General features: G+C 40.4%; 1 protein-coding gene across 3 annotated transcripts; it reads left to right on the plus strand.

The window, feature by feature from the left end:
- The first annotated feature begins 24,910 nt into the window (after positions 1 to 24,910).
- MDFIC (MyoD family inhibitor domain containing) lies at positions 24,911 to 201,170 on the plus strand. 3 transcript variants are annotated; one of them, XM_089692680.1, is made up of 5 exons: positions 24,911 to 25,267; positions 54,150 to 54,301; positions 100,257 to 100,379; positions 157,341 to 157,616; positions 195,911 to 201,170. In XM_089692680.1, the coding sequence occupies exons 2-5, from the start codon at positions 54,208 to 54,210 to the stop codon at positions 196,156 to 196,158; spliced, it is 741 nt and encodes a 246-aa protein (XP_089548806.1). In that variant the 5' UTR covers positions 24,911 to 25,267; positions 54,150 to 54,207; the 3' UTR covers positions 196,159 to 201,170. The 3 variants fall into 3 exon arrangements, with proteins under 3 accessions (XP_089548806.1, XP_089548807.1, XP_089548808.1); XM_089692681.1 differs by lacking the exon at positions 24,911 to 25,267 and adding an exon at positions 36,706 to 36,976; XM_089692682.1 differs by lacking the exons at positions 24,911 to 25,267; positions 195,911 to 201,170 and adding an exon at positions 177,230 to 177,531 and having other exon boundaries at positions 54,193 to 54,301.
- Positions 201,171 to 288,358: the final 87,188 nt, after the last annotated feature.

Here is a 288,358-nt window from a genome sequence, read left to right on the forward strand (position 1 = left end):
AGATGGAAGCCTCTACAGCGGTGAAAGCAGGGGCGTATCCACCATGAGGCAAACAAGGCGTTTGCCTAGGGCGGCAATTTTTAGGGGGGCTGCACCGCCCCCCCCGAAGAAGGGATCCTTTGAGCAGCAGCGGACAGCGGGAAGATCAATGTGGGGAAAGCAGTTGCAGAGCGACGATCGTCCACCTCTTCCTCCAGCAGCTGACAAGCCAGGAGCAGGGGAATGCCTGGAGCAGGGACAGAAGCGATGAAAGAGCCTGGAAGAGGTGAGCTGTGTTGTCTTCTGTGGGCTCTCCCTCCTCTCATCCATCCAGCAGATTACACTGACACTGATCACTGACAGATCGTATGGGACTGCACACACCCCCCCCCCCTTACTGATGCATGGAGATCAGCAGCACTTGGAGAGGGGGGAGGGGTGGATGTGTATGTGTGGTCCCATACGATCTGAGGGGGGGGGGTGAAGGGTAAGAGAGAGAGGGAGAGAGATGGAAGAGAGAGAGAAGGAAGGAAAGAGAGTGAGAAAGGGGGATAAAGAGAGAGAGGGAAGAGAGGGAGGAAGAAAAAGAGGGAGAAAGAGGAAGAGGGAAGAGAGAGGAAGGGGGGGGGGAAGAGGGAGAGAGAGGGAGAGAGAGAGAGAAAGTGGGAGGGAGAGAAAGAGAGGGGGAGAAAGAGGGAGAGAGAGAGAGAGAAAGTGGGAGGGAGAGAAAGAGAGGGGGAGAAAGAGGGAGAGAGGGGGGAGAAAGAGGGAGGGAGAGGAAAGAGGGGGGGGAGAGATAGAGAGAAGGGGGATAAAGAAGGAGAGAGAGAGAGAAAGGGAATAGAGAGAGAGAATAGAAAGAAAGGGAGAGAGAATCATATATACATACACACACTTATTGAACTCTCTCGCTCTCTCATTGGAGGAGGTGGGGGGGGGGCGCAAAATTTTTGTGTTGCCTAGGGCAGCACAAAATCTAAATACACTACTGGGTGACAGTGCATCGCTAGAGGGCAACATTGTAAGGTAAGTTTTGCATAATGTGCTAGTATGCAATACTAACACAATATGCCTTCTCCTTGCAGGGGATTTATTTATTTATTTGAACATGGTTCACTAACGATTTAAAATAATACAATACTGTAAATTAAAAAAAGACCTGGTGATGAAGGGGTATTACAGGATGTATTCAATTGGTTAAGTCAATTTTTATCTGCAGGGGAAAAATACTTCCCACAGAACCCTTCCATAACTCCCTGACCCACAGAATTCTCCACAATAAGTCTTTCCAACTAGCATATATGTATATGAATCTACTGGACATACCCGTTTCTCTTGTTGTGAGGATCTGTTACCCCACTGGTAAAAGTGGAACATTATGCAAAGATTAGTGGTTTGGCATGTCAAAGCAGGTTTTTTTTATGTCTTAACAATTTATAAAGCTTAATAAATTTCAAGAGAAGATCATATTCTCCAAAAAGTCTTGGGGAGGGAGTACGGGAACAACAAAGGGCAAAATATGCATGACCTTATTTGTGTGAAATATTTTTACAACAACAAAATACTAAGTGATCAGGAATCATGAGTAACCCCAAGTCATTAACAATAAGGAGTAATAAGTAATAAAGAGTAATAAAAGATAATGGAATCACAGTTGTCATGAGAATACAAAATATAATCAGGTCAATATATGCAGCAATATGTAAATACACAGTTGGTTAGACAATTAAATGAGGGAGCAGGATCATAAGAGAAAAAACAAAACAGGAACAAAGGACACTAGGTACACAGATATTCTAAGAAAAGGGCAACACAGGAAGGTAGGCAATGGACCGTAAGCCTGCTAGTCAGAAGAAGGTCACACAGTACAAGAGCCATTAGAAATAAGCAACTATTCAAATACTCTATTAGATCTCAATCCAGACAAATTAATAACATTACACCTAAATTCTTCAACACACATTTCAGATATCTCCAAAGAAAACGTTGTCTAAAGAGAATCCACAGATGTCCCTCCATTTCAGAGTTTGATAAAGAGATTTTTAGATACGTTTTAGATACGTTGGCTTGGAGCTTGACCAACATTAGCAGATCAATGTCACCGTTCTGAAGCTCCTAAGGTTGACATTAAAGATGGCCATCATACTTTATAATATAAGCTGCTGGTCTATTAGATACCATAACTGGCACAATTCACTGCAGTGATATCTCATGTAAATGTGATTAACAGAACAACGTTTTAGATTGAGGAGTACTTTGTTACATGATATACCCAGAAAACCAGAATATTACCAAGCTTCTAGAGATCCAGCATCTGTTAGCAGGTATAATACAACTTTATCTAATGTAACAAGAATTATAGAGCTATACTCCAGTCATTTGGTCTTTATCTGGAGTTGTGTTCAGGTAAAATTAAGGAAAATAAAAGTGATATCAATCAATACTGAAAGCACTCTGTTGCTGGAGAAAGCTATGATTGGACAATAACAGACCAATAACAGACCACCATCCCTGTGCAGCTTTGTTTGGCCAGTAATTAAAGCTATATTAAACTCAAAACCAAAAATTTTCTATTTTGCAACAACCAATCATTATCACCAATCATGCAAAGTCAATCTGTAATATCCAGGCATCCTCCTTTAGGTAAAACTTGCTTACTGAATATCTGTGAAAAGGTGACTGTAAAGAAAAAAGATTAGATATTTTTTTAGATATTTACCTTTCCCTTTGTTACATCGGTGCACTATAGGTACTGCACTTTGCTCTTTATATTTGTGATGATTGTAACGAGTATCCACAACATTTCCAACATCTAACATTTTCTTACATTTTAGTTCACTCCTTTTTATGATCAACAAAGTATGATTTCATTTGTAGGTCAGTACAACAAGCAATTACAGCAAAAGTAAACCAGTTTATATTTTATGAGATATTTGTTTAAGTGGGCTACATTGTACAGACATGAAGTAGTACTAGTGTCCCCAAGTGAATAAAAGCTGATTTCCCCTGTTCTACTTTAAAAAAAAAGTTGTCAAATACTAATCAGCATCCTGGGACTAATATAAATATATACAGAGCATATTTCAATGACATTGCAGAAGAACATAACAAAATCTATTTATTGCCATCATATATTCCTCATAGAATTACTACTTTCAATTATCTGAACATATTATTTTGTAAATGGATTCCTATTTTTATATGTGTGCTATATACTGTAAATAGATTTTTAAAATTAGATTTTTAGATTACAGCACACAAATGCGAATGTCATTTGTGTCATCAGTGTATTGTCAAAATTACACATTTGAATATCTAATATACAAGTATGGTTTTTGTAGTAGAGTGGCTATCCATGTGATTTCTAGAACTAGGTTATGTTGCAATGAAGGTATTCTTTATATCTCTTCTAAGTATGTTATAACATAATCCAAAACCACTTTACTATAGAAGATACTTATAGTAGTTAACTTTATTGAATAAAGGAGCATCAAATGCGGTACCCTCCTGCAAACTTCTGCACAAGTTAGAGAATTAAGCTGGGTAAACTGGATAGTGAATCAGAAATGGAATGCAAGATATGTGGCGAGTGCTGAGTATTTGGAGCTGCTAGCACAAAACTGGGCAAAGGTAATAAAACCCACAAGAACTAGTATAAGTGGAAGTGCAGCGCTAAATGTTAAATTCCATCATAAAGTGTTATGGTGAAAAATGTGAACACCTGATATTATTAAACCATGGGACAAAGTCTCAATGTATTGCACATATAACCAATCAAATATTTAAACAAAGTATAATATAAATAAAATGTCCATGGTACTACAAATCTCAGTAATAGCCATGTGATAGATACAATCATAAAATGTCCGTGGTACTACAAATCTCAGTAATAGCCATGTGATAGATACAATCATAAAATGTCCGTGGTACTACAAATCACAGCAATACCAAATTGATAAATGGAATAGTGCTCATCATCCAGTGAAGGAATCCATGGTACTACAAGGTACAGAAATACCAGGTGAGATATTCAAAAGGTGCTTATAATCCAATGTGGGAATTCACCACCTCTTATGGATATGCACTCACCAGAATGCTACTGGTATAGTAGCATTTGTGCTGATCCCAGAGAAGATCTCAGAGAGCCATAAATACAGACTGTACTTCTCCAGTAAATAGACTGTAGAAAACCGACAGGGGAATCCTCCTAGAGGGAAAAGCTCACCACAGGAGCCCAAGATTTGGCATATAGTGTAGTATTTACTAAAAGCTTAAAATACAATCCATGTGGAAAAAACATTCATTTGTGTGTACAACACATACCAAGATGGCCAACGCTCTGAGCTCTGGCCATGGCGGTGTGACGTCAGCACATAAGGCTCCACCCAACGTGTTTCGTGCGCATGCACATCCTCAGGGGTACACCCACTTGCCAATGTCATACACAGACTCCATTTAAATAGCCTGCAAGGTGCCATGCTAATTAGTCAGTGCCATTTTGCTGGAGTCTACAGATCAGGAAGTGCTCACTTATATATTATATTGCAGAAGCCATAGTTCTGTGGACTAAAAAACAGGAACAAACATCTAGTAATATTCAGGTAAATATATAGGAAGAGATTATTCTCAGAAAGAAAACGTTGTCTAAAGAGAATCCACAGCGATGTACCAGCTATGGATGAAAATAAATCAAACTTCACATATCAAGTAATATATTAGGAAAAGGTGATCATAGGTGTTTAAAGGGATAATACCCTATGAGTAATCAAAGAAACATAATAATTCAAAAATACCTCATGAATGGAAATGCAAGGGTTATGCAAGGGTTATAAGCATATGTAGGCATATTAACCTCACAGTAGATGGAAAAAGGGAATAAAAAAGGAAGATCAAATTGAAAAAAGGCTGGCAATTCAAATGAGCAGCACACAACACAGTACATAATGAATATCAATAATATATAACAACCCTCTAAATGAATATTCAGCTGTTATCAATAAAGCAATTGATGTCAATATCTACGTTAAGGCCCATAGGAGTCAAAGAGCGCAATTGGTATATCCACTTACTGTCAACCTGAGATACTGCTCTTCTCTTATTGCATCCAAGCTGACAGGGAGGAGGACTGTTAGTAAACAAAACAGTTCTCCTTCCCATCGGAAATCCTCAGAAATCACCAGGCTCCGGCCAGGACCCGGTGAGTGACAGCTGCGGCCGCAAATGGCGGCATGGGTAGGGCGACCCCTACCCAGAAATGCAAAATCACGTATATATGCATGATTTTGTGCACCGTGCCACCCTGTAGCAGTATTTCTGCTATAGGGTGGTTGGGAAGCAGTTACAACAGCAAAAACACATATCAATTCTGGAGGGGGGTTCACAGGTATAGAGAAAGTGAACAAGAGCTTAAACTGTCTGGTTCATTTTGATACCTGCACTTAGGCAGTACATTTAGGGCCCATCTACAGCACTGTGCTGTAGTAATACCACCCCATGCAGTACTGCATGTTATGTGCATTGGTAACCTACAATTCATTGTGTATGGCATCCCTGCAGACCTTCCCAAAAGAAGTGTGTTACTTTCAAGGTTACTATTGAAAATAAAGTAAAATAAAGCTTGAAAAAATAAACCTAATGCAGCCACCCCATCTAAGGACCGGTAAGCTTCAATATATTAAACTTTTGTTTGGATAAGGTTTAAGCTGTGCTTGTGTAACAGTGAATATTAACTAGATAATAATAATAATAATACCTGGATGAAAGTATCTGTGGCCAGACCAGAAGGAAGCAATACTGTTATTGTGTTAACAGCCTAAAGGGTAAATTGATATACAGTATACACTCGCCGGCCACTTTATTAGATACACCTGCTCAATTGCTTGGTAACACAAACTGCTAATCAGCCAATCACATGGTAGCAACACAATGCATTTGGGCATCTAGATGTGGTGAAGATGACTTGCTGAAGCTTAAACTGAGCTTCAGAATGGGGAAGAAAGGGGATTTAAGTGACTTTTAACATGGCATGGTTGTTGGTGCCAGATGGGCTAGTCTGATTATTTCAAAAACTGCTGATCTACTGGGATTTTCATGCACAACCATCTCTAGGGTTTACAGAGAATGGTCCGAAAAACAGAAAAAAATTAGTGAGCTCAGTTGTGTAGATGAAAATGCCTTGCTTTGAGTTACTGTTGCCTTTATACCATCTCAAACCAGTCTGCCCATTCTCCTTTGACCTAATAACCACTTGGAACAATACAGGTATGCAAAATACCATCTCAGAATGCACAACACATCGAACCTTGAAGCATATGGGCTACAGCAGCAAGAAAGCACACTGGGTGCCGCTCCTGTCAGCTAAGAACAGGAAACGGAGGATACAATTCGCACAGGCTCACCAAAATTGTACAATAGGAGATTAGAAAAATGTTGCCTGGTCTGATGAGTCTCGATTTCCCTAGAGATAGTTGTGTGTTAAAATTCCAGCAGATCAGCATTTTGTTTAAATACTCAGATCAGCCCGTATGACACCAATAACCATGCCATGTTAAAAGTCACTTAAATCCCCTTTATTCTCCATTCTGATGATGGGTTTGAATTTCAGCAAGTTGTCTTCACCATGTCTAGATGCCTAAATGTATTGAGTTGCTGCCCTGTAATTGGCTGATTAGCAATTTGTGTTACCAAATAATTGAACAGGTGTACCTAATAAAATAGCCAGTGAGTGTATATGATCTGTACACAACACAATTACAAAAGAGAAATATGTTTTTTAAAAAAAAAAAAAAAAACATTACACTTATCTAGGTGGATAAGGCATCCATCTGATGCTGCATCTATCCCCCACTGGCTCTGCACTGAGAATGAAGAGATCAAACACTGCTACACACTCAGTTCTCCCCTCTTCTCTGAGCAGACATCGATGACTGTCAGTCACCAGCTCTCTGCTCTGCCCCTCCAGCACTCACTAAACGGCTGGGCTGTGAAGGGGGCGGGGGCAGCTGGATCAGTCTCCTAGCTGCACAGTGAGAGGCTGAGCCAGCTACCAGTCCAGACTTCTGGGTGGATCCCAACCGTATGGTTAGAATCTTTTCAGAGCCTGGACTGTCTCTGTGATGTCAGCCAACAGCAAGCTCAAAGGAGTGCAGCATGAACTGTGATCCATAAAAAAGCTTTGGCTATACTTCTTTAATCTAACACTCCAGCCAGATACGATGGGGTATTTAAACAAGTTATTATTCATTAAATGAAGTTATACAGTATATTCATTCAAAATCTTATGCATCTTACGCGTGCTACCATAATGTGAAAGTATGAATGCTGCCTTAAGGATACAGACCAGCCCGTTTTAGTGCATTGCGTTGAAGTAGGCATGGTAGTTCACATTTTTTTTCATGCATTAAGGTGCGTTGTGGCAAACTAGTCCATTCATAAGAACAGACCTGAAATTGTACATACACCATTTTTCTGACTCAGCACATCAGGGTGCACAGTAGTGCATTACCATGTGTTGTGGTGCTCTGCATTGGAAAAATGGTGCATGTCCAATTTTTGCACTAGTGTGCCATTGACAATGAATGGCACCAGAATGCCACTGAACTTAATGAGCCTATGTTTTTTATCAATTCTATTCGCTATGTGATTAACTAATGTGCTAATGCACATAAGTTTTACTAACACTGGTGAAACAGAAGCTGATTGGTTGCAATGTGCAGCTGCACCAGATTCTAACTTCAGCTTGTTCAATTAAACTTTGCCAATAAAACCCAGAAGATGATTGGTTACTATGCACAGCTACCCATGATTCTGTGTGTTCCAGTTATAGTAAATCCCCCCCAATGTGTATTCACACTGGTGAGGTCTGAATGGGCTCTAAGAGTGTGTTTACATACAACTAGCAAAAAAAGTTGAATTCGCTTAATATTAGCCTTCAGTATTCCCATGAATAGCAGGACTCAAACTGGGAGGGGTACAAACCATACAATTGGGGTCATTTGTAAATGGTGTCACAAACACCTTTTAGAATTATATCAGGGCAAAGCACGGAAGGTGGTAGTGGCTGTGCCCAATTCATGTACCTGTCACAAACAGGAACACAAATTTTCCTGTGTCTACACTGAGAAAGGAGTGTCCACACTGGTGCACTCACTCCCGCCTTCCCTCCCCGGCCACTGCACTTGTCACACTGACAGGCACACAGTCTGGGGCGGGCAGAGCCTGATGGGGACCTAAAAACTAATTTCCCATCAGTTCAGCTTTTCTTTTGATTGACAGAGCATAGCAGTGGACATATCAATAGCCATTATTCAGTCCAAAAACAGCTTTCAAATCCACCCACTGCTGTGCACTGCCAATTAAAAGTAAAAGAGACCTGATGGGGAACTAGTCTCATCAGACTAATTTTCCAGATATGAGCAATGCCCATATTTTGATAATGATATCACCTAATTTCCCATTTACATTTAGCTTTTGTCCTGGGGAAACTCCCAACCGACAGCCAAATGCGGCAGAGGATATAGGACTAAACAGGAAGCTGTCACATAAATGACAGCTTTCCAGCACAGGCTGGCGAACCTGTGTATGCCAGCTCAGAGTTGATCTTAATTACTGCCGGTTTCCTAATCTGAGAATTGGTGGTAATTCTCAGTTATAGTGTCAGATTCTTAAAGTGGCGGTAGTAAGAACTGCCTGAAATTTCTGGAGTTGTCTGTTACCAACACTGGTGCAAATGCTTGACTGAATTAGGACCAGGTACTTCTTAAAAGAACTACCATCAGAATTCTGCCCTTAGGGCTGTTTTGAATTACCTTGAATAAGGCAGTTAGGTTCTGTTCCCCTGCACAGTTATAGCATTAGAAGCCCCTTAATATAACAGAGGTGAGTGATATCCACATTGGTTTTCTGCTACTACTACTACATCGTCTATAGTCAGAGGGAGTACTGGATGAGGCTGTATTGCTTAACTTCAGTGTACTCTGGACCAGGATCTGTCTAAACTACAAATCTTTTTTTTTTTGCAAGTAAGACAGTGTTCATATATGTAATTCAACTGTGTATTTATCTGTTTACATTGATCTTGCAAGTCTTCCATTCAACATGTTGATCAGTGGTCCATGATACAGGGTTTTACACAGGGACAGAGTAAACAAGCACATCTGTCAAGGTGCTGATCTCTTGAGAGGTAATTAAACTAATAAGCTGTAACATTTTTGCTAAAAATTGTAAAGTATAAACCTACAAAGAGGAACAATGTAATTTATGTAAATATCCAGGATGTTCTGTTCCCATAAGAAATAAGTACAAATGTTGCTGAGCTTATAGTTCATAGCCTGCTTTGTTATTTCACCGTCTCCAGACTAGGTTTCTTATACTGTATAATTTACACCGCTACTGTCACTGTTGCAAGATAGCTTAGTCTGCTTGCAAAAGTGCAACATATAAATTAAGGCATGTGAAATAAACAAGAACTCTGTACTATCATTACATGTATTAACTGCATACAGTTATCAGAATATAACATTTCTTGCAATGATTGCCCTTTAAATACACAGGGCCAGATTATGAATTAGGTATAACAGGTGCTATGGACATTTACAGTTTGTTCCTGTGCACAGGTGATGCTCACAATAGCTTAGGGTGTGGAGCTGAAAAGCATTTAATTAAAGTGATATTAAATACTGTTTATTATTAAATGAAAAAATATGTTATACTTACATGTTCTGTGCAAAGGTATTGCACAGAGCGGTCCCTTACCTCTCCTGTGGCGGTCCCTTGCTGGCAATATCTTCTTCTTCTAATTGTCCCCATCGAAATCCGTGTGCTAAGGGGGCACGCTTGTGGGTGTAGTCTTGAGCTGGGCTGTGTGCATCCATAGACATATACAGCGCAGCTCAGCCATTGGGAGCCTATGGCTACTGCTGCTCTCAGAGTCTTCTGTGAGACTGGGAAGAGGGAGCAGTGCTACTACCAGCAGGATAGCGCTTGATAAGTGAGAGGTGCTAGGTAAGTGTTTAGGGGCAGGTATTGCTAGGACAGGTAGGATCATGTTTTTTACCTTAATTCAGGGAATGCATTAACCCCTTGACACCGACTTAACACATATATGCAACCTCACAGAACTGGGCTTTTTTCTGTGGGACTGCATACCTATCTTTGTGCTGGGAGTGCGGGTCACAAGATCGCTGTGATAGCCTCTGATTGGCTATCACAGTGATCAGTCACTGTGAAGCTCGCTCCCCCTTGTTTTTTTTTTTCTCTCTGAATGGTGGAGAGAGATACATTGTATCTCTCTCCTTGCAGGGAGAAAAAAAGATCAACTGTTTGTAAAATAAATAAATAAATAGATATTAAAAAAGTAAAATAAAAACTAAAGAAAGAATACCTAGAACAAGGTCTGAACTAGTTCAGTGCCAGGGTTAGTGTTTGAGTCAAGGTCAGGATCTTTTTTTTTTTTTTTAAATTGATGTCAGTGTGTTTTAGGTAAAAAAACAAAAACAAAATGTGCACTATTGTTTCTGGGCTGTAGTACAGGTACAAACAACAAATAACATGTACACATATGATATTTCTGTGATTGTCAAGAGCTGGAGAATTTATTTTGGGTTGTTCTTTGGTGGTAGGCTATGGTAGTAACAAGAAACACACAGCTACATTAAAAAAAAAATGTTTTTTTTTACTATTTTGGGTCAGTTTTCCTTTGATAATAAAAAAAAGCAGGAGATATCCAATACCATTTACCACCAAATGAAAGTCCAATTTGTCCTGAAAAAAACTAGTTATAATTCAATGTATAAAGTATTTGTGATGATATGTACGGTTTTGTGAAAGTTGCAAAATTGTGCTTAGGGTTTAAGATTTGTTTTACCCTTAGGCATGAAGGGGTTAAAGTAAAAAAAAACAACTGTTTAAGTTTAGAACCACTTTAAGCAACAAAGGACCAAGGAAACATTAATTGCAAAGCTTTTATTTTTATTCTAAAATATATTTTCTTTTTGATGCTTGTCTAAGAGAAGCACAGATAAATATAATCAGGCAATGATGATATGGTTTGAATGTCCCTGATTATCAGGTTCAAGATTTATCATAGAAATAGCCTTTTTTTAATATTAATCACCATAAAAGTATTTATTGTATTTCGAGTAGAATTAGGGCTTTGTGCATTACACCGGGTTACTTGGAAACAGGATTATCATTACAATAACTTTCCATAATTATACACTGATAATTTACTTTAAGTGGACTGCACACAAGATCACTTTGGTGCCGTTTTCTATTAAATGGCTTGATATATAAGAAAATGTTCATATGATTGCCTGATCATAACAACAAATAAGATTTTACTTTCATTTTTAGACCTACACTGCAAGTATGAGGAGTAGAAATCTAATTGATTGCAGTAACTTAAAGTGGTTGTAAACCTCAGACATGAAATATGAACAAAGCATATCCCTCAATAATGTGTACTTGTCTTGATCCAGGGCACTAAGCGTAATTTCTGTCTGCTACTTTGTTCCTCTGGTATCTGCATGAAATCACTTCTGACATGTTTTCCTGACACCAAGAAAAAAAAAAGGTGACAGAGAGGGACTTCCAGCAGATTGACAACCTCAGCTTTGTTCTTGTGTGCAGTTTGGAGGGGAGTGTGTTTCTTCTCTCCAATCAGCTCTCAGAGCTCTCCTCATTGAGCTCTACCATGTATCATTTCAGCTCTTGGCCCCTATCTTCTGACAGCCCATACAAGATTTATTAATTCTGGACCTTGAACGGACGTAGAGGAGAATGCAGATAAACATGTACAACTTACACTCACTGACCACTTTATTGGGTACACCTGTTCAATTTCTTGGTAGCAGAAATTGCTAATCAGCTAGTCACATGGCAGCAACTCAATGCATTTAGACATGGTGAAGATGGCTGAAATTCAAACCAAGCATCAGAATGGGGAAAAGGGTATTTAAGTGACTTTGAACGTGGCATGGTTGTTAGTGCCAGATGGGCTGAGTATTTCAAAAACTGCTGATCTACTGGGATTTTCACACACAACCATCTCTATGGTTTACAGAGAATGGTCTGAAAAAGAAAATATCCAGTGAGCATCAGTTGTGTGGATGAAAATGCCTTGTTAATGCCTGAAGTGAGAGGAGAATGGGCAGACTGGTTCAAGATGATAGAAAGGCAAGAGTAACTCATGTCAATATGGACCAAAATCTCTGAGTAATGTTTCCAACACCTTGTTGAATCTATGCCACAAAGAATTAAGGCAGTTCTGAAGGCAAAAGGGGGTCCAACCCTACACTAGCAGGGTGCACCTAATAAAGTGGCAGTGAGTGTGTGTAGAAGGATTTGTTTAATCTATGTGTATCACCTGAACCCAGTCACTTCACTGGGTTTATATAATGGTTTATAATTACTTAACCACTTACCGTCTGCCCTATAGCAGAAATACTGTTACAAGGTAGCACGGGTGCGCACAAATCACACATATACAGTATATATATATACTGTATATACACACTTTAGATTTTTATTTTCGGGTAGAGGGCGCTTGCAAGCAATCATCACCCGAGGATCACCGATAGGGTGGAGGGCTGCTTTGTTTACTAACAGTCCTCCTCCCTGTCAGCTTGGGCACATTGCTCTGGATGGCTGAGCAGAGCCATCCAGAGCAGTGTGCTTACAGTGAAGCACACACCCGCCACCCCGCAGTAAAACACTCCCAGCACACAGTTAACCTTTTGATCACTCCTCATTGTAACCCCTTCTTGTCCAGTGCCATTAGTACAGTGCCAGTGTTAGTTTTTTGGCACTGATCACTGTATTGGTGTCACTGGGGATGTCAGTGAGACCAAGTCAGTTCCCACCCAGTGTCAGAATGTCCGCTGCAGTCCCGCTATAAGTCGCTGATCGCTGCCATTATTATTAAAAAAAAAAAATACCAGTATCTATACCGGCATTTGTAAATGCACTTTCATGTAAACCAATTCATTTACAAGTATTGGGATTTTTTTTAGCAAAGACATGTAGCAGAATACATTTTGGTCTAAATGTATGCCGAAATTTGATTTTTTAAATTGTTTTTACTGGACATGTTTAACCGCTATATATATATATATATATGTGATTCGCATTCCCGCAGTTTTCACGCCCTTCCCAGATAGCATTAGATTGCCTGTCAGTACACCAGTAATCACATTTAACCCCTTGATTGCCAGGAACACACTCACATACACAATAAACCTCCATTGCTAGTACCGTGTCTAAATGGATCAATATCTTTGATCAGATCAGCTTTATACCAGCACCACTACCATTCACATTAGTATAGTGTCCCCAAAAATGCAGCTTTAGCGGGATCAGCCCTGGCACCTGCCAGCACCTGTGTTTAGCCCCTACGCTTACCCCCCCTTCTCCCCCAGCAAGTGCAGTGTCAGTAGGTCACTGTCACTTGATACATAGCACACAAAACCGCAGAATCAGGCCTGATCTCTGTTAGCACTTGCCCATAAATTTTTTTGTAGTGGTTCAAGCAGTTTATGACAGTCAGATGATTTTTTGGAGCTCTTTTTCATGGAAGATCTGTATGCATTAATTGTGGCTCAAAGCAATTTATATGCAGAACAGTTTATCACCACCAATCCAAATTCAAACCTTGCCAGACCATTCACATCGAAACCCATTACGGTTTCTGAATTTAAAGTTTTTTTGGGCCTAACCCTCAACATCGGCATTACTAAAAAAAACTAATTGCAGTTGTATTGGTTACACCCCTTTAGCACCTGATGGATAAATGCATGCACTAGCTGTTGGGATTTGAGCACAGGTATCCTTTGTTTGTTGTATTGTTGGGTCAGTAGCCAGACCTGAACCTTGTAGCTCTCCCCATTGTGTCTTTTCCCCTATGCTAGCATTGTGTCCACAGTAGCATTCGCGTAGGCAGAGCAGAGTAGGACTGGCCATAGAGGGATTACTTTGATGCTGTTGGCCAGCTTAAGCATGTATTGCAATATGTGTGAACTAAATATCCCTATTTATTGCATAGTCTGCTTGAAAGGGTGCAGAGGGTCCTTCAGAATTTCTTGTATTGGTCCACAGACCCGATTCAAACTATGCCCGTATTCTCTACTGCCATGGCCAGGCATAGATATGAGAGTATAATGTGTTTTATGCATTTCAATGACAACACACTCTGTTATCCTTGGAGTGACCCTGAAATTGACCGGCTCCACAAAATTTGACCCTTCATAAATCACCTTAACCAAAAATGTGTAGATGTCTATACTCCCCAGCAAAACATCTGAGTTGATGAGTCCCTCATTAATTTTTTTAGCCGCCTTCCATTCAAACAATTTATACCCAGTAAGCGTGCCAGATATGGGGTCAAGATGTATAAGACCTGTGAGAGGGCAACAGGCTATACATATAAGTTTCAGATTTACAAGGGAAAAGATAGTCATGTGGAGCCCCCCGGATGCCCAGACTACATGGGGAGCAGTGGCAAGATAGTTTGGGATTTGGTGTCATCCTTTTTCCATATGGGGATACCATTTATATATGGACAATTTTTATTCAAGCGTGCCAATATTTAGACATTTGTACAATCTTGGAATTGGCGCATGTGGCACCGTGCAACCTAATCTCCGGGGCTTCTCCCATCGGCTTGTAAATACTCATCTTAGAAAGGGGGAAAAGCCTGCTTGAGAAATGAGGATGTCATTCAGCTCTGGAGCACCGACTTGTTATTCTGACAGCAAAAGGGTCTTGCTCTCAGAATATACATAAGTCAGTGTGGGCAGCGCTGCTGGATGAGATTTTTCATCCGCAGATAAAAAAAAGACCATAGATGCCAAAGCATGGGGGCCTGGGGTTGCCAGTGGGTGGATGGCTTCTATGCTTCGGCATATATATTTCATATGTTTTGGCACATTAGAAGTGGGTGATCTTTTTTTCATTCAGCCCACATAAAAAAAAAAAGAACATAGCATATACACCCAACAAGGACCAGCGACGTACTGAGTGGTTATACCAGGATGATGCCTGCAGCTGCGGGCATCATCCTGGTATTGTTTTTTTTCAGCCAGCAATTAGCTTTCATGTAAAAGCAATCCTAGTGGCTAATTAGCTGCAGAATTGCTTTTACAAGCAGCAGGAGAAGATGTTCCCCCTCCCCCGCTGCTTTCCACGGCCTTCTCGGGCAGTCCCATGCCATCAGGGGAACCTGAGAATGCAGCCAGTGTTTCTGCTAGCTGACCATAGAGCTGATTGGAATGTTGCCAATCATCTCTATAGTCTAAGAAATCGGAAGCTACGAGCATTTCATCACTTCAGTTTCGCAGGATATAAACAGCGCCATTTGTAAATTGGAAAAGCATCTGATCACACTGATCTTGGTGAAATTAGATAATGTAAGGGCAGAGGAGATATCTAGAGTCTGATAGACCCCAGATTTAAAAAAAAAAAGGATACATGACAATGGGCCATATATCCTTTTTTATTTAAATCTGGAGAGCCACAAGGTGAAGGTGGATCTCACAGGGGAGGAAACAAGCATAAAGGAGTTCTACCCTCATGGCTGGCTCATCTAAGAGAATATAAAAATATAGATTTAAATCTCTAGAATTCACTGGAAGGTCCACATATAGGGGACCAGCCAAACAGTAGACTGCTGACTAAGAGACCTACCATAAATATAGAAGGGGAGAGAATCTTATCAAATAGAAGGATCTCATGAGATTTAACAAAAAGCCTGCTGGGTGTGCAGTTCTAATGAAACAAAAATATATTTAGAAATACCAGTAATGAGGAGGGTCCATAAAGATCTCCACATAACAAATAGATATGAAAGTAAATGCATATGAATCTGCACATAGATGTAAATATATAATACATTCTTTAAACAAGCAAGAGATTTCCTTCCCATGCCCAAGGACGGTGGCTCTATATATTGAGTGTAGTAAGATTGGAACCCTGAGGGCACCAGCCTCTCATCATTTGGAGAACTAAAATTATCAACAACCACACTGTTTATATACAGTATGTTGGAATTTAATATGTCAATGGAATTTTCATTCTTATAAAATCAGAGGTTGAGAGGCAGGAGTTATATTTTGGGGACACTATGGGGTTGATTTACTAAAGGCAAATAGACTTTGCACTCCACAAGAGCAGTTGCGCCAGAGCTTATTAAATGGGCAGAACCTCTGCTGACTTCCATCAGCCAATCATGTGCAAACAAAAAATCTTTTGTTAAAATTTTCCTTGCACGTGATTGGGTATTCTTTGCAAAGTGAAGTTTTACCTCGTCTGAAGCAACTACACTTGGAGAGTGTGACTGCACTTTGCAAGGTGCACAGTCTGTTTGCATTTAGTAAATCAACCCCTACTGTATGTTGTGCATTCTTCAGTATTGATTTTTGTATTTTCTGTGTTTACTAGGTTTTTAACTTTGCATAATAAACAATTTTGATTTTATGTATGATTTGTGGTTTCTTTGGGGAAGTGTTTACATTGATTGAAAATCCCATTTTTTTGCTCTATATTTGCTCTATACTGTATTTAAAAAAAAAAAATGTTTATTTCTGCTTTAAAGCTGTCCAGGCTACATAAACCCAACTAGAGAGAGACCATGGTTTATGATTTTATTGCTCTTCAAATTTCTAGACTCAGAGGCTGAAGAAAGGCCCTTTAACAACTTTTACTCATAACACATTTTAGCATAGCACTGCATTTTCAGTATGGTGCTGTGGCTCTGCAATAAGTTTTGTTAATCACAGAGATGGACAGGGTAGAACAAACATCCAAAGGCTGTAAAAGTCAATGCAGGACAGTTGTCATGAAGATCTTGAATATTTATGTCCCTGTAAGGGAACCCTAAATCAACAGTGTTATGCTACATAACAAATCCACTACACTCTACTTTGTAACAAAGTCACTGGAATGCAATGCTTTGCTAGCACATAGTAACAAAACTTTCAGCTGAAAAACTTGCTACGTTATCATATGATCTACAGTGTTATATCTGACCTGCAAAGTTTTTTCCCTAATGCACAGCCCAGTCACAACTTGCAGCACATTGCTGTTCCTTCAAGCCTTTACATGTACTTGAGCAGCTGAACCAGAAACATTCCCTTTAAGTTTACTGATGGCCTGAAGCCCTTAAAGAACTACTCATTACAGAGGAGTATATAGAAGTACATTAAATGTTCCTCTGTATTACAGCCAAGGAATGCAGCTGCCAAATTTCTGTGCTGTGAAAGCTTGCATTGAGAACAACTTAGGCACAACTTCTGATGATGCTTAGATACCATGGTGAGTAAATATATTTGAAGAAGAAAAAATACAAACTTTGTTGGTTTGAAATAAAAAAATGTTCTTTTAATTGGCATAAAATTTGTTGCTTTTATTTTCAATAAAACAGTGTACTGGATCTCTCATTAAAACTGGTGGTGGGGGAGCTTCCCTTCCTCTGGATCACCACATTTCTGGGACTCTTTGGTACTTTCTCCTTGTCTGATGTGTTGATGAGAACAGATCTTTTTCTAAGGACAGTTATTCAAATGAGCAATATTCCTTTATAGGATATGTACTTTGAAATCATGCCGTATAAATTTAAGTTGTGCATGGTCTGCCTTACTACTTGCTCATAAAATATAATATAGTCACGAAAGACTTTTGACTAGGCATTCAAAGTTTTTTTTTTATTATCTTACTAAACTCCTGGCATTATTTTACTTATCACCTAGATTGTAAGCTCCAAGGAGCAGGGCCCTCCTATCCCTCTTGTATTGAACTGTATTGTTGCTGTATTGTCTCCCGTTATATTGTAAAGTGCTGAGCAAACTGTTGGCGCTATATAAATCCTGTATAATAATAATATTAATATTAAAACATACTCATCATATGTGACATTGTGATTCTGTATTCTTTGGGGTTCTGGCTTAGTATTTATAATGTTTGCATGGAGATTGTAAATCCTTCCTGTGTTTGAGATGGGCTCATTGGGTACCCAGAATCATCCCAGAATCCAGAAATATACTGGTAAGGCAATTTCTTCCACCCTAAAGAAGCAGCCTTCTTCTAATTTTCATTTCAATGTATACAGTTTCCACAACAATCACATAGGGTTAATTATTTCCTTCAGAATATGTATATTAGGAAGGGCATAGAAAATTCTTTGAAATCCATTAGTATTTTTATACATTTTTAGGTTCTGTTTTCATGTTATACATTTTTCAATTTCCTTTTCACAACTGTAAGTTGAGTTTCAGACTTAGAGAAATAGCAGGGAGAGAAGGTATTAATAAATCTTAAAGTGGTTCTAAAGGCTAAAGAGGTTTACCTTCATGCATTCTATGCATGAAGGTAAAAAACATGTGTGTGTAGCTACCCCCTCAGCCCCCCAAATACTAACCTGAGCCTGATCTCAATTGAGCAATGTGCATGAGAGCCGAGGCTCTCCCAGGCCTCTCCCGTCTCATTGGCTGAAACACAGCAGTGGGAGTCATTGGCTCCTGCTGCTCTCAATCACAGCCAGTGAGGAGGGCGTAGGGGGCAGGGCCGAGCCATGCTCTGTGTGTCTTATTGACGAACAGGGCCGGTTCAGGAGCTGGCACAAGTGCCTCCAGAGCAGGCAGCTTGCTCTGGAGGAACTTGACAAGGGAGAGGGGCCAGAAGCGCTGGCAGGGGACCCGAGAACAGGAGAGCCGGGGATGCTCTGTGTAAAACCATTCTACAGAGCAGATAAGTATGACATGTTTGTTTTGGGTTTTTTTAAGTTCCTTTACAATCACTTTAACATATCTTTGTGCCTGACCTTATTACTAGCCTTCATGTTAATAAACTCTTCTTGCCCAGCAATCCCTGTTTGGCACAGCACATTAAAATTAAACAAAATAAAAATGTAAAGCAGTCTGCTGTCATTGACTACAGCTTTTGGACAGAACTAAACCCACAGTCTATTGAAGTACTGTTGTTCAGCAATGTTAAGGCTAATAATGCATTTACTGGCTCATCTATGAGATTCCATCTTCCTTCAACATACATAAAACAGTGTGAACTGAGGTTCCTTATGGGTTTATATGAAGGTGGGCCTAAAACGCATTGTTTTTACTTATTGGCTGCTGCTTAGGCTGCTGGGAAAGACTTTGATCTCTTATGAGAGATCACGGGCCTACCTGATGACTAATAATGCAGTATGTATGCACATGGATGCACAGGAATGTTATTTTCACAGAGTACAAGCAATCAGCTTGATCTGATTTTTATTCTGATTTGTTGATGGTTAGAGGATAAATTTTTGTGAAACCCAGTTAGTGTTTCTGTGAGTAATTCCTTTGTTAGGCCTGTTTGCCACGAGCAAAATCAATACTAAACTCAATTGATTAAACCAGTAATGCAACCTTAATTTAATAATACAAACAGTTGTTTCCCCTTTCAGTTTGCTGTAAAGTGTATGTGCTATTTGACTTACAACTATGAGGCAATATAGTTAAAGTATAATTAAAGGCCAAACTTTTTTTTTGTTTTGGACAGAGTGGAGAGGGGTTAAAACACTTGTCAGTTTTTATTGCTACTTCCTGTAAGGGATATTAACCCTCTCTATTTGTTCTGTTTACCATTATCATTGAAAGTGAAAGTAAAATAAAATCCCAAATTTTGGATTGTCCCCAGAAAAGTAATAGAGGAAAAATCTTCCAATAGGAACACTAGTTCTGGTGACCTGGGGGTCCCCAAGAGATTCCCTTAATTTTCAGGGAATTCTTCTTACTTCCTGTTTTAGCTATGGGACAGGGTACATCTCCCCAATGGGACAAAGAGGGCAAAATAAACCTTACAGGAATTATAACCTTCCCTTACTCTAACTAAAATGAAAAAACATTTTGCTTATAGTTCTACTTTAATCTAAAAAAGGGAGTATTCATATATATTATCCATCCTTCCAACCCTTCCTACTGAAATGTTTTTCCTTCCTACTTTCCAATCTAGTACCCTATGCCAAATTACTCATGTACAGTTGTAGTGTTAAAGGATAAGTTCACTTAAAAATAATAATAATAATAAATGCACATTTTTTTCCAGGTAAAATAGGAGAAACCCCCCCCCCCCAAAAAAAAATATTTTCAAAAGATAAAAAATGGAGGGGTGAGGAGGCCTTAAAGCGGTACTTCCCCTTTTAGGTGGAGTTCTGCTTTAAGGGCCGGCTCTCACGAAAACTGCAGTGAGTGTCAATAGTAAGATAATGACACCCCAAACACAGGTCACAAACGCAGTGTACAAAAGTACCATGCGATCTGATAGCAGTGCATTTCTAAAAGTAGTGCACTTTGCTCATGTGCGATTACTATGCAGGCCTGGTGTGAACTGGCCCTTAGCCTTGGTACATGTGGCTCCAGATTTTAGGTGTGGGTGGAAGGCACAGCTACACCATCTAGCCCTGCTACCAGCAGCCTGTAAAACTCTATAAATGGCTGACAGCTGCTGAGGCTTGACGGGGCTGGACAGTACACCAATAACAAACATTTAGAGCAGCATTCATCCAGAGATGAATGCCCAAAATGTAGGCTGCTTGCATTCCAGGTATTAATCCCTGGGAGCATACTGCACTCAATTTTAGCATTGCTCTGTGCACCATGCAGCCCCACCCAGTGGTAGCAGCAGCCATCAGCCTCTCTTTGTAGAGGCTGTCTGCAGTGGGCCAGGAAGATGCAAATGTGCCTTCCACCTATATCTAAGCACCAGAGTCTCATGCAGTGGGACTAAAAAGTCAGTGTGCACGAGGGCTAAAATGCTGAAAGCATCCTCCTACGTAGCTTAAAAAAACATTATTACTTCCGTCTGTATATAGCGCCATCTAGTGTGCTACTAGAATAGTGTAGGCAAATCTATTGTGTATGGCTCATGTGCCAGTCTGTGATTAAGGTCGGGTTATTGCAGGTCAAGCTGGATGGCTTATCAGGTTGGGACTCTATCACCTCCACCTGGTTCTGGAGGACCATTGGAACCTTCCAGAAGTCAGTGGGCAGAAGAGATGGAGACCTTATTTGTGTGTTTATGCATGTTTATGGGAGTTTAGTCAATCCCAGGTGTGGAGGCCCGGTAGAGTGGTGAGACCAGCCCATAAATATGGCAGAGTCAGGCTGGCATGGGAGTTGGGTGGAAGATGGAGTGATGAGGAGACCGTCTGTGGATTGGGAAGGGTCCCCAAGGTCTGGGGGGTGGATGGCCTCTAGGCTGGCTCAGGAGGGTTCATTCAGCAGTATGGCATGAACAGGATCAAGGCCTGCGAGCAAGAAGGACAGAGTGAGTACTTCAGCACACTTAGGAATTAACAAGGGGAGACACTGACAAGCTTTCAAATGACAGCGCTGTGCTTTTTCCTTTATCCTTGTCCTGGGAAATCTTTCGAGCAGCCAGGAGGGCTGGTAGTATCTGCAGGCTGTGGAGCTGGGAGCAATTCTACAGGGGAGAAGAGACATCTCTGCATGTAGTTTGCAACAAGCTAAGCTTACGTTTAGAGGGGCTACAAGTCCTTGGCTCATAAGGGGCAGTTTCTACTGATCCGAAAAGACTGAGCACTTTCAAGCAAAAGAACGGTCCAGGATTTGTTTCTGTAAATAGAAAGGAGTTGTCCTGTGGATTGATTCAGTAAAACTTGGATATTCCATAATTCCTATTACCCCATCCAAGTTATTTCCCCTAATAAAATAGTAAAAGCCAAGCTCATGGACTGTTCACTGACTGTGGAATCAGGTGTGGCTGTGCAGAGCTTAGGGGTACCTTAAAACACAGTGGTCCTCATGAGGGTAGTGCTACATATATTTTTGTTGGACAGTAAAACTTTGTCACCAGAAAAGGAAGTAATGAAAAATCTCTTGAACCTTGGATAACAGTAAAAGCTGACAGGGGTTCTAATCCTAGCCCACTCCATCCAAAACTAGAAAAAAGTTTTGGCTAGAATTATCCAAGGATGTTTTTCTTCTGCCTCAAACATGTTTTAATGGTTAACTCCAGCTGTAGCAACATGTTACAACTATAGTTAGGGTAAGCATTGGATAAAGTATGGAAGGGCTAAAACCCATCAGTTTATGTTTTGCTGCCCGTGTGCCACTGGGATGATTTCCCTTCACTTCTCTTTTAGGTAGTTGTCACTGAATCATGTGGGAAGAATTACCTTCACATCGTTCTGCTGAAAAGCTGCAGTTTTAAATGTTGAAATTACCCAAAGGGGACAATAACAACATGTCTATCCCTACAATATATTAAAAACATTAAAAATTGGCTTTAGATGCATTTTAATTGAATGCAAGCTGTTGTGTACAGCTGTTTGCTGTTAACAAGCTTTAGTCTACAAAGGCAACAATCCAGAATGATTTGCTCATTTTTTTCTGCTCTTCCTTGCCTCTAACTGCACTCTATTACACTTTAACCAGTTTCTCACTCTGCCCACCAGTCCTGTCACCATTCTCATTCTGGTTTTCTTACTTTGTCTATTTTCTGCTCTTTTTAATGTAACATGTAAAAAGGGGCAATCCTTGACCCCAGATTGCAAGCAAGGGCATGGCTTTTCTCTCAACATAATTCTATAGGGTTCTGAGATCATTTATAGAACACAGGGCTCTGCAGATTCACACAGACACTTGAGACACTCCCAAAGTCAGGTTCTGAATCTGAACACAGAAGACACGAAGACACAAAGATCACTTTCTCAAGTCATAGGGCAGCATCAAAGAGAATGTGCAAACCATCACCTAAAGATGCACCAGTGGACCATTCCTTGAACTCTATGCAGGCCAGACACTTCCTTTTCAAATGCCCTTGCCAGTTCCACCTAAGCCCTGTATTGCATTAAGTATTTAATGGGTACTTTCTCCATTTCCTAGTCCCAAAATCATTGCTTCAGTATTAAACTGTCCAAATGGATTTGGTGTAAAGAGAAAAACAGACTTTACTAAACAAGAAAAGTAAAGAATAACACAGCAGAATATGTTATGTAATGTGGCTCTTCGGTAAAGCACTTCAGTGGTTAACAATCAACCATGTTGTGCCATGAGAACAAATCTCTGGTGCCCATTTTGCCTTTCTTTTCAACAAATTATCCAAATTAGAGTCCATTAATTTGAGAACTGTCTCCAAAGACAGCAGAATTTTTGTACCTACAGTAGTTTTACTCACATGGTCTGGATATTTTGCTTCACTAAGTTATCTAAGTGCCAGTACACATATATGTGGATTGGATGCGGTTTGAACTGCATCCAATCTGCATGACATGTGAAATAACATTGCTTCCTATGGTGCCTGTTCACATATGTCCGATGCACTGGTGGGGTGGATTCAGTGAAGTTTGAAAAAAAAGTAATGTCCGAATCCTGAGCAGTGCGGTCCAGTTCAGGTGCGGATTACAGGCTATTGACTTCTATGGGAGCTGTTTATAAACTGCATGTGTGAACATAATAAAATCCTGATCGAAACCTGACCTGAACCATTTAACAATTACTGTATCAATTAGCTGTGAAACGTGAGCTGCAATTGCAGTGCACATGTGTGAATCAGCTCTAAAAAAGGTGACAGCTCCCATGTCACAACTCCACAGTCCCCTTCCATCTCCCTATCTCTCTATTTAAGCTGTCACCATTCTACTCCCCTGACTGACACAGCCTACAGCCAATGGCAAATGAGGGGGCTCACAAAAATTACAGGTGCCACTCAAGGCTCCACCAGGTCCTCTTGCATGACAGACCGCTAGGAGTGTTGACAAGGACGGAACTTGTCTAAACTCCAAACATCCAGTAGGGAAAGGAAGTCCTAAAAGTCGCACATCACAGAAAAATCCTGTGAGGAGGTGTATGAGAGCCTCAGCCTGCGTTTTAACCACGCCACACTCCTGGTTGGAGCATGGGCTTAGGCTCTCATACACCAACTCACAGGGTTTTGCTGTAATGTTTGACTTTTAGGACTTCCTTTCCTTACTAAATGAGGGGACCCCCACCTTCCTAAAGGGTTCCTTACAAACATATCTTCTCTCTCAGTCCCTCACCTTTACTTCCAACTGTCAATTATATGGGAATATTTTTCTGTCTGCAGCTATTCCTTCTTAATGGCCCCTGCCCTTACCTAAAGATGAGAAGAAGTCTCCGCTAGGAGCTCCCTGCGCTCAGAGCCTGACAACTATTTCTAATGTAGCTAGAGAATGTGCCTTATTAAATGCTCCCACTCTCTTTCTTCACAACACAGGTTGCCAAAAGTGGGAGGCAATAGATTTCCAGTACTAGTACATCTTAACAGTGTGCACTCTTAATTCAACAAAAGAGCCAGTGACAGAGCCCAGGTTTGCACAGCCTATGAGATGAACAATAAAAATCTAAACATCAGGGATAGACAAATCTCCACTGCCGGATATTGTATTCTGATAGCTGGCTCAGAATAACCAAACAGTATCTGCACCTGATTGGATGAAGGTTCTGTTTGGCCAGCAATTTTCCACCCAGCTCCTGTGACAAAAGTCCATTTAAACTACCAACTTTTGTCAAATTATCAGGGGCCCCCAATGGCTCTAATATGCTGAATTGGCTGAAATTCAATCTCTCTATGGTAACTTTAATTTATAATCAACTTCATATGAGGAAAAAAAAGATTAGCCCCATCCTACTATATTGCGTACAATCCTTACTGACCTAAATAAATCAAAGATTTACTAGAGGTAGTTATTTTATTGTGACAAATCACCGATCCCTGCTTCTTTGCCATATCCATATTAATAAAAATTAATGCTTCTGAGATCTGTCAGAAACACTTCATCTACTGTCATCTGGGTGTCTGTAATTCTATTCCATCTTTTGAACAGTTATGTATAAGCTGCTAAGCACTAGATGGCGTGTGATGGTATGTGTGCGTGTGTATGTGTGTGTGTGTGTGTGCTTGTGTGGGTGTTTGTGTGCCTGACAGTATGTAGAGTTTGGAGCAGAGTTCTGTAATGGCTGCTAACTGTAAGAGTACAGAAGCAGTATGTGTTTGGATATCAAGCTGTGACTGTACATCTGGTATGTGCTGAAGAGTATTACACATTGAACTGCAAAATAGCCATGACCTGCTGTGATGTGTTCCTGTGATTCACCCTGTGGGAACAAGCGTTTAAACATGCAGAGCAAGATATAACTGGGCCAAAGAGCTGAAGAAAGTTTTTGTTTATCGAAGGAGCACAAGTTAATGTGGCATCTAACTTAAAAACCATCTGTATACAGGAAAATCAAAGTTCTTGAAGCAGGCAGCTCAGCTGGACCAGTCACCATCACTAACTGTGAGTACGATCTACAGTAATCCGAAAAAGGAAAGACGTAGAAAGAAAAAAGTTCTCCTTCCTTATGAAAACTGTACTGCTTTACAGTGTGCGTTTGTGTTACTGGGGTGCTCATCCCCAAGAGTGCTTGTGTCAGCAATTTTTTACTTAATAAAAAAGGGCCGTACTCTAAATACAACATATAATTGTCAAAGGGATAAACGGAAGGAATAACTAATGCTGAAGAGTGTTGCAATGCTAAAATAATAATGGATCTTGCATAACATTTGTTTGAGTGTTTGAAATATACAGATTTGTCTAACACCATCCTACAAAAACAAACGGCTAAACTTTGTCCTATTGGCAGCTTAAGGCCTTTATAATATTCGGATAAATCTGATACACTCTAGAACACTTCTCTTATGGGCACAGACTGCAACTGCCAAAAACGTTAACCATCCAAAGCCTCTTAAAGCAAAAGATCACCTCAATGTATATTAGATTTGATGAAATTATATTCGTTTGTAAGCAAAATGCCATAATTTAGAAACAAAAAGGCATAAATAGAAAACATGGATTTTATATGTAAAGTATAATTTTATACACAGGATTGTATATATGTTATACAAAAGTTTATAGCTAGTCTGTTGCCAAGGTTTATCTCTGAAGCTCTGTCAATCAATACTGCTATATGTATATTTCTTGCATACTTGTCATGCACATTTTATACTAATATGCTAATTAAAGCGGTACTAATCTAAAAAAACAAAAATATATTGGAGCTTACCAATGCTTAAATATGGTGGTGGCATTAGTTTTCTTTCTTTAGACTTTTTCTGTCATTTTCAATTATCCAAGCTGTCCAGCAAAGGGCAGTTAGAGGTTTGAGACAAACCATTTAACACTGACAAAAGGTGTTTGCAATGGTAAAAAGTGTTACTAAACCCAGGACCCTGCATTCACTATATCTGGTCTCCCTCAGTACACAGAACATAGAAATACAATTATTTTAGAAAATATAAATTGCTAAATAACCTTTTTCATCAGCAGTTAGAGCAGTCTTGTGACATCACTGTCCAGCCAAGCACTAGTTAAAGCTTGTTGGTTTTGCTCTAGGAGGATGCAGAACCCCTGACCTCTGTCTGGCCAGTACAGATTGGCCCTGTGCTGATCAAGTGCACTCTACAGAGAAAAAGAAAACCTCTCTAGCAGTACACACCTAACTGAGCATGTGCAGAGTGTCTCCACACTTAATGTCTTATCAGGAGATAAGAGGGGGGCAGTGGAAGAAGGGGAGGATCAGAGACGTCAGGATCAAACATTTTTACACAATGCAGAGGATAACCCTTAGGTTCCACAGTAAGTAGAACAAGCATGCTTTATTACATATGCAGACTGATTTTACTGTTCTGGGTTTAGTAACACTTTAAAAGTGTTAGCTGGAGTTTGGCTTTAATTTGATAATTAAAGAGTATGTAAACCCAACATTTCATATTCTTGATATGTGCATGCTGTTCATTAATTAGTATAAAAAGGTATCCGGTTCTCTATGTATTGCTTCCTTTGTTTGAAATGCCTGGTGGTCCTGGCAGTCCCTCTGCTTTCCTAATAAAAACTTACCACACTAGGCAAGAGAGTAAAGTGTGGTCAGTTCCCTAGCTATACTGGGAACCCATCCTGCTCTCCTTCAATGATCAGATGTGTCGTGACACGTCTGTGTACTTCTGTTTTTCCTCCCCTTATGCAGCTGAGAACAGAGGGAATGTGATCAATTATAAAAAAGAGAACATAAGTATTTATATTGTGTTTTTGTATATCTATACACAAATGTTTTGCCTTTCATTTCTATTATAAACTGAATTGACTTTTATGAGGTGAAGGTTTACAATCACTTTAAAGTAGAACTTAACTGCATCTAAGCACCATTCATTTTTAATATTCAAAGGAAACTCCCCATCCATCCATGTCTCCAAGCTTTATTTTGCTAAGAAATCACTTTGAAAAACACCCCCTAACATTTCTGGCTGTGACCGTCTTGAGTAAGGGTAGATGATTCAGGTAGCATTTACTTCCTAGAATCCATCTGCCCTTGGCTTATGCATGTAGGCAGGAGGCTGTGCTTAGCTGAGAAAACTGTTCCTTTAGACTCCTGGGATAGATGACATCACTTGCCTAGGCCTGGAAACCAGAAAGTAACTGAAGAAATTATAAAAAAAAAGTGTCCTATAGATTTACTAATGCTGTCAGCATAAGGATTAATGTCAATGTTAACTAAGAGAGTGAAGTTCTGCTTTAAGTCAATCTAAAATTGCTAGTGCAGCTAACTCCACCCCATCCCCAGACTGAATGCAGAATGCTGCTTACAAATGGTGGATCTATTGCTTCTCCATCCAGAGTGGAGACACTCTAAGACAAGAAGTGTGTTACTGGCCAGATCACCAGGTGGAAAAAAAAGGAAAAAGAAAACTAATGCAACCACGACCCTTAAAGTGATTCTAATTTTTTTTTCTTTTAAATAACAAGCATGTCATACTTACTTGCTCTGTGCAATGGTTTTGCACAGAGCAGCCCCGATCCTCCTTTAATTGGGTCCCCTGCTGGAGTTCCTGGCTCCTCTCCCCTGCTGATTGCCGCCAGAGCAAGCCACTTGCTATGGGGGTACTCATGCATGCTCGCTCACGAGCATGTCTATTGACCCACAGAGCCTGGCTTGGCTCTGCCCCCCTCTGCCTTCTCACTGACTCTGATTGATATTAGCGACAGCCAATGGATACTGCTGCTGTCTCCGAGCCAGTGAGGAAGCAGAGAGCTGAGAGAGCCACTGATCTCATGAACATCACAGGATGGAGATCAAGCTCAGGTAATTAGTTATGGGGAGATGCACGCAGAAGATGACTTTTACCTAAATGCAGAGAATGCATTAAGGTAAACATCCTTCTGCCTTTAGAACCACTTTAAGGATTGGTAAGCTGCAATATATTAATTTTTTTGTTTTGGGTTTAATACATCTTTAATATTGTAATTTGCTGCAAGTGTGACCACATTATATAACCACTTGCCTTGGGTGGCATGTACATGCAGAGCAATGTATTGGTATGTTGCTCTGGCTATATAAACACAGGGGGCACTGCGCAACCCCCGCCACTATTGTGTCCACAGCAGGATACGGATCCCAGTAATCAGGACCCGGTGATCATGACACTCACCTACCACAATGTGCGAGCGAGCGGCGGCTCTGGGCAAAGTGATGTACACTTACTGTCCCCCTGTTGGTCCAGGGAGAGAATGTCACCCAGCCAGTGCCATTAGTACAGTGTCAGTATATAGAAATTTTTCATTGATCACTGTATTACTGCCACTGGTGACATCAGATAGTGTCAGGGTCAGTTAGCTCCCCTCCCAACCAGGGTCAGCTAGCGTTGGATTGCCCATACACTATCACACTCATGCCAGAGGTCACTGATCACCACCATTACTAGTATATAGTTTGTATTGATTAATATATTGATCACAAACAGAACTATACTAGTGCCTCCTTAGTATACTGTCCCTAAAAACACAGTGTTGGCTGCCAGCACTAGCGTTTAGCCCGTTTTTATGGATGATTTGTATCAATTGATTGTGAGCCACAACAATACTTTGCCTGCCCACTCAAATTCAGCTCTTGACAGACAGTTCGCATGGAAACTTATCACAGTTTCCAAATGTAAAACATTTTTGGGCTTAACCCTCAACATGGGCATTACAAAAAAGAATGAATTGCGGTCATATTGGTCCACAGACCCAATTCATGACATGCCTATGTTCTCTGCTGCCATGGCCAGGCATAGATATGAGATGATAACATGCTTCATGCATTTCAGTGATAACACTTTGCACTGGCACCCCTGCATTTCTGTCAGATAATGTACCACTTCACCCACAAAATGGTTGTAATTACAAATGTTTAGGCATTCTTGTGTATTTCTTTTATTTGTATTGGTATGACACAAAAAAATGGAGAAACAAAAAGCCAAATCTGACACATTCCAGGCAAAACTCCAAAAATGGACTGGACAAAATTATTGTCAACCTCAATTTAATATTTGGTTGCACACCCTTTGGAAAAAAATAACTGAAATCAATTGCTTCCTGTAACTATCAATGAGTTACTTGCATCTCTCTACTGGAACTTTGGACCACTCTTCTTTCACCAACTGCTCCAGGTTTCTTAGATTGGAACAGTTTATTTTCCCAACTGCTGTTTTCAGATCTCTCCGCAAGTGTTCCATGGGATTGAGAACTGGGCTCATTGCTGGCCAGTCCAGTACTCTCCAGTGCTTTGTATTAAACCATTTCTGGGTGTTTTTTGACATGTGCTTTGGGTCATTATCCTGCTTTATGACATGCACACGGTCAAGACATCCAGTGCCTGAAGCAGCAAAGCAAACCCAAGACATCAGTGAACCTCCACCATGCTTGATTTTAGGGACAGTATTCTTTTCTTTAAAGGCCTCATTTATTTTTTCTGAAAACAGTAGAATGATGGTCTTTACCAAAAAAACTGTAATTTTGTTTCATCTGTCCACAGCACATTCTCCCAAAAGGATTTTGTCTTCCTCAGGTAAGTTTTGGCAAACTCGAATCTGGCTTTTTTACGTTTCTGTGTCAGCAGTGGGGTTCTCCTGGGTCTCCTACCATAGCGTCCCTTTTCATTCAGATGGTGATGTATAGTCCAAGATGTAAACTGTGTCTGAAACTCAGCTTGAATTTGTCTGGAAGCTGATCGAGGTTCTTTAGCCACAAACAATCCTTCATTGCAATCTTTTATCAATTTTTCAATTTCCCAGAACCTTCCTGCATTTTGGTGACTGCAAAGAATATGGTAATAAAAAACATCTTTACTAGTAAAAGATTCTATTTCTCTGAGTCAGTATGTAAAATACAGTTATAATGATACGCAATTAGTGTTAAGGCTGAGACTAACAATGACTTACTTTCCTGCATTCCAGAACACAATTTCATGAAAATGAACACCAAACACAGATCCAGTGTAAGCACTCCCAGAATCATCGTAAAAATGCCCCTTTTTAAAGCAAACCTGTTGAGTGGTTTAGAAGGTAGTAAGATGTCCCTGTAGAAGGCATTGTTATGTGACTACACATTTCTTCATTCCATTTGCAGAGTTCTGATGTGGCTTGAAATTCTGGGGTGTCCTATAAAGTAAACTTTAACCAGACTTTACATGGCTGCCGATTGCCATATTACCCTGCCATTTTCCCACTACCTGTTCTTTTTCCTAATGGCCAGCAACAGGAAGGCACAGGTAATGATGCTCTGGTTACAATTTCCTTTATTAGGCTAGGTTCACACTGTGCCAGCTTTCAAAATTACAGTCGCGGGGAAACTGCATGATTATATGCATTTCTCAGCCCAGGAAACTGGGCTGTGGTTTCCAGTGCATGGGGGTGCCATTATAAACTAATGACACCATTGTGCCTCTGCTAACAGCAGCGCAGTTTTGATGCTGGTGTGGAAAATCGTGCAATTACATGCAGTCCCACACCTCCATACAGTGTAAACCAGGCATGTCCAAAGTCCGGCCCGCGGGCCATTTACGGCCCGGGGGTAGGTTTAATACGGCCCTCCAACAGCCCTCCCTGCTCTGTGTAATGTGGCCCTCCCACGGCCCTCCCTTCTATGGCAGACAGTCTTCTGCTTGAGAGCAGAGGGCAATGCACATGCCTGACTGCGGCGCGTTCTCCCTGGTCTGTGTAAATGCGGCTGTCGCACGGCCCTCCCTTCTGTGGCAGACAGTCTTCTGCTTGAGAGCAGTGCGCATGCGTGACTGCGCCGCACTGGGAGCAACAGAGGGCGGTGACGTCAGGGCCGGGCTTCCAGCGTGAAGTGTGTTTCTCTTCCCCTCCCGGCTGCCGAGCAGAGACTTCAGCTCCAGCTACCTTTTTCACCCTTCACATTAGTGCAGGTAAGTTTTTTTTTAAATTTATTTTCAATACATTGTGAAAACTCAGCTGTCAGTTGATCCTAATGTTATGAAATGAAAAGTATGTCGTTTGCAATTAACTTGGCATAAAATAATTTATTTGCATTTAATTGGAATGGTTCAAAGAATGTTCGGAAAAAAATGTTCGGCCCTCCACCATGTTCACTTTATCCAATCTGGCCCTCTTTGAAAAAAGTTTGGACACCCCTGGTGTAAACCTAGCCTAAACTATCCCAGGGTTTTAAGCTACTGCTGCTCAATACAAAGGCCACAACAGCTTTGCTTTAAGGCTCCATTCACATTTGTGCAACTTGTCACGTGATTTTGGACACAAAGTCTCATGACAAGTCGCAACCTATTGTTTTCAATGGCATCCGTTCAAATCTATGCAATGTAACTCTCAAGAAGCTTACAATCTAAGGTTCCTAACTCACATTCATACATACACATACCAGGGCCAATTTAGACAGGAACCAATTACATACCATTATGTCTTTGGAGCATGGGAGGAAACCGGAGTACCCGGAGAAAACCCATACAGACACAGGGAGAACATGCAAACTCCATGCAAGTAATGAGGTTCCTGCACAAATATGATGTGGCTTAGTGCCAGAGAGTGTAAAGTTGCATCAAAGTTGCACTCAAAAGTCGCACTGGAAATCGTACAACTTTGGAGTCATAAGTGTGAATAGAGCCTATAGAAGAACTTTCATGGGATCAGTGCTTCTTAATCTGACTGTAGCTCCACCTCATTCTTAAACCCAAACTATGGGCAGTCCCGTTGGGGGTGGGGGGGGAGGTACAGTCAGCACTGAACCCCATCTCCTCTCTAAGATGACTGTTCTTTTACTATTATGAATGAAGAGTCAATGATGGCAGTGCTGATCAGTCTCAAAGTAGTAAAAGATCACTCACCTTTGCGGCTCTGTGCATCTATATGCAGCTATTTCTACACATACATATCCCCAGTAGATGGATCATACACGACTGATCTTTAACTACTATATTATAGTATCCTGGGCACTGGCCCAGACAGCGGTAATCATTTATTTATAAAAATGAATCACTACTGAGTACTGCAGTGGCTGAATATGTTTACATGCAGCTGCAAAGAGACACACAGCACCGCAAGCCATGTGATCTTCAATGACTGCAATGGTCTTGACAGTGAATGATTGCACTGGTAATGACAATTCAATCTTCTTTCTAGCAGTGGGATCAGATGGAGGGATGAGGAGGCTTATAACACTGAGCAGCATTTGGACCACTGCTTATTACCCTGTGCCCTGCCATATACAGTACTTATGAGATTTGTATAACATCAAAACGGAGGCTACTCAGCTTCACTGCAAATGACATAACTGCCTCAAGTCAGGTGATCTTACAGCAGTATTAACTACTTCACGTCCTTAGGACATTTATAAACGACTTATGGTTGCACTGGATATACCGGGACCATGGTTGCAGCTACAATCGTCAGCGGATCCCCTACAATGTAAATTAATCCTGGCTTGAACAAAAATAGCCACATAAGGATTGAATTAATCTGCGAACAGCAGTCACAGCGATGAAATGATTGGAGAGTTCCTGATCACACGTATGCATCAGGAGTTTTCTAGTACTCGCTCTTTACTTTGCTAGGAGCGTGCAGGGAGTGTGCTCTCAGCACAGTAAAGTGTTTACTTTGGGCGCATATATGCGGCCGCTTGGTGTTAAAACCCACCTGCCAGGTTGGTGTGAAGTGGTTAAAGACATTAACCATTTTGCTGCCAGAGCTGTTTTTGCACTTGTGTAAAAAATAATTTTAGGCCTGAAGATTGCATAAACCCCCAAAACATTACATATTTTCTAAAAGCAGACACCACAGAGAATAAAATAGTTGTAGTTGCAATTTTTATATCACACAATATTACCACGAAAGGTCTAGGAAATGCAAAATTTCAGTAAAAAATACATTAAAGTTCATTTTAAGCCACACAAACACAATACATTACCCTATTTTTTGGTAAAATATAAAAGGTGAGGCTGTACCGAGTAAATAGATACCAAGCATGTCAAATGTTAAATTTGCATGCACCCTTGAAAGAGAGACAAACATCAGTACTCTATATTTTCCTTTAAAAGCCCCCTATAGATCAGGTCTGGTGCTAGAAATATTGCTCTCACTCCGGAGTGCACACCTATATGTAACATGCGTTTCAATGTTTTCATGTGTAAGATCCCCTGAAGTGTGTATTTGCGTTTGTGTGTGCAAATATGTGGGGGTGGGGGCATAAAAAATGTGAGGGGGGATTTTATGTGCTTGGGTGTAACTTTAATGTTTTACAATGTAAAAAAATAAATATTTTACCTAAATTTTGTTTTCTCACATAGGGACTTTTTGTCCCCATGTGATGATTTTTTGGTGACAGGTTCTCTTTATTGAGATATCCAGGTTCTAAAAGACAGGCTGAGCCTGGGATACAGAGCAGGGGCACGCAGCAGGAGGAGGCGGCAGGTGCACCTGGCAGCAAAAGGGTAATTCACTTTTACCAAAAACCCACTGACAGATGCAACTACCTCCACAGTTCTAGCTTCCACCCCCAACACACGAAACGTGCCATCATACACAGTCAGGCCATTAGATACCACAGAGTATGTTCTGACCCAAGAGACAGAGATAAACATCTTGGGACACTAGCAGACGCCTTCCATAAGAAAGGTTACAAGGACAAAACTATCAACACCAACATAAACACAGCCTTGAGAACCCGAAGGGAAAATCTACTTCAGTACAAAGAGAAAAAAACAAACAACCGTGTACCTCTAGTAACCACATACAACCCAGCACTAGAAGGGATAAGAAAAATAATCAAAGATTTACAACCCATCATAACAGAGGATGGAACTCTGAAAGAAATATTCCAGCAACCCCCAATACTGGCTTTCAGACAACCCCCAACCTCAGAAATAAACTAATCAGTAGGAAACTTCCTTCTGATTATGATGCCACAAATAATGGAAGCAAACCCTGCAATAAGAAACGCTGCAAGCTGTGCAACCAAATCAATCCATCAAAAAGTGTCAGACACTCAAAAGGGATCTTCAATATTTCCGGATTATACAGCTGCACCTCCAGTAATGTTGTATACCTTATCCAGTGCAGAAAATGCAGCAAAGGATCTTATGTTGGTGAAACAGGACAGAAGTTGCAAACACGGATGAATTTACACAGACATACCATCAAGGAACATAAAGAAGGTGACCTCTGCACACCTGTGGGACACCATTTCTCACAACCAGGCCACAATATGGAAGACCTCAATATTTTAGTTCTGAAAGGAAAATTTAAATCCATCCAGGAAAGAAAAACATTTGAACTAAGAATGATAATTCTATTTGACACTAAAGATAACGGCCTTAATTTGGACATGGGATTCCTCAACCATTATCCGACAGCTTTATGACTATCTATTAGCTAAAACTTGACCCCCTCTGTGTGAGTGTTGTATCCCCCCCCTCCCCCCCTCACTTTTGATGTATCTTATCTGTAGCCTTTTTTTTTTTTTTTCTTCTTTCTCTCAATCCATTCTAACATTCTGCTTAAACTTTGTGATTTGTATAGTACTGCTTAGACTTTGAAGAAGGGGACATACCCCGAAAGCTTGTCCTCAAAATTGTATGTTAGTGCAAATAAAAAAAGTATCACGGACAGTACTCAATTGTTTCTGTACCAAAAACTATTACATTTTAGTCATGGCTGTAGAGTTTGTTTTTATCTACAGCCACCCCTTACCTGCACAGGCAGTTCTTTGATGATGGTGAACTATCCCTTTAAGGAGGCACATAAATGGCCTACACCTACAGCAAGGAAATTATTCAAGTTTAGTCAGAGCTGCACAGTTTGGTTTTATCTACAGGTGCCACTTACCTGCATATACTCACATACTGCCTATAGGTAGTTTTTTTTGGAAAAGGTGAACTATGCCTTTTATGGGTAAAATTTTGTTTTCCCATGCAGTGGGGCTGTGCCCTCACTGCACAGGTCACCTGCTTGTTTTGTAAAGGGGTAGGCTTGTCATCTCATCCCTTTAAAACCAAACACATATTAATTACACAGGTTCTGTGGTGAATTAAGATGGTAATTAAAAACTCACTTTGTGCCTTATCTGCATTCAATTAGCCTTAGGACCTGTGTAATTAATGTGTTCGGATTTAAAGGGATGAGGTGGCAACCCTATCTAAGGGTGAGGAGAAAGCTTATACTCACCTGATCCTTTGAGCCTCTGGAAAAAAGTGCTCCCCCATGGTCCGGTGGTGGACTGTTCCAGGTCTATAAGGCCTGCTCTAGGCTTAATGATGTCAGGAATACTCCAGTATTCAAGACTGCTGGAGTGTGAGGAACCAGTCTTGTGTCGGGAGGATCAGGTAAGTATATCTCCTGTCTCCTAGAAAAATCGAGCAGTTAACCCATGCGGTGTGGGTACAGCCCTGCTGCATGGGAGAAAAAAATCTATTGCCTGGACTTCAACTTTAACCATCAGTCGAAAGCAACTTTACCGGGTGTGGTATATTGATATTTAGGGTTGTTGACTAAAGATCCTATTGTTCCTATTGGGAGAGATTGATGGGAAAAGAAATTGATGATTAATAGAAATGTGTATAGCCACTGTGAGGTAGCTGATCCCCAGAATCCTGTGTGAATATATGATGTGACCCCCAGAACCCTGTGTAAATATACGCTGTGACCACAGAATCCTGCGTGAATATACACTTTGACCCTCAGAGTCCTGTAAGAATATATGCTGTGACCCCAGAACCCTGTGTGAATATATGCTGTGACCCCCCAGAGTCCTGTAAGAATATATGCGGTGACCCCAGAAGCCTGCGTGAATACGCGCCGTGACCGCCTGAAGCCTGCGTGAGTGCGCGCCGTGACCGCCTGAAGCCTGCGTGAGTGCGCGCCGTGACCGCCTGAAGCCTGCGTGAGTGCGCGCCGTGACCGCCTGAAGCCTGCGTGAGTGCGCGCCGTGACCGCCTGAAGCCTGCGTGAGTGCGCGCCGTGACCCCTAGAACCCTGTGTGATACAGAGGCGGACTGACCATTTGGAAACTCGGGCACTGCCCAAGGGCCTGGGGCCAGTAGGGGGCCCCCATAAGACGCCCTTGGAACACTTTTTTTTTTTTTCATAGGCTTTTTTGAGTTTGGGCAAGGACACAGGGGCCCCATGATCCCCTATTGCCCGGTGGCCCCATGAGTTGTCAGTCCGCTCCTGTGCGTGAATACACGCCGTGACCCCCAGAACCCTGCGTGAATACACGCCGTGACCCCCAGAACCCTGCGTGAATACACGCCGTGACCCCAGAACTGTGAGTGAATCGTATAGTGTGCCTGTTGACAGGACAGACAGGATGGGTGTGGAGCATTCTTCGGATGAGGCAGAAGGTTGCAGTGCTGGGTACACCCTGAGTTCACATGCTCATTAGTGGTGTGTGAAGCCGCGCAGTCAGGCCAGCTCCGCTCCTCTCCTCAGTCTATGACAAAGAGGCGCTTGTCTCCTCCGCACACGGCCCGTCTATGGCACTCCGCTGATAACTTTCCTCACTCTTCAGAACTTTTGTGACTGAAGGACCAGGAGGGGCGGCACCCCGAAGCCTCCTCCTTTGTCTGTTTTAGGGCGGTCGGCTGGCTGCCAGAGTGGGATGATTTGAAGTCTCCGGAAATGATGAAAATAAGGATAGAAAAGCAGAAAAGAAGATTGAAGTGAGGTAAAGCGGAGGGGCTGGAATGGTGTCCTGTGTGTGTGCGGGAGGGGGTGTATGAGAGAGACTTGTTATCTAATGGCATGTCATTCCTTCACTGAGCTGATAACCCCACCGGCTCTGCTACCCACCGACTCTGCTCCCACCGACTCTCTCCACTTTCACTACAAACATTCGCCTTCATTAAGTGGCCGTCTAGCTAGGAGCGCGGTCACGTGACGCCTGGTAATGAGGGGAGCCGTGCTCTGAGGGAAGAGAACTTCTACCATCCTATGCTAGACTATGGCAGGCTCTGCACATCTGTCCGGGCTTAGACCGTGCCGCTCGGGTGTCTGCGGCAGAGAGGAGGAGGGTCATATCTTTCACAACACAACTCCGAAAACTTTACATAGCGAACGATAATCGTGTCTGCTCCCTGGAGGCAGGGTGTCCCTTTATACAGAGCGGTCTCAGGTCTTCACCTCACACATTCCTCACAGGGTGGAATGTAAACAAAGCGGATTGGATGCAAAGGTTGCAAAAATAAACATACTTTGTTCACAAGACATCATGTGACCTCATTAGAAAGTGGCAGAGCCTGCCTACAGGTCCTGTTCACACCAGAACATGCTTTGCGTGTGCGTCTCCCACACTGCGCTCTAAATGTACTTCATTTGTGATCTGCATCTGGTGCTATGTTAACGTAAAGCAGAACTCCGGGCAATGTTTTTATTCTTTCCCATGCCCGTGCTGCATGAGTTAACTGCTCATTTAGTCTAGTGGTGAACACAGAGCCTATACTCACCTGATCCTTCAGAAAATGGCGCTCCCCCATGTCCAGTGGTGGACTGTTCCTGCCGTCCTCACATCCAGAGCCAGTGTATGGCCTCTTAGATTGTAAGCTCCAAGGAGCAGGGCCCTCCTAACCCTCTTGTATTGAACTGTATTGGCTCTCGTTATATTGTAAAGTGCTGAGCAAACTGTTGGCGCTATATAAATCCTGTATAATAGGTGTGATGACGTCAGGAACAGTCCACTGAACAAGACTACTAGACCGCTAGGGGCAGAAGTGGCAGGGAGCAGTCTTGCACTGGGTGGATCAGCAGATTAGGTAAGTATGTCTTGGCTCTCCAATCTTCTAGCCCAATGGTCTCCAAACTGTGGCCTGGGGGCCAGATGTGACCCTTAGCCTGCCGTTATCTGGCCCTTGGGGCACTATTCCACCAATGATGGGGCACCATTCCCCCTCCTAACACCATCAATCTGGGCACTATTCCTCCCATTAAAATCAATAATTGGGCATTTTCTACTCCCACTGGCCAAAGTTTGGCCCCCTAAAGCTTGAAGGAAAGTAAACTGGCACTTTGCATAGAAAGTTCGGAGACTCCTGCCCTAGACAAAAACAAACAGTTAAAGGATAAGTTCACCTTTTGTAACATGTTACACCCATATTCAAGATGAAATATGTTACAGATGCCCCGGTCCCTCATTGTGACCGCTAGCAGGAGATCCCCCCCCCCCCCCCCACTAGCTGTCACAATCTGAGAAAAAAATTTGGCTGTGTGGGGCTCTGCCCACCGAGCCACATCATTCATTCAGTGTTCTGTAAATGTGAAAGCACAAGTAACAATAGCCTTTGCTGCTGTCGGCTTGTAGTTTTCAATGAACTACCAGGGTGCTGCTGAGCTCCTTAGGTAGTTCATTGAGCTTCTCAAGGTATGGGCAGACAGTCTGCAGGACCATGACATTACATCCACAATCTACTGATCATGGATGTAATGCTCCTGAAGGTTTCTAAAAAAAAAAAGTGCATGCATAACCCCACTGCAAGGAGAAAAAAAAAATCCTAGTATAAAGCAGAACTTTACTCACCTTGGCTCCAGTGATGCAATATCCTGGAACTCCCCACCAGTTGCTGACATTTCTGAGCATCCGATTTTGAGTAATGAGCATTTGGAAACTCGGGCACTGCCCGAGGACCCGGGGTCAGTAGGGGGCCCCATGAGATGCCCCTGGTACCTTTTTCATAGACTTTTTTGAGTTTGGGCAAGGACACAGGGGCCCCATGATCCCCTATTGCCCGGGGGCCCCATGAGTTGTCAGTCTGCCCCTGGTAATGAGCATCACCTGCTTTGATTGGCTAGGCCAATATGACATGCCTAGATGTTAAGTCAGCTTTTGCATTGTCAAATCTCTATAGTGAGCTGTGCGTGCGCAGTTTACTGTACGGGGACAGGCAGGTAGGTAGGTAAGTTTACTGCAGAAGAGACCATGCATGTCCCTTTTGCTTTATTCATCATGCCTGTTTGCCCATTTTTATAATTTATGTAAAGTTCCACTTTGACACTCCAAGTGCAGGTTATAAATGCAGTGTGTTTGCCTGCACCTGATCGCATGGTATAGCGGTCCCATGTGATCTGGTTGCAGTGCGTTTCTAAAAGTAGTGCATGCACTACATTTGGCAGAATAGTGCCCCAAGGGCCAGATAACGGCAGGCTAAGAGTCACATCAGGCCACAGCTTGGAGACCATTGGACTAGAAGATTGGAGAGCCAAGACATACTTGCCTAATCTGCTGATCAACCCAGTGCAAGACTGCTCCCTGCCACTTCTGCCCCTAGCGGTCTAGTAGTCGTGTTCAGTGGACTGTTCCTGATGTCATCACACCCATACACTGGTTCTGGACATGAGGATGACCGGAACAGTCCACCACTGGACAGGGGGGAGCCCTATTTTCTGAAAGATCGGGTGAGTATAGGCTCTGTGTTCACCCCTAGACTAAATGAGCAGTTAACTCATGCAGCGCGGGCATGGGAAAGAATACAAAAATTGCCCGAGTTCTGCTTTACGTTAACATAGGCACCAGATGCAGATCACATGTGGGATTATGAATGGGTTCAAATTGCACTGCACTGAACCACATGTGAATCACTCAGGAACATGCAGTGGGTTCCTGAATAATTCCTGGTGTGAACTGGCTCGTAAGGCTCCATGCACAATGGACATTTGCCCAACTCTTCTAAACTCCTTTGTCCTGGCAGGAGAAAAGCAGTGTCAAAATTGCACCTTTAGGCCCTTTTTACACTGACAATCCAATCAGGTCCATCTGTCAGGCAGACCTGATCCATCCATATATTCCTATGGACTGGTGAGTGTAAAATGACTTGTGAGTCCATCTACGTCCTCTGCATAAACTGAGTGGACACGGACCTGTCATCCACCAGCTCTGATGTGATAAATAGATTCCCTGCTGAGCAAAGCTGATTCTGCCCTGTGTGAAAGAGGCCAAACATGTTCAAGCATGTCAAGTGCTTGGTCATTCATTCCGTTGGCCAGCATATTTGCTGTGGCCTTAAAGCAAAGCGCAGCTGTAGCTTGTGTAGAATCACATCCAAGCTGTTGTTGGAGTTTAGAGGGGGGGGGGGGAGACAGTCGAGTGGAGGTAAAACCACAGCTAAGCTCTTTTTATGCACTACCTCTGCAGTCGCCCATGTGCACAACCCGTAGGGTTCGTTTACACTTGCGTTGGCCTTCTGAAGAGCAAGCCGTGGTGGGTTGCTTTTCAGAGGGTGCTTGACAGGCAGTGACAAGGAGTTATGTTGCTTCCTCACTATTTGTTTTAAGCCCTACAGTGTGAATAATTTTTGCTGCTCCTCGATGCAAAGTCTCACGGCTATAACATGTGCGTACCCCCATTCAGCTGCCATCACTGCTTATTGGAAGCAGTTGGGGAGGTTGAAGCATTGCCGCTCAAACATGTTTTTATCACCCCCCAGAACAGACTACTGAATACCTACCCTTATTCTTATCTATATAATCTATAACTGTAATCTATAAAAGATAACTGAGCAGGGCTGATAAGAAGACCGCAGAGTACACAGGACAGCACTGGATTTTTGTCTTTTACAGCTTTACTAAAGTGTCTTCAAAAGTAGATTTAACAGACTCAAGAAAAGCAAATAAGAGAAGCTCATTGTTAGAGTTTACATACACTTTAATAATGACATACAATGATATAAAACCAACAAACAATACCTGAGCAGGCCAAGTCCCAGTATTTACAGTGTAAAGTCAGAGTCCTGAATAGAAATATCTGTATAAAATACATTGAGTGGGTATGCAGTATTCTACAATAAATTCATTTATTTTACAATACTGGACACTTCATTGTTTGGTTTTAAATGATACTTTGTGAAATAAAGGATTTGTTTTTGTAATTGTATAGAATACATTTTTTTTTTTTTTTAGAATGTGAGTGTTTCATGCTGTATGAGATGTGATGGAGACCTAATAGTGTAACTAAACGTGACATTTTTTGTTTCTGTTTTGGAGAGAGTGGAGAGCGATTCGTACACATATTAGGTTTTTATGCTGTCTGTGTCCCTGTTAGGGAGATTCACCCTCTGTTATTGAAAGCGAAAGTAAAAGAAAGTCCCAAATTTTGGGTTGTCTCCAGAAAAGTAATAGAGGGGAAATCTTCCAATGGGGGCACTGGTTCTATAGTCCTGGGGGTGGCAGGCGTTTAAATAATTCCCTTAATTTGCAGGGATTTCCTCTCCCTTCCTGTGTTGGCTATCAGACAGGAAGTGAAGGTAAATCTCCTCAATGTGATACAGCTGGGAAGAAAAAGAAAAATAAAACTGACGGGATTACAATCCTCCCTTATTCTATCCAAAATGGGGGGGAAACAAAAAAATTTTGCCTTTAGTTCTACTTTAGGCTGACCATAGACGGGTAGAATTTTGAATGCAAATTCTTGGGAAAAGAATGTTCTAAGAAAGTTTGTTCATTTCTCTAATCAGTGGGGTCAAATTGACATTCGTTTTTTACCGCAGTGATGGGAGTATTGGAAGAGCAGGATGGAAAATTTTCTCAAACGAGCACATTTCTAATGGTGGTGTGATTATCGTTCGGTAAGGTCCATTCATTCCAGAATCAAATGTTAAAAGCAAACAAAATTTTTGGAAAGACACTTAAATGTTCTGAGAATTTTCGTATGAATTTACCTAAGAATTTTTGTTTGAAATTCTATCCACCAATGGCCAGCTTTAGTTTATCTTTCTAATAATAGTTGTCTTGGTTGTGGCTAGTTTAAAGCTGAACTCCGGGCACAACATGTTTTCTTTACATTGCTAGCCACAGTACTTTACAAGTACTGTAGCTGTTCACTTTTAAACATTTCTCACAGCCAGCCTCCTGCACATGTATGAGATCTGCTGACTGGGGCAGACTGTCTTGAGGCCTCCTGACATATCCAAGGAAGCTGTTGAGGGGAGGGTGCAGACTGGGGGGGTACTTCATCTTCACCTGGGTGAGAAATGGGGGAGTGGGAGCAAGTATCAGCTGAAAAGGTACTTGTTAATCAAAAATCTAAATCCATATGTGTAATGGGAAGAGGGGACGGGTAAGATCATGTGCTGTCTTAAAGGTGAATAAGGGTCCACTATAAGGCTCAGATCACACTTGTGCGGGTGGAAGCCACTGTGGGACTTCACTTCATCCCACAGCTGCAACTACCTGCACACAAAATGTGGGTGCCATTAACCCCAAGTCTCCATCCTGTCAACCACTGCTGTGCTGTGTGGCAGAGCTATGTAAATCTTAAGACTGGATGGACAGAAATACAACCCGTTTGCAAGGTATATCTCCTCCCTTTATATGTATTTGATCTGTGTGTTTAGCTGTTTGCCTGAAGTTCCGCTTTAAAACAGACTTTGCATAAAACTGCAAGGTTTTCACATTTGGGAGTCCCTTATCTCCTGGCTTACACCCCAACACTTCCTGTAGGTGCTGGTAACATCATTGGGCCCTGCAGGATCTCGGGAAAGCTGAGTGTCAAAGCTCTTCAGAAGATGCCCCAGCAGTGCTCAGGAACACATTATGATTTTTTTTTTTTTTTTAATTCCTTTCATAAGTGTTTTTTAATCAGGGGGTGCTGGACTCCAAGATAAGAGCACCTTGCATTTTCATGGAAGGTATGCTTTAAAAATATTTTTTTAAAGCATCTAAATTTACTTGGTGTGCATCAGATGTCTATGCAAACTCAGATATTACCTTGTAAAAGTAGTTGCACCACTGGGCTACGTATACCTTGTAAAGAGAGCAGATCTGTGGAAGGGACCCAGCAGGTCAGCCCACCTCAGGCTGTCTATAGAAAACTACAGGGGGTGGGATGGATAAAAGAACAATTACAATGCATACATTAGGAGAGCAGCAGTGACTGGTCTTTGCTATAGGAAAGAGGCAAAGTGCAGGAGTTGCTTCATACTAAAAAAATATTTCTGGAAGAAATACATAAATGACACTAAGGTGTAAAGCAGCATTAAACCCAAAAGTAAAAATGTATTGTATTGCAGTGTACCAACTCTTAGACCTGGTAGCTGTATTAGTTTTCTTTCCATTATTTTCACCTGGTGGTCCTAACTGTAAGTCTTTATCCCAAAAGGAAAAAAAATGTTTGCTGTAACCACTTAAAAGTATTAGATGGAGTTTGCCTTCAATTTGTTAGTGTACCTAACACTCCTCTCCCTCAAACTGTCCCCCCCTCCCCCAGCAGACAATGCATCTGTCCAAAGGCGTCTCTGTTGCTCCTTCATCCAGAGTGGAGGCATTCTGATACAGGAGGTGTGTTACTGACCAGTTCAACAGGTGAAAACAGGAAAAAGCCTAAAAAAGGAAACTTAATGCAGCCCCCAAATCTAACGATTGGTAAGCTGCAATATATTACATTTTGGTTCGGGGTTTAATATTGCTTTAAGTAAGAATTTAAATGCCTCTTGAGGTTCGACCTTTGTTCAGACTTGATTTCAGCTTTTAACAGATGACTCAGACATTTAAAAAAAGTAAGTGTATGACTTGGGAATGAAATAATAGAGGTTAATAGGCCTGACCTATTTTACTAGGTTGCTCATACATTTAAAAACAAGGAAGTATATAAGAAAGGGGTTGAAATAATGGAGGTGAAGAGTTGTAGCCTATTTAAAGTGAATGTCAATGTGTGTGTGTATGCGCTCTTGCTCCTTTAACATTATTTTGGATATTCTTTTATATATCAATAATGCTACCTCTGTTCTCTAGTCAGCATAGGTATAGTAGGGAGGTTCACAGCGCTCATACGCGGCTGTTAATTAGAGCAGAGGCGTTGTCACCCTTACATGCTCCCACTGCAGGACTCTGGTCTTCATGAATCAATGGGAAGCAAAGCACAGTGATGTTACTTGCTCAGATGTGCTGATGCTGCCTTTGACCTGTCTGCAGCCCTGGCATGGCACAGGATAATTAGAGTGTATAGACATATGACCCCTGCAATGAGGACTAAATTAAGGTATTTTGGGACACATTTTTTGACTTTGCTCCCATATATGGCTATAAAGTACCTTTTTTAGTTAGTTGGTCACGTTCAGCTGGACTTGTTCTGTAATGTTGAAGACGTTTTGTTGCTCGTCTTAGCCACTTCTTCAATTCTAATGAGTGTGAAAAATAATCCAGCATTTATCACCAGAGTAGAGATGTTAAAAAGGCATTATATGTGGAAGACAGGTGGTGTCAAAGGCCTCCCCTCCTGTTCAGGAATGGTTGTTCCAGTTTGATGTAGATGGCCTCTTTCATGCCTCTTGTGAACAAAATGTTTTACTGTCCTAAAAGGAATATCCCGTTTTCCTAATGCTGAACTGGCAGGAAAAAATCCTTCCCTGCAGTGGGGCTGTCCCTGCAATGCAAGGGTACATTTTTGTTTCAGGTACTGAAAGGAGCAGTTTTAGTTACCCGGTTCTCTGCTAACGCAGGTTCCCTGTGCTAGACTGGTTTCCTCTTCTTCCCTACACACTGGCAGTCGCAGGTCCTCTAACACCATAAAGTACAAGGCAGGGTCCACTGGATGTGAGGATGCTGTTGGACACGATTGGAGTGCATGGGTGCAGAGAGTGTCAGGGTTCAGGTAAGTTAAAGCGGTTTTTCAATTCCCCTAGATATAAACCTCACAATCCACAATTTCCATTCCTGTAACATTTGACCTATCGAGTCACTCATTAGTTGAGAGGTTGTTTTGTCTCCCTACAGTACTGGACTTTCCTCACTACACTGCACTGCATATACCAAGTTTGCTTGAATTGGGGTGTTGGGTCTTCCGGATATACAAGCTTCTGCTTCAGTGTATTGCTGAGCTTAAAAGACACAGGGATGTAATGTTTACTAAAGATCTTCAGGAGATATTCTGACACCACCTACATGTGGGATAACTATATCACTCTGTGTCTTTTTTTGCTTCTCCCTTAGTTTTTCTTGACCAATTGTGGATGTTTTAAAGAAAGCCCAGTCTGGGTTGTCTCAGACTTACCTGAGTTGTTTGTGTTCTTTGCCTTTGACCCTGTGATTGTTGTTACCATCTCAGGCCAATGTTGCAGAATTTTAAGTTGTTTATAGATTATTATTTTTACCATTATATTGCCGGCTCATGCACATGGTTGTACAGGGGGCATACAGCATCCAGAGCCTGCGTAATCCATTTCTCAGGACCTACAACTTCTGTGTACAGCTGACAGGTGCATGGGCATATGCTTCAAATGCAGATCGTGTTCATTCGGAGCATACACATGTGGGTGCTTATGTAACTCCCCCAGCATACACCTGCGTACAGCCGCATCTTCTAGTTGATGTCTGTTGGCTCTTGCATGGCTGTGTGCATAGGGCCTTTCTTTAATAAGCACATTGCAAATTGTTGATAACATTTTGTAACCAGCCAGCAAACGTGTAGACAGCTGCACAGACAATGGGGAAATGTGGCCTAATGAAACATTATCATGATGTTGTGAATAGGGATTTATATTTCTGCTATTTTATTTTGGTGGAGCAGAAGGGACATGTTTGTTTAACCGTGTTTGTGTGTTTGTGGTGGTGTTGAGAACAACTGACTGTGAATGGTTACTGTGAACAACATTGCTGATTTGTACTTTTCTGCATTTTTACAACATGCTGTATCTTTTTTTTTTTTTTTGGCATTGTTAGGCTTCATGCTCACTGGGTGTTTACCCAGCTCCTCAGAGTGCCTTTGCTCCAGACAGGAAAAAAGCAGCTGAAACAACGTGCCTAAAGCTGTGTTTTGCATGCATATTTAGGCACGTTTAGGCATCTCAGGCATTTGGGCATTCTTTCATTCCAATGGCCATAATATTAATTTATTTTGCCAATAGGAATCAATGAATGCTGTCTTGCATTACACGAGTTTACATGTGTTTTTGGTGAGTCAAGTGTTTTTTTTTTTTTCTTCTCAAACACTTCTCTTGAACATGCAAGTGCACAAGTGATTTTTTTTTTCCAGGCTCTAAACACTCCTCTTCTAATATGCCTTTTAAATGCATAATTTATGAAGATTTTTCTTCACTTCCTGTTTCAAAAGCTCAACTGGAAATAAAAGTATATTTCTCAAATGTGAGAGATTCCCTCTTAGATGGTTGTCAGGAAATCAAGCGTCCACCTTGGAAGATCTCTCTTCTATTCCTGTTCTGTTGGCAACTCAAAATTTTGAATAATCCATCATTTTCATTTACAGTGACAGGTAATCAAAACCAAGGAATGAATCTCACTAATGAGGACACAGACACAGATAAAAATCTGACAGTGGTTCTAACCCTTTAACCTATTGCCACTCCATCCAAAAAAAAAATAATAGCTTTAAAGTAATTGTATATCTGAAGGTTTTTTACCTTCATGCATTCTATGCATGAACTTTCTGTGTGCTGCTCTCCCCCCAGCCCCCCTAATACTCGAGCCCCATCATGATCCAGCACTGTGTAGAAGAGCCTTTTGAGGGACTTTGCCTCATTGGTTGAGATATTGGCTCCCGCTGCTGTCAATCACAACCAGTGAGCCAATAAGGAGAGAAAGGAAGCAGATCTGAGCTGCAGCTCTGTGTGTGAATGGACACACAGAGCAGTGGCTTGGGAGTGAGCCTACTTTGGTGCCTCCAAAGCAAGCTGATTGTTCTGGGGTCACTAAGCAGGAGGGAGGGGCCAGGAGCACTAGCGGGGACCTGAGAAGAGGAGGATCGGGGGTAAGTATAACGTGTGGTTTTTTTTTTTTTTTTTTTTTGTTTTTTTTTTTACTTATTGCCTTTTATATCACTTTGTTATACATTAAGGGAAAGGGAAAAAAGTAAAATGGTTTACGAGTGAGAAATTATTAAACCCCCCCCCCCCCCCATCAGGTTTTTATCACTGTCTCTGTATGGAGATTCACTCTGTTTGTCTTGTGACAATTGTCTCCTAGATTGTAAGCTCGAAAGAGCAGGGCCCTCGAACCCCTCGTGTATTGTTTTGTTACTGTATTGTCTCATGTTCTGTCCCCCACTATAATGTACAGCAAACCTTTCTGGCACTATATAAATACTGTATGATAATATAATCATTTCCAGTACAAAGTGATGGGAAAGCCACATTTATAGGGTAGTTACAGAAACAGAAGGTTAGGAGAAACGGAAGCTTCCATTGGGGGACACTTTTTCCAGTGACAGTTATCTAGGAGGGAATTTTTCCAAGCTTTGGAGGAGTTTCCTTTTACTTACTGTTGTGTCTCTGGGGCAAGAAATGAGGGGCAATGTCCCAAATAAGACACAGAGAGCAAAAAAAGCGATATGCTTTGGTTTATATATACTGTATACTTGTGTATACTGCAGCAAAATGATCAAGTATTTGTGGCAATGTTCTGAATTAAAATTGTTCTAAAGTGTACAGCCTTAGCACAGTGGTGTAAGTACTGGAGGGAGGGGTGGACAGCGAGAAGCAGCACTGCAGGATGAAGAGGCCAATGGAAAGTGTGCTGTGTTTCCCCAAAAATAAGCTAAAAAAAACACACTAGGTCTTATTTTCAGGGTAGGTCTTATTTTTTTTTAATGTCCAGGTGTGGACAGGGGGTGCAGAGGTGAGCTGCAGGCAGTTGTGGACGAGGGTTACTATGGAGAGGGCCGGTTGATGACAGTTGTGAGCTGCAGTCAGGTGTTGCAGCATTGAATTGACAGGTGCGTTTCAGACAGGGTGCAGAGATGAGCCACAGACAGGGTGCAGGGGTGAGTTGTAGATGGGATGCAGAGGTGAGCTGTGGCTGGAGGATGGTGGGGGGGGGGGGGGGGGCAGAAGCGAGCTGTGGCCGGGGGATGCAGAGGTGGGTTGCAACTCGGCTCACCTCTGCACCCCCACAGCCGCAGCTCACCTATGCTCCCTGTCTACAACACACCTGTCAATTTACCTCTGCAACACCCAACTGCAGCTCACCTTTACACATGTCCCCCCTCCCCCTCCACTGCCCTCCTATGGTTAGCTAGCTTTGCAAAACACAGCTGTCAGCAGCCCTTCTCTTTAGTAACTCCCGTTTCATGTCCTATCTTCCCACACAGTGCACCAAGCGCACTTACTCACCGCTCCGTGTCTTCCCCACTGTCCTGCGATCACCCCTGGGGCATCGGCTTCCATGCATTGGGCTTCACAACAAGATGCCCTGCCAAGCCCCTAAGCACACTGTGCCCATAGATATCTGTTCCTTCCCTGTCCCATAGTGAGTACAGAGGTAGGGAGGTTCTGTGGGAGCAGATGATGCTGTCACTTACAAGAGGGACTGTCACTTGCAAACACAAAAGTCGCGCTTCTGTGTTTTTATAAGAGACAGTAGATATTGGTGTGCACAGGGACAGTTCCGGAGTTGGCGGACCGTGTTCCTGCTGAAAAAAAAGCCCTGATCACAGCTAAGTCTTATTTTCAGGGTAGGTCTTATACTTTAGCAATTCCCAAAAATAGTACTAGGTCTTATTTTTGGGGTAGGTCTTATTTTCGGGGAGACAGGGTACCATTATCGTGTAACCAATGAACGAATTGTTGTGCAACACTTTTTTTTTTTTTTTTTAATTTTTATTTTTGTACCGCTTAAAGCACTAAATAGGTGTGCATATAGTAATTGGCATATTTTTCTTCATGCACCGCTCTTTGTTGTCCCCTGGCAAGTGTGGGTGTGTATGAAATAGTTTCTTGTCAGTAGCTCATTTGCTTATTTCTGCTCAGATCTAGCATCTGCACATTGCAGCATGTCTAGATCAGTGGTTCTCAATCTTAGTAAAACCAGGGCCTGGTAATTTTTTTTCAAAAACCTTCCATGTCCCAACAGTAAAAACAAAGTTTATAATCCTACAATAACATTATACAAATGAAAAATACGTATTTACGAGTAGGATGTACATTAAAATTTTACATAAACTTGTGCAGGTATGTGTGACAGAAGGAGGGGGTCTCAGCAACCATCTGACCCACATAGTATAGGCCCTTGTGTAACTGCACAAATGGCATGTCCATTCCCTGGATGCAATGCAGCTTGCCACTAGCCATGAAATGATTTTGTTCCCTTGTCACCAGTCATGTTCCTTCCCACTCCCTATTGCATCACATGTGTTGGTAACCACAAGTAAAATCACATTGCAGCAAGTCACATGGGTAGCATATTGAAAGAGCAGCAAAATGGAAACAACTCTTTTGTTTCTATTTTTTATTTCTATTAATTTTAGCGGTAACAAAAGTAAATGAACACAAATGTATAATAACAAATGGTGACAGTGAGGATTTTTTTATTTTAATGTGTAATCATTTTGGGGGAAAAAATGCTGCACACTTAAATTCAAGGGTCTGAAGTGGTCCCAAAGTAAAAAACCTGTTCACTACTTGTATGCCCCCTCACAATCACATAGCTTCCTGAGGGGGCAATCGGAGGAAGGAGTGGACAGCGCTGGCAGGGAACTCCAGAAGAGGAGGTAAGGGACTGCTCTGTGCAATAGCATTGCAGAGAGCAAGTACAGTGGGGATCGAAAGTTTGGGCACCCCAGCTAAAAATTTGTGTTAATGTGCATAAAGAAGCCAAGGAAAGATGGAAAAATCTCCAAAAGGCATCAAATTACAGATTAGACATTCTTAAAATATGTCAACAAAAGTTAGATTTTATTTCCATCATTTACACTTTCAAAATAACAGAAAACAAAAAAATGTCGTCTGCAAAAGTTTGGGCACCCTGCAGAGTTAAAATCTTGTACTGCCCCCTTTGGCAAGTATCACAGCTTGTAAACGCTTTTTGTAACCAGCCAAGAGTCTTTCAATTCTTGTTTGAGGTATCTTTGCCCATTCTTCCTTACAAAAGTCTTCCAGTTCTTTGAGATTTCTGGGCTGTCTGTCACGCACTGCTCTTTTAAGGTGTATCCATAGATTTTCAATTATGTTGAGGTCAGTAGACTGTGAAGGCCATGGCAAAACCTTCAGTTTACGCCTCTTGATGTAATCCTCCGTGGATTTCGAGGTGTGTTTAGGATCATTATTCATTTGTAGAAGCCATCCTCTCTTTAACTTCAGCTTTTTCACACATGGCATCAAGTTACCATCCAAAATTTGCTGAAATTTTATTGAATCCATTTTTCCTTCTACTCGTGAGATGTTCCCTGTGCCACTGGCTGCAACACAACCCCAAAGCATGATTGATCCAACCCCATGCTTAACAGTTGGACAGAGGTTCTTTTCATTAAATTCTGTGCCCCTTCTTCTCCAAACGTACCTTTGCTCATTCCGCCCAAAAAGTTCAATTTTAACCTCATCGGTCCACAGAACTTGTTTCCAAAATGCATCAGGCTTGTCTATATGTTCATTTGCAAAGTTCAAACGATGATTTTTGTGGTGAGGACGTAGAAGAGGTTTTCTTCTGATGACTCTTCCATGAAGACCATATTTGTACAAGTATCTCTTTATAGTGGAATAGTGTACCACAACTCCAGTGTCTGCCAGATCTTTCTGGAGGGATCGTGCAGTCAAACGTGGGTTTTGAATTGTTTTTCTCACAATCCTGCGAGCTGTTCTGTCTGATATTTTTCTTGGTCTTCCAGATCTTGCTTTAACTTCCACTGTTCCTGATGACTGCCATTTCTTAATTACATTCCGAACAGAGGATATTGACATCTGAAAACGCTTTGCTATCTTCTTATAGCCTTCTCCAGCTTTGTGAGCGTCAACTATTTTTCAGTTTCAGTTTTCTAGACAACTGCTTAGAAGAACCCATGGTGCTGATTGTTGGGGCAAGGTCAGATGAGTCTGGGCATTTAAAACCTTTGAGATTGACATCACCTGGTCTTCCCAGACGTTGATTGAGAACAATCCATGACACTGGCAGGTCTCAGCTTGGCAAAGGGGGGCAGTGCATGCTATAAATTCTGCAGGGTGCCCAAACTTTTTTGCAGACGCCATTTTTTTGTTTTCTGTTATTTTGAAAGTGTAAATGATGGAAATAAAATCTAACTTTTGTTAACATATTATAAGAATGTCTAATCTGTAATTTGATGCCTTTTGGAGATCTTTCCATCTTTCCTTGGCTTCTTTATGCACATTAATACAAATTTTTAGCTGGGGTGCCCAAACTTTCGATCCCCACAGTATGTATACCTCCCTTCTCTTTTTTTTTTTTTTTTTTTTTTTTAGTTTAACGCAAAAAAAGAAAATGCTCTTAAGAGCTGATTCACGCTTGTGGTGCAGATTGAAACTCAGGTTTCACAGCTAATTGACACAGTAGCTGTTCAGCAGTTCATGTCAGGTTTACATCAGGTTCAGGACAGGATTAGGTAAAAAAAAACCTGCCAATTGTGATCATGTAGGGACAACAGACTGGCAATGGTGACAATATTCAAGCAATAAACAGGTAATCGGGACAATATGTAGGCAACAATATAGAAATCATGACATTCAACACCTGCACCATTTACCAGAAAACTCCCCAAATCTTTCTCCAGCAAATTCTATCCAGCAAACATTTCTTCCTTTCACTGAAACATCTTCCAGATGACAAAGCCTCTGAGAATTTTTGGCTTAGGAAGAGGGTTGATGCTCGCTCAGTAATTCTGGAGTACTGCTGGCTGCATATGGGCTGCGGGCAACATATATATTTTTTTATTTTTTGCCAGGCTAGTCCAGGACTCCAGATCTAAGAATGTTTCTTTCCTCTTGAGTCCTGCAGCACATCGAGCCTGGGGCACCTTGATATGTACGTAGTGCAGCACAATGCTTGTGCATGTGCCCACTTACGTAAAGGGCAGAGGCAGAAAGCCTGCTGCGACGGAACATTATGAAGGAGGAGTAGTGCAGCACTGATGCTCAATTGCAGTGCTGCCACCTACTATTCATTACCAGTGTGGACTGGACCCCCTTCACTGATCACAGTGGACATCAGAAGCAGTGCTTTCTGCTCACTGTCCCGGCCCTTTCCTGTTCTTTCTTGTTTGGCACTGCCCACTTTGAAGAAGAGTGGTGTGACAACAGTAGTTGTCAGAGCAGAAAGAGAGCTGAAAGATCAACAGGAGTAAAGCCACAGTCCAGAGGTTGAGAAGCATTGGACTTATTCAGAAATGTATTAAAGTGTTATGATTCGTCAAGTGAAATAACCCATAAAAACCAAACAATTGTATTCTAAAGTAAGAGTAGATTTCTGATAAGTCGCTGTAGTTTACTGCCCTTTGCTTTTTATCTGTGCATGTTTTGTACATTCCTGCTGAGTAAACCTGTATATCTTTGCCTCTAGCAAAGATTGAGGGCTCAATCACACCTGTTTATTTTTTTCTCTCTTTTTAATTCAAGTGTCATAAAATGGCATTCAAACTTATGCAGCACAGTGACATATAGTGCAGTGAGTTACACTGTGCAGAAATTCATACATATCGTATTTTTACACAGTGCACTCTACCACGGATCCTTTCATATCAGTGCAGCTCAATGAATATGGTGTGAGCGAGCCCTGGCTCTCGGATACTACTTGCACACTTACACTGGGTTAACTGACAAAGAAGATTATGTAAGCCTGCACTTTCTGTATTCCCCTATCCCCTGCTTGGTAAATAAACTTTTCAGCTCTTAACCTGGCTATACAGTAACCAAATTTTAATCCTGTTCCTGATGAACTGGCCCATAATTTGCGCAGAGGGTGGTCCTCTTGGCTGCCTCCTGCCTGGCATCCTTTGACTGAGAAATTGAAGGAGCAAAGCAGAAACAGTGCCTGTATTCAATCAGTTGTAAACACTGTTTGGGTATTTTGACAGCTGGCAGACCTGTCAAAATATAACAGTCACAGCAGGAGATTTGTCTATTTGCAAAATGCAGAGTGGCTGGAGGAATCTGTTAGATTTTTTTTTTTCTGTTCAGCCTACAGGCCTAATGGCAAAAATCTATTTGTGTAAAGCCAGGAAAGCCTTAGCAAAAAAAAAAACTATTTTGTATGACCAGAAAAAAACTTGAGCTGGGCACAGACAATTATTTGTTTATTCATTTATGTTCATTCAGTCAGCAAACTAAATGCAAAAAAAGAATAACTGATTCCTCCATACATACAATGAGGTGGATGGAGGATTCCCCCACCGGGACATTGTATTCTGAAAGCAGGACTCGCCTATTGGCTGCATGTTGATCTGTCTATGCCCAACTTCTATAACTGATAAAGCCTTAGCAGCAAAGCCTTAGCTATGCTGTCTTTTTTCATATGTGTCTATTGATGGCCAAAGATACCGTGCACAGCACTGTTGACTGCATTTTTAAAAAATGTTTAAAGTTTGTCAGTTGTGTGGCCCTATGTGAGCATACGTCCTTGTGCATACATTTCTTAATGCTGTAGGGAACAGAACTGGCAGAATCCGCAAGTGCTTAGGCTGAGGTGGTGAATCAATAGGTACCGTTCTAGTGAATGTCTGTACTGAATTTTTACTTCTCTAATCAAAATGTCCATGCGAGTATTGCATATTTATACAAACGCTAGGTCTATAGGAAATTAGTACTTTTAAATTATAGTGCGAACATGCCATGTATATATCTCTTTCCCATTCTAATCTCATACATTTTAATGGACCGTAAATACTTCTAAAATGATCATGCCTGTATGCATGGCAAATGTACTTTCATGCTTGTTAATTCAAGTATATGCAGCAAGTAAAGAATAAGAATTTAGACTGCATCTCAACAATTCTTTTATTCTGAATAGTGTATAAAGTATTACTCTTTTTCAGATCTGAAAGCTCATTCTGTAGTTTCTGTAGTTTTAGAAGGTATAAATTCTTACAAGTTCATAGCATGATATTTCACTGGTGCTTTTGTTCCTTGCATAGGAAGTCTGAGGATGTCTATGTACAGTCATATGTTTCTTGTTTTCTCATGCAGTGCCTGCTGGAGATTCGTCTTTGGTTAAATTTGTATTTCTTGTGGAGAGACCTGGCAGATGTCCCAAGTGAAAGAACCTTTTCCTCCAGGGCCTGTAGGGCCTGAACATGATGCTTCAGCCGAAGACAGCCTCTTGATCTCTCTCCCCTTGGGTAAAACTCTGAAACATTTATGTGCCTTTCTTGTATTCCGCACGTTGGTTTTATATTTAACTGAGTTTATCCTTTATGTGAAATTAACACCATAAAATCCTGCATTGAACTAATCTACTTTAAGGGGCTGCTCAGAGACTGGAGAAAATTTTTTTTTTCTTTTTTCCAGGTAGAATAAAAAATACAATCCTATTCATGTATGTGTGCATACTAAAATTATTTTAATATGTCTTTATATAGACAGCTGCAAAAAGTACCTTCAACTCCCTCGATAGCAGTCTCCTGTAATCTTCTGCAGAGCCACAGTAAAACTTGGCGAGAAAAGTGCAGTTCTGTAAATCAGACAGTCTCTGTTGCATTGCACAATGCTGTCCATTTAATATTGGAAGCTTCCTGGGAGTGGTGACTCATCAGTGTGCTGATGCTGCTTCTCTAATGTCCAGTCATAGGTTTGGGTGGATTTTATAACAGGTTTTAATGTGCAGCTATAGTGCTGTCTTCAGGAATGTGGCAGAGAGGCCAGGTCCTATCTTTGCCTTCAAGCAGGAATTTGACACAATAGCATGTATTTGAAAGAGTTGGCAGCGAAGACATTTTGCATATAGTATATACAAGTAAGTTGCGTACTTAGCTGTTTGCTTTGCTTTGTTCAACTTTATTAATCCTCCCTGCAACAAACTGCAATATGTTTAAGGTAAATGTATGTTACTAGTAATGTTTTGAATTACTAGAGCGAGCATGACAGACAGACAGCTTTTTTTATTGAAGAAGTAGACCTCAGCAATGGCGGGCTCCTATTTTCTCTCATGACAATTTTTCTTTTTTTAACATACAAATTTAGCAAAGCAAAAAAATAGCTTTGATTGAATTTAAAGTGGTTTTAAAGGCAGACCGTTTTTTACCTTTATGCTCTTGCTGCTGTCAATCACAACCAGTGAGGAGGGAGTGCGGGTGGGGTATTATAGACACACAGAGCCAGATTGGAAGCGAGGATACATGAGTGCCCCCAAAGCAAGCAGTTTGTTGTGGGGGCACTTAGCGAGGTAGAGGAGTCAGAAGTGCTTGCGGGGGACTGCAGAAGAGGAGGATTGGGGCTACTCTGTGCAAAACCATTGCACATGAAAAAGGTCTTAAAAGTGCCTGGTAGGCAAGTGATTAAAGTGGTTCTGAAGGCAAAAGGTTTTTTTACCTTCATGCATTCACTGCATTAGGATAAAAAAAACTTCTTGAAGCAGCCCCCCACTCAGGCCTCCTGTCAAGGTCCTACCTTTCCTCAGGGCTTGTGCTGCTCCATGTGCTGGCATCCATCTTAGGTGTCTGCAAAGCATTGTGGGATCCTTTATGCTTTCAGTCCTTTGCAGCTCCTCCCCCAGGAGGTGGCGGCTTATCACATATAAGTCTGCTGGTTGTAGCTGCCCATTGCATTCGTGTCCTGTCTGTTGCACAGCAGCAAGCTCCTGTTTAGTTTCTCATTGCTCTCCTGGATACCGACTCGGCTCTGGCAAAACTCCTTCCTGGCTTCTGACCCCGGCTCTGGCAACCATCCTTCCTGGCTTCTGACCCCGGCTCTGGTGACCATTTTTCCTGGCTACTGTTCAACCAAGTCATCCGCTGTTGCTGTTGGACTTACATAGACTCTGACTTGTATTTGTATAGTAAACCTACCTTTAATTGCTCCTCCTTGTGTGTCTGGCTCCTAGCTCCCTGACACCTCCTGTATACTTACCTGAGCCAAATCTCAATCCAGTGATGTGCATGAGAGCAGAAGCTCTCTTTTTCCTCATTGGCTCTGACACAGCAGCTGCTGCCATTGGCTCCTGTTGCTGTAAATCACAACCAGTGAGGAGGGAGCAGGGGGTAGGGCTGAGTCCCGCTCTGTTTGTTTTTTGGACACAGCTCAGAAGCGAGCATGCAGGAGTGCTCCCATAGCAAGCAGCTTGTTATGGGGGCACTCAGGGGACGCCAGAAGAAGAGGATTGGGGCTGTTCTGTGCAAAACCATTACAGAAAGCAGGTAGGTATGACATGTTTGTTATTTTTAAAAAAGAACACCTGAGCCTCTAGAATCACTCTAAAAGTTTAGTTTTTTTTCTGCCTGTGTGTGAGACCTAACAAGTCCTGAACACTCCTGTCTCTAGTTGAGTCTGCCTGTGTTCAGTGTTTGCTCAGAGATTTTCCCATTTATGTGAGGAGGTTTTCTGCACAGGCAAAGTGTGTTGAAGGTAGAATTAGAAACTCGCATCTGTTAAGCAGATTAGTTTGAGGTTTAATACTTTCAAATTAGCTGCCCTTGGCTCAAAACTATTGGGTCTAAATCTGCTGTAAGATTTTCAGGCACAACATCTTAACAAAAATGATATGTGTAATTTTCCCATTTTCTGGAATAGAAGAGCTATGCTCTCAAGTAGTTATCATAGACAAAGACATCTTTGTTACTGAATCATTTTTAAGGTCAGCAGACAGTAGTATTTTCATATCTTTGTTGTTTAAATATGTAAAGTGCATTTAAACTACAGATGTCCGTGTCCACACCAGCTCTATTTTATTGGTCGCTCTACTGTTAACTATCACCTGGGTTCTTCTAGTGAGCCACGATCACGTATTGTAGACAGGAGTGTTAGATTAGAGAGGTACAGTATGCTGCCAGTGTACAGGGCTGACAGCTTGCAATCTTTGCCCTACCCTGCTGTATAAGGGGTAGTGCTGCCTACTATTGTGTTCCTTTTTTTGACTCTCCTCCCTCCTGCTTTGGGACTAACCAGCATCAGTCCAAATTCTTGACTGTTCTTGTTTCTCCAGCACTGTTAGAGCAGGGAGGAGTAGTGTTCTGTGCTAGGAGTGGAGGTTGGGACAAGAGGTGAGAAGCAGATTATATTGTAGGAAGAAAAATGAGAGATAATTCTGGATCAAGTGGGGAAGGATTAGAACTATTGTCCAGTTTTTACTGCTGTCTGGATCTCTGTTATCAGGCAGATTTACTGTGTGCCTGATATCGGTTTTACCATAAAGTTAAAGAGGGAAAAACAGGAACATAGAAATATAAAATTATTTTTTTATACTGTCTGCTTCTGCTGCTTAACCCTAGGTTCACATCTGTGCGAGTGCTGCCGCTGTGGCTAGTTTTAATGGCACGCCGCCCACACTGGAAAACGCAACCATACTGGGAACTAAGGTTCTCATGCGGGCTGCGTTTTTGGAAGAAGTGCAGGAACTTCTTCCCTGCATGTCACGGGCATGGGAGTCCATTCAAATGAATGGGCTCTTGTGCCCATGCAAATTGCGGCCCGCATGGCCTCATAGATGTGAACCAGGGGTTGGGAGGGTTAATCATTTCCTGTTTAGTAAAACAGTTGTTACTAAGACAGTAAGTGAGGAGAAATTGGAAAAAAACTCTATCCAAAACTAAAAAAACCCCAAAGTTTTGGCTAGACCTACACCTTAAATAAAAGTGAATAGATTATCTGATTTTATAGCATTCGTAAATTATTCCTTTCACCTGCTGCTTGGAATTCCTGTTTTAATAGTATAGAAACCTTGACAATGCACCTTTAAAATAGTAAAATAGACCTAGCATCTCACACACCATAAGTTAATGTATGCTGATTTCTTAATGATATATTTGGTTTTTAGGTGTGGTGTGTGTGTTTTTTTTTTTTTTTTTTTTTTTTGTATTTTAGGCTATAGTTTATATTCTAAATGCAGTGCGCTTGTATAGGACATTCCTTATGATACATATAGGCTCCATTACCACTAAGCATACTTGTGGTGCAAACCAAACACCTCAAGCAGATGCATGTAAAAACACACAGGGGCTTCTTTGGTAGGTTTGTTATGCAGCAGCCCATTCAAATGGCACAAAAAAGCGCAAGAGACATGCATTCACATAATGCAGAGATTGCAGCTTTAGGAGCTTTTTCACAGTTGGGGAGGGAGTTAACAAATTCATTCTCTCTACCTGTTTCCCTACGTTTGTTTTTCACTTTCAGTCCCTCATGCATACACTTTATCATGCAGTAATTCAATTTCAGTGAGTATTCTGGATTTTTGGATACAGCTAGGCAATGTTTATTATTATTGCATTAGAAATGCAGTTGTTCCAGACTTTCATGTTCTCTCTGTATATAGTCTTCCATTGTTTTGATAAGCATTGTTGAAACACTGAAACTAACACTTAGAGGGCATTTTGCTCAAAACTGATGCACTAGTTTGCTGAAACCAGGTAGTCCGTGATACCATCTTAGCTGGTGCAGAAACCATTTTATTTTTTTTTCTTGCCATTTCCGACTAACTTGATTCTCTTCTCTTTTTTTAAAAAAAAAAAAAAAAAAGTGTTGTGAATCATTACATCCTATGAATCACTGTTTTTGAGAAATGTTCAGCTATCTCACATTAAATGGCTGTTTGGCTATCGTTTTCTGCCAGCTCACACTTGGTTTTATTTTAATTCCCATATTTGACATTTCAGTGTTAGAATTTATTCAGTAAGCATAAATAAACATTAAAGGAGGCCTGCTGTTAAAAGAAAATATACATAAACTGTCATTGCTTTGACCTTCTGTTAAAAATACTAGTGGCCTGGTTGTTCTGATTAGGGATGAGCTGAGCATGATCAGGTTTGGTTCGAGGTTAGTTTGTCAACCTTTACTGAAGTCTGGGTGCCAAATCAAAACCCTATTACATCATTGGAAGTTGAATGTTAAATACTGATTCTAGCCATTTTCTAGGCTTATAGGCAAGGGATTGTCAAACAATTGGCATTAAACGACTGGGCACTGCCCTGGGGAACATGTATGAAGGCAAAAAAAGAATCAATTGGTGGAAAACAGTTATTTTGGAAATAAACATTACAAATGTAAAATAGAGCTTTCTTTTGGTAGAATTTTAATCACCACTGGGTTTCTATTTCAATACAAAGGAAAAAAGACTGAACATTTTGGAAAAAAAAAACAGTTTTCATTAGTTTTTGCTATAAAACTTTGCAAATACATAATCTTTCTTCACAAATTTAGGCCAAATTTTATTCTGCTACATTACATCCCCAGATATAGGGATGCCACATTAAGTGCCATGAAAAAGTACTCATACCCCTTGAAATTTTTCACATTTTGTCATGTTACAACTAAAAACAAATATGTATTTTATTGGGATTTTATGTGATAGACCAACACAAAGTGGCACATAATTGTGAAGTGGAAGGAAAATGATGGTTTTCAAAAATTTTTACAAATAAATATCGGAAAAGTGTATTTGTATTCAGCCCCCCTGAGTCAATACTTTGTAAACTCACCTTTCGCTGTAATTACAGTTGTAAGTCTTTTTGGGTATGTTTATACCAGCTTTGCACATCTAGAGTGAAATTTTTTTCCTTGCAAAATAGCTCAAGGTCTGTCAGATTGAATGGAGAACGTCTGTGAACAGCAATTTTCAAGTCTTGCCACAGATTCTCAATTGGATTTAGGTCTGGACTTTGACTGGGCCATGTTTTGATCTAAACAAAGGGTCTTGAATTAATATTTGTGGAGGTCCGGTCAGCAAAATTTCGTACCAGCAGAGGTCGGAATCTCTTTAGCAATATATCGCATCAGTCCCCCAGTACATTATGATCTTTAGTGTACCTTTCACACTGTAGTCCCCTCTACATCACACTCCCCTCTTTAAAGAAGTCCCACAGTGTCCTGTTTTCACCTTCACATCACTGCCCCCCTTTACAACACAGTGCCCCTTAACACAATACAGTGCCCCCTAAAAGACACAGCTCCCCTAACAGAGTGCCCTTTAACACAACACAGAGCCCCTTTTAATGCAGCCTTCCCCTGGTACCTTATGCAGGGCAGAGACACTAATCCTTCTGGGTTGTCTTATCCTGGGCCTCTGGCCTGCCACCGGTGTCGTCCTCATGGTGGGCTAGGTGTGGGGGGGGGGGGGGCAGGAGCTGCCTAGGTTGTTGTGTGGGCAATTGCCTGGCGTGTGTGTGTGTGTGTGTGTGTGTGTGTGTGTGTGTGTGTGTGTGGGGGGGTCTTGCCTCGAGCTGCAAAGAACAGAGGTCTTTGCATGTTGACTGGCTGGGTGGTCGCCAGCTCCTACCCCTCGGTCCCGATCTGTAGCTCATCACGCCCTGCCCACTGAGGGGCTGTCCTGTCCAGACTGCGGCCATGCTGCTGCTGGGTGTCCTCTTCTGGGCCGCCCAGCCACCAGTGCTGTTCTTGCGTTGGGTGCGGTGTGGGGGGCTGCGGGTCGGGACTGGGGGGCAGGAGCTGGTGATTGCCCGGCTTGTTGGTGTGTGGGGACTTCCACTCTCTGTGGTTCAAGGCGGAGGGTGAGAGTCTTCATGTTGGCAGGCCGGGTGGTCTCCCACTTGTTGACATGGTGACTTGGGCAGCTTTTGACCCTCGGTCTCAATCTGCAGCTCCTCGCTCCCCACCCACTGTGGGGATAGCGTCGGTGGCATAGCTGCAGTTTGGACGGGACTGTCCCGCAGCCTGCCATTTAGTGACCACTGATCTAAACCATGCCATTGTAGCTCTGGCTGTTTGTTTAGGGTTGTTGTCTTGCTAGAAGGTGAACCTCTACCCCAGTCTCAAGTCTTTTGCAGACTTTAACAGGTTTTCTTCTAAGATTATCCTATATTTGACTCCATCCACCTTGCCAACAACTCAGACCAGCTTCCCTGTCCCTGCTGAAGAAAAGCATCCCCACAACATGATGCTGCCACCCCCATGGTTCACGGTGGGGATGGTGTGTTCAGGGTGATGTGCAGTGTTAGTTTTCCATATCACATAGCGTTTTTTGCTTTTAGGCCAAAAAGTTAAATTTTGGTCTCATCTGACCAGAGCACTTTCTTCTACATGTTTGCTGTGTCCCTCACATGGCTTCTCGCAAACTGGAAACGGGACTTCTTATGGCTTTCTTTCAATAATGGCTTTCTTCTTGCCACTCTTCTATAAAGGGCAGATTTGTGAAGTGCAGGACTAATAGTTGTCCTGTGGACAGATTCTCCCACCTGAGCCGTGGATCTATGCAGCTACTCCAGAGTTACCATGGACCTCTTGGCTGCTTCTCTGGTTAATGCTCTCCTTACCTGGCATGTCCGTTTCGGTGGACTGCCATGTCTTGGTATCTGAATGCATTTGTCTTTGTCTTGATTTACACATTATGTTTTTGTGTATGACAAAAACTTTGAATATTAAACCCCCCCCCCCCCCCCCAAAAAAAAAAAAATAAATTCACGCAATAAAAAGTCCCAAAAATTTTTTGAAAAACAGCCACTCTTCTTGCTAATCCCAGGTCTTAACAAATACATAGAATGCCCTGGATGGTATTTGCATTTATAGCATTAACATCAGACACCCATAAACTGAAAATTTTGTACTAATTTCTGTGTGTGCCAATGGAAATATTAGAAGTAAGTGTATTTTATTCCAACCTCTCCTAATTTGTTACCAATAAATCCTAGAAATAAAGGTATGTGTGATGCTTCACGGTGTGTTCTAGATTAAATCCAAACACCACTGGACTTTTGTCATATTTATTTCAGGTACTTCTATAGCGTCGTCAATTTACGCAGTGCTTTACATAGCTTGTGGGAGGAATCGTGCAGATTGACGTTTATTTCTAATTAAGAGGAATATGCTTGAATTAGACCTCCAACAAAAAGTGTTTTTTTTTTTTTGTGTTATTTTACATGTTTGATGCAAGTTTTAAAGCTGAATTTGAGGAATTCAGCCACTTTGTAAAATGTGCAGTCATACTATGGGGTAAAACAGAACTAATGTTCCGCTGTAGGAAACCGCAGCAGGCAGGCTTTATTTACAGAAGAGACATACAATGTCTCTTCTGCAATTGAATGCCTCTACCTGCCAGCTCGCTGTCTTCTCCAGAGCTGGCCAGTGAAGAAACCTGAAGACCGGAATTCTGGAGAAGATGCCAGCTCCGGCGAGGGATTGTTGGACATATTGACCCTTTAGTTCTGCAAGGTGCATGTCACCTCCTAAAGCTGACAGGTTTATGGCTTTGAGAGGAGAGAAACACAGCAGCTCTGTCTTCCCTTCCCCGCGTATGTATTTTTGACGCATTTTTACAGCATTTTTGATGTGATTCTGTTACGTTTTGCACCTGTAAAAAAAAAAAAGACATATGACTCAAATGTACCAGTGACTCAAAAAAATGCACCAAAGACAGCCGCAGGTGCATTTCTGATGCATTTCCATTCATTTCAGTGCAGAGGTGTCTGGGTTTTTTTTGACCTGCAGCTGCCTGGTGTGAAGAGTTCGATAGGATTTAAAGTGGTTGTAAACCCTTACATATACCCTGTGAAGTGACTAGATAAGAGGATTTGTTTCATCTCTGTGTATCATCTGAAGCCAAATTGTACCTGTCAATATGCAGTCTTCATCTGTTCAAAGTGCAGAATTTAAACAGCTTATCTGAGTGTTAAAAAAAACAAAAAATGGTTGTAGATCTGAAATTACATTCTGCAGATCTCAGTGAGGAGTGCTCTGAGAGCTGATTGGAGGGAAGGCCCCCCCCCCCCCTCCACACAGGAACAGAGGTAGGGCTATCACTCTGCTGGAGGTCCCTCCCTTGTTACCATTATTCTGTTGGTGTCAGGAAAACTTGTCAGAAGTGACTGCAGATAGCAGAGGAATTGAACCAGAAGACAGAAATTACACTTAGTGCTATGGCTTGAAACAACTAGACACTGTAGAGGGATATGCTTTGTTCATATTTCATGTCTGAGGTTTACAACCACTTGATCATGATCATGATAATGATCATGCTTTTTTTTTTTTTTTTTTTTTGCTTTTGGTAAGGCCAAAACAAAAGTAAAACTGATCAGTATGAAAGCAGCCTTACAGTACGTAAAGCACTGCCTGCATTGTTGGAACTATATAAATGCTTGTAATAAAAAAAAAAAAATATATTGTATATACACACACTATATTGGGATTCCCCTCTAAATCATTGGATTCCAATCACCTCCATGGCCACAGGTGTAAAAAATCAAGCACCTAGGCATGCAAACTGCTTCTGCAAACATTTGTGAAGGAATGGGCCGCTCTAAGGAGCTCAGCGACTTCAAGCATGGTATTATGATAGGCTGCCACCTGTGCAAAAAAGTCCATTCCTGAAATTTCCTTGCTACTAAATATTGCACGGTAAACTATTAGTGGTATTCTAGCCAAGTGGAAGCAACTGGAAACAGCAGCAACTCTGCCACCAAGTAGTAGGCCACGTAAAATGACAGAGCGGGGTCAGCGCATGTTGAAGCACACAGTGTGCAGAAGTCGCCAACTGTCTGCAGTCAATAGCTAAAGACCTCCAAACTTCGTGTGGCCTTCAGATTAGCACAGAAGTGCGTAGAGAGCTTTATGGAATGGGTTTCCATGGCTGAGCAGCTGCATTCAAGCCTTACATCACCAAGTGCAAAGCAAAGCGTCAGATGCTGTGGTGGAAAGCATTCCGCCACTGGACTCTAGAGACATGTTGTTTGGAGTGACAAATCATGCTTCTCTGGCAATCCGATGGACGTGTCTGGGTTTGGCGGATGCCAGGAGAACGTTACTTGCCTGACTGCATTGTGTAAAGTTCAGTGGAGGGGGGATTATGGTGTGGGGTTGTTTTTCAGGGGTTGGGTTTGGCCCCTTAGTTCCAGTGAAAGAAACTCTTAAGGCATCAGCATACCAAGACATTTTGGACAATTTCATGCTCCCAATTTTGTGGGAAAAGTTTGGGGATGGCCCCTTTCTGTTCCAACATGACTGTGCACAAAGCAAGGTCCATAAAGACATGGATGAGTGAGATTGGGGTGATGGAACTTGACTGGCCTGCACAGAGTCCTGATCGCAACTCGATAGAACACCTTTGGGATGAATTAGAGTGGAGACTGTGAGCCAGGCTTTCTCGTCCGACATCAGTGCCTGACCTCACAAATGCGCTTCTGGAAGAATGGTCAAACATTCCCATAGACACACTCCTAAACCTTGTGGACAGCTGTCCCAGAAAAGTTGAAGCTGTCATAGCTGCAAAGGGTGGGCCAGCTCAATTTTGAACCCTACAGACTAAGAGTGGGATGCCATTAAAGTTCATGTGCGTGTAAATGCAGGCATCCCAATACATTTGGCAATATAGTGTGTGTGTGTGTATGTATGTGTGTATGTCTGTATATGTATATAAAATATATATATATATATATATATATATATATATATATATATATATATATATATATATATTCTCAGAGAAGTGAGTACCCCCCTCACATTTTTGTAACTATTTTATTATATCATTTTTATTTTATTATATCAGTGACAACACTGGAGAAATTACACTTTGCTACAATGTAAAGTAGTGAGTGTAGAGCATAACCGTGTAAATTTGCTGTCCCCTGAAAATAACTCAACTTGCGGACATTAATGTCTAAACCGCTGGCAACAAAAGTGAGTACACCCCTACGTGAAAATGTCCAAATTTGGCCCAATTAGCCATTTTCCCTCTCCGGTGTCATGTGACTCGTTATTGTTACAAGGTCTCAGGTGTGAATGAGGAGCAGGTGTGTTAAATTTGGTGTTATCGCTCTCACTCTCTCATAATGGTCACTGGAAGTTCAACATGGCACCTCATGCCAAAGAACTCTCTGAGGATCTGAAAAAAAAGAATTGTTGCTCTACATAAAGATGGCCTAGGCTATAAGAAGATTGCCAATACCCTGAAACTGAGCAGCAGCATGGTGGCCAAGACCATACAGCGGTTTAACAGGACAGGTTCCACTCAGAACAGGCCTAAACTCCAGAGATGGACTGGTGGTGACCAGGGGCGGACTAACAACTCATGGGGCCCCTGGGCAACAGGCGATAATGGGGCCCCTGTGTCCTTGCCCAAACTCAAAAAAGCCTATGAAAAAGGTACCAGGGGCATCTCATGGGGCCCCCTACTGACCCCGGGCCCCTGATGGTGACTATGGATTATGGGATTTGTAGTGTGCATAGAACATTGCATATGACCACAACTAAAATGCTTGTTCTAAACAAACAGAGGTGAGGGGAAAGTGGAGAGGTTTGGCAGCTCACAGTGGACATTACAAGGAGGCAGGAAAAAAACTGTAAGAAATTATTTAATGAAAACGGATTACAGGACCATTATGTAGTAGTGGAAGTGTATGGATTTTTTTTTTTTTTTGGAGGAATAAGGGTATTTTTTAGTGTCACTTTAAAGTGAGGGGAAACCCTTTCTTTGAGAGTTGTCAACATGTTTCTCTTGAAGGATTTCGCCTTAACTCCTGTTTTTGGTGGCAGCTGTACATAGATTTCACTTTCTGTCAAGTGAGAATTACCATGAGAAGCAGTGAGGATTGATCTTTCCAAGGAAGACCTATTGTATATGGTAATAAGAACTTGACAGAGGTTCTAATTCTTCCATGGCTGGAGTACTACTTTAATGAGGATAAACACACAGCAGGAGACCTTCTCAAAGGTATTGGCAAATACATAACTAATGTATTAATGGGACGGCGCTGTCACCTTTTTCATGAATTTCACCTTCCTAATCTTTTACATTGATTATACATCCTTCAGGAGGGAACAGCAGCCTAGCATCAAAAGATCTTTAATGCCCAATGTTGGTAAGCTAATCCAATATTTTGAATGTGGATTTGACAACCTGAAGCAGACATCATTTCATCTGTGAAATATTTGAAGCATGTCAATATTGCCTGAGCGGTAGCTTGGAGTTTTTTTAAATTTTGTTTTTGAAGGCTCCATTCACACTTGTGCAACATGCAGTAGCTGGGTGATATGAGGGAGGTGTATTGTAGGTAGGTATTGGGGGAGGTGTACTGTAGATCGAGGGAAGGGAGGTGTATTATGGATCTGTATGTAGTTGGGGGATATATATACGATTTTACCCCTGGCCTACAATACACCTCCCACAACTACATAAAGATCTATAATACACCCCCCACCACCACTTAACTGTTAAATAGTGGGGGAGGTGTATTATAGTTTGGTACCTCCTGGGCATGCTTCCTCAGCTCCTTCTCTTGCTCATACTGTGTGATGAGCTGCACGTGTCTCTGCATACAGGCCGCCTCTAGGCTCTCCAGAATAGCCACCGCCAGCAACATCAACTCCTTAACTGCCTCCCCCCCTCATAGCAGCCGATCAACTGCTCCATCTCTTGGTAGATGGAGGCCGCCAGAGCAGCGACCTGCCAGGCCTCCTCCTTTAGCTCCATCACTGACATTGACCAGGACCACCCCTGCCACCACCACCAGCAAACACCAGAACACCTGCCATCCGCTCCCCATCTCCTGGCACCGCTGCTAATGCCCAATTACAGCCACTAACCTACAAAAGAAGCAGCCGGCAATCAATGCACCCTCCAGCAGCACTTGGCTTCTTCACCAGGTCCCCGTCCCTGACACTTCATCCGGGGGGGGCACAGCCCCCCTGAAAACTGCTGCCCTAGGCATCTGCCTTTTTGCCTCGTGGTAAATACGCCGCTTGTCGGTGCTCCTGGATCCTCACGCTTGTGCAGTGCCCCCAATAGCAAACTGATTGATATGGGGGCACTGGTGTGTGCTTACGCTTGAGCCTGGCTCTATGTGTCCATAAGACACACAGAGCCACGGCTCTTCCCCGCCCCTGCTCTCTCCTCATTAGTTCACTGGCTGCAAATGACAGCAGTGGTTCCCTCTGCTTTCTCAGCCAATTTGTTTTACTGTGTTTCAATTAAAACAAAGATGGATAAGTTTGTTCTTCAGATACCAGCAAAAATACTAAGTCCAACAGTCCAGAAGTCTAGACGTAGCTGTCGATCATGCATTTGTATTTTAGTGCATTTTCCATGAATTCGAGCAATGCACGCAGAAACTTGCATTTCTGTGCGCCTTCCGTGTGTGCATGGGGCCTTAAGGTGAATGGGGCCTTAAGGTGTTACTAAACCCACAACAGTAAATTCAGTGTGTATATGCAGTAAAGTATGCTTGTTACACTCACTGGGGAACCTAGGGGGTTAATCCTCTGCATTGTGTAAAAATCCTGTTTGATCCTGACTTCTCTGATCCTCCCCTTCTTCCAGTGTCCCCTGTTATCTCCTAATAAGACATTATGGTGTGGAGACACTCTGCACATGCTCAGTTTGATGTGCATAGCTAGAGAGGTTTTATTTTTTTCTTGGGAGAGTGCATGTGATCAGCACAAGGCCAATCGGCACTGTCCAGACGGAGAGGGTCAGGGGTCCTGCATCTTTCTAGAGCAGAAAGAAAACTCCTACAAGCTTTAATCAGTACTCTGCTGAACACTGATAGAAGTCACAAGAACGCTCTAACCGCTGATGATAAAAGGTATTTAGCAGTTTATATTTACAAAAATAATTGCATTTCCATGTTGTGTGTACTGTGGGAGACCAGATATAGTGAATGCAGGGTCCTGGGTTTAGTAACACTTACTTTTAATTACTCCCTTTTTATCTGCCTTGTTGTTGTTTGATTTTTTTTTTCCAGTATTTTCGTTCAAAAGCACATTCAACCCCTGGTCATTTTTTATCTATGGAAAAGATCCTGAGACCTTGAAAACTGCTACAGCTGAGCCCTAGAACAATCACTGTTGTGTATTTTCTCTAAGTCTGATAGTGCCAATAAGAAACCATGCTTTTATGACTGCACTAATGGCATACTTGCAGAGGGGATTTTCAGGGTTCCCAAGGCTGTCTCTCCTTATGACAACAATATTTGTTTATATAATCACCAGATATGAGTTTGCATTTTCTCAGGTGAAGAAATGAAAGAATTTAGAATCTATTTGCTTATTGTTTCTTACGCACTACCCCCTGTATAAGAAAAATGCTGTTTTCCACAAGTCCCATAAGGCTTTAGTACTAGATAAAGACATGGGTAACTTACTTCGACATCAAAGCTGTATGGTGTTTCATTTTCCATGAAATCTGCATGTTTCCTTTGAGCTGCATACAGGTCTATAAATATTTGGAAAATATTAAATGCAACATTTACTGCAAGAAAACCAAATACTTTGCCATCGATAAGAAACAGCCTTGTAGGAAGGATTTCTTTTATAAAAATGGCTATGTGAGATTTCCAGTCTTTTCAGTTCAGAACTCTCCTGTTTTGCTGACCCTGCATCTCCACTAAAGTTATCGTAGTCTTTCACGGTCTGCATTGATCAACTGCTACCTCTTTGAGTTCTTGATTTATCTTATAAAATAATCAGATGTTCATATATTTCTAGAAAACCAAACATCGGGGGAGCATGCCCATGGCTCGGAGTGAATGCTGATACTTGGTGGCTTTGTGCTTCACCTGAGGTCCACTAAGGGAAACCACTAAGCATACTGAAGATGCCAACATTCTGAGGCAGTCAGTACTACTGCGAGGCTGTCCGCATACAGACACAGCAGGTACTGACACAAAGCCAGCAATAGTATGATAATGCCAGCAAGGATGCAAAACGGTGTGCACTTGGAGGCAGCTGGTAACACTGTGAGGCTGCAAACATATAGCACACAGCACAGCTAGGACCACAATAAAGCCTACAATACTTTGGCAGAGACAATGTGAAACCGCTGGTACATTGGCGCTGTCAGGTTGCTACATTCTGATTTAGCCTGCAACACTGAAACCACAGCCAACCCCTTGAACATGCGGCCCAGCAACTTAAAAATGTAGTATGGGTGCATTATTCATAGATACAGTTGGTATAGAAAAATACCCCCCCCCCCCCCCCCCCCTTTAGGGTCAGTTCACACTATGCCCTGATATGAATTGCCCATCTGTTTGAATGAAATCGCACCGCTCTAAAAATAGTGCATGCACTACTTTTTTTAAATGCACAGCAACTGCATGACATGGTAATTTGTACCATGTGGTTTGGTGTGGGCTGGTGTGGGCAAATGCAAAGCGTTTGAGACCTGCGTTTGGAGTGTTGTTAACTTTAACCAACCCCCACAGCAGATTGCAAGGGCATTGCAATCGGAATGTGGTGCGGGAAGTCGCACAGGAACATGGCTCTCCCGCACCTCATTCCAGTGTGAACGAGCACTGAAAATAATAACATTTTGTTGCTTTGTAGCCTGAAATGAGGACACTGTTTTTGTTTTATCCAGCTGTATTTACTTTGCACCTTATAACTTCCAAGTGAAAGATAGAACACCAGCATGTCAGAGAAAAATTAAAAAAACAATCAAAAACAGAATCACTGAGTTGGGAAAAGGATGTACAAGAAATGTGGCTGCGACGTGACGACCAAGAAGACCGTTAACTAAGAAAACTAAGATGCAGCTGCAAGGCCTACAGTACCTGAGTCCATGAGCCTGAAGAATTTATGCTCCATTGCTGTGGGGGTATTTACTAAGCATCTGGACAAGCCATCTTCGGAACCAATTGAACTGGGTTGTGTGCATCAAACACCAGGATTTAGGAACCCAGCAAAGACACAACCAAGAGATGTCTTATGTGGGGTCCACTTCTATCAGCTGAAAGACATTTTCATCAAAGCCAGGGAAAATGGAACCTTCAAGTATGAGGTAGCACAAATTACACTTTTTTTTTCTGATGTGTCTCATAGGATTATTGGTGGGGCTATCCCTTTCGTATAGTTGTCAGGAAGAACGGCAGGTCTCAGATACTTTTCTCCCCTGTAGATTTACCATTCTTTTTGAGAACTCTTGACCTACCTATGTGGCAAATAGATAAGTGGTCATATCCAGAACCCCACTGTGGTCAAAGTTGGAACAGTGGCAACTTCTGGAAAAAAAAAAGTGTCTCCACCATAGGTAAAACTAGAGAGATATCAATAACATCAAGAAAGTAGTTGTAGGAACCTGGACTGACCATTAGCTTGAAGACTGGGTCTGGTGGCTGCTTTCAACAGGGCCAGGAGTACCCCAAGGTGGACCATATACAGTCAGGTCCATAAATATTGGGACATTGACACAATTCTAACATTTTTGGCTCTATACACCACCACAATGGATTTGAAATGAAACGAACAAGATGTGCTTTAACTGCAGACTGTCAGCTTTAATTTGAGGGTATTTACATCCAAATCAGGTGACCGGTGTAGGAATTACAACCGTTTGCATATGTGCCTCTCACTTGTTAAGGGACCAAAAGTAATGGGACAATTGGCTTCTCAGCTGTTCCATGGCCAGGTGTGTGTTATTCCCTCATTATCCCAATTACAATGAGCAGATAAAGTCCAGAGTTAATTTCAAGTGTGCTATTTGCATTTGGAATCTGTTGCTGTCAACTCTCAAGATGAGATCCAAAGAGCTGTCACTATCAGTGAAGCAAGCCATCATTAGGCTGAAAAAAACAAAACAAACCCATCAGAGATAGCAAAAACATTAGGCGTGGCCAAAACAACTATTTGGAACGTTCTTAAAAAGAAGGAACGCACCGGTGAGCTCAGCAACACCAAAAGACCCGGAAGACCACGGAAAACAACTGTGGTGGATGACCAAAGAATTCTTTCCCTGGTGAAGAAAACACCCTTCACAACAGTTGGCCAGATCAAGAACACTCTCCTGGAGGTAGGTGTATGTGTGTCAAAGTCAACAATCAAGAGAAGACTTCACCAGAGTGAATACAGAGGGTTCACCACAAGATGTAAACCATTGGTGAGCCTCAAAAACAGGAAGACCAGATTAGAGTTTGCCAAACGACATCTAAAAAAGCCTTCACAGTTCTGGAACAACATCCTATGGAGAGATGAGACCAAGATCAACTTGTACCAGAGTGATGGGAAGAGAATAGTATGGAGAAGGAAAGGAACTGCTCATGATCCTAAGCATACCACCTCATCAGTGAAGCATGGTGGTGGTAGTGTCATGGCGTGGGCATGTATGGCTGCCAATGGAACTGGTTCTCTTGTATTTATTGATGATGTGACTGCTAACAAAAGCAGCAGGATGAATTCTGAAGTGTTTCGGGCAATATTATCTGCTCATATTCAGCCAAATGCTTCAGAACTCATTGGACGCCGCTTCACAGTGCAGATGGACAATGACCCAAAGCATACTGCAAAAGCAACCAAAGAGTTTTTTAAGGGAAAGAAGTGGAATGTTATGCAATGGCCAAGTCAATCACCTGACCTGAATCCGATTGAGCATGCATTTCACTTGCTGAAGACAAAACTGAAGGGAAAATGCCCCAAGAACAAGCAGGAACTGAAGACAGTTGCAGTAGAGGCCTGGCAGAGCATCACCAGGGATGAAACCAAGCGTCTGGTGTTGTCTATGCATTCCAGACTTCAGGCTGTAATTGACTGCAAAGGATTTGCAACCAAGTATTAAAAAGTGAAAGTTTGATTTATGATTATTATTCTGTCGCATTACTTTTGGTCCCTTAACAAGTGGGAGGCACATATGCAAACTGTTGTAATTCCTACACCGTTCACCTGATTTGAATGTAAATACACTCAAATTAAAGCTGACAGTCTGCAGTTAAAGCACATCTTGTTCGTTTCATTTCAAATCCATTGTGGTGGTGTATAGAGCCAAAAATGTTAGAATTGTGTCGATGTCCCAATATTTATGGACCTGACTTTATCTTTTGGGAAAAATTATCTAACTGTGACTACATGAAAAGCCCTAATAGTTAGATGAGTCTGAATTGCTTATGGTTAGGTTAATATATAGAAGGTAATGAATAGGGTAATGACACATTAATATTAATATGCTAATGATAATGCAAAACCATGGGTTTAAAATATTTAGAGGATTACGTCTGAGGCAAATTATGTCGTACATCCCAGGAGTCTTCAGGAGGTCTTGTGGTGTGGGGATACAGTTTAGATGCACTTTAATTTTGGTTATTTAAAAGTAATAAAATATATTTTTTTAAAAAGGGGCCTGGGTGAATGTGCCATACACTCAGTTATATTTAAAAGCATGAGGGTTTTTGTTTTTTTGAGATCCCAATATGGCGTAAACAGACTATCCGGGAAGGCGCCACTTTTTTTCCTTGCTCTTCTTTGTGAGCTCAGGAATTGGGCAGCATAACTGAGTCAGATTGTGTTATGTCCTAAATAAGCCCCCCTGGAACATGGTACAATCTGCTTATAGAGACTGTTAAGTGAGAACTTTTAATAATGTAATAGGTTGCAATAGGTTTTTAAATAGATTCATATTAAAAATATGTGTGTGTGTGTGTGTGTGTGTGTGTGTGTGTGTGTGTGTGTGTGTGTATATATGTATGTACAAGGGCTATTCATAGTTGAATGTACTGTACACAATTTAAATTCTGACAATTATGGTCCCTCAGAAGAAAAGGATCCGGGCTGCTCTGTGCAAAACCGTTGCTCAATGCAGATAAGAATGACACGTTTGTTTATTTTAAAAAAACAAACAAAAGCAAGACTTTAGCATCACTTTAAAAGCATTTGACCACACCAAGAGCATTGTGATTAAATGCTTTCCATTTTTAAAAATGGTGCAGTTTTCTCATCTCTGCCTTTTACTCCTGTTTGCTCATCTCTTCCTGTTATAGAGGCGGACGGATTGGTTCTGGCCTTTGTCCGCCTGTATGAGCAGCTGGTGGAAGCATGGGCTAGTTGATCGGGTGTCCCAGATTGGACAGGCTCTGTCTCCCCTCCCAGTGGATGTAACTAAATTAAAAAAATATATATATGTGCAGATAACAATCAGGTTATGACAACAAAAATAAATCCAAATATAAATAGAAGTTTATATTCAAATATTATTTATTGAAGGATTTTTTAAACCTACAGAAAAGAAAAACATGGTAAATGAGAATATAAAGTTCACTGAGAAAATCATAAGGCACAAAAATGAAAATAGGCGTGAAGGATCCCCACCAACAGGCCGGGGATATTTGAGGTTCCAGGTGTTACATGAGAGGTATGTTCATTGTCGAGTGAACCTTTCTCGAGGTAAATAGGTTTTAATTAGAGAAGAGGTAAGAGTTAGGTAGGGGGAAGTAAGCAAAAGGGGGGCGGCACAAAGGAATACTCGTTTTATATATAAAATCGGGTCATAGTAGTAATCATTTTACGGAGCAGTTTGGATGTTTTAACCATCGAGACCATTGAGTTGTAAATTTGTGGGAAGATGAGTTATGGAAGGCTATTCTTCTTTCCATTTCACATTGGAGCTTTAGGTCTTGAAAGAGGCGAGACAGAAGGGGGGTATTGTTAGAGCGCCATAATCTAGTAATGTTGGTTTTTGCAGCTGCTAAGATATGTAGAATGATGGTCCGTAAATTTGTGGGGAATTTATCTATGCCAATGTGCAGGAGAGCCAAAGTGGGGTTTGGTGTAACTAACGTATCTGTAATTGAGGATAGTATTCTAAAGACTTTGTTCCAGTAAGATTTAATTGACTTACAGTTCCAAAGTATATGAAAAAGTGAACCAGCCTCTCCGCAATGTCTCCAGCAAGCACGCGAATGTTGTGGGTAAAATAATGCTAGCTTAGTAGGGGTCGTATACCATTCGTGTAGAATTTTTAAATATGTTTCCCAGTGGGAGAAACATTTCGAGGCCTTGTAGGTAATAGTAAATGTGTTTTCCCATATATTTGGGGAAAAGGTTTGGTGTAAGTTTTTCTCCCAGTTGGTTAAAGAAGACGTGTATGTTGTGAATTGCTTTTCGGTTATAAATGTGTAAAATGTGAAAATTCCTTTCTTTGGATAAGTGGTTCTATGAAAAAAAGATGAACCAGTGCAGGGATTTCCATGATTTATGAGATATTATTTTTGCATAGCGCATGGGCTATGCGCATATAGGTAAATTGTTTGTTGTCAGGAAGGTGAAATTTTATTTTGGATGATATGGAAGGAATCTAATGTGTCTGAGGTATATATGTCTTGAATATGGAGTATGCCAAGGGCCGTCCATGTTCTTAAGTTTAAGTGGGGGGTGAGGTGGAGAAGAGATGATATTGGGGTAGGGGTTTGGACACTGTGGTTTCCCGATTTGTTATAGTCAATAAAGTCATACCAGGCTGTTAAGGAGGCCTGGATACATGGATGCTTGTGGAGCGTTTGATTCTGAGCGGTGCGGGGTAGAAATAGTATGTCCGTTAAAACATATGGGTGGTACAAAGATGTTTCCATGGTGGTCCATATTTTTTCAGGGGAAGGATGCCACCAGAAGAAGAGCTGGTCCAGTAGAACAGCTTGGTAGTAGGATTTCACATGTGGAAGGCCTGCTCCCCCTCTGGAGGTAGGGTGTATTAGTAGGTTTGTGGTGCATCTAGGCTTTTTTAGGTTCCATAGGAATTTGTTTAATATCGCCTGGAGTTTGGTGAAGAAAGAGTAGGGGGCTGGAATAGGTAGTGTTCGAAAAATGTAAAGTATTTTAGGAAGTATACACATTTTTAGGGTTGCTATTCTACCTAGTGTCGATAGAGTAGTGTTGCGAAGGCTTTTGTTGGCTAGTATTGGCGGTGAGTTTAATCCCCAAATATGGGATGCTGTAGTTTTCCCAAGTAAAGGGGAACTGTTTAGAAAGTAAGTCTTGGGTTATGGGCGGAGTGAATAGGTTTAGAATTGATGATTTGGGTTCATTAAGTTTATAATATGAAACCGCTGAATAATCACTAATATGTGTACGAATCATCTGAAGAGATTTATATGGATTTGTGACTATCAGTATGATGTCATCTGCAAAGAGACTAATTTTGTGTTCGGTAGAATGATATTTGACTCCCGTGAACTTTGGGTCATTTCTGAGTTTGGTCGCTAGTGGTTCTATTAGTAAGGCGAAGATTAGGGGGGATAAGGGGCACCCTTGTCTGGTTCCATTTGATATGGAGAAGGGTTGTGAAAGTGTGCCGTTAGTTAATACTCTAGCAGATTGTTGGGAGTAAAGGGCGAGAATCGCCGATAATATCCATCCAATAATGCCAAATTTCTGTAGTGTAAGTGTCATGAATTGCCAGTGAATTCTGTCGAAAGCCTTTTCCGCATCTAGTGATAAAAGGAGAGAGGGACGTCTATCAGTTTCTCGGTGGTGCAGAAGAGATATTATTCGCCTGGTAGCATCTGGGGCCTGTCTACCGGGTATGAAACCAACCTGATCTGGGTGGATCAGGTTAGGCAGATAAGGGAGCAATCTTTGGGCAATTAACTTGGCATATATCTTTATGTCTGTGTTGATTAACGAGATCGGTCTGTAATTTTGAGTGAGTTGTGGGTCTTTACCCGGTTTCGGGATAGTGGTGATTATCGACTGCAACATGTCAGAAGGGAATTTACCGTTAGACGCAGCGTGATTATAAAGGGCAGATAGGTGTGACTTAAGGTCGGGTGCAAATGTTTTGTAGAATTCATTAGTAAATCCATCGTTCCCTGGCGATTTGTTTAAGGGTAAAGTAGAGATCACTTTTTCAATTTCTGCGGGTGAGATTGGCGCCGATAGAGATTCAAGTTGAGAAGGGGTGATATGGGCGAGATTGGAGTTATGTAGGAAACTTTTTCAATTGTGGAAGCCGTAGGTTGGGTTGTATTTGGGTCATCTTTTTATATTCTATAGCTTTTGATAGTATGTTGCAAAAGCATTGGCTATGTCTTGCGGGTTCGTAAGAGGTGAGCGCGTGGTTGGGTGTTGTAACGTAGATATTTTGGTCTTGAGTCGTTTTTGTTTAATGATCCTAGCAAGAAGAGAACTTGCCTTATTTCCTAGTGCATAAAATTTGGTCTTTGTTTTTTGGAGATTGGTGTCGTATGAGTGGAGTAAGAGGTTGCGCAGTTTGTTTCTTTCTTGGTTTAGAGTCGCGGAGGTGGAGGAGTTAGGGTTATTTTTGTTGAGTGTTTCATTTACGTTAATTGAGGTTAGGAGTTGATCAATTTGTTGGGAGCGCTGTTTTTTTATACGCAAATTTAATTGTATGAGGATACCTCTCATGTAGGCCTTGTATGTTTGCCAGAGTGTGGTAATTGAGATGTCCGGAGTGGTGTTAGTAGCAAAAAATAAATTATGGGCTTCTAAAATATGCTTCTGATTGTCCGGGAATTTTAAGAGTGACGAATTAAGTCTCCAGATCGGCGGAAGTGCTGAACGTCTATCATCATCTAAGGATAGGCTGATTGGAGCATGATCTGACCAAGAAATAATGCCAATGTTCGATGAGGTCGCTTGTTGTAGTGTCCATTTATCGGTGATAAACATATCTATCCATGAATAGGAAAGGTGTGCAGGGGAGTAGTAAGTGTAGTCTCTCTCGGAGCCGTGGTGACATCTCCAGATGTCGTATAAGTCGTGGTCGTGCAGAAATTGATTAAAGGTATATTTAGTGTGTTTTTTCTTGGAGGATGAATCAAGAAGTGGGTTGCTCATAACGTTGAGATCTCCGCCAATTGTGAGTCTGCCTTGTTTATGGGTAGAGATAGTTTTGTAAAGTTTCCGATGGTTGTTGTTCGGGCCATAGACATTCACCAATGTGAGTTATGTCATTGATCTGACAGATGAGGATGTGAAAGCGTCCAAGTAGATCGGCAATTTGTGATACTGCGGAAAGGGAGGGAATCGCTAATGGCTGTGATGACTCCGTTTTTCTTCTTGGGGTTGGTTGACATGAATACTTGTGAAAAGTGGTGGAGGTGTAGCTTAGGTTCTTTTTTCAGTGGCGAAATGGGTTTTTTGTATGAAGAAAATGTCAGCTCGAGATTTCCGGGTTTCTTTAAGGAGTAATGATCTCTTAAAAGGGGAGTTTAGGCCTCTGACGTTGAGAGATATTATATTGATCATTTGTGAGGAATTATTCGTTGAAAATATAGCGTCGGGTTTTTGTTTAAGAGGGTCAAGACTCGGTAAACTCCTAGGAATGGAAATTGGTAGTATACTTGTGGTACCAGTATGGCTCGAATAGCGGCTGTGGAAATGTGGTTCTGTGTAGACTCTAGGAATGCGAGTGTAGAGGTAAGGAGGAGTAGTCGATGGTGCCGTAGAAGAAGGGAAGTGGAGACCAACAGGGTATTAAAAACAGTTCTGCAGAAAAAGCAGGTAGGCCAAGTAGCCAACAGCGCTACTTTAGAATTGAGGGGTAGAAATGGGCTTTGACCACGGAGGGGGTCATGCCAAACAAAAATAAGTAGAACAGTCATCTTCAAATGAGGGCCGATCGCCAGACATTTGGACATTAATAATAGGCCCCTAGGGGGGGGTAGGACAGATGTCTGCACCTGAGATGCTTCATATAGTCGCTTGGGTTTCTTCCATGTGTTGGACAGAGTTAGGAATATTATCCTGTGTATCAGTAGGAAGAATGCTCCATGTTTTAAGCAGATCAATGCCTGCTTCCAGGTTCTTAACGGTGAATATTCTGCCTTGTCGCCGCACTATTAGTTTGGTTGGGAAACCCCATTGGTATGCTATACCATGATTTCTTAGGGCCTTGGTGATTGGAAATCATTTTCTTCCTATTAAGGAGCGTGGCTTTGGATAGGTCCGCATAGAGGCGGAGATTTGCGTGAGATGGCGGGAGAGGAGGCATGTTTCTGACCGCTGTCATAATTTCCTTTACGTGGTAGAAGTGTACTCTGATTAGTACATCTCTTGGGATAGAAGCTGACAAACGCTGGCTTGGGCAACCGGTGGGCTCGGTCAGTCGCGAGCTCTATATCCGGGAGTGTTAGGAGGAGTAGTTTGACGTATTGTTGTATGTATGGCAGTAGAGTCTCACTCGTTACTGATTCAGGGATCCCCCTAATTTTGATGTTGTTGCGTCGCGAGCGATCTTCCAAGTCGGCTAATTTTAGGTTAATTTGTTTGATGTCAGACGAGTGATCCGCATGAGCATCAATCAAATCATTGTGGGCTATTATTATGTCACCCAAGCTGTTTTCAATGTGGCCTATTCTGCGTTCTTGGTGCTGTACTGCGTTAGAAATTTGGTTTAAAGATGTAAGTATGTCGTTTTGCAGGGATTGACGCAAGGACGTCAGCATGTGCTTCATCGTCACCTCTGTGAGCGGTTGGTCAGTTGCAGGGAATGCCCCTATGTCAGGGAGGTCTACAGTAGGGGATGAAGGCATGTAGTTTAAGGCTTGGCAGGGAGGGTCCTGGTCTTGGTCCAGACGGGGTCTGGATTTGGCAGGGCTACTAGTCGTGGGGGACAAGGGGGGTGACAACTCACCAGGGTCCCCTGGATACAGCGATGCTTGGAGCCTCGGATCTCTGTGCTGGGCTCTGTATTCCTCCTCCTCGTGCCTGCTGTCTCCTCTCCCATTACTGCTGCGGCCGCCATCTTGGTTTCCCAGGGCAGGGAAAAAGTTAGTGAGCTTCCCGGGGTGATCCGGGGCTCTCCTCCTGCGGGGCATGGTTGCTGAGGTGCGGGCAGGTGTCCGGATGATCGTGGGGTGAGTGCCGGGTTACTGCTGGCGGGTGGACTGAGCGGGTCTTAATACGCATCCATCGCGTAGCCGGCCGCGCATGCGCCCCCATAAATAGAAGTTTAGAATATATAGGGTTATATATTGTGGTATTAATAATGTAATTTTTTTTATGTAGAAATATATAATAAACCATCCACAATATTTGCTCCGAATTCTAAATTAGATTGTACATTGTACAATATTTGCTCCAAATTGCCATAAGATTTAACAGCTTGTTTCAGCTTCACACTGCCCTAGCCTGCCTATGGTTTATGAAAGCCAGGCCATAACATTCACCTCTCTTGTAGAATTTTATTTAACTTTTTAGAAGGGTCACTTTAGAAGGGTCAGAAGGAGCATATGGAAGCAAAGCAGACTTTCCTTTTAAACTTATTGTGTCCTGTGTGTGTGTGTGTGTGTGTGTGTGTGTGTGTGTGTGTGTGTTCTTTCATATTGTGTATTTGTTTTATTTAATATTCAAAAATGGAAGTTTTAGCTCGGTCCTTCCCTACCTGGAATTCTCTTCGGGAGTCACGAGATGTCCCTCTGGTGGAATTTTTTCGTTACGTTCAATTGCGGCATTGGCTGCTCTCATTGCGGGGCACTTCTCTCTTCCCGTACCAGAAATCTGCCTTTGAACTGCTTTGCCAACAGCGGCCGGGCGCCCCAGGCCTTATTTCCCTTCTTTATGCAGATTTAAATAGACGCTCGTCGCATACTTCTTTCATATGTCGTTCAGTGGGAGCGCGACCTGGGAGTGGTTGTGGATCCAGAGGACTGGAATAGGGCCTAGTCGCTTGTAGCTAAATGCTTTTTTAATATGACCGCGCTGGAGGCGGCTTACAAGGTAATGTTTCGTTGGTATTTGGTTCTGGCTCGTTTGGCACAGGCGAATCCTGCCTGCAGTGATCGATGCTTTCGGGGTTGTGGCCATCGTGGTGATGTAATGCATATCTGGTGGTCATGCCCGAGGCTGCTTTGTTTTTGGTCTCGTGTGTTTGGCCTCCTTTTCACCTTGTTCCATCTCTCTATACGACGGGATGCTCGGTATGCTTTGCTTCATTGTCCCATACCAGGCCTCTTGGCTCATCAGCAGAAGTTGGCTTCCTATTTGGTTTTTGTCGACCTCTAGAACAATTGCTCAGGCCTGGAAGAGCCCGTTTGTCCCTCTTCAGGGGGTGCGGGACCGTATGACCACTATGGGAGTTATTGCAGATACTCGACATCTGTTCATTGAGCATCAATGTAAATTCTTGAAAATATGGGAGCCGTGGTTGCAATATACCTTTCCCACGCTCCCCCCGGCTAGTCTGGGGATGTGATGTTTGGCTTTGGCATTCTTGGATCCCTGCTCGTGGTTTGGTTCTTTTTTCTTTTGTACTTCTCCTTCCTACCCCCCTCCTCCTCCTCCTCGCCCTCCTCCTCCTCCTCGCCCTCCTCCTCCTCCTCCTCGCCCTCCTCCTCCTCCTCCTCGCCCTCCTCCTCCTCCTCCTCGCCCTCCTCCTCCTCCTCCTCGCCCTCCTCCTCCTCGCCCTCCTCCTCCTCCTCCTCGCCCTCCTCCTCCTCCTCCTCGCCCTCCTCCTCGCCTTTTAGTCTGAGTTATTATCAGTGTTATATTTATGTTTTGTTATTTAAGTACCATTGATAGCCCCTGCGTGGGCGATCTTTTGCCCTGTTGGTGTTAGAGCATTGATTTCTTCAATTTTCTACTTCTTCTATCTGCAATTGATAGCCCCTGCGTGGGTGTGATTTGTTGCTCCTGTGTTAATTGTTATTAATTAATAAAAACCATTGAAATACAAAAATGGAAGTTTAGGAGTGTTACAGGGGGCAGAAGTTATTGTGTCAGTATATACTGGAGGAGAAAGGTTCTGCTTATGGAAACATCAGGGGCTTTCTTTGTGTGTTGCAGATTAATTTCAGGGATTCTGATTCTGCACTTTTTAGCTCACCTGAAAATCCAGCACTGAAAAAAATGAAACTCTGAAATCTTCTGGATGCAGTGATTCTAGGTTCAGTGAGCTTCCATCAACCCTTTTTGTTCTTGTTACATAAGGCTACATGTACACTAAAGCTCTCCTGGCCACTGAAAAATGCTAAATGTGGCAAAAACGTGGTATCACGTTTAGCCATTTATTGACTTCATTGACCAGAGTACTTACCATTGAAATAAATAAACGCTTAGTTTACACACGTTTCTGTCACGTTTTGCATCTTTTGGCCAAATGGTGCTTTCCTGAACGCGATTCTTCAGGAGAGGGACATTTAACTGCCCTAAATGCTGCTGCTGCTGCTAAATGCTGATAAAAGCCTATGTGTGCATGGACACAGGCTTTTGTTTAGTTGAGTTTAGAGGCTTTGGCAAAAAAGTGTCAAAAGCTCCTAAACTCATGTTTAGGAGCAGCGGTGTACAGGATACCTAAAAGCACTTAATGCAGAACTGTTGTGTACTGCTCTTGCCATAATGTGCGAGTATGCATAGCTTACTTTCACACTGAGGTAGACTCAACTGGCTGTTTTCCCTCCTCCAGTGTTGACATGTTAGGGTTGTCTCTTGTTTCTCACAGGAATGGACCAGGAGTGTGCATTGTTCCACATCACTTGAATATGGCAGGATTGGACCAGAAACGTACACTGCATTGTCCATGCCCCATAGACAGTGTCACGATGTGAAAAAATTGCTAGGAGACGGGAAATGTTTTTAGAAGCCAAATCTCTTCTGATAGAAAACTCTACTTCCTAGTTTGTTTTTTTTTTTTTTGTTTTTTTTTTTTTAATTGAGGAATGCACTACCAGATTGACCAAATAAGATTTCAATTGAGTATCATACTTTGCTATCTTAAAACATTGTGAATGTTTACTACTTAAATCCAGGGAATGATTTGAACTTATATTTTTAGGTAGCTATTTGTCTTACATCGTACAGCTTCTCTTTGACAGGAACACATCCTTAAATTTAACCCCAAAGGCTTCAACAACATTGGATTACAAAACAGTGTCTCTCTGCTATGATGCAAAAATCTTGTTTTTTTTAAATCATACACTTCTTTATGAAACCAAGTATCCTTCTGGGTATGCTAATAAAAATTGTTGGTCTCTGGTTTCAATTTTCTAGTGTATTGCAAGTTGCTTCAAAATAACTTTTTAGGCTTTATATTTTAATGTTTTGCAGACCGTTTTCCAGTGCAAGTGAATTTATATTTGGGAACCTTTTAATCAGAGAGGCCAACATATGTGTGTTCTTACGTCTGATCCAACATATTTACAACAGATATTAATTATCATAGTTTCTTTGTGACTCAGTGCTTCTAAACAAACGCAGCTTGTAGTATACAGTTTTTTTTATTTTTTTTGGTGGAAGCACTTGGTTGATTCATTTGATACTATCCATTTATTTGCTTAGTTATGCTAAATACCTAGGGGCACTTTCTAAATCTCTATTGAAGTGTTATGTAAAGTGTTTGCAGTCTTTAAATGCCTCACAGCAAATTTAGCAAGCATATATACAATATGTAATATTTTTAGAAATCACAAAAACTAACACGTGTTTGCAACATTGTATTTAGTCTACTGTGACATACGGTTGTTATTATGATTGGCGTTTAGTAAGGAAGGTGAGCACTATTACAAATAACTAAGCATGCTGTATTTCCTTGATATTAGGACTGCTTAGCCCTAGTAATTTATTGTCTAAATAGAAGTATAAGGCTTCTTGAGAAATACTAATTTACTGCTTTGTCTTTTGCATTGGCCTTATGCCTTAGCCTTCCAAAATGTTTAAAGAAACATCAGGTCTTCTAATACTGCTAAATCAAGTATTATTTAGCTATATGTCATTTTGAGTACAAGTTGTTGTCTCGCTCAGTCGTAGCCCTATATATATGTGATAAATGTAATCACTATATAAAATGTTCCTATCTGGACCTTTCCAACATCACTGACACGCTATACCAGAAAAATAATTCCAGTGATATTTTGGTGATTGAATTTCCTAGAAAATTTTAATTTGTAAATAGTGACATGTTTGCTAACTGACTGATCATTGAGAGAATGAGTGTTATTTTGTGAACCATTGGTTTGTGCTTGCAGCCCACATATCAATAGATAAATCTAGACACTGGACTAAAGATAAAATTATTAATATTTATGTTCCGATGTTGTGAATGAAAGTGGGTTTGCTTGAACAATGTTTGTTATACTGTTTGCCTAGTTTGGTTGGAGTTTCATGATAGTCTGGTTGTGTGGTTAATATCTTATGAATTCACACTAGAATATAGGCCCAAGAAACTTTTGCATGGACATGTAAACTGTCTTAATGGCAAAATGTTGGGAACAAAAGTGTGTTCTTATTTTTTTTTAAAGAATCATCTGAGGCAAATCATCATTCACCTCTAGTCTTTTACTGAAACCTGTTTTTGCTTTCCAAACCAAATGTAGGATTTCTTCCCACTCATTTTGGATCTGTGGACTCTCAACTTGTTCCTAAGGGTGCAAAAGTTCCACATGGAACCTGCCAGGTCTTAATTGATTCCCTCCTTGTGGAGGATTTTCTGGCCTCAAACAACGTGGATGCTCATTTGCACAAGGTCATCTTTATGCCTCATTATCGCTACCCATATTGTACAGCGGGCAATTAGCATTATCAATTGTTGCCCTTCTTTTGGTCTTTCCATGCCTACCCTGAGTTTTCGTCAGGTTGTTTGCTTCAGTCCTGGCACTGCTCTGTACTCAGGTGGTTTATGTTGTGGGATACCTAGGTGATCTTCTGTTAAATGACCAGTCCTTCCTGCACCTAGAAGACATCCAGCAGACTGTTTAGAGCTTTTAGTTGGGTCCTCAGCTTGAGAAAGTAAACATGTTGGACCCATTCCCCAGACTGTATTACCTGGGTCTGACACTAAATACAGCCCTGTCAAGAATATTTCCTGCCTTGGGACAAACATCTTTCCCAACACTGTCATGCTGTCATCGCTGTCGGGCTCAAGCCCTCACTTTGTGCCTGCATGACCTTATCTTTGATCAGCTCCATGCATCTGATCCCCAAGACCAAACTCTCCTTAGTGTGGTGGATTTCCAACTCAGCACTGGAGTTAGGGAAGCCTTTTCCTTCAAAAACATGAACAGTTCTCACAATGGATGCCAGCCTAAAAGGCTGGGATGCAGCCCTACATGCCCTCTTGTGCAGGGTACTGGTCATCATCAGAAGCTAGCCTTCCCATCAACTTTCTGGAGCTTAGAGTGAATCTGTGTCCCTGAGAACACCCAACTAGAATCCAATTGGACAATGCCACAGCCGTGGACTACATCATTTAGCAAGGAGGCACCAGGAAGGAAGTGGACTCAATCCTTTGACAGAATGGCACCTTTCCACCCTTTCAGCCATCCTTTCAGCTGTCCACATCCCAGACTTGTAAAAGTTTCAGGTGGACTGTGATCTGTGCCTGGATCCAGGGGAATGGTGGTTTTTCAAGTCTTTACCACAGGTGCAGGGTGCCAGATGTGGATCTTCTGTCATTCAGGTTCAACAACAAACTGGACACGTATGTCTCCAGATCAGAGAACCTTCGGGCTGTCGCAGTAGATGCTTTAGCAACTCCATAGGATCAATTCAACCTGATCTATGCCTTTTCAGCCCTTCAGATACTCCCTCGTCTTCTCTGCAGGATGGAGGCATAGGGCATTGGTATTTGCCTTGCACCAAAATGGCCTAGGAGAATATGGTTCTCGGATATACTCGGGCACCTGACAGACACTCCGTGGTCCCTTCCATATTGTCAAATGCAATAGTACTGCAGGAGGAAATGAAATAAAACTGGAGCGCTCAGAATATGATGCAGCTGTGCATGGTAGCCAATCAGTTTCTAATTTTAGCTTGTTCAGTTAAGCTATCACAATAACACCTGGAAGTTGATTGTTTTTTTTGCACCAGATTTTGCATTCTCCTGTTTTAATCTCCCCCTATATGTTTCTGTTAAAGTTGTTGTAAACCTCAGACATGAAATATGATCAAAGCCTATCCCTCTATACAGTAGTGTGTACTTGTTTCAATTCAGAACAAGTGTCATTTCTGATTGCTGCCTCATTGCAGGTCTATCAGCATGAATCTCTTTTCCTGACACCAAGGGAAAAATGGTGACAGGGGAGGGCACATCTTGTAATTAAAAACCTCATCTTTGTTCCTGTGTGAAGTGGGTATGTCCCTTCCCTCCAATCAGCTCTCAGAGCTCTCCTCACTGATGTTACTTCAGCTCTCCGCCCACTGCTTTTCAGAGCCGAGAGATCCTGTGTAAATGTAGGGGAAAGACTGTTGTAGATAAATAGTACAACTTATGTTGGAGAAATGCTTCATCTCTGTATCTCCTGAGGCCAGTTGTTTCACTGGATATATGTAAGGGTTTACAACTACTTTAACACTATACTTTTACTCATCATATAATGATCAGATATGACTGTATTCAACCAAATTGTGATGTGATTTTATTCAATTTAGTTTTTTCTGCATATTGGTGCTTTTCCATAAGTTGTACTTCTTAGTCGTTCTCAGCTGTACTGTAATGCTATCTGAGATCCTTGAGTGAGCCAACATAAAACCACACTGAGGTTTTTCTGCAGACTCTGCATAACCGAAAACTTCACAAGGGGGTATTCACAAACTTGTTTATTTGGAAATTATGGAGACTGATCTAAATTATAACTGAAGCTGTTCTAGTATAAAGCTGTTTTTGTTCACGGGAGACATTTCACAACAATGCCTGGCAGTGACAAAATGGTGAAAATTATATCATTGGAATTTTTGTTATTTTGTAGTAAATGCAATTCTTGTGTTTCTTAACCACTTCCCGCCTGCCTGCCCGCAATGTACTGTGGCAGGGCGGCAGCTACAGGCAAAGCGCTCCCCCCCCCATCATGACTTCTTTGTACAGCGGAATGAAGATCCCTGTGAACGGGACCCGGTGATCACATGATCACTATGTAAGCAAAGCTGTTATGAATCTCATTCATAACCGCTCTGCTCCTCTTCCTGGTGAGCTGTGATTGGCCCACAGCTGTCACATGATACATGGGGTCAATCATAGCACCCTGTACCAGGTGACCAGCTCCAGCCAATCACAGATCACTATTCTGAGCTGTCAAAACTTAACTCATTCATGACAGTTCATGAATGAGTTAGGTTCATGACAGCAAGCTTTGCATTGCAGGAAAAATGATCTTTATGTCACCTGCAAAGCAAAAAAACAAAAAAAACAATCCCTGATCACCCCCCCCCCCCCACCCCACAGTAGTACAATGTTACTATGGTAGCATTGTACTATTCTGATAAAAGTATTAGAAAAAAAATTATAATAAAAAAATACCATATTGAGATTTTTTTTTTTTTTAAGAGTTTTTTTTTTTTTAACTACTTGCCAACCGCTTACCCGCATTTTGCGGGTGAGCAGCAGCTCTTGGCAAAGCAACGTAATCTTGCGTCACTTCCTATTTTGGTGTGTGAACGCCCCTGCACCTCCCCCCACCTGTCAGTCCAGGGAGAGAAGAGAGAACACGGCACCGTCTAAAAGCACTACATTTTACACACACACACGTTAGATTAGCACATTTAACCCTTTGATCGCTCCTCTTAACCCTTTGATCGCTCAGTCACCCAGCCAGGGCCATTAGTACAGTATCAGTATATAGAATGTTTTACCGATCACTGTATTAGTGCCAATAGTGACATCCGATAACATCAGGGTCAGTTAGCACTCCTCTCAGCCAAGGTCAGCTAGCGTTAGATTGCCCGCACACTATCGCACTCATGCTATAGGTCGCTGATCACTGCCATTACTAGTTTACTGTTAATGGATCAAGATATTGGTCATGAATAGAACTATACTAGTGCCTCCTTTTGTATACTGTCCCCAAAAATGCAGTGTTAGCAGGATCGGCCCCGTTCGGTGCCAGCACTAGTGTTTAACCCCTCCGTTGTTTTTCACAGAAGATTTCTATCAATTGATTGTGGGCCAAAGCAATTTATACGCACAACAATACATCGCCACCCACCCAAATTCACATGGAAACCTATCACGGTTTCTGAATGAAAAACTTTTTTGTGCCTAACGCTCAACATGGGCATTATAAAAAAGAATGAATTGCGGCCATGTTGATCCACAGAGCCAATTCATCATATGCCCATGTTTTCTGCTGTTATAGATATGCCAAACATGGACCAGCAATGTTCTTTTACATCGCTGGACTATGAGTGGTTATACTAGGATGATGCTTGCAGCTACAAGCATCATTCTGGTACTGTTTTTTTTCAGCTGGAGGTCAGCTTTCATGTGTTGCAATCCTAGTGGCCAATTAGCTGCTGAATTGTTTTTACGAGCAGCGGGAGGGGACACCCCACCCCTCCTGCTGTCTTCCACAGTTTTCTTGGGCTTTCCTGTCCCACAGGGGAATCTGAGAATGCAGACAGAAGTTCCTCCCAGAATGGTGCCAATCATCTCTATAGTCTAAGAAATCAGAAGCTACGAGCATTTCATCACTTCAGTTTTGTAGGATAAATATACAGTGCCATTTGTAAATTGGGAAAGCATCTGATCACACTGATCTTGGTGAGATTAGATAATGTAAGGGCAGAGGAGATACCTAGAGTCTGATAGACCCCAGATTTCTCAAAAAAGAATATATGACAATGCCCAATGAAGTTATAGGGGATATTTGCATTCCCTGTGATAGCATTAAAAGTGATAAAAAAAATGAAAGGGACAGTGTAAAAATATAAGCAAAATAACAAAAAAAAGCACCCTTGCCACCCTGTGTGCATGCAGCTTCGTACGCAAGCGTTGACCCTGCGCCGGTATGTAAACAGTGGTTGCACCATGCATGTGAGGTATCGCCGCGAATGTCAGATTGAGGGCAGTAATTCTAGCACTAGAGCTCCTATATAACTTGGTGACCTGTAAAGGCTTTTAAAGCATTACCTATCGAGAAAAATGTATGTACTTTGTTGCCATTGCACGGGCATGTGCAATTTTAAAGCATGTCATGTTTGGTATCTAGTTACTCAGCCTAACATCATCTTCTATAAACAATTGGGCAATATATTGTGTTTTTGTGCATTAAAATTCTAAAAAGTGTATTTTTCCCAATAGATTTGTGTTTGGAAAATCGCTGCACAAATACTGTGCAATGTCAAATTTTTTAACACCCACTGTTTTATTCTCTAGGGCCTCTTCTTTAAAAAAAATATATAATGTTTGTGGGTTCAAAGTAATTTTCTAGCAAAAAAACATTTTTTTCATGTGAACAAAAAGTGTCAGAAAAGGCTTGGTCTTCAAGAGTGGGTGATGTGTCATAAGCTTCTAATGTTGGCCCTGAAATGCAAGGATAGTAAAAAAAAAAACTCCTCCAAATGACCCATTTTTGGAAAGTAGACACTCCAAGGTATTTGCTAAGAGGCATGGTGAGTGTTTTGCAGATCTCATTTGTTGCCACATATTTTTGGAAAACGAAGAAAGAAAACAAATGTATTTTTTCTTTTTCAAAACCCTGTGACAAAAATGATATCTGTAAAATTCTTACCATGCCTCTTATCAAATTCCTTGGAGTGTCTACTTTCCAAAGAGGGGTCATTTGGGGGGGGTTTGTACTATCATGGCATTTTAGAGGAGCCTCCGAAACTGTGATAGGTAGTGGGGAAGTGATATGCCCTTTGAAAGCCTGGAGGTGGTCATTGGATTTTGGGGGCTTGTATGTAGTTAGGCTGCCAAAAAGTATTTCACATGTGGTATCCCCATACTCGGAAGAAGTTGGAGAATGTGTTTTGGGGTGTAATTCCACATATACCCATGGCATGCATGAGCAGTATATCCTTAAAGTGACAATTTGTGTAAATAATAAAAATACAAAAAAAATTGTTATATTCAGAAATAAAATGGCCAAAGTGGCAAAAAATAAAATGTTCCATGGACTCAACATGCCTCTCTGCAAAATCCTTGGGGTATCTACTTTCCAAAAGGACTTAATTTGGGGGGGGGGGGTTGTAATGCCCTGGCATTTCAGCACCTCAATAGTGATAGGCAGTCTGATTGGAGACTGAAATGACAAGGTCGGCCTCACTTGTGTCACTAGCCCTGACCCCACTGGAAGTGGAACAGAGGGTGTCTAGGGACCAGGGGGACAAGAGCGCCAGCAGATGTTGTTTGCAGCTCTTGCAGCTGGAGACCTTGGAAGACTGATGAACCTCCGATTCAGGCACAGTAGTGATATGCAGCGCTGGTATGGTAGGTCGCTAGGTGTGCACCAGAGTAAGACAGGAAGCTGGGATGGGAGACAGGAGCAATGTCATAGGAATAGCCGGGGTCATCAACAAGCGGACAGCGAGGTACCAAATCATAAGCAAGCCAAAGTCAGGAGCGGAGTCGAAGTCAGGAACGAGTATCAAGCAGAGGAGGAAACGAGAGTCAAGTCAGGAGCAAGCCGAAGTCAGCAACAAGGGAATCACACAAGAATAAGCAGGGCACAGGGGGAGCTGAAGACCAGTCAGCACTTAGCATAGGCTGAGGCACCCTTTAAATAGTCAGTCTGGCGCCAATCTTCGCCGTACGTGCGTGTGCGCGATCACGCATTTCTGTGCGCACGACCGATCACTCTTCTCCAGACATTTCTTTGCGCATTTCTATTCGCCAATCGTCTCACTGGGATTCCCTTACACAGAAAGTAAAAGCTACGTAAATTCCAATAAATATACCATAGTTTGTAGACGCTATAACTTTCACACAAACCAATTAATATACACGTATTGGGTTTTTGTTTTTACCGAAGACATGTAACAGAATACATTTTAGCCTAAATTTATTATTAACTTTGAGTTTATAGGATATTTTTTATAATTAAAAGTGAAAAATATAATTTTTTTCAAATTTTTCTTTTTTTTGTTTAGCGCAAAAAATAAAAACTGCAGAGGCGATCAAATACCACCAAAAGAAAGCTCTATTTGTGGGGAAAAAAGGACATAAATTTCATTTTGGTGCAGCATTACATGACCCAGCAATTACCAGTTTAAATAGCGCGGTGCTGAATAGCAAAAAATGGCCTGGTCAGGAAGGGGGTAAATCCTCTGGAGGACAAGTGGTTAAAGACTGTTGTGTGTTTAAAGATGTAAGACATTTAATAGAAAACTTGGCCACTCTTTGTATTCTCTGTAGCCTTTTTATAGTGTGTTTGTAAGGTCTGAGCACTCACGAATGAGTTATCTTCAGCTCTGGATAGAAGAGAACAAACTTTTTCCAGCAGCTCAGAGATTCAGTAAACAAGTGTGCTGGTCTTCTGAGACTCGGGAACCAGCCCAGTCATGTTATGACAAGGCTACATGCGATGTGGTGTGATTATGTTATTATGTATTGTGTAAAAGAAGGGAAAAGTGGGAAATGATGCATAGCAGAAAAAGCACAGACAATTTATATTAGGGATTGACAAATTAATTTGGATCTCATGAGTCTGTTAGTCCAGTCAAAGATGTGGCATGTGTATTTTTAAAGCTGAACTCCTAGCATGAATACATTACCAGATTTACAGCAGCAAAACATTGCTTTGCCTCAGAAGCAAATCTGTCTTGCAGGGCTACATCTGCAAACCAGCCTGTTTAAGATGCTGGGATTAGTACAGCTCCCTCTGTACATCTGGGCTGCAACAGATGTAAGCACTGCAGGTTTGAAACCTCAGCACTGTGGTCATATCTCCACCTCCTTTACCTTCTGGTCATTCATAAATCACACAGCTTCAGACTTCGTTTTCTGAATGATCAGGAGGAGAGGGGCCAGAAACACAACTTGATGTGCTTCCATTGGGAGCATCCCAGAAGTGCAGCAGGAGTTTTACTAATCCTGACATCTAAATTAGCTAAATTGCATGACATGGAAGCCTGTATGATGGAGATTTCCATTTGAGATAAAGGAAAGTTTTAGCACCATACTTAAAGTGGCAAGCATACTTTATGTACACAGTTCCAACCCCCCTCTATGAAATCATGGTAATGGGATTAAGCATCTGGTAATTATAGAAAAATGGTGGTTTCTTAACTGTTTAAGTTATCTCTTAACATCCCTTGAAGACAAAAGCGTTTTTTTTTTTTTTTTTTTTTTTTGGGCAATGTCTCAGTTCCACAAATGATACCTTTTAGGTTTTCTAGTCTACCGCAACATATAAACATGTGAATAGTGTTGCACTGCTAACCCAACCATAAACTATACATCTATAGCAAATGTACAGTAAAAATAAAGATATTGCCCTACTGGTACAGTGGATTAATACAAAAATAAAGTGAAACCTGGGCACATGAATTCACCAACACTTTGCCTGAAAATTAACAAAATTAAGCACAGTAATGTCCTACTGTTTCTTCAAAAAGTGTTGAATAAACGTGAATTACATAGATAAATATACAGTTGCAAATACACTCAGAAAAAGTGTCAAACAAATAATATGATCTGCCAAATATACAGTCTGTTACTGAATTGTTAGTGTCCACATAGATCCCCATCACACTCTTGGATTTAAATCCTGTATGTACATCCATGAATCCAGATTAAAACACTCCATGTGTCTCCACCACCAAAGGTTCACCTGGCTAGTTACATACAGTAAGTTATAGGGGTGTGGAAACTTTTGAAAAAACTACTTGTCCAGAGACTTAATCTGGGTCCCAATCTACTTGTCCCATATAACTTATCTACTTGTCCAGATAAAAAAAAAAAAAAATAAGGCGCTGTTAGGTATGTTTGGGACTTTTACAATCAAAAGGGGCTCTATGGCGACTTGAACGTTTAATTTTTGTAACATTGCGGTGTATATCTCCTCCTCCCCTCTCTGCCTGTCTCCAGCACCAAACTCTGGGACTAGCAGGGAGGAGAGAGACCTTGCAGTGTATTGAGCACCGATTGGGTGCTCGTCAGGAAAGGGGAGTGTCTAGCTTATCCTTTATCCCTTTCGCTGCCAGAGCCATTTTTGTGTTTTTTGCACGTTTTAAAAAATCAATTTAGGCTTGAAGATTACACAAAACCACCAAACATTTTATATTTTCTGAAAGCAAAGACCCTAGAGAATAAAATAGTGGTAGTTCTACTATTTTTATGTTGCACGATATTACCGCAAAGGTCTAGGAAACGCAAAATTTCAGTTAAAAATACACTTAAATTAATTTTAGGGCACAAAAAAGCAATAAATTACAGTATTTTTTTTGTAAAATATAAAAGATGAGGTTCCACTGAGTACATAGATACCCAACATGTCAAACCTTAAATTTGCATGTGCTTGTGAAATGGTGACAAACTTCATTACCCTATATTTTCTATAGGCAACGTTTTTAAAGCCCCTTATAGGTCATCAGTATAGTGTTATGGAAGAGGTCTTAGTAGGTGCTAGAATTATTGCTCTCATTCTGGCATGCACGGAGATATGTAACGTGTATCGCAATTAACATTTTCATACGTAGGCGCCCTGGCGCGTGCTTTTACTTTTTGTACGTGCGTATATATGGGGGTGGGCTCAATTTTTTTTTTTTTTTGAGGGGATGTTATGTGCTTGAGTGCAACTTTTGATTTTTTTTTTTTTTATACTGTAAAAAAAAAGTCCCCTATGTGATGGGTTTTGGTGACAGGTTCTCTTTTTTGAGACATCCAGTGTCTAAAAGACCCTGCATGTCTCCCCTGTGTTCTCCTGAATGTAATGCAGTGTACATCACACTACATTACATTCTTTCCCAGCCTCTATGGCCATGAAATCTGTGAACGGGGACCCATAACGTCACTTCTGGGTCAGGACAAGAAGGGGAGGGGAGCGGACGTGTTCGCTCTCCTCCCTCACCTCTAGCCGCTGGCACACATTGAGCCAGACCCGCAGATGGGTAAGCAGACTTAGCAAGTGGAGGGAGGTACACGTGGGGGGGGGATGGCACCATGATGGACTGTGTGAAAGCAATCAGGCAGCAGCACTGCTGTCCGAATGTTTTCACCTGACCGGTGAGCCCTGCTGCAGGGCTAAAGGTTGAAAAAGCTACCTGCCCAATGCCTGGAACTACATGTCCCGGGCGTCGGTCGATACAAATTCAACATCCCTGAAGTTCATACAGGTCCGTATACGCTTGATACCCAATATCATCTAGGGTCATCCGCCAACAAATTGCGCAATTTCGGAAAATGAGGTGCAAGTCCCCTTTTAAGAATAGTTCTTGAAAGTAGGTTGTTCACAAAAAAAGCACAAGACACTAGCAGAATACTTTCCATAGTGTAATACAATTTATGGAACTATACTATAGATAAATAGAGCATCACAGTATAAAAAAGAGTCCCAGACTCTTAACTGCGTTTTACATATAGTCATCTGCTTCCGGTCTCTGCTCCAAACCGGAAGTGACGTCATCTGCCTTTTGAGCCGATGCGTCGTGTCACGAGGTCACGTGATTTCTTCATACATTTTTTGGGGGAACTGATACGGTTTTAACCCCTTTATGACAGAAGGTAAAATAACCTGAGCTCAGTTTTACAACTTCAGTGTGTGGTGGCCTTTATTTGATGGTAAATGGCAATGGATGTTTCTTGATCATTTTTTTTTATTATAATTATCAAAGAAAACTGGCCCAAAATAGTAAAAAGAGCAAAAAACATTAAGCTTTAGTTGTATTTTTTGCCATTACCCACTACCAAAAAACAAACAAACAAAAAAATCTCCTGATACTGACATTTGTGGCTATAACACATATGGGACAATACCACATTGTTTGTTATTTGCAGCTGTAATATGGCCAAGAAACAATAGTGTGCATTTTATTTTTTGGGTCTTTTTTTTTATTTTACCTAAACACACTGACACTAGATAAAAAAAAATAAAAACTTTTTTTTTTTTCTTTTTTTTTTTTTTTTAAATTCTACATAAAATTTTCTGAGCATGACCCTGATACTAACCTAGATCAAGCAATATTATCTTTATTTACTTACTTTTGGACTACTCGCCCAGTGATTTGTTAACTTAACAGTGAGAGCTTAAAGTGGTTGTAAAGGCTCAAGGTTTTTTACTGCATGAAGGTAAAAAAACTTCTGTGTACAGTGGCCCCCTCAGCCCTCCCCCTCCCCCAATACTTACCTGTCCCCTCGGATCCAGCGATATTCTCAACAGCCTCTGCTTTCTGGGGACTCTTCCTCCTCATTGGCTGTCAATCACAGCCAGTGAGCCAATGAAGATAGCAGGGCCGAGCTGTGGCTCTGTCTTGCGGGCACTCGCCTTCAAGGCACCGCTCAAGGGGGAGGAGCCAGGAGCGCTGGCGAGGACTCTAAAAGAAGAGGATCGGAGCTGCTCTGTGCAAAACTACTCCACAGAGCAGGTAAGTATATTATTATTATTATACAGTATTTATAAAGCGCCAATGGTTCGCTCAGCGCTGTACATTACAAAGGGGGACAGAACATGTGACAGAACAATACCAATACAATGCAAAACATGAGGGGATCGAGGGCCCTGCTCTTTCGAGCTTACAATCTAGGAGGGAGGGGGTGGTGGCACAGGAGGAGATAGCTGTGGGGGATGGAGTGGTAGGAAGAGTGGAGGAGGTCGGCAAGTTAGCAGGGGGTGGGGTAGGCTTCCCTGAAGAGATGGGTTTTCAGGGTGCGCCTAAAGGAGAGGAGAGTAGGTGATAATCTGATGGGTTGGGGCAGGGAGTTCCAGAGGATGGGTGACACCCTGGAGAAGTCCTGGAGGCGGGCATGGGAGGAGGAGACCAGGGAACTAGAGAGAAGGAGGTCTTGTGAGGAGCGGAGTGTGCGTGCTGGGCGGTACTTGGATATTAGGTCAGTGATGTAGTTCGGGGCAGTATGGTGGACAGCTTTGTACGTCAGTGTTAGGATTTTGAATTTGATCCGTTGCGCAATCGGAAGCCAGTGGAGGGATTGGCAGAGGGGGGTGGCGGAAACGGAGCAGTTGGAAAGGTGAATGAGTCTGGCAGCCGTATTCAGGATCGACTGAAGCGGGGATAGCCAGCGGCGAGGCAGGCCAGTGAGGAGGGAGTTGCAGTAGTCGAGTCGTGATATGATGAGAGAGTGGATGAGCTGTTTAGTGCTTTCTGGGGTTAGGAACGTGCGTATTTTGGCGATGTTGCAGAGGTGGAGTCTGCACGAGTTTGTTAAAGATTGGACTTAGGGCTGGAAGGATAGGTTGGAGTCCAGAATGACACCCAGTACTCTGGCCTGCGGGGCGGGTTTGATGGTGGCGTTGTTGGATGTGACGGAGAAGTCAATGGGGGGTGGTGTCCGGGCTGGGGGGAAGACAAACTCGGTTTTGGAGAGGTTCAGTTTAAGGAAGTGGAGCGACATCCAGTCTGATAAGTCGCTCAGTAGGTGTGTGATTCGGGCGGAGACCGAGGGGGTGAGGTGGGGGGTTGAGAGATAGAAGTATAACATGTTTGTTATTAAAAATAAATAAATAAAAAATTTGTGTCACCTTAAGTTGAGCCAGGTTGACAAGGGCACACACTAGCATGATGACTAGGTTTGTGATTGCTAAAAATTTGATTGGCATTGCTTTCACTTAAAGCCTAAGTACAGCCAAAATAAAAAAGAGAAAAATCAGCATAAGGGACATCATTTACAGTCAGTAAATACATATTTGATTCCTAGCAGTTCTGCAATAAATAAATGTTTAGTTCTGTTTTAATGATTTTTTTTTTAAATTAATACAAGAGACCAATATATAAAAAAAATGTTTTTGCATGTTGATACATACAGTAAGAGAACTACATATTTATTTCTTTGAATCTTCTCAGCAGGGATAGCGGTAAAATCTGAAAGGGATTCTAAACCTTCACCACACTATTCAAAGGTTTTGGCTTTAGAAATACTTTATTTTACCAGCATTGACAAAAGTCATGGGTTTGGTGGCTCAAAAGACACCCGGATGGATTATTTAGACAAAAGAAAGGTAAAAAGGAGTACCTTGTGGTGTCATGTAATGCCACGTTAATGCTGATTTGTATAGTGTTTTTAAGGAGAGATACACTTTAGTATTTACATAGACCTAACTTTGCAGCAAAGCAAAACAAAATTTCCCTTCATCCTGCTATGGGTTCCTAAGATGACTGTTTAGTTGTACATGTTGGAACACGCAGCAACATCACTTCTTTATTTTCACAGCAAGTAAAAACAGTACTTAAACATTGCTTGCAATATTGATGTGCCTGTTAATTAATCTGAGCAGGACATATGCAAAACATTGAAGTAAAAGCTATCAATACAAATAATATCAAAGTCTATACACAAATAAGCTATAGCGCAATTAAGAAGTGTAAGTAAAGTCCATGAATAACATTGCATGAGCATACCCTGTTAATAATTAATTCTTACTTGAAAAAACATTAGTAAAGACTTTGCTTTGAAGTGCTTTCAGTCAGCATGTCAAAACTGCAGTATCCATTCATGTTGCATCTCAAAAATTTCTAGAGGCTTCACTGTATGTTACAGTAAAGTTGTCAAACATCATTGTCTTTGGTTTGATGGATTTTCAAGAGTCAAATAACTGAATGCTTCCCTGTTTCACATTTAAACAATGTGCTCAAAGTATTAAATTTTTGTGTTTCGCCTAATAGGAAAACAACTGCTTAACTGCTAGATGACAGAGCCTCTTCATCTTACAGAACTACCAAGTTCCAATGTTATGACTCACATGCATAAATCTTCATGACATTTCATTACAGATGCAAACCCCTTCCTGGACCTTTCAGACTCATGTGCTAACTTTAGTTTCACTATCACACCCTTTGTACTCATTTATACTCATCTGCCTGTTAAAAAATAAGTTTGTATTTGAAGGATGATAGCCAAAAAATTATTTCTATCTTGAAAAACATGTTGACTTGTTGTTCTAATTCTATAGTATATATTTTATACTACATCTTGTGTGATTTCCCCAGGCACTTGACTTTATTATAAACTATAATAAAATAAACTTATTTGCCCGAATGCTCTTTTCCAGCAATTTGCTGGCTGGTCAAATGATTGGATTAAGGTGCTATTCTGCTGACAATTTTCTGCCCAGCTGTTTCAATTTATCAGTTGAAAGATGTCAAACAGAGGGGCGCTGACAGGGCCACTTAAAATAAGTTTTTTTTAAAATCATACTTGCCTAGGTGGATGCAGCAGTTCTCCACTCTGAGCAGAGAGTGGTGTCTGTCTGTCACCGCTCTGCTCTGCTCACTGGTCACGATCTTTTGCCAGCCTGGACTGGCTCTGTGACAACATCCTACAGAGCGCTCTAGCCCGTTATCAGTTAAAAATGGGGCACAGGACTCCTGTACTCCACAGGAGATGTACAGCCAAACAAGCTTTGGCTGTAGTTCTCCTTTAAGTTGCAAATTTCGGACTGGTTTATCATTTGAGTAAAAATCTGGTAAATTTGATTCAGGTGAATCAACCTATTAAAAGGTAATATAAGATAATTTGAATTTGTTTATACTTCAATTTTGTAAGCCTTGCTCAAAAGTCTTATGTCTATTATACTGTATTAGGTCCTCGCGAAGCGGTGTCTAGCAGCTACTGTATGTCATTACCTAACAAGCACTGAAGCATGTATACTTCCCATTGCCTGTTCTGTTTATTTTTCGTTGCATTGGTTAACTGTAGAAAGGTAGGTTTAGTAGAATATGTCAGGAAGTAGGTGTACAACCAGTTAACAAGGTAGAAATGGTAACAGGAGTGTGGGGAAACACACTTTTTATTGGCCACAAAGCTGATCATGCATTGGAAAATAATCAATTTATTTTTTAAATTGGGGATAGCACATGCAAACCCCAGGCCTAGAAAACATTCAGATGCCTGAACCGTAATCTTTACTTTTTATGGGAAATTGAATTCTTCTTTCTACAATGTTTTGCTTTGGTTTTAATGCTCATATTCTTTTGACTATACTTCTGTAGTTCACAGGAGTTCGTTCTGTGACCTGTTTTCAGCTGACAGTGGGCTAAAGCTAAATGTATTGGTGTTTTTTTTTATTGCAGCTGAAATTTTTTTTAACCACTTCCACCGCTGGAAGGTTTTACCCCCTGCATGACCAGAACATTTTTTGCTATTCAGCACTGTACTCCTTTAAGTGCCAATTGCTTGGTCATGCAACACTGTACACAAATGAACTTTAAATGTTTTTTTTCACACAAAGCGCTTTCATATCACCACTGTTTTTTTTTTTTTTTTTTTTTTTTTTTGTATTATAAAAATGATTTTCTACTTTCTATTATAAAAAATATTTGAAAAAAAAAAATCACATTTCTTAAGTTTAGGCAGAAATGTATTCTGCTATATGTCTTTGGTAAAAGAAAAAATCCCTAAAAGTGTATATAATTGGTTTATGTGAAAATTATAGCATCTAAAACAGGGGTCCTCAAACTTTTTAAACAGGGGGCCAGTTCACTGTCCCTCAGACCGTTGGAGGGCCGTATGGTCATCTCCTGTACTGTGTCCACATTTGTTCAGAGACTGCGGACATACAACGGTGGCGGGAATACTGGGCCGGCCGCTCTATAAGACGCACAGACATTTCCCCCCCAAGTCTTATGGAGCGAAATAGTGTCCCATCATTTGGTGTCAGTGGGAGGCATAGTGTCCCATCATTGGTGTCAGTGGGAGGAATAGTGCCCTACCATTGGTGTCAGTGGGAGGAATAGTGCCCCATCATTGGTGTCAGTGGGAGGAATAGTGCCCCATCATTGGTGTCAGTCGGAGGAATAGTGCCCCATCATTGGTGTCAGTCGGAGGAATAGTGCCCCATCATTGGTGTCAGTGGGAAGAATCGCGCCCCATCATTGGTGTCAGTGGGAAGAATCGCGCCCCATCATTGGTGTCAGTGGGAAGAATCGCGCCCCATCATTGGTGTCAGTGGGAAGAATCGCGCCCCATCATTGGTGTCAGTGGGAAGAATCGCGCCCCATCATTGGTGTCAGTGGGAAGAATAGTGCCTCGTCATTGGTGTCAGTGGGAGGAATAGTGCCTCGTCATTGGTGTCAGTGGGAGGAATAGTGCCTCGTCATTGGTGTCAGTGGGAGGAATAGTGCCTCGTCATTGGTGTCAGTGGGAGGAATAGTGCCTCGTCATTGGTGTCAGTGGGAGGAATAGTGCCTCGTCATTGGTGTCAGTGGGAGGAATAGTGCCCCGTCATTGGTATCAGTGGGAGGAATAGTGCCCCATCGTTGGTGTCAGTGACATCAATGATGGGGCACTATTCCTCCCACTGACAGCAATGACACTTAACTAGCCGACCCCTGTTCCAGCATGGTGCTGCTGCAGCCAGCATACCTGGTTGTAGCAGCACCATCTGAATGGCACTTACCGGGTGGTCAGCTGTCCTCCTTCCTTCACTTCGGCCTCTCCCTCCCTTGATTTTCGCGGGGCTGCCCGGCTCCGCCTCCTCGCCGGTGATTGGCTGCCTGTGTACCTTTCCTGAGCTACAGTACTGGCGCCCAATCACCGGCAAGGAGGCGGAGCATCGAGTAAAGGAGCTGCGCATCCTGGACTGGATCGTCATGGGACTGGGACCGGAGCCAGGTAAGAGACAGCAGCCCCCTACTCGCCCTTCTACTTAGTGTCCCCTGCCGGCGGGCCGGATGAATGTGCTCGGCTGGCCGCATGTGGCCCGCAGGCCTTAGTTTGAGGACCCCTGATCTAAAACAATGGAAAATATACTGAAATTTACACAGCTATGATGCTATCCTGGTAATTGCAGTTCTCACCGACTTGTAGTAGGACTGTGATAGTGTGGCGGATAATCTGGTGCTAACAGACCCTCAGTGGGAGGTATACTAACTGACTGACACTGACATCAGTAGTGACACTAATACACTGATCAGATATAATACTATACAGTCACTGTACTAATGACACTGGCTGGGAAAGGGTTATCATCAAGGGGCAGTCAAAGGGTTAACTGTGTGTCTAACAAGTGTAATGTGTGTAATATGTGCTGGTAGTATTTGTTGATCTGTGTACAGAACCCTGTGTGCTATAGGCAGCTTCACCAGATGTGGAAGAAAGTGCCAGTTTGGAGATGTGTGTGGGACCCATTAGGCTTTTAAATGAACACAAAATGTTCAAGCATCAAATGATTAATGTTTAATAAACTTTGTAACTAATATACTTAGTTTAAATTGATATTTAGGAATATCCATTGGAGCTATCAGAATAATAATTAGCACTGCTTGAGGTCCTATAGTGCAAATTGCATCAGACTACTGCTTTCATTCAGATAACTTGATCTGGGTCACTGTGCTCTAAACATAGGTTGGTTGTTTTTTTTTTTTTTCCTCTATAAGCGTAATAAAGTACATATAAATAAACTGTCATTGCGAAAAATGGCTGTATGGCCACAAATAACATTTTAGAGCTTCATTTCTGCTTTATTGCAGACAGTAGATCAGGTATGCCCCCTCCTAGCTGCATAATCTTCTGTTCAGAAAGGAAGTAGAACTTGTCCTGTAGTTCAGATGCTGGTAGAAACAATTGGTTTGGACTTCATTAGACAGCACTAATTAGCTGGTTAACATGTTCTTTGCCCGTAAAGAATTGGCAAATCGTTTCTGAAGTGTTGCTTTCTCTTTTAGAAAAATGTGAAAATGGAAATTTGGATGTGGAAGATACAAATCAATCTTTCAAGAATAAAGGTGTCCAGACAGATCTAGAAGTTGGTTCTCTTTTGGGGAACAGAAGTGACAGCATAATTCAATGTAAGTATTTATTTAAAAAAATTTCAAACCGAGATCTGAAAAGATAGGTTTCTCCTCGTGTCTGAGAATAACAGAAGATAGAGATTTGGTTACAGAAATTTTGAGAAAAATATAAAGAACATTATGGTAAAGTGGAATAAGGTATTCTGTGTGCCGTCTAAATAAAAAAAAATATGTTTGGTTAGTGGTTATGGAAAGGATGGTATAGTCACATTTGTAAATGATAGCTATTGTTTCACTAATGCTTTAGCTGGCCATAGACCGTTCTTTCTTTCATTTTTTTTTGTTAGCCACTGATACTTGCCACTGTCAGAATACACTGTTCAGCCGCTACAGCTGCCGACTGAGGAAAGTTTTCCAGTTTTCCAGCTGTAGAGCAGGAATGGCCACACACTGATCGAAATTCAGCCAGTCTCTGCTGAAACAGCCGAAATTCGATCAGTGTATGGCCACTTTAAGTGGTTATAAAGTCTTACCTAATTTAACATTATATACTGTACATCTATTATTTACATGAATCTTTCATCATTCTTTTGTAAAACAATTTTGTTTACCATATTTAACAATTTTGAAGTGTATTCTATACCCTTCTTGCTTTGCTGCATAAAAACTTCTGGCCGGAGGAGAACACTCCTGGGTGTATGTGACCCAGCTTTCAGGTTTACATGTCCTGTCATGCTTTGCGCTAATGTGCATACGCATCTCCTCACATTGCTAACAGCTGACTAGAGGTTGAGCAGAGTCCTTGTCAGAAGCTGAAGAGTCCTCAGCAGCAGCTCCTCCTATAGGGCAAGCCCATTCCCACCTCCCAAGGACGCCCATCTTCTTCTTCATAAGCTGTCAGTAACAAAATCCATTAGACGAAGCACAGGCAGGGCTGGTATTTGGAGCTCCAGAGACAATGACAATCAAGATGTACTGGAGCCAGAGTTGCAGCATCCTCGAAAGCCAGGGTTCCTGTGCGTTCTGGGACAGGCACCAGTAGGATGCAGGAATGTAGTCCTGTGGCTGAGAGCACCCACCCAGAGGTGCCCCCATCTGATCAGCGCTGCATAGGGGGCACTCAACAGAGGAGACCAGCAGCAGTGGCACCAACAAAGCCAGAAAAGGAATATAAAGAAACATCTTTGAAACAACAGGTTAGGCTTCTTGTTTTAGATTATTGTTAAATAACATAAATGTAAAGCAAAACACAAGGGTTTAACATGAGGGCTCGAGAAATCCCAGGTGCCAGGTCACCTAGAAATTGCATCCTGGCGCCTGGGCTTTTGTCAGCTACTGTCACATTCACTGCTGCAGGGATGCTCAAATCATATTGCCCAATGCCCGGGACGTACAGTTCCATTTGCCAGGCAGGTGGATCTGTTTTACACGTAGCCCTGCTTTGGCAAAGCAGCAGGGTTTACTTTTTTTTTTTCGCCTTAACAGAGCGAACATTGGTGTAGCATAAAGTTTTGTGAGTGTGTCAGGCCATATCTAATAGGATGGAATGGATGATATATCTGGAGCTAGGGTTGTAGAATTCCCCCTCCCAGTGTCTTGCTTAGTGGACAGTTCTCCGGCTGAATGGGATAGTGCGGAGAGTGATGTGTGAGCGTCTCATCCTTCGAGCAGGTACAGTTGGAAGCAGCTAGTATGTGTTGGACTGGCCCTGGACAGCATGGGGAGCCACTTCCTGGAGGTGCTGGACCGCTTCCAAGAATCGCAACATGTCCGCGAGAACTGTGAGACTGGGCGGAAAGTCGGACTCTGCTGGGGCTAGATTCAAAGCAAATTTGTCAAGCCCTGGTTTAATGTCACTTTAAGTAGCATCACGTAAAAAAAAAAAAATAGGAGAACTCCATTTGCATTTATAAAAAAACAAACAGACAAACAAACTTAGATATCTTGAAAGAACTGATCTTATCACTGCCTAAAATCGATTTCTATATTATTATCCTGTTTAGCACTGCAGAAATCAGACTAATACGGGGGGAAGGGGTGTCTCATGTGTTCAGTGACTTGGAGCTAGAACGGGAGGAGGTGAATACAGGGAGGACCTTGTTGGTGTGATGATGAGCTTTTATAGGTACATTTTCTGACAAATGATATGCTAAGCTGAAAAGCTACAATCATAATTGTTGGTGTCACCCTCTTTCCTATGCATTGCGGCCGGTGGGCTTGAATAGTCTGGAAATATTTTATCATATAAAACAGTTTTAATTTATGTTTCTGAATGTATATTATTGTGTATTTTGGGACAAAATAATAAAAACATATTCAGTACATCACTGCAATACATGCACATTTCCTCATGTTTTCTGTCCTTAACCACTTCAATACCGGACACATTTACCCCCTTCCTGCCCAGTCCAATTTTCAGGTTTCAGTGCTCTCACACTTGGATGACAATTGTGTGGTCATGCAACACTGTGCCCAAACTACATTTTTATCATTTTGTTCACAGAACTAGAGCTTTCTTTTGGTGGTATTTAATCACCACTGGGGTTTTTTTTTAGCTAAAATTTTGGAAAAAAAAAACCCCCACGGTTCTTTGTTTCTGTTATAAAAGTTTGCAAATAAATAATTGTTCTTCATATATTTAGGCCAAGATGTATTCTACTACATTTCTTTGGTGTCAGAAAACAAAATCAGTGTTTATTATTTAGTCTGTAGGAAAGTTATAGAGTTCACAAACTATGGGATATATCTGAAAATTGATCAATCCTGAAGTACCAATGGCCAATCTAATTTCTTGAGGCCAAAAAATGTCAGAGCAGTACAGATATCCCCCAAATGACCCCATTTTGCAAAGTAGACAGTCTGACGTATTTCATAAGAGGCATGGTGAGTTTTGTGAAGTTGTAGTTTTTTTTGTAATATTTTAGAAAATGAAGAAATTAAAAATTTTTTTTTAATTATTTATAATATATAATATAATAATGTTTAACTTATTATTTATATAATTATTTTCACAATTTTTTTTTTTACATAATGTCACCAGTGCAGTACAGCGTTGTCCTATAACTGGTGTGCTGGTGATCAGGGACACTGATTGGTGTTATATTACACTATGACCAAAGTAGAATAATGTTACCATAGTAACATTGTACTACTTTGGGGACGTGATCGGAATTTTTTTTTTTGCACACAATTTTATTGCTTATAGCAAATAATTTATTTGCTATAAGCAAGCATTTGTTAGAATGAAATCGATTCATTCAGGTTTTTTTGTTGTGATTAACTGTGATTAGCCACGGCTGTGCATGTGATCACTGTGACCATGCACACTTGTATACAATGGATGTCATGAAAGGAAGCCATCCATTGTATACAACTGTCATGTGACCTGCTGTGATTGGTCACAGCAGGTCACATGGTACTGGCAACAGGGCCGGTACACAAATCTGTCATTGGCCGTGTCCGAGGTACACAGCCGGTGACAGATCTCGCCACAGCGTGGCCCTGTGGGCACGTGCAATGCGCGATCCGGGAAATACGTCATGTGACGCCTTCCCAGAGGGACGAGAGGTTTGCCGGCCGTCGTATTACCACAGGACGGGCGGGAACTGGTCATATTCCTGATATGTGCCTGCTGTACAATACTGCAGCAGGATTCACTCTAAGATCTCCCTGTATTTTTTTTTTATTTTATTAATTCTACCCCTCCTACTTCAACAAGCCTCTGCGGGCCTGCTACAAAGAAACATTCTTTATGGTAGGGATGGTGCATTTATGATGATGTGCTTTGCTTATGGCAAACAAGGTGTTCAGTCTGATGGCCAACATACTTAATTTTGATCTCAGAATGTGGACCTTCTTCTGGCTACCTTCAGACTCCTTCAGGTGCCTGCCAAACTGTAGGCAGGGTGCCAGGTGAGTTTAAGTAAACAGTGGGTTTCATCTGTCTCTGTGCCGTAAAGCTCTGTCTAGTGAAATATCTGCACAACAGTTACTGTATGCATATTCTTTGCACAACAGTTACTGTATGCATATTCTTTCCAGTTTCGGTCACTGAGGCTTGTGACTTCTTCATGGTTGTCAAAGGTGTTTTGGTGGCTTTCATGTACCTCATAAAGGTGGAGAGTACTCTCCCTTACACCTCCTGTCCTATTTGTCCCTCAAGATTGATGACAGGGTAGGACAGGACATGGAGTGGCATGGGCGCTTATAGTACGTCCTGGCCAGCAGAAGAACTGGAACTTGCAATAGAGTTGAAGCTGAAGAAGAGAAACTTGTGCGGTATGTTGTCACAGAGCTTGCAGAAGCAGGATGCAGGAACATGATCAGACAGGCAGAAGTTGGCAGTGGGTGGACTGCAGAAGTACAGATTCCGAAGACAAGAGCATAAACAGGTCAGTATCATGGAGGCAAGATGAGCAAGGTGTGGAGTCGAGAAGAAAACCAGAGGTCGGGTACCAGCGGGATTGAGATCAGGTGTAGTCAGAAGGGAAATTCAAATGTGCAGGCTAAAGCTCTTGTGTAGACACATGCACAGCTCTGTTACTGTGCACAGTTATGTGGCCCATTCTGTGCACATGGTTCTTTGAGCACGGACATTAACTCCGTTTTCCTGACCGTGGCCTACTTCACCAGTATCCTCTTTGTAACAGTCCTTGCAAAAGAGATTTAGAATCCTCAGCATTAGCAGTAGACTGTGGTGAGAATTAATAATGTATTAGCGCTTATGGAAATGGGCCAGACATGGGGGTCTGAGGTAAGTCGTCTTTTTTTTTTATATATATATATATATATATATATATATATATATATATATATATATATATATATATATATATATATATATATGAATTTTGCATGGGGAATAGCAGAGAGTTAAATTTCCATGAATGGTCTGCTTTAAGTAAGTCTAATAAAATTTTTAAAAAATCAAGCGCAACCCTTGAACTGACTTATGCACAGTGGTGGCTGCAACAGCTACATTTTCTATTGTACTCAACATAACACTTCCAATGAACAATCACAAAGGTCAGGGCCGGAAATATGCAAAAGGAGGTTGGAGAAATTACCAGGAAGGAGCATCTGGTGGCAGCTAAGCAGAGGGCACAATGACCCTGACATGTTTTTTTTTTCAGGTAAGGGATAAATGACAATTGATGAAAAATCTCAGGGTGAAATGTGATGTGTGAGAGATAAGAGGAGCAAGGGGGATTGAGGTGTCAAGTGGGAGAAATACAGGTCAAGGACAGAGGTACAGAAGGATAAATGGAGACCAGTAAGTGGTGAAAAGGAGTGCTGAAAAAGTAAGGGGTGAGAAAAAGTTCTGTGGTGTGAATAAGGTGCAACAAAATTCAGGAACCTTTGAGAATTAGTCTTCTCTTCCTCCAGGAAAATGAAATAAATCTAAAAAACCATGTGTTGCAGTTATGTTTATTTTGGGAGTAGAGTATGAGGTCCTCCATTTCCCTGTTCTTCTTCACTTTGTGTATTTAAGATGGAGAGGAGTCCATCCATTGCCACAGAAACGGGCTTTGGTGCACTCAAACAGGCATTGATGCTTTTGAGGAGGTGTTGGATGACAGATTTGTGGTATGTTTTCATAGGAATATAAGTGTTTTGTAGTAAAAGGAATGAAGGGCCCTCCAGAAGCTAGTTGTCTAACATATCACAAATATTACAAAGTGGAGCTCCACCCAAAAGGGGAAGTTCCACCTAAAGTCTTTGTCCCCCACTCCCCATTAAAGATTGGCACCTTTGGGGAGCGGGTACCTGAATTTGACAGGTACCCGCTCCCACTTCCGCTGCCGATCGCCTACGGCAGTCGGAAGCGGAAATTGTCCTTCACCCCCCCCCCCCCCCGTATTCTTCCAGGACCTGTCACAGGAGGAAGGCCATTCACAAAGCGCAGCGCTTCTCACGTATGCGCAGTGGCACCCAACTGTGAAGCCGCAAGCTGTCACAGCTGGGTGTCCACACTGAAGATGCCGGTGCCAGGGAGAGAAGATGGCCGGTGAAACCAGCCGTGGTGAGGACACTGCTGGACCGAGAGACAGGTAAGTGACTCTATTTTAAAAGTCCGAAGTCAGCAGCTACAGTTTTTTTGTAGCTGCTGACTTTTTTTTTTTTTTTCAGTTGGAACTCCGCTTTAAGGACATTTATTTTCCAGAAGGGCTAGAGCAAGACCAGAACATGTGAAATATGGTTCCCTGATCTGTGTTACATCACCATCAGTGATCTAAGATATTTGGCAAGAATTTGATGAGGACAATTGCTGTTCCATACCATCTGGTCAGAATTTTGAATTTGGTCTCTTGGAGTTTGGTAGTGATTGTGGTTTTTAGTTTAAAAGGCAGAAAACACATGGCTTTGTGCTTGGCTAAAAGATGTCCATAGGTCCAGTTTCCAAAGTTTGATGTACAGGGGTTGTACCTTTAATATCTTCTCACCATATCGTCTATGGTTATACACACTTGTTGGGTCCCAACAGTAGAAGCCATGGTTTTCGTACACTGCACTGATGATGACCAAATAGCCTTAAACGGCTGTATGCAGTTTTGAGGAAATGGATCTAAAATATTAGGCTGCATTTGCACTATACACCCAACAGTTTTGGATTTGCTTCTGGCGAACAGGTTGTAAAGTACTGTTTTACATGGCTCTGCCCACTGACCTGAAAAGAGGAATAGTTAGAGTAGGGGATTTTTGGATGCTTTATTCCCTTCTCACCATAACCTGTATGCTTATACTGTGAGGTACAGATATTTTAATCCCTAGTTTAGTACAGAGATGCATGCATGTAGGGTAAAAAGGGAATGTCTGGGATGGTAGGTAGAGTACTTGGGAAGTGCAAGAGTTGCAGGGCTTTCCAGAGTTCAAGGCCATAACTGCCATCAATTTGGGTTAGGTCTCCTGTGAAGGGCTATAGTCCGGATTGAATGAATTGGGAAGCTTGATATTTTCTTTTTAGAGAGCAAGGATCAAAATGGGCTGCTAGGAAATCTGGGGGTAACCAATAGTTTTTGTATAGAGGGGAATTGGTGGGAGAAAGCTAAAGCAGAGACTTTTTGCTGTTATCGTGTTTGAGCTTTCTTTTTGCAAATTTTATTTATTTATTTCAGGTACTTATATAGCACCATCAATTTACGCAGCGCTTTACATATATATTGTACATTCACATCGGTCCCTAACCCTCAAGGGGTGTACAATCTCTAAGGTCCCTAACTTACATTCATACATACACATATTAGGGCCAATTTAGACAGGAGCCAATTAACCTACAAGCATGTCTTTGGAGTGTGGGAGGACCGGAGTACCCGGAGGAAACCCACGAAGGCACAAGGAGAACATGCAAACTCCAGGCAAGTGGTGCCGTGGTTGGGATTTGAACCAGCGACCCTAGTACTGCCAGGCAGAAGTGATAACCACTTAGCCACTGTGCCGCTCAAATTGTTACAATGATAACTTGTCATATTGTTAATTTTCTGCTGTTTTGTATTTGTCATATTTCTATATAGTGGCTTATGCTTAACTTTCTTCTTGTTAGAGATAGGTGCTTTAGTGACACTTCAAAGGGAGCTGTTCCCACTTATTTGTGAGCTTGATTTTTTCCCTAAGAGTTTTGTGCACATACAAAGAGTAGCATCACATATGACACTTATTAACCACTTCAAGTCCGGACACTTTTACCGCCTTCCAGTCTAGCCCAATTTTCAGCTTTCAGCACTGTCGCACTTTGAATGACAATTGCATGATCATACAACACTGTATAAAAATCTCATATTTGTAATTTATTTTCACACAAATAGAGCTTTCTTTTAGTGGTATTTGATCACCACTGGGTTTTTCATTTTTTGCTAAATGAAAAATACAGAAAATTAAAAAGAATGTTTTGCTTGGTTTTTGTTATAAAGATTTGCAAATAAATAATCTTTCTTCATAAATTTAGTTCAAAATGTGTTCTGCTATACTATACTATATATTTAGTCTTTGTGAAAGTTATAGAGTCTACAAATTTTGGGATATATATCTGAAAAATTGAGCAGTTGAGACCCTAAAATGCTGGACGCTGGTATGGGGTATGGCAGTGATCAAGACGTTAGTATGAGGTATGACGGTGATCAAGACACTGGTATGGTGGTGATCAGGATGCTGGTATGGGGTATGGCGGTGATCAGGACGCTAGTATGGGGTACGGCGGTTATCAGGATGCTGGTAGAGCATATGGAGTGATCAGAATGCTGGTATGGAGTATGATGGTGATCAGGATGCTGGTATGGCATATGGGGTGATCAGAACACTGGTATGAGGTATGGCGGTGATCAGGATACTGGTATGGGGTATGCGGTGATCAGGATGCTGGTGTGATGTATGGTGGTGATTAGGGCTCTGGTACGGCATATGGTGGTAATCAAGGTGCTTATATGGCGGTGATCAGGGTGCTGGTATGGCATATGACAGTGATCATGGCACTGGTATGGGGTATGGCGGTGACCAAGCCACTGGTATGGTGGTGCACAGGACATTGGTATGGTGTATGGCGGTATTTTTGTGAGCACTGGGGCAGGTAACAGGGACTGGTTGCATTTTTTTTTTTACATTACATTGGGGCGGTGATCAGGGACACTGGGACAGCCACACCCACAGGTTGCAACATTGGTTCTCTCTTCTCTCCACAGTGAGAACAGAGAACCCATCTTTACTTTTACTTTGTATTGTTTACTATTTGATTGTTTTGATTGGACACAGCAATCACATGGTAAAGCACCATGTGATCACCAAGATACAGTGGTAATGGGTTTGAGGACGCACACAGATCACCGGGCTCCCAGGTGTGTGCTCTGTGAGCCACGCAGGAGCCTCCAATGCAGGCTAACATACAGGTATTGGCACCCGCTGCTGATAATCACAGCAGTTGAGGAGGGAGAGGGGCTTGAGACTGAGCCACACTCTGTGTGTCTCATAGACACACAGAGGATGCTCGGAAGCCAGCACTTGGTAACAGGGAGTTACCAGAAGCATTGGCGGGAGACCCAAGAAGAGGAGAATCGAGGATCTGTTTTATTGTAAAGAAAAAATTCAAGCCTTTAGAACCATTGTAATATATTTGAATGTTTACATCTCAAAAGTTGCCTGGCCTCAAATTTTAGGTGACTGGTTTTTATTATTTTTTTGGATATAATAAGTTCAGATGGCATTCAAATCTTGGTTCATTTTGACATGAACTAACATACTACAGCTGTGTACATTCTATGTGACTGTATATTACTACAGTGTGATCAAGACAACAATATAGTGCTTTCGAGCATAACCACTTGCCTTCCATAGGATTTACCCCCCTTCTTGACCAGGCCATTTTTTGCGATACGGTGCTGTTACATTAACTGACAATTGCGGAGTTAGGCAATGCTACACCCAAATTAAATTTATGTCCCGCCCCCCCCCAAATAGAGCTTTATTTCGGTGGTATTTGATCGCCTCTGTGTTTTTAATACACAAGACAAAAAGATTGACCATTTTGAAAAAAAAAAACAATATTTTAAACTTTTTGCTATGAAACATATCCGGTAAAATAATTTTTTAAAATCAAATTACGTCATAAATGTAGGCCAGAATGTATTCTGCTACATGTCTTTTGCTAAAAAAATTTCAATATGTGTAAATTAATTGGTTTATATGAAAGTTATAGCATTTACAAATGGCGGTATAGATACTGGGCGCGCGCCCCCTACCCAGAAATACAAAATCACGAACATATACGTGATTTTGCTCAGCCCTGCCGCCCTGTAGCAGTAGTTCTGCTATAGGGCGGTTGGGAAGCTGCTAAAAGGGGGAGAGTATGGTAAATATTTTTAATGTTTTTACCTGGGGAAAAAAAAAATAAATAAAAAAAAATATATATATATATTAAAATCTGATTATATTAAAAAAAATCTTTTAAGGATAACTCCACATTTATCAAGAAAAAAAACATTCCCCTCTGGGTGTACGTTGCAAGGATTTTACCAAACCTTGTTGCAGAGTCCTACCTTTTCTTATTCTGAAGAAATAGCTGTTTGTGTCCATGTGCAGAGTGAATCTGTATGGCAGTGATTATCAATGGCAGTTATCTATCAGCTGCTGTACTTGCAGGGCTCTAATGAGGAAAGTGGCAGGATCTGCATCCCTTTAGACATGATTTCCCCTTGGGAGTATCTCACCAAAAATTGCATTTTGTTCTGTTGCAGGGGATGCCCAGAAGCTGATCTGTATCTTAGTGCAGACTTCTGTGAAAATTAAAAAGTCAATCACACAAGCAGGAAATGACATTACCGGAGGGCGTTCTGTAGACTATCTTTGTACAGAATGCCTCCATACTATCATAATGCTTTGCATTTTACTGAAAGTCACAGAAATGCAGATTGAAAAGAAAAGCTAATGTTTAATAATATTCAATTACAATATGATGTGTTGCAATTTTTTTTTTTTTTTGTACTTGCTATTTTTTACCATAAAATCAGTGTTACCCTTTAATCAGAACAAACTATTTGCCCACAGAAAACCCATTCCTACTGCTATTTTACCTGTTCAGGTTAGAAAATATTGTTACCTTTTTTATGAGTAATGCAGGCCATACATGGGTCAAAATCTGAAATAATTTTCCTCAGAAAATCGGAAATGTGCATTTTGTAATCCGATAGTGCTACCATTTTGATTTTGCGATTCAACCAACCAAGCCTTCAATTTCACCTCATGTTGCTGCAGAGAAAATTTTAGTGGCCAAGAATTTTTTCCAGGTCACAGCTCGTGCTCATTTCTTTTCAGTGTATATTTCTTACACGATTCTCCCATTATTGATTCGAAATTCATTCTTTTTTAAGAAAAATTCCAACATGCCCGATAACTGAAATTTGATGTTCACACAAAGATTGGTCATTTCTGTGATCCAATAATGGTGCAAAATTCGAACGAAAATTCTTAGAAAAGATTTTCGAAAGAAAATTCTTTCGGAATTTGACCCATGAATGGCCAGCTTGAGGTACATAGAATGAATGAATGAATGATTTTTATAGCGTTTGATCTGGTGGGTGATTTCAAGGTGTTATAATTATTATTTTAGTGAGTCCATGGCAGACAAACTATTTTAAGGGCTTAGTAGCCCACTTTTATTTAAAAGAAAGCAAACGTTCACAAATGAATGCTTTCCCACACAAGAGATCTTCTCCAACTTCAACAGAAATCCATACACTGGAAAATGCCAAGCTTCCTGGCTCAGAAGCTCACTTAGCTTCAGTTGCAATATCACACTGCTACTCTTACCAGTCTCTCAGACTGTGTTGTCCAGCTCTCATGGATACTTGGCTCTCTAGCCTTTAGTCACAGCACTCTGCTGCATGGCCCACTTGTGACCTATGTATTTGGGTTCTCCTGCACCCCGATAAGAGCCAACCTTACTCCTGGAACTGAGACCTCTGTGTCCTGGCTTCTGGCTTGGCCCTCTGACCCCTCAATGAGAACTTCTGTCTCCCCCCACTGGGAGTGGTCTCCAAACTGGTAGCTCTGAGCTATTTTCAGACCTGAGTATAAAATGACACCTCACACATGTGTACTCCAGATTGCAGGTGGCTTGCAAACCCCAGACACTGGATTCTGCAGATCTTGATCAGAACATCCAATCCTGAGAAAGCCAAATCCACAAATTTTTCTGCCTAGGAACACTAGTATGGAACGTTACATTCACCCTAAATGAGATTCCTGTGTCACATTTTCCTATCTTTTCACAGTGACAAAGTCTCATCCTGTCACATATGACATATCAGAAATGTATTTATGCAGACTTGTAAATGTACTAATTGCTCCACTTTTAAGGCCAGCTATAGAAAAAGAAACCACAAAACCATGGCATTACATAGCAAGCACTTTGCCTTTGCCCTCTCCCCCCCAGTGCCAGGATCTGCCATCAGTGACCCTGCAGATATGCAATAATTCTGTTACTGTGGAAAATGTGTAAAGCCTCCAACAATGCATTTGCCAGGCCTGAGCACTGTACAATGGGAGGCTGCTGCTGTGCATTGTACTGTAGTATGCAGTGCAGTGTAGCGTTTTTTGTATTTTTTTTTCAGGTCCATCTTGAGGACCCGTTTACACTTGGGCTTAGTGAAAACTTGGATAGAAGCAAGCGTTTCTGCCCGAGTTTCTGCAGATGCGTGAAAAAACGTGCAATGCATTTGTGCATTATTTTTTAATGGCACCCCAAACGCAGGTAGTTGTTGCACATTTGTCATACATTTCCTGCACAGCAAAATGCGCAAAAAAAGTGCAACACAAAATGCTGTTGGCTCATGTCCAAAATTTTCTTGTAAATGAGAGGCCCATTCAAATGAATGGTGCCACTCCAAAAGTGTGCTAAAAAAAATCACAAAAAAACCTCCCCAAATCACGACACCATAGCATAGCTCAAGTGTGACTGAAGCTTGAGTCTTGCTGCCCATTCTTGAACATGAGGCAGTTTATGCTTTTATGACAGTTCTTAATAACTAAATAAAATATACTATTTATATTTTCCAGCTACAAATACATTTGGTTCTGTGTGTGTAATTTGATAATAGCTTCTTGATTTCATGGTCCAAGTGTTTCCAGCTGTAGAATGTCTGTGTACTTCTTTCCTTATATTTTGCACAGCTGTTGCAGTGCAACTTATCTGCTTACAATTTAAAACATTCAGACACTTGCTTAATTGCAACGCTCTGTGGGAACCATGCTTAATAGTTTCAAATGTTCACACTACCCTTGGCTGTTGATTTAAAGTGTTACTAAACCCACAACAGCAAAATTAGCCTGTATATGCAATAAAGCATGCTTGTTATACTCACTGTGGAACCTAAGGGGTTAATCTTCTGCATTGTGTAAAAAGCTGTTTGATCCTTTCTTCTCTGTCCTTCCCCTTTTTCAAGCTACCACCTCTTATCTCCTGATGAGACAGACTGAACCGTAGGCATTTGCACATGCTCAGTTTGGTGTGTATTAGCAGAGAGTTTTTTATTTCTTGGGAGAGTGCTTGTGATTACAGGGCCAATCAACACTGGTCAGACAGAGGTCAGGGGTTTTGCATCCTCCTAGAGCAGAAATAAAACTCCTCCTACAAGCTTTAGCTAGTGCTTGGCTGGACACAGAAGTTACAAGACTGCTTTAACTTTTGATGAGAAAAGGTATTTAGCAGTTTGTTTACTAAAATAATTGCATTTCCATGTTCTGTGTACTGCGAGAGACCAGATATAGTGAATGCAGGGTCCTGGGCAGGGGAGGACTGACCATTCGAGCACTCGGGCACTGCCCGAGGGCCCAGGGTCAGTAGGGGGCCCCATGAAATGCCCCTGGTACTTTTTTTTTTTTTTTTTTTTTTTTTTTTTTAATAGGCTTTTTTGGGTGTGCTTTGAATGTGAGCAAGGACACGGGCCCCATGATCCCCTATTGCCTGGGGGCCCCATGAGTTGTCAGTCCGCCCCTGGTCCTGGGTTTAGTAACACTTTGATTCAAAGCTTGTTTATGGACCTCTGTGACACACCTACTGAATTGCTACGAATACTTCTTCAACATGACTCCAGTTGAGGGGTCCAAATTGTAAGGCCATAATCTTCCTCCTACCTCTTTAATTTTTTTAATTTTATTTTTTTTGTTTTGTTTCTATGATCGTACTCCTGAAACCTGATTGTTTGTCCTTCTTGTGTTCAAAATATATAAAGGTCCCTATATTACGGTGGAAGGCAGGTGTTCTTGGAATTCCTTTTTGTTCTGTAAAGACTTCATGGAATTGCCTTGATGAAGTTTTCTTTTCCTGTTTGTATCTTTATATTTGTAAATTGAATAATGATTTATTTATTCTTAAAAATAGTTTCAAATGTTATCGTTCCACTTACACAAACTTTGTGCAGAATATGGCTAGCTGTTTTGTTATTTTTTTTTTCCTCTAAGTATGTTATACTAGGTCAGGGGTCTGCAACCTTTAAGACATAAAGAGCCACTTGGACCCATTTCCGAGAGGGAAAAAAAGACTGGGAGCCGCAAAACCATTGCAACATTTAAAACAAATCCGACACTGCATATATTGCAAAAAACGCTCTGGTCATGAAGGGGGTTTAAGGGCCCAGTAAGCAAAGGGTTAATCAGGGCCACAGTGTATAGTCATAATCACAATCATAGCCTTAGGTCAGTGGTGGGCAACCTTTTTTTTTCGACTGAGCCAAATCTCGCCAAAACCACGATTGAAATTTATTTTGAGAGAAACATTTTTAAAACTGAAAATACATCCCCTATAGTAATTCATCCCCCCTATAGTAATTCATCCCTCATATAGTAATTCATCTCCCCTGTAGTAATTCATCCCCCCTATAGTAATTCATCCCCCCTATAGTAATTCATTCCCCATATTGTGTGAATTCACTTACCTTTGCTCCGCGCGTTCCTCTCGCTGGGTTCCCGCGCCGTTCTGGTCTTCAGGGCGGACTGTGAGAGGAGAGGAGTTCGTCACGCTGCCCCGCCTACATCCGGGCTGCCCCGCCTACATCCTGACAGCCAATGTTTGCCAGCGGGCGCCCGGCACACAGAAGATCTACATTAAAAGAGCCGCGGCTTGTCGACCCATTTGCCTGTCACCTGGTGGGCAGTGTGCTCCGGAGCCGCAGGAAAGGTGAAAAAGAGCCGCATGCGGCTCCGGAGCCGCGGGTTGCCGACACCCGTACTAGGTGAACTAAAGCAGATTGGGTGGTTATCTTATGCAAAAACTGACACTCAAACTGGGTACACACGGTCTGAATATTGACCAGTTCAGCAGGAACCGTCCAATACTCGGGCCATGCATACAGCTCTCCTTCCGGCAGAAGCCAGTTTAAGGACCAGTTTTGTCAAAGGGGCATGCTGGAAAACCATCATCTGATCAGCTCTTGCAGCCAATGGCTGCAAGCGCTGATTAGTGTGTTCTGAAGATTGCTACACTAGCATCACGATCTCTCAGTTTTTTTTTTTTTTCGTTCAGCCTGCTGGGTTACATGAAAAAAATTGAATGTGTGTACCAGGTATTAGGCTTCATGCACAAGGCCATGCAGGGGCTGTACAGCATGTAGAGCCTGCGTAATCACTCTTCTGGGTCCCAAAACTGCTGCATACAGCCACTCATTGAGAATTAAAATATGCAGCTGTACACGGTTAATGCCAAAGGGTTTTGTAACTCATCTGCACACACATGGATGTATGCTGTGAACGCAAATAGTGTGTGTGTGTGTTTGGCGCATACATTTATAAGAGTGCATAACGTAATCCCCAGCACATGACTGCATATAGCTGCATCTTCTAATTCATCTTTGGGTGGCTGTATGTAGCAGCTGCAGTGATTATTCAGGCTCTGCGCACTGTATGGCTGTGTACATGAAACCTAAAGCTGCACTAATATATTAATGCAAAAAGAGACACACTATATATAACATCCATTTCTTTTAAATAATCCACTTACTAAAAATTATCAGTTATAGGTGGGCATCATGTGATGTAAGAACAGTGAATTCTTACTTGGTAATTCCAGCAGCATCAAAGCAAAGTATTTTTTTGATCCTACGATGTCTTTCATATGGATGCTGGTGTGAGCGTCTGGTCCCCTGGTTGAGTCGCTGCTGGGTATTGACATCAAGTGTGATTTTGACCTTTTATAATTTGGTTACCACATCTGGTAAGAGGTGTCTGTCTAACTGTTGCACTGGGAGGTGGATTTCTTATGGTGGATCACATTGCAATGTACGTGGTTGGTCACTTACACTAAAGGACTGGATCATCTTGGATATGCTCAGTTAGACTGGAAAATATTTACACTTATTTTGTTCCTATTTATAATATCACCTTAAATGGACTCACGTGATATAATGTTTATGTATGTGTGAACACATTTATATGTTTCTTTTTGATTTTCGTGCTTTTTTTTTGGATATTTATTTACTGTTGTAATATTGAAGGGGTTTAATATTCTGGCGCTGCTGTTTTCTGTTTTTGTCATAGTTGTCCAGCAGCTGCTTAGGTATTATTTGACCTAGTGCAGATATTATTCATTTTCATTGACTCCAGCAGCATGCCTGGTCCACATATTTTCCTGGCTGTACATTGTCATGTAATTCAGATCCTGGCTGTATCCCTTAAATCATGCTACAGTAATTTTGGGGATAGAAATATGGAAGATGCAATTGCTGGCATATTATTGTATGCACATACTCCAGGGCTTTTGCCCTTACCTTGCTTCACCACTTGGTGTATCACTGCCTTGTAAAAAATATCTGTATGTGCACGTCCGTTGTCAGGGCACACTTGCTCTAAGCCAGGCATGTCCAAAGTCCGGCCCGCGGGCCATTTACGGCCTGGGGGTCGGTTTAATACGGCCCTCCAACAGCCCTCCCTGCTCTGTGTAATGTGGCCCTCCCACGGCCCTCCCTTCTATGGCAGACAGTCTTCTGCTTGAGAGCAGTGCGCATGTGTGACTGCACCGCGCTGGGAGCGACAGAGGGCAGTGATGTCAGGGCCGGGCTTCCAGCGTGAAGTGTGTTTCTCTTCCCCTCCCGGCTGCCGAGCAGAGACTTCAGCTCCAGCTACCTTTTTTCACCCTTCACATTAGTGCAGGTAAGTTTTTTTAAAATGTATTTTCAATACATTGTGAAAACTCAGCTGTCAGTTGATCTTAATGTTATGAAATGAAAAGTATGTTGTTTGCAATTAACTTGGCATAAAATAATTTATTTGCATTTAATTGTAATGGTTCAAAGAATGTTCGGAAAAATGTTCGGCCCTCCACCATGTTCACTTCATCCAATCTGGCCCTCTTTGAAAAAAGTTTAGACACCCCTGCTCTAAGCACTCTATGAATGGATTCCTTTGCTTGTCCTTTGTTCATAGAGAGCTTTTCTTTGCTGAAATCTATAGTACAGCTTCTGTGAATGGTGGAGGTACTCTGACAAGTACCTATGAAAAGTCTGTTGGCTCTGATTAACCCCCACAGCACCAGAAATTTACCACTGCGGGGCTATTGGTGAGGCAGAGTATTGATGTTTTCAAGAGAGCAGGCACCAGCACTAGGGACACATCTCATTCAATGTGAGTACTGCCTCTTGTGCATTTTCTTAAAATACATTAGCTAAAATTAAGCTTTAATTTATTTGTTCACAAACAAGCCTTTTACCAGACTATCTGAAGAAAACTGGTGAACATAGTGTGTACTTCTTGAACTGTAAGCAAGCAGGTTAACATTTGCAAGAAAATTTGTGAATAGTCTTAGCTTCCACAGAAGCTTCGGTCTGCTTGTATTATATTATAGTTGTGGACTGTGTTGATGTTGAGGATTTGAGTTTCATATTGATTATTTATATTAGGGGTTCACCGAAATTTCAGTGGCTGAAACGTTTCAGCCGAAAACACCCCTATAAGCACCGATACAGGTGCTGAAATAAACCCCTCCCCCACGCGGCTGCCGCCACCCGCCGCCACTCGGTAGTTCTCAGCCTTACCTGAGAAACCATCGAACGACCCCGGCACTGGGCATAGAGATGTGAAGGAAAGATGGCCTCCACTCGTCTCTATGCCCTTGGAGGATAGGAGCAATGTCACTTCTGGTTCCGGGGCCTTGTAAACAAGGCCATTTTTTTTTTTAAAGCACTAGATCATTGCTTTTATTGATCTAATGCTTTACATTGTAGAGGAGAGATGTGGGGTCTTATTGACCCCATATCTCTCCATAAAGAGGACCTGTCACTAATTATTTGCATCACAAGGGATGCATGCATTCTTTGTGATAGGAATAAAAGTGATTACAATGTTTTTTAAAGGGACAGTGTAAAAAAAATATAAATAAAAAAAAAAGAGTTTAAAGTGCCTCTGTCCCCTGTGGTCGCATGTAGTGGTGAACGCATAAGTAGGCCACGCTAACATATGTTAACGGTGTTCAAACCACACATGTGAGGTATCGCCACAAACATCAGAGGAAGAGCAATAATTCTAGTACTAGGCCTCCTTTGTAACTTTACACAGGTAACCTGTAGAGATTTTTAAAGTGTCACTCATGGAGATTTTTAAGTACCGTAACATGTTGGATATCTATATAATCGGCGTAACATCTTTCATATTTTACAAAAGAATTGGGGTATATATTGTGGTTTTTTTTTTTAATCATTAAAATGTGTTTTCTTACAAAAATATTGCTTTGAAAAATAGAATATTTTTTAAGAACTGTCCATTTTGGTTTTCGGCCAGGTGCAACCTGAATTTTCAGTTTCGGCACCAGAATTTTCATACACATTTAAAGTTCGACCAACAATACAAAATTTCCATGACATACTGTACAATATATTTAGTGATTATTCACATTTTATGTATTGCTGCACAGGAGATCTTAGATTTATATATTGTATTGTGGTGATTTGAGAAAGTGGGGTCAAATTATGTACTTCTTGAACTGTAATCTGAAGGTTTATATATCTTATGAGGTGTGTGTATATAATATATATATTACATACACACATATATATATATATATATATATATATATATATATATATATATATATAATTTTTTTTTTTTTTCACATTTGTTTGGTGAGTGCGGTGATCTTTGTAATAGACAGCAGCTTATACATGGGATCTTTCCGCTGCTTTCCCTTCTTGATCACTTGTTTACATTTGTGACTGATAGCACTGTGAAATGTAATAGAGCCTTATCATCTGACAGTGCCGACCCTTCCTTTCCCTGTGCAGCTGTGCAGGGAAAACAGAAGACTCATATCAATATATATATTCATGCACATATGCAAATTGTGTGCAAAAACTTGTTTACTATTTTTTTTCTTTTGAAGAAATAACTAGATTTAATGGTATTTTGTATTTAATCCACCTAAAGTTTAACTTTAAAATTCATTTGAGTCAGTCGAGTTTCTATTATTACTATGATTAGCAATGTTTTCAAGTTTATTGACATTGTGAACTACTGAAATTGCTCCCTGTTGACAACCTGATGTTGGTACAAGTGGCTTCCATAAATGGTTTTAATGATGTCCATAGAATCCTTCAGGTTCTTTTTCTGAAACAGTAAAGGCACATCTCTGCTCAAAAAAAAAAAAACCAGAGTCATCTATTTTCATCACAAAGCCCTGAATATTTTTTCTAGAGCAGATTGAAGAGTGCTTTTAAGTTTCTGTTTTGTTGTACCTGAACTCTTTTTCTAAAGCATTTCAGTTTGATGATGTTACTGAATGCTTTGTTTTCTTATTAGGAACAAAAAGGCATAAAAAATTCAGTGACTTGGGAAAAAAGACTTAAAGGATTGTGCCTAGTTATCATGTTAATGTATGCTTTCTGTGTTAAAGAAGATGCAGTATATGCTATTTACCACATTGAATATGTTCAAAAATAATTGCTGACAAAAGCCACTTCACAAAGCAACTTAAAGCAACTCAGACATATACCTTGTAATTTGAATGTTAATGCATTAGCCATGCAGAATCACCTATTGATGTAGTTTAAAGGCACATGCAAATGAGAAATATGTACCAGTTCAGAAGTCCTAGTACAACATACTTAATGAAGAAAGCTTACACTTGATCATTGTTATATTGAAACTAGGCCAGAAAACAAAAGAAAAAAAACCTTGTTGAAGAAGGTGAATGTTGATGTTGTTGCAAGTGCATTATATAATTAGATTTTCTGTGAAATATATCACATAACATTACTGTACATCTGTCTCTTCACACAGATGGGTGCTTTAGTGGAGTTTTTAGATCTTCTGCCATCTTGTATTGAAAAATAATTATAACATCATGCACATTTGCATCAATCACAAGATTGTGTTCAATTTGATAAGACTTTGATAAAGCTATCACTAGATCTAAAAATAAATGTACTGATTTTGGTGCCGAGTGCCTACCTTCTAGTCCCAATTGTGAAGAGTCCAAACTGAATGTAATCTGTCAAAATATGGTCACTTTTGAAGGGCTTATGTACACTGCTATATCTCACCATATAGCATAAAACCAGAACATTTCCCCCCAGGGAGCCCGCAGGTGCTGTGTATAGTTGCCTATAGTCAGTCAGTCTGTTTCTAGTATCTGTATCTTTAGTATAAAATGTTTCCATATTGTAAATAATCATAACTAAATACACCTTATCGTCAAAAACAGACGAGAACACAGACGCCAGATCTTACCATGGGGGAGCTTATCTCATCCAGGCAAACACATGACCAGTATAAAAAAAATGAAAAACTCTTACAATTCTAAAATACACATCATGCAATTATATATTTAGCAATACATTCGCAACGTTCCCCTTAGAGAAAAAAATATCCTCGAACAAATACCACAAAAGCACAGTAGCCAAAACAAACCACAAGACAAAGACCGAAAAAGAACCAAAACCCAATGAGATGGAGCATGACAACTGGGCAAAATCTACCTCTGATCCAACTCAATATATTATTTATAAAGAAAAATCCATGCTGACCCAGGGACCCCACACCTGCTCAGATATCACACAGGTATTAATTATTCTCAGTGTAAGCACTTCTGCATTTTTAACCTCTCAAATACGGGTGTAGTTTGGAAATTGTGTATACATATGTATACCTCCAAAAAGACACAATTAGACATCTGGCAGCCATAAGCACATGATCAAATAACCTTCTGGCAAACATGGGCACCTTCTGTGGGGGAGATGCAGTAGGTACACAGACAGATACAATGGAATTTCTGCAACACTATAAAGATTTAAGTCTCCACCCTTTGCCAAAATAGCTGGATCTTTGAACAAGTCCAGAATATATGATATAATGTTCCTTGTTTATTACAGGTACTTATATAGCACCGTCCATTTACGCAGCGCTTTACATATATATTGTACATTCACATCAGTCCCTAACCCTCAAGGGGTGTACAATCTAAAGTCCCTAACTCACATTCGTACATACACAGATTAGGGCCAATTTATACAGGATCCAATTAACCTACCAGCATGTCATTGGAGTGTTGGAGGAAATCTGAGTACCCAGAGGAAACCCACGCAGGCACAGGGAGAACATGCAAACTCCAGGCAGGTGGTGCCATGGCTGGGATTTGAACCAATGTCCCTAGTACTGCCAGGTGGAAGTGCTAACCATTTAGCCACTGTGCTGTTATTTCTGACACCTCCAACTGTGTTCTGATATATCATGATTAATTGTATATAGAAGATGGGTATGATACCAATGGTGAAGGATTTTAATTTGGATTTCTTTATACACAGTGCAGAGTTTTTTTTTTTGTTTTTTTTTGTTTTTTTTTTTTTAGCTGCTAACCAAATTGCATTCTACTCCTTTAAAGACAGTTGTCTTTTCAATATCTGTTCCCATTTAATCATATAATTATGCTCTTCTGAACTATCCGACTGGTATCGCCAACAATTGCTATATAAAGTGCATAACACTAACCCCCCTATATGATGATCCCATGATGATGCCTTTCAAAGAGGGGCAGAAAAAAATTATTATTTGAGGCATAATGCCATGTGCAAAATGCTTAATTTGAAGATTGCTAAATAAAGCCACAAAGGCAATTAATATTGCTATTGTAAAGTTGTAAAACATAAAAAAAAAATTGTCTTTGCATTAATAAGATTACCAATATGGAAAATAGCTTTAAGATTCCATGCAATTGCCAATATATGTAAGACTATTTGGGATGGCAGGTGTATAAAGAAAGCATATCATAGGGGAAGCCTCTGACATTCATGCAAGTTTAGTCTTGCTTATTTTTCAAATACCTTTAGTGAACTTCATTGTAGTAAGTAAAGTGCGTCCAGAGTTTTACACCCGTATGGATACATTTGGTTACATGCTTGCCCATACATGCGTATAGTCTTTGACTTCTATACAACCATACACTGTATGGCTGTGTGCATTTCCTAAGAAGGACTTGGACAAATCAAGATGTGGGTTTAATGTGTCCCTTTTTTTTGTGTGGAAGGTGGGAATGCATGCAGTTGACCTACTGTGTATAGATATGTGAATATTCTGTCATAAGCATGAGTTTAAATCTCTAGGAAATTTTGGAAAGGTGTAATCCTTTTCATGTTTAGGTTAGCTAAAGCACCAGTATGCAGTATGTGGAGACTGATCTGCACAGCATATCTTAGTATTTTTTGGATGCATCCACCACATACTTTGCTTCTGAAACATTTATCCTCTTTGACATGGAAAGAAGCATAATGACTATTTGGCCTTCTGCAAAACAGAGTATGTGCTTTCATGGTACCATTTTTTCCTGAGATTGCCATTGCATTGCCATTTATCACAATTTATTACAGTTCTGCTAGATTTAAGAAGTTATTGATCCCTGTAATGAAGACACAGGCTGTTTACACAGCCAGTGGCAAAACAGAGACTAAATAGTGTATCCTTTGCTGCCATGAATGTCTTTATGTGAAAGGTTGGGAGGGTATGATGATCTCGGATAACTTTTGAGATTTTGGGATTCAGTAACATTTTTGTGATTTCAAGCCATAGTTCACTATTCTGAAAATGTATATTTTCAAAAACAGTATGTGTAATTTAATTGAAATCAGAAATGTTCACTAAAAAAGTATGTCAGTCCACACCTGTTATATGTATTTGCATGTTAGTTCTGCTTACCTCTCGTGTCCATGAAGGTCTGAATATAGTTATAAGGGTCCTGCACGTTAACTTCCAGCATCACATGCCTTGTCCTGTGTGGCTTCAAAACATAGTATTACAATGCAATCTTTGTGATCTCTCAAAGGATTGGACTTTGCAACAAAGACTAGAGGCATGTTGGCTATTGATTTTTTTTAATCTAAGGGGGGCTAGACTGGCCCTTCCCTCCTTCAGCACATCACTTTTATTTTTTGAGGTCACAGTAATAGTGTACTATTGAGTAGCAAGAGAAGGAAAAAGGCATCCCAGGACCTTTAGCCATATGAACTGGGTGCTTTTGCTGAACACCCTTAGCTTAACTAGTTTATTTTTCTTATTTTATTTTGGAATTCTATAGTCGACCCCTCACTGTCTTCTAATGACAACATAAATGCAGTGTATCTGGATTGTCAGTAAAACTTTGGAAGCTGCACCCAAATCCCACAGGCTTTGGGTGGGTACAGCCTGTAATATTGGTTTGGGAACAGGATCCTGCATGAGCGTTCACTTTGGGACTTAGTGCACTGTGCCGAGTCAGCTGTAGGGTGCTATGGAGGTCCTGGGCCATGGTCCATTAGTATTGAACCCAGTCCCTGATGTCCCCTTTGGAAATTTGTCCACTGGGATCTGTGACATGTAGCATTGTGGACAGGTAAGACAGGGTCACTCTGTATCTCTGACTGTTACTGCAAAAATGGAGCTATGTTTGTAATATATTCACCTTGCCATGTAAACTTTTCAAACTTGGAGTTAAAACTCAGCCTTTCAGAGCTTAGTGGATGACAAGGTGTTGCATCACACCACTGGTCACACACTTTGCTGCCACTTCCAACTAGGACCTTTTTAAAGGTACTCAACTGCTGTTTCCCACCCTTTCATCATGAGGATTCGTTACAGGTTGGTCTACACCTTGGTTACTGTATACTCCTTCCATCAATGCTTATCCTATGCTGTGCATCCTATTCTGTGAGTACTCCACAGGGGAATACCTTCACTATAAGCTGTGGTGGAGACCAGATGAAAAGAGAGCTATTGTAAAAAATCACAGCGGAACATTTCCTCTGCCGAAAGCTCACACAACGCTTGAGTAATATCTGGCTTTAACACCATTATGTGTATCTGATGCTAGCTTTAGTTCAGGCATGCAACAAATGGCCTACACCCTGTTCCAAATTATTATGCAAATTCTATTTAAGTGTCACAAAGATTAAATATTTTGTTTTTCAGTTTAACTCATGGATGGCATTGTGTCTCAGGGCTCTTTTGATCACTGAAAACAATCTCGGACACTTGTGATAATTAGAATGGCAGGTGAGCCCAATTTAAGGAAAAACTACTAAAGAAGGGTGTTCCACATTATTAAGCAGAGCACCATTTTCAAGCAATATGGGGAAGAAAAAGGATCTCTATGCTGCCGAAAAGAGTAAAATAGTTCAATGCCTTGGACGAGGTACGAAAACATTAGATACTTCACGAAAACTTAAGCGTGATCATTGCACTATAAGGAGATTTGTGGCTGATTCAGAGCACAGATGGGTTCGTGCAGATAAAGGCACATTGAGGAAGATTTCTGCCAGATCCATGCATCGGATCAAGAGAGCAGCTGCTAAAATACCATTACATAGCAGCAAACAGATATTTGAAGCTGCTGGTGCCTCTGGAGTCCCACGGACATCAAGGTGTAGAGTCCTCCAGTGTCTTGCACCTGTGCATAAACCTATTTGGCCACCACTAACCAATGCTCACAAGCAGAAACGGCTGCATTGGGCAGAAAAATACATGAAGACTAATTTTCAAACAGTCCTGTTCACTGATGAGTGCCGTGCAACCCTGGATGGCCCAGATGGATGGAGTAGTGGATGGTTGGTAGATGGCCACCCTGTTCCAACAAGGCTGTAACATCAGCAAGGCGGTGGTGGAGTCATGTTTTGGGCCGGAATCATGGGAACAGAGCTGGTCGGCCCCTTTAGGGTCTCCGAAGGTGTAAAGATGACCTCTGCAAAGTATGTGGAGTTTATGACTGACCACTTTCTTCCCTGGTACAGAAGGAAGAACTATGCTTTCCGTAATAAAATAATCTTCATGCATGACAATGCACCATCTCATGCTGCAAAGAATACCGCTGCATCAATGGCTGCTATGGGGATAAAAGGAGAGAAAGTCATGGTGTGGCTTCCATCCTCCCCTGACCTCAATCCTATTGAGAACCTTTGGAGCATCCTCAAACAAAAGATCTATGAGGGTGGGAGGCAGTTTACATCCAAACAGCAGCTCTGGGAGGCTATTCTGACATCTTGCAAACAAATTCAAGCAGAAACTGTCCAAAAACTCACAAGTTCAATGGATGCAAGACTTGTGAAGCTGCTATCAAATAAGGGGTTCTATGTTAAAATGTAATGTGACCTGTTAAAATGTTTAAAAAGTTAAAATGTTGTTAAAAGTTTGATTGAAATAGCTTTTGATTTCAGTAAATATGCTGCAAACACAACAAATTACAATTTTCAGTTCTTTACAACCTATAAAGTGTTTTGAAACTTACTGTGTATAATAATTTGGAACAGTGGATTGTAAGTTTTTTTTTATGTTTACAAAAAATCCTGTTATCATTAGGAGGTTTGTTCAATAAAATTTGAATTGTACTCTTAATAGTTGATAACATGAGAATTATGCTGACTGTTATTTACATAAATTATTTAGGTAAATGAGAAAAATATCATTTGCATAATAATTTGGAACAGGGTATATTTGACTAAAGTAGAATTCTCTGCATCTGTGTCACATTTCCTCAGATTACAGCTTTAATACAGACATCTTCATCGAGGGCTCAAAAATGCCACGCTTCTTCTCTTACTCCTGATTCTGATATGCTGGTCCTAGAGGACGCAGGCACAGAAGGCAATGAAGTGGATATTGAAGGAAGTTGTGGAGGATTTTTCTTCCCCAGAATGCCACCATTTTGAAGGAGTAGTTTCCTGCAACATGCTTGCCAACGTTTAAAAATTGATTGGCCCTGTCTACAAAAGCCTTCGCATTGTGCAGCCTGACTGTCCTCCATCTCACCTGCAACACCCTACACAATATTCCCTGTTCTAGAACAGGGAATATTGTGCAGTCTGTGATGACTGTATCACTCCAGAAAGGACTTTTATTCCCCCCAAAATCTTTGCTGAGCTGTATCCAGTAGAAGAAGAGTTTGCAAAGAAGTGGGTTATTCCTGTGGTTGATCCCGCCATCTCTGTTGAAGATGTTCTTTCTTTAAAAGATGTTGCAGATAGAAAATTTGAGTTAATAATGCTAATTCAGTGTCAAACTGTAGCGAATGGGACTAGGGCAATGAACAACTAACATGACCCTATATTTCAGGATCGTTCTGTTCTAGAGAAATTACAATTGCCTTCCGCTTTGCTTTTTGTGTGGATTCCCTAGAACATGTCATGCAAGCTGCCTGCAATAGGTGCCTCACATGTACTGTATGCCTATCCATGGAAGGTGAGGCACTTGACCAAGTCATTGAAGAGATGTAGGAAGGTTTTACTTCTACAGCAGAAGACCTCAAAAACCTCTCACTCCTCTAAATGCAGAGCACCTATCTGCTCTAAACAGGCTTCAACTTCAAAACCTGAGTTCAGCCCTACCTTTCGCCACAAGGGTTGGCCCACAAAAGACCATAAAGCCTTTCCGAAAGCCATCTTCACAATGAAGGGGGCTTTCACTCCTAAGATTGGAAGGGGGGGGCATATGTTACAGTTTGCCTTTCTTTGGGTCACGAACAACCCAGACCTGTGTGTTTTAATTGGTGGTTTCAAAGGGGTATAACAATTTTACTCTTATGATTTCTTCTTTTGCATCAACCAAAAACATCCCAAGGATAGTTAGATTTGCAGAATACCCTCAACCATTTCTTGTCCCAGGGAGTCATTGTGCTAGTACTGCCACAAGAAAGGTTCAAAGGATTCTCCTCAAACCTGTTCATGGTACCAAAGCCCAATGGGGGGGGGGGTGTTCATTCTATTCTGGACTTGTAAATCTTCAACAGATTCCTTGAGTGTCAGAGTTGTAGGATCTAAGGAGCCACCCAGTCTTCATCAGAGCCAGTGGAGTTGTGGATGTTGCGCTGGGTGGCAGCCCTCAGGTTGCAAATCTCCAGCACACCTGTGCAGTCATAGTGCAGCCATATAGCATGCTGGAAGGACATGGCGTGTGCACAGTATACTAGGAACCAAGGTAACCTACTGAAGCAAGCTAGGAAGGGATGCTAGGGAAGAGGACGCATGGAACAAGCATAAAGCACAGGAGAGTGAGGGATGCTTAGCAATGGTGGAGAGAGAGAGAGAGAGAGAGAGAGAGAGAGAGAGAGAGAGAGAGAGAGAGAGAGAGAGAGAGAGAGAGAGAGAGAGAGAGAGAGAGAGAGAGAGAGGAACTCCAGGAGCTGGAAAGTACTGCAGATCAAACAAACAAGAAACAATGTTGAGAGGACACACACAGCAACAGGGAATGAAGGAATCCATGGACAGAAACCAAAGGGAATATAACTGCACAGCCAGAGGGAAAACAATGAGAACAAATACAGGATCAAACACACAGAATATATTACTCAAATGGCGGCTAACATAATGGGAACCAGAGTGGTCCCGCCTCTGCGTGAAGGAATGTTGCTTGAACAATAACACACAGGTGCAAAGGCCTAATAATTCCTAGGTTCAGGGTGGATAGGCAGGAACCTGAGCAACTCAGACAGGAGGCAGAACCTGGTGCTGGATTGATGTGCATGGAATCATGACATGCATGTTCTCATTTAACCACCTCTTCGGCACTTTCTACACTTTGTGTAGAAAATCACTTCCATTTTTTTGTATTACCCTTTGCCTATCCACTACTACCAGATTGTTCACAAAGGTGTTGGCACATCTTCTTGCCCTATGCAGAACTTAGGGAATCCAAGTCACTGGCTGTTTAAATTAACTTCTTCCAAAGGACCCAGCTCCCTTCCAGCTATCAGGAAATGTGCACAATTCAGGTGCTCCAGATCTTAGGTGAGAAGAGAAAGCATATTTGTTGAAACTGAACACCCAACCGGAGTCCTGGACACATTAAAAACTTTTATCCCAGAAAAGAGTTTTTTTTTTTTTTTTTTTTTTTTTTTTTCTCTAAGAGCACAAGCTTGAGAATTTGAGATCTAAGAGACATCCAGCAATGAGATTGTTCTTGAGAGTTCTTGGCCAAATGGTAGCCTCCTGCGAGGCAGTATCATTTGCCCAATTCTATTCAAGAACTCTCTAACTTAACATCTTGGTGACCTGAAAAAAGCAAGCTCCTTCTCTACATTTACCCATGCTACTGTCCAGTCAAACAAGGAATTCCCTTGTTGTAACAGTAGGGAAGTCCTTCCTTCCCCATCACTGAAATGTTATCACAATGCAATCCCTAACAGTTCAAAGAAAGGTCTTACTTAGGGAACCAAGCTTTCCATCACCATCTTGGAATTCAGAGCAGTTCTTTTGATCCTCCAACACTGCCTCCTCCCCCCTTCTGAAGGGACACCCAATCAGAGTGCAGTCAGACAGTCTGCCATCACTGAGGCTGATATCAACCATCAAGCACCAGGAATCTGGCTGTCTTGAAGGAAGCAAACCAGATCATTTCAAGGACAGAAAGTCATTGTTCAGTGATCTCTGCGGTGCACATCCCACGAGTGGAAAACTTGAAGGTGGATTACCTCAGTTGCCACAACCTAGACCAAAGGGAATGAGCCCTTCAATCCCCAATGAGCCCTTCAATCCCCAATGAGCCCTTCAATCCCCAATTTTTGATATGCCAAAAATTGTGGATTCCACATATGGACATCCTAGCAACTAAATTCAATAACAAACTACCTCTGATGCCAGAACCATGGATCCTCTAGCCCTAGCCTCAGATGCCTCAAAGTGGTTCTAAAGGCTCTTCTGTGTGCAGCATCACCCCCAGCCCCCCCCCCCCCAATACTCACCTAAGCCCCTCGATCCAGTGATGTGGAGTCTTGGCTATCCTGGGACTCCCTCTTCTCAGTGAGGTGCCATTGGCTCTCTGCTGTCAAGCACAGCCAGTGAGCCAATGAGAAGAGAGAGGGGGCGGAACCAATCCATGGCTCCATGTGTGAATGGTCACATGGAGCATCTGGTGCCCCCATAGCAAGATGTTTGCTGTGGGGGCACCCGACAGGAGGGAGGGGCCAGGAGAGCCTGCGGGGGACCCTAGAAGAGTCTCAGTTCAAGTTTAATTTATGCTCTCCCTTCGGTGCAAATTCTTCCTCATCTGCTCCAGAAAATAGAGCAAAAGAGGAAAACAGTAACTCTAATTGCACCTAGCTGAATTAGAAGAACCTGTTATACAGATATACTTTTAGTTCTAGCAGACAATCCCTGGCCTTTTTCCAGCAGGCCAGATTTGCTATCTCAAGGCCCTCTGTTCCATTCTGCTGCTCAGTCTCTTGCTTTACAGGCATGGCTGTTGAAACCCAGGTCTTAAATGACAGAGGAGAGAGTCTGTGATTCCTTATTAAAAACACTTTATTCTTAGAGATTATTCTGTTCCTCACTTTCTGGCCTTCCTATAAACATGTATTGACCAGAACTTGGTCTTAAACACTTTCAAAAGTCACCTTATCTATTTTTTTTCAAACGCCTCGGCTTCACTCTTCCATGTAGGAAACTTTCTTCAAGTTATATTTCAGGTTAAGGCCTACCATGCTGCACCCTGTGTTTCCTTGTTATCTCACCTGATTCCCTCTGCCCTCAGAAACCACACTTTAAAACTATCAGGGATATTCCTCTAGAACAGGGGTCTCAAACTGGTGGCCCTCCAGCTGTTGTGAAACTACAAGTCCCATCATGCCTCTGCTTTTGGGAGTCATGCTTGTCAATCTGTCAATCTTGCAATGCCTCATGGGACTTGGAGTTTGGCAACAGCTGGAGGGCCACCAGTTTTGACACTTGTGCTCTGGAAGATCTGACCTGAAAGTAGCCTTTTTGATTGCCAACACATCTGTCAGACGTGTTTCTTTACTGGTAGCTTTTTTGATTATTCTTATACAGTAAAAATTATCAGATTGTCCTACGCTAAGACCATCCTTTTTTCCAAAGGTGGTTTCAGTATTCCACCTCAGTGAAGGCATTCTCCTACCATCCTTATACCCTGCTCCTAGGCAATCTAAAGAAATCTCCCTACATTGCATATCCATAATCGGAGCCATTAGACTATACCTCAAAGCTACTTCTCCAGACAGACAGATTCCCTATTTCACCTGTCCTCGAGACCTTGCAAGGGACACCCTGTTGTACAATCTACAATTGCACGATGGATAAGTAATCTGATTGCAAAAGCTTATGTTCTCAAAGAAAAATCTTCTAAGCTTTTACGTGCCCATTCCACTAGATAAGCAGGAGTTCCCCGGACATTTTGACATGAAGCCTCTGCAGTCCAAGGCCCACACGTGGTCTTCTGTGTACTTTTCAAAGTTTTACCAATTGACCATCTAATTTGCTGCAGATGACCCTTTTTGTTTGGCCCTGTTGGCAAAGTTATGTGTGCCTAATTGTTGCCCACCCTTATTCATAGCTTGAAGATGTCCCATGGCGTATAAATACTTTGCTTGTCTCTTATGCTGTACAATTAAGATTGTACAGCATAAGAATTTTGACTTACCTGTACATTCCATATCTTGGAGAACAGTACATGACACAAGCTTTCCATTCCTTGTGTACTCGGCATTGCTGGCTACAAAATTGAGGACTCATGGAGTGGCGTAGGATTAAAGGGGAGGCATCTAGGGGGTGTGTCCTCTAAAGCTTTGCTAGTGTCCAATCACCTAAAGGTACACACCTATAACTCATGCTGTATAAATGCGCTGCCTTTGTCCGGTACTGTATTCCAAGATATGGAATTTACAGGTTAGTCAGAATTCCTTTTTTGTACATTGTGGTTTTGTTTTAAAGTGCTGCATGTTTTATTTATATATATATATATATATATATATATATATATATATATAAAACAACACTTCAATACACAAAAAAGGGCATAATAGATTTTTTTTAGAGTTTATATTTGATAGATTTTATAGATTAGAGTTTTTGGTAATATGCTGCTGTGAACTGATTCCCTAGAAAATAATGACGTTTTGTGTGGGTAAAGCCAAAACTTTACATACACTTTACCCATGTCAGGCTATCTTCTTATCTTCAATTTGAACTGTCTTGCAAATGTGCATTATTTTAAATGTACAGTACATATATTTATAAGATTCATTCAGTATTAGTTATGTGAAAAAAATAAGTACACCCTATTGAAATTGTTGACCTTTTTCAGCATGTTGGTACAGACAAAATTTAAATCCTTATCAAACGCTTCCTCTTCAGATATAGTGATATACTTTAGGACAAGAAAAAACACAAAGGAAAGGCTTTCTTTTCATCCATTTACTCAACCAAAATATTATAGATATAATGGTAAACGTGAAGACTGAAATGTTTGACCACTTCTCCTTGCAAAATTCCCACAGTTACGATTTCTCTGGCCTTCCTTGTAATAACTTCCCAAAGTTCTACAAGGTTTCAAAAGGTATCAAATTAGAGTGTTAACTAGAGAAGTCCATAACCCTCTTTTTTTTTTTTTTTTTTTTTTAACCATTTCTTGGTGGATTTGCTATTGTATATCATCTCATTATCGTATCATTTTTTCCAGTTCAACCTCTGGACAGATGGCCACTCATCAAATACATGTTGATTTAATGTATTTTATGTATGACTGCAAGGTTCCCAGGACCTGAAGCAGCAGAGCAACCAGAAAACTTAACATTTCCACCCACATACTTCACAGTGCTTTTGACAGCAAAGGCTTATTTCTAAAACCCCTCTCTAATTGTAGATGCATGCATTTTGACCTTAACTGTTGCAAGAATTGCCTTTTGATGAAATTTTGGGATTCCTGGAGATTTCTTTTAGCCCTAGATAGTTAGCCCTTGTGTGGAATTTGCTGAGCTGGCCAGTCTAGGACAAATTAGCAGTTATTTAAAATCTGCACTTCTTTTCCTTACAAGTGGAGTGATTGATTTCAAATAATTTGGCATTATTTTGGAAATCCCTTGCCAGGCTGCTAGGCATCCACAGCTTTCTTTGAAGTCCTAGTGAGCTCTAAAGATCTTGGTTTGATGACACCATATAACTCAATACCAAATAAAACGCCAGACCCTAATTAGTTGTGATTGAGGACACTTAAAAAAAGAGATACTACTCTTCTACAGTATTATTCCTTTGGACTGGCAGGCTGTGGCAAGAGTGGAGAGCAAAGAAAGAGCAGTATAAGAAGAAAAAGATCAAGAGAGGAAATGAGAAAAAAAAAATATTTTAAGGACTAGGAGAAGGTTAAACAGAGGGGCCCCCCCACTTTTACATCAAGGTATCTTTAATTTGTGAAAGGATCCAAATGATCCCTATGGTCATATAAGTAGTGTAGTAACCATGGAACTGGATGGTCAACTCTTCCATGTGCTGAAGATGAGTTCAATCAGAGACTTATTCTTTCATTGCAGGGGCAGCTAGCATGAAGAAGTAAAGAGGGCCTTTTTGACTGTGGAGCTGGATCATTGAGAGACAAGGCAATTTCTGGGTACAGAAATGACCAGGCCTGTAACTGCTTTATAAAGTGACACCAGAAGGGTTTGAATATTGGGAAAGACCACCATATGTGAGGTATTGATTCCACAGTATCCTGTGATGGCAATATTTCATCATCTTCCTAAAACCTACAAGGGGTTAAACCCCCTTGTGGGTAGACGTATTGTATCAGCAATAATCTCACTCAATGAATGGCTAGGACAGTAGCTTGCACTCAGTTACAACCTCTGGTTAAAGAATTGCCCAGCTTTTATAGGGACACCAAACATTTGTTAGATATTATGGACACTTTTCAATGGCAGGCTGGTGTCATTTGGGTCACATGTGACGTATCTAGCCTCTCTTCTTGCATACCACATGGGTTGGGCTTGGATGCAGTTCAGTTTTATTTGGACAGGTATAGTGGTCTCTCATGCATCCAGAGTGAATTCCTTTTGGACTCTTTAGGTTATCTTGTTGCACATAAGTTCTTTTCTTTTGATGGTGTTAATTATCACCAACGGTGTGGTGCATCTATGGATGCTAGATTTTTGCCATCTCTCTCCATATTATACATGGGTTGTTGGGAGAGGGCTCCCATCTACGGCGAGGGTAACCCATTCAGGTCTAGCATCAAATTCATCTGTCGCTATATAGATGACCTGATTTGTGTCCTTGATGGATCTGGGTTTGTTTTGGAAAAATTAATTGAAAATCTTAATAGCAATGAATTAAACCTAATATTCACAGGTCAACAAAACAATCATATACCATACCATTTTTGGATGTGACATTATCATACAGTAGGGGCAAAGTGAAAACCAATCTATGCAGGAAACCATTATCAGGTAATACCATTCTCAGAGCTGACTCTGGACACCCCAGACATACCATCAGGGGTATTTCAGTAGGTCAGATGCTGAGGATTTGCCGTGTTTGCTCTGAGGAAGTGGATTACCAGTAAAAGTTTGAACAAGTGTGTCAGCGCTTTACTCAACACACTTATTCTGCTGCTAATTTGCGTAGAGTACCAGACATTGCTGGGGCTACACCCAGGGAAAACCTCTTGAGGGATAAGAAGAAAAGGGAAGGCAATTGTAGTGCACCAGTATTCTCCACAGATTATAGCGTGGAATTTTACCAGGTGAGGAAAATTGTAGAGAACAAAGTTCTTAAAAATGGAATAAAGTGGTTTCATGGTGAGCCCCTTCTTTGGGACATCTATATCCACTAGCTATTTTTCATCAAAGAGACCTGGCAATACATTGGTTGAGCTTCAGAGACAACTTCAAATGTGGTGCAAATGATTGTCTGTCTATGTTGTCTGAGAATCATTGAGGGGCATAAATTTAGATCTAGCACATGTGAATGAGTATAGTATAAAATCTTTTTATCAATTGTAATACAAAAAAATACTTCATCACTTGTGCTGTATGCAATGTTCCGTATGGTGGGAGAACAACCAGGCAGTTGTGTGACCATATATATATATATATATATATATATATATATATCTATATATCTATATATATATATCATTGTGAAACATCATGATACAAGTGTGGCACATCACTTCAATGAACATCATATGGGGAACACAATGGCTATCCGTGACCAGGTTGTAGAGGACGTGGTTACTCCCAGACGTGGTGGTGATAGGTTTAAGTTTCTCTGCAATGCGCGAGGTCTGTTGGATCTTTAATTTGTGCACAAGAGTTCCAGAAGGGTTAAACTATGAGTGGCACCTTATACATTTTTATGAATAAACAAGGGGGCTGTTAGTGCCATCTGGAGGATGTGTAAGTTCGTACCTTTGTATGGGGGTTTGATATATAAGAACACAGTGGCTTTTTAGTTTGAACTAGTTTATTAACAGCCATTATTGTACTGATGTTCGTTCATATCACACCACACTTACTTGAGCTAGTAAGTAAGTTTTGTATCACATCTGTGTTTTGTTCATACAAGGAATTCTCCTTCTTTATCCAGCTGTACCATTCCTCCTTTAGCCAACAGTACTGTTTCTGTATAGGGTCCTCAGGGGTCTGTTTTTCTTGGGATTTTTGTATTTTATTGATCTTTCATTCATTTTTTATTTATATTTATTTGTTTTGGAATTTTTTTTGTATTTTGTTTCATGTAACAAATGTCATTTCCTAAATAGTTACATTCATTTTGTATAGGTCAACATTGTCTGGTACGTTGTGGATGGCTTGTTGGCTATATAGCCTGATGGAGGAGGAAACCGCATCATGTATTTCTCATATTGAGAGTATGTGCACTTAGTTTGTGAGGGTTTCCAGTTGTAGTTTGCTCACTGTCTCCTTCCCTGGGCTCTCCCCCATGGTCATCCAGCAATTGGTGCTGGATCTGTGTTGGCGGCTGACAGGTTGGAGGAGATTTCTGTGGCTTGTTCTGTTTGTGATTTAAAGATTTCATGTTTTTTTTTTTTTATTTGTGTTATATGACATGTTAGTTTGAGAAGGCAAAGACTTTGGGCTGTAGTGGGAATGCACTTTTAAATGATTTATTAGTTGTTCAATTGTTGAACCATGCTTACTTGTGTTATGCATATATGTATATATTTTATGTGATGTGTGTGTATATGAGGTTTGAGTAAGCACTGAATTTAGCACACACCACCTTTTTAATGTTCCTATCATACCTGTAAAGTCATTTTAATGCTTTAGTAACGATACAAAGAAGTGCAGCAATATTCTATATTTGTGATTATTGTGATGGTATTGGTCCCATATAGAGGAGGATAGCTAAATGTCTAATTGCCTAACTGTATAATCCTAAACATGCAAAAGAGGAGGAATGTGGATGAGGAAGAGGAATAATGGTGGTCGTTGTTGAGGATGCACCTACCGTTGGAAGACAAAAGGAGATATCATTTATAATGTTGACTGAGAGGTTGTCTTCACCATGAAAAATTCAGTCCAAGATGTAAGCTAAGTGCAGACTTATTGTGGACACCAACATGCAGGAAGTCCAGATCATTGGATTGTTTCCTCCTGTTCTGCACATCAGCAGCAATCGCACCAGGGTGTTCGCTCAACTGTATTACAGTAGCACTGATTTTAAAGTGAATTTGTGGGGCAAATATCAGTACTGTTTGAAAAACACAGCGCAAATTTGGTAAGAGATACAATATATTGCCAAAAGTATTAGGCCCTTTGCCTTTACACACACATGTACTTTAATGCATCCCAGTCTTAGTCCGTAGGGTTCAATATTGAGTTGGCCCACCCTTTGCAGCTAAAGCCGCTTCAACTCTTCTGGGAAGGCTGTCCACAAGGTTTAGGAGTGTGTCTATGGGAATATTTGATCATTCTTCAAGAAGGTCAGGCACTGATGTCGGACGAGAAGGCCTGGCTCACAGTCTCCACTCTAATTCATCCCAAAGGTGATCTGTCAGGTTGAGGTCAGGACTGTGCAGGCCAGTCAAGTTCCTCCACCCCAACCACTCATCCATGTCTTTATGGACCTTGCTTTGTGCACTGGTGCACAGTCCTGTTGGAACAGGAAGGGGCCATCCCCAAACTGTTCCCACAAAGTTGGGTGCATGAAATTATGCAAAATGGTATGCTGATGCCTTAAGAGTTCTCTTAACTGGAACTAAGGGGCCCAGCCCAACCCCTGAAAAACAGCACCACACCATAATCCCCCCTCCACCAAACTGTACACTTGGCACAATGCAGTCAGGCAAGTACTATTCTCCTGGCAACTGCCAAACCCAGACAAGTTCATTGGATTGCCAGACAGAGAAGCGTGATTCGTCACTCCAGAGAATGTCTCCACTACTCTAGAGTCCAGTGGTGGCGTGCTTTACACCACTGCATCCGATGCTTTGTATTGCACTTGGTGATGTAAGGTTTGGATGCAGCTGCTCTGCCTTAGAAACCAATTCCATGAAGCTCTCTATGCACTGTTGTGCTAATCTGAAGGCCACACAAAGTTTGGAGGTCTTTCACAAATGTTTGTAGAAGCAGTCTGCATGCCTAGGTGCTTGTTTTATACACCTGTGACCATGGAGGTCATTGGAACACCTGAATCCAATGATTTGGAGTGGCGTCCCAATACTTTTGGCAATATAGTGTATCTATTAAAGAGTTGGAGTGTTTTTTTTTTTTGACCACTATTTAAATCTGTTCAATGTCAATTGTAATAAAAGAAGTGGTTAGTTAAATCTCTGTAGTTGTTTGAGGTCTGCTTACAGCGCTGTGTTATTTTAACTGACAATTGCGCGGTCATGCAACTCTGCTCTCAAATGAAATTTATGGCTTTTTTTCTCACAAATAGAGATTTATTTCGGTGGTATTGGATCGCCCGTGCATTTTTTTTTTGCGCTATAAACAATATTTTTTTACTTTTTGCTATTAAACATGTCCAGTAAAAAATTTTTAAATATCTAATTTCGTCATAAATTTAGGCCAAAATGTATTCTGCTACATGTCTTTGCTACAAAAAAATCCCAGTACATTTAAATTAATTGGTTTACGTGAAAGTTATAGCGTTTACAAATGGTGGTATACTTTTTTCTTTTTACTAGTAATGGTGGCGATCAGTGACTTCTAGCAGGATTGCGGCGGGCATTCTGACACTGGGGAGGAAGGGGTTAACATCTGGGGCGATAAAAGGGTTAACTGTGTGCTCTTTCACTATGTGGGATGTGTGTGTGCTTCACTGTAAGCACACTGCTTTATGGCAGAACCATACAAAGCATTGTGCAGGAGCTGACCGGAGAGATCTGTGTTGTTGTTACACAGGTCTCTCCCCTGTTGGAGATACTCAGCAATCACCGGAAAAAAAAAGTTGCATATATGATTGCAATAAAAGCCATATTGTAATTTTAATGTTATTAAAAGTTAGATTTCCTTTTCAGTTGAAGCATTGTAATTTTCTACAAAATGTAATGCAGTATGGGAACCTGAAGGTGTTCATATACAGAACACCCCCAGAGATGTAATTTTCTGCTTGTGTGATTGGCTCACTAGAGCTCTGCACTACGCTACAAATCAAATTTCAAGCATTGTGTGCAACAAAACATTCAGTTCTAAAGGAATGCATACCCTCCCACTCTCCTCATTAGAGTCCTGCAAGTGCACTAGCTGATAACAAATGAAAAAGCCACCACCATTCAGAATTAGTCCTGCACAAAACATGATCTAATGATGAGCTATTCCTTTGGAGGTGAATCTTTGCAATATACATTGATCACCCGGCAACGGGCTGGTGGACACAGCCGTTGACAGATCGTGCTGTTGTTTGGCATGTGCGGCACCTTCTGACAGGACATCATATGACATCCACTCAGAAGGAGGAGTGGCCCGCCCAGCCGTCAATCTGCTATAGGTGTTAAATAATATTCGCACTTTAAAAACAAAATGCCCTCTATTTTTTCCCTTGCCCTGACCTTCCCCTCTTCAGATGTATAACATGATTTGGCTGGCCATTACCTCTGTTACTTGTTTATATCCAGCGGTATAAGGTCCCATCTGCCTGTACATTACAGTCTTATTGACTTCTATGGGGACATCTCCTGATCAGGAGACAGAGGTAGACAAGCCCCTTAGAAGTCTATAGGGCTGTATTACACAGCCAGGAGAGGGAGCCTTTCATGCTCAATTTAACCACTTGCCCTCCAGAAGATTTACCCCCCCTTCCTGACCTGGCCATTTTTTTGTGATGCGTCACTGCGTTAATTTAATTGACAGTTTCATGGTCTTGCAACATTGTACCAAAATTAAATTGTCCTTTTTTTTTCTACAAATAGAGCTTTCTTTTGGTAGTATTTGATCACCTCTGCGGTTTTTATTTTTTGTGTTATAAACAAAAAAATACAGACCATTATGAAAAAAGACTTTTTTATTTTCTACTATAAAACATATGCAATAAAAAAAAATAAATAAAACTCAAATGTCTGCATAAATTCTGCTACATATTTTTGGTAAAGAAAATCCCAATAATGGATTAGTTTGTGCAAAAGTTAGTGTCTACAAACAATGGGGCATACACTGGAATTTTATTTATTTTACTAGTAATGGTGGCAATCAGCGACTTATAGTGGAACTGCGATATTACTGCAGACATTCTTACACTGACACTTTGTGGGAACCAGTGGCATTAATAGAGGGATCAGTGCTAAAAATATACACTGATCAATGTACTTATGACACTGGGTGGGAAGGGGTTAACATCTAGCGTGATCTAAGGGTTAACTGTGTGCCGAGCTATGTGCTTGGTATACTCTAGATGGTGCTAGTACAAGAAGAAGTGATGGATCGTGTTCCTAGCTTTGCAGGGACACATGATGGATCACATTCTCCTGTTGCAACACAGCTGTGCCTATGTAAACATAGGCACAGCGGTGTTCTTCCTCCCTGTCCAAAGACCAGCAGGTGCCGGCAAAGATTCATTCATCTGAACTCACAGATCGCCTTCTGCTGTGACCATTCACAACAGAAGCTGTCACAATCATGCCCACAGGGAGAGGCACAGTTCTCTATTTTGCTCCAGGTTTCTGCATTGTGGTATTTCCCTTAAACTGATCGTGCATATAAGAGCCAGGCACGGGATCTCCCTGTCGTAAGGTGGCTTCATGTATCTCCTCATTCCCCCTCCCTCAGGAATGCAACCAGCATATGATGCCGAGTCCCTGCCTAACACTTATTTGCCAAATCAGGCTTGGCTTGTCCAAAGTGGGAAGAGATTTTGTGTAGGAAAAAGAAGCAGTTAGTTTTTGTGAGGAGTCAGACAAGTGAGGACTGTCTCGATACAACATCTATCGGACAGAGAGTAAAGGAGAATCTTGCGGCAACAACGAAACCCAATGCGAGACCAGAAATCCCTTTTTTAGTTCATCAGACTCGACACTGCTTAACTCCAGGCATTTATTTGGCAAGTACTTATTTACCTAAACTTCTTTCTGTTATCTGTTTGCTGTGCTGTTGTGCTCTGTATATTTATATATATATATTGGTTACATCTTCTTTCTGTAAATATTTCTACTGCACCCTTTTGACCTTTTAGTAATAAATCTTACTTTCTAAAAGTGTTGTAAGTTACATTCAGGAGCTATAGAAACAGTTCGAGTCCCTGCCGCTGAAGAACGCTACTATGAGTATTTAACCCTCTGTATAACCGGTCTGTAGAGATAGCGGGATACTGACGGTTAATCAATCATCCTAGTGTATTGCCGAGTTTCCTCTTTCTCTGTATAAAAAGGAGGTGGTGGCAGTGTGAAGGGTTAATTGTGTAATTAACCTGACCCAGTAACAATCGCATTTAGGCTGCCGATACGTCGATCGTTGTTCAATTAACTGGAACATCGGTGTGCTGGGTGTGGCATTGTTACGCACGTGACATCGCGGTTTTAGATTGGCTAGTCCTTCGGTCACGAGTTTGGTGAGAAGGGCTGGGGTCTGACGCCGCGTTCGTCACATAGTGACAGCGATCGTGGGACATATTGGTGGCAGCGATCCCGCTTCTGTGACAAACCCATCTTTACTTTTACTTTGTATTGTTTACCATTTGATTGTTGTGATTGGACACCGCAATCACATGGTAAAGCACCATGTGATCACCAAGATACAGCGGTAATGGGTTTGGGGACACACACAGATCACCGGGCTCCCAGGTGTGTGCTCTGTGAGCCATGCAGGAGTCTCCGATGCAGGCTAACGTACAGGTATTGGCACCCGCTGCTGTTAATCACAGCAGTTGAGGAGGGAGAGGGGCTTGAGACTGAGCCACACTCTGTGTGTCTCATAGACACACAGAGGATGCTCGGAAGCGAGCACTTGGTAAGAGGGAGTTACCAGAAGCATTGGCGGGAGACCCAAGAAGAGGAGGATCCAGGATCTGTTTTATTGTAAAGAAAAAATTCAAGCCTTTAGAACCATAGTAATATATTTGAATGTTTACATCTCAATAAAAGTTGCCTGGCCTCAAATTCTAGGTGACTGGTTTTTATTATTTATTATTTTTTGGATATAATGAAGTTCAGATGGCATTCAAATCTTGGTTCATTTTGACATGAGCTAACATACTACAGCTGTGTACATTCTATGTGACTGTATATTACTACAGTGTGATCAAGACAACAATATGGTGCTTTTGAGTGTTAACTACTTGCCTTCCATAGGATTTACGCCGCGCCCGTCACATATTGTTGGCAGCATACGTGGGATAGTTGCATTAAGAGCTTCAGTGCAGTGTTAAAAAATTAGCTCTGCACTGAAGGATTGCAACCTTTGTGGAAACAGTCCCTAGAAACAAGCGGTGCATATTTTTTATAATATATATATATATATAGAGAGAGAGAGAGAGAGAGAGAGAGATCCTTTCTTTCTCTACTTTCTATTCTATCTTTGCTTGCAATTATTCCTGGGGCAGCAGAATATGAGGAAATGAGCAAAAATGATTTGAAGGTGGAATGTACCTCACGAGGATTGGACGTCGGTCGCAAAAATTGTGAAGATTTGATTCGGGACCTATTGGAGGATGATATCCGAGCAGAGCAGAACTCGGGGGAACTTGACTCGCTGCATCCGATCCCAGTGGCTCAGATGGCCTCGCAGGATAGGCATACAGAGACTGACACTGGAGGATCACCGAATGTTGTCATCACACCACCGCCTGAGCGGGCCAGCATCGGAGGGCCTGTAACCAGCAGAGACGCTCCTCAGATGCAGGAAGCCCTGAAACGCATCAAGGAGACAGATTTTGAGGCATACCTGCGGTTCATTCATGGAACGCCAGGCTGACAGAGAGGTGGCGTAACGCCGTGCTGACAGACAGGTGGCGGAATGGCAAGCTGAAAGAGCGGCTGAGAGAGAGGCAGTGCAGAGGGAAGCTGATTGTCGGCACGAGCTGGAGATGGCGAGGCCACAGCGACAGGTGCAGAACCCCGGGTCCCTAGACCACAGGGACGCCACTCTGGCCATGGGCACCGCGGCCAAGTTTCCAGTGATGGACCAAGATAGTGACATTGACACGTGTTTACTGTTGTTTGAAAAAACGTGTCGTCAGTACCATGTGCCCCCCAACTCAATGGGCTCGGTACCTGACCCCAGGGCTACGAGGCAAGGCCCTGGATGTGTTTGTTGAAATGCAAGAGGGACAGGATAACTATTATGAAGCTTTAAAAGATGCCATCATCCGGTAGTACCAGATGACCCCGGAAGTGTACCGCAAGCGGTTCAGGTCCATGCAAAAGAGACCTGGGGACTCCTACACGGATGTGGAGAGTCGCTTATGCACCACATTCCGACAGTGGACTAAAGAACTGAAAGCTGACTCCTACGAGTCTATAGAAGATCTCATGATACGAGATCAGCTCCTACATATCTGCCCGGGATACGTCAGACAGTTTGTCCTAGAAAGAGAACCAGCCTCTGCTAAAGCTGCAGCCGATTTGGCAGATACCTTTGTCCACACGCGGGTGTCTGACCCTCGCAAGGCTTCACCGAACGGCTGGAAAGGAGGGAAATTGCCCCTAGCAACCCCTCCTACATCGGTGAGTCAAGATCCCCCTCAACCAACACCTGCAGCACCTGGGGCCAAGTGCAGATGTTTCACCTGTGGGAAAGCCGGACATCTCAGGACACAGTGTCCTTAGCAGAAGCAGATGACATGATCTGGCCAGCCGGCCAGCAACTCTTCTTCAGTGCTGTTTGTCCGCAGGGAGATGCGGATAACCCCCGCCAACTTGCAGCCAGTCACTGTGGGCAACCGGTCTGTAAATGGTTTCCGGGACACCGGAGCCAAAGTCACCTTGATCCGGCCAGAGGTGATTAAGCAAAGGAATCTCATATCAGGAAAGTTCCTTACCCTCACGGGAGTTGGGGGAACCCGTTCACGTATACCCTGTGCAAAGGTATTCATTGATTGGCGTGCGGGAAGGGGGATGAGGGAGGTGGGGGTCTCAGATGAAATTCCCACACCTGTTTTGTTGTGTGCCGATTTGGGTACTCTTGTGTCCTATTACGCCCCTGCTGAGAATACCCGGAAGGCCCCCCTGGAACTCTCTGGACATGCCGAGGTACTGTGTGCAGATGTTGGGGTAATGTCTGGGCAACCTGTGGATGGACAGAGGGAGGGGGCTGGGAATGGAGCAGGGAGGCAAGATTCTTCATTAGCTGGAAAACGAGAAGAAATCCCCTTGCAGGGGGAGGTATTGAACTCATGTGTCATGGACATTAGAAATGTACCTGTTGATAATGATGACGATGAAGCTACATTGATAATGTTGATGATAATGTTGATACGGTCAATGATAGTGATGATAATGATGAGGAGAATGCTGATATTGATAATGTCAATCACGTTGATGATGATGTTGATAATGCTAATGATGAGGATGGTCATGAAGATACAAATGATGCATTTTCATTGTTGGGGGTCACAACCACAGTGCTGCCCCCTTCACAACCACAGTGTTGTGAAGGGGGCAGAGGTACAATCTCTGGGGGCTGAGCAAAGGGATGGTCTGGATAGGCCTGTTACTTGCCTAGGCCCAGAGGATTCTACCTTGATAAGTGTCCAGGCGTTGTCCTTGCATGGTACTGGACAGCCGGCTGGGACTTGTAGTTCCACGTGTAAGGCAGCACTGGAAAGCGATTCACACATGGACCTCAGCAGCCAGATAGCTGTAGGCTTCCCTGCTGAGCAAGGTAAACAAAGGCCTTACAGGGAGACTGAAAGCATGTCATATGATCTGACCTGTCCTGCTGTGTCACCAGGCAGACAAACGTGTCCTAGGCAGTGACAGCAAACCTGGATTGGAAGTGCGAGGGGTCTCATTGGAGTTGATCAGCGGGTCTCCGAGAGGGGGCTGTGGCCTTCAGCTCCAATCACCACTCCTTTCCATTCCGGTACAGGAGCTGCTGGCAAGGCCTATGAAAGATGGTGTCCGAGTTCAGGAAAACCCGGGGAGAGCTCACCGTGCTGTTCATGAGTTGGACGGCAGGGTGTATCCTTCCCCCATGCCTTCAGCCAACCTCATCTCACAGGAGGTGCAGACTGAACGGGCAAAGAGACAGAGGGAATGGTGCCATCAGGAATCCAGGGGTCAGCTAGAGTCTGGACATCCCCGGTAGTCTCGGTTCCCAAACAGGTTCAGATGACCAGACTTTGTGAGGACCTTGGGAAACCAGCCCTGTGGTTGTGGCCTACCCCATGCCCAGGAGCCATGAGGTGATGAAGCATCCAGAAGGGGCCCGCTGTCTAATCATCATGGACCTGTGGACCTGAGCAGAGGGTCTGGGCCACCATCTCTAACCCAGGAGGCTCAGGATGAGTCAGCCTTCACCACCCCTTGTGGCTTGCCTGAATTTCCGGGAAAGCTACTTGGGGTTGAGAACGCTCCAACCACCTCCCCAGGGGTCAGGAATGGCCTACAATGTGGAATGGAACTGGGTGCAGTTGCCCACTTTAGGGGCCTTGTGGTGTTCGGCCCTGTCTGGGAAGAAGAAATTGGGCCCCTGTCACTAGTCAGGAGCGAACTGCCTGTGCCTAGTCTGACAGTTGAGAATGGTAACTGTCAGAGGGGTATGTCAGTGGTTCAGCTTTGGGAACCACCAGTAGGAAGAGACCCCCAGAGGTCTGGGAATGGGGAGACTGAGGCAGTTATGGCCTGGCCGACTCCCCAGGTCAAGAAGCAGGTTTCGTCAGATTTGGATGCAGCTGGCTACGGTAAGACGCCTGGGTGCAACGATCATGGCTCAGCTGGACCCGTGACTGACCTAGCAGACAGAAAACTGATGGAACTGGTGTCCTGGATGCTAGCAGGTAAAGAGGACCGTTCATCTTGGATGAAGGTACCTGTAGACACATCTGGGAGGCGGGTTCCAGAATTCACCTGTCCGGTTCCGGTGCACACAGTTGACGTGACATCACCTGGTCTGCCCAGACGATGATTGAGAACAATCCATGACACTGGCAGGTCTCAGCTTTGCAAAGGGGGCAGTACAAGATATTAACTCTGCAGGGTGTCCAAACTTTTGCAGACACCATTTTTTTGTTTTCTGTTATTTTGAAAGTGTAAATGATGGAAATAAAATCTAACTTTTGTTGACATATTATAAGAATGTCTAATCTGTAATTTGATGCCTTTTTGGAGATTTTTCCATCTTTCCTTGGCTTCTTTATGCACTGTGACAGGATGAACGGCGAGGTGATAGAGGGACGCTATGTGTCACCTCGCATATGCTCATACCTGACCGTTTAGGTGGAGTCCACTCTGGGTTTTCGGGGCCACAGTTAAGCAGGTGGGTCCGGACCAGAGTTTGAGTTCCACTGATGACCACCAACAGGTGGTATAAATAAGGCAGGGCTGGAGCAAGGAGTCGCTCGTGGCCTGGGACTCAGAGAGGTGTTCTGAGAGAGCTGTGTGTGTACTATACCTACAAGAAAAGGTTTGGTTTTGTTTTATCTCGGTGACAGGGAGAAGCCCTTCACCTCTGAGAGAGGAAATGCCTTTTGTTTAGTTAGTGCCTGGATGGCAAGGGTTTATTTTCATGTTTTGTTTATTTTTTGCAAACCTTTTAAATAAAGCTGACAACCAGTCAGATTTTGATGAAAGCCTGCTGTGCGGTCTACCTTTGTCCCAGGGAAGGAGATCCCCCACCTGAGCTAACCCCACAGCACATTAATACAAATTTTTAGCTGGGGTGCCCAAACTTTCGATCCCCACTGTATATGTAAAGCACTGCGTAAATTGATAATGCTATATAAGTACCTGTAATAAATAAATAAACGAACATTGGAGGCCATGGCTGTCTGATATGCGCGTATGTGTATCTGTAGAGGGGGGAAGTGAGATTGTTTAGGGTAGCCCAAAGGGGCAAAAAGAGGGCACTGTGTCTAAAATGCACTTATTCTTAATGTTTTTTTTAAATTTCCCTAAAGTTCCAAATTCCCAAATAATGCAGGGAAGGCTGTAAAAGGGTTGGACACGGGACTATATGCAGATGATCTGCTTGTGTACATTTTGTCTTTTTGATCTATCAACTCTTGAGAAAGCTTGCCTTATCTCTTCCGAGGTGTGAAATGGCACAGGCTCTAGGACAGCTAGGCCCCGACTCCTTGGGGGGGGCCTTTATAGCTCTTATGACCCTCCTGTGACATTTTTTAACACACATACACTGTCACTGTGCCTCTTCAGAGTAAGGGGGGAGGGAGAATGAGGGGAGAAAATGGAGATTCTTAATAAAATGGTGGACTGCGTCAGTTTTTGGTGCGCATGTTTGCGACAGATGGGACCTCTGTACGAGGTCCCGATCATGTGATCACTGATTGGCCAATCAGTGATCACATGCAGAGTAGTAAGCAAGATGTCACTTCTGACATCATTGCTTACTACGTGTGAAATCTGTGAATGATCACAGAGGTCACATGGTACAAGGCTATTCACAACAGCCTTGTACCATGTGACAAGCTGTGACCACTCACAGCTCACTCAGTAGTTCTTAATGGCTGCAAGAATGCAGCTAGAGAGAAGGAGAAATAATTGCTTTACATCCTTTATGGGTGTAAAAGCAATCAGTGTAAAAAAAAAAAAAAAAAAAAAAAATCTTCATCACCCCCCCACAAGTAGTACAGTGTCACCATGGTGACACTGTACTGCTAGGGTGACAGTATGTAAAAAAAAAAAAAATAAAAAATAGTATAAAAAAATGTTTAAAAAATTGTAATTTTTGGTTATAAACTAATTTGGGTTATTTTTTTGTACTAAAATTATAACGGAATACATTTTGGCCAAGATTTATGATGAAATACTATTTATTTGCAAAATTTTATAAGAAAAACACTTTTTTTTCAAAATGTTTGGACTTTTTAATTTACATAGCAAAAAAAATAAAAATCCCAGTGGTGAATAAATATCGCCAAAATAAAGCTTTATCTGTCTCAAAAAAATGCTAAAAAATTCATATGGGTACAGTGTTGCATGACCGCGTAATTGTCATTCAAAGTGTGATAGCACTGAAAGCTGAAAATTGGCCTGGGCAGGAAGGGGGTAAAAGTGTCCGGACTGGAAGTAGTTAAAATGGAACTTTAGACCCCCCCCCCCCTCAGACAGCTGTCACTTCTATAAGACTGCACAAAATTATCTGTATAAAAACTAAGGGGGGGGGGGGGGATATCCTCCTGCGCTTGATATGGGTACGTCCCTATCTACCAGCTGCAATCACTCAACCTCAACCAATAAGTCGTAAATACCATATATTAAATAGTGAAGCGCTCCCAAACTACCTAAGTGTTTTTCATCACCTTATGGTATCGATTACTTTTAAGTTCAGTTGGTATTTATGGTATGTATAGAGGGATTTTTCTTAGGTAGTTTGGGAGCGCTTCACTATTTAATATATTGTATAAAAACTAAACAAACTCTGGGCTGCTAATATAATCTAAAATTTGTTTACATCATAATATTGCCCCACCGTAATAGTTTAAAGGTAAACATTTACTTTTTTATTTTAATTAATCTGGAATCTTGTTATAGTCTTTTCAAAGAGTGATGAATTCCAGATTATGTGCCACTGATCAGCATGAGGTGCAGTACAGGACAAGCACTTATGTCGCCTTAAGCTAACCACGGATGGATCAAAATTCAGCAGGGACCAGACGAATTTCGATCCATGTGTATCCATGCCTGTGTGATAGAAATAAATCATTAGAGTGATTTTGTTAAATGGGCTTACTTGTAAATCATTTTTTAGATCAGCCGGATACAGCCACTGATTAGTGTATTCTGACTACAGAGAGTCCTGCTACAATGCCCCAGCCAGGAAAATTCCTCCATCCACCACGCTTGTGTGCGCCCGCTGGCTGATCAGGATAAAGCTAACCATATATTACGCTTTATTTTTTGAAGTATCAGTGGAGTTTAGCTCATGTAGTTCATAAATAAAACCCTAGCAGTGGTAATCTTACTGTGTATCTAAAGCCGATACTTTTTTCCTGTTGTGGATAGAGTAGGGAATGGTTAGAAACTGTCACGTTTTCTGTGTTGCTTCCGCAGGTGCGATTCACTGTCTCTGTTTGACCATTGGGGGGGGGGGGGGGTCTTCTAGTGGGAATACTTGTTGTGGTACAACTGCCTAAGAAAGGCCTTCCCTTTTACTTTCCGTTGTCCCTACAGGACAGGATGCAAAGAAAACTACCCTAATAAGGCAAAATGACAGGGGTCTTAAACCTTCTCTACTCCAGTGTTTCTCAACCTTTTTTCAGTCAAGGCACCCTTTAAAGTTATGAACAATCTTGGGGTATGCTTTAAAATTATGGACAGTCTGAAGATACCCCATTCTAAGATGTAAAAAATTATTCTAATAGTTTTAGCTAATGCAGCAACACCCACACACGTAGGACACCCAGTGTTGGAGGGGATTTATTCTCCCAAAGCAAATACTCTTTTGCACTCAGATACTGAATAGTATTCCAGTGTTTCTCTTCCCTCAGTAATGGGGTGAAATCAAATTAGTGATTGAGAGAAACTAACAGTGAGGGGCAGGGGAGGTTCAAACAAGGATGCTGTGCAGGTGACGACATCAGTTGATATGAACGATGTCGACCATTGGTTGTTAGGATGCCAGTGGATAGAAGGTTGTCCTTGTACATATTGAAAACTATGGCTTTGTGTAACTAACATTTTTGGGCAGTTTTTAGTCATTTTGCCAAGGCACCCCTGAAGAAACTTCAAGGTGCCCCAGGGTGCCTGGGCAACCTGGTTGAAAAAGACTTCTCTACTCTGTCCAAAACTAAAAAAAATAGTTTTGTCTTTAGATATAGTTTGACTGCAAAAAAGTTGTAAGGGTGTTTAAAGTGGTAATAAGTTACAATTTTCAGGCTTCAAAGATATTTTTGTCCCTGAACAAAAATGTCTTTTTGAATTTTTAACATTATTGTCAGATCACAGAATCTTTGTTTTTCACTACTTCCAAAAAATACTTGTTTTATTTCACTTTGCTATACTGAACTTTGAATTTAGCTTTGGAGAGACAGTCACACTTGCTTTACTGCCTTTTTAAGGATAACAGTGATTCTTTAAATTAATTCTATATCTTAAACCCAATTATATAATCAGTGAAGTATAAAATATTGAAATCAGCTGGGTATACTGTGTTTTCCTTTAAAGCCCGTTTTTAATAAAACATTTGAAACTGTTCATTGTGAATGTCAAATGGGAATCTTTTCTTATAAAGTACAGAAAATTAAGAATTCTTGGTAACGGGGCGTATAGCCTTTCTTTGGTGCTGATGTTCTGTGTTCACACCACTGTTATTTTACATTCTGACATGTATTGCATTTGTTGCTGAATACTAAGAATACAATTTTTTGCTTGTACGAAAGAGTGTAAAATGGGATCTTTTGTAAAAGGGAATAGTCTCTTAAGAATGATATAGCAAATGCTGAAAGTTAACATTAAAATGCCACTTTTTGAAAGAAAAGGTTGTCAAAAAGTTTCTTTGTGCGTTTAATATGTGCGATTATGTAGCATAAAATGCAGAGTTTGTAAAAATTTCTTGAATATACAGGCAAAATATGAATAATTCAAAACAAGTCATCAGTCCAACAATGCACTGTGTCTTTTATATCTCTGACTGAAGATATCATTGTTCTCCCAATAGAGCTGAATTTGCACAAGTTACACCTCTGAAAATGCCAAATGGTCTTTAGTCTGGTTTTCCGAGCTGTCACGTGCCCACAAGAAAGACTACGTATTGAGAATAATAGATCATTAATGTTGCAGCAGTATGTTAAGAAACATTTAGAGCTGATAGCCTCCATTATTTAGTGTATGTATTTCAGTTAGAAATCATCTTAGGTTTTTAAGAATTATTATTTGTAACCTTTTTAGTTTTATGGAAAATAACCTCTTACAAATTAATTTTCATATTCACTTGAAATATAATTTCAAAACCTCTGCGCACAGCTGTATTTTATAATTATTTGTGGTTTATTAAGTTATTTTAATAGCAAAAATTAAAATGTTGTTTTAACCTGGCAGTCAGCATAACTAGTGATGTGTGTTTCTTCCTAATTAGTTATCAAAATAAACTATAAGTATCACATGACATTAATCCCTTGTTGGATTAGAATGCCATGTTAAACTATGCTCAATATATAGGTCACCATTGCATAAAAAGTAGGCTAAATATCCACTTCAGCATTGAAGGGGTTCTGTACTGGTCACTTAAAATATCTGTCCAGCTTACTATATGCATTTTTGTTATTTGCTTTAAAGTGGAACTTCACGGTGGAAGCAGCTTGCAGAATGTTTTTACCTTAATGCAGAGAGTACATTAAGGTAAAAAAAACTTATGCCTTTAGAACCACTTTCATAACCCCTGCCAGTGGTTAATGGATTGTCTGATCCATGTGAACTGATACCTGCTGCTGGAGAGCGCATGCTTTTGAAAAACAACAGACTTGCTGGATGGATCACCAGATGAAAATAGAACAAGAGAGCCTAAAAATGAAACTAATGCTGCCATCTCATCTAAAAATTGGTAAGCTGCAATGTAATAAATGTTTGCCTTTGAGTTTAATACTGCTTTAAAAACCTCATACGTGTTTATTAAAATGGTTAGTGATCACAACCCAAACTTGGGTACAGGTTTTTCATATTTCAACGTGTTTTGAGATCCTCTCTTCTTCAAGGGAACTGTGAAGGAACAAAGGCTGAAAAATAGGCAAAAATAAATTGCAAAAGATACTATACATCAATAGAACAATCAGCTTTGATAAATATAGTGTACACACTTTTGATCAATTACACTGCATGTAACATGTCTCAGGAAGAGGTGTTTGCAGTAGAGACGATTGAAGGTGGTATTAAAGGTTTTAGCTTTTTTTTTTTTTTTTTTAAATAACAAACATGTTATACTTGCCTTCTCTGTTTATTTACTCAGAGCTGCCCCAATCCTCTTCTTCTCGGGTCCCCCATTGGCACTCCTGGCCCCCCTCCTTTGACTTTTTTGACAATTTGCTATGAGGCACTGGTGCATGTTCGCTCCCGAGCCTGACTCTATACATCCTTAAGACACATGGAGCCGCAGCTCTTCCCCACCCACCATTCTCTCCTCAATGGCTCACTAGCTGTGAATGACAGGTTTTCTGTACCCAGGTTGCTCTAGGATATCCTGGCACCTGCTTTAACCCTTTCACTGCCAGGCCCTGCGCTTCACTTTTAAACTCGGGTGGCCAGGCCGTTTTTTGCAATTTTTCCATTGTTTTATTTTTCCCCTTACAGCTTTCAGAGTTTGTGAAAGACCCTCCCAAACCATATATTTTCTGAAAGCACAGGACCAGTAGAATAAAAGGAACACACTACTGATTTTTTTTTTGGCCCTGTGATATTTGTGCAATTGTTTATCAAATCAATTGTTTTTGCTAAAAATACACCAAAATCATTATTAGTGGATACATACTATTCATGCCAAAATTTACAAAATTGCCGCTAAATTTCTACTAAATATAAAAGCTAAAACTGTATTGAGTTAATTAATATTTTTACATTTTAAATTGCACTTTATGAAATGGTGAAAACAGAAGGTGCACAAATATTTGTACGTTTTAAATTGCACTTTTTTATGAAATGGTGAAAACAGAAGGTGCACAAAACTGTCAATAAAAAAACATTAACTCTAAAAATCTGAGGTTACAATTATTTTCTTACAGCTTTCAGAATTTGAAAAGACCCCCCCCCCCCCCAAAACCATACATTTTCTGAAAGCACATGACCTGTAGAAAATAAAAGTGCTACTGATTTTTTAGGCCCCACAATAGTTGTGCAAATGTTCATCAAACTACTATTTTCATTTAAAATACACTAAAATCATTATTAGTGCACAGAAACACAACATAACTTACAAAATTACTGCTAAATTGCTGCTCAGTCCTTGTTCACCAGAGGCGTAATAGTGTATGTCTGTGGAGGGTCATGTTTACCTGCCTAGGGATGCCCAGGTGTTCCATGCATCCTTGTGTAGGCAGTCCCATTTATGTCAACTGGGATGCAATGGCTGCATGGGCTAACCACTGCCTCCAATCTGACATCTGTATGGATGTGGGTGCATGACCCTGATCGCAGACAGAGTAAGCTTAGGGACATGCAAATGGACCCACATGGATATCAAATTGGGAGCAATGGCTGTGTTTGGTCAGTTGCTACATCCCAAGTGACATCAATACCTGCACAGATAGGGTAAACTCAGCCTTGCAGGGGCGTACGCGGTGTATGCTCTGTGTGAACAAGGCCTTACTATGTTTTTATTTACTTTTTTATATTTTGTATTTTTGTTTGAGTGGGTGGGTGGGGGGGGCTTTGGTCAGATATCAGAGGTCTAAACAGACCCCTGATGTCCCTTTCTCTGCAACCTAAGCTGCTCATTACATGAATGAATAAGGAGTCTGTATAGAGACTCCTATTCATTCAGAAACTGAAATATAGTAAACACAGTTTACTGTGGTCAATTATCAATGAATACAGGAGCGATCGGTGGTGATTGCTGACTGTATCCATTGAAGGAAAGGGAAGGGGCTGGTAAACATGTTTAACAAGTCCCCCCCACTCTCCATCCTGATTACAGCTTTCCCGAGTGCCGAAGTAGCAGCTGCAGGATTTGGGGGGCTGGTGCAGATCAGTGGAGAGGGAAATCGATGATGGGGGTGGGGGGTGGGCAGCGAATGCAGGGAAAAACTGAAAGTAGAGTGGGGGAGACATTTAAGAATATTGGAATGGCAGGATGTGGAGAGGTTAGAGACAGGGAAGTGGAGGAGGGAGTCACATTTGAGGTGAATAGCTTAACTGCTATTAATGATAATAAATTGTACATGTAGGCAGTTTCACACTGACATGACAAATCCGTGAACTACTAGAGCACTCAACAGCGCTGTGGTAGTAAGCCCACTTTGTTAATTTGTACCTACAGGTAAGCTTATAATAAAGAAATTCCAGGTTTTTTTTTTAGTTGGTGCATGCGCTGTGAAGGAACGACATAGCTTGCATAGTTTGGAGCTGTAGTTCCAGTTAAACTGATCAATGAATTAATGTTCAGCGATGTGTAATATGTTGGATCTTTATAAATGAAGGACAATAATTTTAACTGAAATTTTAAACAAATACTCACATCCCACTCCTTTTTTAGAAATACAGTTACCTGTGAACTTGCAATGAACTTGCTGCAGCTATGCTGCAAGATGTTATCTAGTAGGTATTTTTAGGCATATGTAATATTTGTTTTGATTTCACAGTATCTATAGAATGGAGAAGGAGTAGAACTCCTGTCAGGTTTTGGTTTTGCTACCATTGCAAGCGCCACTGGAGAGATTCTTTCACTTCCTGTCGAGCTGACAAAGGGAGACAGGAAGTGAGGAGAAATCTTAGTGGGGGGAGGATTATAACTTTTTTGATGTTTTCTGACTACCTGGTGCAGACTTTCCCTCAATGCTTGTGTGATAAAAGGTTGTCCCTAGAACAGAAAGTAAGGGGAAACCTCACCTGTGGAGTCCTGGATAGCATTAACACTGAGAGGGGTTCTAACATTTACCCATTCTGTCCCAAAATTTAAAAGAAATAGAGGCATAGATACACTTTAATAGTGTTTAAAATTATGCTCTTTACTGTGGGTACTACTTCTATTCCATTCTTTTATCAATGTTTTTAAACACACAGTACATTTAATTGAAAAAGTAAAGAACAAAACAACAGAACACAAATAATTTGGAACATCTCAAGACTGCGTGTGGGTGCACAAACATTGTATACAGGTTAGATTTACAATAGAGGTGAGGTGGACAAGGTATTGCAGATCCCTAAGTAATTTTCAAGTAAACATCAACAAAATATAATAAAACCTTACTTATTAGTGGAATGCTGATTAAACCTGAAGTTATAAGGTCTTTTCCTAGCATCTTGTGTGTGCATAGTGGTATTGTGAAAATGGAAAGGGGTAAAGAGATAAGGGATTAATTTAAATTCAGGGAAAAGATAACTCAATAAAGGGGAAGGAAGAAGGGCTAGAGGTATAGTGCTGTGTTTTTCAACTGGGGTGCCACGGCAACAGCCCGATCTGAGTGATCCACTGTTAACTCTCATGCTCTTTCCCTCATTTATCTCAGGAGTTAACAGTGCCCTCCCCCTTCTGTAGGTTCAGGAGGGAGAGGAGCTTTAGGAAGGAGGGGGAAGGAACGCAACCCACACCCCCTCCTGTCTGCTGCTGTGACTACACCGGTAGGGAGATAGAATTTGTTCTGGGGGGATTTACGGGGGGGTTCTAAGAGGGGAGGTGGTGATTGGGGGATGCTAGGAGGAGGGACTGGTGAGAGGGAGTTGTGTAGGGGCTTTATTCTTGTGGAGGTGTGTGCCCGGGGGACCTTTGAAGGACTTCAAATTCAAGTCCATGCCTCCCCAAAACACACAGACTCTGAGAACTGGAGGACCCGGGTACAGATTTTGAGCCTCTGTGTTTTGTTGGGGTATAGACAGCCCAAGCTAGCATTGACTGCTTCAAACCCCTCCTGGATATTAATATAATGAGCTCAAACAATTTGACACTGTCGTCTCCTGATGTAGTCTGTTTATTAAGGTGTTATGCTTTTACTGTTGTGTCTTTCTCCCAATGTTAATGGAGTCACCTATTTCTTTCTGTTGGATAATCCTCCTGGAGGTTCCATATGATGGGATTAGTCTTGTGTTATATTTACCTTGTTACCTAGTTATTGTGGGATGTTTATCCCAGTGTGTAATATTCATTTTTAATGTTCATGTGAGGACTGCCCTATTTCTAATGTGTGTAAAAACCTGTATTTCTGTTCAATAAAGTGATTCCTTAGTTTTTACCTCAACATCTTGTCTGTGTACAATGTTTGGGGTAAAGGGGAGGTGTTATTTCATGGTGACTTAGGTTTTTTATGGAGTTGTGACAATTTTAATAAGCCAAACTTCCAGTCCACTGTTATGTTTGAGGGCTGTCATCAAGGAGTATTTTAGTCCTGGGAAGAAATCTAGCCATATAAATTTATTGCAAGAAACCTGAATATTCTTCAGAAATAAATGCACAAGGCAAATGGGTATTAATTTTATCAAGTAAAATATTAGCAGTAGGACATGCGTCCTTATAAAAGTTACTCTCCCCAACCAAGGCAGGGTAAGCCCTTTGATGTGAGGAGACCACATTTTATTTTTGTAGTGAAGAAGGGAAATTTTACTTTGATTCTGTCTAACCCCTTAGACCTATTCACATAACTAAATTGGTTACAGTGTTGTAGGACCATTCCAAAGGGAATGTATGTTTCATGGAGTCCACCAACTTGTTAGGGAGGTTTATGTTTAGGGTAGTGTATTTAAAAAACGTTTATTACGAAGTTGGAAATGTTGCTGAATTGTTCATGTTCTGAAAGAAGGTATGGGATTGTAATTTAAGGTTCATGATAAACAGGAGCTAATCACCTGCAAACGCCTCAATCCAGTACTCCCTTCTGTTTACCTGGATGCCTTTAAAGGTCTGTAGGGTGTCAATCATCCTAATTAATGTTTTATGGTTATGGTTGTTGTGTACCATCGGAAAGAATTGATAGGAGGCCTTTAGTCTTCACTCTTGCCATAGGCTGGTAATTTAACATTCTTATCCAGTTAATCATGTTGGGGAGAAGGCCAATTTTTAGAAGAGTTGAGTGCATATAGTCTGGAGCAACCCTGTCATCGGTAGACAGAAGAAGGCCTCCATTTTTTGAGATACTAGGAAGTGTATCAAAGTCTTGGCTGAGTAATCTGGAAGCATGGGGGTGTAGTCTGTGCAATAATTTTTGTGAAATTTCAACATTTAGGAAGGAGATAGGTCTGTAATTGGTATGCCATATAATTTCCATCCTGTAAGCTTCAAGAAGGGAGTAGGGTGGGCGACAATGAAAATGAATTATAAGCTGCAAGAAAAGGTTTGGTCAGTTCTGGAATGAATAATTTCTAATAGTGTCTAGTGAACCCATCCAGGCTTGGATTCTAAGTTCTCTGCACGGTCCATTGAGTCTGAGGATAGCCTTACTTTTTTTTGGGAAATTTTGAATAATATAACTGGGACATGGGTCAGTGGAGTATTGGGAGGTTCTATAAATTGGAATAGAATAATTGGAATTGTTTGGCTATTTTGTCTGGTTCACAAAAAAGGGGGAAGCTGCTTACCATTAAAAGCCTTGTTCAACTTCATTGGTGTTTTATGTGGGGACTTATAACTTGGATGGCCCATCTGGCAATGCTGGTAGTGCATGTGGAAGGGTGCTTTGCAGTACCATTTGTTTTTGAGTGGCATCATCAATCCACTGTTACAGTAATGCACAGCACACCACAATGCACATGCCCAATATTTACTGTGTAAAGGTGCACTGCCAGCCCATACAGTGAATAAGTTGCCTTAAAGTGATTGTAAAACAACCCTTTCAGTTTAAAATAGAAACAAAAGGCAAACATTTTGAATATAGATATAAAAAACATTATGTACACCTTTCTTCCCTTTTTTTTTAATAAGTGATTACATACTGTTCTCAGAGACATATGGGCCGGGGGAGAAGAAACAGCAGTACAATGATCTTCCCAATGAATGGCTGTGTGGGGTGGGGGGATGTAATGAGCTGAGTTCCCAGAACAGCTAGAGAACTTATCGCACTGTGTTCTCGTGCTTAGTGTGGTCAGTTTTAATGGGATATCGGAGGGACTGGCAGGAACACCAGAGATTTCACACAAAGGAAGCAATACTAGGAGAACAGTGTCTATGGTACAGCAGGCACATTCAGGAATATGAAATGTTGAGTTTACATATTCTTTAAAACCTAAAGTTACATTTACAGAAGTGAGTTGACACACGCAAAAATGGAAATGGGTCTTAAAAATCCCCCTGCTTAAACATTTTTATTCATTTTTTACATCAGTCCTTAAATTAATAAAAAAAATTCAGTTTTTTTTTTCATTTAAATTTAAAAATTTCGCTAAGGACTATGTGAGTTTAGATTTTTGTCCATAAAAATACAAATTAGCTGATTAAAAAACATTTGTCCATGGGTAGTTTTTGATAACTGTTGCCAGAGCAAGCTAAAATATTGTAGTTGATTTAGTAAAGGAAAATATGCTGTTCATTTTGAAAAGGAATTTTCCCTTCGCTTAGTGAATGTGATGAAAATTATGTTTGCAAAGAATGCTCAGTTACATGCAAGGAAAAGAAAAACAAGACATATTTTTGCTTGTATATGATTAAACGAAGTCAGCAAAGCTTCATTGCATTCCCTAATCGAAGGAAAAATTCCATTGCAAAGTGAGTATCCTATTTGTAAATCGACCCAATTTGAGCGTTAGTTGTTTACAGGATATTTATGAGCATCATTATTCACTTGGAGCACATTTTGTACAGGTTGACCATTTGACAATTTAAGCCAATGAACATACCTGCACATAGAGAATAATAATGCCACATAAGGTTACAGAACATTTTGATTTAATTAAGCTTATTCTCTAAATGTTTATACATTTGTAGCTGCTGCATTTTTTTCAATTGTACTGTCCTGAAATTTTTGGACTTAAAAATGACATAAGTGTCTCATGTTCTTCTATGAACATTTCTGTCCTGTTTTCTTTCTAAAGTATCTTTTAGCCCATTTCCTCTGGCTGTGGTTTTAGAGAATTCTGTTTAATCTTTTCATCTCTTTCTCCTTTATGTTTAAGCCCAACCTCAGAGCTTGCCTCAGCCAAATACTTCAGCACTGGAACAGAGCGAGGAAGAAACTGGCAAGATAAAAAATGGTCATGTAGGTCTGAGTAATATCAATGGAATCCACAATGGGGTCAAACATGTTGCTGCAGATCATAGAAAGTTATCAGCTCCTGTTTCTCAAAAAATGCACAGGAAGATCCAGTCCAGTTTGTCTGTGAGCAGTGATGGAAGTAGAAAAAGCAAAATGAGCTCCACATATTCTCAGAAACCCACCTCTTCACCAGAAGGTAAGCTAATTTATGGAAAGATTGGTATTCTTATTAATATAAAATTACCTACTGACATTTTAAGAAGACACATAGTGATATACAAAGTGTGTTTTCAGTTTATAGTATATTCAATTCATGCTGAATTTCACTATTTGCAATAGTGCCCTTAGTAAATTAGTATCAGGTCTTTGTGGTTAATAGGTTATTATAAACGAATTACCCTTCTGCATAATTAAAATTACGTGCAAACTCAACAGACATTGAACTACGACAAGAAAGATTTACTCATGGTACTAATAATAAAAGTTCTAATACTAAAAAAGATATTTAAATCACCAAATTCTGAAATATAAATGTATCTGGTACACGCAAATGGTGATGAGGTACACATGGTTTTGTTCCTCAACTGTCCTGCAACCACATGAAATGTACTGGACTACTGCATCATGGTTCAGCCTTTTCAGAGTTAAAACGGGTGGTGAGGAGTCTATCCACCATGGATTGAACAGGGCCTTAAGACTAAATAATATGAACTGACAATATGCCGTTACCTTTGTATGTAATTACTGTGAAATAATGTTTTTTTTTCTGTCTAAGCCCTTTACATTTTATTTGTGCTTTGTCATGAGCAGTAATAATCTTCTTACTGTAGGAGAGAGGGTCCTGAAAAAAAGCCTGCACTAATGGGGGATCTGGGATTTCAGTTACAACATAGGTATAAATATCAATAGCCCCTTGAAGAATTGTTCCTGCAGACATCCCTGGCATTACTGTATTGAGGAAATTTACTATGAAATCCTTCTTTTATGTCTGTTAAAATCAATGTTTGAAGAATATTTTTTATTGATGGGGGAGGGGGGGTGTGGGGGAGGGGAGTGTTAAATTTTGTTTCAAGGTTTCTACTGCTCTCTGTGTCATCAAGACAGGAAGTGAGGGAAAAAATTCACAAAAATCTTCTCCTACAAGTTAAGAGTATAATGTGCTAGTATGCATCACATACTAGCACATTATGAAATACTTAACTGAAAACAAAACCCTCCAGCATAGTGCTGTCACTGCTGACAGGGCTTCATGTTCACCCGTCTTCCTTCCGGGTTTGCAGGATACGGCTGTTTGACTGGCCGAGCCACGATGATGTCAATCCAGCGCATGCGTGTGGGAGTCACAGCTGCGGCACTGTTCTCTCAATGCATGGCACACCATCCATTGAGAGCACAGTGCGCATGTGCCAGGGACATCACCTGCGCTGCTAAAGTAGACATCTCTTGAACCGTGCACGTTTAGGAGATATTTACTATACCTACAGGTAAGCCTTATTATAGGCTTACCTGTAAGGATAAATGGTTACGAGACCTTTACTACCACTTTAAGATGTACATAATGTTTTTGAAATCATCATTTTATGGATTTGGTTAGAACCTATGGCAATATTTATTGCTGTCCATGTCCCCATTGGAGAGAGATCTTTGTTTCCATTTAGATTACAAGAACAAAAATTGGAGTAAATAAATCCCCTTATCCAGAGACACAGACAGCATTAAAGAATGGGTCAGGAAGTAACCCTTTACTTTAACATTTTTGTTTGGAGATACTCTAATATTTCCTAATGTCACCTAGTATTTTCTCTGATTTATTTATGGAAATGCATTACCTAAAAATTTTTTTCATGACTAAGCATAGAGTGTTCTTTGGCACTCTGTGACATATATAGGTGCACAGATTCTGCATCAAATTGCCCTGGAAACTATTTTTAAATAATGGCAACTGTTATTTTACAGTATATAGCAATATTCTAGCCCTGGTAACATTGTAGTCATTCTCACATTTGATTCATAGACTTCCCTCATCTTTGTTTTTTACAAAGGTTTTAACACTAGTAGCAAAGAGCATGGGCTTTTTACAGGCTTCCCTACCAAAGCCAGTTTTCATACCAGAAAAGAGAATAATATTCCACATGTGTTAATAAAAAAATGAAGCTATTTATTGTGTGTAGATACCATTAAAAGTTATGCAGTGTGGTCTGAGGAAGGAGCTATATCATCCTAAATATCATATTGCTATGCTTTTTGATGATTTTGGCACTCCAGTAAGCAGGATTAATATTGTTTAAAATCAAAAGGGAAATTATATTGACTTTTACAGAACTTTTGGCAACGCTGGCATTGTTCTAAGGCCATTCACATCTATGCGGCATGTGTTGGCATAGCCCTGTCTGGCTTTGTATATTTTCTACCCTGACATATGCTGAACTCTTAAAGTGGACATTCACTCACATTTCACCCATCACAGAATCCTAGCTGTCTCATTTACACAATCGGACTGCAGACTCGTGGGATACATGTCACACATCCCAGGAGGCTACAGAACTAGTCTCCCTGCATGAAGACAATTGTGAACCATCAGGAAGTCACAGCTGGCTTCTGGATTCAAGATTGTGGCATGGGATCCTAACGAGGGGGAAAGACTTTGGGTGCTCGAAAGACACCCTTGGACTTTTTTACCTGGTAAGTGTGTTTTTTAAAAGTGAGCAGTTACAGTACATTTTTTTTAAATTTATTTCTCAAGATGTGCAGTGGTTCCTTCTTTCTTACTAGGAACTTTGACAGCTGGCCTGTTTTTATTTACCATTTGAAAAAACTAGGCCATTAACTTCCTACAGACCTTCATATTCCATCCACTGAGAAATCTCAAGAGCATGGAGACATTTGTTTCCCTACTCATATTTTCTTACGGTTTTTCACTAGTTTTGCATTTGGCTAGGGTCAGTGTCACTACTGGTACCATGAGGCGATACCTGGACCCTACAAAGGTTGCACAGGCAGTCCAACTCCTCCATGATGGCACATCAGTACGTGCCATTGCCAGAAGGTTTGCTGTGTCTTCCAGCACAGTCTCAAGAGCATGAGGAGATTCCAGGAGACAGGCATTTACTCTAGGAGAGCTGGAAAGACCCGTAGAAGGTCCTTAACCCATCAGTAGGACCAGTATCTGCTCCTTTGTGCAAGGAGGAACAGGGTGAGCACTGCCAGAGCCCTACAAAATGACCTCCAGCAGGCCACTGGTGTGAATGTCTCTGACCAAACAATCAGAAACAGACTTCATGAGGGTGGCCTGAGGGCCCGACATCCTCTAGTGGGCCCTGTGCTCACTGCCTGGCACCATAGATCTTGATTGGAATTTGCCATTAAATACCAGAATTGGCAGATCCACCACTGGCACCCTGTGCTTTTCACAGATGAGAGCAGGTTTACCCTGAGCACATGTGACAGATGTGAAAGGGTCTGGAGAAGTCGTGAGGATACATTATGCTGCCTGTAACAATGTTAAGCATGACCATTTTGGTGGTGGGTTAGTGATGATCTGTGGAGGCATATCCATGGAGAGATGCACAGACCTCTACAGGCTAGACCAGGGGTGGGCAAACCTTTTGACTTGAGGGCCGCAATGGGTTCATATATTGGACCCGGGGGCCGGACCAAGAGTAGATGAATGATGTGTATGTGTCATCCATAGTAAGTATAGTAATATTCCCCCATAGTAAGCATAGTAATTCATCCCCCATATAGTAATTCATCCCCCATAGTATATCATCCCCCATATAGTAATTCATCCCCCATATAGTAATTCATCCCCCATAGTATATCATCCCCCATATAGTAATTCATCCCCCATAGTAATTCATCCCCCATATTAAGTCCCCAAGTCCCCCCTGTGTCAATTCACTTACCTTTGCTCCGCGCGTTCCTCTCGCCGTGTTCCCTCGTCGTTCCGGTGTAGCATGAAAATCTGTCTCCTATGAGGATCTGTCCCCCTCGACGTATCTGCGCATGTGCCAGTTTCAGGCATTAGCAGCCGATCGGCGATCTCCGGCACATGCGCAGATACGTCGAGGGGGGACAGATCCTCATAGGAGACAGATTTTCATGCTACACCGGTCTTCAGGGCGGACTGTGAGAGGAGCCTAGCGGGAGCCTAGCTCCGCGGGCCGGATTAAAAGGTCTGCCGGGCCGTATACGGCCCGCGGGCCGTAGTTTGCCCATTGCTGGGCTAGACAATGGCACCCTGACTGCCATTAGGTAACGGAATGAAATCCTTGAACCCATTGTCAGACCCTATGCAGGTGCAGTGGGTCCTGGGTTCCTCCTGGTGCACGACAATGTCCGGCCTCATGGCGAGAGTATGCAGGCAGTTCCTGGAGGATGAAGAAATTGATACCATTGAATTACCCCCACTCTTGCCTGACCTAAATCCAGTAGAACTCCTCTGGGATATCATGTTTTGGTCCATCCAACGCCACCAGGTTGCACCTCAGACTGTCCAGGTGCTCAGTGATGCTCTGGTCCAGATCTGAGATCAAATACCCTAGGACACCATCCGTCATCTCAGAAGCATTCCCCGACATTAGGCATGCATACAAGCACGTGGGGGCCATACAAACTACTGAGTACCATTTTGAGTTGCTGCAATTCAATTTCAACAAAATGGACTAGCCTGCTACATAATTTTTCACTTTGATTTTCGGGGTGTCTTTGAATTCAGTCCTCTGTAGGTTGATAATTTAAATTTCCAACAAACGCTGCGGCATCCTTACATTTCTAACACATTACGCAGTCCATATCAGTATAGATATCCAGCATGATATTTTTCTCCATTCAGATCTGGTGTGTTTTCTAAGTGTTCCTTTAATTTTTTTGCGCAGTGTATATCAAAAGATGTACATTGGTGAGCACAGTGGGGGATATCAATTATCATTATCAGTTATCATTAGCAATTCTGTCCCACAGCACAGCAGTACTAAAATAGGAACAGTGAGACAGATTATGCAACCGATTTTATTGCAAGGTTAAAGTTTGAGTCATAAATTTTTCCCTCTGGTGCTCTAGGGTAGCACTTAAACAAAATCAAACCTGACCCTGACCATTTCTTAATTACGCTTCTGTTTAGAGTGAAAATCTGACTCTTCTTCAGTGATAAACCTGTCTTAGAACTTTGCATGTCTGTTGCATCTGCTCAGGAATACAAGCACAGGGATTGAAAAAACACAGCAAAACTGTCAGACTTTGCTAGGAGAAAGGCAGCCTGAGCTCCATGTCACAACTCCTTTGCTGTATCCAGCTGCAGAATTACTTCCTTAACCACTTGCCCTCCAGAGGATTTACCGCCCCTTTTTTGTGTTATGGTGCTACGTTACTTTAACTGACAATTGCGCGGTCATACAACGCTGCTCCCAAATGAAATTTACATTCCTGTTTCCCACAAATAGAGCTTTATTTCGGCGGTATTTGATCGCCTGGGAGCTTTTTACTTTTCTTGCTATAAATAAAAAAAAGACCGGCAATTTTGTGAAAAAAACCCCAATATTTTCCACTTTTTGCTATTAAACATGGCTACTAAAAAAATTAAAAAAATCTATTTGTTATAAATTTGGGGCAAAATGTATTCTGCTACATGTCTTTGCTAAAAAAAAATCCCAATACGTGTAAATTAATTGGTTTACATGAACGTTTTAGCTTTTACAAATGGCGGTATATATACTGGAATTTTTATTTTTTACTAGTAATGACGGCAATCAGCGACTTATAGCAGGACTGCAGCCAGCATTCTGACACTGGAGGGAACTGACTTGGTGTCACTGACATCCCCAGTGACGCCAATACAGTGATCAGGGCTAATAAAAAGCATGGACACTGTACTAATGGCTTTGGGCAGGAAGGGGTTAACATTTGGGGTGATCAAGGGTTAACTGTGTGCAGTGTGTGTTTCACTATGGAGCTGTGTCTGTGCTTTCCACTGTAAACACACAGCTTTTTATGGCTCTGCTGTGCAGAGCCATACAAAGCAGTGTGCTGGAGCGGACAGGGGAGAGAACTGTATTGTTTACATACAGTTCTCTCCCCCCCATCGGTATTACTCAGCGATCACCGGGTGCTGGTGCGTAATCACCGTCCCGGGACCTGGTGATTGACAGCTGAGGCCCCTACCCAGAAATGCAAAATCACGTATGTATATATACGTGATTTTGTGCACCCGTGCCACCCTGTAGCAGTATTTCTGCTATAGGGTGGCAGTAAAGCAGGTAACTAGTTTCACAGGAGAAACTGAGGGCAGAAGAGCCATAGGCTTCTGCAGCTGCCTGTCGGAGGGAGGGGGTGTTGCTCACCAGTGCTTTGTGTGTCTATGGATACACACAGCTAGTTTCAGAACTCAACCATAGCAAGCTCACGTGTGCGTCCGTGGCAGCCAGCTTGCTACAGGAAGCACCCAAAGGAGGAGAAGAGTCTACATTTCCAGTGGGGATTGCAAGAAGTGGAGGAAAGCACAGTGGCTAAATGGTTAGCACTTCCACTTGGCACTACTAGAGTCGTTTGGTTCAAACCCCAACCATGGCACCAACTGCCTGGAGTTTGCATGTTCTCCCTGTGCCTGCGTGGGTTTCCTCTGGGTACTCCAGTTTCCTCCCACACACCAAAGACATGCTGGTAGGTTAATTAGCTCCTGTCTAAATTGGCCCTAGTATGTGTATGTATGAATGTAAGTTAGGGACCTTAGATTGTACGCCCCTTGAGGGTTAGGGACTGATGTGAATGTACAATATATATGTAAAGTGCTGTGTAAAATTGACAGCGCTATATAAGTACCTGAAATAAATAAATACATTTCTGTGCAATATTGTTTCATAGAGCATGTAAGTGTTTTTTTAAATTTGCCTTTAATGTTACTTTAAGGTTACTTGTATTTGGATAAAATAGAAATCTGTCCATCCATTAGGGGGGAGATTCACTAAAACTGGCGCACTCAGAATCTGGTGCAGCTGTGCAAGTTAACCAATCAGCTTCTAAATTCAGCTTGTTCAATTAAGCTTTGACAATGAAACCTGGAAGCTGATCCAGTTTTAGTAAATCTCCCCCTAGATATTCTGAATGCATGTAAACTCTTGTAAACCCATATAAACGTGGAAATGCAGGTAAATTTAAACAGGAAACAATACACAAACTTTATACTCCCCAGATCATTTTCTCTGCATTTAAATAATGCAAATGCAGGGGGCTTGTGTGAATATAGCATAATTTGCTTGATAAATGTCACCCAATGAGTCTGTGACCAGTAGATGTTTTTATTTTTATTAGTAAGTATCCAGTATATCATTGTTTCCTACAATAAATATGGCAGAGCTGTGCAATGTCCTAGTATGTATTGAGTATATTGAAAAGTCAGTTTACAAAAAAAATTGCTGTGCAAATGTTGTAGTGTTGGCATGGAAGTCAAAATAATGCTGTAATGTTTGTAATATGTGTAAAATGTCAGTTTCTATTTGCCTTTCGCTGGGCCAATGTAACATTCCCCAACATTTGTTCCTAAGAGAACAGTCTTAACACCAATAGGAAAAAAATGCCTAACACTATAGGCTAAACTCAAGCATTCGACCAGAAGAGGAAATAATTAGAGATGAGCGAATCAAACTTGGCGAAGTGGAATTCGTTTCGAATATTAGGAAAAATTCGATTCGCATCGAATCCAAATTTTAGCAAACTTCGGATGCACGAATCGAATTTTCCCCGATCAGCCGGCAAAAGTGTCACTGCAGAGAGCTCCGCTATTTCTGACAGTTCTGACAGTTCATTTACAGCGGTTGAAACATTGTATCTATTTGTTTCCATTTAGGATACAGATGTTTTTATTCGGAAATAAATAGATACAATGTTTCAACCGCTGTAAATGAACTGTCAGAACTGTCAGAAATAGCGGAGCTCTCTGCAGATACACTTTTTGCTGTACTGGAATTCTTCTTCTTTTCATTCTTCTTCTTTTCATTCTTCTTCTTCTTCTTTTCATTCTTCTTCTTCTTCTTCTTCTTTTCATTCTTCTTCTTCTTCTTCTTCTTTTCATTCTTCTTTTCATTCTTCTTCTTCTTCTTTTCATTCTTCTTCTTCTTTTCATTCTTCTTCTTTTCCTTCTTCTTTTCCTTCTCCTTCTTTTCATTCTTCTTCTTTTCCTTCTTCTTCTTTTCATTCTTCTTCTTTTCCTTCTTCTTCTTCTTCTTTTCATTCTTCTTCTTTTCATTCTTCTTCTTTTCCTTCTCCTTCTTCTTTTCATTCTTCTTTTCCTTCTTCTTCTTCTTCTTCTTCTTTTCATTCTTCTTCTTTTCCTTCTTTTCCTTCTTCTTCTTTTCCTTCTTCTTCTTCTTCTTCTTTTCCTTCTTCTTCTTCTTCTTCTTCTTTTCCTTCTTCTTCTTCTTCTTCTTTTCCTTCTTCTTCTTCTTCGTTTCCTTCTTCTTTTTCTTCTTTTCCTTCTTCGTCGTGCCCCGTGACTGCCCAAATGAGTGAAGTGTGCGGTGATTCTAAGATCGACGGCACTCATCTGCATGTCATACTGACTGACAGTATTATTTCTCTTCCCCAGCAGACTCCAAGGGCATTTAAATTAAAGGTACAGTGTTCTGCACTAATATAAAGGCTCTCTGAAGCCTAGAAACCCTTTAAGTTAAATTCGCGGCGAATAAATTCGCATCGAATCGAATTTCTCCCGCAAATTTGGCGAATCAGCCGAATTGAATTTTTGAATAATTCGCTCATCTCTAAAATAATATGAGGAAGACCTCTGCTAAGAGGTTCCTGTGCTCAAAACTTCCAATGTAATGACGACCTGTAAAGGGTTTCAGTACAGTAACATGTCAGTAAATTAGTCTGCAACATTGTATAAATTCTGTATTTTTGTATCTGTTCAGTTCACTCTCTGTAGTTGCTGATTCGTTATATTTGAATACTTATTTTCTATGATCATTCTCTCCATCTAGTGGTCATAATGCAGTATTTTTTCTGATTAACACTATACTTATGAACAAAAAACATTTGAGCTGGAGAGACAATAGCCAAATAAAATGTGTTTTTCACACAATGTTTTTTTTCTAAATACACCCATTAGGTAACAGTGCTGGGGTCTCCTTCATTATTTCCTGTTATGGTTGGTCTATAGCAGGGGTGGGCAAACTTTTTGACTTGAGGGCCGCAATGGGTTCATATATTGGACCCGGGGGCCGGACCAAGAGTAGATGAATGATGTGTATGTGTCATCCATAGTGAGTATAGTAATATTCCCCCATAGTAAGCATAGTAATTCATCCCCCATATAGGAATTCATCCCCCATATAGGAATTCATCCCCCCTATAGGAATTCATCCCCCCTATAGGAATTCATCCCCCATATTAAGTCCCCAAGTCCCCCCTGTGTCAATTCACTTACCTTTGCTCCGCGCGTTCCTCTCGCCGTGTTCCCGCGCCGTTCCGGTGTAGCATGAAAATCTGTCTCCTATGAGGATCTGTCCCCCTCGACGTATCTGCGCATGTGCCAGTTTCAGGCATTAACAGCCGATCGGCGATCTCCGGCACATGCGCAGATACGTCGAGGGGGACAGATCCTCATAGGAGACAGATTTTCATGCTACACCGGTCTTCAGGGCGGACTGTGAGAGGAGCCTAGCTCCCCTCAAGTTAGTCACGCTGCCCCGCCTACACACATCCTGACAGCCATCCTGACAGTATCACGCTCCACTGGCCGGATTAAAAGGTCCGCCGGGCCGTAGTTTGCCCATTGCTGGTCTATAGTGTTAATATTCTTCAGCTTTTCTGGTTAAATGTTCTTTAGGCTGTTTTCTCTTAGGATGAAATGTTAGGGAATGTTACATTCACCCTGGGACAATTTACACACATTTTTAACATTACAGGTATTCTTTGTGACTTTTGCACAAATTCTGAGACATTCACACTGCAGTTTTTAAAATAAATGAACTTTTTCATGTTCATGCATATTTTAATGGAAATTAAAGTGTTTCTAAACCAACAACAGTCTGTATATGCAGTAAAGCATGCTTGTTATACTCGCTGTGGAACCTAAGGGGTTAATCCTCAGAATTGTGTAAAAAGGCTTTTTGATCCTGACTTCTCTGTCCCTCCTCTTTTTCAAATGCTCATGCTAATAAGACAGACTGTGCCCTTCTGCATGTGCTCAGTTTACTGTGTATTGCTAGAGAGTTTTTTTTTTTTCTTGGGAGAGTGCATGTAATAAGCACAGGGCCAATCAGCACTGTCCAGACAGAGGGACAGGGGATTTCCATCCTCCTAGAGAAAACTCCTCCTACAAGCTTTAACCAGTGCTCAGCTGAAGTCACTAGACTGCTCTATCTGCTGATGAGAATAAGTAGTTAGCAGTTTATATTTACTAAAATAATTGCATTTCCATGTTGTGTGTACTGTAGGAGACCAGATATAGTGAATGCAGGGTCCTGGGTTTAGTAACACTTTAACAATATTGTTCAAAACCAAAATTTAGTTTTAATTTATGAAAGTATATATTGTTTTCAAAGAAAGTGTACTTCTGTTCTCCTGAAAGTTTTTTATTTGCAGATTTAACTTGAACTAATAACTGTCACTTTAGAAGTGGACTTATGATTAACCCTTTTGCTGCAGGTGACATAGCCACTGGGGCTCTTGCACATGGCTCTGAAAACCTATGCATACATGCGTGCTTTGGATTGTGGGAGGAAACCTGAGTACCCAGAGAAAACCCACACAGGCACAGGGAGAATGTGCAAACTCCAGGCAGGTGGTGCCGTGGTTGTGATTCGAACCAATGACCGTAGTACTGCCAGGCGGAAGTTAACAATTTAGCCACTGTGCTGCCCCATGACAGATAATATTTTACAAATATTAGCAGGCCAAAAATAAAATTAGTAAATCTATGAATATGTTTGTACTTTGCTCCTTTTTGGAATTGGCATGATGTGATGCAAAAGAGAGCCTCAGTTAAACAAAACAAAGCCCCCCCTTTCATTAGGGTCATTGTCAGAGCCCCTCTTACATTAACCCATCACAGCCCCACCTTACATCAGGGTCTACTTTAGAAGTTCCCCCTTACATCAGGGTCCCCCTCAGAGCCCACCTCACATCAGAGTCTGCCTTTGGAACCCCCCTCTTATTGGAGTCCTCCCCTCATACATCATGGTCCCAATCAGAGCTCCTTACTTTAGAATGTACGTGGTGTGCCCTTACATATGCTTTTAGCATGACTGGAGTCAGTTTAGCAACAGGAGAGGAGGCGGGGTAGGCACAGACAAAGTTCCACCCTCCTGGTGGGACAAAGTAATATTTCCAATGCACACATTCCTAAAACTGGCTGAAGAGTGAGTTGGTGCTGTAGCAACCACCAGCAGGAGAGACAGGAAAGACTTCAAGGCAACAGATATGTTGCCAACACACCAGGGAACTCCAATAAAGGGTTCAAATGCTTTACTGAATAATCACATCAGAGCAGAAGATAGTGACATTTCAGAGCCACTCAGGACCCCTGCATCAGGCATGTGACCTGATGAAGGGGTCCTGCGTGGCTTTAAAATGCCACTATCTTCTGCTGTGAGGTGATCGTTCATTAAAGCGTTGGATCCTTTTATGGTGTACTGGTGAAATATTTCTTGCCTTCTGGTGGGGCAAGCACTTCAGTGGTTGCTAGGATTCCAGCAGTCCTAGCAAGCAACTGACTTGGATAAGGATAGAACCATGGAGGGAATCGGGATCCAGCTGTGAGTTGGATGCAATCCCTTAGTGGGCAGGATTTGGCCAGTGGGCTGTAGTTTTTAAAACCCTGCATTAGTAAAATGAGATTAAAGAATAAGCAGGAATCAAAGCCTGAATGTAAAATAAGCAAATATAGCTGTTCCTTGTACATATACAGTATCTGTAAGTGAGTACACTCCTCATGTTTTTGTAAGTATTTTAATAATTGGGCCCAATCTGGACATTTTCACTTAGGGGTGTACTCACTTTTGTTGTGTTGTCACATGAAAAGATATAATAAAATATTTACAAAAATGTGAGGGGTGTACTCACTTCTGTGAGAAACTGTAGTGCATACAGTGCCTTGAAAAAGTATTCATACCCCTTGCAATTTTCCACATTTTATCATGTTACAACCAAAAATGTAAATGTATTTTACTGGGATTTTATGTGATAGACCAACACAAAGTGGCACATAATTTTGAAGTGGAAGGAAATGATTAATGTTTTTCGAAAGTTCTTTACAAATAAATATCTGAAAATTGTGGCTTGCACTTGTATTCAGCCCCCGAGTCAGTGCTTTTTAGAACCACCTTTCACTGCAATTACAGCTGGAAGTGTTTTTGGGTATGTCTCTACCAGCTGTGCACATCTAGAGAGTGAAAATTTTGCCCATTATTCTTTGCAAAATAGCTCAAGCTCTGTCAGATTGGCTGCTTCTCTGATTAACCGCTTCCCCACCAGCCTATAACAGAAATACTGCTACAGGGTGGCAGGGCTGCGCAAACTCACGTGTGTGTGTGTGTGTATATGTATGTATGTATGTATATATATATATATATATATATATATATATATATATATATATATATATATATATATATATAATTTTGCATTTCCGGGTAAGGGGCGCAAGCCACCCTACCCACGCTGCCATTGGCGGCTACAGATGTCAATCACTGGGTCCCAGCCGGAGATTCCTCGCCGGCACCCAGTGATCGCCGAGAAACAGTGACGGGAGAGACCTGTGTGTATTTCTCTGCACACACAGTAAAACAGCACCCTTTGATCACCCCAGTTGTTAACCCCTCCTGCCCAGTGTCATTAGTACAGTGTCAGTGCATTTTATTAGCACTGATCACTGTATTAGTGTCATTGGGATGTCATTGGCAGTTAGTTCCCCCCAGTGTAGAGAATGCCCACCACAGTCCCGCAAGTCACTGATCGCTGCTATTACTAGTATATATTAGAAAAAAAATTCCAGTGTATATATACCTCCATTTGTAGACGCTATAACTTTTACCAATTAATTTATATGTATTGTGATTTTTTTTAGCAAAGACATGTAGCAGAATACATTTTGGCCTAAATTTATGACGAAATTAGATTTTTTTTTTTATTATTTTATTTTTTTACTGGATATGTTTTATAGCAAAAAGTAAAAAATATAGTTTTTTTTTCCAAATTGTCAATCTTTTTTTGTTTATAGTGCAAAAAATAAAAAATGCACAGGCGATCAAATACCACCAAAAGAAAGCTGTATTTGTGGGGGAAAAGGACATAAATGTAATTTATGTACAGCGTTGCATGACCACGCAATTGTTAGTTAAAATAACGCAGTGCTGTATCACAAAAAATGGCCTGGTCAGGAAGGGGGGGGGGTCAATCCTCTGGAGGGTAAGTGGTTAATTCTCTCTTTGCCCAGCCTGCCCGTTTAGGTGGCTGGCCATGTCTTAAGTGTGTAGTTGTGCCACACTCTTTCCATTTTTTAGTTGATAGATTGAACAGTGCTCTGTGAGAGGTTCAAAGCTTGGGATATTTTTTTATAACCTGCTTTAAACTTATCCACAACTTTATCCCTGACCTTTCTGGTGTGTTCCTTGGCCTTTATGATGCTGTCTGTTCACTAATATTCTCTAACAAAGCTCTGCAGGCTTCACAGAACAGCTGTATTTATACAGAGATTAAATTACACACAGGTGGACTCTGTTTACTAATTAGGTGACTGTTGAAGGCAATTGGTTCCACTAGATTTTAGTTAGGGGTATGAGAGTAAAGGGGGCAGAATACAAATGCACACCACACTTTTCGGATATTTATTTGTAGGAAATTTTGAAAACCATTTATCATTTTCCTTCCACATCACAATTATGTGGTTGTAACATGACAATCTGGAAAATGTCAAGGGGTATGAATACTTTTTTAAAGCACTGTAATTGTGAACTATACATACAAACAGGGTTTTGAGGCATTCGCAGTCCCACGATTTACATTTAGCTGATCTTTTTCATATGTGTAAAAAATAAAATTAAAAGGCTATAGGTTTACTGTGAAATTAAAAGATCCCATTTTTTGATTTGCTCTACTCTGGACTGACTGCAAGCAAACCAACATTTTATAAAACATTTCTTACTGTCTGATTCCTACTCCCTCTACCATTTAATATGCCCCTTCTACTCTTCCTTCTCATGTTAGTATGCGCTGTTCCCAAACTCTTATTTCTTTACCTGTCTTCTCCACCTCAAATCTTTCACATCACCATCACCTCTACCCTCTCCTTACTACTGCACTCATCACCTCTTGCAAATACTAAACCTACATACATGCTGACCCAAACATTAAGACAGGGAGGTACAGTATGTTCACTCATTCATCCTGCTCCCATTTTACTTTCCTGACCCTCCTTCTCCTAATCTCTGGGGATATCTCCCCGAATTCTGGCCCTCCAGTTCCTTAGTGGCACACCCAGCACCCGCCTTCCACTGGCAATAGCCGCAATCCACTCAGTTTAATCTTGATCCCCCTGCTTCCAAAAACCAATTCATTTTTTCATGTGCCCTCTGGAATGTCCGCTCTGTCTGTAACAAGCTCACTTCTGTCCATGACCGTATTGTCTCCCATTCATTTAACCTACTTAACATTCAAGCATCTGACTGGTCCGCTGTCCTCTCCCATGGAGGCTTCCACTGGACTCATTCACCCAGGACAACTGTAATGCTTCCTTGATGACTTCTCTGCCTGGCCACCTTACTTTCTCTCCTCTAAGATACCCACTATTATTCTTTATGATTTTAACATCCCCCATAATGTTAACAGTCTGGCTACATCTCTGCTTTTCAACTTAACCTTATCTTTTGCCTGCAATATACACAGTCCTCCACTCACTCTGATGGTAACACCGTTTACCTTGGTTTCTCCCATTTTTGCACTCCTGGCAACCTCACCAACACCCCTTTTCCTCTCTCTGATCATAACCTCATAAATTTTATAGTGTCCCTGTCAACTACCTATCTCTCCGATTACCTGCAGAAACCTTCACCAATTTAACAATTCTCTTTTCTACTTTACTTCTCATGCCCTGACCTGGCCACTTCTGTCTACAACAGTTCACTCTCATCCACACTGGACTCACTTGCTCCTCTCGCTACACCTGGTATCATTCCCCAAACATTACAACCTTGGCAGACTAATGAGACCAGAAATCTTAAGAGACATAGCTGTGCACTGCAGCAATTGTGGCGTAACACCAAATCCCTGCAAGCCTTCACCCTATATAAATCTGCCTTCCCAAAATACAATTCCTCCTCCCTCAATGGTGCCATACAAGCCTACTTTGTCACTCTCTTTAATACCCAGCCATCCAGTCCTTGCCATCTCTTCTCTACCTTTTTAACTCTTTACTTTTTCCACCTCCACCCAGTAACTCACTACTTGCGAGATTTCCAATCACTTCAAAAATAAGATTGATGCAATTTGTGGGGACATCTCCACTGCACAGGTACACATTCAATACTTTCCTTTTTTGACCTTGTTACTACAGAAGAGGTTGCCAAACTATTCTCAGAAGCCTGCCTTACCACTTGTTTGCTCAACCCATTCCCTTACAACTACTGCGGTCACCCTCTTATTGTATCCTGTGCTCCCTCACTCACATCTTCAATCTCTCCCTCTCTACTGGCATCTTCCCCTCCCTTCTAAAGCATGCACTGTTCACTCCCATACTTAAAAATCTCTCACTTGATCCCACCAGCCTGAACAACTTAAGACCCATCTCCTTGCTCTTGTTTACCTCTAAAATTTTAGAACGCTTAGTCTACAACCGTCTGAGCTCCTACTTCACTGATAACAAACTTCTTGACCCTTTACAATCTGGCTTTGATCACACTTCACTCAACTAAAACTCACTAATAATTTACTAACTGCTAAAACCAATGGGTACTACTCACTGCTCCTAATACTAGACCTTTCTGTAGCCTTTGATAACTGTTGACCATCCCCTCCTCCACAAAAAAACTACACTCTTTTAGCCTTTAAGACTATGTTCTTTCCTGGTTCTCCTCCCACTCCTCTCCATCTACACCTCCTCCCTTGCCTACTTGATAAACTCCCATGGCTACCAGTACCATGTCTATGCTGATGACACCCAAGTCTATCTCTCTACTCCTCACCTCACTTCTTCAGTCTCTCATTACTAACTTGTTAACTGACATATCAGCATGGATGTTGCACCACTTCCTCAAACTCAATCTTTCTAAAACCAAGTTCATAATATTTCCCCCAAATGGGCTCTCTCCCCTGACTTCTCCATCAAGATCAAACAACCATTATTATTATTATTATACAGGACTTGTATAGCACCAACAGTTTGCACAGCTGTTTTGAACATGAAGGAAGACAGTATCTATGATCAAATATTCAATCAATAATACAACCTCCAGTCCTTTCCATAATGCCAGGGTGGTAGGTGTAATCCTGGACTCTGACTTCTCCTTTGAGCCCCAAATCCAATCACTGTCCAAATCTTGTAGTCTTCACTTCCGTAACATCTCAAAAATATCCAACTTTTTAACTGTTACACTAAGCAGCTTATTCACTCCCTTGTTATCTCTTGCCTTGACTATTGTAATTCCCTCCTCATAGGCCTACCTATTCACACTTTTCCCTCTTCACTTAATCATGAATGCTGCTGCCAGACTCATCCACTGTACCAACCACTCAGTCTTCCACACCTCCCTGCCAATTTTCCACTGGCTTCCCATTGCCAAACTAATAAAATTCTAAATATTAACAAGATACAAAGCCATTTTGAACTCTGTCCCAAGCTACATACCAGTCTTGTCTCCAAATATCACCCAAACCATCCTCTCTGCACCTCCCAAGACCTCCTGCTCTCTAGCTCCTTTGTTTCCTCCTCCCATGCTCATCTCCTGGACTTCTCCAGAGCCTCTCCCACCTCTGGACCCCACCCTAACCTGTCTGGCTATCTCCTGCTTCTCTATCCACTTTTAGGTGATCCCTGAAAACTCATCTCTTCAGGGAGGATAACAGCTGAATTATTTATTTCTCTCATCAGTTCATCCTTCTCAGTCTTTACCATTTGTACTACTTACATTTCCCTATTAAATTGTGAGCTCCCGGGAGCAGGGCCCTCCTAGTTCTCTTGTATTGAATTGTATTGTTGCTGTATTGCCTCCCTTTATATATTGTAAAGCGTTGAGCAAACTGTTGCAGGTATTGCAGCTATATACAGTATATCCTGTATAATAATAATATTTGCATGTAGATCTGTCTGATCTGTGAGGAATCAATGTAGTTATCCTCACAGGGTTTTTCACTCCCTATTATTATTGTATGACTCTATATGAGTCATACAATAATAAAAAAAAATTGCAATTTGTCGATCCTCCGATTCATCTTGTTTTCAAACCAGTTTGCTCGCAAACTAGTGAGAACTTGGGTAAGGTTTTTTATTGTATGTTCCTAAATTTTTGTGCCAGTGACAGAGGTTCACACGGATAGGAATAGAACTGAAACCTCTTTAGTGGGGACACAGAAAGCAACAATAACCTTTTTTTTGGTAGCTTGATGAAAGTTTTAGCACCTATCAGGTTTTAATTTCTGCATGTATTTTCCTGCCCTGGTTACCTCTTCTGCTCTTATTTCTTGTTTTTCATGTTCATACTGCATGCTTTTGTACTATTCTTAACAACTTAAAAGTGAGATATAATAATAAAAAAAACAAAAATTCTAAAGTAAAATGAAGAACACAACCACCTAACACATATGAATATTTTAGCATGTGTGTTGTTTATAAAAGAAACCAGATAAATAAGTGCCATACAACATATACTGTATATCCTTATTAAATTCCCAGCTGTTTTGTAGGCACAGTGCATTCTTTGACCTGTTGGCTTCAGCTCTGCAGAATGAACAACCTAGAGGCAGGGCCGGTATCTCCACTAGGCAAACTAGGGCACACTGCCACCTAGGGGCACCTGGGCACAGCACAGGCTGCAACTCTCTCTGTGTGGGCTGCCATGTCATGAATGATCCTTCAGCTGAGGGGAGGAGAGGAAGAAAGGAGAGAGGAAGATGCCGGGTGTCTGAGGCCAGTGTAGCAGCTGAGACGCCACTCCTTCCAGTGTTCCTCTCAGACTCAATCCCTTATTGCAAGCCAGCTGACGGCTGCTGGTCACTGTGGATTTCCAGCCGTTCTCTTCCCAGTAATCAGAGGTGGAGCTGCAACTGCGGAGAAAGGTAATGTCTGATTCAGCTGTCTCGTGTCTGTGTGAGTGTGACCCATTCTGCCGGCCATCCACCACATGTGCAATGTCTCAGTGAGTGAGGGCATCATTATGATCCCACAGCCTGCTCTTCTAGTGCCTGCTGATCTGTGTCAGTTTTGGTAGTGGTGTGTTGTGTCGGATCTGCCACTGTGTGGGATTGCTCAGTTCATTGTGTGTTGGCTGGGCTGCATGCTGTCACAGCGTTTATCTCTTGCCATTAGTGGAGGAATTACAGCCTGGGATCTGTCAGTTGCAGTGAGTGGAGGATGATGGATCCACACTGTCACCCCGCCACTGCCAGCCACAGATACAGTCCGTCCGTGAAATTGATGTTGTCTTTAATATTGGTGCTGGTGGCATCTTATTGCACTTATTTTTGTAAATTAAAATTTCATGTTTTGTTGATCTAAAATGTTTGCTGCCTCTATACACGGCTGCTCCTAAACCCTTGTAAGCGCCTATGTGTCTATGGACACACAGGGGTTGACTTGCTAAAACTGGGCAGTTCTGCATAGAAACCAATCAGCTTTGAGGTTTTTTGTCAAAGCTTAACTGAGCAAGCTGAACTTAAAAGCTAATTTGCAACCATGCAAAGCTGCACCAAATTTTGCACTGTCCAGTTATAGTAAATCAGCTGCAGAGGCTTTAATTGAGTTGTGTTCAGATGCTTTGGCAAAAGCGCTAAAAGCTCCAAAAATATGAGTTTAGGAGAAGCAGTGTGCATGAGGCCTAGCAAGTGTCTGATGAAAGAACAGTACAGAAAAGAACCGTACTATTATACACCCATGTCAGCAAAAAAGAAAAATGGGGAAAGAAAATTTGGTAGAGAGGAAATGCTTGTATAACTTCCTTCAGATGATAGCAATGCCCCCATTAGCTCTCACTAATGCCAATGAACAGATTAGACAAGATGAGATATGTATATGATGAAATACTGTATGTATAATGCAAAGGGTAACACAGGTTTGCCAGTCTGCAAAATATATACACAATTTTTTACTTGCATTTGCAGTTGTGTTTAATGAAAAGATATTTTTTTTCAAGTGGAATGCAAAGATAGTTTTAGTTCTGGCATAATCCTGAATAGCCTACTGTACACAAAACAGAATACAGAAAACAAGTTCTGGCTACCTGTTATACTCAGTTTTTTTCTAGTGTGTTTTTTTTTGTTCCACACTCTCCTCTCTTCTGGGATAAAAATACACATTTATGCTCAAAATAATATCAAACAGGTTTTCTTTTCCCAATCAGTAGACATTATGAAAGCATGTTAACATTGATAATTTAGCTATCGTATGATTATCTCAGTCATTCTGGAAGATCCACTATCTACTGTGTTGTAAAATACTGGAGCATTTGTTTCTTTTCAAATACTGAATTCCACAGTAAGAAGATTAATATTTCATGAAACGTATAAAAATTGTATCCTATGTTATATGTTTTTTTTGCTCCTACTTCAGCTTTTTATTTCTGTCTCTATAGCATCATTTTAGTTATCCTTCTTTCTTGTTTGCATTAGACTGCTGTGCTTCTTTGATTTTGGCCTGTCTCTTCTGTCAGTGCACTGAGTTCATCCTTGGCCCACATCAGGTTTGCTCCTGTCTGCATGAGGCCTGCAACTCCTGCTGTGGCTACTGTTCCAATGTCTGTGTGGGCCTTGAGGAAATTCCTGCTGAGGACCTCAACTACCACTTTGATTGTGACTTTGCCCTTTTTGATTCTTGCTGTGAGACAGCTGAGTGCCTGGAGATCTGTTTTGAGTGTTCTGAACTCTGTGAATATAGTTAGCTGAAAGGATGACCAAGGTCAATGTTCAGTAAGTGCATTTATTTACTGCTGCACTGACTTAAGACTCACATGAATATCTAACCAACAACAGAAAAAGTCACTAATTTTACCAAATCCTAATACTGTAACATTAAGTGGTTTACCAGACCCTGTTTTGTATTTTGATATTTTGGATAAGTTAACTAGGGGTTTAATTTTTTAGCATAAATGTTTTATACTTTAAAGAATAAATGATACAAAATGGATAACGTGCTTTTGAACTTTAAAACCCTATTTACTGTTTAGTTTCTAGACCAACCGCTTAATTTACCCATATAGTTGAATATGGTTAACTAGTGCCTGATGAATGAAAGGTTGCATTTGCATCTTTTAGTGTTTTTTTTTAATGTAATTGTTGAGTTTCTTTTTATTTCACCTCACTTACTAAATTCTCTTGCACATTGTTTGTAATGAAGTCTTCTTATGCTACAAAAATTGGCATCTCTCAATTTGCTTTTGTTTTAAAGAAGTATGGGATTCCTTAATAGAACAACCATACATACCCATCTCCATGTTGCAGCATAAGTGCAAAACTACAGCTGTCCCATGCCAGCTCTAAGACCGAGAGCTGAGCAATCACATGGCCGCTGATCAGTCAGTTCTTGATCTGTTTGGATTAGAGAACAGAGAGTGTCAGTTACTGTTCTCCACTCTGCTCCGCCAGTGCTCACTGGAGCTCTAGGCTGGGGAGGGGTGGCTTTGACTCTGCCATGTGCTGAAAGGTGGAGTCAAGTGCCAATCGGGTAACTGGGTGGATCCCAACAATATGGTCAGGATCCTTCCTATGCCTGTTATGGTTCTGCCCCGTCAACTGATAGCGAGCTGTAGCCCACAATCAGCTGACTCAGGATCACAGGAGTACAATAGTAAATGTACCCCTGTGGTCCTAAAGAGAAGTAAAAAAAGGTTTGGCCAATCTTCTTTTCTCATAAACAATATAAGGAAGTTTTGCAAAATTGGCACCATCCGAGATAAAGAACAAACATGCAGCTCCTAAATATAGAGTTTAAGATTCATGGACTTTTAAATAAAATCTATGAGAGATTTGTGAGCTTACAATTCACTCGTGTTTTACCTCCTTTTTCCATTGAAAGATGTTATGCGTTATACTGCTGAGACTAGTTGGGCTGCTTTGTGAGTGGTTTTGTAACTGCAAGTACACAGACCTCACTTTTGGAGCATGACAGATACAAAGATGGAATAGTCTAGTCTTCTGGTAGACCTGTAAGTCGTCTTTGTCATACTATGTCGTTTGTTCTTCTACCAAATTTTACTCTTACTTCTGATAAAATGCTACTTCTATGCAGTTAATCCTACACTCCTTTCCCATACAGAGAGTACTACAAGAAGCAATATGTAAAAGAAATGCTTTTTTAAAGCATGCCTTAACACATTTGGGAAAATATGTATAAAACCATGAATCTGATCATTACCAAACATTCACTGCAGGTGAATCTTCTTGATGCATGTGCTTTAAGGCCCAGCTCCACAACTCTAGCAACCCCTCCAACCCCACTCTAACTAATTGCTGGTATCAAAATAACCTCCGTGCATCAGGCCCAAAAAAAATGCTTGACGCTCATAAACTCGCAAAAATTCAGCATTTAGGAGCATTCAAGTGTACATTGAAAAATGAGGGAATGGTTTTGGAAAAAACGCTTATAATACAAATGCCCATAAACTCTCATAATACGAGCCGCTATGAGCATTTTTATACCGTTTTTCTTTCTGCCAGCGGTTCTGTCTGTTTTTTTCTGTCCCTAGTGTGCATGGCCCCTAAAGATAAGGCAACTCAAAAATATTTCATAAAAAATGGCCACTGCCCCAGTCCATAACTGGCCCTCACAGCAAGGAGCACATGAAAGGGCAAAGCATGTCAAACAACAAAAGAAAAAAAATTACTGGCTCAACTTGCCAATCAGCCTATAAACACACCGAATTAACCTTTCTAACAGTATGCTTTAAAAACAATGTTTCAGTTAGCACACATTTGCAAACACATGCGTAAGCTACAGAGCTTTGTCATGGCATCCTGATATTCTGTAGTGCTAACTCTACAAATTTTCAGAGCCCCCATAGTAAAGGAGCACACTGGACACCCAGTATATAGCACAATGACAGCTAAGGTGTCCAGTGCGCCCCCCCACCACACAACTCAACAGCACAAAAAATGGCCACTGCCCCAGTCCATAACTGGCCCACACAGCAAGGAGCACATGAAAGGTTTTTAAGTTTTTTGACTTATACAATGTTTACAATTTACGCACAAAACCATGTTTAAAATACAATGTACAATACAGGTATGAGGTTAGTTACCTCTCAACTTCAGGTCTGCTCATGCTGCCTACTGGGCACTCCCGCAACAAAGAGACCTCCAGCTGGGTGACCAGGCATTATATCCCCCCCTCCTGTCTGTCTTGTGGCTAATATAATGCTCACTAATTGGACACTGTACCTAGCCAATGTATATTGGGCACTGCCAGATTGGAAGTTCAAAGAAGGCTGCTGTTTACCACTCATGTGAGATATGCTAAGGGGACAATAAAAGGCCAGAACTTGTATAGTGGAAAACTCTATATATATTTACACCAGTATGGAAGCTAGAAAGTTTTGATGCTGCAAAACACTCAATGATTTAAATACTGTATATTTCCATCTAACTAAAATATGCTTGTTATTATAACATTATTTACATCCATTAATGGAGATTTCACAAACTCATTATCTAACACCTCGATCTGATGCCCTGCCCTCACATGCAGGGTGCAATCGTACTGGTTGGTATGTTTACATACCAACACTGGACTGACACTTGTGTTCACCTTTGTGTGTGAGGACGGGGTTCTTTAATTTTTTTTTTTTTAATTATTTATGTTGATTTTTTTTTTTTTTTCATTTTTACACTGTCCCTTTTTATTTTTTTTAAATCACTTTTAATGTTATCACAGTGAATATAAATAGCTCATGTGATGGCAATGGGAATGTTTTGTTGGGGTGTATACACATCTGAAAATTTCTGGTTAAGGGGATTCACAAGGGGCCGAATTTTGTGGAGCTGATCATATTCAGGGTCACTTCGAGGATGACAGAGTGCATTGTCGTTGAAATGCATAAATCACATTATATTTTCATATCTAAACCTGGCTAAGGTAGCAGAGAACATACGGATATGATGAATTGGGTCTATGGACTAATATGACCGCAACTCATTCTTTTTAGTAATGCCCATGTTGATGATTAGGCCCAAAAAAATATAAACTTGGAAACTGTGATAGGTTTCCATGTGAATGGTCTGACAAGGTCTGAATTTGGGTTGGTGGCGATGTACTGGTCAGAATATAAACTGCTTTGGTCCACAATCTATCGATACAGATCTTCAGTGAAGAACAGCTCAAGAAAATCAAGGGGAGTAGTTAAATTTGCTGTTTCCACCTGAATTCCAGGTTGGGCAGTGAATCAGGGAAGTATGGGTGCTGCAGAATCTGTGGGCTGCCAATTAGGATTTGCAAGCACGTCCAGAAGGACACGATAAGCTCTACAGGTTTGTGTTTGAATTCTTGGTGGTTGTGGGATGCTACTTGTGCTAGCCACCTCACCAGCTTGTACTGCACTTATGGGACTCGCCATGTCACCAAGTGATACTGCAGTGCTGGTATGTAAAAAGCCATAATGTACTAGGCTGCTGGTGCTTGCCAGTTCACCAAAGGTAGCATGGCACTAGTACTAGCACTCTGCTGCATATGAGATCTATCGTGCAATTCTAACATCTCAGCAACCTGGGCATGGGAATGGTTACCTCTTACCTTAGCAGGGACCTTGTCTCCGTTGCCTGTGCTATCTGTCAGGGTGCCTCTGCTCTGTGCAGGTTTGTATACTGAGCCTGATTCTGTCAGTGAGGCTTCAGTTTTGCTCTCATCTGACATACTCAGAATCCTGTAGGCCTCTTCACTGGTGTACCTTTCTTTGGACATTCTGGCAACTAAATTTAGAGGTACCTAGTGCAATCTATGGGAAAAAGAGCACTTGGCTGTCAGAGACTGCTTGAACTGCTTCCACAAAATGTACCTGCTAGTGCTAGCAGAGATCAGGCCTGCTCTTGCTAATCCTTATTGTGGGGGGGGTTTGGGGGTGTAGGCTAAATGCAGGTGTCAGGGCTGATCCTGCTAGCGCTGTATTTTTGTGGAAAATATACTAATGGTATTGGCTAGTATAGTTCTGATCTGATCAAAGATATTTATCCGTTCAGACTCTATACTAGTAATGAAGGGTTATAGTGTATGTGAAAGTGTTCTTGGCAATCAAAGGTTTTAATGTGATAGTGATAGTGTGGCAGGCAATCTGATGCTATCTGGTAGGGATGCTAACTGACGCTAAAGCTATCTGAAGTTGGCCATGAATACAATGATCAGTAAAAAAATCTGTACACTGTACTAATGGCATTAATGCCAGGGCAATGAAAGGGTCAACTGGGGGGCGATCGGGGGGTCAAAATGCATCTGTGATTTTACTGTCAGTGTACTGCTTTTACTCACATAGATCTGCTCTTTTCTCACTGGAACCGAAAAGGGCTCTAGGAGAGAAGATTGCATCTTTTCCTGTGCCTGTGTTCTGTTAACACAGAGACAAGATGATCTCTGATTTTGGTACAACTGATCAGTAGGTCCAATTTCAAACATCATTGGCTTGGAACTGATGACTAATTGGTGCTGTACTGAATCACAGCATCGATGGGCTGGTGGGTGCACGTACACACGCACCCCCAGCAAAGGAACATGGTGGGAGCGTGAGTCACGTGTGTGTATGTGTGTGTGTGCATGTATATATATGTATACACAGTGGGGATTGAAAGTTTGGGCACCCCAGCTAAAAATTTGTATTAATGTGCATAAAGAAGCCAAGGAAAGATGGAAAAATCTCCAAAAGGCATCAAATTACAGATTAGACATTCTTATAATATGTCAACAAAAGTTAGATTTTATTTCCATCATTTACAATTTCAAAATAACCGAAAACAAAAAAATGGCGTCTGCAAAAGTTTGGGCACCCTGCAGAGTTAATATCTTGTACTGCCCCTTTTGGCAAGTATCACAGCTTGTAAACGCTTTTTTGTAGCCAGCCAAGAGTCTTTCAATTCTTGTTTGAGGTATCTTTGCCCATTCTTCCTTACAAAAGTCTTCCAGTTCTTTGAGATTTCTGGGCTGTCTGTCACGCACTGCTCTTTTAAGGTCTATCCATAGATTTTCAATGTTGAGGTCAGGAGATTGTGAAGGCCATGGCAAAACCTTCAGTTTACGCCTCTTGATGTAAACCCCCGTGGATTTCGAGGTGTGTTTAGGATCATTATCCATTTGTAGAAGCCATCCTCTCTTTAACTTCAGCTTTTTCACAGATGGCATCAAGTTACCATCCAAAATTTGCTGAAATTTTATTGAATCCATTTTTCCTTCTACTCATGAGATGTTCCCTGTGCCACTGGCTGCAACACAACCCCAAAGCATGATTGATCCAACCCTATGCTTAACAGTTGGACAGAGGTTCTTTTCATTAAATTCTGTGCCCCTTCTTCTCCAAACGTACCTTTTGCTCATTCCGGCTAAAAAGTTCAATTTTAACCTCATCGGTCCACAGAACTTGTTTCCAAAATGCATCAGGCTTGTCTATATGTTCATTTGCAAAGTTCAAACGATGATTTTTGTGGTGAGGACGTAGAAGAGGTTTTCTTCTGATGACTCTTCCATGAAGACCATATTTGTACAAGTATCTCTTTATAGTGGAATAGTGTACCACAACTCCAGTGTCTGCCAGATCTTTCTGGAGGGATCGTGCAGTCAAACGTGGGTTTTGAATTGTTTTTCTCACAATCCTGCGAGCTGTTCTGTCTGATATTTTTCTTGGTCTTCCAGATCTTGCTTTAACTTCCACTGTTCCTGATGACTGCCATTTCTTAATTACATTCCGAACAGAGGATATTGACATCTGAAAATGCTTTGCTATCTTCTTATAGCCTTCTCCAGCTTTGTGAGCGTCAACTATTTTCAGTTTCAATTTTCTAGACAACTGCTTAGAAGAACCCATAGTGCTGATTGTTGGGGCAAGGTCAGATGAGTCTGGGCATTTAAAACCTTTGAGATTGACATCATCTGGTCTTCCCAGACGATGATTGAGAACAACCCATGACACTGGCAGGTCTCAGCTTTGCAAAGGGGGCAGTGCATGCTATAAATTCTGCAGGGTGCCCAAACTTTTGCAGACGCCATTTTTTTGTTTTCTGTTGTTTTGAAAGTGTAAATGATGGAAATAAAATCTAGCTTTTGTTGACATATTATAAGAATGTCTGTCTAATCTGTAATTTGATGCCTTTTGGAGATTTTTCCATCTTTCCTTGGCTTCGTTATGCACATAATACAAATTTTTAGCTGGGGTGCCCAAACTTTCGATCCCCACTGTGTATATATGTATATATGTATATATGTGTGTATATAGATATAGATATATATAGATAGATAGATAGATAGATTAGTGTATGTGTGTGTGATTTAGCACAGGACGGCTTCCCTGTAACAGTGGTTGCCAACTGGTTAAAAAGAAAGTGAATTGTGGAAATGCACCTATATATACATTAAATATACCTAAGTACAACAGTACATTATGTGTACACTGTGTGCACAATTATTGGGCAAGTTGTATTTTTGAGGATTCATTTAATCAACAACTACAGTGCTCTCGGTCAATCCAAAATGTTGTTAAACCTCAAACTTGAATATTTAAGAAGGTAAAGTGAGGTTTTGGCTTTCTTAGGATATATCTATGTGTGCACAATTATTTTTCAACTATTAGTGTGCACAATTATTGGGCAACTAAATGAAAAATGAAAAGGTTTCCCAACTCAATTGTTTATTTTCATTTGTTAAGCACTTACTCTCCTGAGCATTTTTTGCGTTACAGCGCTTCGTTACTTTAACTGACAATTGCGTGGTCATGCAATGTTGCACCCAAATTACATTTACGTCCTTTTTTTTTTCCCCACGAATTGAGCTATCTTTTTTTTATTGGTATTTGATCTGATGTGCGTTTTTTATTTTTTGCACTTTAATAGCAAAAAGTCAAAAAAAAAATTTTTTTCTCAAAATTGTCTGCCTTTTTTTTTTAAACATGTCCAGTAAAAAAAATGTCAAATTTTGTCAAGTTTAGGCCAAAATGTATTCTGCTACATTTCTTTGCTAAAAAAAAAATCCCAATACGTGTAAATTAAATGGTTTATGTGAAAGTTATAGCGTTTACAAATGGCGATATAGATACTGGAATTTTTTTTTGTACTAATAATGGCGGCGATCAGCGACATATAGCAGGACTGCGGGACTGAGGTTGGCATTCTGACACTGGGGGGGAACATCTGACATCCCTATTGATACCAATACAGTGATCAGTGCTAAAAAAAAAAAGCACCAACACTGTACTAATGGCACTAGGCAGGAAGGGGTTAACACGTGAGGATCCTCGGTAATCACCAGGTGCCGGCGGATAATCACCACCTGGGACATGGTGATTGACACCAGTGGCTGCGAACGGATTTTTCCCCTACCCAGAAATGCAAAATCACGTATGTATACGTGATTTTGCGCACCCCTGCCACCCTGTAGCAGTATATCTGCTATAGGGCGGCGGGGATGTGGTTAAAGTGAGAATAATAAACAACTCCAAAATTTACAAATAAACATTTCTGACATTAAAAAAAAAATCATTGACCAATATAGCCACCCTTCTTTTCAATAACAGTCATAAGCTTTCTATTTATGGAGTCTGCAATTTCCTGATCTGTTGACTATCAACTTTTTGTGCAGCAGGAGACACTGTTCAGAAAGGTGTATTGTTTTCCTTCGCTGTAAATCTCCCATTTAAGAAGGGCACACAAGTTCTCAATAGGGTTTAGGTCCGGTAAGAAAGGGGTCATGTCATTATTATTTTTTCTTTAAGACCTTTACTGGCTAACCACACAGTGGAGTACTTCAATGCAGGTGATGGAGGAATGTCCTGCATAAATATCATGGCCTTCTTGAAAGATGCAAACTTTTTCCTGTACCACTGCTTGAAGAAAGTGTCTTCTAAAACTGGCAGTAGGTTTGGAAGTTGATTTTGATCCATCTTCAACCCGAAAAGGTCCAACTAGCTCATCTTTAATAATACCAGCCCATACCCGTACCCCACTTCCACTTTGCTGGCGTCTGAGTTGAAGTGGAGTTCTGTACCCATTACTGATCCTGCCATGAGCCCATCCATCTGGTCCGTCAAGAGTCACGGTCATCTCATCTCCATATTATCTTTGAAAAATCTGTCTTCAAATTTTTCTTGGCCCAGTCTTGACGTTTCAGCTTATATGTCTTGTGCAGTGGTGGTTGGTTTTCAGCTTACCTTACTATGTTTCTGAACGCTGAACACCTTGTACTTCTGGGCACTCCAGGTAGGTTGCAGTTCTAGAATATGACAGCACTGGAGGATAATGGCTTCTTCTCAAATCTTTTGGCAGTTAATTTGCTTCGTCTTTACTCAGCTTGTTTCTTGCAATCCTGTTGACTATTTGCGACAAAACCTTTGATGGTTCTGTGATTACGCCCCAATATCTTAGCAATTTCAAGAGTGCTGCATCCCTCTGAAAGACATTTTAAAATTTTTGACTTTTCAGAGTCAAATCTCTTTTTTGGTCCATTTTACCTGTGGAAAAGAAGGTGCCTGATAATTATGCACACTTTGATATAGGTTGTTGATGTCCTTAGGCCACACAATAAGCATTCAAGTTTATGCATCTTGGAGTTGGACAATATGCATAAAAAATTATTATTTGATCAAAATACTCACTTGCCTAATAATTGTGCACACCGTATATACAAAAAAAATAACACACATACTGTATATATTTAATCTAAAAAACAAAACCCTACTTTCCACATATCAAATAAATGCCAGGACAGTACAAGAACCCTCTAAAATACCACTTTTTTTTTTTTTTAAAGCAAACACCCCAAGGTGGCCTCCTTTTTTTTGCATGCTGGTATTGGGGGGTTAAATGACTGAAAACGATTTGTAATTTTTACTTGACTTGAGACATACTGTGAATGGTCACTATCGAATTCTGGATAAATATTGTGTAAAAATTGTTAATATGCCTCTATGTAAATTGCACTTACTCCTGCCCTGCAGGCACACAATCTAGTGCTATAGCTATACACACAGTTTTGCACTATAACATTCAGAACATACCTAAGCCTGCATTATGCACACAATAATGCCTTATACATAAAAACTCAAACTCAGTCCTTCATTATATACTGTACATAAGGCTTTGCTAGGCACAAAAGCATATATGCAATGTGCACTATACACACACAAACGTACAAATAGCTTTGCACTATACACACACAAACCTATACATAGCCTTGAACTATACAAACACACACAGCCTTGCACTATACCCAGAAGCAAACACAATCTGTACTATACACCGATGCACAAACATACACATAGCCCTGTCATATACAGTACATATACATACAGTTGTGTTCAAAATAATAGCAGTCAGACATCACTAACCTGATCAATCACTGTTTTTGGTAGAAATTATATTTCTACATGTCAAATAATTTACTAGCAGGTGTAGTAGAGTAAAAGAAATCCAACAGACCCAAGAGTCATGACATGCATGCTGCTGATTCCATGTAATTGAATCATTAATTGAAAGGGGCATGTTCAAAATAATAGCAGTGTGGAGTTCTATTAGTGAGGTCATTCATTCTTTGAAAAACGGGGCATTTATTGCCCTTATTTAACCACTTGACCTCCAGAGGATTTACCCCCCTTAATGACCAGGCCTCTTTTTGCTACTCGGCGCTGCACTAATTCAACTGATAATTGTGCGGTCATGCAATGCTGCACCCAAACAAAATTTACGTCCTTTATTCACACAAATAGAGCTTTCTTTCGGTGGTATTTGATCACCTGTGCGCTTTTTATTTTTCACGCTATAAACAAAAAAAGGCCAAAAATTTTGAAGAAAAACAATATTTTTTACTTTCAGCTATAAAAAATATATAGTAAACTCAGTTAGTTATAAATTTAGGCCAAAATGTATTCTGCTCCATGTTTTTGGTAAAAAAAACCCAATAAGTGTATATTGATTGCTTTGTGTGAAAGTTATAGCGTCTACAAACTATGGTATAGATACTGCAATTTACGCCATTTTTTTGCTATACAGCGCTGCGCTATTTTAACGGACAATTGTGCAGTCACGCAAAATGAAATTTACATCCTTTTTCATAAATGAAATTTACATCCTTTTTTTCCCACAAATTGAGCTTTCTTTCGGTGGTATTTGATTGCATGTGCGTTTTTTTTTTTTTTTTTTGCGCTATAAAAAAAAAAGTGACAATTTTGAGGAAAAAAAACAATATTTTGGACCTTTTGCTATAAAACATGTCCAGTAAAAAAAAATTTAAAAATCAAATTTAGTCATAAATTTCTGTCAAAATGCATTCTGCGACATGTCTTTGCTAAAAAAAAAAAACAATACGTGTAAATTAATTGGTTTACATGAAAGTTATAGCGTTTACAAATGGCGGGAAAGATACTGGGATTTTTACTTGGTTCCAGACCAACAAGATTGACGTTATGGAGTGGCCAGCCCAATCCCCGGATCTTAATCCAATAGAAAACTTGTGGGGTGACATCAAAAATGCAGTTTCTGAGGCAAAACCAAGAAATAGAGAACTGTGGAATGTAGTGCAATCATCCTGGGCTGGAATACCTGTTCACAGGTGCCAGAAGTTGGTTGACTCCATGCAACACAGATATACAGCAGTTTTCAGAAACAATGCTTATACAACTCAATATTAACCACTTCCCGACCGGCCGTTGTATATAAACGGCCGGACGGTGGCACTGCATGGTCAGGTGGCTGTTTGTAAACGGCCTTCCCGCACCGTGCTTGTGCGTGCTCCCCGGGAGCTCCTCCGGACACAGTGAAACACCGATCGTCGGACGAGACCTCTGTACGAGGTCCCGGTCATGTGATCACTGATTGGCCAATCAGTGATCACATGCAAAGTAGTAAGCAAGATGTCACTTCTGACATCATTGCTTACTACGTGTGAAATCTGTGAATGATCACAGAGGTCACATGGTACAAGGCTATTCACAACAGCCTTGTACCATCTGACAAGCTGTGACCAATCACAGCTCACTCAGTAGTTCTCAATGGCTGCAAGAATGCAGACAGAGAGAAATAGAAATGATTGTTTTTACATCCTATATGGGTAATCAGTGTAAAAAAAAATAAAAAAATCTTCATCACCCCCCAAAAGTAGTACAGTGTTACCATGGTGACACTGTACTGCTAGGGTGACAGTATGTAAAAAAAAATAAATAAAAAAATAAAAAAAATAAAAATGTAAAAAAAAATGTTTAAAAATTATCATTTTTGGGTATAAACTAATTTGGCTTATTTTATTTTTTTTTACTAAAAAGATAACGGAATAAATTTTGGCCAATATTTATGATGAAATATTATTTATTTGCTAAATTTTATAAGAAAAACACTTTTTTTTCAAAATTTTTGGACATTTTTATTTACATAGCAAAAAAAATAAAAATCCTAGCGGTGAATAAATACCACCAAAATAACGTTTTATCTGTCTCAAACATATGGTAAAAAATTCATGTGTTGCATGACCGCGCAATTGTCATTCAAAGTGTGATAGCGCTGAAAGCTGAAAATTGCCCTGGTCAGGAAGGGGGGAAAAGTGTCCGGATTTGAAGTGGTTAAGTGATTCAAAGGAAAGCAAAATCTTCAAACATTTTTCAGTTTATATAGTGAATGTTTGAGTTTGTAAAGAAGAATACAAACACTGCTATTTTTTTTAACAGTCTAATATTCGCTTTCCTTCATTTTTTTTAGAGGAACAACACAAATTTGATATATTTTTCTTCATGTTTTGATTTGGAATAGAATGTGTAGTGTTCCCAATGCATTTGTGTGTATGGAAATAAAAGCTATTAGAAGGATTTTGAGCTTTATTCACTTTTTTCAACACACTGCTATTATTTTGAACACAACTGTATATATACACAAACATCATAAATACAAAGTGCACTATACACACAAACAGGCTTGCAATACATTTACAATCACAAGAGAACTGCCCCACCCTGTCCAAGCACACATAAAGATAAGCTCTCTATGTCCTGCAGCATGTGTCCTGCAGAGGGGACAATGGAACAGCTTTTCTACTGCCCTGGCCTGCTCTTCCCCATATCAAACTACTGCTAGAATTTTTAATGGCTCCTCATTTACATGGGAGGCTGGCATTCCCTTTGAACTCTCAAATTCATCTCTATTAAAGAATTACCAATAAGGAATCGGGGAGAAAGGGCAGGTGCTGAAGTAAGTGCAAGATAAAGAATTTTTATGGGTGCTCCACGATCATCTTTCCATGTTCTCTTGTTAGTAAGAGACCTTTTGTTGTTGTTATGGGTTTCCTTTTGGGTCCAAGTCCTATCCATATCGTAGTGTAAACATCCTTGTATAATGAATACCTGAGCAGGTATGGTATTTTTCCTGGTAGTTCTGTTCATGCTGCATGCTGTACTTTCACCTTGTGTCTTTAACAGACAGGCTATGTAGTGTAGGGCTGTGTATTATTTGAGCATTGCTTATTACTGTCACGTACCTGGATAGTGAGCCTGACAACTCCAGCTCAAGGACCGCTGATGGTGAGACAGCGGCCACAGGGGTACGGTGGGGTATGAGTGCCTGTGATCAGTCCAGTAATAGCTGATAAGCAGATGAGCTGCAGAGCAGGCCAGAGGCAGACAGCAGGATTCTGATGCAGCCGTGCTGTATGGATGGATTACAGAGTGTCAGGGATCCCCTCGATCCCCGCCGCGATGGTCCCGGCGCAGGCGCAGTGTGCCGCCCTGTGCAGGGACTCGAGCACTGGGTCCGGGCCGGCCGCGGCGTTCGAGTTTGCGCATGCGCAGTAGAAGCCGCGGCCGCCCGCTGGGCACCAATGGCAGCGCAGGGCGGGATATTTAAACGATCCTGAGCTGTCATTGAGTGCCTTCTGGTCTTACCTGTATCCTGTATCCGTGAACCTGTGTATTGTAAGTTGCTGACCCGGATTGTACCTGACCTTGCTGTATTTCTCCTGCCCAGACCCTTGCTTTGCCTGACCTCTCTCTTGTATGCCCCCTATTGGATTTGACCTGCTGTTGCTGACCTGGCGTGTGACCCGACTATTCTATGCCCCCTGCCTTGTACCTTGCCGTCCTCTCTGTTACCGACCCGGCCCGTCTGACCTTGCTCATCCATCCATCCATCCCGTGCAGTGGGGTCTGCTGACCTCCTCATATCAGACTCTTCCCCGTGGGAGCCCTTGGCGCATACCACTACCACTGACGGACGCACCCAGTAGCCACGACCTGGTCTCAGGGGGCTCCAAGTCCATCCCCACCATCAGGGGCCCTGGTGAACAAGCACCCTGGGACTTAGACTCCGTGCGCTGGGGACGCCTATTCAGTGGAGTGCTAGTGGTACCGCCAGGCGGTCCCTTACACAGAGAGGTGCGTTCTGAGGATGCAGGGTAAGACGAGCTGGATTCAGTATTGGTCGGGCAGATCAGGCTTAAGCGGCAGGAGGAAGAGTAGTCGGGTCACAGGCCAAGTGAGCAGCAGAAGATCAATTGGACAGGAGCAGAGACAGAATGGTAAATCCAAGGCAAGCCAGAGGTCAGGGCAGGTAGCAGTCAAGCGGAGGTCAGGAACAAGCTGGTTCGGTATTAGAAGACCATCATAAGAAACGGGAACACAAGCGAGGATAAGACCATACGTCAATGGGACATGTACTGCAGCCAGTTTACATAGTCCTTTTGGTGCCAGCATTAGTGACAGGCGCGCGCCTGTATGTGTAAGTGCACATCTGCCCGCCTAGTAAGAACTCCGCGCATGCGCATATTTGTGCGCCGCGAATCTTCGCTTGCACTGTGGGCAGGCCTTTCCTGACAATTACAATAGAAACATAGAAAAGTGACGGCAGTAAAAGACAAAGTGGTACATCGAGTCTTTTTTTTTTTTTTAATTTATTCATGTTTTTGTATTTTTTGTTTAACTTTTTGTCTGTGTTTGTCCCAAGCAGTTTGAAGTCACTGTTGACTGACTCACTGCCTCTGCTGGAAGTCAGTTCCAAGCATCATCTACCCAGTAAGATAACACTTTCTAGGATTAGTTTTGAACTTACCTCCTGTTAATTTGAGGTTATGTCCCCGTGTTCTTGATTTCATATATTAGGTTCCTGAAGTCTCTTTTGATATGTTTTATTCATCATATCTTTCACCATTTTTGTTACCTATCTCTGGAATCGTTCTATGCTATCAATATCTTTTTGTAAGTGAGGTCTCCAGAATGGGACACCGTATTCTAAATGAGGTCTAACCAAAGATTTATATAGAGCAGGGGTGGGCACCTGTGGCCCTCCAGCTGTTGAACATCATGCCTCTGCCTTTGGGAGTCATGCTTGTAACTGTCAGTTTTGCAATGCCTCATGGGACTTGTAGTTCTACAACAGCTGGAGGGCCACAGTTGCCCATCCCTGATAGAGGAGTCGGGACCTCCTTCCACCTGCTGGTGACCCCTCTAGTAATACATCCTAGAATTCTATTTGCTTTACCCACTGCCTAACCATACTGTTTACTCATTTTGCAATCATGTGAGATAAGTACTCCCAAATCTTTTTCCTCTATAGTGCTGGCCAACACTGCACCCCCAATGTTGTACTCTCTGTGAAGGGATTCTTTTTACCTAGGTGCATTCATTTACATTGAACTGAATACAGCATTGAACTATACTTTGCAACACACGGTGGGAAACCAGGGCATAAAACCGGTGTTTCAAACTCTACCTCCTCATTGCTTCATGCTTTCCAATGTACCTTCCTCTTCACAAAGGCAGGCAGATCTCTAAGCTGCTTTTCAACAGCTTCTCTCACAGGGAGTTTTTGCCCAAATTCCACTGGTCCAGAAGTTCTGCATAGAAACTGCTAGGTCAGTTATTGCCTCCCTTCTGTTGGGGAATTTGCTGACAGGTTTAACAACAAGCTAGACCGCTTTGTCACCAGGTCCAGAAACCCTCGGAACTTCACAGTAAATGCTGTGGTGACTATGAACTTCATTGCATTGAACTGGCCCATTCTATTCAAGCATCTTCAAATTCCTGGCAGATTCTCTAAGCCCCCTGGGATTTGTCCATACCTTTGTCTCTAGGGCTTGTCTACCATCCTACTTCTCAGTATCTGGCTTTAATGGCATGACTTTGTTATCCCTAAGCTCCTGAAGGCTAAAAAAAAGTCGACTTCTTGCAAAGCCTACCATTGTACTTGGAGAGCCTATGTCACATTATGCAAAGTTTGGAAATTCCATTCTAAAAAATACTATGCATCCTGTCATATCTTCAGTTTGATCTAGATCAGCATCTGGCCTTGCATACCACCAAGGGAGTATAGTCTGGTAAAGATTGGACAAAGAAAACTGTTCAGGCTGTAGGGTTGAGGGCAGGGGGAAAACTGATGGGAAGAGTGGAAAGGGAGTCATAGAGAAAGTTTTGTAGGCTGAGAGGTAGAGGGGATTGGATCTGAACACCTGAGGAATACTAGGTAGAAATTGCTTGGTTATAAACTTGTGAGGACATAGTCAATCCAATAGAACCAAATTTTATAGATTATTTTCTTCCTTTTTATCTTCCTTATAATAAAGGGAAGCTATAAGCTCTTTTTTAGTTATGATTTCCTGGACCATGGATATCCGTCAAATGGAGGAAGAAGGCACTGGGATTGTTGTGTGGATCAATATCTGTACGTTTTAACATGAGGTGGTAATGTGACACAAGTTAAATACCCCTGATGGGTTTCCATCCCGATCCATGAAACCTTGAAGTTAAATTATAAACTTGGGCAAAATTCTTTATCTGATACTCCAGTTACACAGGATTGCCTATATGGTAGATAGGTGGGGGGTGATTAGTAAGTGCCTCATAAAAGAGGCTCATCAGCTTTATCAGTGTTTTCGTAGATGGTCCAAATAAGTGTATGTGATTTCAAACATTTTTAAAGGCTTTTTTTAAATTAAAATAATAAATATTTTATACTCACCTGTCCTGAACCTCCTCTTCTGTGGGCCACTATAGCAAGTGCTTACTATGGGAGCAGACATGTGGGCTCACTCCCTAGCCAAAACCTATACCTCCTAATGCTTTGGGTTTAAAAAGTAAGGTTTAGTGCAATCTAAGAAGTTGTTGGTCCAGAAAAAGTTTGCAAACTGTGCCTGAACCAAACGGGGATGAAGATGGACATACAGTGGGTAAGGTTTGGAGTAAACACAACAGCCTAAGTAGTATTGTTAAAAACTTCTGCGCCACCCTATAGCAGAAATACTGCTGCAGGGCGGCATGGGTGCACAAAATTACCTATATATACATGCTTTTGCAGTTTGCAGCCTATGCAGTTCGCAGCCTCGGCTGTCAATGGGGGAGGCCTCGGCTGTCAACACAGATCTCTTCCTTGTCAGCTCCTGCACAGTGCTTTGTATGGCTCTGCATAGCAGAGTCACATGAAACACAGCACACTTAGTAAAACATACACAGCACACAGTTAACCCTTTGATTGCCCCAAATGTTAACCCCTTCCTGTCCAGTGCTATTAGTACAGTGTCAGTGCTTTTTATTACAGCTGATCACTGTATTGGTTCACTGGGGATGTCAGTGACACCAAGTCAGTTCCTCCCCCAGTGTCAGAATGCCCACTGCAGTCCCGCAATCCCACTATATACCATTACTAGTAAAAAGAAAAAAACATTTCAGTATCTATACCGCCATTTGTAGATACTATAATTTTCACGTAAAGCAATTAATTTACATGTATTGGGATTTTTTTTTTTTTAGCAAAGACGTGTAGCAGAATACATTTTGTCCTAAATTTATGACAAAATTTAATTTTTAAAATTTTTTTACTAGATATGTTTTATAGCAAAAAGTCAAAAATACTTTTTTTTTTTTTTTTCAAAATTGGCGGTATTTTTTTGTTTATAGCGCAAAAAATTAAAAAGCAGAGGTGATGAAATACCACCGAAAGAAAGCTCTATTTGTGGGGAAAAAAGGACATACATTTCAGTTGAGTGTAGCATTGCATGACCTCACAATTGTCAGTTAAAGTAACGCAGTGCTGTATCGCAAAAAATGGCCTGGTCAGGAAGGGGGGTAAATCCTTTGGAGGGTAAGTGGTTAAAGGTTCGAGTTTTTTTTTCTTAACCTCATGGCGCCGACATTACGCAAATATGCAGCCTTTTGGTGGTTGGGCCTTGATGCTGAGATGACGCATATCTGTGTACCAGGCGTCTTTTGGACCGCTCCCAATTGCAAGTAGCTTTCTGATCATGTGACCACTGTGGCAGCCAATTACGGTGATGCACAATCATAAACCCCGTCCCCGTGCTTATGCTGTTTGATATATGGTATCAGCTGATGACTTGTCATAATAGCCATGTTTACTGTAATTTATTATTTGCCCTCAACCATTTTAAAAATATGTAGCTGTAAACTTGTAAAGACAAGTACTTCCTACATGCAAGATAGCTTGGCTTGTTCATGTTCTCTCAGCTTAATATTTATTTTAACACCCAATATCTAAATTATTCATTTACTATATGTGCCAACATGTAGAAACTAAAGCCATCCTTTTAAAACCCCAAACCAGAGGCATGCCTGTGAACTGCTTACTGCCCCCCTACCTCAACTGGTCTACTCTGTCTTCCCAAGCTACACTTCTTTAAATACTGTATTGTTAGTATCCAACAATACAGGTAGTGTTGGATGTCTGGTCGTCTGTATGCTGGGGTTCATTTTTGGACCCTACGTTACTTCAAGACACAGTAGTGAGGTAGGGGCCTCAGGAAGAAATCACATTCCACAGTTTGGGCCTAGGTATCCAGCAGGTATGGGTATGCTGAATATGTTTTAGCCAACATTGAACCATCAAGACCAGTGGGAGAGGTAAGTATTACATATTCACATATTGTGCAAAAATATGCTTTAAGTAACACTAGTAGAAATTGTGCTTTGTGCTTTAGGACTGAATTAGGCTATGTTATCAAAATCAAGGCAAAATTAACTGTAAGTTAAGTGAGTGCCTTCATAACACTTCATGTTTTCCTACAGAAATATGATAAATGATTTGTTTAATGTATGTTAGTATTTGTCTGTCTTATGTGTTATATTTATTTTAAAGCTTTTTTTTTTTTTTCTCATATACACCACCTACCATTGGCTTCCTCAACCGATCAAGATTGCTGTGTTCACTGTATCTTAGCATGCTTATTCTGCGAATTCCTGACACTCTGTAACATTGTACTGGGACAAGCTTCTTGTGGAATCTGCACTTCAGAAACATGTTGCTGTTGCTGCGGTGAAGAAATAGGAGATGACTGCAACTGTCCTTGTGACATGGATTGTGGCATAATGGATGCCTGCTGTGAATCTTCAGACTGTTTGGAAATTTGCATGGAATGCTGTGGAATTTGTTTTCCATCATGAAGCTATGACTGTTTGAAAACAACTGGAGTTTTTATGTGATTTTTATTTAAGCTGAAAGAAGACTTTTAGATTTGTAGGTCTTATCCTATTTGCACTGCTACATATTTTATTTTCTACTTTTACTGGATATCATACTTGGATAAAAAAACAGATCGGAAAGAATTGAATAAACATGTGTTATTCGTTAATGTAACCAATTAAAAGCTGCCATCTATAAAGGGCACATCATATGTTGCTAAAATTTGAATGATCTATGATGAATGTTGAGCTGCATAGCCCCTGCTGCTATTGAGAACAGTAACCCGTAAACTTGTCCCATTCAGTAGTTAGTAGTTAGTGTAAGGTTATTTTGTTCAGACCATTTCCCCACCAGCAATTCAGCACTCCTCTTTGCTTACTATACTGTGGTGACAATTTCCATTAAGATACATGCTTTGGGGTACTTTTTGACCTATTATCACTAACTATCTACACCTGCCGATCATAAACAAATGACCTTGCAATAGAATAGATAAACACTGGTGATGTGTATATAAGGCAATTATCTGGAAGAAAGTTATTCCTACATCCAAAACTTGATCACTTCTGATGTTCAGAATTAACTCTATTTTTAACTTCGGCATATAGGTGATCGTTGTGCATGATATGCCGTGGACCTAATGTCTTTAGTAGTAGTCATGGCTACAGCTGAAAGTGTTAAAAGCTGAATTTCAGAAATTCAACTTTGTAAAAAGTGAAGGCACTCTGAGTTAAGTCCAACAGGGTGCCTGCCATCTCCCGGATGTACAGTTGTGTTCAAAATAATAGCAGTGTGTTGAAAAGTGAATAAAGCTCAAAATCCTTCTAATGGCTTTTATTTCCATACATTGGGAACACGCATTGGGAACACTACACATTCTATTCCAAATCAAAGCATGAATAAAAATATATAAAATTTGTGTTGTTCCTCTAAAACAAATTTCAGAAAAAGTGAATATTAGACTGTTCAAAAAAATAGCAGTGTTTGTATTCTTCTTTACAAACTCAAACATTCACTATATAAACTGAAAAATTTTGAAGATTTTGCTTTCCTTTGAATCAATTAATATTTAGTTGTATAAGCACTGTTTCTGAGAACTGCTGTACATCTGTGTTGCATGGAGTCAACCAACTTCTGGAACCTGTGAACAGGTATTCCAGCCCAGGATGATTGGACTACATTCCGCAGTTCTTCTCTATTTCTTGGTTTTGCCTCAAAAACTGCATTTTTGATGTCGCCCTACAAGTTTTCTATTGGATTAAGATCCGGGGATTGGGCTGGCCACTCCATAACGTCAATCTTGTTGGTCTGGAACCAAGATGTTGCACGTTTACTGGTGTGTTTGGGGTCGTTGTCTTGTTGGAACACCCATTTCAAGGGCATTTCCTCTTCAGCATGACCTCTTCAAGTATTCTGATGTATTCAAACTGATCCATGATCCCTGGTATGCGATAAATAGGCCCAACACCGTAGTATGAGAAACATCCCCATATCATGATGCTTGCGCAACCATGCTTCACTGTCTTCACAGTGTACTGTGGCTTGAATTCAGTGTTTGGGGGTCATCTGACAAACTGTCTCCGGCCAGTAGACCCAAAAAGAACAATCTTACTTTCATCAGTCCACAAAATTTTGCGCCATTTCTCTTTAGGCCAGTCAGTGTGCTCTTTGGCAAATTGTAACCTCTTCAGCACGTCTTTTTTTCAACAGTGGGACTTTGCGGGGGCTTCTTGCAGATAGCTTGGCTTCACATAGGCGTCTTCTAATTGTAACAGCACTCACAGGTAACTTTAGACCTTCTTTGATCTTCCTGGAGCTGATTGTTGGCTGAGTCCTTGCCATTTTGGCTATTCTTCTATCCATTTGAATGGTAGTTTTTCGCTTTCTTCCACGTCTTTCAGGTTTTGGTTGCCATTTTAAAGCATTTGTGATCATTTTAGCTGAGCAGCCTATCATTTTCTGCACTTCTTTATATGTTTTCCCCTCTCCAATCAACTTTTTAATCAAGGTACGCTGTTCTTCTGAACAATGTCTCGAACGACCCATTTTCCTCAGAATTTCAGAGAGAAATGCACTGTAACCAGCATGTACAACATTTGCTGCCTTTCTTCCTTAAATAAGGGCAATAATTGCCACCTGTTTTTCAAAGAATGAATGACCTCACTAATAGAACTCCACACTGCTATTATTTTGAACATGTCCCTTTCAATTAGTGATTCAATTACACAGAATCCGCAGCATGCATGTCATGATTGTTGGGTCTGTTGGATTTCTATTGCTCTACTACACCCGCTAGTAAATTATTTGCCATGTAGAAATATCATTTCTACCAAAAACAGTGATTGATCAGGTTAGTGATGTCTGACTGCTATTATTTTGAACACAACTGTATCTCTATTTATCTCTAAAAAAGATGTATTGTGCTCCAGCAGCATAGCTTCCAGAACTCTGATGCTGGACTCCATTAGTACCTTCAAGTGTAAAGTTGGTGTAGCTACTATGCCTGCCTTTCCCCCCCCTCCTACCCAATCACAAAAGCCTTTTATTGTGTGAAAGTGTTTACAAAATGTAAAGGCTTCTGTGAATGGGCAGCAGGAGGGGAGGGGAGCACATTTCTGCTCTCTGGATAAAATCCACACTCAAGTCTATGAGAGAGGAATAAAGCACAGAGTCATAAACCTGTCAGATATAGATAATACAAATAAGCCCACAATGTGACAGGCAGCTAACTTATAAGGTGCCTGCACTTTTTTCAAAGGTGCTAAATTCATGAAACTCAGCTTTAACTGCCAACTTGTTGTTGCACATATATGCATATATTATAAATAACTCAAATGTTCTTACATAGATATGCTAAATACCTTAAATTTAATTTAAGATGCATGCTTTTGGGGTACCTGTTGACCTACATTAACTATCTATCTACAACTGCCCAAAAGAAACAAATTACTTTGTAAAAGAATAGGTAAACATCAGTGATGTGTATAAAAGACCGTTATCTGGAAGAAAGTTATCCCTACACCCATAACTTGATTATTGTTCAAATATTTTGGCCTTGGTCAAATTGGATAAGAAACCCCATGTCCCTGGGTACCAGCACACAGTTCTTTCAAATCATGTGGAGGTCTCTAGTTCTATTAATTGGCAGAGTTTAATTTTCTTTTTTTCCAGCCATTATCCCTCAAAATTAGGCTGATAATAGACATCAATATGCGAGCTTAGGAGATCCAGGAATGCATGCATGTTATCGGAACAGAGAATTTGTTCTTGGACTGAAAACTGATTAGGTCAGTCTAATAAGATTTATACTTCAAAGTATCCTTTTTGAAGATGCAGTTGACCAAATTTTAGGAATCTAGGAAATCACCAATAAAAAATGTTCACATATTTGCTGCTCTGTATTATCTGAAGGAACAATCAGAACTCCCTACTCCTTGCAAATGTTGCCTAAATATGCTGGTATATGCATTTGATAGTGATATATTAAACAACTGTTACTGGTAATTCTTATGATGTCGTGCTAACTTTGCCAACTAAACAATAAAACAATCTATTCTGGATAAAAAGCAAAGTAACCGGTTCACATTTGGACAACCTGAAACAACTGAAGCTTACACATGGCTATCCATGTCCCCCTTGCTATTTATGTAATAGCTGTCTGGCCTGGTGTTTAGATGTTCAGGCACTGAGCACTGTATTGTGGGAAGCAGAGGGAAGTGTCACATGTTCCCCTGCTCCTAAAATTACTAAGTATTTCTCATGGCCTATTGTGCCAGAACAGGATGGTGTGAGAGTGCAGAGAAATAAGGTACAGCATGATTATTGTGCCTGCTGTAAGGTGAACCTGTTTCTTTGCTTACTAAGGGCAAAGTTAAGGTTCACTTTAAGATCTTGTCTGTAGATCTTCATTTATGACGTGAATTACTTGTTGAGTAACTTGAACAAAACATAAGGTACTGTGTTTTTTTTCCAGAAGTCTGTCCACTAGACTGTTTATAATCAATGTGTTTTAATTAATGTTTAAAAATGTCAACATTTTATCTGCTTAAGAAATAAAGTAAATGTAGGTGAACCAGTAATCAAGAAGATTATTATCTATTCTCTGTGCTGATTTTTTCTATATAGAAATAACTAGTCATTAGATTGAGTATTCATTATGGAAAAATTCCCTTTGAACATACAAGGACTTCAAAGGTATTTACATTTTACTTCTTAGTATGGTATTACTAATGTCATCGTCTATACTATAACAAGTATATTCCTTTGATAACATAGGAGATAGGCATTCACTAATTCCCTGAGAGAATTATTATCTGGAAATTTGGACAAATGTTTATTGGTTTAATTTTATTGGTCAGACTATAACAAAAACAGTATCTGCAGTACATTGATACTTTGCAAGACCACATCTTATTTTTAGTCTCTTATTTAGTGATCTTGTTTGATCAATAGGAAAGGCAATATTTGTAACAAATATAACTCAATGACATCCTATGTAAATGTACATTTCTAAAACTGCTAGTTATCATGTATAGTCATTGACTAAGTGACTTCTTTCTTGCAAAATCATTGTATAATGCTACTGTTCTGCACTAGAATCATTAGTGAGTTTGTGATATTTATCTCTGCAGCAGAGAATAAAAATACATTAAAATACTTCACTTTATATTTATACTGTGCTTTTATTTCTGAATTAGGTGTGTTCAGTAAAACATGGAGAACTATCACCTTTTTTAATATGAATAAGCAAATAATTAACAATGTGAAAAGTGTATCAATATTATAGCTCCAGATGTAGTAGTCTTTAACCAATGCTTACTGTTACTAATTTACTTGTTTACATTGTATTTTTTTTTTTTTTTTTTTTTTTTTTAACAGCAGACCATTAACTGTTCCATTGCCTTTTAACTTTAACTGGATTCATTATTTCAAAAATAAAAATTATTTACATATCTGTATATTTTTTAAAAATAAAAACAATTTAAATAACTGACTATTCTGTGGTGATATTTGCACTAAAGACTCTCTCTACTGTGGCATGCTAAGGACTTGCAGACAGGTTCCACTTTGTGCTGGTCTTCTTATTCGAAGAATATTATGTGCCTATTTGGGATGATTCACCGGAAAGGCGCATGAAACCAAATGAAATATTGCTGGGATATATTAAAATGAAATCCACATAGGCAAATGGTAAACCAAAATAAAAAGCGGTAAATAAATAAAATAAACACTAGCTATAACTTGGTGAGAATGAATAAAGGATGGAGAGAACAATTTTTCACAGTCACAACTGTAGATAATTCTACTCTGGTTCATCATCACTTCAGGAGCTTCCATGAGAACATAACTTCCATCTCCAAGCAGTTCGGGGGCAATACTGGAGGCTAATCTCAGCATTCTCCCTGGTGAAATTTCCACTGGGCACTCACTGTTATACACCACTCTATGCTGACAACTAACAGAGAGGACATCACAGAGCTCTTGAAGTTCAGATGGGATATCAACTTGATCGGAAGAAACAGTCTGACCTCTAGTGATGGGCCGAACACCCCCTGTTTGGTTCGTGGTCGAACATTCAAACCTAATGAACGTTTGACCATGAACTTTGAACACAGGGGCAATTCACTAAGTGGTATCTTACTGTATCCAAGTATGTGGTAAGATAACGCACAGCATTTTTCCAAAACAAAGTTGGTATTCACTAAAGAATGCTGCTAAAACACTGCATGAGTTATTTTTTTAAGTCATGCAATATTTTAGTATCGAAAATATGTGTTAATGTTTCAGTTATCAGCGGGGTTCCCCACTGACAGCTGAATGTAAGAAAAATTGCTGGCAAATAAAAATGGTGTAAGGCCCCCCCACAATCATAGCAAGCCCTTCAGGTCTGGTATGGATTCTGGGGGGAAACACCATGCCAAAATTTAAAAAAAATGGTGCGGCCCCCCCCCCAGAATCCATACCAGATCTTATATGAGTATGCAGCCCAGCAGGTCAGAAAAGGGAGAGGCGAGCAAGTGCCTCCCCCCTCCTGAACCATACAAAAGCACATGCCTTCAACATGGGGGGGGGTGCTCCTCAAAGCACCATTTCCCCATGTTGATGGGGTCAAGGGCCTCTTCCCCACAACCCTGGCCTGTGGCTGTGGGGGTCTGTGGGTGGTGCGCTTATTGGAATCTGGAAGCCCCCTTTAACAAGGGGTCCCCCAGATCCTGACCCCCCCCTCCATGTGAATGAGTATGGGGTACATGATACCACTACTCATTCACAAAAAAAAGAGAAATGTGTAGTGTACAAAATGACAGTAAACCGTCTTTGACAAGTCCTTTATTAAAAGAACAAAAATATAAAAAATGTCCCCCCTGAAGTAGATCCAACATCAACCATAGCTCCGCTCTTGATGCTGGCTCCCACCATCTGACAGTTCTTAAATATCTAAGGAGCAGGGCCATCCAGTGCCATCAACTGGGTGACCCTGCCCCCTTTTGACATCATTGACCCAACATGATGACATCACAAATGGGCGGGGTCACCCAATTGACATCAGTGGGTGGCCCCACCCCTTAGATTTTTAAGAACTGTCAACCCAGCGGAGCTATCAGACGGTGGGAACCAGTGTCAAAAGCAGAGCCTTTTTTTTTTTTGTGTGAATGAGTAGCTGTACCATGTACCCCATATGCATTCACATGGGGGGCAAGGATCTGGGGGCCCCCTTGTTGAAGGGGGCCTCCATCTTCCGATAAGCCCCCTGCCTGCAGACCCCCACAACCACAGGCCAGGGTTGTGGGGAAGAGGCCTTTGTCCCCATCAACATGGGGACAAGGTTCTTAGGATAAGGGGGAGCCTCACCTTCTGTGAAGCAACTGGTTGTGCAACCAAATATTTGGATCAGTAGGACTCAGAATGGTTTCACTGCTCCTCTTTTGAAACACTTTTCACCTTCTTAGGAGTACAGATATCATCCTGTTTTTTCACTAACTTCATTAATTCATGGAGAGAAGGAATTCTGTCACATAACATTTTGAGGAGCTGTGTAAGAGGATGATGAGGTAACAAGCCTCACAGAAGGAGGGAAAGTAGTGTGACACACTAAATGTGAGTATAATAAATAATGTTGCTTGCCTTCTTGTGAACAAGACCACTCCATTAGACAATGAAGAGTATGCTCTTTCCAAACTTCATGACTTTCTTCTTGCAGCACAGGAACATAACCAGAAAACACTTTTAACTTAAAAAAAAAAACACTTTTAAATGTCTGTACTGTGCTGCCTGTAAAGCCTGTCCTAAAACTTGAGTCAGTTTGGCTAAAGTACCACTTGCATTGTCACTAGGATGTTCATTACCATTATCCATCCTGGGAGATTAGCTGGCTGATACCAGTTCTTTTATTCAAACATTAGGAAAGTACAGTCTAAATCTACCATAGCATCTAGGTGATGCTGTTTAGGAGCAGGTTGAGGACACTACTCTGGATTATCTTACTTTTCCATACTACTGTTAATTCCACCTCAATCTCAGCAGGGCCTCTAAGTGTAGCCCTCTTTTGAGGGGCTTATGAGAGGTGACCCTCCCCAGACAGGACAGTGCGCTAAACCTGTAGGTAAATAAGAGAACCAGAACATACGCTACGTGGAAGACTAGGGTTGATAATAAAGTTGGCAGTACCTCCACCCAGGACAAGACCTCTGAACAGAGGGAATTCCCTTCCTGGGGAATTAAGATGCTGTACCTCCAGATGAATGTTGCAACAAAGTTCAGTTGCAGGGGCACCTGAAGCTGATCATGATGTGGTGTCCACTATGGTGTTGGAATCCTGGAGACAAGATCAGTGGGGGTTGTTCTACCAGCCTGGAATGTAGTTTCTCACAAGCAGACACTGTAGTGTGGCATTGGAACTCAGTCACCTATTTTCTGTGTCTTCGTCCCTAGTAGTTTCTAATCTGGCATGCAGCCAAACCCCTAACTACCAGAAGTGGTCATCAGATCACTCTGACTTTAGCCTATGCTGGTTATTGAGCCCTAAGCTAAAACTAGCTTTGGGATCCCAGACCAAAAGGGCCAAGGTTAACTTAAATAACAAGAGCTGCATATAAACTCTATTGCAATAAATAGGCTCACCAACTAATATACTAGAAAGTGACCACTATGCACATACAATAGCACAGGCATAGTTATCTGGCACTGTGCATGTGACATAATAACAATAGGACAGAGGTACATCTGTCACCAGTCTATATACATACACACATGCGCGCAGTAAGGGCATCAATGATAAACTTAAACACAGGAGCACTTGCCTACTAATTCCTTCTGGTATAGATTTAGCAGCAGCTTTTCCATGGAAAGGACATGATGTGATCTCAGACTTTCTGTCTGTCTCTCCTTCTCCTGGGGTTTTCAGAGACAATACATACTTTATCAGCATCCCAGGCATTTACAAATACAGACGGTAGAGGGCAACAAATCCTAACACTGCCCAGTATATGACCAATAGAATTCTGGTGCCATGTAAACATATCTTTACAAAATAGGAATACAGTGTTCCCTCGCCACTTCGCGCTTCATGTTTTGCGGCTTCAGTGCTTCACGGGTCAGCAGCCACATTGTGGAAAGGAGTGTTGTTTCATGTTGATGCGCGCGAGAGAAGGATCCCTGCATGTTAACCAAAGAGATGAGTTGACTCAGAGTACTGTACTGTACATACCACGGGCTTTCATAAAGGCGCGTGATTGGTTTCCAGTGTGACATCGACCAATAAGAGTACGAGTGGATTTATCCCTGTGAGTTGATTGTCTGCGCATCATTGCAGCCTCACCTAGCATCTTCTCTTGTTGTATCTCGCCAGTCTTGTCCATAATGTTGACTGTCTCGCATACATTCCTGGGGGCAAATACTACTTCGTGGTTTTTCAGCTTTCGCGGAAGGTTCTGGTCCCCATTAACCGCAAAAAACAAGGGAACACTGTATACTGTACATATAAGCAGGAAGGGTTAGAGAATGGTATTCTCAGAACTAAGAATGCATCTGATATGCATTTCAGGCAGGGAAGCAAAGGAAGAAAGCTAGGTTGAAAGGAAAGAACACAAAGGAGACAAGGCAAGGTGGTACTTGGAGTAAATTCGACATGAACAGAACTAAGATATAAAATTGGAAGGTTGAATTTAAACACACATTACATAAATATGAGCAAAGCAAGGGCAATGTCAGACATAAATGAAAGTAGGAAGCCTAATTCTAATCATCATGGAAGCAAAGGAATATAATTACAAAGTTATGTAGTTCTGATGAAAAAGACATGACAATCGTGTCCCACCATAAGACAATACAGTAAATACATTAAACTGAGGTGCAGCTTCCTTAAAGTATAATAAAGCCAAACCTTGGTTTTGTAGTTTGTCCCCACTTGGGATGTTTACACTCTCTCTATCCTGGGGACCAGTACTGTGATAAAAAAAGTAATAAAAAATCACCAGAATGGGATGTCAGGTCCTATTCAATGGGGATGCCTGTTCTTCTACAAATGTCTGAGAGGGATTTCCCCTCGCTTTGGAGTGATTACCACTCACTTCCATTAAGTCTCCTGGGAAAGCAAATGAATTGAAATCAACCCAGTGGGATAGTGAGAAAAAACTGACAGGAATTATAACCATTCTCTTCTCTATCCAGAACTAGAGAAAACAAGTTTGAATTTAGATACATCTTAAAGCACATTGGAAATTTTCCTGAGCAATTGCTGGAATATTGCAAAGCATAGACTAAGACAAGCAGATATTGGAGACTAGATAAAAGAGAAGGGTTGTCGTTCACAAACCTCTCCAGTGACTCTGATGTCAAGGCACTCAGATACAGATATTGGAAGAAGCTTGCCCATGCTCCCTTGCACAGATCCAAAATGGAAACAAGCCACACACTGATGATCTCAGTATGAAAAAAAAACAAAACGGTATTATCATGGAGACATATTTACAATGAAGCTTGTCATAGGGTGAAGTGCTTCTGTCTAGGATGTCTTTATGTGCATGTCTCCAGAATAATTACATTTGAATGCTAAGATCATAGTTGTGCAGCTAGTCTTTTGCTGTAGATATTTAGAAAAGGTAGATTAGGGCTAATACTGATCTCATCACATAGTGAGAAAAGGAATGGTGCAACTCCAGCTAACGTCTTATGGGAATCTAGAAGGTGGTTGAGTGCATGAACCTTGCCATCTACAACCCATATCAGAAAACAGTGTAGAGTTGACAGGCATGAAAGAGCAGAACATATCAAGAGCAGAAAAAATTAAGATCATCCTTACTGAACAATTAGTATTGTGCATTAGTATTAACATTTTATTTTACTCCATGAAAAATGATCATTCATCTTTTTACTGTTTTAAAATCAGATGTTGACTAATAGAGTAAGATTATAAGGGTCAAAGGACTTTTACGGTATAGACTGCTGTTGCAGATAAAAAAAGAGACTGTGAAGTGCTGCAATACACAACAGATCACAGAATGTGTTACATACAGAAAGAAAGGCCAGTAAGGGAGCCATGACAAAAGAACCTCGGGCACAGAATGTTTACAATATTACATTTTTTTAATGGGGCTTAAAATATTACAAAACAATGGTAAGCAGTTTTTTTAATTACCGGTAGTTTTTTCTAAGGTGAAGTGTGCCAGAATACTAGAAATATACCTTTTTTGTTTTAGTTCTACTAAAATGTGTTAAGCTCTGCTTGTCCTGTGTTTGTAGATTGACACATTTAGAGAAAACATTTGCTAACTCTGTTTCTTTAGTTGATTTTTATGTATCTCCTAATAAATTGGCTTGTTATTTCTTCTTTATCCTTAACAGATTTGAAAATAGATGGCCCCTATTAAGTCTTTTTCATTTGTTTTCCTATGTCCGTGTCTTAATCCTCTAATATGTTGCTATACTGTAATAACTTAATTTTAAATCTTAATATTTAAAAAGGTATCATTACCAGATAGTTGATCCTTGGAACAGACATCTAGCAGCGACAGCAGGTTAGTCAACAATAAATTAATTTAAACATAATCGGGATAAGGTTAGCTCTGTGGTCAGACAAACAAGTTAAAAAAAGGAAAAAAATGGCCATACTCAATTAACTACTTTGTCTATTTTGCCATCAATTTTCTATGTTTATATATTTTTGATGTTTTTTTTTTTTTAAAAGAAGCTTTATTGGGTTTTATTGTACACACAAAATAACCAACGATGAGGTTTGTCAGTATTCATAGCGTGGCAACATGCCAAATCAGATGAATAAATTCCAGGATAACATTTTACTCATAAACATATTACAGAAGCCCCAAAAGAATCCGAGAGGGAATGGAGAAGTGTGGAAAGAAGAGTATCTATGGGAAAATATAGCACATGTAATATGTCAGGGTACAAGGGCTTGAAGTTAAAGTATGCAGGATTTCGAAAAATCACATATATATATATAAACATACGTAAAGCAAAAGAATAAGCGACGTGAGCAATGTTAACCATTTGTCATATCGACCGATAGGGAGGTCATCGTGCATGAGAGTAAAAAGTGAAAAAAGAAAGTAAAAAATATAGGATAGAGATATAGCAGTAGGAACATAAGACCAGGGAGTTGGAAAGGCCAGCATATAAAGAATATGCCAAAAGGGAAAGAAAAAAAAAAAAAAAGGAGAACTGGAATACAAGAAATTATGTACCAAAAGTCTGAGGCCAGAGGACCATGAAAACAAGCCAGGATAAAGAGATTAGGATAAAAAAGTAATAGACTGATAAAGTAATAAGATAGTAAAGTATAATGAGATAGTAAAGTATAGTGAGAAGCAGCGCATCAGTATGTATATAGATGTGCTAGTAGGGGACCACTTCATATAGGTCAGCCAGGAAAATGAGAGAGAGATTAATAAGCCAGATTGGCGAAGTGGGAGTGGAGCAAAGCGAGAGCAAAAGAGATTTCTGAGAGGTACACAGCATTTATAATGTTGCAATCATTTGACCCCTTGAGCAATAGAAACACCATGCATCAGGAATACCCTGGAAACTAGCTTAAATCTAGCTTAGAGAACCATGAGAGGGGTGCTGGGGCTCTGGACTTGGGAGAACTTTTGAAACATATTGACCCCACTTGCGGTTGAACTTTTCCATTCCTGTTGTAGAAGGAGCTATATGCAGACCAAGCCGATCCAATCGAAGTAGAAAGTTGAGTTCCAATTTGACGTCTGAGATGGTAGGTGGACAGTTGGAGACCCATTTTTTCAAAATAGACCTTCTCGCCGCCATCAAGCAAATGGATAGCCATGGTTTGGTTGCTCTGAACAAAGCAAGATGGCAGTGTGAGGCAGCAGACACTGATATTTCCAGATTGCCAAAGAGAAGCAGCAGCGGGTCCCTAGGTAACTGGAGAGTAGTGATGAAAAGCACAAAGTTCAAAAGTTGGTTCCAGAAGACACAGACCCGTGGACAATTCCAGAATCTGTGATGAAGTGATGGTTTATATGAACCACAGAGCGGACATGTAGAGATCAATGAGTCTGTTCGGGAGTACAGGTAAGGCATATAGGCATGGTGCATAATTTTGAATTGCTGCTCCCTCCAAAATTTGTTCGTATTGAACGCACAGGTAGTATTAAAACCTGTGAGCAATTGCTCCGCAGTGAAGGCATTGTCAAAGTCTCGTATCCACGTTTTGATGGAAGTATAAGAATCCAGCGGTTTTGCATAGTGCATAGATAGTTGACCATATATATTGGATATGTTGTATTTTTGATTCCTTACAAGGACTTCTATCATAGTAGAACAAAAGCGAGAAGATTTGTTTTGTGCTATGGAATTCACATAATTCCTAACTTGCAAAATATACAAAAAATGATGGGAAGGTAAGTCAAACGCGTTGAGAATTTGTTGGAACGGAAGGGGGGATCCTGTTGCTGAGTCATACAACTGACTTACAAATCTAAGACCCTGGTCATACCACTTTTCATAAGCTGCATACTGTTGAGAGACAGAAAAGGAAGGATTGTGATGAATAGGAAGATATCGAGACAGCCAGGGAGAAACTCCTAGTCTACGTCTGACCTCCCTCCATGTGAAGAGGGTGTCCCGTATGAGTGGATTGTGCTTAAGATGCGGAGGAAGTGAGGCAGAATTAGAATGTAGGAGGGCCGACAGATCATATGGGCTCACCATGGCAGATTCGAGTCGGTAATTAGAAAACACGGACGAACGGGAGATCCAATCTACACACACCCGTAAAATACAAGATAGATTGTAAAGCCTAATGTTGGGAAGGCCCAGACCACCCTCACATCTAGGAAGAAACAACTTATGTATAGCTATTCGCGGACGGCGCCCCCTCCATAAGAAACTAGAAATCGCTTTATTCAGCCTGACTATATCCGTATGTTTGAGCAGGAGAGGAATAGTTTGAAGAGGATACAGAAGCTTCGGAAAACTCGTCATCTTGAAGAGGTGGACTCTACCCATAAGTGATAATGGCAGTTCTTTCCACATTTCCAATTCCCCTAACATTTTTTGAATTACTGGTGAATAGTTAAGAGAATAAAGTGACGAGGCTAATTTCCCAATTTTAATACCTAGATAAGTGATATGGTTCGTATTAATTTTAAAGTGTGAGTCGCCAGCCCACTCAGGGAGTCGAGCGTGATATAACGGCAGAACCTCACTTTTCACAAAATTAATACGGAGGCCCGAGCAGCATCGAAAATCTGCGAAAACGGATTGAATGTACGGTAAGTCTAGAGTCGGGTTGGAGGTGAATATTAGTATGTCGTCCGCAAATAAAGCTAGACGAAGATCCTGTTGGGCAATTTGAATGCCATGAAGTCGTGATTGAAACAACAGGAAGCGGGCTAAGGGTTCTAAAGCTAAGTTGAAAAGCAGGGGGGACAATGGGCAGCCTTGTCTTGTACCCTTATGTAATGGAATGGGATTGGATATTTTCCCCGCCGCCACTACCTGAGCTGTCGGGGCGGAATACATAGCCTGAATTAAACGCGTGAATGGTCCGGAAAAGCCAAATCTAGTGAGGACCGAATAAAGCCATTGAAAACTTACATTGTCAAACGCTTTTTCAGCGTCGAGGGAAACAATCGCTAGATCCTGTAATGGGTTATGTTTAGCCTGATGTAAAACTGTGAGCACTTTGCGGATATTTGAGGTGGCCGAGCGCCCCTTTATAAAGCCAGCTTGAGAAGGATGAATAAGGGTGGGCAAAATGATGGCCAAACGGTTAGCTACTATTTTGGAGAGAATCTTTGCATCTAGATTAAGGAGAGAAATCGGTCGATAAGAACCAGGGTCCGAGGGGTCCTTGCCTTTTTTTGCTATTAATTTAATGTGGGCCTGCGAAGCTGATGGCAGATATATCCCGCTCTCCTGAATAGACTGATATACCAGCTGTAGAGTAGGAGAGAGGGTTTTATCCATAAGTTTATAAAATTCAGAAGTGTACCCTTCCGGGCCTGGAGCTTTACCATTGGCTAAGGAACTAATAGCTAGACAAATATCCGCCTGCGATATCGGGGCATTTAAAGATTGCAGTGCTATTGGATCAATTTGTGGTAGATGTACGCTGTCAAGAAAGGAGTGCGCCCGTGCCTGGTCTATAGGGTCCGGCCCATATAAATTTGCGTAAACATTTTCCAGAATAGATATAATCTCTTCCGAAGATTGTTTAAGTATCCCCTGAGAATCCTTTAAAGAGGTGAATTGCGTGGGGGTAAAAGGCTTCCTACACATGCGCGCCAAAAATTTGCCTGGTTTGTTACCAAACCTGTGATACTGTAGGTCAAGGTATGAGTGATGAAGTGTTTCCTGTGCTGCCGCCCAAGTGTTGCACTGGTTCTTAGCGTCCGCCCAAGCTGTCCTATTGTCCTGCGTATTTGAGTCCGTCATCCTACGCTGAGTCAGTCTAAGAAGGTTACTAGCCTCCGTGAAATGGTGCAGAATTCTTTTTTTATATGCGGACGTAAAAGCAATAATTTTACCGCGTAATACCGCCTTCCCCGTATCCCAAAATAAATTTGGATTAGAAACATGAGCCGCATTAGTAGATTGGAAATCTGCCCAGGTATCTTGTAGCTGCCGGGAAAGCTCCTGATTATTTGCCAAAAACGAGGGGAAACGCCATATCCTAGGGTGCGGTGTAGGATCTAAGAAGTTTATCATGATAGAAATTGGAGAGTGATCCGATATGGCTATGTCATGTATAGTAGATGATACAACATGTTGCAACGTTGTGGGGTTGCAAAAAATATAATCGATTCGAGATAAAGAGTGGTGAATGGGAGAATAGAAAGTATAATCTCTACCATCTGGGTGAGTCAAGCACCATATATCAGTAAATTGCATAGCTTCAACGAAATTACCAAGTAATGTGGGCGTTGGACGGGGAGGCTGAGTAGAGCGAAAGTCTCGGTCAACACTTTGCGATTTATCCTCCTGCTCCTGCATAACAGAATTAAAATCACCTCCCATGACAAGCGGCTTGTGGATATAGGGTGCCAGCCGTGAAGACAGGCCCTGAAAAACCTGCCTCGTCGGGGAGTTAGGAGCATATATATTGGCAAGGACCAACTCTTGGGGTCCTATTTTGACATGTGCTGCTATGAAACGGCCTTCGGCATCTGCGTCCACAGAGACCAATTCAGGATTAAGTCTCTTGTGAATAAGAATAAGTACCCCTGCTTTATTATTAAGGGAGGAGGAGCCGAAGATGTGACCCACCCAGAGTTTTCGCATACGGACAAAGTCAGGCTGTGTAAGATGAGTCTCTTGGAGTAGTGCTATATCCGCGCGTAAGCGCCGCAAATGTCTTAGTACTGCCATGCGTTTGTGAGGGGATCTGAGGCCTTTAACATTCCAGGAAAAAATACGTGTCATTCTAGCTGGGATAAGGTATGTGATAAGAAGATAAGGGACTTACCAATTAGAGATGTAGAAACAATTAGCACTGCTTCATTAGGCGGATGTGGGTGGTGTAAATCTGGTCTCAGAAGACGACGAAGATCTCCAAAGAAGAAAAAGTGAAATTGGAGAGAAAAAAGAGGAGAGAAAGCGAAGACAAGAGCAGGGGCCCTAGTAGAGCCCAACAAAAATACCAAACATATAATATACCACAACAGTATAAAGGACTTCACGTCATTCCGCATGCTGTATCCACCAACATCAGCGTGACCGGGAGTAGCAGTGAGAGGAGCCTGCCCCTGGGACCAAGTTATAATTACTAAGGATACGTGAGGGCGTCCCTCAAATGAACTCCCGACAGTGGCCTCAGCACCCCTCCCCCGCAGCACCGCTGATGTATGGAGCAAGGCAAATGCAGGAAGGAAGAAGTAAAATTCAGGCATATATGTAAATAAAACATGACATTGAAGTAGGCGACAATGCAAAGGCCTTGTGCCAAACAAATAATACATAGAGCATCTAGCGCTGAACAATATATTTTTGATGTTTTAACTTAATTTGGTAATAGGTTATTGATTTTTTTTTGTTTTTGTTTATAAGATCACATACCACGTGTGCAAGTGTTTGATTAAACAACCCACAGCATAAAGAAAAGGAATACTAAAGCAACTTATTTCTTTTCTGTGTAACAGTTATTTTTACCTGGCAAAAATTACCTGGTTTGACTGATCATTTTCAAAATCTGTTGAGATTTTTACCCACAGACTGACTTTTTTTTTTCATTATCTATAACTATTTGGCTAGAATGCCCTCTCTCTTATCAAGCTTTCAAGACCTACAAGTTATAAAAATTGAGGTCCTTTTATTTAACAAAACAGTGACACATACAGATGGACGATTCACCTTCAGTGTATGCTTTGCAAATAACAGATTGAATATGCCCCTCAGTGTTTATTAATTTACAAAGAATAATTATTGTTATACAGGATTTATATAGCGCCAAATGTTTGTGCAACGGTTTACAAAAAGAAGGGAAAACAGCAGATTTAAAATACAAATCATTCAAGAGTGTTAGAGGGCTTTGCTTATGAGTGCTTATAATCCAAAGTGAGGGGAAAGTGATACAAAGTGTAATTGCAATTGTAAGGGAATGAGCTGATGGAAAAAGTAATATTCCAGTTGTTAGGTAGAGGTAGGATAGGCTTCCCTAAAGAGATTGATTTTCATGAATCACCAAAAGGTGGACAGAGCAGATGGATTGGGGTAGTGAGTTTCAAAGGAAGGGAGAGGTTTTGGAAAAATCCTGGGAATGAGCATAGGAGTTGATGACAAGGGGAATAGAGAGGAGTAGGTCTTGGGAGTAGTGAAGAGAATGGTTTGTATGTTGTAGTTGGTATTTTGAATGTTATGCGCTGGGTAACCAAAAGCCAATGAAGGGATTAGCATAGAGGGTTGGCATACACTGAGCTGTTGAATAGGTGAATGAGATTGGCAGCAACATTCATGATAATCTAAAGGAGGAATAGCCTGTGTAGAGGTAGGCCAACAAGGAAGGAGTTGCAATAGTCAATTTGAAAATGATATGGACATAAAAGTAGAAGCTTAGAAGAGGGAGTGCCTCTGAAATATACGGTATCCTGTAAAGTTAATATTCTAAGAAAACAAATGTTAATATCAGCAAAAAGGCAAGTCACTTATATGTTTAGATATATTAATGAAAACTTACTCATAAAAGCATGGGACTGTAGTGTTGTTATTAATACAGTTTCTGCCTGTGTAATCCAACATCAAGATAGTAATGTTGATTAAATCAACTTCATGTTTGTTCCAAAATGCCCAAAAATCATAATAAATCAGAAAAGTTATTTTTTGCGACATACCCAGAAAACTGATTAAAGGAAATAGTTACTGGTCACCAGTGATGCTTTCTTTGTATATTCTAAACCAGTAGATTATGGCCATTGTATACACTCTGAAATTCTGCCATTTTGTTCTCATTATAGAGGAATTATACAGGAATATAGATTAGTGAATCTTGTCTTTCAGCACATGCTAGGGCCAAGGGAAGCAAGCATTTTTAAGAGAAAGCCTATTGCTATGGGACTGTACCATTGACGTCACCTAGTGTTGTTTTTACTTATGGCCAAGCAGAGCTAGCACTTGTTACAGATATTCTTTGCTTATTTTTTCCCCATTTGTAATGTATCTTTCAATATCTTCAGGACCAGTAATCATGTAGAGATGAACTAATAGTGGATTTTTTTTACCACTCATTATAATGCAATGCATAATTGGCTGTCTTTCATACCCCAAATCAGAAAAATAAATGTCTTTAAGCAATTTTAGTAATGAAGCGGATTATTTACTGTCAATTATGTGCAAATTTATGGAAACCAAACACAACACAGTCATGTAGAAATGAAATCCCAGGTGCTGGCAAGACATGGAGCGGGCCGCAGTGAGAACTACACATTAGGTAAGGAAAGATGTGCAGTGCATAACAGAATGCCTTTATTCACACTCTGTGCTTAAAAAAGAACAAATCCATCATCTTGAAATTTGACTTGTAGCTTGACATTAAAAATAATTTGAGTAGAATTTTCAGTGGGCTAAGCACAAAACTAGTTCAAGTAGTGTCACTCTCAATTAATGTACTCAGGTGGTGTGCCCATTAAAATTCCCACATGTGGGTTCAGCTCACTATGCAAATGGGGTCATTACCTGGAGAACTTAATTGGGAATGACATTGGGAGTATGAAATTTTCTTTCAAAACAAATCTCTCATACACATTTAGTATACATTTGATTGTCATGTGTGTAAAAGTTTGTTTTCCTTAGCTAAAAAGGTATTGTTTAATTAACTGTTTTTATTTATTTCCTATCCCAAATATGACTTTTTGTGAAGTATTTACTTGAAGCTCACATTATAAGGTCATGCTGCTTTCAGACACGTCAAGCAAGTGGGTCTCCACATTATTGCACTTAAGTGGATCAACTGTAAAGTAAATATATATATATATACAGTATATACTAAAGATAAATGGTTGAATGCATGATGTACAATGTTCTTGTCTTTAAAAATATTGTAAGGCTTTACATAGTGAAAAAAGTGAATGCCCAAGAAAAATGTAGCACATTTTCCCTATTCTAGCTATGAAATAGGTATGACTTTACACAGTTGACCCCAGTGGTTTAAGAACGTGTCATGGCATTTCATCTCCCTTTCATTCTCTTTACCTAATGGTTGTCATCATTTTAAAATGAATGAGTGCACAAAATTTTGTTTAATTACAGATGATCAACTAGCTACTGCAGTCTTCCAAGATGCAATGACCCAAAGCATAGGGCCATCAAGTTCTCTCAATCTTAAGGATCCTGAAATAATGAAAAAATTTCCATAGTCATAGGTCAGTAATTTTCATTTCTCATGCTTTAAGAAAAAGTTTGTTATTATTTCAATTATATTTCTGTTTATTTGTTTGAGTCAATACAAATTGTTGGCTGCAATTTATGGAACACTTAAGTTTGATTGATTTTGCAGATTGAATTACTCTAGTGCACTGTTTGGGTTAAATAGACGATAGGCTGAGAAAATATGGTTTATACTGTGTTTTTTTGTTTTTTGTAAAGAATAAAGATTGCTTTATAGACCAGCGTGCTGTGCTTCTCAGAATGCCAGAAGCCTAAACTTTACAAATCAGTTACAGTTTATCTGTATCTGTGAACTATAAAACATTATACTCTATTCTTTATCACTATTCTTCCTATTTGTTAGTTGGAATATTTGTTTTGGACATACAGGGGTTTATTTACTAAAGCTGGAGAGTCCAATATCAGACTCACTTTTGCATAGAAACCAATCAGCTTCTAACCTCAGCTTGTTTAATGAAGCTTTGGCAATGAAACCTGGAAGCTGCTTGATTTCTATGCAGAAGTGAATCTGATTTTGCACTCTCCAGCTTTAGTAAATAAACCCCACAATGTCTTCAGAATATAATCACTTTTATGTATACTCAGATTATTGTATCTTAAAGGACATATAACCTATAAGGTAATGCTGCAGCTGACGTAACGTGCAGTCTTAAATATACCATATGAAATACTATTGTTTTGCAAAATATTTACAAATAATTATTTCTGCAAGTTTAAGTGGGAGTTGTAAATGTTTTATGGTGAAGTCAACGCAGATTAGAAGATTTGTGGTGAGCGATTGTCTGCCACAGTTCCACGATACCACTAAAGAGGTATTTTGGACATTGTACTAGTTTACTCCCTTATTGGAACATGGTACTTCATTATTATGATAGTTACATCACAAAGAAAAATAAATCTCTTCCCACAGCCATCCTATCACATAATGTAAGGGGATATTATCATGGCCACTTGCTGATCACTTTATGATTTTTGGGTGAACTAATGGATCCTTTTATAAAATCGCTAAACAAACTACATGGGCAGATTCTGAATATCTACACAGGAGAGCAAATTGTAGCCATCTCTCCCTCTCTACACTAATGGACAGATTTTCTTCAGTTAAACTCTACTACTTTCCTGATCCACCATTGTAGACCAAAATATTCCTTTGCAAGCTCTGAAATATGTCCAGGGCAATATATTCCCCCATATAATGATAAAATGTGTTGTTTTCTTTAGACAATGTTTTGTATTTGTTGCAAGTGACAAGTGCTTGGAGGAGACAGTTGGCCTCTTTGACGCCACGGCACATGTGCATTAGCCTACCCTGAAGCCTTCTGGGATACATGATGTGGGTGTCCCAATAGACTGTGGGCAAGTGACACATCATTCTCGCCTTAGTAAAAACTCAGAAGTTTCTTTTTTTTCCTCAAAAAAGATAATTGAAAAAAAAAAAAACAGTTTGCAATTTTAAGAGTAGAGGGGGCTAAGGATGAGCTGATGAAAAGTGACTGGGAAGGATGAATGTTTGCTCTAAACATTTCACATTAAAATACAGACTAAGCTGTGCAGCAAAAGTGACAGTGACAAGGGTGCTTTCAGCAGCTACCTCTTACATTATTTTAGGGGTTTTTTTGGGGGGTTTTTTTTGCTGTGGCTACAAATGCTCATATACACCTATTGTTTTAATTTGTCCCATCCTCTGTCACTTTTTCTGGACACATTGATCTGCATGTAAGAAAATAATGGAATTAATATATTGTACATGTTTTAACATCATATATTTGTCAGAAAAGATGTCTACACAGTGATATATATATTAGACATGTGTCACTTTACTACACAACTTATTGCTCTGTGGAAGTACCAGTCCAGGTAAAAAGAAAACCTTTGTCCTGTGTGTGTTTAATCTTTAAATGCCACTTTGTTGTTTTTCATTTTATATGTGCAGTTGTCATTTCTTTGTATTACCAGATTTACAGCAGCATTTATCTATACTTGGAATTAAGCTAGAATATCAATGTGTGTGCACAGACTAATGTAAGTAGCCCATCTAGGTTTTGCTGGCTGAAGTCTTTCAATCTTCTGTTCATATTACATGCTTTCTTTCTGTAGAATTGGAGCAGTAACTTGGAGTTTCGGCAGAACACACAGTTTGATTGTTGCAGACTAGACATCTGCCAGAAGCATTTCAATTTAGCATGATGAGTTTACCTTTCCTTGTCAAGAATAACATTACTTAGGTAGATTGAAAACCAGAAGTGCATTTGTTGATATGCGTTTCAAATGCCCTTAGTGTCATGTCAACTCTGGCAATCTGCTTGTTATGCAATCTCTACAGGTGGTTATGGTAGCAGTGCTGGTGTTATGAGTCTGGCTAATAATAAAATCATTAGCACAGTTATGAAAGATATAAACTGCTGGTTTAACTTGACTTGTAAAATATTAGTTCCATACCATAGATTGTTTACCTACCACAGATTTGTTTAACCGCTTCCTGACAGCCCTATAGCAGAAATACTGCTACAGGGCGGCACGGGTGCACAAAATCACCTATATACTGTATACCAGATTTTGCATCTCCAGAGAGGGGGCATGTGCGAGTCGAACGTGCGCCCTACCCATGCCGACATTCAAGGCTGCAGCTGTCAGTCACCGAGTCCCAGACGGTGAATATCCACCGGCACCCAGTAATTACCGACAATCATTGACGGGGAGGAGGGCTGCTTTGTTTACCAACAGTCCTCCTCCTTGTCAGCTTGGGCACACTGCTCTGGATGGCTGTGCACAGCCATTCAGAGCAGCCTGCGTACAGTAAAGCACACACCACCCGCCCCCTAGTGAAACACTCCCAGCACACAGTTAACCCTTTGATCGCCCCTCATGTTAACCCCTTCCTGCCCAGTGCCATTAGTACAGTGTCAGTGGGTTTTTTTTTTAGCACTGATCACTGTATTGGTGTCAATGAGGATGTTAGTGACACCAAGTCAGTTCCCCCAGTGTCAGAATGCCCGCCGCATTCCCGCAATAAGTCTCTGATCACCGCCATTATTAGTAAACAGCAACTAAAAAAAAATCCAGTATCTATACCGCCCTTTGTAAGCGCTATAACGTTCATGTAACCAATTAATTTACACATATTGGGATTTTTTTTTTTAGCAAAGACATGTCGCAGAATAAATTTTGGCCTAAATATATGATGAAATGTTATTTTTTTACGTTTTTTTTACTGAACATGTTTAACCGCTTCCGCACTGCCCTATTGTAGAAATACTGCATGGCACATGTGCGCAAAATCACGTGTATATATACGTGATTCACGCTCTTGTGGTTTTTATGCTCCTCCCAGATAGCGTCAGATTGCCCGTCAGTAATCACATTTAACCCCTTGATTGCCAGGAACATGCTCACATACACAATAAACCTCCATTGCTAGAACAGTGTCTGAATGGATCAATATCTTTAATCAGACTAGCACTATACCAGCGTTCACATTAGTATAGTGTCCCCAAAAATGCAGCGTTAGCGGGATCAGCCCCAGCACCTATGTTTAGCCCCTACGCTTACCCCCCCTTCTCACCCTGCAAGTGCAGTGTCAGTAGGTCACCGTCATTTGATACATTGCACACAAAACCGTAGTGTTCACAGAATCAGGCCTGATCTCTGCTAGAACTTGCCAGTAAATTTTGATTACTCTCATATGCAGCACAGTGCCAGTACTAGTGCCACTCTACCTTTTGGTAAACTGGTGAGCACCAGCGGTCCAGTACATCCTGGTCTTTCACATGCCAACACTGCTGTATCACTTGGTGACGTGGCGAGTCCCATAAGTGCAGTACAAGCGGGAGCGGTGGCGAGTACAAGTAGTGTCCCAAAGCCACCAAGAATTCGCACACAGGCCTGTAGAGCCCCTAGTATCCTTCCAGATGAGCTTGGAAATGCTGATTGGCAGCCCAAAAATTCTGCAGCACCTGTACTTCCCCCATTCACTGCCCAACCCAGAATTCAGGTGAAAACAGCAAATTTTACTACACCCGTTGATTTTTTGGAGCTGTTTTTCATGGAAGATCTGTATGCATTGATTGCGGATCAAAGCAATTTATATGCACAACAGTTTATCACCGCCAACCCAAATTCAAACCTTGCCAAACCATCCGTATGGAAACCAATTACGGTTTCTGAATTTAAAGGTTTTTTTGGGGCCTAACCCTCAACATGGGCATTACTAAAAAAAGGATTGCGGTTGTATTGGTTCACAGACCAGATTCATCATATGCCCTTGTTCTCTGCTGCCATGGCCAGGCATAGATATGAGAGTATAATGCATTTTATGCATTTCAACAACAACACACTCTGTTGTCCTTGGGATGACCCTGAATTTTACCGGCTCCACAAAATTCGGCCCCGCGAAAAGTACCTTAACCAAAAATTTGCAGATGTCTTTACTCACCAGCAAAACATCTGCGTTGATGAGTCCCTCATTAATTTTTCTGGCAGCTTTGCGTTCAAACAATTTCTCCCCAGCAAGCGTGCCAGATTTGAGGTCAAGATGTATAAGACCTGTGAGAGAACAACAGGCTATATACGAGAGAAAAGATAGTCACGTGGAGCCCCCCGGATGCCCAGACTACATGGGGAGCAGTGGCAAGATAGTTTGGGACTTGGTGTCATCCTTTTTCCACATGGGGTACCACTTATACATGGACAATTTTTATTCAAGCGTGCCACTATTTAGACATATGTACAATCTTGGAACTGGCGCATGTGGCACCGTGTGACCTACTCGCCGAGGCTTTCCCCAATGGCTTGTAAATACCAATATTAGGGGGGAAAAGCCTGCTTGAGAAATGAGGATGTCATTCAGCTGCAGCACCGGCTTGTTTATTCTGACAGCAACAGGGCCTTGCTCTCAGAATATACATAAGTAGGTGTGCGCCATGCTGTTGGATGAGATTTTTCAACTGCAGTTAAAAAAAAAGCATATATGCCGAATCATGGGGGGCCTGGGGTGGCCAGTGGGCTGATGGCCCCTATGCTTTGGCATATATATTTTTTACTATTTTTTGGCACATTTCATGTGTGCCCACCATTAGAAGTGGGTGGATGCAGGGCGGTATATTCTAATGGTGGGCATACCACACACTTTTTCTGGCAGAGATTTCTTCTTTTTTTTTCATTCAGCCCACAGGCTGCATAAAAAAAACATAGCATATACACCCAACAAGGACCAGCGATGTACTAGTACATCTCTGGACTTTGAGTGGTTATACTAGGATGATGCCTGCAGTTACAGTCATCATCCTGGTATTGTTTTTTTCAGCTGGTGATCGGCTTTTATGTAAAAGCAATCCTAGTGGCTAATTAGCTGCAGGATTGATTTTACAAGCAGTCTGAGAAGATCCCCCCTCCCCTGCTGCCTTCCACAGCATCGGGGAACCTGAGAATGCAGCCGGTGTTTCTGCCAGCTGACCATACAGCTGATTGGAAACCGGAATGGTACCAATCATCTCTATAAGAAATCAGCAGCTACAAGCAATATATACAGCGCCATTTGTAAATTGGGACACCATCTGAACACACCGATCTTGGTGAGATTAGATAATGTAAGGGCAGAGGAGATATCTAGAGTTTGATAGACCCCAGATTTCTCAAAAAAGAATGTATGACAATGCCCATTGAAGTTATAGGGGATATTTGCATTCCCTTTGATAGCATTAAAAGTGATTAAAAAAATTAAAGGGACAGTGTAAAAATAATTAAAAAAATCAAATTAACTTAAAAAAAAAAAAAAAGCACCCTCACCCCCCCCTGTGCTCACGTGCACCTGTGTGCTCGAGCTTTGTATTCTGCTACATGTTTTTGGTTAAAAATAAAAGTCAATGAAAGTGTATATTGATTGCTTTCTGTGAAAGTTATAGTCTCTACACACTATGGTATAGATAATGGAATTTACACAGCTTTTACACAGTACACTGTGTGTACTGTCCTGGTATTTTAGCACCTCAAGAAATGTCATAGGCAGTCAGAAAGTAAAAGCTGTGTAAATACCATTATCTATACCATAGTGTGTAGAGGCTATAACTTTCACACAAAGCATTCAATATTTACTTATTGGCTTTTTTTTTAACCAAAAACATGTAGCAGAATACATTTTGGCCTAAATTTATGACAAAATTTGAGTTTTTTAGAAATTGTTTATGACAGAAATGCCGGTGGTTGTGGTGGTCTTTAAAAATAATGGGGCCCTCAGATACCATTCCCACCTGTGTGAATGAGCACGGAGTACATAGTACCCCTAATTACTCACAAAAATTTAAATGCTTTTAGAGAAGTCTTTTATTAATAAAAAAAAGTCCCACGATGTAAATCCATTACCAATCATGTTGTCCAGCGATGTAGATTCTTGTTAATAACAATGCCCGCCATCTCACCAAAATACAAATTCCACCAGCATGTCTGATCATATCCCTCACTTGTTGCAAATAACAACTCCCACTTCCCATTGAACAAATATGGTCATGTTCGGGAGACCACGTTCCTTCATTTTTAATTTTGCAGTGGGGATCAGAGCTGTGGCAGGAATGGATGCATCAGTTGTTTTTTCTTTCAGCAGGTTTGGTGGGTATCATTTCAGTGTCTGCATTGCTGAACATGAATGTTTTTTTTTTTTTTTATTAAATTTGACTTGTCAAAAGTATGTGCCTTTATTCACTACATACATACTTACATATGGGGGGCCCTTATTTTTAATTAATTAATTTATTTTTAAAGGGGGATTTCAGATTCAGATAAGTACATCACCCACATACCCCCACAACCATTAGGCCAGGGTTGTGGGAGGAGGCCCTTGTCTTCATCAACATGGGAAAAAAGGTACCCGCCCCAGCTTGTGACTTGACAAGGTTTTGGATGGGGGGTACACATTTGCTCATCTCCTTCTCCTAACCTTCAAGGATCAATGCTCAGTTAAGGGTCTGGTATGGAATTTGGGAAGGACCCCATGCCTTCATCTGTGTAGGGTTCCCCTTCACATTCAAACCAGACCTTCATCAAGATTAAGGATCTGGTATGTATTTTTAGGGTCAACCCCATGCAGTCTTTTTTTTTTGTGTGGGATCTCCCATTAACATCTATACCAGACCATGTAGAGTAAGGGTCTGATATAGATGAAGGGAATCCCTTGCCACTTGGTTTACATATCCGGGAGCTTTTGTTTACCTGCAATTTAAATAGCATTTTTTCTTTGTAAATACCAGTTTTTCTGTAGTAGGTTGTACACATCATACAGATGTGCCACTTCATATGCATCCCCAAAAATGGTATTTAAAGGAAGTGTGCATTTTTTGTGTTTCGTTCTGAGCAAAATTTTAAATCATTACTCCTGTCCAAGTTGAATTAAAAAAAAAATGTTTTCTTTGGTACATGTCCCCCAGGGAAGTTTTTAACCCTCTATGTCATTTAATTGACAACCCTTTGCTTAGTAGCCTAGAAAATGGCCATTACTAGAATATGACATTGGGTTCCCAGTGACTTCAAAAGGGTTTGGATTTGGCACCCATATTGCAGTAAAATTCAGCAAACCTGCCCCAAATCAAACCCAGGTATGTTCACTTTTTCACCGATGAGAGCGAGAGATGTTCTGTGGTTCAAATCAAGAGTGAGTAGCCTAGGGTGCCAACGCTGCATACAGTATGTATGTAATTGAGCATTGTCACCCTTGGGCTTGGAAGTGTGTTGATAGGAGAGTCAGCAAGTAAAAATTACAGAAATCTAGCCTGAAAAATTGAATACTGTCACCACATCTATATTTCTTGGTTGTTTGATTTATGAAGAACAGGTAAAAATACTTTCTGCATCTTGCCTTTAAAATCCAATGCTATCCTAATACTGTTATACCGTATACAATGTATAAAGCAATGCATATACTGTATCCATAACTGCAGGCACCAGAGAACAAAGTGGGTAGAGAGCAGATATGAGTAGTCGCACTTGCCTTTCAGAGACCCTAGAAAGCATTGGTCCACAATGTACACATGTCCATAGAGGCCAGTAGCAATCTCTTACAACTTGGCTGCAGAAAACATCCTCCGAATACATACATGACTGCACCAGTGATGTAACCATGTCAAAATGTCAAGCCAAGCATTATATAGGTGCAGGTCATATAGGCATGCTCCAAGTTGGAACACAGTGCCATCATTTTAAAGAGGCTCATAATACAGATACTTTGGTTATAATAAATTAAACATATTCAAAGAAATGCAAAATACTGCTATAAATAGTTAATACTTTATGTATACATATTAATTTACAGAAAAGCATACAACTTTAGTAATCTACTATCACATGAATTATGAAATAAGGAATGCCTAGCATTTTAATATGCTTCCTTTGTGCTAATTTACTACAATCCATCATTAGTGCAATTTTGCTTAATGCATAAATAATAAATGACAGGTATGCTATAGATTAAAATACAGTTAGCTACATGTATACAAACATTATAATGTACTTTCCAGAGCTTCATTAATCTGCACATTCAAAAATGATGTCGATTATACAGTCGGGTTGATGTATAAAGGCAAATAGGCTGTTTATTTTGCAAGTTTTCCCTTAGCTTAGTCATTGTGGTGAAAATTCACTTTGTTAAGAATACCCAGTCACATGCAAGGAAAATGAAAAAGCAGATTTTTTTTGCATATGATTGGATGATGAAAGTTAGAAGCTCTCCACCTCATTCAGTAAACTAAGGGAAAATTCCCTTGCACAGTAAAAAGCTCCTGCTGCAAAGTGAAGAGCCTATTTGTCTTTAGTAAATCAGCCCCAGTATATCATAGCTAGACATTACCACTGATTATACTGACTCTGGTTTTAAATGTTGATTGCTTCAATAAATGGATAAGCCAAAAAAAAATATTACATTTGTACAGCAAAGATGTTTGATTCATGGTAACAAAAGTCTTTCTCTAAAATTCCCCTAAAGTCTGTGATAGTGGATGTTACTAGAATAGGGGAAAAATCCATCCAAAATAAAAGTGTTTTACATGTGTTTCAAAATTAAATGAACCTTGTTTCCCTAATCTTTTATCCTAGGTGACACCTCTAAACCCTTTTGTTAATTTGCTTGCGCAGCTTTGTATTCTTTCCTATCTCTGATATACCGGTAATTTTTACAGCTCAATATTGTACTCTGTCAAGAGTTTTTATCACCCTTTTTATATACCTTTGAATTTTTTTTTTTTTCTTTGGCAGCTGCTGCTTGACATTGAGTGCTGCTAATCAGGTTACTGTTAACCAGTACTCCCAAGTACTTTTGCCTGTTTATAATTGTGTTTAGTATTCGGCCATCTTTTACTGTCTGTCTAGTGCCAAATTCTTGTACCAGGCTTTTTTTACATTTAAATGATGTCAACAGTATTTTCAACATCCAAACGTGAACTAACCACCTTATAAAACGGATGATGTTGGTGCTTCTGCAGCTTCAAGAATGTGGACTAGTTGAAACTATCAGCCTGATCCCTGATCCTTGAAGCTGTTGGAGCTTGATAACAAAAATGTTATACACATTGGGGTAGATTTCCTAAAACAGAAGAGTGCAAAATCTGGTGCAGCTGTGCATGGTAACCAACTTCTGACTTCAGATTGTTCAGTTAAGCTTTGACAAAAAAAAACAGAAGCTGATTGGTTTTTATGTAGAGCTACACAAGATTTTGAGTATTTATTGACAAAGTGAATTCCGCAAAGCATGTATTAAAGTTTATGTAAACCCAATTTCTATAATCCCATATAGCCTGCAGCATGTTAATATAATCTCAAAAGTTATTTTTAATATTTTTTTATCCAAAGGTTTTTTTTTTTTAATTAATACATCATAATCCTCCAATAAGGATCTAAAACTCTGTCCTTGTCTCCCAAATGTGCTTCTGCATTGTTACCTGTACTTGTAATGTAGCCTAAAGATGGTTGTTTTAACACAATAAACAGGCATGGTCCCTTGCTATCGCCACCAGGAAATTCACCCCACCCTGAAAAATGCAACATAGCCATTGCATGGATGTAGACAGAAAGAGGCTGCAACAGGGCTGTAGGAGGTCAGCAGATGCAACAGAGATGCAACAAAAGGTGAAAGGTAAAAAACAAATATTTGAAATGACATCAGTTTACGATACATGGCAACTTAGCACATACATGCCATTCATTCATTTATTTAGACTAGTCAGAAAAGCACAATACCAACCTTTTTCAACTGGTTGACCACTTTCTGTGTGTGTGTGTGTGTGTGTGTGTGTGTGTGTATATATATATATATATATATATATATATCAGGCATAGAGAAGCCACAGATAAAATCATACTGAAAATAACGTTAAACTAAAATACGTTTATGATGCAATAAATGATTACATGTCTAAAAGGTGATTTAATATTCCAACAAATAATACTAATTTAATAGTATTAAAAAAATTATTTTGTGATACTTACTGTTCGCCTCACTATATATATATATATATATATATATATATATGTAATTTTTTTTTCTTGCTTCAATTTTTCAAAATTTTGCTGACCATAATTTTTCACTGGCATGACTTGATTGCCTAAACATATGTGCCATTGTTGTCATGATGTCCACTGCATGTCTCAGAGAAACCCATGCTTTGAGCCATTATTTCTCACTTTTTTTAAGAAGTTAATTCTCTCGTATTTTGAATGTCACACATCTTCTAGTGCCACCTTATTAATGCTTTTTGAAGGGGAATCAAGACTCCTGATCTCAGCAAATATCTTAGTGAGTATACTTTTGCTTTGGGGCAAGCAGAACTTAATATTCATAAATCTTCGAATGTAGAGACAGACCGTGAAGAGAATCAATGTGGATTCTCAAGTATTATGCATCCAGGCTAAATATCTGATGTGAGCCAGTGTTCATAGGATTTGCAATATTATTAAAGTATAATGTGAAAGCTAGAATAAGTTTTAAGACTGTGTAAAAAAAAAAGTATTGTAGAAGCTGACATTTTAATAAAAACAGCTAAGGAAAAATGTATTTTGTCTAAAGGGATTTTAGCAGCTTTTTATGGAACTGATATCTTAAAACAGATAGCAAAGTCGAAGAAAATGAAGTGATTAGTTTAGAGCAGTTTACAACACTGTAAAATGATCCAGTAAAACATCAAGTATCTTATAATCATCTAAAATAACTTAACCCAAATAGATGGCTGCAGTATTTTTCTATTTGTTTTTGAATTCTAGGGAAATATACATTATCTTAAAAATAAAAAAAATAGTTCTTGTAGTTTATCTCAGATAAATGACTGTAGTATTTTTCTATTTATTTCTGAAATATAGAAAAATATAACGTATTTTTAAAATAGCTATAGAATACATTTTGTGATGTATCATATTTCTAATGTCATAACATATTTCATTAAAATAAAAATTAAGGAAATATGTATATGAATATACCTATCTGATAGGATGTGTTAGTTACGTATAAAATTAAAGGATGCTTTAAGCAAGCTCTTTTCTGTGATGTGTACTAATGTTGAATCTACATTAATATATCTGTCAAACAGAGGGGCTTTCTAGGCATAGCAAATGCTAAATTGATGTTAGCAACATACGGTAGTACTTTAGGGGTCTTGTGCATCAGTATACATGTTACTTTTGTAAAAGACGTTAATACTTTTATTTTGTATTGATTATTCTCTTTTTATATTGTTGCTTGTTATATTAAAAAAATGTACTATGGCTATGTTCATTTATAAACAAATATGCTTTTGTATCTCTTCTTCAATACTTGTATATTTCTTTTTTTATTACATTTAAATTTCTTAAATTATATCAGACAATCTGCTTTCTTAAATGAAAAGCTTTGTCAATCCAAGTGCATTTTCATGGTCACATATTTCAAGTTGTTTTTGCAGTGGTGTTTATATTTTTATGTGATTGCTGTATAATATATTTGTTAGTACATTTTTAGCTTTCCACTGAAAGGGAAAATAGTGACTACAATCAACCTATAGGATATTAGCCACATAGGGTGTTCATTGTGTTCAATGTGTCAGACACATTTTAGGGATTGATTTACTAGAGAAGGTTCACTTAAGAATGTTAATAAAGCAAATGTATGCTTTTTCAATAACCCAGTCACGTGCAAAGCAAAATCCTGGCATATGATTGGGTAGTCAAAAGGAATGTAGTTTCACTTTGCTAAGTGGATATTTTCTGCTTTAGTAAGTAATCACTCATCACTAGGAGCACTAACGTGTAAGCACACAGTGACAAAATATGACTTACCATATGTACATATTTAATTACAATCTATAAACAGTAACATGATTTTTAAAACATTAAAGGCTTAGTTCACCTTTTGTAAATAAAATAATAAATGCACATCTTATTGCAGGTAAAAAAATATGCATTTATTATTTTTTTTTACATTGCAGCCTGTAAAGCATTGCACCAGCAATCAGCAATGTCAGGGTCCTTCAGACTCTCAGTAACCTCCCATATGTAAGGCAGTTACTGAATGGCCAGAAGAATCAATGAACTTCAAGAGTATTCACAAGCTCTCTCACAGTTCATTGAGAACTGAAAGTTGTCAGCCACAATGTATAACTGTACTTGTAGTCTATTCATTTACATAAAACTGTTAATGCATGATGCAGCCATGTGGGCGGAGCCCTACATAGTCGCTCTGTTTTCAAATTGTGAGTGCTGGTGGCGGGAGGTGGGTGCATAGGAGCATGGTATATGTTACAACCAAAGTATAAGTGTAACAAGTAACATGCTCCTAAAGGTGAACTTAACCTTTAATACTGGTGTTTAATGCTAATGTTTTTGTTTTTTTGGTACATTTTTAACCAAGTGGGCCATCCCAACAATGCTTCCCAGGCACACCAAACATATGGGCTATCTGGTATCTGCATCACAAGAAGGCCCAAAACATGTGGGTTTCTGGACTTAGTGATACCTACCTGTATGCCCTTCAGCATTATGCCGATGCTTAATTATTTTATTTAATAGGAAACATTGCTGTTATAACGTTAAGTAAAATTAACGTAAGCATTAAGAATTCATCCCTTTGAAATGCAACATAAGATTAATCTACTGTCATCATTAACATAAAGGTAATTATGTTTTAGGTTGCTTTTCCTTTAATTAATATTATGCCAATGGCTACATTATGATAACATCAATAATTAATATCATAATTAAAAATGATTCTTACAGGATGAAGATGCTGAACACAAACATAAATGGTTAGAACATATTTAATATAAGAGCATGTGCATTGCATTATAAAAGATATATTGTTGTAATATCTGTCTTAACACAGTCCAACTCCAGAATCTGAGGTTAGCATATCATTCAAGATTTTGGAGTTATAACAAGGTTAGTTAGACCTCACTCAGATCATTTTGTTTGTTAGTTACGGAGGTTAAACTCTGTAAAAAAAAAAAAAAGAAAAGAAAAACTAAAGTAGCCCAAAGATCATATACTGAATATACATTCTGATTTTGGGTTTGATGGTACAATAAAATATTGAAAGAAAATATTTAACAGTCATAGCTAATTTTACAATATGCTTAGATAAAGTATAACCAGACATGTTTTATTTTGTGATGGAAGCAAGACATGTAGATATCTTCTCTTTTAGTTAAGAGTTTTATGGTTCCTTTTGCCCATTTCACCGTTGGATCTGTGACCTCCTTGCTGAAGTTCCTTGGCCTATGTTGTATTGGGCATGCACAATGGCCATCATCTTTGATGGGGTGGTAGCACATGCACAGTAGCATGCATACACCTCATCAGCATCCCTAGTTTTTACAGGGCTGGCATTATGGGTGAGATCAAGTATCATCACTGCCATTTTAAACCAGACAGATTTGGTACTCACATACCAATCCAGCCAACATTTGGGACACTTTGACAGACCTGACAACCTTGCATCTTACCCAGAGGTAATTTGAGCCTATTCTGTTCTGGAACAGGGGCAGTTTTGAATAGTGGTAAGACCTATTTTTTTTGTTGGAAGGGGATAATAATGATATCCATAGTATATATCACTATTTTCCCAAGACGGACTATATGGGCTGCATCAAGCTCCTCCTGTCTTCTTTTCTTGACCATTAACTTTGTAGCACCTCTGAGGTGAAAGCTAGTGCCAAAGGTATGTCCATATTTAATTTATCTTTCTGATTTTCAGTTTTATTTTTGGGGTCCTATTTGGGCTCCATACCCTGATCAGATTGATTGATAAACATTCATTATTTTTATAAAAAAATGTCTACAACATTTTATGTGTACCTTTGGTGCTTGTCCCTTTGATGCTCCCCACTGTCTGGGACGATCTGTGTCATCCTATGTTGACAGGATAGCATCTGCTCGCAATGACACTCTCACATTTTGTGACTCTATCTATTTAGGCTCCATGTTGAAATGCAGATGAGATGTTTTGCCTTTCTACTCAATGCTTACTAATAATTTCTTTTTGCTGTCTGTTTTACAGCACTCCCTTCCTGAAGAAGCACTAAGCTAAATTTGTTGAGTTTGACCTAATCCATAACTACTGTACTAATATTTGAACATTAAATATTTACACTGAATCTGTGGTCATTAGGTGTGATGCACATTATGCCCAAATGGCTTAGATTGAAGTGATGGACTGGCCACTAGAATGGTTAATATACATGTTTTTATACCTGTCATTTTATCCTTTATTGTTTGGATGAATGGAAATATATGCTTTTAACAGTGCATCTGTTCATTGTTTCTTGAGAAACAACACCTTTAAAGTCCCACTTTTTGCCTTTTGGAATATTTTTAAACTTTTTAACATTATTCGTAAGGTTTTGGGACATAAAGTTAATTTACTGCCACTGTCTTTGAACACATTGCCACAGACAGAGGAAGATCTGCCTAACCTAGTCTTTCAGCATGGTGCTCCTCCTCGTTTCCTCTTGGATGTTTGCCAGTAGCTGAATGATACCCTACCAGAACGTTGTATTGGCCACGCAGGAAAGAATGATTCAACAATGTTGCTCTGTCCTCCTTGATCACCAGACCTAACACCTTGTGACTTTTTCCTGTGGGGGGTACACCAAAGACTTGGTGTATATCTTCCCCTCCCCTTCCATGTCACAGGACCTGAACAACCTTGGACGATGCCTCACAAAAGCAGTCAAAATCTGAAGACATGCTGGCACAGAACTGGAGCACCTTCTTGACATCTGTTGTGTCACCAACGTGGCTCAAATCAAATATGTGTAGCACAAAGGTAAAACTTGGACAGTTAATGTGTCATTTCATGTTAACACAGTTGTGTTAGGGTCATTCCGTTATGAAAAAAATTAGGTTTCCTTTTGCACTATCCTTTTTGAACTGTATATATGAGCTTTTTCACAATGTATATCTCTTTGGGCAGTGTCAGTGATTTCACACCTACAATCTCCTGAATAATGTTTCATGTGTGACAGGTGGCAGGATTAGATTTTTTTCCACTAACCTGTTTACTGGGATGCTGCAGCAGTCATTACTGCGGTGTGGAATTTCTGCATGGTGATTTTAAATTAAAAGCAATCATAGGCATCCAGTGCTTTTGCGTGATGTTGCCCTAACTTTTCCTAAGTTTTGATTTAAATTCCATCCATTAACTTTCCAAGATTACATTATTTTAACAAACCAGTTTATAAATATTGATGTAGTTATGGAAATAGGAGGAACTGTCTTCATGTAAGGGTTTTTTAATCATTTTTTGTACGTTCATGGCAAGTATTTTAACAATCACTTCTAGAGGTTTCCATGATTAGCTATTATGCTAAAACAGCTGGGATCCCTATGCATTAATTAATGTATCTTACTTTTTTCTGTTTATCTACGAAGAATATCTCTTCATCTAATTTTCAATGGCTGACTGGTGTTAGTGGAGGTGTGCAAAATAGCTTTTATCTAATGTTTAAAAAGCCTTTGGGAATCATTCACATATAACGTTTTCTACTTTTTTTCGCAATAATTAAATTTTTATAAAAACACTGAACATGTTCCTACTGCTTTTTCTATTCTCTTTATATTAAAATGATCATCATATTTATCTTTTGTCAGATTCCCCTTTCGGTGTTTAAATTTAGTTCAAGTTCCTTGAAGTATTCAAATATAATGGGGAAGTAATAGAGGAATAACCACAATATAGCACAATTTTTCTTATTTGAGAAGAAATGGTAGAGTCACACAAGATCATTTCAGGCCATGATTCATTGTCTTTGATATGGTTAGGCTAGAAGATCTTTCTCAAAAACATTTGGCAGGATTAGAGCATTCCTCTTTGACTTTTACACTGTGATAATGAACTATCCTCAACTAAAAAGAAAAATATGCAAAGTGTGATTGTGATTGCCCACCGGCAGTGACACTGATATAGAGCAGCAGTAATCAACTAGACAAAAAGTTGCACAATCTATTTGAAAATAACAAGCAGAGGAAAAGAATGCTAGGTCAGATCTGTGGGATATGATACAAATGAAGGCCAGGATCCTTGGATCAGATTTGAATAAAAGTTTTGAAAAGCCCAACTAATGTTTGCATTTAAAAAAAAAATTAAAATGTCAATGTTTAACTGTTCCGCAGTGCTAGTAAAAACTCCTCTATCCTGGCCAAAGAGCTGCAAAGTAGGACTGTTGCTATGTGTGTAGAGCCAGTGGTCTCTCTGCAGCACAAACATGCAGTAGAGACAGAGCATCTGCTGGGGGGCACTCTAGCTCATGGGTAGGAATGGTGCAATCTTGGTGTTCATCAATGGGATTCTCCCAGCACCAGTCAAATCTAATTAACCTCCACCTAAGACTGGCTACTGGGAGACTAGTCTGATCCTGTTGTATGTTGCCCCAACATTGTGTATGTGCACCTGTTCTCATTCTGTGTGATCTGCATCTTTTGTAACTAGTCTGATCTGCTATTCCCTCAGCCATCCTCTCCTGTCTGACCTTGCTTTACCCTACCTCCTCTTGCTTGTATCCCTAAGAATATTTGTACACAATTACCTTGTAGTTAGCCATTTTCTTCAGTTGCATTCATGTTGCACTGCTTGGTTATTGTTTTCCTTTATGTATGTGTTTTATTTTGTATGTTGTATATTCAATAAATAAATTGTGTTGTCTTCACCTAAATCAGAACTAACCGGAGAAATACTCACTTTTCTCCATGAGTCCTGTCCCTCACTAGCACCAGCATCAGCACCAATACTGGCATCTTCTTCTGTGTGCCAGTTTTAAGCTATCTTTATCGATCGGTGTGGGATGATGTCACTCTTGCGCATGTGTAGGAAAAATTCATCCCAGCACACAAGGATTGGGCCACTGTAAGCTGAGCTGTGCATGTGCACAGCTCAGTTTACATGCCAGGGTCACTGTGGTCACCATGTAGGTAGGTAAGTGTATTTTATTGCCTGGGAAAGAGGAGTTTGTACTGGTGCTGGAAATCAATTAAACTACTAAGACATTTAAATGTAAGCTTTATTTGGGCTTTCATGGATGCTGCATTTTCAAATGTATTGTAGAATACCCAATTACCAACATGCAGACCACCAAGCAGGGGCGGACTGAAAACTCATGGGGCCCCAGGGCAATAGGGGATCATGGGGCCCCTGTGTCCTTGCCCAAACTCAAAAAAGCCTATGAAAAAGGTACCAGGGGCATCTCATGGGCCCCCTACTGAACCCGAGCCCTCGGGCAGTGCCCGAGTTTCTAAATGGTCAGTCCACCCCTGCCACCAAGTGTTTTGACAAACTTGAGCCAAAGCCCATGGTTTCTGTAGGTACATGGTTAACTAGGTAGCAGAATCTTGTTTTGCAATGGGATTCATTACTTGTGACTGTTTAAGCAGAAGGTTTGAGTGGATTCCATAGTTATTGTATTGTAGAGTACACAATTACCAACATGCAGACCACCAAGTGTTTTGACAAACTTGAGCCAAAGCCCATGGTTTATGTGGGTACATGACTAACTAGGTAGCATAATCTTGTTTTGCAGTGGGATTCATTACTTGTGACTGTTTACGCAGAAGGTTTGAGTGGATTCCATAGTTAAAGTGGAACTTTACTCAAAAAATTAAGTTCTGCTAGACTGGTCCATTTTGTAGGTATAGCTATATAAAACTTAAAAAAATACGTGCCTATACTGTTTAAAATCCAGTAACACACTGTCTCACTCTGCTCTGTATATGCTCAGTTGCTCTCTATTTTTTGGCACTGTTCCAAAAATGTAGAGGCCAATCTGCTGACAGCCTAAAGATTTACTGGTGCTCAGGGGCACTGGGCTTCAGCAAAATCGCAGCCTTCAGCAAGAAGAAACAGGAAAAAATGCTGGAGGCTGTTTTCAGCACACACTAATTTTGGTAACATTATTATTGTGGAATGTATGTTCCTGGCTAAATAATATTATTTTTTATCAAGTTGTTATGGGTAAAGTTATGCTTTAAAATAAAAGAGCTGAGCAAAACATATTGTGAATCAATATAGGCAGATTATTTGAATGGTAAAAAGGAGAACCAGTTGTCTTGAAGATACATGAAATATTAGCGGATATGCTGTATGGTCATATACCCCATATACCCCATCCACTGCAAAGGTGCGCGCTAGGCTCACTTCCCGAAACAGCAAAAATTGAGGTAGATGGACACACACTCCACTGGAACGTCACTACTTTATTAATCCATAACAAAAAAATACATAAAAACTACAGCACAGAGAGCAAGGAGACATATGAGAAGAATGTTAATGCATATCACACAAAAGGAATAAGTGCTACTTTGCATGAAATGCGTTAACACACTTCTGATCTGTCTCCTTGCTCTCTGTGCTGTCGTTTTTATGTATTTTTTGTTATGGATTAAAAGTAGTGACGTTCCAGTGAAGTGTGTTTTCATTTACTTCATTTTATTTTACTTTTATTGGACTTGGTCACTAGAACTAGAACGTTTGATCCACCTCACTATATGATGATTACCTGACCTAGCTGGGTGTCCTTCTGAGCCTCACAGTAGGCATTCCTCACCCTCAACTGATGAAGGTCGCCAAGTTGGAAACATCTATAAATGGGTATAGATAACATGGTTATCCACTGGGACATAAAATAATGTTTTGTATGGCTTAACCCACCATCCTAAAATTATATATAAACTCCTCTTGTTAGAAGTGATCATGTAAATGCTGTACTTTTCACTGTTTAGGAGGAAGGCCTTTTCAATTCCTATTGGCCTGTCCTATCATAAGCTGACTAGCTCTCCTAACTAGAACATTTTTGGAAACAATAGTTTCACAAAGTGGGAAACACATCAACAGCTTTTGACAAACAGAAGCACAAATATCTCAAGATGCAATTACACAACCTAACTGTTTTATAGATTGGTTAACATGAAATATTCTAACATGTTGCTTGCAACTGTAAGCTCCTTGATGGCAGGGACTGATGTGAATGTACAATATATATGTAAAGCGCTGTATAAATTGTCGGTACTAAATAAGTACCTGTATAAAATAAATAAATAAAACTACTTGCTGTTAAATCATGATTTGATTTGAAAGTGTTCCTGAACTGAATACTCTAGTTTCTGCACTGGACATGTTGTTTGTACTCTTTTAGTCCCCCTAGTGCCACTGAGTAGTATTGCTTGAAAGCATAAGTGATTGCAAGAAGCCCCTATGAGACCAAGCAGCAGTCACTTATCCGATTTTTGGCATTGGAGGACTTAATATTAATAAATATCACATTAAATATTTGCATTATACTGTCAATAATAAAGAAGTTGTTATTAACAAATGATATTTGGAACATTTTTAAACAAAGATAAGAGTGCTCCGTGGTCTATCAACAATTTCAACAAAACCTGTTGCATAAATATATAATACACATCCTACAAGATTTTTGATAGTGCTATCACATGTTAATTATAATCTGATTATCTCTGCAGCTGTAATTTACATATTTTACATTTCTGTGAGATCATTTAGGTTGTATGCAATGCTCAAATCATTACATAAAGTGTATCTGATGTGATGATTGTTAAATCATACTTAATAAAAATCAAACGCTAATTCTCAGGTCATAGAAACAGAAATGCAAAATGTTTTAATTGTATTGCTTTGAATAATGCCGCTTGATTATTTTATAGTGCTGTTAATTTCTGAAAATGTGTTAAATTGTAAAATACTCCAGAAAGAAACCTCAGATCATCATAGATATTGAAAATATGGATACATAGTGGCTAGTTGTCAAGCCTGTTGACAATCATTTTTATAGCAGCTGAGACTAAACAGTGATGAAGCACACATACAAAACAATCCAAGTAGCATTAATGTTCCAGCAGCATTTCACCACGACTTACATCTGTGGCTGTGTAAACAGACTTCAAGGCATAACAAGGGTCATTTGTCAGGGGACTGCTTGAGTTTTTGTAAGTTCCATTCATGAAAATGGACAATGGTGAACAAATGGCCCTATTTATTCATTCCTAAAATTTGATATCAACAGAAGATGAGCCTTGGGGAACAAGGTCATTGTACTTCACACATTATGGTCACAGATGACAAAGGCAGTCCCTGCAACCTTAATAATTCTAATGGCACTACCTGACACTATTTTATTTGTAATTTAGGTATATCTACACTGTTTTCATGCTGTTATCTGCAAAATAGGCAGGGAGACTGAACTAAGAAACATTAGCAGGAAAGACCGAACCAAGACAATCCTCTCTATGGGTTGTGGCAGAGGTGTATAAATCAAATTTATTATGTAGGCAAGATAGCAAATATGATTTATTCATAACAGAATGCAAGAAAACAGTGTAGATATACCTAAATTACAAATAAAATAGTGTCCAGTAGTGCGATTAGAGGTTGGAGGGACTGCCTTTGTTATCTGTGACCATAATGTGTGAAGCTGATGACTATGTGTGTAGACTGGCTGGACCAGGAATTAGAAGTGCCATCTTCACTGCAGTGCAATGTGAGTTTACCAAAACTGCCAATGAATTTGGTAGTAAAACAGTTACAGGGAAATTTACTAAAACTCAGAATTTGGCTTAGCTGTGCATGGTTGCCAATCAGCCTCTAACTTCAGCTTTGTCAATTAAGCTTTGGCAATAAAACCTGGCAGTTGATTGGTTTCTATGCAGAGCTGCACCAGAATTTTCACTCTACTGTTTTAATACTAATAACCCCTTAAGTATACACAAATTTTCAACATGCATATAATCGTTTATGGTCTAGACCAGCAATGGGCAAACTACGGCCCGGCGGACCTTTTAATCCGGCCCGCGGAGCTAGGCTCCCGCTAGGCTCCTCTCACAGTCTGCCCTGAAGACCGGTGTAGCATGAAAATCTGTCTCCTATGAGGATCTGTCCCCCTCGACGTATCTGCGCATGTGCCGGAGATCGCAGATCGGCTGCTAATGCCTGAAACTGGCACATGCGCAGATACGTCGAGGGGGACAGATCCTCATAGGAGACAGATTTTCATGCTACACCGGAACGGCGAGAGGAACGCGCGGAGCAAAGGTAAGTGAATTGACACAGGGGGGACTTGGGGACTTAATATGGGGAATTAATTACTATAGGGGGGATGAATTACTATGGGGGATGAATTACTATGGGGGATGAATTACTATATGGGGGATGAATTACTATAGGGGGGATGAATTACTATATGGGGGATGAATTACTGTATGGGGGATGAATTACTATGGGGGATGAATTACTATATGGGGGAGGAATTACTATAGGGGGGGTGAATTACTATATGGGGGATGAATTACTATGGGGGATGAATTAATATGGGGGATGAATTACTATATGGGGGATGAATTACTATGGGGGATGAATTACTATATGGGGGATGAATTACTATGGGGGATGAATTACTATGGGGAATGAATTACTATAGGGGGGATGAATTACTATATGGGGGATGAATTACTATTTGGGGGATGAATTAATATGGGGAATGAATTACTATAGGGGGGATGAATTACTATGGGGGATGAATTACTATAGGGGGGATGAATTACTATATGGGGGATGAATTACTGTGGGGGATGAATTAATATGGGGAATGAATTACTATAGAGGGGATGAATTACTATATGGGGGATGAATTACTATGGGGGATGAATTACTATATGGGGGATGAATTAATATGGGGAATGAATTACTATAGGGGGGATGAATTACTATGGGGGATGAATTACTATATGGGGGATGAATTACTATATGGGGGATGAATTACTATATGGGGGATGAATTACTATGGGGGATGAATTACTATATGGGGGATTAATTACTATATGGGGGATGAATTACTATATGGGGGATGAATTACTATAGGGGGGACGAATTACTATATGGGGGACGAATTACTATGGGGGATGAATTACTATGGGGGATGAATTACTATGGGGGATGAATTACTATATGGGGGATGAATTACTATGGGGGATTAATTACTATGTGGGGGATGAATTTCTATATGGTGGATGAATTACTATATGGGGGATGAATTACTATATGGGGGATGCATTACTATGGGGGATGAATTACTATGGGGGATGGATTACTATATGGGGGATGGATTACTATATGGGGGATGAATTACTATGGGGGATGAATTACTACATGGGGGATGAATTACTATGGGGGATGAATTACTATATGGGGGATGAATTACTATGGGGGATGAATTACTATGGAGGATGAATTACTATATGGGGGATGAATTACTATATGGGGGATTAATTACTATGCTTACTATGGGGGAATATTACTATACTTACTATGGATGACACATACACATCATTCATCTACTCTTGGTCCGGCCCCCGGGTCCAATATATGAACCCATTGCGGCCCTCAAATCAAAAAGTTTGCCCACCCCTGGTCTAGACAAAAACATTTGGATATTGCAGCAATAGGTTAGAATCTGTTTACTACTAGGCAGTAGAACTTTTTTCAGCATTTGCAATTTTCTGCTCCTTTACACTGGTTTGCTTTTACATTGAAGTTTCATGATCACTAGTTAAAGATTAACTAGCTCTTAAACTACTAGCAAACATAGACATGATCAAAATAAAATTGAATACATATGCCTTCATCTGTATTATCTCTTTCTATAAATTGCTGTTAATGTTTGTTGCTTTTAACAGAAAGTGCCATTTGGATCTATTTGTACCTTACAAGAAAATGACTGTCACGTGAGACAAACAATTCTGTCCAATCATCACCATGATTTTTAACAAACTGTGAAAAAATCCTAAAGAATAAATGTGGACATTTCCTTCCTCGGTGTATTTTAACTGACTCATTTTCTAAGCTGATAACAGGAAGCAGCTGTTTCACAATCCTTATTTATTCATGGAATTATTTTGTCAACTGTATTTGGTATTTTCAAAACTGATCATTCTTTTGACAGTATTTTAATCAGAATTAAATCAGATAGTGAAAGTCATAGTTACTGATTAGTGTAAAGAAAAAGATGACTATAATACATCCTTATGTACAAAACACTGGAAAATATGGAATTAGAAGACTTTATTTTAGCCATTAGCCAGTTATAAAGGTTTGGTTAAGTTAAACCCACTGGAAAATATGCATTTTTATATGATTTCATTGTGAATTAACTGGATAATATATAAGATGCTTTAATAGAAGAAAAACAGAAATAATTTTAAACTTACTTTAGGGCACATCAGTGATGACTGCTCTAATTAAAAAAGGTGAATGGGAATGATCTGGAATTTTCAATGCATGATAAATTGCATAAACAGGTTTGACAGTGCATCAATGGGTGTACAGTCAGGTCCATAAATATTGGGACATCGACACAATTCTAACATTTTTGGCTCTATACACCACCACAATTAATTTGAAATGAAACAAACAAGATGTTCTTTAACTGCAGACTGTCAGCTTTAATTTGAGGGTATTTACATCCAAATCAGGTGAACGGTGTAGGAATTACAACAGTTTGCATATGTGCCTCTTTGTCAGGCACTGCCCGGCGGAATCTCTAGTGATCCACAGAACGGGATTCCCCAGGACGCGTAGTCTAAGTCCCAGTCTGCCTTTTCACCAGAGCCCCTGATGGTGGGGATGGACTTGGTGCGAGACTGAAACCAGGTCGTGACCCCTGAGTGCACCCAACTGTGGTAATGGGGTCCCGCCGAGGGTACGTGCCAGGGGGGGTGAGCCTGCTGTGAAGAGGCTGACAAATCCAGGTCCCGAGCGGGATGGATGGATGACAGTCAGGAATGAGCATAGACTAGCCAGGTCGGTAACGGTGGAGGCAGGTAGGTACCAAACAGTAGACAGAGAGCAGCCGGGTCACGAGCCAAGGTTCAGCAACGGGAGGTCCAATAGTAATATACAACAGGCAGGAGAGTAGTCAGGGACGAGCCAGGCTTCAGAGCAGGAGAAGGTCAACACAAATCAGGACAAGCAGGATCGGCAACAGGAACACACTTCAGAACACGGGTACAGGAACTAGACCTTGCGGCAACCTAGTCACCGCCTGTCCAGTTTAAATAGTGTGCCCTGCACAGTCATTGGTGCAATTGCCGACGCCGATGCCCAGGTCCTAGTGCCTGCACATTAGTGCACCTAGGCAATCTGTGTATGTGCAGACCTGTGTGCCGCTGCAAGACCCGCAGTCCCTGACACTCCCACTTGTTAAGGGACCAAAAGTAATGGGACAGAATAATAATCATAAATCAAACTTTCACTTTTTAATACTAAGTTGCAAATCCTTTGCAGTCAATTACAGCCTGAAGTCTGTAACACATAGACATCACCAGACGCTGGGTTTCATCCCTGGTGATGCTCTGCCAGGCCTCTACTGCAACTGTCTTCAGTTCCTGTTTGTTCTTGGGGCATTTTCCCTTCAGTTTTGTCTTCAGCAAGTGAAATGCTTGATCAATCGGATTCAGGTCAGGTGATTGACTTGGCCATTGCATAACATTCCACTTCTTTCCCTTAAAAAACTCTTTGGTTGCTTTTGCAGTCTGCTTTGGGTCATTGTCCATCTGCACTGTGAAGCGGCAATCAATGAGTTGTGAAGCATTTGGCTGAATATGAGCAGATAATATTCCCGAAACACTTCAGAATTCATCCTGCTGCTTTTGTCAGCAGTCACATCATCAATAAATACAAGAGAACCAGTTCCATTGGCAGCCATACATGCCCACGCCATGACACTACCACCACCATGCTTCACTAATGAGGTGGTATGCTTAGGATCATGAGCAGTTCCTTTCCTTCTCCATACTCTTCTCTTCCCATCACTCTGGTACAAGTTGATCTTGGTCTCATCTGTCCATAGGATGTTGTTCCAGAACTGTGAAGGCTTTTTTAGATGTCGTTTGGCAAACTCTAATCTGGCCTTTCTGTTTTTGAGGCTCACAAATGGTTTACATCTTGTGGTGAACCCTCTGTATTCACTCTGGTGAAGTCTTCTCTTGATTGTTGACTTTGACACACATACACCTACCTCCTGGAGAGTGTTCTTGATCTGGCCAACTGTTGTGAAGGGTGTTTTCTTCACCAGGGAAAGAATTCTTCGGTCATCCACCACAGTTGTTTTCCGTGGTCTTCAGGGTCTTTTGATGTTGCTGAGCTCACCGGTGCGTTCCTTCTTTTTAAGAATGTTCCAAACAGTTGTTTTGGCCACGCCTAATGGGTTGCTATCTCTCTGATGGGTTTGTTTTTTCAAGCTAATGATGGCTTGCTTCACTGATAGTGACAGCTCTTTGGATCTCATCTTGAGAGTTGACAGCAACAGATTCCAAATGCAAATAGCACACTTGAAATGAACTCTGGACCTTTTATCTGCTCATTGTAATTGGGATAATGAGGGAATAACACACACCAGACCATGGAACAGCTGAGAAGCCAATTGTCCCATTACTTTTGGTCCCTTAACAAGTGGGAGGCACATATGCAAACTGTTATAATTCCTACACCGTTCACCCGATTTGGATGTAAATACCCTCAAATTAAAGCTGACAGTCTGCAGTTAAAGCACATCTTGTTTGTTTCATTTCAAATCCATTGTGGTGGTGTATAGAGCCAAAAATGTTAGAATTGTGTCGATGTCCCAATATTTATGGACCTGACTGTAGCTAGTTGAAGTAATGGTCCAATATACTAAGTCAATGGGTTTACTAATTCAATTGAAGTAATATACAGAGACTGGAAATAACTGGCTTAGTGTACCTCTGCAGTACTTTCACAAGGCTGAATTTCAGAAATGATACCACAGAGTTACTTTGTATAACTTACACATACATCCCACAGTTGTTTTATTTCAAACTTTTTTTCCAAAAGTACCAATGTGTTTGGCTGATATTTTTATTCCTAATATACCTGTTGTAAGCCAGTTTCGCTTGTTTAGAGATATGCTGCACTGTAGTGGGAACTTTTCAACCTAGTACATACCCTGACTTTGATGGTAAAGCCAACTGAACCCTTAGTTTATATCAAATAAATGGATTCCAGATACATCAAAACAAAAGGTCTGTAAAGTTTGACAGTTTGTTTTCTTTAAAATACAGCCACAACCTGAGTAGAAATCAATATAAACATGTGTATTTCCATGCTAAGATATGTATAACAAATAAACAAGAGCTGTTGGCACAGGCTAATAGATACCATAAACCTCACATAATATAAATAAAAAAGTACAAGGCTAATCAGTGACAAATGATCATTGAAAATTACCAAAAATGATACAAAAAATAAAAGTCCAACATAATCGTGCTCCAATATTGCAAAACATCTGCACAAATATGTAAATAGTGCTTCCAGAAAGCCAAAAAGAAAAATGATCAATAGTCCAATAACAATGTAGAGAAAAGCATCTCAGAGATCCTGTGGCAATAAGAATATGTGAGGATGCTTACCAGAACTATTTGGCTTTAAAAGTAATGAAAAAGCCAACAGCACTTTGGGAGTTAACCCCAAACTGATCCGTGCCAGATGATGGAATCCTGTGAATCTGAGCTCCGCTCCACTCCACTCTAGTCGCAAGCAACATGGGTATGCAAAACACAAGAACTCATAGTGCAGTATATCCTTATATAGAAGATGTATTTAAAAGAGCAACATTGCAGTCACATTTGGATAAAAGAAGACAGGCATCATACTTTCAAATGCGCAGCAATCATAAACTAGGCAATGCATTCCTTCCTTCTGGCTGTCGCTAAGCGTGGTGACGTCACATTAGCGCTGCACTTTTTGATTTATACTGTATAACCTGAGTAGAACTGCCTGTCCTCTGTCAGCATCTGCAGACTGGAAACTTTACTCTCTGTGGAGAAGAACTGATTGCTCTTGCAGAGGTGTGATATGCCCCATGTTGAGTCAGAGCCAGAGCACTGCAATCAGCAGAAAGCATGAGGTTTACTGATTGCAGAGCTATAGGTAGGAATCTGTATTGAGCACATCAATCCTCTTCCATGGGTTCATGGCTTCCCCACAGAGAGCAAGGGTCCCACTCTGCAGCTGCTGGCAGTGGAAAGGCTTTTCTATTCAGGCTTTGACTGTTTTAGAAATAAAACAAACAGTAAGCTACTGAACACCTTTTGTTTTGATGCACTGGGAATGTATTTAGCTGATTTTAACTGAGGGTTCAATTGGTCTTTATGACTACTTCTTCTCTAGAAAATTTTTTGCACACATGTAAAGATCTGCATTTTTGGTATTAAATTACTTAAAACTCACAGAACATTAGACACATTAGAACATTAGAGTTAACTCTGTGCTATGTGCAAGAATTATTGTTCTCACTTTGATGTTTGTGGTGATACTTCACATGTGTGGTGGAATCAGGGTTTACATACACATGTGCACCCTGTGTGCTGGTTTACATTTGTGGGTGTATGCAGAGAAATGTTTTTTGTTTATGTTTTTTATTGTCATTTGATTTATTTTTTGTTTAACAAACCTCCATGTGATAGGAATGGGCAGGTGACAAGTACTCTTTATGTAGATATTTTAGATCCCATTGTCTCTCCTCTCCAAAGCATCTAATGGAAGCACAGATCTGCAAAGGTAGCTGCTTCTCTGCCTGTATCAGCCAGGCACAGGGGCAGACTGACAACTCATGGGGCCCCCGGGCAATAGGGGATCATGGGGCCCCTGCGTCCTCACCCACCCTCTAACCACACCCAAAAAAGCCTATGAAAGGTACCAGGGGCATCTCATGGGGTCCCCTACTAACCCTGGGCCCGAGTGCCCAAATGGTCAGTCCGCCCCTGGCCAGGCAGTAAGTGCGCTGAAACCAAAGTGGCAAAAGTATTGTCACTTCTGTTTTCATTTAGTGCAGAGGAGATTGGGAAATGGCTGCTCCTTCTTCTCTTCCTGCTTAGTATTCTAAAAGTGTTTGATGTGGCCCCAGGCTCCTGGTAAGTGTGGGAGAGCCAGGAATCATGTTAGAGGGTTGGGGGGCTTCACTGCCTGCACTGTGAAAGTATTCGGGTGGCTGTGCACCCTCCTAGATCACTTTCACTTTACAGCCAGGAGCTGACTGAGGAAAGTGGGCACAAGCTGATGGCTGCTACTGCCATCAGCTTGTGCTTAATAATTTACTCTTTGGACATAATATGTATGTCCAAAAAACTGAAGAAGTTAAGTTCTGGCGCTAGAAGCGTATCCTAACTGATTGGCTAATGGCATTTCCTGTCATGGTGTAGGCTCTAATTCTGAGGTCCCATGTTTTTGATACACAGTAATTGCTATTATCCATAGTTTGCTCCTCCTCCAACACTAACAGGTTTGTGTTTTCAACTGCCAATTTGGCTCTTTTGCTATCTTGCTTTGTTTGTCTTTCACCCTGGCTAATTCTTTTTTGGCAATTGAGTGCCTGTTGATGATGTAATGCCTGGTGAAGAAAGCTGAAGCTACATCATATTGGCACAGGGCTCCATTTTTTAACATCATATAGATGCCAAGAGTGTACATTGCACTGCGCATGCCTTGCAGACATTGTACACAAACATAAAAGTACTAGAACAAAAAGAGAGTAGTTTTTCAGCAAAAAAGACATGGAAAGACTTTTTTACCAAAAACCCTGTAAGAATTTTATTTTCCATTATTATCCATGTTCCAGATTTACTTTAAAGTGGACCTTACACTAAAAGGCAAGATTCACTTGTTGAACCAGGCTTCCCTCTCCCATCTAAAATCTCTGCAAAGAAGAAAGAATTAAAAAAATGCTCCTGTACTGTTTTGGAATGCTTCTTGTGAGATTTGGGATTCACATTGTTCCCTGGATCTTGCAACCATTGCAACCTTTTCATTACAACCTTTCTATTGGACCCTTGAACCATGACATTACCCTCACCTAGGAGCTGTGGGTGTAAGCTTGGTATAAAGTAAGTATATTTGCTAACAATGAATGCAACAATTTTAGAAGGGGTGTGGAGGCCTGATATAATAAGCAGACCTTGCCTTTAGTGCATGTAAGCTATACAGGTTTTGAGGTTAACTAAATGCAGTGGCATTCTTACGTTTACTTATCTGCAGAATCTGTGTAATCCAAATGTATCAGCATATAAAACAAACCATATATGAAATTACAAGGTCCACTTGTGAGCTCCATACCCCTCTAACAAAAGCTTTAAAAAAGTATTAGAAGAAAAGAGTAAAAATACCTATGTGGAAATCCAGCTTCTAGACACTTCCTGTTTGATCTAATAGTACATACTGTAATGGTTTTCCTGTACATGTGACTTGTGAATTAAAGAGAATTTTTTCAGAACGTTGTATTTCCAATGTATATAATTATTAATATAATGTACTTCTCATATGAAAATCCACACATATTGCGGGCATAGGAGGAGCCTTGCATAAGCCCCCTACTGGTAGTTTTGCCTTTAGACCCAAGGTTTATTACTTATTGTAATATTTTCCAGATCTATTGCTTGATCAGCATATAGTGTGCATGTATAGTATCCCTGTAAGCAGATACCTATGTGGTACAATATGAACTCATATCATGTGAGGAAGGTTAGTTAGAAAGTATACTAAGTTTATCCTAGTCTGGGTTCTGTATATGCTTTCCTAACTCATTTGACATGCTAGGACTAGATGAATTTACACAGTGTGACAAGTCTGGTAGTAAAAAACAGTGCTAGTAGGAAAGACAAGAACCCTTGGCAGCAATACTGTGACTCCTGCTGCATGCATTTCCATACTAAAATAAAAAATTTGGCAGGCATGTGCATGTTACCTCTGTAACTTTTCACATCATACTTAATGTATGAAAGAAAAAATATTAAAAGAGAAAGTTTATAGAAAGTAGAAACCATTTTACAAATTGTTATAATTTAGGTTTAAAGATAATCTGTTTAACTTCTGTTACCTGTCACAGCCAAGGCTACCATCCACTGCCGGAGGTTGCCATTCCCCCATTCCTGGTAACAATACTTGTTCCAGGGTGGAAACATTTCTATGCATGATTCTGCACAGACATGTTCTGCCCTGCAACTAGTACCACTTCTAGAAGTCTAACATCTCAGCTTTCATACGTATATCATTCACATTATTCTTTAAAGCAGTTAAGAAAAAGCTGAACTATTTAAAATCTATTTGAGTTTTCTTATTACAAGAGTAAAAGTTATCTGTCCTAATAAAATATGTGACAGGCATAGGTCTTGTACAGCTGGATTCCAAAATGCTAGGTCTATTATTTGCAGGGGTCTAATTATAAATGTTTTCACACAAGATTGACACAAATTTCATCCAGGAAAGATACATATTTCTAATTGTTTAGCTGGAAAATGTGTGATTCATGGATGAAAGTTTTGTGAATATGTTGTATAGGCCACAGAATCCATGCAGCAAAGTACAATGACTTTGGTGAAACTACTTTCTAGTAGGTGGGCTTCAGGTGAAATACAGGAAATGGAAAGAAGAGAGTGCCAGAATGATGTTCTGTATATACTAGCTACACAGTGAGGTTAATCTCTTGTGAATCGGGTGCATGGGACCCAAATACAAATGTCTAATAGGGTCACTGCAGACCTTTTTTTTTTTCAAAATAATTTTTTTTAAATTTTTGCGACATATTTATTCATACTATGTGTGGATAAATATGAGTTTATGCATTGAAAAATAAAAAGCTTTTCTATTATGAGCGAAGAAAAAAGGTGTGCGGTGACCCTACTGGACGTTTATATATACACTGCAAGTATGCTGTGTTCCTCAAACCATTCTTAAAACATTTTTTTAGTGTGGCAATGCACATTATACTTTGGAAAGAGGCCACTGCAATTGGGGAATACAATTTTCATGAAGGGGTGTACTTGGTCAGCAACAATGTTTAGGTAGATGGTACTTGAATGGCAGGACCCAAGGTTTCCCAGCAGAACATTGTCCAAAGCATAACACTGCCTCTGCTGGGTTGTCTTCCTCCCATACTGGTGTTATCTCCTCACCAGGTAAGCGGAGCACCCAGCCATGAATATGATGTAAAATAAAATGTGATTCATCAGACCAGGCAATGTTCTTCCATTGCTCTGTGGTCTAGTTCTGATGTTCATGTGCCCATTGTAGGCACATTTCGCTGTGGATACGGGTCAGCATGGGCACCCTGACCACTCTGTGGCTACGCTGCCCCATGCTGTGATGCCCATTTTTTCTGCTTTTAACATTAAATTTAGTGACAACATGTTTACTTGCTGCCTAATATATACCACTGACTTTCAAATGCCATTGTAATGAGATAATAAATGTTATTCACTTAACCTGTCAGTGGCCTTATATACTGTACACAGTTTATATATAAACTTTATCATTTGTTTCACATTCTACTCTTTCTGCATCCTATAGAATAAAAATGAGTTAAGGTCATCCTTATTGTGCAAATTAAGTTTATGTCTCTGTATTGGGTCAATGATATCACCAGTATCCGCATATGGCTGCAGGGAATTCCATAATAGCTGATTGAGATGACTGCCTGCTCTCATGTGACAGTTTCTCACAGATTCATGCCAAGCTCAGTTCAACCAGAACCTTAGTTCATACCTTCTATATAATAGAAATATGGGAGTAGCTATTTATGACTTATGACCAATAGGACAAAAATATGCATTTTGAGTAACAGGACACTTTTTATGCATATGCTTGTTCTGCATCAATGACTAAGTAGTAAAGCAAAGATAAGTATGACAGCCTCAGAGCACATTTAAGAGAACCTAAACTCAAGAGACAAAAAAGTTATATATTGCAGCTTACCAATCATAGATGCAGTGACTGCATTTGTTTTCTTTCCTTCCTAGGGTGAATGTACTATGTCAATGGAGGAGCAGCATTGTCACTCTAAGACAGAAAGTAGGTTGGGGCTTTGTGTTATGTAATTATCAAACAGATCTAACAAAATGTTTTGGTATATTTAACAGACCAAAAGTGAGCAAGTGACAGAAGATTGTTTTAAGGGCTAACATACACTTTTGATTCAATAACTTTGCCCATTCAAGGCAAAGGTACACTTCTTCTTGATTATAAAGCCTCCACCAACTAATATTTTCCTTTCCTGTAAGGTTTTGCAGCTTACACAAGTTTTATTATATTCTGCCCTTTTCCCTGTGTTCTACCTTGTGAGTATGCAGACCTGCTGAATACGGTATCTGTTCAGGACCGAGCATTTTATCCCACGAGGAAGGTGGGAACATCTCATGCTTCCTATACCAGGGAAGTGTCAGGTATTCCTAATGGGTCAAACAGATGAACAGAGCAGCACAGGAGACCAATGAAGGTGTGTCAGGAAGGGGTGGTGGGAATGTAATTAGGAGAATCTGTGTAATGTTATGTATAAGATTAAGGCCTCATTGGAACTGTTTCATTACAAGAAAATGTTTCGTGTTGACCCTAACCTATGATGATGTTGTGGCTGAGCTTTGTGAATGGTGAGGGAAAGAGAGCAAGAGGAGGCACAACCTCACAGGGGTTCTTTTACACTTGCACCTGACACTATATAAAATGGTAAGCTTACAGTCCTATTTACATGTTGGGTTTGCTTTGCTTCAAAATTATACCCCGTGTTGCTTTCTTGGTGCTTCAAAGCATCTTTAAAGCCTCCATAGAAGTATATGACAATTTTGCTTACAGCACCTGCAGCTTTTGAGGGGCTTTTATTCCGCTTTAGCTTCCCTTTGTTTTTTAAGCACTGCAGGTATGAGATATCCTAGAATGTACTGGTAACAAGTGAACCAGAAAGATGTCATCAGCAGTCACTTCCAGTTCATGTGTATATATTCTGGAAGCATTTGTTGCTGACGACACATCTGGTGAGCAGCAATAAGGTGAGCTGGGTCCGGACTGGAGCAGAGCAAGTAGAACACAGTACATGTGGTGTGCCACATGGGAACTCTATAGTGAAGGTGAGTGGAGGTCGAAGAGAGAGGGCTCAGCGGCAGTAGATCAGCAGAGCTGGGGTACTGGAGCAGGAGAAACTAGCAATGTCACATGTGATGCACAGTGTGGTAGCAATATAGCAGGAGTTGAGTGGGGACCAGAGAGAGAGGCGGATCAGCAGAGCTGGGAGTTACTACTCAGTGGGGCATCAGCAGAGCTGGGGGTACTGCTGACCAGGAATCTGCTGAAAAATGGTACTAAACATTTACTAGGCAGTGATAAGGTCACCCAACATGTTGCGACATGCAAGACAGAAGACTTGTGACCTGGTGTGTCAAGTAATATTAGATTAAGGTTGGAATTTAGGGCATTTTTCATTTTTTTTATTTCTGCAGTGACTAGAAAGGGGATGGGGGTCCTGACTGGAAAAGAGTGTAAAAAACAAATCAGCAATTCCAGCTACCATATACATATCCTACTAGATACCCTTTATATTTCAGGAGCATTATTTTCAATGACTACTAGCTCCATGATATTCATTAAAAATGAATAATTGTACATGTATATTTTTAAATTATAATATACAGTATATCAACTATAGCTATTTTTGTGAAGGTAACTGCAACAATATTTTACTTATTGAAATATGTTGTTATTGAAGAAATGCTTGTTTTGGGCACTCCTGTGCTATTGATTTATTATAAGGCTCCCTTTAGCCATCTCTCTATAAATAATTTATTAATGGTTGGTCATTCTGCCATTCCACTATATTTTAAAGATGACTTTAGTCAACTGTGAAGTGAATTAAAAGGGAGTTGTTCATCTGAGACAAATTGTTACCGCATTTGCCTTTGAATGAACTACACATTGAAAGGAAATGAAAAGTGTATGTCTTGTTAAAAAGGCTAGAAAATAGTGGCAAACTGATGGATTACTAACAACATTTTCTTAGTTGAACAACGACTCAGAATGGGAAAAGCCTGTTGGTTAGGAAACAACAGGTAAAAACTTTCTCTCTAAAAATAATGGTTTCTTGTAGATGGTTGAAATATTAATGGGCAGTAAAAGAGAGCATCTATTTCTTAAAAGCATTATTAGTTCAAAACTTCTTTTGTGCCAAAACTTGGTTACTAGATAACACTTTGTATAATAAAATGAATATAATGTTCTTTATTACACTCTATACAATTCTTTGGTTAGCAACACAGGCTAATGATAGAGCATTATTAAAGATATGTGTTTGACAACTATGAGGTTCAAAACAAACTAGTGCATAAAAAACACATTACACAGCATTCAGTTTTACTAGCTAGAAAAGAGTTCCAATTAAAATCAGCTTCTAAAAATGTTCTAACACAGAGGTCTTGGCTGTATATATTTACAAACAAAACATACATTTTTAAAGGTCTGCATTGTTGCAACTCCCATCATTTGTGGATATATATATATACAAACACCGTACATATATAAAGGATTGGCAAATGTGTTGGACAAATCACAAAACCTAAGTAATGCAAACTTAAAATGGAAGTTTAGCTGAAAAAAAAATCTCTACACCTTTGGTAATGAAGTATGTCCATATTGTGCAGGAAACTGGATCCAGCATCCCTGAACAGATTCTGTGCAAGGATGCCGGTCCTCTCCCTGTGTTCAAACATTTGATGCTGCATTGGGTAATAGCTTCAGTCTTTGGACAGAATTGCAGTGAGTGTGAAATAAGAAAAATGCCAATACTTTAAATGACATGCTTAGGAGATGACTTTAGTCTGCATATGGTCTTACAGAATGGTTTTGGCATCACATATTTTGCATAAACAGTAGATATAAAAAGTCTACATGTCCCTGTTAAAATGTCAGATTTCTGTGATGTAAAAAAATGAGACAAAGATAAATCATTTCAGAACTTTTTCCAACTTTAATGTAACCTATAAACTGTACAACTCAGTTGAACAACAAACTGAAATCTTTTAGGCGGAGGGAAGTAAAAATAAAAAACTAAAATAATATGGTTGCATGTGTGCACACCCTTAAACTAACACTTTGTTGAAGCACCTTTTGATTTGATTACAGCACTCAGTCTTTTTGGGTATGAGTCTATCAGAATGGCACATCCTGACTTAGCAATATTTGCCCACTCTTCCTTGCAAAAAACACTCCACATCTGTCAGATTGCGAGGGCATCTCCTGCGTACAGCCCTCTTCAGATCCCCCCCACAGATTTTCAATTGGATTCAGGTCTGGGCTCTGGCTAGGCAATTCCAAAACTTAATCTTCTTCTGGTGAAGCCATTCCTTTGTTGATTTGGATCTATGCTTTGGGTCATTGTCATGCTGAAAGATGAAGTTCCTCTTCATGTTCAGCTTTCTAGCTGAAGCCTTAATGTTTTGTGCCAATATTGACTGGTATTTGAAACTGTTCATAATTCCCTCTACCTTGACTAAGGCCCCAGTTCCAGCTGAAGAAAAACAGCCACAAAGCATGATGCTGCCACCACCATGCCGCACTGTGGGTATGGTGTTCTTTTGGTGATGTGCAGTGTTTTTGCTCCAAACATATCTTTTGGAAAGTTCAATTTTGGTTTCATCAGACCATAACACATTTTCCCACATGCTTTTGGGAGACTTCAGATGTGTTTTTGAAAAATTTATCCGGGCTTGGATGTTTTTCTTTGTAAGAAAAGGCTTCCATCTTGCCACTCTATCCCATAGCCCAGACATATGAAGAATACGGGAGATTGTTGTCACGTACCACACAGCCACTACTTGCCAGATATTCCTGCAGCTCCTTTAATGTTGCTGTAGGCCTCTTGGCAGCCTCCTAGACCAGTTTTTTTCTCCTCTTTTCATCAATTTTGGAGGGATGTCCAGTTCTTGCTAATGTCACTGTTGTGCCATGTTTTCTCCACTTGATGATGACTGTCTTCACTGTGTCCCATGGTATATCTAATGCCTTGGAAATTCTTTTGTACCCTTCTCCTGACTGATACCTTTTAACAATGAGATCCCTCTGATGCTTTGGAAGCTCTTTGCAGACCATGGCTTTTGCTGTAAGATGTGACAAAAAAAATGTCAGGAAAGACCTACTAGAACAGCTGAACTTTATTTGGGGTTAATCAGAGGCACTTTAAATGATGGCAGGTGTATACTGACTCCTATTTAACATGATTTTAAATGTGATTGCTCAATTCTGAACACAGCTCCAACCCCAGTTATAAGAGAGTGTGCACACTTATGCAACCACATTATTTTAGTTTTTTTTTTTTTTACTTCCACCCCCCTAAAGTTTTTAGTTTGTTTTTCAGTTGAATTGTACAGCTTATAGGTTACATTTAAAGGTGGAAAAAGTTCTGAAATTATTTATCTTTGTCTCATTTATTTACATCACAGAAAGCCAACATTTTAACAGGGGTGTTTAAACTTTTTTTATTCACTGTAGTGTGTAATGGATTTTTTTTTACTGTTACATTATTGCTTGGATTAAATACAGTTTATTACAACTTGAAAAAAAAAACATTTTTGTTTTAGATTTAGTTTTTTCTGTAGCACCTAATTTTGTTATCAAGTGGTAATAATCCTAAAGGACAAGTTCACTTTAAAATAAATAAATTATTAGATGCACATTTTTTGCAGTTAAAAAAATGTGCATGTATTGTTTTATTTTTTCTTGGGAGCCTGTAAATCATTGCAATGACAAGCTCTCACAGAATGTCAGTACACTGTCTGCCCGTACCATTAGTACTGACAGGCAGTTACTGCAGTCCAGGAAGCTCAATGGACCACAAGAGTGCTCCCCAGCACCCTCACAGTACATTGAGAACTACAAGCTGTCAGCCACAAAGTCTGACAGTACTTGTAGGCATTCATTCACAGAAAACTGAGAATGAATGATGTGACCCTGTGAGCGGAGCCACCACACAGCTGAATTATTTTCAAATAGTGACAACAGGTACAGGGAGAACATCCCCGGTCTGTTGTCATGGGGGCGGGCGGGGGAGAGCTGCAGATGCTGGAGCATGTTACATGTTTTACCCTAAAAAGGGGTGGAACATATAACATGTTCCAAAAGGTGAACTTATCCTTTAAATTGAACAATGGGAGTATTTTATTGAAAATATCGATTTAAGTGTTTTGTTAGAAATTGTCTAGTGTCATGATACTATTTAAGCACTTAAAGTGGCAGTAAACAGAAAACATTCAGAAGTGTGGTCCTTTTTTAACATATCAGCTATTTGCAGCACCAAAATGGTCTACAGCTTCTGCCTGAAGTCTGTCAGCCTAAGTAAAAATGCCAGCCATTTGGGTACTACATACATAAAATAGAATGACTCTGCAGCACAGAACTTGGTGGGAGCAGCATCTCAATAAGACAAGTTAGCAGCAAAAGGCACACACTTCTTTTCCTCAATGGTGCATAGCAGTCACCTTCTTTTATAGCGTAGGTGATGCCCATTTTCCTCTTCTTTCTGAATGGTGCATAGCAGTCACATTTTTAGAGTACTGCTAACACGCCCTTTTCCTCCACCTCAAGGGCACATAGCAGCCATTTTATTTTGAAAATTACTTTTTTGTGGATGGCGTTGTGCCACAGTGCCACTCAGCCACCATTATTTTGACTAGAAGGCCATACAATAGTGACTATTACTTGCACAGAGGCCATCCTTGCCCTTCTACAACATGTTTAATTCCATGAGGCAGCAGGCGGCAGAGAAGGAATGGGAGGATGAGATTTGGGGTGCTGGTATTGAGGAGGGTTTAGGTGCCGGTGGTGAGGATTGAGAGTGTTGGTTGGCTGCTTCCAAAGTAGACATTACTCCTTTGCCTCACAAAGATGAAGAGTTTAACAGAATGCACCATCTTACTTTGCTTAAGCAACCCAATGCTTGTGGCAGAATAACCTTTGTTGTGGAAAAGGAAAGAAAAAATATTTCTCTGTTTATGCAGCTCATATCACATACAGTCATGGCCGAAATTGTTGGCACCCTTGATATTTTTCCTGAAAATCAAGTATTTCACACAAAAAAGGTATTGCATTAACACATGTTTTGCTATACACATGTTTATTCCCTTTGTATGTATTGGAACAAATATAAAACAGAGGCAGAAAAGCAAATATGACATAATGTCACACAAAACCCCAAAAATGGGCTGGACAAAAGTATTGGCACCCTTAACTTAATATTTGGTTGCACACCCTTTGGAAAACATAACTGAAATCAGTCGCTTCCTATAACCATCAATAAGCTTCTGACACCTCTCACCCGGAATTTTGGACCACTCTTCCTTTGCAAACAGCTCCAGGTCTCTCTTATTGGAAGGACACCTTTTCCCAACAGCAATTTTAAGATCTCTCCACAGGTGTTCAATGGGATTTAGATCTGGGCTCATTGCTGGCCACTTCAGAACTCTCCAGCGCTTCTTTGCCATCCATTTCTGAGTGCTTTTTGACGTATGTTTGGGGTCATTGTCCTGCTGGAAGACCCAGGATCTTGGACGCAAACCCAGCTTTCTGACACTGGGCCCTACAGTGCGACCCAAAATCCTTTGGTAATCCTCAGATTTCATGATGCCTTGCACACAGTCAAGGCACCCAGTGCCAGAGGCAGCAAAACAACCCCAAAACATCATTGAACCTCCACCATATTTTACCGTAGGTACTGTGTTTTGTTCTTTGTAGGCCTCATTCCGTTTTCGGTAAACAGTAGAATGATGTGCTTTACCGAAAAGCTCTATCTTGGTCTCATCTGTCCACAAGACGTTTTCCCAGAAGGCTTTTGGCTTACTCAAGTACATTTTGGCAAACTGTAGTCTTGCTTTTTTATGTCTCTGTGTCAGCAGTGGGGTCCTCCTGGGTCTCCTGCCATAGCGTTTCATTTCATTTAAATGTCGACGGATAGTTCGCGCTGACACTGATGCTCCCTGAGCCTGCAGGACAGCTTGAATGTCTTTGGAACATGTTTGGGGCTGCTTATCCACCATCCGGACTATTCTGCGTTGCAATCTTTCATCAATTTTCCTCATCCGTCCACGACCAGGGAGATTAGCTACAGTGCCATGGGTTGCAAACTTCTTGATAATGTTGCGCACTGTGGACAAAGGCAAATCTAGTTCTCTGGAGATGGACTTGTAACCTTGAGATTGTTGATATTTTGCCACAATTTTGGTTCTCAGGTCCTCAGACAGTTCTCGTCTCCTCTTTCTGTTGTCCATGCTTAGTGTGGCACAGACAGACACACAATGCAAAGGTTAAGTGAACGTCTCTCCTTTTTATCTGCTTTCAGGTGTGATTTCTATATTGCCCACACCTGTTACTTGCCCCAGGTGAGTTTACAGGAGCATCACATGCTTGTAACATTCTTATTTATCCGCAGTTGTGAAAGGGTGCCAATACTTTTGTCCAGCCCATTTTTGGAGGTTTGTGTGACATTATGTCGAATTTGCTTTCTTTCCTCCCTTTTTTTGTTTTGTCCCAATACACACAAAGGGAATAAACATGTGTATAGCAAAACATGTGTTAATGCAATACGTTTCGTGAGAAATACATGATTTCCTGGAGAAATATCAAGGGTGCCAACAATTTCGGCCATGACTGTACCTGGTAGCAGAGCCTGAAAATGATGAGGAAGTCCTCTCTTACACCTATGACTCTGGACCTCTGATAGTGTGAACAGAAGGTGCAGGAGTGCAGAGTGGCACATGTGCCTGTAAGTCTTGCTAGCAGCAGAGCAGGTGTCCACCCCAGGCAGGAAAAATCATCAATAACATTGAGTGAAGCAGTTGAACTGGTAGACTGCTGATGGCAGCAGACTAAAGCAGACTGGTACTTGCCTCAGCAGGCAGGCAAGTCATGTACTGGTAGCAGACTGTAGAACAGCAGGCACAGCTGGATGGTAGGCAAGTATGGGTGACTGCAGGGAGAATAGTAGCATCTGGCAGGCCAGGCCATACACTGGCAGGACAGATCAGGTTCATAGGCACAGGCAAAAGCATGGTCAGGGTACAAGCTGGGTCAGGAGCCAATCAGTGGAACAGTAGCAAATGGAGCAGGCAAAATCAGTGGTCAGAGGACAAGCTGAGAAACAATGTAGACAGAGTTCAGGGAGTATTTGGGTCAAGCTAAGTCAGCAACTGGAGTCAGCATACAGAATCACAGGATCTTGGGATACACAGAAGGCTGAAGACAAAGCAGCACTGATTCTGAATACTTGCACATTTTAAATAGCCCATTTGGCACCAACATCTGTCAAGAGAAAGAACATGGATTAGCCTGTGAAGATGCACAGAAGTCCTTCCAGAGAGCCACTTCTACTGGCATGCCCTTCCTGACACTCATAAACAGATAATGGCAAGGATTTTTAGACACTTACTGAATAATTTTCAAATTTGTGAATGGTTTATAAATAGTTATATAATATTCTGTCTTGTTATTTTAAATTATGCTGACTATTTTCATTTATTTGTTAGTAATAGCATAAAAGCAAAGATGGAAGATACTACAGAGGATACAGTTATGCAAAATTGCCTAGCAGCAGTGATTAATCAGTGATAATAGGCCTAATCATTGTATGAATAACTTTTATTTTATGGAGATGAGGGGGAGGGTGGCTGCAGTGAATGTGAGGGATGTAATGTGAGGTGATTTACATACACGTTGTTCTTACAATTATTCTTGTTTTAAACCCCCCAAAAATGTGTGCTTAGTGCAAAAGGGTGTTGCTGCACCAATATATTCCAGACACAAGAAAAATCTAAAAATTACTACTTTAAAAAGTGCACACAACCAATATATATAAAAAAACTCAGTAGTAAATCCTATATGATCATACCTTATAATAAAATACTTCATACTCAATATACATCAAAATACAAGGTAAAGTATCCATCGCAGAACTTATATTTGAAACTTGTGCATAATAATAAAGAGTAAGCTTCAAAAAAGATATATTCAAGTTTTGTAAAATCTTGAAAATAGGTGAAAATCCATGTGCAATAGCTTCAAACCACCTCAAAATCAAGTGTGCCAGTTTCCTTACCAAATGGCAGTGATCTCCAAATTAGATAGATCACAGCATAGAACCCATGCAATCAAAGGCCACCAAATGAAATATTGCAGATTCAAGAATCTCCAGGGTCCACTGGTTATCAAAAGATCACTCTTCAAAATAGGGGTAAATGGAGGAAAGGGCAAAGGACCATAGAGTAGTATTGCTTAAAACCACATAATTTATTAAAAGCAAATATACTCACAAATATAAAAGCATCTCATAGGCAAACAAACATCACATCACATCAGAGAACATCAGCAGGTGTCTAACATCGTGAGCCACTGGCCTCACTCTAGGAATGTTTTGTCTGTAAAACTGTTTTTTTCAAAGGATAAAAGGGGGGAGGGTAGGTGTAGTGAACGTGAGGGATGTAATGTAAGGTGGTTTAAGTGCTCATTGTTCTTGCAGTTATTATTTTTTTACATTTAAACAATGGAAAAAAGTTCTTGAATAGATTATCAGCAACAACTGCCTGATGTGCTCAAATCACCTCAAGCTTAAGGTTATAATCTAAAAAATATAAATATAAAATACCCTATTTAATAGAAAAATAGTAGCTAATATATACAGCACTGTGCACAAGTTTTAGGCAGGTGTGAAGAAATGCTGTAAAGTAAGAATATTTCAAAAATATATTTTTTAATTGTTAATTTTGTATCAATTTACAACATGAAAAGTGAGAAACCAGACGAAAAATCTAAACAAAATCAATATTTGGAATGACGACCCATTGGTTTAATAGCAGCATCAAGTCTTACACTTGCACACTTTGTACACTTGTCAGGGATTTTGTAGCATTAGAGTCAGGTGTATGATTCAAAAAGTATACCAAGTAGGTGCTAATGGTCATCATCTCATATGTAGGTTGAAACATTGTCATTACCTGAAACAGAAACAGCTGTTTAGGAGACTTAAAACTGGCCGAGGAACAGTCAAACTCTGCTACTAAGGTAAGGTTGTGGTAGACAGTTTCATGTCACAGGTTATGCACCATGGCAAGACTGAGTACAGCAACATAAAACAAGGTAGATATACTGCATCAGCAAAGTCTCTCCCAAACAAAGATTTCAAAGCAGACTGAGATTTCAAGGTGTGCTGTTCAAGCTCTTTTGAAGAAGCACAAAAAAACGGGCAACAATAAGGAATGTAGATGGCCAGGGAAACTTAACGCAGCAGATGAAACTTAATGCAGCAGATGAAAGACACCTCATGCTTACTTCCCTGTCCAGCAGTTCCATCAGCACAAAACTGGCAGAAACCAGTGGGACCCAGGTACTCCCATCTACTGTCTGAAGAAGTCTGGCCAGAGGTGGTCTTCATGGAAGAATTGCAGCCACAAAGCCATACTTCTGACATGGAAACAAGGCTAAGCGACTCAAATATGCATGAAAAAATAGGATCCGAATGCAGAAAAATAGCAGCAGGTACTCTGGACTGATGAGTCAAAATTTGAAATATTTGGCTGTAGCAGGAGGCAGTTTGTTAACGAAGGGCTGGATAGTGGTACAATAATGAGTGTCTGCAGACAACAGTGAAGTGTGGTGGAGTTTCTTTGCAAGTTTGAAGCTGCATTTCTGCAAATGTAGTTGGAAATTTGGTCAGGATCAATGGTGTCCTCAATGCTGTGAAATACAGGCAGATACTTGTACATCATGCTATACCATCAGGGTGTGATTGGCCCCAAATTTATTCTGCAGCAGAACAATGACCCCAAAATACAGCTAATGCCATTAAGAACTATCTCTGTGCAAAAAGGACAAGTACTCCTGAAAGTGATGGTTTGCCTCCCACAGAACCCTGGTCTCTACCTCAACCTGATTTGAGACAGCCTACATCTACAGAAGACCTGTGGTTAGTTCTCCAAGATGTTTGGAACAACCTACCTGCTGAGTTCCATCAAAAACTTTGGGCAGGTGTTTCTAGAAGAGTTGATGCTGTTTTGAAGGCAAATGGTGGTCACGCCAAATGTTGATTTGATTTGGATTTGTCTTCTGTTCATTTACTTTCCATTTTGTTAATTGTTAAAAATAAACTATGAACACTTCTACTTCTGTAAGCATTCTTATTTTTTCACACCTGCCTTAAACGTTTGCACAGTAATCTCTCTCTCTCTCTCTCTCTCTCTCTCTCTCTCTCTCTCTCTATATATATATATATATATACAGTTGTGTTCAAAATAATAGCAGTGTGTTGAAAAAAGTGAATAAAGCTCAAAATCCTTCTAATAGCTTTTATTTCCATACACACAAATGCATTGGGAACACGACACATTCTATTCCAAATCAAAACATGAAGAAAAATATATCAAATTTGTGTTGTTCCTCTAAAACAAATTGAAGAAAAGTGAGTATTAGACTGTTCAAAAAAATAGCAGTGTTTGTATTCTTCTTTACAAACTCAAACATTCACTATATAAACTGAACAATGTTTGAAGATTTTGCTTTCCTTTGAATCACTTAATTAATATTTAGTTGTATAACCAATGTTTCTGAGATGCATGGAGTCAACCAACTTTCAAGGGCATTTCCTCTTCAGCATAAGGCAGCATGACCTCTTCAAGTATTCTGATGTATTCAAATTGATTCATGATCCCTGGTATGCGATAAATAGGCCCAACACCGTAGTATGAGAAACATCCCCATATCATGATGCTTGCGCAACCATGCTTCACTGTCTTCACAGTGTACTGTGGCTTGAATTCAGTGTTTGGGGGTCGTCTGACAAACTGTCTCCGGCCACTAGACCCAAAAAGAACAATCTTACTTTCATCAGTCCACAAAATGTTGCGCCATTTCTCTTTAGGCCAGTCAATGTGCTCTTTGGCAAATTGTAACCTCTTCAGCACATGTCTTTTTTTCAACAGTGGGACTTTGCGGGGGCTTCTTGCAGATAGCTTGGCTTCACGTAGGCATCTTCTAATTGTAACAGTACTCACAGGTAACTTTAGATCTTTCTGGAGCTGATTGTTGGCTGAGTCCTTGCCATTTTGGCTATTCTTCTATCCATTCGAATGGTAGTTTTTCACTTTCTTCCATGTCTTTCAGGTTTTGGTTGCCATTTTAAAGCATTTGCGATCATTTTAGCTGAGCAGCCTATCATTTTCTGCACTTCTTTATATGTTTTCCCCTCTCCAATCAACTTTTTAATCAAGGTACGCTATTCTTCTGAACAATGTCTGGAACGACCCATTTTCCTCAGAATTTCAGAGAGAAATGCACTGTAACCAGCATGTACAACATTTGCTGCCTTCCTTCCTTAAATAAGGGCAATAATTGCCACCTGTTTTTCAAAGAATGAATGACCTCACTAATAGAACTCCACACTGCTATTATTTTGAACATGCCCCTTTCAATTAGTGATTCAATTACACAGAATCAGCAGCATGCATGTCATGACTGTTGGGTCTGTTGGATTTCTATTACTCTACTACACCTGCTAGTAAATTATTTGACATGTAGAAATATCATTTCTACTAAAAACAGTGATTGATCAGGTTAGTGATGTCTGACTGCTATTATTTTGAACACAACTGTATTTTTAAATCTAGTATATAGACCAGTGTTTTTCAACCTTTTTTGTGCAAAGGCACACTTTTTTCATGAAAAAAATCACGAGGCACACCACCATTAGAAAATGTTAAAAAAATTTATTGAAAAACGTTTTGACTTGAGGGCCGCAATGGGTTCATATATTGGACCCGGGGGCCGAACCAAGAGTAGATGAATGATGTGTATGTGTCATCCATAGTAAGTATAGTAATATTCCCCCATAGTAAGCATAGTAATTAATTCCCCATATAGTAATTCATCCCCCATATAGTAATTCATCCCCCATAGTAATTCATCCCCCATAGTAATTCATCCCCCATATAGTAATTCATCCCCCATAGTAATTAATCCCCCATATAGTAATTCATCCCCCATAGTAATTCATCCCCCATATGGTAATTCATCCCCCATAGTAATTCATCCCCCATAGTAATTAATCCCCCATATAGTAATTCATCCCCCATAGTAATTCATCCCCCATATAGTAATTCATCCCCCATAGTAATTAATCCCCCATATAGTAATTCATCCCCCATAGTAATTCATCCCCCATATAGTAATTCATCCCCCATATAGTAATTAATCCCCCATAGTAATTCATCCCCCATATAGTAATCCATCCCCCATAGTAAATCATCCCCCATAGTAATTCACCCCCCATATAGTAATTCATCCCCCCTATAGTAATTCATCCCCCATATAGTAATTCATCCCCCATAGTAATTCATCCCCCCTATAGTAATTCATCCCCCATAGTAATTCATCCCCCATATAGTAATTCATCCCCCATAGTAATTCATCCCCCATAGTAATTCATCCCCCATATTAATTCATCCCCCATATTAAGTCCCCAAGCCCCCCCGTGTCAATTCACTTACCTTTGCTCCGCGCGTTCCTCTCGCCGTTCCGGTGTAGCATGAAAATCTGTCTCTTATGAGGATCTGTCCCCCTCGACGTATCTGCGCATGTGCCAGTTTCAGGCATTAGCAGCTGATCGGCGATCTCTGGCACATGCGCAGATACGTCGAGGGGGACAGATCATCCTGACAGTATCACGCTCCGCGGGCCGGATTAAAAGGTTTGCCCGGCTGTATACGGCCCGCGGGCCGTAGTTTGCCCATTGCTGTTCTAATGATTGGTCTATTTGTGAGCCGAGGCCACATGTTACGGATGAAATTGCAATTTTTCCCACGGCACACCAGACAATATCTCACGGCACACTAGTGTGCCGCGGCACAGTGGTTGAAAAACGCTGATATAGACTATAAGACCACAAATTCCCAAATTAGTTTTTATTTTTCAGCAGTAGCATTGTTGGAACTACCAAGAAAGATTCACGTTATTGCTTGCTAGAATCTTGTGAGATTTGGAACACTCAACATTCCTTGGCATCTCTTTGGCAGGACTGTGACATCACCCCTGCACTACAAAAGCCAGGTAAAAGTTGTTGTCTAACTAACTTTAATTACCCCACGTGTTTTTTTTAAAGTTTAATTAAGTGCTTTAATAAGGATGAGGGTGTCACACTAAATAGGGGGACCTTTCTTGGAGTGCAAATTCTGCTTTAAATCTCTTTTTAGAGAAGAACTTTTATTGTGTGTGTAACCTTAGTCTTAGTCCTATGCTTACAAGGGATTCCAATAACTCCTGCTTTTCTTGGAAGTGATCCCATGCACATGTAAGATGACATTCTTAATTGATTAGAATATTGCTCTGTCCATGAAATGACATAATTTCTGCATTCAGTCCAAAGCAGCAGACATGTCTTGAAAAATTTTGATATCAAAAGGGAAAGAAAATTACTGGATAGGAAAAATGAAGTGATAGAAAAATCAGGTCATTATCCTTCTTGTTTTGAAATTTTATTTCTGCAAAGAAGTTTTTAGAATATTTTTTAGAGGTTTTACTTAAAAAATGTTGTGCAATGTTTTTAAGTTTGATGGTGTCCTTTAAAAGTGAAAGCTGATTGTTATTTCCTTTATATTTTTTTGGCAGTTCCTGTTAGATATTTTTGCAATATACATTTCAAGTTTAGTAAAACAGTTTTCCACTATCCATGCCAAAGCTGTTAAGAAACATTCCATTTTCACGGCACAGCAGTTATTCTAAAGTCACAGAAGAATACACATTACAAATTAAACATGCAATCAAAAAACAATATATCAGACATAATCTGTAATAATAATAATATAGTTGCCCAAAAGTAGTAAATTGTCTGTGATCTAAATTCTTTGTTCGTGGCCAAAAACAGATGCTTTTAATTTGCCCTTGAATGTTAGAACTGAGGTGGGGTGTATGACTGCATATTGTGAGAAATTCATTACTGAATACACCCATTGTACTGGCATTAAACCAATGCCAAATCATAGTCAGGTTACTGTAGGACGTTAATATACACAGAATTTATTTTGAAGTGAACAACAACATAACAAAAGCAGTTGAATACTTTACAGGCTCAATATTTCTTAAATTGCAAAGCTGGGCTATATAAAAATAAACATACTATTACTGCTACAAGGTAGTTTATATTTCAGTTACCAATGACTACCAGCAAGATGAGTAAAACTGATGCTCAGATGAGAGTGGCTCACAAGATATATTAAACAGATTCCATTGCTAAGCCATTAATTTCAACAAAAACCTTATAAAATTATATTTGTGTTATGTATTTTAATCATGTTATTTACCTGTAAAAGCCTCCACTGTGTAGACATCTAAAAGCCCTGAGACTTTTGCTAGGCACAGTTTTTTTTGGCTGTGATGTCAGCAGCCCTAGCAGACTTAGGGCTGTTATTCAAGTATCATGCTATAGTATTCCCCTTCTCTCTTTCTTTAACAGCTACAGAAAAATTTTTGTAGGGAGGTGACAGAAGCGCAGAGGAACTTGGCTAACCCAAAGAGTTATCAGACGCTCAGAGAAGCAAAGAGGGCTATGATGTGCAAGGAGGAAGGGGGCTGTCCTGGGGAATTGCCTGTCTTGCAGTAGTGAAAATTTCTAGCATGTTCGAAGATGCATTGCAAGTGAATAAAAATGTTTGTGGAATTTCTATGCAAAGAAAAACACTGCAAGTAAAGATTTAAAATATTGGATTTTTCTGTGCTTTTACCTGCAATTTTGTAGGTTTCTAAAAGTGTATCTTTAAAGTACACATGACATGAGAAAATATGGGCTGACTTTGCTGATCTCTTCCTAAAAATGGTAGCTGCTTGACTCTGTCTGTTTTCAATACTTCTGAGTCACGGACAAAAACATGTAGCAAGTCAAAGTTGGAAAAAAACAGAAATTGCTTGTTTGTACACATATTTCAGGTCAGTGATAAGTCAAAGCGTCAACATTAAACTGAGGAACGTAGTATTTTTAGAAGGAGTAATGGCAGCCTACATATTTCTCTTATGACAGATGTACTTTAAGTGCTGTCAGGAAAGGAGGATGGATAACTGCGATGGGAAAAGTGCAACTTTACTCAATTGCAGTAGAATGATGTAGCATACCATATAGAACTGGTAACATATAAAACTGCTTCTGTGAAAAACAGTACTTGTTTTCATTCAAACTTCCAACAACCATACATATATGAAAGAAATAAAAATATATAATCTGTATGTGCCTGTTCACCACTGACAACTATGATACACTGTGAAGGAGGCCACAGCTTTCACTTTCTAGCTGCAGAAACTTTTAAAAAACTCTTTTTAGAGCTCCAAACAGTTTACTCTTGGTAGCTTTCAAAAGCTTTTCATGAACATATTATATCATCTTGTGTTTCCTAGAAACTAAATGCAAGAGCATCAGCAAGCTTCAACAGTTTCTTTTCCCATACAGTATCCTTTGGCTCAGCCAGGAAATGTAAAGAGCTTACTGGAAGCTTGCTGAAGCATGCTAATAGCTATTTTAAAGCTACATCCAACACTTTGTGAAAAGCCTTAATCAACACATTAAAAAAACACAGCACCATCTCAAAATGGGCAGAATCTCTAACTCCCAATTTGCTCTTATGATCATACACTGACTGCTGCTACGTAGGTTATAGCCCAGGCCTGGTTATCAACGAACATCCCCTGCTCGACAGTTAAGCCAAAAGTGTGCTGGACCTTGGTAAATGATAAATTGACAACCTGTTCATCAAACACTATGCCAAAGTTCCATAAAGTTTGGGACTCTTACGTCACAAATTTCCTCCTGAGCCATTTTGATAACAGACTGCTGGACTTCTGAAACATGTAATACTTGACATTCTGTTACCAATCAGCTGGAACCCTCCCCAGCCTGACTCACCCCTACCCTTCCTCTTTTCACCGACCCTTGCCTTACTGAGGCTTATACCCCCTCTCCTCTCTCCCTAACTTTTCTTCCTTTCTTGTCTTCCTTTCCTCTCCTTCTCCCCTTACTTCAATTCAAATTTCTCATGTGACATGGTGTTATGCTTTGTTGTGCCACCTGCATATATTGTCTATATATACTGCTGACATGCACCTAACTCATTCTGTTAATTAATTTTTTTCAACTTCTTGCACATTTATGTACAAATTGCACTCCTATTGCGATGGTGACAAAAACTTTCATGTCTGTCACACTATACTGCTGTATACTGTTTTTTGTTACAAAATTCAATAAAAAATTATTGAAAAAGAAAAATAGACAGCACGAGGAACAGTACTTGTAATCAATGGGAAATACGTCTCTTGTATTAATGGCTGTGGATTTGGATTTAGTTGAAATCTTCAATCCTCTAATATCTCCCCCTCCCCCCCAAGCAGCCTAAGGCTTTCAGTTCTGGGGGGGATGATAGAACTGAGGGATCTCTCACAGGTTCTTATCAAGAATGTTGACTATACCCACCTTTTCCACCCCCTCCTCCATTCATAGAAGCTCTACTATGGCTTCCAATAATGAAAAATGATCTACAAATGGTGCAGGTAGATCTTTAATTCATCTGCTTGTCCTCCATTTATAGATAATTTTTCATTCATACCCTCAGCTTTATTAAGGGGCAGATCAAAGGATTGAAGATTTACAGCCATCAGCACAAGGGACACTTAACATTAATTGTAAGTATTGTCCCTTGTGCTGATTAAAAACATGTTTTGACTAAACTTGACCTGTATTTAATACTCTGAGACTATGTTAAGGTCTTCATAAAAACAGCTTGAAGGGGTTTAAATGCTTTGTAAATGGTTTCTAAAAAAGTATGCTTTTGAAACTATCATTAAAACTAGCATTTACAGTTTGAGAACTAAGCAATGCCTGTGGACGTAGGGCCCTAGCAATGTGTGTACTGAAGGTCGCATGTCAATTTACAATCGGTAACCATAGTTGAGCAATTACAGATTTTTTAGAAAGGGAGGAGAGTTCATTGTTGGCTCAGATTTGGCAATAGCTAGTTTTTGTCCACAAAATACAGAACCAAAAAAACGGGTTTCATTTTTTAAGTCAGAGAGCCAAAACTTTGTAGAACAGTAATTTTTTCAGACTGTGTATCTTAAACCGAAAATGTCAGGTAGTAGATGTATTTAGCAATATATAAGTTTTTAATCATTTTTCTTTTTTAACTATGTTTATTACACAGTTCACATGGCTTGTTTGTTCATATTGATTAAGAAGGTGGCAAACTATGTAACTGCTATGGCAGTAATTTGTCACAATAATAATATATAAAAGGAAATAGTAAAACACAGCACTTTTGTTAAGCTGATGATGACAGCTACAGCTACTCGATGACCACAGTTAAACATAAGAATGCTACCAAAAGACCAAGCAGACAGTCGCAAGTTTGTTTGCTGCTAGACTCCTAGGGAGCCGAACACAAAATCCAATAAATAATTAGCTCTCTTGTGACAGGCTTCTGAATTACTGTGATACATTAATTGGACAAAATTAGCATGAATTAAGGCAAATAAGTATAACATGTAATTTATTACTTACTAAGCATGGTGCTGCAGTGGAAGTCTCAGATTTCCCTTAAGATTGCTTTAACAGCTATAATGCATTTCTTAATTTACTCTGTGGAAAATCAATTTTTTCAGAGTTCATTAACCACCAATATGTTACAATGCAAATCCCTGGAGCATAGAGCTACAATATATTATGCAAATCCATGCCAATGTGGTACCAATATGTAAACAGCAATGAAGACACTGTCAGCCTGTTTCTGATGACAGCACATTGTAGCTGAATGTAATGCATGACCCATGTAACTGCTTTTTTCACAACACACACTTAGGGTTTGTTCTTATTGCTATAGAAAACTGAATTTTTTTCCGTAAATAGATATACCTGCCTTGCTTTAATATGGGCTATGAAGTTTACACAAGTGAACAATGAAATAAATTGCTGTGACAAATCCTATTTGCCCATGTTGCTTTACTCACACACTGAGATTTAAATTTGTATTAACATTAACAATGTTTATTTTGAAAGTATTTGTTAATGTACCCTAGTCTAAAACTCTCCACATAAATTACAATCTTACTATACAATCTTCTTTAGATTTACCACCAACTATACAATACAAGAGCCTAACTGACAGGACATAAATTAAATAAATGACTTAAGAAGCTGCTTGCACTGCTTGGTTGTTTGTAAATCTAAACATAAGTGTACAAATTCTTTAGTTGTTAGAAGATATGGAATAATAGGTACCATGTTTCATACATGGTTGACCTATCTCAGAATTTAGAAAGTTTAGATATGTAAAGTATAAACTTATTAATAACCTCATCCACAACATTAACTTACAAATTTCCCCAAGTAAAGCTTTTCCTAAAAAAGAGATACAATGAATCCCAAACATTTCAAGGCAACTTCACGTATCTTTTTAGCTTCAAAGATTGCAATAGCTAAGTACTGGAAGAAGCAAAGATCTGTTTGGAACTTATAAAAACTAAAATTACTTAATAACAATTAATGATCGGTTTTCATCTTATACAACAGACAAACTCTATTTGAGACTTCAGTCTCTGATACAGCTTAGTAAAATAATTAAAATCCTCCCCTCCATATTGCCTCTTCTGTGACCCTTCTCTCTGTTGCTGCTTCTATGAAGCTTATGTGGTTATACATTATGAAAAAAAGAAATGCTATCTTGCAAAGCAATCAATATTGTCATCTTCAAAATGAGGGCTTACATGATGACTTTTCAGAGGTCACCTATTATACAATGCATAGGCTGTATTTTTTAATATCTATTGTTCATATGTATTGTTTTTAGTGGTCTATTTATAAATAGTAAAATAAATATTCCCCATCCTATATTAGTTCTAGCACATCTGAGAATATTTGTACAAAAAAAAGGGATTTCCTAGAAACCATTATTAGCACAGGGACATACTTTTCTTTATGAATATATCAGAGAATTCACAAAATTATATATTTTATATATGACTGATCACTGTGTTAATTCAGGAAAGAAAGGGGCTGGTAAATATGATATATTTACTGGACCCCTCACTCTCCATCCTGCCATCTATCCTCCTGTGCCCCAGAGACAGCTGCAGCTAGCAGGAGGGGGAGGAGGAGAAGCCAGCAGTGCTTCTAGGGAGGAAACAGGGGGATCGGTACTGCAGAAGGCCACCTGGTAAGGGGTGGGATTTATTTTTGGAGTTTGATCCCCCTGTAGCAGCTGAAAGAAGACAGGAGAGAGAGAAGGAGAAGCTCTGTAAGGGGATCGGAGCAGCTGGGGGGAGGGGTTAAAACAACAAAAGACAGGGTGTTGATCATGGAGTGGTGGGTGAGGTGAAGGAGAAACAGGGCAGAGAAGCAGTAGTAGCAGCAAGGGGAGGTCACATTTATGATGAACAGCTGTGATTAGTGGACTTGTCAATCACTTTTCACAGCTATTCTTTTGTTCAGCAGAATCTGATGAACAATTCTGTACATTCATGGTCACTAAAGTGGTCACAAGCTTATAACAGAGTGGGAAATGCAGCCAACACTAATGATAGCTATTCATCATAAATATGACCCCCCCCCCCCCTCGCTACTACCGCTACTTTGCTCTGTACTGCATACTGACTATCCTTGACTGGGTAATGTTTTGCCATCCTGTCATTTACCTTATCAATTTTCTGACTAACACAGGAACAACATGGACAGGTGATAATGTACATAATAATATTTATGGTCTAGCAAGTATGGTGACCACAAGATTTGTACGTTAGTCGTCATTTCAGGCAGATACATTCTATACATTTCATCATATTAGTACACTGAGAATTAGAATTTAAGAAATTAAAACTGGAATCCAGAATCTTTATTGGCCCTATGATCTCTTTAATGTGTGTGTAAAGGATTTTTCCATAAAGCTGAGTCTATTCTTTCAAAGTAAGCTGGCTGCTCCAATCACATATATCAGATAGGACTTTAGTAGACCAGGTTTTGAAGGATGAATTCAAACAATTTGGCTTTTTTTAATATGTCTCTTTGATCCACATTGATCAAGGAATCTATACCTTTATATTTATTATATATATACAGTATATATATACAGTTGTCTTCAAAATAATAGCAGTGTGTTGAAAAAAGTGAATACACACAAATGCATTGGGAACACTACACATTCTATTCCAAATCAAAACATGAAGAAAAATATATCAAATTTGTGTTGTTCCTCTAAAAAAAATTGAAAAAAATTAAATATTAGACTGTTCAAAAAAATACCAGTGTTTGTATTCTTTACAAACTCAAACATTCACTATATAAACTGAAAAATGTTTGAAGATTTTGCTTTCCTTTGAATCACTTAATTAATGTTTAGTTGTTTAAGCACTGTTTCTGAGAACTGCTGTACATCTGTGTTGCATGGAGTCAACCAACTTCTGGCACCTGTGCACAGGTATTCCAGCCCAGGATGATTGGACTACATTCCACAGTTCTTCTCTATTTCTTGGTTTTGCCTCAGAAACTGCATTTTTGATGTCAATCCACAAGTTTTCTATTGGATTAAGATCCGGGGATTGGGCTGGCCACTCCATAACGTCAATCTTGTTGGTCTGGAACTAAGATGTTGCACGTTTACTGGTGTGTTTGGGGTCGTTGTCTTGTTGGAACGCCCATTTCAAGGGCATTTCCTCTTCAGCATAAGGCAGCATGACCTCTTCAAGTATTCTGATGTATTCAAACTGATCCATGATCCCTGGTATGCAATAAATAGGCCCAACACTGTAGTATGAGAAACATCCCCATATCATGATGCTTGTGCAACCATGCTTCACTGTCTTCACAGTGTACTGTGGCTTGTATTCAGTGTTTGGGGGTCGTCTGACAAACTGTCTCCGGCCACTAGACCCAAAAAGAACAATCTTACTTTCATCAGTCCACAAAATGTTGCGCCATTTCTCTTTAGGCCAGTCAATGTGCTCTTTGGCAAATTGTAACCTCTTCAGCACATGTCTTTTTTTCAACAGTGGGACTTTGCGGGGGCTTCTTGCAGATAGCTTGGCTTCACGTAGGCATCTTCTAATTGTAACAGTACTCACAGGTAACTTTAGATCTTTCTGGAGCTGATTGTTGGCTGAGTCCTTGCCATTTTGGCTATTCTTCTATCCATTCGAATGGTAGTTTTTCACTTTCTTCCATGTCTTTCAGGTTTTGGTTGCCATTTTAAAGCATTTGCGATCATTTTAGCTGAGCAGCCTATCATTTTCTGCACTTCTTTATATGTTTTCCCCTCTCCAATCAACTTTTTAATCAAGGTACGCTGTTCTTCTGCACAATGTCTGGAACGACCCATTTTCCTCAGAATTTCAGAGAGAAATGCACTGTAACCAGCATGTACAACATTTGCTGCCTTCCTTCATTAAATAAGGGCAATAATTGCCACCAGTTTTTTAAAGAATGAATGACCTCACTAATACGTAGAACTCCACACTGCTATTATTTTGAACATGCCCCTTTCAATTAGTGATTTAATTACACAGAATCAGCAGCATGCATGTCATGACTGTTGGGTCTGTTGGATTTCTATTACTCTACTACACCTGCTAGGAAATTATTTGCCATGTAGAAATATAATTTCTACCAAAAACAGTGATTGATCAAGTTAGTGATGTCTGACTGCTATTATTTTGAACACAACTGGTTATCATGCCCTTTTGGGGTATAAAAAGCAAATTCATAACATCCTAGATCTTGTGATAATAATAGTGACATCACATGTGAACCTTGTAACTACTGTATCATACATATATTTTCCATATATATATTTATATTTGTGATATTCAGTTTTGTGTGTATGTTTTTCACACATTTGATTGTTTGTATGTGAATGCTCTTTTGTCTATCTGAAGAACTGCTAATATTTGTCACATGGGATGTTCTTACATAGTTAGTCCGGATGAAATAAGACAAAAGTCCATCCAGTTCAACCATGGAAAAAAAACAGTTATAATCCTATACCCACAGTTGATCCAGAGGAAGGCAAAAAAAAACCCTCAGCAAAGCACGATCCAATTCGCACCTGATGGGAAAAAAAATTCCTTCCTGATCCCCCGAGAGGCAATCGGATATTCCCAGGATCAACTTTACCTATAAATGCTAGTATCCAGTTATATTCTGTGTATCTAAGAAAGAATCTAGGCCTTTTTTGAAGCAATCCACTGGTCTGGATTTGTACATCTTATTTGAACATGATGATGCCTTTAGCAAATTTCGTTCTTTACTTTTCTTTACTTCACTTAAATGGAACATTATTTACTTTGCTTAAAATTTTTATGCCACAAACTTCTTCATTTGAGAACTTTGGTGAGGGTCATTTTTGTGCACAGGGATACATTCATATATAATTTTAATATATTCACATTAATATGCTGATATTACAGCCTTTTTATTTGTGTCCTTTTCCCTCTAATTGCTTGCTTGTTTCAGTTACTATAGTAATGAGATTACTTATTTTTTATATCCCATTAAATTTGCAATTTAACTTTTACCATTTCATGTTATATTTAAAATGACAAGGTTACAACCACAGTTGCCTCCTGCCTTTTGCAGTTTGGCAATTGCAAAAAATAAATCTTCATGCATGTTGCAGCTCAACTATCATTTTGTATTTACTGTTAATAATGCGGAGCTTTGACAACATCCGCTGCTTATCCAGCCATTACATTAAAAAGAAGTGGGCAGGTCAGGGCAGGACAGGGGTGATATTTTATCAGAGAGGTGGTCAGTAGCAGAATAGAGAAGAGACGCGTTGAAGTGGAAAAGGTTTCTACAGATAATCTTTTGCTGCTTGGAGGGATAGGTGGTTGAAGAGATGGACACTGTGAAAGTTATGAGGTTATGATCAGGGTGAGGAAAAGGCATGTTGGTGAGATTGCAGGGATGGTAGTGCAAAGATGGTAGAAAAAAGGTCAAGGGTGTTACTAATTCACTGTCATTCTCACTGGATGTACTTGCTTCCTTCCACCACAAACAGAATCAGGTCCCAGCTATTACAGCCTTGGCAGACTGATAAACCAGAAATCTCAAGAGACATAGATGTGCACTGGAGTGATTGTGGCATAAAACTAAATCCCTGCAAGCCTTCACCCTATATAAATCGGCCTTCCTAAAATACAATTCCTGCCTCCATGCTGCCAAATAAGCCTACTTCATCACTCTCATTAAAATTCATTGTCATCCAGTCCTTGTTGGCTCTTCTCTACCTTTTACTCTCTACTTTGTCCACCACCACCTCCACCCCCACCCAGTAACTCACTCATTGCTCAGGAGATTGCCAATCACTTCAAGAACAAGATTGATGTAATTCATAGGGACATCTCTACTACACAGATATCTACCCCTCTTCAAATACCCTGTCCAAGATCACATTCAGAACTTTCCTCTTGTGATCTTGTTTTTACAGAAAATGTCACCAAACGTTTCTGAGAAGCCCTCCCTTCCACCCGTCCTCTGGACCCCATTCTTCCGCAACTACTATAGTCACCCTCTTGCTCTATCCTATGCTCCCTCACTCACATCTTCAGTCTCTCCCTCTCTACTGGCACCTCCCCCTCCCCCCTAAAACATGCACTGATCACCCCCCCCCATACTTAAAACGCCCTCACTGGACTCCATCAGTCTGAACAAGTTAAGATCCATCTCCATGCTCACATTCACCTCTAAATGTTTAGAATACCTAGTCTACAACCATCTGAGCTCCAACCTCACTGACACCAATCTTCTTAACCCTTTACACTCTGGCTTTTTCTCACTACATTCCACAAAAACTGGTCTACTAAAACTCACTAACAATTTACTACCTGATAAAACCAATGGACACTACACCATGCTTATACTACTAGACTTTTCTGCTGCCTTTGATACTGTTGACCATTCCCTCATCCTCAAAAAACTGCACTTGCTTGGCCTCCAAGACTCTGCTAATTTCTGGTTCTCCTCCTACCTATCACAGCATTCCATTGCCTACAATTTTGTCTCTTCCTCTCCACTTCCTCTTTCTGTAGGAATCCCCCAAAGATCTCTCATTGGACCCCTTCTCTTCTTCATCTGCATCTCTTCCCTTGGTCACTTGATAAACTCCCATGGCTTCCAATACCACCTCTATGCTGATGCCACCCAAAACTGTCTACTCCCCATCTCATCTCTTCAGTCTCCTCTTGCATTACTAATGTATTAACTGACATGTCAGTATGGATGTCACACCACTTTCAAATTCAGTCTTTCTCAAACTGAGCTCATAATATCCCTCCCACCTGTGCCTCTTCCTCTGACTTCTCCATCAAGATAAATAATCCAAGTATTATTATTATACAGGATTTATATAGCTCCAATAGTTTGCATAGTGCTTTACAATATAAAAGGAGACAGTACAGTTACAATACAATAAAATAAAATACAAGAGGGTTAACATGGCCCTGCTCATAAGAACTTATAATCTAATCGGTTGGGGCAACTGGTACAAAAAGTTATAACTGTGGAGGATGAGCTGATGGAAATGATAAAAGTTCAGTTAGTTGGAGGAATGATAAGCTTCCCTGGAGAGATGAGTTTTCAGTGATTGCCTAAAGAGAGCCAGAGTAGGAGATACCGAGAAAGAGTGAGGTAGAGAGTTCCAGAGGATGGGATACGGCTATTAAGAAGTCATGAAGATGAGCATGAGAGGAAGAGACAAGAGAGCTTGAGAGTAGGAGGTATTGGGAGGAGCAGAAAGGACAGTTTTGGTGATCGTTAGAGACAGGATTGGAAATGCAGTTCAAGGCAGAGTTGTGAATGGCTTTGTAGGGTGCTGTGGACACTGAGAGGTTAGTGAGGTGGATGATTCTGGCAGCAGTGTTAATGATAGACTGAAAAGGAGATAGCCTATGAAGAGGTAGGCTTATGAGAAGGGAGTTGCAGTAGTTAAGGCCGAGATAACAAGAGAGTGAATGAGTAGCTTGCTAGTTTCATTAGTTAAAAAGGGATGAATTTTATAGATATTACAGAGCTGAAGTCTACAAGATTTTGACTCATGCCAGGGTGCTAGGTGTTAATCCTAGACTCTAACCTGTCCTTTCATTGCCAAATAAAATCACTGTCATAATCTTGTAGACTTCACCTCTGTAACATCTCCAAAATGCCCCTTTTTACCCGATGAAACCACTAAGTAACTTATTCACTCCCTTGGTACCTCTCAGCTTGACAATTGCAACTCCTTCCTCATTGGCCTAACAATTTTAAGAAGCCCCACTGGCCATGCACTTTTCCAAAAAAAGATTAAAAGGAAATCCATCTCTACAAGCATGGCTGCTACATCCCAGGCTGTGTTTACTGGGGAGATGGTGATCAGGAAGGTAAGTCAAGCCCTTCTCTATGATCCCTCCCATAGATTCTATAAGGACTGTGATTGCCACAGTAGAAGAAGAGGAATCTGAAGCTACATCTATCCAGAGTGGGCAGCTTTGTCTGTGTAACATAAAAAATGAAAGGTAAGTTGTACTTTTCTTCCATTCCACAAAGCAGAAAAAGTCATGGATGTGTGTTGCTCTGCTTTACTTGATAAAGTATAAGCGTTTTGCAAAATTGTGACTGGTCCTTGTAAAAGTACATTATAAATCTTGCTGCATTTTGTAGTCTCAGAAATCAAATCTATTTCTAGACACTTGTATACTTCCCTGTCCACAGGATAGGAATGCTGTCTTGCAGTGTAAGTATAGACGCTAGTCACATTCAATTGGACATAGTTTGTAATGCTGTATATTTTTACATCCACTTTTTCACTTCTAATGAGTTTCATAAACAGACTTCTGAAAATACTGGGGTATCTTCCTGACAATCATGAGAAGTGAAGAAGTATGTTGGAAGGGCAACAAAATGTGTTTAACATATTCAAATAAGTCCACTTGAATGTGACTAACAACTACATTAAATATGGCCTGAAAAAATGGAAATCTATTGCTGAACATCTTACAACCTCTTAGTACATGTCTTTGGGTATTCCTCACAATATGTTTTTCTTCCAGACCTTGTTACAACCTTGAACATGTTAGGGTTTGGGTTTTGTTCAACATTAACCCTAAATATTCCAGTTGCAATGTCTAGCAGTATTGTGCAGAGCTCCTTAAGGGACTTTCACCACCTTCTGGGAGTTTTGTATTTATAATCTTACATTTTAGGGTTGTCCAGTTCTAACATTTACCAGATTCTTGGGGGTTCACATTGTATATAATTAGGCTGAGTAAAGTTTTTTTATTATTTGCAGAGCACAGAAATCACAAAAAAACCCAAAATTCTAGGCCTTGGTGAAACATGAAGTATTTTGCAAATAATTTCCTATTTGTCTCCCCGCTCCTGCTTATGCATTTTCAGACCCTCCACTTGCTGTGTCCCATCATGCTAAGAGCTCTTTTGTTGATGTAGTTGTGCAGTAAACATGTGTCCTTTACTCTACATACTGCATTAGACAATGACAGGCTAATGTGTGAGTACAGAATCAACAACTTATTGGCTAAAATTCCAAATGCACACTGTGACGATTGCGGCGTCAGACCCCAGCCCTTCTCACCAAACTCGAAGACTGGCCAATCTAAAACCACGCTGTCATGTACGTAACAATGCCACGCCCAGCTGCACCCTGCACAAAGATTTTCCAGCTAATGGACCACAACCTGTGTGCCGGCAGCCTGGGAGCGATTGTTACTGTGTCAGGTTAATTACGCAATTAACCCTTCACACTGCCACCACCTCCTTTTTGTACAGAGAAAGAGGAAACTCGGCAATATCAGCAATAACACTATGATGTTTGCATAAGCGTCGGTATACCACTGTCACCGCAGGCAACGATATACCGAAATTTTAAAACACACACACAGTAGCGCTCTTCAGAGGCAGGGGTGCTTAGTTTGCATTAAAGTGCTTTAGAAACAGTTAAACGCTTTCAGAAAGTAAGATTTATTACTAAAAGGTCAAAAGCGTGCAATAAACATATTTACACAAAAAGATGTAGCCAATATATATAAATATACAGAGAACAATAGCACAGCAAAGAGATAACAGAAAGGAATTTAGATAGATAAAGTACTTGCCATCAGCCTGGGTTAAGCAGATCAGGTTTCAGAGAAAAAGGGCCGTCTCCCAAGTTGGTTCCGATGTTAAAAAGGGAGAATTCTTCAACTTCTCTCAACTCAGCTTAGCTTAGCTTTTTCTAGGAACTCCACATGGGGGGCTCCCTGAAGCAGAGAACCAATCACCTCATTTAGGGAGGGGATTGTGTAGGCGGGGAGCTCAGACTATGACCAAAGCCTTCACAAATTATACTATGGCCAATAACATTTCCTAGGTACATATAACATTCTATCCACAAGCAGATTAATACCCAGAATCATCTGCTGAACAGTTAGATATGAAATATGACATACCTGCTTGAATGGTTAAGAAGATATAATTTTCTGCTCTCCTGTGTATGTCAGATAGGGGGTGTAATATCCCAGGCGATTTGTATTAAAGTGAGCCATCCGAATATGTGCTCCATGTTTGTTTAATTATTTCCTATTTGGAGATATAAAATTATATGGAAAACTGGGTTTTAAAATATAAGTCTGTTTTACGACTCCCTGGAATGTCTTTTGAAGCTCAGTGAGGGCTCGGTTTATGGCTTTACGACCCCTTCTCCAGCAAGAGTCTCGCAGACAGAGGGGCACCAGCTAGTTCTGAAATTTATAACCATGACACCCTCCCAATGAGTTTGCTGCCTGTGATCTGCATCAAACATATCACATGTCATTCAACAGAGAGGGAAGGTGGATGAGGAAAGCTGATTTGGGAGTAGAAACGATACAAAATGGAAGAGTCTTAACAAGATGGATGACCGCGTCCATCTCGGTGTGCACGATTGCTACACACACCACCATGTGGGGTGCTCATGTCAGGCAAATAAAGGCATGCCTCTTCCAAGACTTAGGTCTTGGTCTCATTAGGTTCTCAGTTAAGGCAAATTCCCCATCTCTCACAAAAAACAAAACATTGGCAGAGATGGCTCAGTTGTTCCAGGTAGTGATGGGCTGCATGTTCAAGTCGACGTAAGTGTATATTGATTGCTTTATGTGACCAAGTGTATATTGATTGCTTTGTGTGAAAGTTATAGCATCTGCAAACTATGGTATAGATAATTGGAATTTACATAGCTTTTACTTTCTGACTGCCCATCACATTTTTTGAGGTGCTAAAATACCAGGATAGTACAAACACTCCCAAATGACCCCTTTTCGGAAAGTAGACACCCTAAGCTATCTGCTGAGAGGCACATTGAGTCCATGGAAGATTTATTTTTTTTTTCCAAAAGTTTCTGGAAAATTACAAAAACATTTTTTTTAACACAAAGTTGTAATTTAAATGATATATTTCTCACACAAGTCATGAATATATATGTGGAATTACACCCCAAAATACATTCTGCTACTTCTACTGAGTATGGGGATACCACATGCGTGAGAATTTTTGGGAGCCTAGCCACATACAGGAGCCTGAAATCCAATGACCACTTTGAAAGCCTGAAGGTGCGTAACTTCCTCATTTCACTTCCTCACTATCTAACACAGTTTCAGAGGCCCTGAAATGTCAGGATAGCACCAAATCCTCCCAAATGTCCCCTTTTTGGAAAGTAGACACCCCAAGGAATTTAAAAAGAGGCATGGTGCGTGGCACTTCTGTTTTCCCGTACCAGAAATCTGCCTTTGAACAGCTTTGCCAACAGCGTCCGGGTGCTCCGGGCCTTATATCCCTTCTGTATGCAGCTCTGAACAGACGCTCGTCGCATATTTCTCTTTCATATGTTGTTCAGTGGGAGCGCGACCTGGGAGTGGATGTGGATCCAGAGGACTGGAATAAGGCCTGGTCACTCATAGCTAAATGCTCATTTAATACGACCACACTGGAGGCAGCCTAATAAGGTATTGTTTCGTTGGTACTGGGTTCCGGCTCGGTTGGCCCGGGCTAATCCTGCCTGTAGTGATCAATGTTTTCGGGGTTGTGGCCATCGTGGTGATGTAATGCATATCTGGTGGTCATGCCACCAGATATGCAATTCATCTTTCGTTTCGTTTTTGGTCTCGTGTGTTTGGCCTCCTTTTCACCTTGTTCCATCTCTCCATACACCGGGATGCTCGGTATGCTTTGCTTCATTGCCCCATACCGGGCCTCTTGGCTCACCAGCAGAAGTTGGCTTCCTATCTGTTTTTATCCGCCACTAGAACGATTGCTCAGGCCTGGAAGAGTCCGTTTGTCCCTCTTCAGGGGGTGCGGGATCGTATGACCACTGTGATGCTCAATGAACAGATGTCGAGTATCCGCAACGACTCCCAACATAAATTTTTGAAAATATGGGAGCCGTGGTTGCAATATGCCTTTCCCTCACTCCCCCCGGCTAGTCTGGGGATGTAATGGCGTTCGGTATTGGCGCTCTTGGACCCCTGCTCTTTGCCCCCCCTTTTTTTTCTCCTCTCTCTTCCTTTTTCTCTCTCTCTCTGTTTTTGGTGTGACTGGACAGCTGCATTTAGTTGTTATAGTCAGTTACATTAATGTTTTGTAACTTATGTGTCATTGATAGCCCCTGCGTGGGTGTACCTTTTGCCCTGTTGGCGTTAGAGCACTGTTATTCCTTTTTTTTTTTTATTTTGAATTTTGTTTATCTGTGCAATTGATAGCCCCTGCGTGGGCGTGTTTTATTGCCTTTGTTTTATACTATTTAAAAAATTTATAAAAACCATTGAAATAGAAAAAGAGGCATGGTGAGTATTTTGCAGATCTCATTTTTTCTCGCAAGGTTTTGAAATATAAAAGAAAGGAAAAAAATATGTTTTTGTTTTTTTTCTTCATTTTCCAAAAACTTGTGGCATTTCAGGGCCTCTGAAACTGTGATAGGTAGTGAGGAAGTGAAATGAGGAAGTTACAAACCTTCAGGCTTTCAAAGTGGTCATTGGATTTCAGGTTGTACTGTCCTGGTATTTTAGCACCTCAAGAAATGTCATAGGCAGTCAGAAAGTAAAAGCTGTGTAAATTCCATTATCTATACCATAGTGTGTAGAGGCTATAACTTTCACACAAAGCAATCAATATACACTTATTGGCTTTTTTTTAACCAAAATATGTAGCAGAATACATTTTGGCATAAATGTATGACAAAATTTGAGTTTTTTAGAAACTTTTTATGACAGAAATGAGAAAATATAGTTTTATTTTCAAAAATTTCGGTCTGTTTTTGTTTATAGCGTGAAAAATAACAAGCGCACAGGTAACCAAATACCACCGAAAGAAAACTCTATTTGTGTAAAAAAAAGGACATAAATTTCATTCATGTACAGTATTGCATGACTGTGCAATTGCCAGTTAAACTAGTACAGTGCTGTATAGCAAAAAATGGCGTAAATTGCAGTATATATACCATGGTTTGTAGACGCTATAACTTTCACACAAAGCAATCAATATACACTTTTTTTTACCAAAAACATGTAGCAGAATACATTTTGGCCTAACTTTATGGCTAACTTTGAGTTTACTATATTTTTTTATAGCCAAAAGTAAAAACTATAATTTTTCTTCAAAATTTTCAGTCTTTTTTTGTTTATAGCGCGAAAAATAAAAAGCGCACAGGTGATCAAATACCACCGAAAGAAAGCTCTATTTGTGTAAAAAAAGGACATAAATTTTGTTTAGGTACAGCGTTTATATCCTGCAAAACTGAAGTGATGAAATGCATGTAGATTTCTTAGACTATAGAGATGATTGGTACCATTCCAGTCTCCAATCAGCTGTATGGTCAGCTGGCAGAAACACTGGCTGCATTCTCAGGTTCCCCCAATGGCACAGGACTGCCCAAGAAGGCCGTGGAAGGCAGCGGGAGAGGGGGGAGCATCATTTCCTGCTGTTTGTAAAAACAATCCTGCAGCTAATTAGCCACTAGGATTGCTTTTACATGAAAGCCGATTGCTGACTGAAAAAAACGATACCAGGATGATGCCTGCAGCTATAGGTATCATCCTGATATGACCATTCAAAATCCAGTGATGTACCAGTACATCACTGGTCCTTGTTGGGTATATATGCTATGTTCTTTTTTTTTGTATGCAGCCTCTGGGCTGAATGAAAAAAAGAGAAGAAATCTCTTCCAGAAAAAGTGTGTGGTATGCCCACTATTAGAATATACCTCCCTGCATCCACCCACTTCTAATGGTGGGCACACATTAGGTCTCACGGTGCCACATGCGCCAGTTCCAAGATCGTCTAAATAGCGGCATGTTTGAATAAAAATTGTCCACGTATAAGTGGTACCCCATATGGAAAAATGATGACACCAAGTCCCACACTATCTTGCCACTGCTCCCCATTTAGTCTGGGCATCCGGGGGGCTCCATGTGACTATCTTTTCCCTCGTAAATCCGAAACGTATAAGTATAGCCTGTTGCCCTCCTATAGGTCTTCTACATCTTGACCCCATATCTGGCACACTTGCTAGGTAGAAATTGTTTGAATGCAAGGCACCCAGAAAAAATAATGAGGGACTCATCAATGCAGATGTTTTGCTGGACAGTATAGACATCTGCAAATTTTTAGTTAAGGTGAATTATGAGGGGCTAAATTTTGTGGAGCCGGTCAAATTCAGGGTTACCCCGAGGACGACAAAGTGTATTGTCGTTGAATTGCATAAAACACATTATAATCTCATATCTATGCCTAGACATGGCAGCAGAGAACACGGGCATATGATGAATTAGGTATGTGGACCAATACAACCACAATTCATTTTTTTTAGTAATGCCCATGTTGAGGGTTAGGCCCAAAAAAAATTTTAATTCAGAAACCGTAATGGGTTTCCATGTGAATGGTCTGGCAAGGTTTGAATTTGGGCTCGCGTCGATAAATTGTTGAGCATATAAATTGCTTTGATTCACAATCAATGCATACATATATTCCGTGAAAAACAGCTCAAAAAAATCAAGGGGAGTAGTTAAATTTGCTGTTTTCACCTGAATTCCGCGTTGGGCAGTGGATGGGGGAAGTAAGGGTGCTGCAGAATTTGTGGGCTGCCAATCTGTATTTGCAAGCACATCCAGAAGGACACTTCAGGCTCTACAGGCCTGTGTGCGAATTCTTGGTGGTTGCGGGACAATACTTGTGCTCGCCACCGCACCAGCTTTTACTGCACTTATTGGACTCACCACATCACCAAGTGATACTGCAGTGCTGGTATGTGAAAGACAAGGCTGTACTAGGCCACTGGTGCTTGCCAGTTCACCAAAAGCGGCACTAGTACTGGCACTCTGCTGCATATAGGAGTCATCAAAATTTACCGGTAAGTGCTAACAGAGATCAGGCCTGATTCTGCCAGCACTGCTGTTTTGTGTGCAATGTATCAAGTGACAGTGACCTACTGACACTGCACTTGCTGGGGGAGAACGGGGGGGGGGTAAGCGTAGGGGCTACACGTAGGTGCTGGCAAGTGCCGGGGCTGATTCCACTAATGTTACAGTTTTGGGGATGCTATACTAATGTGAACGCTGGTATAGTGCTGATCTGATGAAAGATATTGATTCGTTCAGACACTATACTAGCAATGGAGGTTTATTGTGCATGAGTGTGTTCCAGGCAATCAAGGGGTTAAATGTGATGACTGGTGTGCTGACGGGCAATCTGACGCTATGTGGGAGGGGCATGAAAACCATGGGAGCACGAATCACGTATATATACATGATTTTGCGCACCAGTGCCGCCCTGTAGCAGTATTTCTGCTATAGGACGGTCAGGAAGTGGTCAGGAAGCGGTTTGTGGTACGATGCTGTATTACTTTAACTGACAATTGCACGGTCATGCAACACTGCACCCAAATGAAATGTACGTCTTTTTTTTCCCACGAATTGAGCTTTCTTTTGGTAGTATTTTATCGCCAGTGTATTTTTAATTTTTTGCGCTATGAAAAACAAGGACCGACAATTTTGAGAAAAAAAAACAATATTTTGGACTTTTTGCTACAAAACATGTCCAGTAAATAATTTTTTAAATCAAATTTCATCATAAATTTAGGCCAAAATGTATTCTGCGACATGTCTTTGCTAAAAAAATCCCAATACATGTAAATTAATTGGTATACGTGAACGTTATAGCATTTGCAAATGGCAGTATAGATACTGGAATGTTCTTTTAATACTAATAATGGCGGCGATCAGCGACTTATGGCGGCGATCAGCGACTTATGGCAGGATGCGGGACTGCGGTGGACATTCTGACACTGGTGAGGAACTGACTTGGGGTCACTGACATCCCCAGTGACACCAATACAGTGATCAGTGCAAAAAAAAACCCACTGACACCGTACTAATGGCACTGGGGAGGAAGGGGTTAACATTTGGAGGCAATCAAAGGGTAACTGTGTAAGGGGAGTGTTTCACTAGGGGGCAGAGGGATGTGTACTTCACTGTAACACACTGATCCGGACAGCTCTGCTTAGCGTTCCGAATTAGTGTGATCAAACTGACAGGAAGGAGAACTGCAGTGTAAACACCCTTGGCCGCAATCGGCGGTGCGGGCAGGGCGGTCACGCGCCTCGCACACACCCCCTACCCGAAATGCAAAATCACGTACAGTGGGGATCGAAAGTTTGGGCACCCCAGCTAAAAATTTGTATTAATGTGCATAAAGAAGCCAAGGAAAGATGGAAAAATCTCCAAAAGGCATCAAATTACAGATTAGACATTATTATAATATGTCAACAAAAGTTAGACTTTATTTCCATCATTTACACTTTCAAAATAACAGAAAAATAAAAAAATTGCGTCTGCAAAAGTTTGGGCACCCTGCAGAGTTAATATCTTGTACTGCTCCCTTTGGCAAGTATCACAGCTTGTAAATGCTTTTTGTAGCCAGCCAAGAGTCTTTCAATTCTTGTTTGAGGTATCTTTGCCCATTCTTCCTTACAAAAGTCTTCCAGTTCTTTGAGATTTCTGGGCTGTCTGTCACGCACTGCTCTTTTAAGGTCTATCCATAGATTTTCAATTATGTTGAGGTCAGGAGATTGTGAAGGCCATGGCAAAACCTTCAGTTTACTCCTCTTGATGTAATCCCCCGTGGATTTTGAGGTGTGTTTAGGATCATTATCCATTTGTAGAAGCCATCCTCTCTTTAACTTCAGCTTTTTCACAGATGGCATCAAGTTACCATCCAAAATGTGCTGAAATTTTATTGAATCCATTTTTCCTTCTACTCGTGAGATGTTCCCTGTGCCACTGGCTGCAACACAACCCCAAAGCATGATTGATCCAACCCCATGCTTAACAGTTGGACAGAGGTTCTTTTCATTAAATTCTGTGCCCCTTCTTCTCCAAACGTACCTTTGCTCATTCCGGCCAAAAAGTTCAATTTTAACCTCATCGGTCCACAGAACTTGTTTCCAAAATGCATCAGGCTTGTCTATATGTTCATTTGCAAAGTTCAAACGATGATTTTTGTGGTGAGGACGTAGAAGAGGTTTTCTTCTGATGACTCTTCCATGAAGACCATATTTGTACAAGTATCTCTTTATAGTGGAATAGTGTACCACAACTCCAGTGTCTGCCAGATCTTTCTGGAGGGATCGTGCAGTCGAACATGGGTTTTGAATTGTTTTTCTCACAATCCTGCGAGCTGTTCTGTCTGATATTTTTCTTGGTCTTCCAGATCTTGCTTTAACTTCCACTGTTCCTGATGACTGCCATTTCTTAATTACATTCTGAACAGAGCATATTGACATCTGAAAACGCTTTGCTATCTTCTTATAGCCTTCTCCAGCTTTGTGAGCGTCAACTATTTTCAGTTTCAGTTTTCTAGACAACTGCTTAGAAGAACCCATGGTGCTGATTGTTGGGGCAAGGTCAGATGAGTCTGGGCATTTAAAACCTTTGAGATTGACATCACCTGGTCTTCCCAGACGATGATTGAGAACAATCCATGACACTGGCAGGTCTCAGCTTGGCAAAGGGGGCAGTGCATGCTATAAATTCTGCAGGGTGCCCAAACTTTTGCAGACGCCATTTTTTTGTTTTCTGTTATTTTGAAAGTGTAAATTATGGAAATAAAATCTAACTTTTGTTGACATATTATAAGAATGTCTAATCTGTAATTTGATGCCTTTTGGAGATTTTTCCATCTTTCCTTGGCTTCTTTATGCACATTAATGCAAATTTTTAGCTGGGGTGCCCAAACTTTCGATCCCCACTGTATATATACATGATTTTGTGCAGCAGTGCCAACCTGCCGCAGTAAATGTACTGTGGCTGGTCGGCAAGTTGTTAATAACTGAGCGGTATCTTACCGCATCACAGTAAATTGTCCCTGTTTGAAGTTTGCGGTTTAACTTTCGGTAGGTTCGAATATTCGACTGTGAACCAAACAGGGGGGTGTTCAGCCCATCACTAGTTCCAGGAAGTGGACTTTTGAAGGACATACACAGGCTAATATTATGCAGCATATATCCAAACATGGATAGGGCAAAAACAGATGTGTTAGAACTACTGCCATAAGATTTACCATCAATATAGCAGAAGCAATAATTAGTTTCATCAACATCAAGTAACACATTAAAAAAACACTTTCTACACTTGAAGTCCTTGCTGACAATAGCTGTTGACATAATCAGGTGAATGTGCTTCCCATCTACACACCCCACACAGTTTTGGAGCTTGCATCATTCCTAAAGAAACAAAATTGGAATTTTGGGCTCATTCCTCTCTGGTTGGCTTCTTCAACACTCTCTCTAATAAAACATCCCACACAACTTTGCATGTGAGACACTATTCAGCATGCCATTGACTTCCCCACAAGATCAGCTCTAGGTATATCTGTATATGGAGGTTTTAAATGAATATATATTGTGTTAATTGGTTGAATTAGATGTACTTTGTCTTTTTTCAACCTAACTACAGTAGGTGACTATGTAAAGATCATAATCTAAACATTATAACAAAATGTTCTGTTGCCAGATTCAGAATATTTTATTAACCCCCAGCAGGAAAATTATTAAATTACAATAACAATTACAAAATTAGAAAGTCAGTCAGGTTTATCCAAAAAAGAAAAAAAAACACGTGTGATTGTTTGTTACAGTTAACACTCTCAAGACCAATGGAGGAATATCGATGATAACAATACTTTTGTATGCACAAAATAATTTTTTTTAATTATAAAAATTCTAAATATGCTCTTACCTTGTTAACAGAATACTGAGTGCAGTTAGGAAGTCATTCAATGTGACAACAATGAAACTGACAACCCCAGCCCTGAAGAACAAGAAGAAAGGAGTGAAATGGGCTGTTCATTCTACAAGAGAATTTTCCCTTTCCTTAGTAAGTGATGAAAATTCACATTGCAAAGAATGCCTAATGACATATAGGGAAAATAAAAAAAGAGTACTTTAATTGCACATGATTGGATAATGAAATCAGCAGTTTCACCTCATTCACTAAGCTAAGGCAAACCTCTCTTGCAAAGTTAAAATTCTATTGCAACAGCCTATATGTAAACCAACGCCACTGTGTCAAGGATGTGTGGCTCAGCTATTGTTTTACTTGAGTTGGTTTTTTTTTGGTATGTTGTTTCTATCTGGCATAAGTGCCAGGAGTACTTCTCTTGAATCAGCCTCCGGTTAACCCACATGTGACTTAGTAATTGTTTTATCCATGTATGTTTGAGAAGGCAACGCTAAAGGAAAAAAAAAAGTATGTTTTAATCTATATTTGTTTGTGTTATTCACTGTTTTTCTGTTCATTTCACTACTAGCCATGGTAATGCTAACATTGATTTATTCAGTAGCAAATGCTGAATAAATAATGAACATGTCTATACTTACCTGCTCTGTGCAGTGGTTTTTCACAGAGCAGTCCTGGTCCTCTTTTTTTCAGGTTCCCTGTTGATGCTCCTGCCCCTCCATCCTGCCAAGTGCCCACACAGTAAGCAGCTTGCTATGGAGGCACCTGAGCAGGCTCTCTCCCAAGCCGTTGCTCTGTGTATCCATTAATTTTACCCCACCCCCCTCTCTTTCTTCATTGGCTCGCTGGTTGTGATTGAAAGCTGTGGGAGCCAATGGCTGTCTCAGCCAATGAGGAGGGAGAATCCCCGGAGAGACAAGGCTCCTGTTCACATCGTTGGATCTTGATGGGGCTCTGGTAATTATTGGGTGGAGCTGCTGCACACAGAAGGTTTTTTTAACCTTAGTGCATAGATTAGCACAATTAGCAATAATTAAGAAAGAAGTTGAACAAAAGGCCAACCTACAAAGCAAAAATTAATGATGGAAACAGCATGGGAGCAGCTATTACAACATAGCTTTTTAGAAAAAACATACAATGTACACATACACCTTTTAACAGACATTCATGCGTAATCTACACATTTACCCTCTTGTTGGCATAGATCACCAGGCATATGATGTTTTTTATTTGCATTTTTCTACACGCTAACCAGAGAAGACAGTTCTGTAAATGAATGCACACACAAATATTGTGAAACTGTGACATTCTAGTGTGCTTTCATTCACAAAACGATCTCCCTCTAGTGAAATGTTACAATTTATTTTTATTTCTGAGTTCAGAGTAAAACATTTCTACACCGATGCATTGTATACCTTAACTTACTGGCCAGTGCAGAGTTTCCCTCATTGTTTTTTTTTTTGCATCACTAAAATACTGGCTGCCTACACCAGGTGATAAATAATGAATATATGTTTTTTAATGAATAAACTTTAAACTTTTTTTGCAGTATTTACCACATATGTGGTATTTACCGCACATTTGATATTTTTTTTTGATGAATGGACTCTTTTATTATCTCATGAGATATTTCTGAAAAATGAGTATCATGACCTTCATATTGCATGAGGAGTCCTTTAATGAATTGTCCCTTTTGTATACTTGTACAATTTCTTTTCATGCAATGCCTATCAATGAGAATACACTTAAAAGATAAGCAAAAAAAACAAAACGACTGTCCATGCAACTGAATACCCTTAGAAAGTCTAAACAGTATAGAATTAGCTACTGCTGCAGATGTTGAAAGTCATTCAATGCTTTTTGGGAAACGCTATTTCCTGCAAAAATCAGGAAAATTAGGGAACCACAAATATTTATGTAAAAAGTATCACTCTGTTTAAGATTCAGACAACCTATCCAGATTGATAACATTTATGAATCTCCGCAGCTTGGGCATGTCTATATGAATATACTTAGGTAAATTAAAAGTGTTCCTGGTTAGCATTATTTTTAAATTGATTCATTCATGTCAATTTGTGAATTTAAATGAATTTAAAGAATTCCTGCATAATCAACCTTAAATAAAAAAAAAAAAGAATAGGAAGTCATATGCCAATGCACTGTGCTTCAAAGATGAAGTATTTTCTATAAGTATTACTATTATTATATTAATACATATCTTAATTTTGTATGTGACCTTCATTTTATGATAAGCTTTCTGCTGTATAATGTTAGAATTGTATACTATATGTAGATTTATAGATTTTCTCTATTCTCTGTCTGTATAGCAAATAGTTTGTTCAACATTCCTCAAAAACAATGGTTGCAGTGGATAAATAAAGAGCTTTTTAGGGTAGGAAGCCTGGCAAGCAATAGTCTTCACTTACAGTAAATGGCAGGGAATAAATTAATGCAAACATTTATGCATGTGAATGCACACTCATACCCATTTTGTGAATGAATGCATGAAAATTCAATAAAGACAAGCATACCTCCCTATATTGTCTGTTTTTTAGTTATGCAAAACCTCACAGGGGAAGACAATCAAGATTTTAGAATGACTTTTTTTTATGGAAATGTGAATGTTGAATATATTCTCTAAAGTATTTCAAATTACTTTGGTTTACTAATGTGTCATTACACTGAGTTAAAAAAAAGTAAACATTTACATATCATTCATCATTGTAATGATGCTATATTTCCAACTATATTTTTTTCATTTAATATTCTCAAAATTTAATAGCAGATCTAAAGGAAAATAATTGCTAGGAGGTACTTTTTTGTAGTAGAGAAAAGTTATGTCTGTTCTGCCAAAAAAAATCCTTGCCCTTTCTCGTTTTTTTTTTTTTTTGCTTGTACAGTGACTGTGGTGTATGCACAGTATAGTGTACACTCCTGTTATCCAAGCTATTCTGGGAATGGAGTCTGGGTGAGAGGGTGCAGTTCAAGTGCACATCATCACTGGCTGCCTAATCAAAAAAAAAAAATGTTTGTCCTAAAGAAATGCCTGAAAGTTGAATGTGATGAAGTAGACTGTGAGTGTGGGTCTGTCTGCCCTTAACAGGAGCAGTCTAGGAGGTAAGTCTGTCTAGTAGGAAACGTACTTGCACATTTAGGCAAGAGCTCCCATGCCACAGCTGCCCATATTTAGTTCCCCTTTAATTTTTATTTGATATCCAAAC

This window comes from Staurois parvus, unplaced genomic scaffold, assembly GCF_062004578.1.
Source record: "Staurois parvus isolate SC_StPar_1 unplaced genomic scaffold, SC_StPar_1.0 ptg000599l, whole genome shotgun sequence".
NCBI lineage: Eukaryota > Metazoa > Chordata > Amphibia > Anura > Ranidae > Staurois > Staurois parvus.

Excerpts from the sequence above, each read along its gene's own strand:
- MDFIC (XM_089692682.1), top strand. The coding sequence starts at position 54,208 with ATGTCCCAAGTGAAAGAACCTTTTCCTCCAGGGCCTGTAGGGCCTGAA. Across the intron at positions 54,302-100,256 it reads CTTGATCTCTCTCCCCTTGG|AAAAATGTGAAAATGGAAAT; the intron begins GTAAAACTCTGA and ends TTTCTCTTTTAG. Across the intron at positions 100,380-157,340 it reads AAGTGACAGCATAATTCAAT|CCCAACCTCAGAGCTTGCCT; the intron begins GTAAGTATTTAT and ends TTTATGTTTAAG.